This window comes from Meriones unguiculatus, chromosome 5 (assembly GCF_030254825.1).
Source record: "Meriones unguiculatus strain TT.TT164.6M chromosome 5, Bangor_MerUng_6.1, whole genome shotgun sequence".
Classification (NCBI taxonomy): Eukaryota; Metazoa; Chordata; class Mammalia; order Rodentia; family Muridae; genus Meriones; species Meriones unguiculatus.
This window is the reverse complement of record NC_083353.1, coordinates 86625818-86914175: the sequence shown is the minus strand read 5'-3', so window position 1 is coordinate 86914175 and position 288358 is coordinate 86625818. Positions and strand designations below refer to the sequence as shown.

Sequence of the window (288358 nt, the reverse complement as noted above, 5' to 3'; positions counted from 1 at the left end):
CTGTCTCTGACATGGACTCTGTTGCCTGCTTTCTGATCACTCCCCTCTGGTGGTGCTGCCTCACTAGACCTCAGGGAAAAAGGACTGATGCGACTTAATAAGCCGGGGTAGGGGGGAGAGAGGGACTGGCACACGACTCCCCTTAGCTGAGGCATAGAAGAAAGACATGGGGGAAGAGGGAGGGTGGGGCTAAGAACAGGATGTGAAGAGAATTAATAAATTAATTAGAGGAGCTGGAGAGATGAATCAGTAGTTAAGAGCACTCTCTGCATTTTCAAGGGACCAGAGTTCAGTTCCCAGCACCTACATCGGGCAACTCAACCTTTAACTCCAGTTCCAGAAGATTCTGGGCTCTGAGAGTACCGCATGCATATGGTACACATACAGAGAAGTCATCCATCCACATACAGGCACACAAAAATCTAAAAAACAATAATAATCACTTAAGAAAGATAATAAGGAGTGGTGGAACTACTTTAAAGCAATGAATGCTTTAGGAAATATATCCTAATTTTAGTAAATGTTTTTTAATACATTTAAAACTAAGTGTGTGCACACAGACAAACATATACACAGAATTTGGATCAAAATGTGCTGATTAATATCTTGGACCATTCACTTATTTTACTGAGTCTCTTTCATGTCAGTAAGTATTTATCAAAAATAACTTATATTGGAGTTCTTAGCATCTCACTGTGTTGGTACCCCATGATTTGTGTAACTTTCTCTACCATTAAACTTTGCCTTTTTATACTTACAAATACCCTTCCTTATAAATAATGCTACATCGATTACTTTTATTTCTTAATTTGTTTCGTATGGTGAGTTATGATAAGTGGAGTTTTATGAAACACAGTTGTGAACATTTTAAAAGTCTTGACACTCTGCTACATTGTTTACTTACAGATAAAAGGCTGGGCACGGCTATAACCCTAGCACTTAGGAGGTGGAGGCAGGAGAATTAGAAGTTCAAGATCACCCTCAGTGACATAGCATACACAGCCTGGGTGACATTAAACATGCCCCTCTCTGTGCGCGCTGTCTCTGCATATATGACTTACATGTTCTTGTAAATTACCAGTTCATTGCATTTCTTATACAGGCTTCTCTCTGTGCGGCCCCGATTGTCCTGGAACTCACTATGTAGATTAATTTCTGTCTCCACCTGCCTCTGCCTCTGCTTCCTGAGTGCTGACATTAAAGGGATATGCCAGCACACTGACTTTAACTGTATTCTTAAGTTATTATATTAATATTTAAGATGTATTATTATGATACATGAAAAATGTCTATTTTAAATCTAGAAATACTGTGAACAAAGGTTGATTTGTTCATACCATATATCTGTTTTACTGTATAACTTTAAGAGGTCTATAGTCTCACACAATATTAACCCTTTGTCTTCATTTACTGTGTATTTATTGAGCATCTATTTTTATGCCAAATTTCATGCTAGGCACAGAAGAGACAATATTAGGGCTATTGAGATGGCTTATTAGGAAAGGTACCCACACTCAAACCTCAGGACCTGAATTCCATCACCATGAGAGATGAGAGCCAAGGAGAGAGCCAGATCCTGCAAGCCGTCCTGTGATCCCCACATTCACACAACTGTCTTGTAGAAAACCTTCCCTCGTGCGACATGTGCTTCATCCTGTGATTTCTCCCGCTGAGTCACAGAAGCACAGAGTGGCCTTGGTGACCTGGATATAGACACTTACCCAGGTCCCATCAGCTTCTGCAGATGTGTACATGAGCAATAAGAACTCCTCACGGTAGGAAAGTTTATCTGAGCTCAAACACAGTTTGAATGTCCCTGGCCCTCTTAAATTGAGACCTGAAAAGATCTCATTGCTTCAAAGCACCTTAACCAAAAAAAGCTGGGAGATCATTTTAAGGAAAAAAAAGAAAATCAAGCACTCAGCCATAAATAACATTCAATCAAAGAAATAAAAACATTAAAGATTCACCAAACTTACAAAAGAGCAAGAAAGTTCAAGCAGCAAGAGGAAAACAGCAAAAGCTCATCAAGAAATTCTTAAAGTGATGAAACGACTAGAAAAGAACCGTAAAGCCATCATTAAACTATTTCATATAGTCAATAAGAGGAAAAATCAAACAGTTTTGCCCAGAAAACCAGAAAGGACTCAAAGCAAACTTCCAGACACAAAAACTTGACATCTGGATGAAAAACACGCACAATGGACCGACAGTTACAGAAGAAACATGGCGGGAGGGAAGACTGGTGAACCTAAAGACATGGGATACACCAGCCATTCCAAATAGATCACAGGACAGGAACAGTTGTAAAGATTGGAACGGGGATCCATGAACTCAAGGAGGCTTTGTGCAGCCAAATAAGAGGTAAATATGTTTCCTGAAAGGAGAGAATAGAAGAGACAGAATAAGAAGAATGACAAAATTCAAAGCTACCAAATACCACAAAAGAGCGAACTGTAAAGGGAATTTTTCCTGAGAAAAATTTGGGGCAATGAAAAGCAAGATATGCAGAGGCCATTGGAGATTTCTTTGCTGTTCCTCATTCTATTAGAATATTCTAGAAAATACATGATCCTTGACTTACAATGGAATTACATTTCTATAGGACAGTCGTAAGCTAAAGATAAATCAAAGCCCCTAAATTCATCACTGCTGAAAGCCAAGCAGCTTAGAGCACCCTTGCTCCATTATAATGCTGTGGCTGGCTGGAAGTTGTGGCTCCCAGCTACCACATAGCATCATGAAAGTACCATCCTGTCTGTCTCTAGGCCAGGGAACACATTCAAGTGCAGTATGTGAAGTATGGGTTCTTCTGAATGTTTCACAGCATGGTAGAGTTGAAAACATTTCAGTGTGGTCATTGTAAATTAAGAGTCCCCCGTACCTGTATTCAGTGAGGGTCTTCGTGAGAGACCCTGGTTGGGTGAATGCCTGATTGTATCAGCATCTTGTGCAGCAGTGGACAGCTGAGAGACGTTACCAGGACCTGGGTCTGTTTCCCATCCACCCCTTCTGCTTCACGCTTAGTAAACTATGGGAGCATTGCCCTCCTGTTTTAACTTTAACAAGACTCAGATAAAACAGAGAAGTGCAGGAAGGAAACCTTTTAGGTTTTGATGTGAGAACGTTGAGACAATTTTCCTGATTGCTTCTATCTTTTTTTTTTCTATCAAGGAGATGATGAGATGGGGAAATTGGGGACTTGATGAAAAGAGAGAATATTTGACCTAAGTATTGTGGAAACTAAGCTTGAATGGACAAAAACTAAAATGGAAAATAGGATTGTTGGACAAAATGCACAAGCTGTTTAAGGTCAGCGACCATGAATGTCTATTGGCCTCAATTTGCACAGGTTTGTGCCGAGCAGCTCTGAAATCTGAGCGCAGGCAGGATGCGCTGGGGGATAGCTCCAAATGCAGATGGAATTTTTGATAGTTAAGTGTAAAGTGGCAAAGGACACTGAAAATACTTGCAAGATAGTGACTGGAGAGGTGGATGCTAAGATGCATGGAGAAGAACGAGAAAGATTAAGACAGAAGGACCTGGGAGGCGAACAAGAAGGCCTGCAGTCCACACAGTCACAAAGCACCGAACCACTTGCGGGTATGGAGAGAGTTGAAAGGAAAGGGGGGATGGTCCCAACACAAGGAGGAAAGCCATGGAGGAAGATATCTGACGTCTTCCTCTAACGTCAGTATGTCTGCATAGGGCACATAAGCCAGTATTCCTACATGCATGTCCCACATTCACATATTATACACACACACATGCACACACTCACACACAAACATGCTCACATACACAGACACACCTGCATATGTTCTGTATGAACACAATTGTTTTTTTTTAATTGTCTCAGATTATAGTCAGCTAAGTCTGCTCATATTCGACCCTCAGATTTGAAAGGCCAGCTACACATTAAACCCTATATCTGATTTTTAGTTTTACCTGGTTAGGTCTAAACTGATTCTGGGCTTCAGCGTTGCTTTTTTTTTTTTTTTTTTTTTTTTTTTTTTCAGCCTTAGAAAGGAAGTTACTTTTTACTATCTGCCTCCATTGTCTTTGTAAAAGCCAGATGAAATAAGATATAAGAAAAAGGTGGTGTCATTTATTTGGAGGCAGGCTAGCTAGATGGCCTGTGTTTTTCTGTTCTATGTATCTCTTAGCAGAAGTCAGGGATCACCTTCCCCTACCTACTTTTTAAAGCAATCCCGTAAAACACTCTAGTTTACCATATGGTTTCAATTACGTTGAAAACCCATTGTTTGCCGTTGGTGGTTGTCATTCTTTCCACTTTAGCAGAGCGAAAGTGCGTGTTGAGTATCAAAACGGACCCTCTTCTCTAAGGCAGGGAGTCAGTTCAACAGGAAATGAGCATCTGACCTGCAATGCTCCACACCCGAGATTTGCTTGAAAACAAGCCAGGTTCATTTAAAATTCTTACTGCCCAGAAATGAGCAGTTCTGCGTTACATGCATGTTAATCAAGAGGGACAGCTGAGGATCCAGATGTGCAGGTGTCTTTCCTATGCAAATATGTTTGCAAAATTATTTACATACTTAACATTCTCACAAAATCTCACTGAATCTTACTTTCCCAAAAACCCTAGGTGAGAATTTTCATTTCCTTGGAACCATAGGGGGAAAAACAAAACAAATAAACAAAAATAAAAACAAAATAGCAAGGCAATTCCAATAGTAGAGCAACCTTAAGAGCCATGATTCTTTGACGATGTTCATGTCATACAGGATAATACAAGTGAGTGTGATGCTTCAAATATAAATTAAGGAAGAAATGATCAAATGAGCACACTTTGTAAAGTGTATTAGTTTGCTTCCCTGTTTCTGTGACAAAACAGTGTCAAAGCCAACTTAGGGAAAGAAAGGGTTTGTCTAAAATGACAGTCTATCACTGAAGGAAGTCAGCATAGGAACTCAGGGCAGGGAGCTGGAGGCAGGAACTGAGGTAGAAACCATGGAGGGATGCTGCTTACTGGCTTGCTCTTTATAGCTTGCTCAGCTTTTGTTCTTGTACAGCCCAGGCCCATCTGCCCAGGAATGGAACCACCCACATCACTCAATAATCACCATAAACACACCCACAGGCCAGTCTCATGGGAATAGTTCCTCAGCTATGATTTCCTCTTCCCAGATATCTCTGGGTTTTTGTTGAGTTAACAAAAACCAAACAACATATAGTCCACAAGAGAGTATAAAAATAGAGGTGAAAGTGGTAGCAGGTGGTTCTTGGTTGCAGTAGCTGTAGACATTCTCATGAAACACAGATGAACCTACTGTGTGCTGTTTGTGTCCAAACACTGATTCACAGCCCACAGTCAGATGCATCTCACATGCAAACCTGGAAGACAGGATAACTAACCGGAAAGATTCTCAACCCATTGTTTACCTGTTTGGAAAGTTAGAGATATGGCCTTGTTAGAGTAGGTGTGGCCTTATTAGAGAAAGTAGCTCACTATCTTTCCTGCTGCCAGCAGATGCAGATGTAGAACTCTCAGCACCTTCTCCGCACCCTGTCTGCCTGCATGCTGCCATGCTTCCCCCCATGGTGATAATGGACTAAACCTCTGAACTATAATCCAGCCCCAGTTAAATGTTTCCCCTTATAAGAATTGCTGTGGTCATGGAGTCTCTTCATAGCAATAAAACCCTAAGACAATGTGTGTTCACCAGTAAAATTGTAGTTTTTTTTTTTCCTTAGAAAAGTGAAAAATAATTAACTCATGGGGACAAGCCGGAGTCTTGTCAATCAAGGTATATGTCCCACTGTTTTATTTTCTTGAGAAATGCTAGCATTTGGGCTTTGAGGTGGTGATGCAGCTAAATATGAGAGCTCCGAAAGGGCTGCTGAGAGTCTGCATGTCAAACCAAAGAACTAAAACCCTGATGTTAGTTTTAAAACACTCTCTTATCTCATTTCTCATCCAGATAAAAGAGATCGTGTTCAAAAAGTACAATTTCTATAACATTCGGGGATGATGGATATTTGAGGGATTGATGGTTGTCAGGGCCTGGGAAAGAGAGAAAACAGACGGAAATTCTGAGAGCTGAGACAGAACATGAAGAAAGTAACACATATGAAGGCACATTCTCAAAATTTCAGAAGAGCAGCCTTACCAGGCCACAGAGGAAGACAATGAAGACAGTTCCGATAGGTGAGGGTCAGAGGGGAGGGGAGGAGAACCTACCCTATCAGCAGACTTGGAGAGGGGCATGGGAGTCGATGAGGGAGGGGGCTGCAGCTGGGATACAAAGTGAATAAATTGTAATAAATTAAAAAAAATAAATTTAAAGAATTTCAGAGGAGGATGTAAAAATCAAGATGAACTGGGATTATCTTTTTACTTTATCTCACTTTCAGTTGGCTGAGCAAGTTCCTTATTTTAAAAATTCGCTAGTCCCTACATAATCAAGTTCAGATCCTCCACTGACCCCCCCCACCCCAAAGCGACGTTCATTACAGCCCCAGGGTAGCTCTGAAGTAGCATTTATGTAGCAATTGCCTTAGCACTCTCACGCATGGGTGAGCTGCTTCTGACTCATTGAACTCTCTTTATAAATTGGGATTATAATGTAGTATAATTGCAACAAATAAAGTTGAGGCGTTAACAAATGTAAACGGTAACGAGTAAATGATCTGAAAACACATTAGCAAAGCGGTCTGCGCTCTGTTAAGAAACAGTTGGCTGAGATGAGCAGGTCGCTCGGAGCAGCGCTGGAAGAGCACGTGTGTTGAGAGGAAGAACAGTTCGTAACTTCAGCAGCTTGTGTTTCAGAATCACCTCGAGCACTCACAACAGTGTGCTTTTCTTTGTCCCCTTAGTATTGTGCTATTTTTACCTCTGACATTAAGCTGTTTCCTATCCCTGCAGGCACAGGTAGGTGAACCTCTTGTCCCCAACTTGATGGGCACTGCTTGGAAGGAGGTAGGACCTTTAGGGAGTGGCTTCTTAGAAAGGAAGTGCGTCACCAGGAGTGGGCCTTGAGGTTTTATAGGCCAACCCACTTCCTATCCAACCTTTGTTCCAGATTGTGGTTGCAATGTGACTCCCTCCCCCCCCCCACTTCTATCTCTGGGCCTTTCCTGCCATGCTGGAGTGTATTCCTTCCAACTGTAACCCAAAAATGAATCTGTCATCTTTTCCTAAGCTGCTTCTTGTCGGTGTCTGCTACCACAAGAAAAGTAACCAGTATGTCTGTAGATTATACTTGGAGAAATTTTACCCTGACGATTTACATACATCCTTTTATCTTTGCATATGAGAAAGTTAGATCCAGTCAACTAGCCAACCTATCTAGGCCCCACAGCTGAGGCCACAGATCTGGCATCATTACCTCCTCACTGCCATGGCAATGGTACCTCCCATACTTGCAGTCCCTGGATGACAGTAAGAAGTCTGCCTGAGTCAACGGCTCTCAAACATCTGTGAGTACCAGCATCAAGTTATGAACTTATTTAAACATTGTGATTTTTTTTTCCTTTTGTGACTCAGTTGCAGGGTTCTGAAGTGCAAAGTTGATAGGTGACCATCATGTATTGCAATGTCAATAGGTTGGACATGCCTGGTAGGAGGTACAGAGCTGTTTATATTTTCATTACTGAAATCCTTAAGGGAAAACACTAGTTCCAGCAGCCCTAATGGGCACGGCTCAGCCACTCATCTCAATATGCTAATGAAAGATATCAACAATGCTGAAAAGCTGGGAAAGGAGAGTGGCCATGGGAAGAGAAGCACCTAAGCAGGTTCTCTCTTAACATTGTCTGTCTTGGAGTACTGGCATGAACTTTTGGGTTAAAAAAAAAGAACCATTAGATTGGAGGGGGAAAGAGCTACAAAAAAAATTAGGCAGTCCTGGCCAAGGTATAGTCTGGTGGAACACTACTGTCAGGTGGTCTTGAGCTTGTCGCTGTCATCATTGCGGGATTGGTAGCAATCTGCTTCTCATGAGGTAATTGTTTCCTGCCCCAGAATATGCCTCTCCCCCAGAAATAATCGCCCCTGTTTGGATGTGGTATGTCCTGCAAGCTCACCCTGTCCTGTCGCTTGGTGGTATAGTCTAATTCCTATCTAAAAAGAAGTTTTACTGATTAGTCCTATTGTTGCTGGGATCGGATGTGACTCAAGAACAAAGGTTAAGAGGACAACTTTAGAACCAGAGGAGGACAAGGCGGAGCTCCTGAGATCCGTGATCAGGTTCCTTTCTTCATTTTGAACTGGTACTAAACTGTCTTGTGATGAAGGAGGACGACTGCGTCCTTATTTGCCATTTAATTTCAGTACAGAAACAAACAAGCAAATGGTGGGGGGCTACATCCCACTAATTTCTAACCCATCTCTTACAATTAAAAGTCTCACGTAATTGTCACCATGAGTTAGTAGCAGAGACCCTGCATCTTCTAAACTTCAGTTGTAATTTGGATACCCACTTGGAAGAATCACTAATCTCCTAGTTAAGCAACAAAAATGTCTACCATTTGCAGATTAAATTTGAGTGCGCGGTTATTTTGTCTTCTTTTTTGTTTCAAAGATTTATTTCATTTTTAATTATGTGTGTGTTTTAAGAAGTGTTGCTGGCACCCTCAGAGGCCTGAAGATGGAATCAGATTCCTTGAACCTGGAGTTACAGGTTATGAGGTACCTGACGTGGGTGTTGGGAACTGAACTTGGGTCCTCTGGAAGAACAATGCATATTCACAAAACACTGAGCCATTTCTCCAGCCTCTTGTCCTGTTTTCTTGAAACATAGTCTCACAGTAGCCCAGGCTGGCCTCAAACTCACTATGTAGCAAACTATGATCTTTCTGCCTCAGCCTCTCAAGTGCTTATAATTATAGGTATACACCATAATGTCCAGCTTCAATGAGTGTTCTTCACTTAAATATAACTCATGGTTTCATTTACGCTTTTGACAATACTGTCACTTGCCAAGCAGTACTTTGTATTATTTGATCAGCCATACTGCCATGTCTCATTCATTCCCTGTTCTAGCACTGGAAGATTCTTTGGAATCAGACCCTATTTTCCTAGGATTCCCGTATGTGTAGAGAAGACAGAGACAGGAAAAAGCCAGACTTACACACAGTACTAGTCCCTCTCCGAGTATTCACATGGAAGGTGCAGAGGGCATATAGAAGAGGAGGCTAATATAGTCTGGACCAGGGAAGCTTCAAACCTACAAACTGCTGTATCCTGTGGGTACTAGAGAGTCATTGCAGGACTCCAACCAATATGAGGACCCAATCTGAGCTAAATGTTAGAAAGGTTAGTCTAACTGGCTTGAGTGGGAAGGAGAAAGAGAGTGGGATGGAAAGGAAAGGGAGAGGAAGAATCTACTTAGAAGATAATACATATCCACACAGGGAGAGTAGATGTATTTTTGAGATGAGATGATCTGAGCTCTATAAGCTACTAGCTATCTGTCCAAGATCTAAGGAATTGATGTGCAAATGATAGAGCCCAGGTCCTCCTAACACCAAATCCATCATCTTAATCAATGTTAGTTAATTTGGTTATCAGTTAATTTTCAGCTTCCTCTGGTTCAGAAAGCAGAGTCCACCGTGTGCTATGGCTGTGTCCCCAGGGAGAGAGCACTGGGTCGCTTTGGTCTACATGTCTTTAAAGTACGTAAATGAAGCTACGTTTCAACTCCAGCCTCCTTTGCCCAGCACCAACGCTGACACGTGCAGCACCCAGTAAAGGGCAGTGACTATCATTATCCCTGTCTTCCAGAGTCCCCACTTTTTTATAGAAGGGACATTTTTATAGAAGGGAGACCATAAGCCCCTTCGCAAGCACAGGTCACATGTGCTGTATGGCAAAGTCCTCGGCTTTTGTCTTTATTTGTTTTGTTTTGCCTTCTCTGCTCCTTGCAGGCTTCTCTTCATTGCTCAGATCTCTAAAGGGAAAGTTGTCGGGCCCCAGAGCTTGAGTCTCTTTTCTGTGTTCACCTTCATGCCTGTAATCACATACATTTTTACAGCTTTAAGTGTCACCTGTATTCTCATAACTCCAATGGAGACACCTGATTTTTTTTTTTTTTTTTTTTTGCAAAGCCTGCTCCTGTTACAATCTACCTCCTTCCAGTTGAAAGAAATAAGTATCTTCCACTTGCCCAGGCCCCACACAATGGGGTTATATGTTCTTTTGCATGCCGTATCTAATTCATAGCAAATTATCTACTCCTTCAGAATATACCCAGAATCATTCTGCTTGTCAGCTCCTTCCTGCCCCACTCTTGGAAACTTCTTTGATGCAGTCTTTGTGATTCATATCTTCCTAATTTATTTTCCTGCCTCTGTATTGTCTGCAAAATACGCTAAACAAGGCAACCACTGTGACCCTCTGAAAAGTATGTCAGGCTGGAGAGAAGATGCCCCAGTCAGTAAAGTGCTGTCATCTGAGCATTAGGACTCAGTACCCGCTCAACAAACAAAACAACAACCCAAAAGACAAGCCTGGTGGCATGAATGTGTAATCTCAGCACTGAGGAAGTGTAGACAGGAGGACTCCTGGAGCTCACTAGCTAGGCAGCCTACTTGACAAGTTTCAGCCCAGTGAAAGAGCCTGTCTCAAGAGAAACAAGGTAGATGGCTTAACACCTAATTGTCTTTTAGCCTCCGTGTGCACAATTTACGCACAACACACACGACACAGCTGTCTGCACACAAAGGTGCACATACATACAACAGCACACACACACACACACACACACACACACTCACAGATAAAACCACATCAGGTCATGCCCTTTGGTCTCACCCTGACTCCAAAGATGTCCCATGACCAGACCCACTGCTGTCATCATGTCCCAATTGCCTGTTGCTCATTCCTTCACAAACTGCTCCAGTGACACAGCCTCTTGTCAGCCACACTTCTCTGTCAGAGCTTTGTTCCTACTGGGCCTTCTGCCAGGAACTCCCCTCCTTCAGACAGTCCCATTATCAGTTTAATTACTTCTTCAGGAAAAGCACTTACAGATGTCTCTACCTGAAAGTTGAGCTGCGGCTGCCGTTTCTTATCCCACATCTTTGCTTTGTGCTCACACCCTCACTCACTGAGTATACCCTACCTATTACTTCCTGGATCTCACCCAGTCAGAAGGAAACTACATGGGATTGAGTTTTATATGTTTTGCTCAATGCTGTGTCCTCCCCTGGGATGCATCACAAAGCCTTTACACAAAACAGTCTTCCAATAATTACCGGTTAAATGACTGAATCAGTCCAAATCCCCATTCTTGTTATGTTCCTTCTTGTTCTGTTGAGATCGGTCTCATTGTATGGCTACAGAAAAGAGAGACATCTGTTGCCAGGTGGGTACTGGCTGGCTTTCCTGTCCTGGACACGCACTCTGCTCTATTGATTCTGTCCTAATTCCAAGCAGTTGGCCTTCAGATTTCTTTGCCAATTGTGGCTTGTCTACTCTACTTCCTTGGGCATCTTCCTAGTCAAAAATAGCTTTGGATGGAGACTTTCCCAAGCTTCTCCATCTTGCCCTCATCACTGTCCAAATCCAATCTGATTGCAAGGATTAAAGTAATCCATAGAGGGAAGAGGGCCAAGATGATACACTTTTAACATGTGTGCTGCATTAAATCATTGGAGAAGTTTCCATAATTCTATCTGTATGATTTCCAGGTTTTAAAATCTTTCCTGCTTATGGATTATCCAAATGGAGTCTGCATTATTGCAGCTACATTTGCGTGTCGCCACATAAATAACATTTATTTTTGTCAAGGTGAATAGCTTCTTTGCTTGATGTTCTCTGAAGACCCATTAAGCCTAAGGTGACTGTATACGCCATTGTGTCTGGGGCAGGCCTACCCTGTGTTCTTACAATTAATCACAAACCCTGATTTACTGTCAACGATCCCCATTCGGTACTCAACGATTTCATCACTCAGCTTTTTATGTAAATACTGTTCCTAAGATTTGACATTTGTCCTGAGTCAAATATTTTTTCTATATTGCTCCTCAAATAACTGTCTTTCTGTTAGGTCTTACGGAAACCTCAGAATAACAGCTGACTGAAGTGCCTGTTCAACATATCAAAGCAGACACTGGCTGGCAGGTTCTCAGGATCTATCTGTTACAAGGTCATCCTGGCTGGCATGCCGGGTCCCCTACCCTAAATTTCCCCTTCCCTCAGCTTCTCTCCCCTATATGACCTGTATAAGCCAGCCATTTTAACTATTCTAATCTCTTGGTCTCTTTTTTGCTTCTTGGCTACCACCGTTGGTGCCCACTCTCCTGGCCCCTCGGTGGCTGGCTCTTACCTCCCCCATCTTCCACAGTTCAGTCTGCTGGCCATATTCACTATAGACTGTTCCAAATGCCTGCAATTATGCTCTCCCTCTTATCTACAATAAACCATCCATATCTCGGAGCAGTCATGTCCTCATTTCATTTTTCGTTCGCTTTTATTACCTACTTTCATTGTAGTTGGGCCTTTGAACTTTATTTTTAAGTTGTGTGCATCAAAATTTACTCTGGCAAACAATTCTGAGTTCTACTGTGTTCATCAGTTCATATTACCATGACCACAAGCAATACCCTTGACCCTTAACCCTTGATAACCAACCATTACCCATCCCTACCCCACCCTCGTGGCCTTCTCCCATGATGCAATAAATCTAATTCGTTCCCCTGCTTCTTTTTGTGCAAAACATGCTAAACACAGTAACAGCAATAACTCTTTAAAACATGTCAGGTGATTCTGAGGAGAGTTTTTGTCATTTTGGAATGTCATTTAATAGGACCATGTGGTAAATAAATGGTTTCTTTCACATAACAAATGCCCCGAGATGTGCCCAAGTTGTTGCATGTATCAGTATTGCTCTTTGTTATTGTACTATTTCACGACATGAATGCCCCCTGATAATCTATTCACTTGAGTTCTTTGCAATTTTTGATGCTGATAAACAGAGCTGCTGCAAACTTTCATAGACAAGCTTTTGTAGGGATGTAACTATGTCTCCAGAGTGGGTAACTAGATGTGGTTTAACTTTATACAAAACTCTCAATTTCTTTAGCAAAGCAGTTGTACTATTTCACTAGCAATGCGATGGGGGTTCTGAGTGTCCTGCACTCTGGCCAGCACTTGATGTTATCAGCATTGTTGTTCACTGCTTACGCTAGTAGCTTTATGTCAGCTTGCAGTAAGCTAGTCACCTGACAGGAGGGAGCCTCAGTTTAGACAACGCCCCCGTAAGTCAGGCTGTGGTGCAAGTGTGTAGGGCCTGTTCTTAACTGGTGATTGATTGATGTGGAAGGGCCCAGCTCACTGTGGGTGGTACCACACCTGGACTGGATGCCTTGGGTGCTATAAGAAAGTGACTGGAAAGCCATGAAGAGCAAGCCTGTAAGCAGCATTCCTTCATGGCCTCTACATCAGCCCTTGCCTCCAGGTTCCTGCCCTGCTTGGGTTCCTGCCCTGACTTGCTTTGATGATGAATAGTGATGTGGAAGTTTAAGACAAATAAAGTCTTTCCTTCCCAACTTGCTTTTGGTCATGGTGTTTCATCACAGAAATAGTAACCCTAACTAAGACACTGCTGTTTTTTGGGCTGTTCTGGTAGTTATGCCCATGGTATCTCACTATGGTTTTAGTTTACACTTCCCTGATGACAAGCCCTGCCGTCTTCCCGTGTGCCTGACTGTAGTCTTTAAAGCTGCAATGGTGAAGTACCTGTTCAGATCTTTGGCTTATTTCTTTAGTTGGATTATTGTGGGTTTTTTTTTTCTTGTTGAGTTGTTCGAGTTCCTTATATAGTCTAGACACAAGCCCAATATTATATGTATAATTTGTGAATATTTATTTCCATCTGTGGCTTGTCTTTTCACTCTCTTATTAATTCCCTCAGAACAGAAATTTATATTTTGGTAAAAGCAATAGAAATGCCTTCCTCATCTTGCCAAAAAGTAATTGAGCACATCTGTCTGCATCTGCTTCTGGACTCTTTTCTACTCCATAGATTTATACATTAGAGAATTTGACTAGACTTTAAAAGTTGCCATTAGTGTGTTTCTTTTATTAACTTAAAATCTTATAATCTATAAAAATTTTTTTTTCATCCTATCTTCATCTGAGAAACAACTGTATTGGTGGGGAGCTGAAATTCATGTACTATCACTTGACAAGACTAGCCAGTAATAAAGTCTGTAACACAATAAGCACTTGGTCCTTGTCCTTAGACACCATTGAAGGTGTGCTTAAAAAATCCACACCAATCGTCACAGCTTCTTCAGAAGCCGGTGTACTCACTCACCATGTGTCCTCTTGGTGACTAACACTGTGAATACTGCAGGGTCTGGGTGGCCCACCAGTGCCGGCCTTTCAATGCTGGTTAGCACAGAATGTTCCAGGCACAGCACTTTCTCAAATCTTCTAACCGCTCCTAGGACTGTTTCTTTAAAGAGCACTTCATACACAGGTAGTCTTGTGATCCAAGTGAAGAATTCCCAAACCCTTCCTCCCTTCCCCCCTTCCCACCTCCTTCTTCAAAACTAGAGTGACCTCTTCCCCCTCCCCCTCCCCCTCCTCCTCTTCCTCCTTCCTACTACTTCTCTTGTGATTATTAATTATATTTTTTTTCTGATTTTTCTGTAGTTGAATTGTCTCTATAGGAAATGAGGGAGTCATGGTTAGTGCTTAAGTGAAAAATCTGGTCAACTGTGTGCTCTGGACACACAGAAATCACCCCTGTGTTTACACTCATGCCCCCCGTGGTCCATCATAACACCTATGGAAATAGGTGAATCCTAATGCTTTAAATGTGATGCCAGTGTAATGGATATTCATCCTCCTTTAAATAACCCACAGGAAAGCAAAAGTGAAACTAGTTGCAACTGTTAGTTTGAAAAGCAGCGAATATAATCATAACAAGCCATGAAATTAGAGAGCACTTTTCTGTTTTCCAGCCACACATATGTTTCTCATTTATTTGACAATCTGAAGTTAACAAAACCATCCCTGGAAACGTTCTGCTTTACAGAACAACTTCGAATTGGCTTTGGATTTTAAGGTTTTGTGGTTTGTGTTCTGTCTGATAAATCAGGCAATACACAAGTTTTTACAGATTTAATTAAATATTCTTAGTATTGTGTGTGTGCATGTGTGAGTATGTCGGTTTTCTCACGTGGCCGTCTGAGGACAACTTTGTAGAACTGGTTTGTTCCTTCAGCCTTTACATCCAAGGCTGAAACAACTTTATTACTGATGACAGCTCCAGAGGACTTATTTAAATCCTAAGCAAGCTGAGTAGTAGTACATGAATCTTGATTCCTCGTTAATACGAATTATTTTTGCAGATGACCATAGAATGAAGGAAATCTTATTTGTTTTACAAATGATAACTGCCAGGTTTGCACAAGCACCTTTACCCAATGAGCCATCTCACCAACCCAACACTGTATAGGTTTTTAGAGATGATGATTATCTTATCGATTTAGGTTTGATTTTTAAATGAGCATCTGTAATAGAAAGTATTCCTACCTTCATTTGATAAATATTTCCGGCCATCTCCTCAGGGTGTGTGTTGTAAAAGGAACCAAATCATGTTGCAACTTGAATTAGAAACTCAAAATGGGGGCTGGAGAGATGGCTCAGTGGTTAAGAGTGCTATCTGCTCTTCCAAATGGACCCGGGTTCAATTCCCAGCACCCACATGGCAGCTCACAACTGTCTGTAACACAATTTCCAAGGGATCTGACACCTTCACACTAATGCACATAATATAAAAATTAAATAAATTAAAAAAAAAGAAAGACACCTTAAAATTGTTGGTCATTTATAGCAGTATGGAAAACAAAAGCCAAAATTAACAAAAATTCAGAGAGTTTTCTGCCAACTAAAAATACCCACAGTCTAAAGTCTTTCTCTGTGACTGTTTGAGAGCTCTGGGCTCAGCTGCTGGTATTTTATCTACCTGCAATAGCCAAGGTATCTCTGCTATTTAGGGGTTATTTGTTGACTCCCTGGAACCATGATATTTTGAGACTACTTGTTGATTTCCCTTAGAGATCCACTGATTATGTGACTTTTTTGTAATTGCAGCGATCTCAATATAAGTCAAAGGGTGTGGCTAATTGGTGTCCTGTTTCTCAGTTCATCATGATTCTAATAAGTCCTTTGGGAGTGTGATACTCTGATATAAAATGTAAAGATGATGTACTCAGTCCACAGTGAGTCCCCATTTCCTTGTCTGTCAGAACTTGGAAAATATCCTTGTTTTCACGCACATGCCAGTGCTTTGTGTGTGGAAATACACAGTTAGGAGTCATTAACAGTCCAGTCATATTTAGGTAGGAAAAATCTGTCATTAAGAAGGTAGTCTTTCTAAGCATGCTGAAGCTTTCGCTGCATTTTGCCTTCAGACACTCATTTCAACTTTGTTTTATATCTTTATTTGTACAAAATGAGGTGGTATACACATACACACATATATTTCTTTTAGGTAATAGCTTTTTTCATCTTTGTCAGCTAGTCACTTTCAGGCTTCTGTCTCGATCTCTTTCAACATTGTTTCTCACTCCTTTTTAATCATTCTGTTTTTATAGAGGATCATGAACAGAAGAAAAATTCAGAATGTATCCCAGTTGTGACAAGACGAATAAACAGGTGGCTGTAAGATCCACAATGATCTATTTTCACTCTTACGAGCTACAGGAAAATGTTTTAGTGGGTAGAAAATATTTCTATATATCTTTTTTAAATTACTTCTTTTTGTTTCTTCATATTTTCTGATTATGGTATGATAAGAAAAAGGTATGAGAAATTTAAATTTCTTTCAGTACATTGTATCTTACTACCATATGTTGAATTGAACAGAATGTTTTACTCTATAACTTGGTATCTAATTTCTAAAACATGTATAATATGTGAATAAACATAAAAAAATACAGGAAACATACATCTCATATATCAATCTGAAAGAACCCCAGATTTCTGGACTCATTTAAAATCAAATGTAAATATAGTATGTTTTCGGTCAACAACATAAAAAATGAAATTTTAGAACTATGATTTAAAATGTGCTTATCACAAACACAATACCGTACATTCCTCTACAAATATAGGTATCGACCAACTTACAAGTGGATAATCTTTGGCCACCAACCTTATGAATCATCCCATTTCCTTTAAGAGGAGCATGGAGGACAGACCTGTTAAATTACGATGAACTAGGCAACCAGAGAGGTGCCTTCCTGACTCAGATTCTGTACATACACCACACCGTCTTTGGTTGGCTGACTATTGTGTTGGATACAGGTGGGCACACACCCACAGGGCACACCCGTGTAACTCACAGGATAACTCAGGAGTCGTTTCTCTCCTACCATGTGGAATTTGGGAACCAAAGTCAGGACCTCAGGGCTTTTATCTGCTAAGCCATTTTGCAGGTCCGACAGCATCTGATAATATCATCATATAGTGATAGTCAAAGACCTGCTGTTTTCGATCCTACTGATACAAATTAGTCTTCTGTGAGCAGTGGAGCGGATCACATTAAGCTGACTTCTAGAACGCACTACGTGGCTAGACTAAACATGGGGTGCGGGTAGAAATCCTGTAAGTGGAGGTGTCCTGGCCCCTGGTTTGGGAGCTTTTATCCTACGTCTGTCACTTTTTAACTGACCTGAGAGTTCCTCAGGTTATTTCTGCATGTTTAAACCACACATGACAGTGGTAATTACCTAGAGTTGCAGAGGTTAAATAAATTCCTGTTAAGCAGGGATGAGAACATTCAACATGTATTTATCATGCAATATTAGCTGCTGTTGCTGTTTTATTGGTATCTGTTTAGACTGTCAACCTGAAATGCCTGGCCTCGTGATTCAAATGCCCACAGTGAGGACCTGTTGAATAATCATTTCACAGGGGAGGGGATCACCTAACATCATCGGAAAGCACAGACATTTACCTTAGGATTCAAAACAGTAGCAATGTTACAGTTACAAAGTAGCAACAAAAATAATTTTATGGTTGGCGGGGTCACAGCATTAGGAAGGTTTAGAACTACTGATATGCACTGTGACAGTCTGACTTGGAAACCCAGGTGGCTGCCATGGTGGGTGTAAACATTCCCAGTATATTGACACTGCCAATCTCTTAAAATAATTTTGAGTACAATAAAACCAAAAGAGGGGTCACAACTGTGTCTTAATTAATACTATACTTAGTTTGAGGTGGAACAATTGGTTGAGGCTGAAAAGGAATATGACAGACACACAATGGAGAAAAACTAGGGAACTAGATACCCATGGATGGCTTTGAAAACTTCTGACATATTCCTAGGAGTCTCAGACTACACAGCATTTTTCAGTCTGTGCAGTCTGAGAAAAGACCCAGGACAACCTCACCTTTGAGTGGGCCCAAGGATACACGCAAGTAGGAAGTGAAGGCTAAGGATTTGCAAGCTGCCAAGCTTTAGCATTTATGTGGCATGTGTGATGGCTAATCTGGATGTCAAGCTGACCACATCTGCAATCACTAAAACACAAGCTTGGCACTCCTGTGAGGAGTTTCAGAATCAGATATGAGGCAAGACCTCCCCCCTAACTTTCTGGTGGCAGACCACAGAAGAAGAAAACTTTAGTCTACCTGTCCCCACTCTCACTGGAAGGTCCACCTATCCTGCTGTTGTGGCATTACTTTGCCAATATTAGAAGCAACCTTTTCAAGCTTCCAATGAAGAACAGAAGCTCTCCGGTCATCCTCCAGCCCCCACATTGGAACTGTTGAGATGACCAGCCTTGTAGAACTAAGACTCAGATTCTCTGCCTTTCCAGAATAAGACAGTCATCATTGTACTACCTGGACTGTAGCCTTTAAGCCAGTATGATAAATCCCCTTCAGATATGTATATTTCTTAGGGCTCAGAACTGATTGGATGGATGGATGGATGGATGGATGGATGGATGGATGGACGAACAGATAGGTAGGTAGGTAGGTAGGTAGGTAGGTAGATACAAATAGATAGAGATAGAGATAAAGACATCTATCAGTTTTGTTCCTTTTGAGAACCTTGATTGATAAAGTCTTTCAGCACAAAGAACCACAGTAGCCAAAGCTGGAAGGCTTTTTGCAGAGTATCTAATCATTAGCAATTCACTAAACTAACCAAACACAAACTTTATAACTCTTCTTAGGTGATTTTTGTATAAAGTAAGAGGGCTTGAGCTTTGGTCTCCTGCATATAGATGTCCAGTTTCCCCAGCTCCATGTACTGAAAAGGTTGTCTGCCCCTCAGTGTGTATATTTAGCATCTTTGGAATCAGTTGCTGTGTGTATGTAAGCCTACTTGGGGGTGTCTCTTCTGCCTTGATCTGCATGACCTTGCTTACACACATTAATACACATGCCATGCTCTTTACATGCTGCGGCTCTGCAGTGTGTCTTGACATGAAGTGCTGGGATGCCTCCAGCTTTGTCCTTCTTGTTTAGGCTTGCTTGGGCTATTCAGGATCTTTTAGCACTTTTATGTGCATCGTAGGATTTAGGATTGGCTTTTCTAGCTCTTTGATATTTTTCTAGCTCTTTGTATTTTCATGGTGGTTATACTAAATCTGTAATCTCTTTGTCTATTACAGACAGATTAAATCATTAATTCTTCCAACCCTTGAACCTAGGCAGTTTTTTCATTTGTTTTATGAGTCTTTTTTTTTTTAACAAGAGTTATATCTTCTAATTTTTCATTGTAAAAGTCTTGCTTTTTCGGTTAAATTTTATTTCTAGTTATTTAGATTTTATAATGATTATGAGACTGCTTTCATATTTTTTTTCTCAATCATCTTATTACTGTTGTGAATAAAAGCTGATTTTATGTGGCAATTTTGTATCCTGAACAAGTACTGAATTTACTTATCTATTCTGATAGTCTTTCGGTTTTTCTATATGTATTATATCATCTGCAAACAAAGATAATTTCACTTTTTCATTTTATATCTATGTCTTTTACATCCTTGACTAACTGCTCTTGTCTAAACTTCTGTTACTATGAATAAGGACAGAGAGTGAACATCTTTGTCTTACTCTAAATCTTAGAGGAAATGTAAGAAGCCAACTTTAAATATATGTAAACACATAGACTAGCAGTTAACCATGCTAGTCTATGCTAAAAAAGGCATTCTAACAGCAGCCAGAACATCTTCCAATGGTAAAAGAAAATGAAGTTATTAAGGATGAAGTTTTACATGGTGATAAGGACCAATTTTCCTCCTCACTCCACATCCCAAAAAAACAGACTTAAAATAACATTTAAGGCATATGTGCCTGGCAATAGAACATCTAAATCTATATGACAGAGAGGAATCAACCTAGAAAGAGACATAGAGGATCTGGTATTATAATTGGAGACTTCCATATCCCTCAATCCCAAGCAGATAATCAACAGAGACCTAGCTGAACTAAAACAATGCAGTCAGTCAGTTAGATGGAATCCATATTAGCACACTACTTCACCCAGCTACAGAAGAATACATGTTCCAAGATCATATGTGGTATTCACCAAGACTGACCACATTCTCTGCCACAAAACATGCCTTTATGGTATTAAGAGGATATAAATTAGACACTATATGACCTTAAAGTCCTAAGATGTCTAAAATTAAGAAGAGGGTTCAAAGAAAGTATTGACAAGAAAGCAGAAGGATTAGAACCCTCACGAATCTCTGGAAGAAGGGGAAAGTGGTGTGGGTATACTGAAAAGGTATTTTGGCAGGTCCTCAAAGGTTAAACAGAGCTATATTGAAATCTGGTTTATGCCCTTGATCATCGAAAACTTCATTTATGTAAAATACTTATGCAAATATCTATGGCAGAATTATCCATAAAAGCTAAAAAGTGAAAACAATGTAAATATCCTCCATATGGTGTGTAAATAAAACATGATAAATCAAACTAAAATGTCACATATACAAAGTGGGTCTTTAAAATTTATTATTATTGATTATTATGTCACGCGTATGCCTAGAACCACAGTTATAGTCAGTTGTGAGCCAGCGGCTATGCGGGAGTTAGGAGTTGAGCTGGATCCTCTGCAAGAGCAGCCAGTGCTCTTACTGTTGATGCATCACTCCAGCCTGACAAATGAATCTGATTCAGCACTAGAGAATAACGAACTATTGAATGCACACAGTGTGGATGAACTTGAAAACAGTGTGCTAAGTGAAAGAAGCCACTGAGGGTCAATGGTCCTGTGATCCCACCTGACTGAAATGTACACAGCAGACAAACCAATAAAGACAGAAAGTACATTCGTGGTTACTAGGCACTGGGGACACAGGGAGTGAGTGTTCATGGCATGAAGTTTGAGAGGGAATGATGAAAATTCACAGTCAGGTTGCTAATTACATAATTCACATAAAAAAAAAACACTGGATTTGGCTAAAATCACTCTAGTGTATAGCTCTTAGACATCTGAATTACCACAGCGTTACCGTGTAAAATTCAAGGCTGAATTCTGTTTGACTTTGGCATCATTCCAGTGCAGGGCCTGAAGACTGGATTTACCCAGACATTAAGATTATAAGAGTTTGCTCCAGACAGTTGATTCCAAACTTTCAGAAACAGATGTGGAAGGTTTTGTGAGCTGAATGTATCCCTTCAAAACTTGTGATGTCGTAAGCACGGGGGCCTTTGAAGGTAACTTGTTTTTGTAGAAAAGAGCTTGAAAGAGGTAATTCGGTGAAGTAAAATTGGGTGGGTCCTAATCCACAGAGACCACTCCATTCACTAAATGTGAACTAAGGCATAGACACAAATACATGGCTGTGTCAAGACACAAGGAGAAGAAGGCTCTGCTGCCTAGTCTGTGTCAACTTCATACACAAACTAGGGTTACTTGAAAGGAGGGAACCTCTAATGAAGAAGATGACTCCATAAGATCCAGCTGTAGGACAATTTCTTAATTAGTGATTGATGGAGGGAGGGCCCAGCCTATTGTAGGTGGTTCCATTCCTGGGCTGGCAGTCCTGAGTTCTAAAGAAAGCAGGCTGAGCAAGCCAGGGGGAGCAAGCCAGTAAGCAGCACCCCTCCATGACCTCTGCATCAGCTCCTGCTTCTAGGTTTCTGCCCTGTTTGAGTTTCTGTCTTGACTTCTTTAACGATGAACAGCAATATGGAAGTGTAAGATGAATAAACCAACTTGCTATTTGGTCATGGTGTTTCATCAAAGCAATAGAAACCTTAATTGAGATAAGGGCTGTGTGTGTGTGTGTGTGTGTGTGTGTGTGTGTGTGTGTGTGCCTGAACACATGCTTGTATGTCTGTGCAAGTGCGTGTGCATCTGGATGTCAGAGGACAACCATGGTAGTTGTTCCTAAACTGTTGTCAACCTTAGTTTTTGGACAAAGTCTCTTACTAGAACCTGGGGCTTTCCCATGAGGCTGGACCCACTGGATAGGGAGAGCCAGGGATCCATCCCCTGTTTCTGTCTCTTCAGAGCTGGGATAACAAGCATGTGACACTAAGCCTAGTTTTCTTGTTTGTTTGCTCTTTTCAAACGTGGCTTCCAGAAGATTGAACTCGGGTCTTTACGTTGCACATATTTTATTAACTGAGCTATTTCCCTTGCCCTGAGGACAATTTTATAAATATATTATCATTAGCAAATAATAAGCACTATTTGTTTTAGTTTATTAAACATGAACAAATTTGCCTCCTTTTTAGGCCTTATCTAGAATTCTAAAACTACATATTAATCTTAGAAATCTAGTATTTTTTTGGAGGAGGAGGGGCAGTTCAAGACATAATTTCTCAGCATAGTCCTGGCTGTCCTAGAACTGTCTCTGTAGACCAGGCTGGCCTTGAACTCAGAGATCCAACTGCCTCTGCCTCCTAAGTGCTGGAATTAAAGACATGCACCACTACTGCTCAGCAAAGTCTAGTATCTTATTGGAGGCAATTATTTTGAGTATTAAATGAATATTTAAATAATGAGGACTGTATTTCACCAATGATATATACACAAGGTATCTACTATGCTATGCTCTGAATTATTTTACCATACTGCATTGGTGAATTCTAATGCATTTGTGTGTGTGTGTGTGTGTGTGTGTGTGTGTATGTGAACCCTTTATTCATAAGTGACATACAACTATGAAATGCATTTTACTGTCATCTTTTATATAAAGAGATTTCAAGGTATATTATATTTGTGAAGTGACCCAAGCAGATTTTCATATTTTTGGGTAGTCCTGAATATTTTTAAACATACAAGAATTAAATATTAATTATTTTGTCTTAAAGAGTTCATTCATAGTACCATTTGAGGCAAGAGTCTTTGGTAACTTCCTTAGTTTTTCCCTTGTCATCTGTTATTAGAATTTTTATTCCTTCTTCAGTTAATATTCCAAGTGTTTATTTTTCAGAAAAAAATACTCCTTATTGCCATCAAAGGTACTCACATCTCTAGTATCTAGCATCTCTAGTATCTCTCTCCAGCTAAATCTTTTCTGTTTCACTAGATAGGATTTTTTTTCTTTACTTTTTAGATTTTCCAGAAATGTGTCTGTTTTCTTTGTTTGTCTAACAATCCAATTTTGGAACCATTCCTTTCTCCCGTGATCTCTATTATTTCCTTCAGATACTTCCTACATGTTTCACAGGAGCTGTTCTGAGTTAACTCTTCAAACTCAGTAAAGATAGTCCTGGTAGAAAGAACATACTGGCCACACTGCAAAATCCCAAACTGTAATGTTTAGATTTTTACTATATTAAAAATTAATGATTTACTCTTAAAATTGTATGTGAGAGAGAATGAGAGAGAGGAAGAAAGAGAGAGAGGCATGTATGTGAATGGTCCTGGCGTGTGGGTGACGTTCTCAAGTTTTTACACGAGTTTGCACTTCTGCCATAAATCAAGGAACGTTCCCTATTTCTCCATGTACTTACTAACAACCATTGATAGACTTCTAAATTTCATCTTGTGAAATGCCACTGTTATGTTAATTTGCATTCTCCAGATTCGCAGTGATCTGAACAGCTCTTTAAATGCGTATAGGTTTTTTGCCTATGAATTCCCTGTCTGTACACTTCATCTTTTTCCTGTGATGCTGGTTTTTTTTTTTTTTTCAATGTGCAAGAATTTATTTAAGGGACCCGTAGATCTTGTGGTTATCTTTTAACTTAGTGTGCAGTCACTGTTCTCAGACACAAATTTATAATTTTCATGTAGCCGTACTTATTGATCTTTCTATTACAGTCTAGTCTTACTGACATGTCACAAAAATGTTCCCTTGGTATCTAAGAAAATGACTTAACAGTTTTGTCATTTCAGATTTCATCCTTTGTCTACTTTAAAAAAGCATTAACTAAAGCAAAGGGAAGGGAAAGGATGAATAAAATCATCACACCTATCTACTACCTGTCAAAGACGAAATAGCTTGTACACAGATGGGCTGTGGACGAGATGTCTAACATACCAGCTACGTCGTGCCTGCAAAATACCATGACAGATTAGCCACTCTGTTCAGTTAAAGGTTCCTAAACATATGTGAGAATTTTTTTCCTTGAAGATGGGGTACATACCAAAGTTGCCAGTATCCCTACATCCCAGAGCAGATGGAGAGACAAGAAAACAAAATCAAGTCTTTAATGGCTACTGCTTTGCTACAAGCAGCAGAGAGCTGTGCTGAACTGGTCAGCGTAAAGAAAGCAGGAAACATCAATTTGTTTTCTTTTGTTATCAGCTAATGTGTAGTTTTATGACTTTTTTTTTTTAAGTAAAGCAAATCCCCAAATTGAAGATCAAGATTCAAATACGTATGTTCAAATGCAATCCAAAACCAGGAATGTTTGTCTCGCTGGGCCAGATAACGCGGGAGAGACTTCCTATTGCAGAAAGGGGACAGGGAGGGGTGCTCCACAGTTTTTAAGACTCTGGTAATGCAACTTCTTCTCATATCTGGGGGTGGAAACAGGCTGACTTAATGGGAATTTCATAAGCCTTTTTGTTCGGCTGAAGAATATCTCAACAATAAGGCCACATTCGACTGATCAAACCGGGCTCTGTTTTTAGCTTTAGCATAATGGTGTGTCATTCTGACCTCTTAGCTAGCGACTCCTCTAAACTGTTCGTTGCATGTCCTTTTACCTTGCGGTAGCCCTACTCATCATGCCTGTGGGGCCACCTGCACCCCAGAATAAAAATAGGAAATAGTAAAGAGTTACTGCCAATAGGAAAGAGTTAGTTAAGGTCTGGCCCAGGCTGTTGTTGAACTCATCACATCCCTTCTGGTTTTATGCCGTGTTAGGTATCTCACCCAACCAAGGCTTTGCATATGCTCGGGAGCACTCCACTCACTGAGCAACATCACCAGTTCCCATTAAAAAAAAACATTTTGAAGGGATTTATGTCCTTGGGTATTTTCACCTATGAGAATTAAGACAAAACCGGAAGGTGGAAGAATGTAAACACAGTTCTCAAAATGAGCCTGTAACAGGCGAAGCCAGAGTCATGGTATTAGCTTTCACGGGCTGCTTGACAATACCACAAAATGCAAAATGTGAGCAAATGTCTAGATTCAATGGCCAAAGCCATGAGCATGAATGCTTTAGAAGACACTGACTAGTTTTACATTGCCTGCTTATGTAAATGAGAAAAGGTGCAGCGTTTATTCTTCTAGAAGAAAGTGACAGGAAGGACAACAAGCAGAGAGGAAAAGTGATGTACTTCCTAATGGGTTTTACTTTGTGAAACCAACACAGAGAGCAGGCTGTTTTATAAGGCCTGGGTAATATCCCTCTTGAAGTCACACCATTGCTGCAAAAGGCACGTGCATCAGGGTTCTTAGGCTTACCAAATCACTAGGAAACTCGGGGCATTGCACAGAATCGTTTGTGCATGACATCTTCTAAGACAATGCTACAAAAAAAAATGTGCCCTGTTGCTTGACTTCTAGAAGGACTTATTTTCTAAAGGCTGGCACTGTTCAGAAAATAAATTCAGCCCAACATGATTAAGGAATATGCAGATAAAACATCATAGCAGAACATTCTGGAGAAATGAACTCGAAATGAACCATGACATTGGACAGGCTTGGGCTACATATTGATTTACTAGAAGCATATCAAACCTGTCCTCTGTGGAACTCTAAAATGCCCTAATTTAACTCCAAGAATCCCTTTGATAATTCTCTCATGGGAAAATTAGATGAAAGCCTAGTCTAGGAGTGATTAAGAGATTTGTGGGGTTTTATACACCAACACAAAAGCTTGGGATTTTTAGATTTGTACTAATTGTTTATAACACTAAGTCCCCCAATCTGATTCCACTATTGAGATATATTAAAAGATACTTAAAAGCTGTGTAATAGCTCCTTCAATTATTTAATAGACATTTTCTTTCAAACATCTGTAGATGCAATCTACACACTTAGTTACAGGTGTCACCATAGCCAACCTCAATATGTAAAACAGTATTGATACCTGATACTGTGATGTCAGGTGAAACACAAATCTCAAAATATTTGCTTTGACATCTCTTTGCATATAGTTGAACCTCTTATAAATGTAATTATTAATTTTACAAATGAAGTAGCTTGGCATTCACGATTATTCAGGGTCATGGTAGTCTTGCGACATTGCATTACACATTTTCTTTCAGTCTCCTCAATAGTTTTTACAATAGGAATGGACTTGCTAGGCTCCTTAAAATGCCTCAATGTCATCCTCATTAATGACATTAACTTTTGAACTCAATAGGCAAGACAAAATCCACTTGACTATTTTGAAATTTTAGATGACCGTTCGGTACAGACAACAGATGATTTTGAATGATATCAGTTGTCACATTATGTTATGAGGTAAACTTTATACGATATATTTCACCCTTACCTTATCAACTTCTCTGAAATCTGAACACTCACTCAGATATGAGGACAGTAGTTAAGAACATTCGGGAGTAAATGTAGAAAACCAATCCGCTTTCTTCTGGGGGATTCTGCAACGCTTGCATCATCAAGGAGTCAGAAAATGCAAAATAGGTGTGTTCAAAGTTGCAACTTGCTCATATTTCATAATTAAAATTTTCCTCCCAAAGAAGACCTCTCCTACCAGTGGACTTGGGGAGGGGCATGTGTGGAGAAAAAGGAGGAAGGGAGGGATTGGGAGGGGAGGAGGGAGGGAACTACAGGGGGGATACAAAGTAAATAAAGTATAATTAATAAAAAAAAAATTTTTAATGCAAAAAAAAAGATTTTTCTCCCTGTTGTTCAAAGAAAACAAATAGAATTACTTACATGTCAAAGCCGACAAAGAGATCAAGATTGCAGTTGGTTATTTTGGACATGATCATCCTTGCTCTCAAACCATCACTTTGTCAAAACAGACCATTTTGTCTGGCTTTAAAAATAAGTTTAAACTATTATAAATGTAAAGTTATGAAATGGGTTAACGCGAAATTTTATGGTTTGTGGTTATCTATAAATTCTGTAGAAGATAAAACTTGAAAAAAAAACATTAATTGTTTACAGGTTTAGAAAAGTACTGTGCCAAATTAAAAGATAAAATTCACTGACTTTCAGGTTGTACAAGTTAGCATTGATACAGTCCCTCCAGGCTCCATAAGTTCTGTTTGCCTTCCTTGGATTTTAGGCTGTAAAGATGGAAGATCGAGTTCTGACTTTGAATACTGCCCATGGGAGCCAAGATCAGTGCTGTCCAAAGCAACAGACACAAAAAGGGGCAGCAGTTACCAAAATTATTGTGTAGATTGACCTGTTTGCATAAACATTTGATGATCTCTAACTTTTTCCTGATCCTCTGCCCATTTGAACTCCCTTGGTCAGGAAGGACACTCTCTCACCCTGTTTATGTGTTTCAAACTTGAAGTCTGAATAGGCAGCCTTCCCCATAGTCATGAGGAAGTTGGTATAATGTTCTTGTGGAATGTATACAGTGTACCTTTGTTCATTCAAATGCTGGTTTCTCTACCTCACTATCTGGTTTCAATCTGGATATTGCATTGTGATGTTTATTCTAGGCATCATCTGTCTCAAGTTTGTGTAAACATGCCACCATTTGTTCTCTGTGTTGTCAATTGTCAATAAAACAACCAGCCAATGCTGAGCAATGTCCCAGGGTTGGACATCCTGGTCCAGATGGGAAGGAGAAAGAAGTAATTGGGAGGAGTCAGAGAGGAGAGATCGGCAGGAGATGACTTGGAACCATAAGAGATGAATGGGCCCTAAAATATGACTAATAGCAAGTATAATGTGGGAAATTTGAACGAGAGGAAACTGTGGGCTTGGAGGTTGAGGATGGAGTAACTATTGCCCAGCATTGTGTTCTAGGTTAATTAAATAAATCCTAGTCTCTGTTTGGTGATTTGGATATACAGCTGGTTTAGGAATAACCACTGTTTAACTAAAAGATAAATCAATAATAAATATTAATAATCTACAACACTCCAATCTTTAGCAATCCTTCCTACTTACACTTTCTCAAAAACAAAATTCCCTGTTAAACAAGAAAGCAAAAGTATGAGCAACACTACCTAAAAAAGAGATACACAATTTTAGGGAAAAATGGGCAAATATTAGGTACACTTGGGCATTTTTTCCTAATTCAGCTTTAGCTCTTAATATTCCTTGTATATTTTAACCTTGGTTTCCCTTTAAAGCCATCAGCGACTCTCTTTCTGTGGTTCTTTTTTTTTCCCCCTTCAGTTTTTTTTTTTTTTCCAGCATTTCTTTAAGGGATTAAAATCTTATCCACCATGGTCAGTTATCAAAAGCTTTGAAGCCTTTGTTGTTCCCAGGCCATTTATATTGTAATCTCGTCTCAAATTCAACTGGCCTCTTTATACTTACATATTAGAGAGGAAAATGCTTCTCTATTCTTTCTCAAGTGACTGACCCCATTTCTCTGCTGATTTTTATGCTTTTTACCCAATGGGGGGGGGTTGCATCACAGTAGTTCTAGAAGGCCATGTCCTTCCAGGGACTATTGTTTAAGGGGAATGGAATTTCATTCACTCTGAGCTTGCTGTTTCCTCTGGCTTCACCCTCTATGCACAGAATTGGTCTTTCAGGGTCACAGCTTGCACAACTTAAAAAAGAAATCGAGGCCCTTTGTCCTCTCTCTCAGAATTTAACTCTTTCAAGAAAACTATATGTAAACCCAATATAAAATGGGTTTTAATCAGAATCATAGGGCAGATCTCCAAAATATGTCATTAGCCAAAAATTCTGCTTGTGTCCCTGACTCCTGATCTAGTCATTATCTCTCTCATCCTGGCCAATTTCTTTTCTGTTTCTTTTGAAATGTGTTTGAGTCCATAGGATTCTGGAGAGGCAAGAGGTCAAGAGAGATTCACTGAGGCCAAAGAAAGAAAGAAAGAGAAAAATTCAGAGTGAGGGTGCTGGCATTTCTTGGGCAATATGTCCTTCATATTTGTGAACTCTGCAGCCTAGACATGACTGGCTTGTTCAGTTCCTGGCCTCATAGCCTCCACCCTGACTCATGAGATCCCTAGATTTTGCTACAGGGTGAGAAAAAATGACTCAAATTTGAAATCTTTGCTCTGGCTCCAACCTACTTTTAAAATCCCATAGGTCCCATATTTGACTAGTCAACAGATATTGTTACTTCTTCCTGTGTTTGAATTCCTAAGCAGTTGCATAAAAGGTCATCTGAAATACCGCCACCTCCATCTCCACCAAACAAATTTATATCTGTAGCCTCGAACCCCATCTAAAGTATGTCTAGTAGCAAGCAGCTCTTGCATAGTAGTTCTATTCAAAACTGTTTCCTCACAGTATTGTGCCTATAAATCTTCATAGTAGACAGAAAGCCCCCTCAGGGTAGTTAATATTGATAGCCAACATCATAGGATCTAGAATTACCCAGGAGACAACTTTCACAGCACACTACTGAGGCATTATTTAGATTAGGTTAGCCTCTGGCCAGGCCTGTGAGGGATTATCTTGATCAGGTTAACTGAGGGCATGTATTACCTGGGCTTGGGTCTATACAGAAAGGAAGAAGCAAGGTCATTCATCGTTTGTTGTTCTCAGCTTCCTAGCTGCAGGCAACATGTGACCAGCTGCCTCAGCTCCTGCATCTGGGACTCCCCCCAACCCCTGCTGTGATGGACTATACCCTTGAACTGTAAACCCAAATAAACCCTTTCTCCTTGAAGTTGCTCTTATCACAGCAACAGGAAAAGTGACTAGATTCCATTCTTCTATGCCCAAGGAGGTACCTGACCTGGGATTTTGCAGAAGTAAGGAAGGTAACAGACCTTATGATATAGAGAGTAAACTGGATTATCTGTCAAATAATTCCTGCCTTTGGAAGAAGAAAACTTTCTTTAGCAAGACTCAGGAAAATGTTGCAGAATGGGAAATGGTAAGCATGAGCATTCTACCCCATGTCTACCCTATAGGTAGAACTTGCAGCATGAAACAAATAAAGAGATGAGATCTAGAAATAAGCTCAGGGCACTTGAGCCCCAGAAGAGAACTAAAGCTTGATTTTTGGCCAGGTATTTCCATCTGCCTGATGTGTATACACTACACAAAAGCCCATCCTGAAGAACTTCAGGGGACATTTAAACAATTGCAATGGAAACCCGGAATGGTAGAGCATTCATTCATTCCACCAATCAGGAGGCTGAGGCAGGAAAATCACAAATGTGAGCCTAGCCTGAACTACGGAATGAGATCCTAGCTTTAAAATAACAACAGTCTGTTTCTATGCCAGTACCATACAGTTTTTATTACTGTTGCTCTATAGTACAGCTCGAGATCAGGAATGGAGATAACTCCAGAAGATCTTTTATTGTAGAGGATTGTTTTAGCTATTCTGGGTTTCTTGTTATTCCATATGAAGTTGAGAGTTTTTCTTTCAAGGTCTGTAAAGAATTGTGTTGGTAACTAGATGGGAATTGCATTGAATCTGTAGATAGCTTTTGGTAAGATGACCATTTTTACTATGTTAATCCTGCCAAGCCAAGAGCATGGGAGATTTTTCCATCTTCTGATGTTTTCTTCTATTTCTTTCTTCATAGACCTGAAGTTTTTTTGGTTTTTTTTTCCAGACAAGTCTTTGATGTGCTTAGTTAGAGTTACACTAAGGTACTTTATATCCTTTGTGGCTATTGTGAAGGGTGTTTTTTCCCCTAATTTCTTTCTCAGTCCTTTTGTCTTTTGTATATAGGAGGACTACTGATTTTTTTTTTTTAGTTAATTTTGTATCCAGACACTTTGCTGAAGGTGTTTATCAGGTGTAGATTTTCCCTGGTGGATTTTTGGGGTCACTCAGGTATACTATCATATCATCTGCAAATAGTGATACTTTGACTTCTTCCTTTCTAAACTGAATCCCTTTGATCTCCTTTAATTGTCGTATTGCTCTAGCAAGAATTTCAAGAACTATGTTGAAGAGATATGGAGAGAGTGGGCAGCCTTGCCTTCTACCTAATTTCAGTAAGATTGCTTTAAGTTTCTCTCCGTTCAGTTTGATGTTGGCTATAGGCTTGCTGTATGTTGCCTTTACTATGTTTAGGTGTGTGCCTTGTATCCCTGATCTCTCCAGGACTTTGAACATAAACAAATGTTAGATATTATCAAATGCATTTTTAGCATCTAAGGAGATTATCATGTGGTTTTTCTCTTTCAGTTTGTTTATATGGTGGATCACATTGATGGATTTCCATATATTGAACCACCCCTGCATGCCTGGGATGAAGGCTACTTGGTCATAGTGGATGATATCTTTGATGTGTTCTTGGATTCAGTTTGCAAGTATTTTGTTGAGTATTTTTGCATCAATGTTCATAAGGGAGATTGGCCTGAAATGCTCCTTCTTTTGTTGAGTCTTTGTGAGGTTTAGGTGTCAAGGTGACTATGGCTTCATAGAATGAGTTTGGTAATGTTCTTTCTGTTTCTATTTTGTGGAATAGTTTGAAGAGTATTGGTGTTAGCTCTTCTTTGAAGATCTGGTAGACTTCTGTGCTGAGACCATCTGGCCCTGGGCTTTCTTTGGATGGGAGACTTTTGATGACCACTTCTATTTCCTTAGGGGATATAGGACTATTTAATTTATTTACCTGGTCTTTATTCAGCTTTGGTAAATGGAATCAATCAAGAAAATTGTTCATTTCATTTAAATCTTCAAATTTTGTGGCATATAGCCTTTTGAAGTAAGACATTAATATTGTTTGGATTTCCTCAGTGTCTATTGTTATGTCCCCCTTCTCATTTCTGATTTTGTTGATTTGGGCTGGTAGATCAATGGAATCAAATAGAAAATCCAGAAATAAACCCACACACTTATGGACACCTGATTTTTTACAAAGATGCCAAAAACATCCAATGGGAAAAAAGATAGCATCTTCAACAAATGGTGCTGGTCTAACTGGATATCTACATGTAGAAAAATGCAAATAGATCCATACTTATCACCCTGCACAAAACTAAAGTCCAAGTGGATCAAAGACCTCAACATAAAACCAGACACACTAAACCTCTTAGAAGAAAAAGTGGGGAAGATCCTTGAACTCATTGGCACAGGAGACAGCTTCCTGAACAAAACACCAACAGCACAGACTCTAAGAGCAACAATCAATAAATGGGACTTCATGAATATGAAAAGCTTCTGCAAAGCAAAGGACACTGTCATCAGAACAAAATGACAGCCTACAGATTGGGAAAGGATCTTCACCAACCCTATATCTGACAGAGGCTAATATCCAGAATAAAGAACTCAAGAAGTTAAACAGCAACAAATCATGTAATCCAATTAAAAAATGGGGTACAGAGCCAAACAGAGAATTCTCAATAGAGAAATATCGAATGGCAGAGAAAGACTTAAAGAAGTGCTCAACATCCTTAGTCATCAGGGAAATACAAATCAAAATGACCCTGAAATTTTACTTTACACCCATCAGAATGGCTAAGATCAAAAAACTCAAGTGACAATACATGCTGGAGAGGATTGTAGAAAGGGGAACCTTCCTTCATTGCTGGTGGGAATGTAAACTTGTTCACCACTTTGAAAATCAATCTGGCACTTTCTCAAACAATTAGGAATAATGCTACCTCAAGATCTAGCTATACCACTCCTAGGCACATACCCAAAGATGCTCAAGTATACAACAAGGACATTTACTCAACCATGTTTGGAGCAGCTTTATTTGTAATAGCCAGAATCTGGAAACAACCCAGATGTTCTTCAAATGAGGAATGGATACAGAAATTATGGTACATGTATACAATGGAACACTATTTAGCAATTAAAAACAAGGAAATCATGAAATTTGCAGGCAAATTGTGGGGACTAGAAAAGATCATGCTGAGTGAGGTATGCCAGAAGCAGAAAGACATATCTGGTATATACTCACTCATAAGTGGATATTGGATATATAATATAGGATAATCATACTAAAATCTGTACACCGAAAGAAGCTAAGCAAGAAAGAGGACCCTAGGTAAGATGCCCAGTCCTCATTCAGAAAGGCATATGGGGATAGACATTGGAAGATGGAGAAAAAAGGGAACAGGACAGGAACATACCACAGAGGGCCTCTGAAAGGCTCTACCCAGGGGGGTATTAAAGCAGATGCTGAGACTCAGAGCCAACTTTAGGCAGAGTACAGGGTATCTTATGAAAGAAGGGGAAGATAGAAAGACCTGAAGGGGACAGAAGCTCCACAAGGAGGGCAACAGAATAAAAAATAAAAATAAAAAAAACATCCATGCCCAGGGGTCTTTTCTGAGACTGATACTCCAACCAAGGACCATTCATGGAGATAACTTTGAACCCCTGCACAGATGTAGCCCATAGCAGCTAGGTGTCCAAGTGGGTACCCCAGTAAGGGGAACAAGGGCTGTCTCTGACATGAACTCAGTGGCTGGTTCTTTGGTCACTCCCCCTGAGGGTAGTGCAGCCTTACCAGGCTACAGAGGAAGACAGTGCAGCCACTCCTGATGATACCTGATAGGCTAGGGTCAGATGGAAGGGGAGGAGGACCTCCTCTATCAGTGGACTAGAGAAGGGGCATGAGAGGAAAAGAGGAGAGGGGGTGGAATTGGGAGGGGATGAGGGAGGGGGCTACAGCTTGGCTACAAAGTGAATAAATTGTAATAAATAAAAATAACAACAATCAATAATAATTGTTAAAATGGATGGAATCTAGTTTACATAGTTTGAATGACCAAAAATCTCTGCCAGAACTAGAGATAGAGTAGACAGCTTCTCTGTACAGAGCAAATAGGTGGAGCAAATAATGGACACACTGACAAACCAGGAAGAGGGAATGCAGGTGGGTTAATGGTAATAGAGACAATAAAGATAAGGTTCTTTAAACTGTGACATATAGTCTCTTCCTAGTATCTAAAGGTGCATGTGTAAAAAAATAAATAAATAAATAAATTTTTAAAAAGGTGAATGTGTGTGTGTGTGTGTGTGTGTGTGTGTGTGTGTGTGTTTGCGAGCTCTGCATGCCTGCCTGCCTTTCTTTCATTTTGTGCATGTATGTAGTCTGGTATTGGTATTTTGAGAATAGTCTGTCAAGATTGAGAGAACTGAAACAGCTGTGTTGGAAGAAGTGCAGAACGGCTTAAAGTCTGGTATTTTATTGCAGAAGAAAAAAATGGTGCTTTGAGACATAGGTCAGCATGTGCTTTTCCTCCTTCATAAAACAATGAGGTGTAATCAGAGTGTGCACCATTTTTGAAGAAAGCAATGATCCAAAGAAAAAGAACCAACAGAAGGAACACAGCCTACAGAACTTTCCTTCACAGAGGTTATTCTAACCAGAGAACATCCTGTCTCCAAAATGGATCATGGGAGAAATTACTCATGTCTATATACATTTTGGTTGTGATGCAATGTTAGTCAAATGTTATGAGATGATGCAAATAATCTCTTCTCCAGCAGTTTGGAAGGAGCTCCTCGCTGATTGGGGGGGGGGGGGGGGAGCTAAACTCTCTTTCAGTGATCCTAAATAATGAAAATATTTTTGGAGACAGAGGTTTGCCAAAAGGGTTGTGACCCACAGGTTGAGAACCAGTGGCCTAGAACACTTCCACCACCACCACCCCCCTTTCAGCTAGCTTTGTGACCTAACCTCACGGTGCTTACACGTTTATCTGTATCAGGGTTTCTTAGCTGAGGCATCATTGATGTGAGGCCGGGACCGTATTCTTGTTGTAGGGTGTGGTACAGCCATGTCTTCCCTCTTGGAGGAAGAATGGAAACTCCTCTGAGTCAGGGAGCTCAGAAAGCTGCAAGTTCCTAAGGCTCCTCCCCGTGGGTATGGAACCCGGTCGCAATTGCTGTGGTGAAGAGCCTCTCTGGCTTGGCTGAGCTGCCTGCAAATTGCACGGGGATTTCTAGAGTCTGTAGTCCTTGCCCACGCTGGGGTGGGCTTTTCTGTGACTCAGCTGCCTTTGTGTCTTCCTGTTAGTCGCCCCAGAAAACTCAGTGGGTCACACAGGTGGAATCACTCTTCACACAACATAGGTGTAGTCCTGTGCATCGTGGAGCATTTAAACAGGACCACGCTGCACCTGCTAGAGGCCAGCAGCTTGCTCTCTGCCCGCTGTGGCTTATCTCTAAGCGTGGACAAACGCCCCTGGGAGCCCAAATCTCTTTAATTGAGAACCACCTGTTTCTTGTCCCTGACAATCTCACACTTGCCTTGGTCGCCATAAAGAGACATTTTCATGTTAGAACGCATGCTGTTCTCCTCCTTTGCACGCATGGAACGTATAGGTTCCTCCCGTTCTGTCTTTAGGGCTCGGTTTAGCAGTCTGAGTTCGCTGGGCGCAGCATCCACAGTCCTTTCCCCTTTCACAGGGGAAGACGCAGCAGATCGGGATCGGTTGCTGAGTCCTTCTCTAGCATGTCTCTATTACGCGGCGTGTGTAGGCAGACACCAAAGAGTTTTGACTAACAAACACTGGGGCTGTGCAAACATTAGTCAACAACCCCCAGCGTTGCGCTTTTTTTTTTTTTAAGAAATTACATTTTCTAATGCAGGTATTAAGCAGTAAAAGCTCGAAGAAATAACCTTGGAGGAAAACCTGGCACAGCACGTGTCAAAAAACAAATCACTACTTCAATTTAATTCTTTCCGTGCTTCTGACCTTCATGACTCTTCTTAGCTTAATTCATTTTATACTCAAAACCTGTATTTTATTACAGTCTGACAGTCTTTTGTTTGTTGTCCATTAACTCCAGAAAGGTCACATCATTAGATAAGGCCCAGTGGCAGGAGAAATACAGTAATTTGCCAATGGGAAACATAAGAAAAGTGACTTCATTTTTTATGTGGTCCCATAACTTTTACCTTTGGGTTGCTTTTAAATGTTATCATTCAAAATCGAAACTTATGTCTCAACTAAGTGCAGCAAAGTACACGGAAGAAACAAATTACTTAGAACTCTGAATCTAAAGTCACAGTTATTTTATACAAATAAAAATTAGGACGGTGTTTAAAATATCGTTCTTTGGGTGTGAAGAGCTGCTAAAGAAAGCGCCAACAGTTTCCAGACAATTGGCGTGGTGTGTTCCTCCCTTGGCTTTTAAGAAAATTTATGCAAGAGAGAATATGAATGTGGGGTGGTGTGTGTGTATGGGTGTGTGTGTGTGTGTGTGTGTGTGTTCATACAAAGGAAGTCAGGGGATGTGTTGGGTTTCCTGCTCTACAATGATCCGTGTTATTTCCTTGGGACAAGGTCTCTCACGGATCCCGGAGTTAGTCTGACAGTCTACATGTAGTCTGTCAGCTACTCCTCAGCTGGAAGGCAGGGCTTGTGAGCCCCTCCTGCACTGTTTGTCTGTGTAGGTCTTGGACAGGCAGCCGCAGCTTCTAGCTACTCGGTGCACATCAGTGCAGAAGTTTTGTCTCTTTGTCTCTTTGTTTCCCTCTTGTCCTCCCTGACCTCTGGCTCTTCCCCTTGAACTTCTGGTCCTCCTACCTCTCTCTCTCCCAGCTGCTGGGACTCACTGTCACACTTGGTTATGCAATGCTGGGTGTTGAGCCTAGGGTTTTGTGTACACGAAGTAAGCACTCTGCCAATGGAGCCACATCCAGCCCAATTAGCTTTATTTTATTTGTTCTCTGACAGTTTCATGTAGGTACAGAACACATTTTGATCATGTTTGCCCCCATGATCTTCTCTTATTCCTGCCCGCCGAACCTCTTCTTCCCGACAGGTCACCTTCCTGTACATGTGTGTGTGTGTGTGAGTGTGAGTGTGAGCGTATGTATGTGAGTATGCATGTGTGTATGTGTGTGTGTGTCCGTGTGAATGTATGTGAGAGTGTGTAGGCTCCCAGTGAGTCCAGGAAGGGCTGCTTATATAAGAATGGGTCTGGAGGAAGGGTGTCTAGCTCCCAGCTTTAGACTGAAGGTTAAGATCAGCAGCCTCTGGTGAGGGTAACAGGGGATGACATCATGGTAGAGTATGTGAGAAGCAGGAGTTTGCTTGGCTAGAGCAAGTCAAGGTTCTCTCTTAGAGCCCATCATAGAAGAACGAATTCACGTTTCACAAGAACGGCCTCGATCCCTTTTGAGATCAGCCCACCCCACAAAGGCTTAACAACCCACTGATAAAGTCCCAGCATCCCTCTCAGCACACGGTGGACCAGGCCTACAACATGTGAACCCTTCAAGAGAGGCACTGGCCTAGCGTGTCCGAGGCTCTGGGCACAACAACAACAAATGACATCATCCATCCATCCATCCATCCATGCATACATACAATACATATGCATGAGAAATTATAATACATTATTTTTTAAACAACAGATAAAAGTTTTCATTGTCTTTGTTTTGTTTTGTTGTTTGTTTGCTTTACTCTTAAAAAAAAACTTGTTTAGCATGTCAGTGAGAGACTACACACAAAATTTAAAAGCAATAAAAAATTGGGGCAGATAAGATACATGAAAAGCTCAAGGAGAGGGCCAGGGGTGGCACTGTCTGGGACAGCCCTTATTTAGCATGTTCAAGGTCTTGCTCTGACCCTGATTTTAATCCCCAGCAATGAAAGAGAACAGAGGAGAAGAGGAAAGGAAGGGAGGAGAGAGGAGAGAGGAGAGAGGGAGGAAGGGGAGGGGAGGGATAAAGAGGGGAGGAGAGAGGAGAGAAGCCACAGGTGTGTGACACACACCCTTACCCCAGCACTCAGGAGACACAAAGAGCTGCAGTTCAGCCAGAGCTACACAGTGAGACACTGCCTCAAAGAAAAAAACAAAACAATAAAAGCTACAAGTAAATTCAGTATTATCTCTAGTCTTGAAAATCCAGTAGCTCTGTTGAGATATTTTACACTTCAAGCTGTGTACCGTATCTTCTTCATTAAATTTGAAGAATGAGACAATTTACATGAAAGCCAACTTATTAACTTAATAAATAGAGATGTGTGATCTTTTAAAACATGAAAGTACCACTTATAAAACCTTTCGGGTTTTTTTATTTTAAAACTGATTGATAAAAATTGACTACTAATAAAAATAACTTAGGGTAAATATTTCAGAACTATTAAATCCATGCTCCTATTTATAATGTGATTACAATGTGCTGAACAATTTTAACGTGTTATACATATTAACTTATCCTTCCATAGCTCAGTAAGTTTGGTACATTTATTCCCATATTACAGACAAAATTGAGACACTGGCAGTTCAGATGGTGTGCCAGAGAATACTCAGCTCAGTAAGTGGGAGAGTTAAGTTGCAATTGAGGGAGTTTCGGTATTAGCTTTGTTTGGTTTACATGATCAATTCATGCATTCTCTTAATTTTAAAAGATTAATAATGTGATGGACATTTTAAAAAATTATCAGAAAAAAATTACTCCCATGTGTATCTAATAAATGTGAGGGGTGTGTGTGTGTGTGTGTGTGTGTGTGTGTGAACTCTATTGAAGAGTGTTTGCCTGGCATACATGAGGCTCTGCATTCAACCCTCCTGGAAAGGGAGGTGGGGTGAGGTGAGTGAAGGGGGTAGGGGAGAAGGTAGGGTGCTGGTCAAGGGAAACAGGAAGAAAACTTCTCTGTTTTAGTCCATAGAAGTAAATACTATGAAGCAGTTAACATCTAGATAGACATACAGACAAGGTGTCCGTGTTTACATACTGCATTAAAAAAAACCAAAAACTGGCATACACTAATGTAGCACAGTGGTTCCTGTGGGGCATGGTGGCAAATGCTTGTCATCACTGCACGAGGGAGGCTGAGACAAGTAGTTCCTGTCTAAAAAATTACAGTTGTTCTCCTTAATTTAAAAATATATATATATGTGTTTCTCTATCTTTAGAACACACCTAGGGACTAAAGAAGTGACTCAGCAGTTAAGAGCACTGACTGCTTTTGCGGAGGACCCAGATTCAATTCCCAGCATCCACATGGCAGCTCACAACCATCTCTAAGTCCAGCTTCAGGGGACCTGATGCCCTCTTTTGGCCTCCATAGGTACTGCATACACTCAGTACGCAGACATAACATGCAGGTAAGCACACCTACACTCATAAAATAAGAATATATATATATCATTTTTTAAATATTGGGGGTTGGACAGACAGCTCAGCAGCTAAGAGTAAATTGCTACTCTTGTGGAGGACCTGGGTTCAGATCCCAGCACCCACTTGTTGGCCCACAGCCATCTGTGACTGCAGTTGCAGCGACCCGATGCCCTCTGCTGGCCTCTCTGGGCACCAGGTACACACAGTGTGTAGACCATGTAATCAAACACTCATACACATAGAGCAGGTATATATATATAAAACCTTCCCACATACAAATATCACAATTATTAATATTCTCTACATGATCTTTATAAGCACTGTTCGGCCTATGACTTCTTGCTTTTTGGGGGTGTGAGAGGCATACAACTTCAGTAGAAGTCTTAGTTGGACTTTTGAAAACTGAACTTCTGAGGCCCCCCACTATGCCATTCAAGCAGCGACACCATCCCCAGAGTAAATAAGCCCCTTTTTGCGGCAGGCTCTGCTGTGACGTTCTGCAGGTCGTATGCTTCAGATGCGTTTCAGCTCATGATGTCTTCAACCTGAAGTAGGTTCGTTAGGTCTCTGCCCACCGTGAGCCTGAGGACAGCTGCACAGATTAAAGTTTTTGCATCTGTTAATGTTCTCTTGAAGAAATGAAAACTTACCTCCCTAGAGGATGATTTAATTTATTAATTATCACTTTGAGTATAACTTTAACATTAGATTATTTAAAAGTCATCTCAGAAGTCTTGCTTGGATGCTCCAGTGTTTGATTCTTCCATTAACAATCTTCTGCTTCCTATAGCCTGCTTAGCTCACTGAACTGTGTTAATTACAGTTATCCTTTTCTGATTGGTCCCCTTAGATTTCTTAGGAGGCAGGACAATCATTCACAAGGCATCTTACCTAATTTTTCTTTTCCTACAGAATCTATTCTCATTTTTACCTTCTTGTCTGACTTTGCAATGATTAGCAAGAACAGAGCACAGTAACATCCCACCGTTTGACTTGATAGAAACACCTACGTATCATCCCAGTATGTGTTTGGGAAGTTTTCACTAAGGCAAATTTACTTGTATTCCTACTTTACCATTTTTTACTTATTTCGTCGTAGAATTTTAGATACTGAAGACAGATTTATTTGTTTGCTTGCTTGTTTATTCTGTCCTGTGTGATTTTTCATGTCCTTTTCTACTTCTGTCCTCCTCTTTGTCAGCTGTGTTTCCTACATTTGTTATCTGCAATAGTTTTATTAGTCCCCGCATCCTTAGGAAATCCTATGAGTGTGTCAGCTGTCCTCTTCCTTGTCTTTTTTCCCACTTCTCAGAGTTCTTCTTTTTTACATAGTATGTGCTTCAGCTGACATGAGAATATAGATTAATGTAATCCTCATTTTTTGTTTGCTGAAGTACTTTTCCTGTCATGCTTTCATTAAATGTAAATTGCCTAGTTCTTTCTCGGCCTGGTCTCATCTTCCTATCTTTCTGTTGTCAGTGTCCCAAGCCCAAAGTTATTCTCCTCTGAATGTTGCTCTATCGACATGGACCATGTATCCTGGCCATTGACGTGAAACACCAGAATGTAGCTGGATGGGAGCAGTTTTATCTGCCAGTAGCTATGATTTAAAGTTTTGTTGTTTTTTTTTTTAATTCTTGCTCATCAAATCATTTGCAACTTTTGATCCGAAGAGAACATCATTCTTCAGTATTTAGCATTCATCAGCTTGACATAAGCAAGAGATTAGAGTCGCTTCCTATGCTAAGAAACTTCAGTGACTCCATATTTGCTGACCTGCGAAGCTCATGATTGCTCTTTTCTCCCACCTGCTCTGCTGAACTCCTAAGCATCTGTCCTCCTAGAAAAGGTGTCTAGTTTAGAGTAAATGTGAGTAGTGAGAACACTGACTTTCTCTGCTATTCTCTGCAGTAGGTCCCCAGTGTTATGTTCTTGTTATGGTCTACCTGCATGTCATCATTCCAAGTATTTCTATAGTTACCTTCAAGCTGAACTGACTTGTTTTTGAAGGAAATGCAGATATGTCCAACTAGACGTAGAGTCATCTTTCTCTGTGTTGTGTATACATGCATGTTTGGTTGGGTGCACATGCACTCATATGTAGAGTGCATGTGCACATGTATGAACATGTGTAGAAGCCAGTCAACCTCCAATGTTGTCCCATCCACCTTGATTTATTGAGACAGAGTCTGTCATTGGCCTGAGCTTCCCAAATGTACTAAGCTGGCTGGTCAGTGAGCCAGACCAAGGAGTCCACCTGTTTCTTCCTCCAAAGCTGGGAATACAAGCTTGCACTACCACATGTGTGTGTGTGGTATTTTTGGGTTTTTTTTTTGTTGTTGTTGTTGTTTGTTTGTTTGTTTAATGTGGGTTCTGGGGATTGAACTCAGATCCTTGTGCTTTCATACCATGTGTTTCACTAGAACTACTCCTGGAGAGTCATTTTCTTGACCTCACTTTGTTTATATTTACCTGGAAACCATAGGAAATTAAACGGGATATTAATAGTGCAATAGTCTCTGCTCCTCTGCCATGTTAATTCGCTCTCATCACTATAATCAAATACATAAGTGTAGTGACAATTTTGAAATTTTGGTTTCCAAAAAAAAAAAACAAAAAACAAAAACAAAAAACCCAAGAAATATTATAAGAATATGCTTCCGTTTTAATCCTAGGTGTGGGATATAAGGATGCTTCAGATTGTTCGCAGGAGCTGACCATAATTTGCCTCGTGCTCTGGCAGGAGCATGATTTTGCCAGCTGCGGATAGTTTCTTGGATTGTGTGGCATTCAGAATTCTAGGAAATTTTCGGAGGATTGTTGGTTATTATTGGTTGTTGTTGGTCACATTTTGTTAAGTAGCTGTTCAAAAAGAAGAAACAACAAAAAGAAATTGGATATTTTGATATCGAAGATCAAACTTCGATATCAAACTTCCCAAGGAGCTCAACACCCCTAAATCAGCAGGAAGTAGCCTAACAATAACGTTGACCCCTTTCCAACCCCTGACTTCATTTAGGATTTTTTTTCCCTTTCAATCCTTTTCTCTTATCTAGAGTTGGGGACTTGAAAGAGTGGTAGAAAAGGGATGGAGAAGGGTGGAAGAAAGAAGAGCCCACAAAGTAGCCAAAGACAGCTACACATAAGACAATTAACTTATGAAGAGAAAAGGTTTCCCTTGGCTCACCATTGGTCCCATTATTTGAGATCAGTTAGTGCAGGGCAGAGCAAAGTCTCTTCCATGGCTGCTAAAGAGAAAGTGAAAAAGGACTGTGTGTGCCACCCCACAATGACCCGAAGGCCTCTCATGAACCTCAGCTGGCTGAAGGCTCTACCTCTTTTCAGGGGTGCTACCCCCGCTTCTCGGGAATCAGGTCTGGCAGACCAGTTCCTGTTTGCAACCTCTGCTAGGAGAACGCTCGGATTTCAGGGGCAACAGGTGACTTTGGGGAGACATTGGATTAGGATGGCAGCTAGCAGGTCTCTGTGAGGTGTGCGGCAGCTTTGTTTGGTGTGTTTTATCCCGTATAGTTCACTGGTAGCTTTGGCAGAGGATGGAATTTCAGTTCCCAGCACCCACACTGCAGGAGCTCACAACCACCTGTAACTCCATACAAACATACATGTGATCCATGTCTAGCACAAAGTGATTGAAAAACATTAATACTGTAACTCAGGGGTAGAGGAAGAAATTGATATTTTGAATATTACCTATCAGGGAACCCTTGGTGTCCAGTTATTAGTGAAACGTCCATTTGACCTACCTTTTCTACCACTCTTTCAAGTCCCCAACTCTAGATAAGAGAGAGAAAAGGATTGAAAGGGAAAAAAAATCCTAAATGAAGTCAGGGGTTGGAAAGGGGTCAACGTTATTGTTAGGCTACTTCCTGCTGATTTAGGGGTGTTGAGCTCCTTGGGAAGTTTGATATCGAAGTTTGATCTTCGATATCAAAATATCCAATTTCTTTTTGTTGTTTCTTCTTTTTGAACAGCTACTTAACAAAATGTGACCAACAACAACCAATAATAACCAACAATCCTCCGAAAATTTCCTAGAATTCTGAATGCCACACAATCCAAGAAACTATCCGCAGCTGGCAAAATCATGATCCTGCCAGAGCACGAGGCAAATTATGGTCAGCTCCTGTGAACAATCTGAAGCATCCTTATTTGACCATTTGACCATTTGACTAGGTTTAACTCCCATCAAGCACCTGGTCCTCTACCTTTTCTTCCATCTCTGTTATTTTTCTTTACCTTTTTCCTCTGCAAATCAAGTGTGCTAAAAATAGAATCAGAGCAAACAAGACACTGTTGGTGTGAGCCTGAAATCTAAACTTTCTGGAGACATTTAAAGAGCCTCTAGGAAAAGTCCATGAAAACCCAACACCAACATACATGCTCCACATTTCCCCAGTGGTTCTTTCTCAGTCATGGGAGGGTAACTCCACCCCAGCACTTGTGGTCCCAAACAAAAGACAGTTCGTCTCCTAACCCATAGTAGAACAGCCTAGTGAAGCACGGTCACAATGATATGATGGTGGAGAGTGCCTGTAGGGAAAGGACCAGCCATCGCCATCTGTCCATCTTTATCTGCAACAAATTGATTTCACAACTCTTCCAGATGTGAAATGCCAATCCCCCCAACCACCAAAACACACACATGCACACATACACACACACAAGAATCCCTGCCAATTGCTCCTGAGCCTGAAAATGCCTCTTTGAAACAATAGGGCACAAGGAACCTTCTGATATCTATCTAGCAGAGGGACTTCATTGAGTTATTCCCTAGTTAGGCGCAAAAGGTCTCCTGTGAACTGGGCAGCATGATATTTGCTCAGCACACACTTGGGCTCAAAGGACCAGGCCTCAGGGGGGTTCCAGGCAAAGCAGAGGAGGATCAGGGTCCTGTATGAAGGTGCAGAAACTTGATGAGGAGGCGGTAAGTAACAGTTTCTCTGGCCAGAAAAATGCCACGCTATTCACTAAAAACCCGGTCATTTTATATAAACAAAAAATTGTCAGAGTCTAAAACCACCACTTAACAGTGAGGATTTCACGAACAAGGCTTAACAGGATTCCCAGGGTTCACTGTCATTAAATTATTCCTTTTTTCCTTGACACCCAACTCCTCTCCCTGCTGTGTTCCTGGTTGTCTCGCACCCTGCCCGTTCTCAGCAGCTCTGAAGGGCTGTCTTCCTTTCCCTGCATCCTCTCCTGGGCCTCCCAGGCTCTTGCGCTGGGCTTTCTCTCCTCGCTCCCTCTTCAGTGCCTGGATTGGTGACCTGTGTTTGAGTAAGCGCAGGCTCCAGACTGTCCTCCTGACCTATCACCTTTCTTCGGTTTCCTGTTTCCACCCTGGCTGCTGCACAGCACTCTGTACGGAGTTATTTATCCTGTCGCTGGGAACTTAGTTCTTCCAAAAGTGAGCTCACTCTCTTTACATCCCACACTGGCTTCCTTGCCAGCTACCAGGCTCTTTACACGTCCATCATCTAGGCCACCTTCCTGTGTCCCTACTCACTGCAAAGATTCCAACTTGTCAGCCCGTGTTAACAGTTTGATCCGGTGAGTTTAGTAATTCTTCCTTGCGTGTATTTTCTCAAGCAAGGTATGACAGATGGCTTCAGGACCACTAGTGGGGTCCAAGATGACAACACACACTGAAAAATTTTAGCAAGTAGAAAGTACCTTGCCGTGGAGAACCCTGGGTAAGATGCTCAATCCTCACTCAGAAAGGCAAATGGTACAGACATCGGAAGAGGGAGAAAATAGGGAACAGGACAGGAGCCTACCACAGAGGACCTCTGAAAGACTCTACCCAGCAGGATATCAAAGGAGATGCTGAGATTCATAGTCAAACTTTGGGCAGAGTGCAGGGAATCTTATGAAAGAAGGGGGAGATAGAAAGACCTGAAGGGGATAGGAGCTCTACAATTAGAGCAACAGAACAAAAAAATCTGGGCACAGGGGTCTTTTCTGAGACTGATACTCCAACCAAGGAGCATGCATGGAGATAACCTTGAACCCCTGCATAGATGTAGCCCATGGCAGCTCAGACTCCAAGTGGGTACCCTAGTAAGGGAAACAGGGACTGTCTCTGACATGAACTCAGTGGCTGACTCTTTGATCACCTCCCCCTGAGGGGGAAGCAGCCTTATCAAGCCACAGAGGAAGACAATGCAGCCAGTCCTGATGAGACCTGATAGGCTAGGGTCAGATGGAAGCGGAGAAGGGCCTCCCATATCATTGGACTGGTGGAGGGACATGAGAGATGAGGGAGGAAGGGTGGAATTGGGAGGAGGTGAAGGAGAGGACTACAGTTGGGATACAAAGTGAATAAACTGTAATTAATTAAAAAAAATTTTTTTTTAAAAGAAAGTACCTTGCTGAAAAAAATGTTGACCGATGGCCCATAGTTGGTAAAATAATTTTCACCTGGTAAGGTGCTATCACACATGTGATTGATAAATACAGAAGTTGTGCTAAACAGCAAATCAGATGTATAGCAAAGTGCAAATGATGTTTTATTCTTTGGAACTATGAAATATAGGCTTAAAAATTCATAATCTCTTAGAAACTGTCAATGTCTTTGCATCTTGTGTTTGCATGTGCGCTTGTACCTGTGCACACATATGTGCAGAACAGGTGGCTTCCTTAATCACACTCCCTCTTATTTTTGAGGCAAAGTCTCTCACTGAATCTGAGCTTTACCAGGAAGCCAGCTGCTTCCTGTCTCTGCTTCCTCAGTGTTAAGATTACAAATGTGTGTTGTCACGTCCAGCTTTTTGTATGGGTGCTGGGGATTTGAACTCAGGTCTTCATGGGCATCTCCCCATCTCCAAGACATACATATTATGGTGTACATATCTTGTATTTCACATTTATACATGAATATACAAACTTTGTAAGGAATCAGAGGTACTAAAGAACATTTAACTGAGAATATTGTAGAGATGAGATAGGCTACTTTTTTTGGCATGGATATGAATGTTCTTAGACTTCTATTTTTTTTTTATTTCAAGTATTAATTTTTCTTGTGATGCTAAGGACTGAACCCAGGATCTTGTACAAGCAAGGCAAGTGACCCCCAATTGATCCGGATTCTCAGCCCAGATTCTTTTCTTAACCCAATTTTAGTGCACCTCCGAGTCTCCATCTCTCCAGCTGGTGGAGCACCTACACTCCAACCAGTGCTCACCATCTATTCACTGTCATTCCTACCCTTTCTCCCTTCTGATCTGTAAGAGTTCAGTTCCTTTTACTCTGCACTTTATTCATTTATTTCTCTACCTACCTATACATTGATTGATTGACTGATTGACTGAATCCAGTTCTTGAAATTCTCCAGGCATTTCTCCTGCTTTGTGGGTTGTCTCCATTAAATCCTCAAGTGCTACCTTCTTCCCTCTTAATTCAGTTTCTTAAGAAATCCTAAGTCACTCTCTACTACTTTCTGTGCCTTTGAGGCAATACATTCAATTCAAATCAACTGAAACTGGCTCCATTGCTAACCTCAATGGTAGGAGCAACAAGAATTTCTACCACTTCTGGTTTTCACTGAGCACAGAGAAATACTGCATTGTGCTACATAGCTTCTCTTGCACAGGCTCAGCAGTCTTTGGACCTGATATCCCATTCTAAGCATGGGCATAAAGTGTCCTCACATCTCTTTTCATTGGTAAAGACCTATTCAATCATGTTTCAAGAGCTAAACTATGTGACCTCAACTTTATCAGATGATACAGCCTATGGCCTAAATGTTTGCTTCCCTGTCATCCACACTAACTCTTATGTTAGGCTTTAACCCCAGGATAGTGATGTTCTGAGATAGGGCTAAATTAGGCCAGGGCCAAGCCTACAGAGTGGAATCTGTAGATTTAGAGAAAAACAAACAAACAAACAGATCAGAGGGGGCTATGGTAGCTCAGTGGGAGAATGTTTTCCTAGGGTGTGCAAGTTTGATTTCCAGCATGGCAAACTGCAGAGCTTACTTTCTGTCCCTACTTTCCACCCCGAGAAGATCTGATATGAAGATAGCTTTCTAAACCTGGACCTGCCTAGATGCTTAGATAAAATAACCCAAAAGGCAAGACCTTTACAGTACCTAAAAATGAATGAGGAAAGCGGTCTTATTTTTAGAGACAGAGGTTACAAACCTCGTATAAATGTGTTTTAAATACCATCTGTTAGATTTAAATCCTTTCAAAACGCACAGTCCAGAAATGAAAGTGAGAACTGTGCGAATGTGTAACTGTGAAAATTGCTTTCATGCGTGGCTTAGGGGTGCAGCCAGAGGCCCAGCCACCAGGGCCCTCATCAGCGTGCACTCTGGATTTGCTCTTACAGATAGACTCAGCTGTAAGTGTGTCTGAAAGACAGAGTGCAGCTATAGACAAGACAACAAAACATCTGAGTGTTCATTGTGTAGGAAACACTGTGAGAAACATTTGAATGCCCATTTCCCACAAAAACTTCCAAAGATGGATTACATCAGCCTAGTTTATACATGACAAAAAGAATCTCAGAGGTAAGCGATTTGCCCATAAGCACCAAAGACACTGTAGTTTGTGTTCATAACAAAGCCCATAAAAACAGTTAAACATTACAGAATTTCTCTGTGTTAATGTTTATTATGGCATTTTGAATTTCAAACCATAACTATGTATGTATTTTTGGAATAGAAAAGAAGAAAGGGGTGAGTCAAATCTCGTTTTTTCTACACACTAGCCAATAGAAAAATTTCATATAATGTAATAATTTCAATGATGACACCGTAATTTGAATTTAGTTAAAAAAAACTTCATGACTGAAGACTTTAATTAAATTATATCATATAATTTCAATTTGGTCCTAGAAAACTGAGTTATTTAGCTGAACAAATCCAAATTCACTGAATTGTACACAAATAATTCCATAAACATGAAAATGACAAGATTCTTGACAATAAGTAAGAATAAGGACATGTTCTATAGTCTTTTTTTATGTTTATAAGCAGGGATAAAGTATGTAGAAACTTGAAGAATAATTGATTCATTCAACCAACACAAAAATACAAGAAGCTTACAGTGGGGACTCCTAGACTCAGCACTGAGATGGAAAGAAAGGCACTCAAACTGTAGTCACTTTTCCTGGGCCTCAGAAGTCAGGCTTCCTCAGTCACCTAGGCAACGAGCGCTGGGGATCCAGAGGGCCACAGATAAGGTACTGATTACTTAGACCTGAAAGTAGCTAGAGCTGTAAACTGATAGGAATTCTTAAATGGTTATTTTAGTGGATTTCACTCAAATGAGAAAACTCCCAGGGACCCCATTCTTATTGGTTTGGGGCCCCTACATCGTATGCATCTTATCCTCTGGACTCCCACAGGGGTAAGGGTTCTTATGGCAGAGATCTGAGAAAGTACCCTGTTGCTCTGCCTAAAAGGCAAGGAGGATCGATTCTGAAACACACCCAGGACTTCTTCCCATAACTGAGGCCTATTTCCTGGAGAAAAGTACTTTTCGTAGAACTTGATAAACATGGAGAGTATTCCTTTCACCCCCTACTCTCCTAATAGAAAGAGGTTAAACAGGTTCAGCAAGAGCCAGGGAATGGAGGACTGAGTGGAAGGAAAGAAATCAACAACACACAGGTCCACTAAATAACAGATGTAATCACTCCGAAAACAAACAAACCTGGAATTCCAGATCCAACAAAATCATTCTTCAAAGTGAAGGGGGAAAAAAACATCTGAGGGAATCCATCACTTAGAGACCTTCCCTGCACGCAATGTCCATTAAAAAGTTCTCTGGGCAGACGGAGATTGATTTAAGGCAGAAACCTATCCATACAAAGACATGTTCACTCTCTCATAAGGAATAAATGGAGGTGAATTTTTTTTTAATATAAAGTGATCTGAAAGGGTAGCTATTTGAGGTAGAGATAATTAAAACACACTCAGTAGCTGAAAGCATATTATAGATAAGTAATCTCTCAATAAGTGACAGCCATGCCAACAATGGAAGGGACCAATCAGGAACTCTACTTGTAGGTACCTGTACCACACCTCAAGTGTCATGGCACCAAACAGGACCTTGAATTAGATTACAAACAAAGACTGAAAATCTAAGGTCACCACTAGGGATAAATGTAAATTATAATTGCTTGGCTAAAATGAGATATAATAATATAAAATGCTCAGTTAAAACTTTATATAGCAAAAGTAGTGAGAGGAAAAAAAAGGAACCACATGGGAAATAGAAACAGTGACAACCATTAATTACTTCTTTAAACGTAAGAGGTCTGAAAACACCAATTTAAACAAAGACACTTCCACAATCCATATGAAAGTCCAGCTATAAGAGACCTCTAAGAAATTTATTTTGCACATACTCAGCCAGATAAATTAAAAGAAAGATGAAAATAACCTAACCCAAGACAAATTAAATACACAAGATTTCTTAACTTTATCCACAGAAGACTTCAAGACAAGAAAGATGATTTGAAAAAAGGTAGATGAAGTGGTACAAGCCCATAATGCCAGTGCTGCAGAGAACTAAGAGTACACAGCCAGTCTGGGTTACAGGGTAAGAGTCCATATTTAGAAAACAAAACTCAAGCCAAAAAAGCGAGCACACACACCAGCATCAGAAATGAATGAGGGGTGATCAACAGCAATTCCAATGTAAGAAAAATGCTATGAACAAGTCCACACCACACATTTGACAATGTAGATGAAATGGATGCCTCTTTGAAAGACACAAAACCCATAGAAGAAATGTGTGTAAAAACTCAGATAGCCTTCAAAAACTGAGCATCAGATCAATGGTTTCACTTGAAAAATTCTACACCAAAGGTAAAAAGCACACAAGCACAAGGGACTTAGTCGAGGGGCAGAACTCATATTGGTGGCTTATTAGTATAATAGGACAGAGGAGCAGATGGGGTAAGAGAAGGTTCTGCTTGGATGAGAAGTGTTTATAGGCTGTATTAGGTATTTAATATAGTGGTAGAGGAACAGCACCCAGTGAAGGTGAAAATCCAGAGTACTTACATGACCTTCTCCAGTGCAATTGGTCTTTGTTACTGAAACTCCAGGCCTACCGCTTCTCAGCATGCTCTGAGGCTGAACTGAAAACTCTCTTCTTCCTGTCAATGCTGTGTGCCTTCAATCTAAAACCCAGGGGTAGGGGCTGAAGAAATTGTTCAGTGGTTAAGGGTGCTTGCTCCTTTCATTGGTTCCCAGCACCCACATCAGGTGGTTCACAACCTCTTTTAACCCCAGTTCCAGATCTGATGCTCTCTAGTCTCCATAAGCACCTGAACATATGTGACCTGACACACATACACAAGTAAATAAACAAAAGCAAGAAGAAATAGAAGAATGAACAGGAGAGGAAGGACCTGAAAAAAAAAATCAGGACAGTCTCTTAGCAAGTTGTTGTTTTAACTTTCTAAATATTTTTGTTTTCCTGGATATATCTGTACTGTGTAGTTTTGTGTTCACATGTGCACCTCATGCCCCAGGAGCCCACAACTCCTGGAAATGGAGTTACAGTTGTGAGCTGCTATGCGGGTGGCAGGACTCGAACCCCATTCCTCTGGAAGAGCAGACAGTGCTCTTTAACAACTGAGCCATTTCTCCAGCCCAATAGGGTGTTTTTAATACAGACTGGAAGACAAAAGTGTAAGCCCTTCTCTGATCAGTAACATGGTGAGGTCAGAGGCCCTAATAGGGGAGATAGTTGGTATGTCTGAGGAACAGCAGGATTGATGTGGCTAGAATCAGTGAGTTCACGGAGCTACAAAGATGTCTGGACAGTATTGGGCAGCAGATAATGTTGGTAAGGAGCTTGACTCCCATATGGAAGTGTGTGGCCACTGGATCTGGGCAGAAGAGGGACACAGCCCCAACTTCAGAACCACTCAACTGTGAGGAGAAAACAGGGAAGTAGAAGGAAATCCTTGGCAGTAGCAACTGCACACAGGCAAACAAGACAGGCTTAGACTAGAGTGACATGATGATAGTAGTACGTATGTGCATGTATGGAGATGCTCCAGAGAAACAGGATTTTATATCCCATGTGGAATGGGATAAATGTACGTCAGAGAGGCATCATGAACATTTTAGGTTAGCACAATCAGAATACTGGTAATTCTAACTTGTTCAGGTTATGCCACAAGCCAGATATTTAATAGCTTAAAACATTTCATTCTACCATGACATGAGATAGTTTGTGATTTTCACCAAATTTTAATTTTGCAAAATTCATTCTTCAGGTCAGTTTACAACACTGGCAGTTTTCAATCAGAAAAGGTTTTATTACAAGAAACAATGACATTAGATAAAAATGCAAAAAATTGTGCAATTACAGCAAAATGTTTAAAAATATCTACACATATGCCCCATAGGACTACAGTACTTACTACATACCTGAGCACTGAATATTGAATGCCATTTTAAACTTCTTTACATGGGACTCTGGTTCCCTACAGACCACAACCACTTTTCCTCATGCACCAATGAAATCAACTTGATGCTTACACATTAACTTTGTAGGATAACAAGAAACAAAGACGGACATAAATAATAATTTCTTCTTTCCTACAACATAGCTACACTTCGCCCAGTTTTCACTGTGTAAAAACTACATAGGAAAAGTGCTACATACATTCTTCAAATGCAGAAACATAGTTAAAGTGGGATTGGCATTTTTTAGATCTTTTAATCCTGTTGCAGCCATTGTGCCTTTTACTTATATACTCGTACTATGAAAATGTACCTTAAATATCTACACATAAACACGCACATATCACTAATCTTAGTTTCTTAGGACCTTTTCCTGCAATCATTTTTAAAAGTAGCAAAATATACCAGCTATGTAATGTAAACAAATAGTTCTTCATACAAAATTCAATATATATTCTACTCCCATAGCAAATTCTAAACCTTGGCTTTGACATACTATACTTAGATGATACCCTCGATATGCACTGTTGACAGAAGAACCGACTGTTGATCAACAGAATGAATCTAGTGTAGAATTAGCCAGTGTGTTGTTCTCTTACATATCATATGATGGTACATGCACACTGCTAACTCAATGTTCTGTGTCTTGTTTTCAAGTAATGCATTTTCCTAAATAGAGATTGTCAAAGTGGCAGGAAATCTTAAGATACTCAAAGTTTTCAAAAATAAAATTACATGGATACCTCTTGTAAAAATTATTTTCCCTCTCATTAGTAATTCAAACCTATAATGCAATTAAAAATAAATCATAGAAATAACCCTAAGACAGCATGAAGCAAAAGAAAACACAAAACAAACCAGAGAGGTAAAAAACTTATTGGTTGACAACATTTACAAAGAGATTAGGAGAAACCATACATCCAGCTGTGTAGGACACATACACCCTCATTCTGTAAATGCTGTCCACTCGAACTCCCACTTTAGAGAACTATCTCTACTTGTAGGGCCTTTGTAATGAAGTCTAGAAAGTTTCTGAAAAAGGAGGTATGTGATGCAAGAGGCAATGTTTTCAATTTGTTTCACAGTATCACCTTACAATTTATGCAAGCTTTTTGTTTTGTTTTTTCAAATCATGCCAGTTTTCTTCAAGAAAATCAAGCTGTTCTGACTGAGGACAGACTCGGACCTCATGTGTATATTCTTTATCTGTTATAGGAGGCATAGAGTATTTTATCAATCTAAATGCCTGCCTTAGATAAAAAGAAGAGTTGTTTGTCCTTCATTTTACTATTCCTAACTATCTGTGAGACAGTATCAGTTAATATGAGTGGTGCCTTAGTACCTATGGTATAAAAACCCACGGTTCTGTTCACTCATCCTTCCTTCTGTATCATCTTCAGCTAGAACAAGTATTTAAATGTAAAAATATTCATCACTGTTGAGTGCAAAAATTAAAGTGAGGTTGTAACTGTAATATAAACCTTATAAGCCACTGAATTATTAGACCACGGCAAGACACTTGTTTCTACAAAACAGAATTTTAAAAGTAGGTGTAAAACTTCACATTATAAGTTAGCTTTCAAGATACCAACAATGACTGGACAGATAAGAGGATGGAAAAGGAGGCTGGGCAACAAAACGGCCCATGTTAGTGCAAACGTGGATTTGTAAAACTGAATCCAGTTAGACCAATGACCACTGGCCATATCCTCTCAAACAAACAGCAGACCTCGTGGAGTCACAAGGTAAAGTGCCATGGCCATGGAACTAGCATGCTAATCTAAAAGATAAACATAGACTCATTAACCATTTAAATCAACCTAACTACATATGAATTAACTTATACGAGCACCAGTCATCTGCAAATCTGAGCCCTTTCTGGGATTTTAAGAAATGAGACAGTGTTAGCACTTGAAAAAGTTATGGACAGAAAACTGCCACTTTAAAGTTTTAGCTTAACTTAAAGCTACATGAGAAACATGAAACAATCTGACTGAAAGTTCTTTCTGAGACTGAGTTTTCCTTCAGTCTGCTGACGGAGCACATTTAAATCTCGTACACTTGAAAACAGTACACAAAAATATATATGTAAATATATATAAATAGTTAAGAATGAGGATCTAAGTTAGTGCTTCTCTGTGTTAGAGAGATCACAGCTAAATAAATGATATTGCCTCACATTGTTACCCGTATTTAAAATAAAAAGTCATGTTAGCCAGTTTGGATGTCTCTACCCAGGAATACTCTAGCTGCTTTTAAAGAGTGCATAGTTGTCTTGATTCACCTGGTTTCTCAGCAACTATTTATCACAAAATTCTAGAATGATACTTTTATGCCAGGGGTGGAAAACATGCTGATAATTGCACTTTATTAAACCTTTCCTTACTGAAATGAAAATGTCATGAAGGTAAAAACAAATTCGTCCCCACACCACAATCATTTCAAGCACCCATAACTCTCCAAGCTTCTTTCAATGTTGACAGCATTTCCAAAACAAGCTTCCTTAGTACAAGGTACCAGTGATATACTGAGGCCTGCCACTTATTAGAGAACTTTCTGAAGACACTGAGGATAGAGTTTAGCCACAGCACACTCAAAATGTCGGCCAAGGTCCCACAGGCGATCTGGGGTCTCATACACTTTCATCCACTGGTCAGCAATGTCATCATACTGGTAAAGCGAATTCTTTCTGCTGGTTCTAAAGATATGTTCTTCAACAGTTACTTGAGTAGCTCGGACAAATAAATGGAGTTTATTCTGGAAAAGTACCAGCTTAAGGTATGGATTTATAGATTGATCACATGGAAAGTCCTTTTTGCGAGTCCATTTATTTAGCTCAATATCATAGGCTTCTACAGTAAACACACGCTGATGATTTCCACAGGTTCCAGCTATGTAATAGATGGAGTCTTTATACACAGCTGCTAAGCCCTGGATTCTAGGCACAGTCATGGGGGTTAAAAATCCCCAGTAGTCTTTTTGAGGCTCATAGAAGAGAAAAAATTCTCCTAAGGAAAAAAAAAAAAAAAGAATTGTAAATTTTCATGTTTGGTTGCATCTTTAATTTTAACTCTGAAGACTACGTTTTTCAAATATTTGCCTTCTAGACTATAGAAAGTAACAGTAATATTACAGTCTACCTGCATGGGATATATGACCTGGGGAAAAAAAGGCAGACAACACACATACATACAACTTAACCATAAAAAATACATTATATGGGTGTGTGCTACTTGGCTAGAAAATAGCATATGGAATTATTTAGATTTGTTATGCAAAGTTGATATAAAGCAAAGATAAATTTCAAAACAATTTATGAAACTGATATTGAGTCCATTACCATTCTAAACTGACAATAAAGGGTATGTGTGCTGAGGCAAACTGTCAATTGGAAAATGTAAGAATTAAAGTTGTGAATATTTACAAGATTTTGCTAACGATAAAACATAGCTTTGTGTTTTCATAAGGTCTCCAGCCTGAGCTCAGGCTGGCCTTACCTTTAAGATCCTCCTACCTCAACCTCCCGAGAGCTGGAATTATAGGCATGGGTGGCTATGCCCAGCTTAATGGGAACATTGTATAATGTCTTTGTGATAATATCAATTTTATGGTGAGATTAAATTTACACTTCAGCAGTTTATAGGTAGAACAGATTGAGCATTCTTTATCTGAACTGCTTGAAAATATAAGTATTTCAGATTTTAAAGTATCTTCACACACATATATCTGCATATATTATCTTGGAGATTACACCAAGTCAAAACATGAATTACTACAGTATTTCAATGCCTGTGTTTTGACTGTGACCTGTTACAGAAGGTCAGGTATGGAATTTTCCATATGTAGAACCACAACAGTGCTCTCAAAAAGTCTCAGATTCCAAAACCTCTTGGCTTTTTACATGAGGGATGCTCAACCTGTAAGACGTAACCTTCTTCACCAGTTTCTGTCAGGTTATATATGCTAGGAGGCTTTGTTTAAGTTGGACATGAATACTGGAGTCTAAGTAAAGCTTCCCTTTAAACCATTTTAAGTTAGGGACATTCCCTAAATTAACTATTTAATAACAGTGACATTTCAACTTCAATTTTATTTACCCAACTTTTGCTTACACGTTACCTCTCCTTACTAACAATTATAGTATCCTTGATAAAGAAATGAGTTAAGACCTTTTATATGTCCCAGTTCTCTACAAATTTCTTATAAAGAAAAGTTGATTAAAAAAAAAATTTCAACTCCTCTTTAATAAACTAAAACCAATGACAAGCAATTTAGAAAAACTCTCAAGGCCTCAGATTCTCATATAAAATACAACCTCTGGTTAAAAACTACCCTGAAATTCTATGAAGCCATTGCTGTTTTTATATTAATATACAGCTCATATTAATATACAGCTCCCCACACTCCAAGGAGAAGCCTTGAAATTATCTCTATAAACTATTTTGCCAATAACACACACATATATAAATAAGTATGGATGGATGGATGGATAGACTCATCACACTGGATGATATAACCACATTGGATGACTTATACACCCATTCTTGTACTTTGCAAAGATAAACCCAAATCATGCCATGCTTTCATTTAACTAAAATATAGTACCAGACAGCACTATGCCTTAATTAATTCTGAATAATTAATAAGCAACTTACAGCAAATATGTAGACATCTCTGAGAAATGTTAAGTCAAAGGACTAGAGCAAAGAATATCATTTTTAAAAAATGGGATAGGGCTTTAAAAAAATCTTCATGAAAACCTACATTATAAGTAGTCATATAAGAAATATAATCCATTAAGGAACACTGTAAATGAATAAAAATTTTAGAATTACCTACAGTGCATTCAAAATCCCAGCAATTAAAAATTTAAGAAAAATTAAGGGGCTAGGGAGAAGGCTCAGTGGGTAATGTGCTTGCAATATTAGCATGATCCCTAGAATCCACAACCAAGCAGGGCATGGTGGCATACATACGTAACCTCAGCAGTGAGGGAGCAGAGAAAGTTAGATTTCTGAGGGGCTTGAAAACCAACTAGTCTAGCAAATTGGTAGGCTCCACTTTTAATGACAGCCTGTCAAAAAAAAAAAAAAAGTGGCCAGGAATAGAAAGATACTCAATGTTAATGTCTGGCCTGCACATTTACATATGTACAATTAAACAAACAAATAAAAAGCTAAGATATGAAGAACATAATTTCAAGCCTTTGTAATTTTTCTAGCTACTGAAACCCTTTGTGGGGGCTGGGAAGAGCATTAGCTGCTCTTTTAGAGGGCTCTAGTTCAATTCTCATCACCCCCACGGCAGCTCAAAGCCATCTGTAACTCTAATTCCAGAGTATCCCTCTTCTAGCTTCTACAGTGACAAAGTATGCATGTGATACACTGACATATGTTCAGGCAAAATACTCATATACAGAAAATTTAAAACAAAAAAACCTAGTAGTATTTTTGTAGCTGGAAAGATAGCTCAGTGTTTTAAAAGCACTTGCTGGTCTGCTCTCCCAGAGGACCTGAGTTCAGTTTCCAGGACCCACATGGCAGTTTACAACTGTCTATAACTGCAGGTCCAGGCAATTCAACACCCTCTTCTGGTCCCCGTGGATACTGTATTCACATGGTGCACAGCCATAAATGCAGGCAAAATGCTCATCATATAATAGAAAATAAATCTTGAAAAAGAACCAACCCCTTGGTAAATAAGTATAACTTCAGTAAACTCATTCAGTAAGTTCCATAAAAAAGTAGTTGCCACATTTCTTGATATTATTGAAGAACAAAAATAGCCAGGTATGATTAACATTTAGACTTTAAAAATGCTCTGAAATACTCAGTAATTGCTGAACTATTACTTACCATGTTTTAAAAAATACTTTATAATGAGATCCAAACCTAACTCAAAAGCAGAGCATTTCAGTAATATCATTCTAAAATTTTAAACAGTTTTGACCTTGATCTTCTGAGAGAATCTTCTAGCCTAGTTTACAGTTAGGAAACCAGAAGTATTAACTACTAGAAGTATTAGCTACTTTCCTATTATTAAGTAAAGCACCCTTGGCACGTTGTTTTGTGAAGAATCGCCATGTCACCTACCCTGTAAAACGTAGATCTTTTCTCTGTGTTCCACAGCATTGTGAAACTCCAGTGCAACTGGCATGGCACAAACAGTCATCCAGCAATTCTCTCTGCTGTCATAGCACTCCACGGACTTCAGGGAGTTTCTTCCATCACCTTCATAAACACGCCCTCCAATTGCATACATCTTACCGCAGCAATATACGAGTTTGCAGCCTATTCTAGCTCGCAGCAAGGATGGCTTGGCTAGCCATCTGTTCGTGGAATGGTCATACATCCAAAAATCATTTTCTGCCTTATGATCGATGGACACCTCACTGCTGCTCGGCCTGTACCCTCCTGCAATGTAAATGTCATTATCCGGTGATACAAGAATCCCAACTTCTCTTAGGTCATTTGGTGGTTTGCATAGTTTAAACACTCTTCCTGTGGCTATATCTAGACAAGGCACTGTTTGCTTCTTTCCTGAGTGTTTGTGTGCAGCATCAAAGCATATGATCATTTCAGAAGCAGTCATTCCGAGCCTCTGTGTACAACCATTGGTGTTAGCTGGTCCCTTTTCTCCACAGCTTTTGACTATGGCCTGTGCAAACTGAGGTGGAATTTTCTCGACGAATGCATCTTCCAGCAGAGGAAAACGTATACATTTGGCAAAAATCTCTGGAAGGTGTACTTCTCTTTCATTCTGCTCATGTTCAAACCACCTTATAATGCTTTCATAAACATGTTCTTCCCGGTCTACATTTAAGTCATCACTATCTAGTATGCTTATGAGTTGGTCTTTTGTCAGTTGGAGAAACTCTTGTTCTTTGGAAACACACAGAAACTTTTTACGGATGTATTCTTTTGATCGATCTCCAAGTTCCTGATGACCATAATGATCAGCAAAGATAAAGACCCCAATAGAATTTTGTGGGTCCAAATGACTAATCATATACTTAGCACACTGGTCTTGTATGGAAGGGATTTGGAAGATGCTAGCTGTAGTGAACAAGGCTTGAACATTGGCCTCTGTCAGAATAACTCTAGAGGTATAGGCATAATTCAATACTAAATCCATTGATTCAGCTTCAACACCGATGATTCGAACTTCTTTCTGAGTACTTTCTGTAAGGCCGCTAGTGAACATGGATCTGAGAAAGAAAAAGTGGTTAACATTTTATGTGTACTGAAAATGAAAATTTTTAGAAGTATAAGGTTATCACATAGATAAACCCTTTTGAAAACTGAATAGCACTGATCAAGAGTTAAATCTAGTTAACACCAAAAGCTCTGTTCTCAGCCATGCCATCCAGTGCCAAAGAAGTTAAAAACATACAATCTAAAAATATGGCACACTGGTTCAAGCTGAAATCACCAGGGAACCAAAGCTGATAGGAGGGCCGTGTGGCCTCCTGCAGCAAGCCATGGAGACTCTTTTGGGATAGTGGTCTTTTACAGATACGAAGGCTGGGAAAAAACCCTTGATCACCAGAGTAACAAGGTAATTGTAGCTGGAATGAGCCTGAATAAACAAACTCTGAACTCTCTTTCTAGTACTTCTACAACTCTCCCACTCCTATGCACCCCTAAGTAACACCCTAGAATGTATTGCCCTAATCCAGATAGCCACTTGCCCTGACATAGGCCCTGCTCTTTGTCTAACAAGAAACACATGAGGTTTTAATCGTTTGTGTGAAGCTCACTTTCTTGTCAAAAACCCTCTGTGCATGCTGACTGAGATTCTTATAGGTGTCTCATAGTAATTAAATCCTGTGCTAACTGGGTTGCTCAGTCTCACCCAAGAGTCCACATAAGAACTGGAAGAGGGAGAGGGGCAGGATTCTGTTCTCATATGCTAATTATGGGAAAAGGAGAATACTGGTAAGAAAGCAAGCCATAATTGATGGACTTCAGATCTGACTGTCCTTGGAGCACCTGTTCAAGCTTCTAGTCAAATTGCCTTAGAGATAATGGATGTTAAATTGTCATGTCCCAGAAAAGTTCAGGATAACATCAAGAGAGCAAAAATCAGTCCTAAGCACAGGGAGCCAGTCTAATAAATTCTTTTGATGGTCCAGTGAAAATTTGCAGGGGAACTTGTATGCACAAAGTAAATTTTCATCTCAGAAAGAGCATGGCATTCTTCACAGGTACATATTTTTTACCTACATCTTTTAAAAAACCACTTTACTCTTGAACACTTTGAAAAGGCTTCCTTAATAGAGATACTTCATTTCTCAGTTAAAGTTCCTGAATTTTACCTATTTATATCTATATAAAAAATTAGGGTAGGGTTAATATGCCTTTTTCTAAAAAGTTTAGCATTTTTTTTTTTTAATGTGTAAGAATTACCGCAGGTACCTCAGTATATCTAGTGCCAGAGGTGGCCAGAAGAAGGCACCAGATCTAGAAGAACTGGAGTTTCAGTTGGTTAAGAACCACCATGTGGGTGCTGGGAATTGAACCTTGGTCCTCTGCAAGAACAGTTAGTGCTCTTTAACCACTGAACCATCTCTCCTACAGAGTTTTACATTTAACACATCACTGATTCTTAGAAATTATTTTTAAATTCCCCAACATAAACCATTAAGACTAAGCATCTAAGATGGGTGCAGCAGTTTTTGATCCATCAGTGGAAGGTTGAGGCTCAAGGGCAGCCATAAATTCATGGCATCCCGAACAGTAAATTCAAACAGCCTGAGCACACAGTATATATGCAGCTTCAGTTAAGATAGTCTGATTCTTTTGCTTTTTTCAAATGAGTATATTTATAGAACTTTCTTTCCCAAACATTAAGCAAATAAAACACGTGGACTTCTAAGTATTATCCATTTGTAAATATCATTTCCTTTCTGTAAGGTTTCATTCTAAAAACTTTTGTAGTTGTTTTGAGACAAAGTCTTTTTATATAGCCCTGATTGTCCTGGAACTCACTGTGTAGACCAGGCTGGTCTCGAACTCACAGATATCCCACTGCCTCTGGCTCTCCAAGTGCTGGTTTTAAACACATGCCCTTCTACCACTCTAGGAAACTCTAAATTTTTTTTCTTCCAAATGTCCTATGAGAAAAGATGTATGCTTTTATTCTTTTTGAAAATATATGGGGTGCTTAGGAGATACCTGAAGGAATTAGTATGGTATTGGAGATAAAAGTAACTGAGTTCTAGACACTTTTGTTATATCTATAACTTTTGTTATACTGTGAAAAGTATCCTAAGTGAGAAAATGGGCAAACACTTTTGAAGGCCCCATAAAATACATGGGAATTTTTTTAAAAATATTTTATTCTTTTTATCTGTGTGTGTATTGTCCACATGTGAATACAGATGCCTACAGAGTTTAGAAGAAAGCCCTGGATCCCCAGGAATTCGAATTACAGATGGTTGTGTGCAACTTGATATGGGTGCTGAGAACCAAATTTGGGTCTTCTCCAAGAGCAGTAAGTACTCTTAACCACTGAGCCATCTCAATACATGGGATTTTAATATATAGTATACAAAACCTTGAGGATGCAAAGGCCCAGCTTAGAGTACAGACTACATATATTTTTACTTCAATAATGTAAATTTTAGGTTTAATATTACCACTTGACTAAAATTCAAATTTTCTTACTATTCAAATAGTTTAAAAAAAAATAGGAACTTTAAGAAAGACTCACTTCACCCATTTTTGTTCTTTTAAGTGTCATACAGTCAGAAGTTTAATTTTAGAATAAAATCTATCTCTGCCATTTGAATGACTTAGGAATCACTCACTCTATCTTTTTTCCATATGTAAATGGAAATAGCTGTGTAGGGATAAGACTATAAAGATTATGGAACACAATACACATCAATTAAGCTTCAGAGTTTGGTAAGGAGCAACATGTGCCATATATTCAAACACATACATGACCAGCAGCAGTGGTTTCCACTGCAAGACCAAACTTATGTTCTCTATCTTTTTTTTTCTTTTCTTTTCAGCTTTCTATACTGTGATAATTAATACTCAGTAGTTCAATTACCTACCCAAGGCAAGTTTAAATGGTTTTAAGTATCAGAAATGAAGTAACTTCATTCAACCCAGCATTCTAAGAGGAACAAGAAATGAATGCAACATTAAAGTGGGATGTGCCTTATAAGCAAAAGATAAAGCAAGAGTGTGGCTGACAAGATAATCTTCCTGTCATCCAGGAACCATTTCTGAATGGTGAAGGGCTTTCAGAAGCAAGCACTTGAAACAAAACATTTATGCTCAGGTAGAAAATTATCTCTTCCAATCACCTGTTCTTGAAATAAGAACTTAGTTTCCAATATTGTACGATAAAAGTAAATACAAAATGAAAGTGAAAAAAGCATGAACTAGTTCTGGGAATCTTAGAAACTACAGCATAAACTGTTTCACTACTTTTTTACAAAACCCCATGGCCTTAAAACAATCTACTAAGTCCTAACTTACAGGTCCCTATGTTTTAAACTCTTTAAAAAAAAAAAAAAATTATACGCCCAAAAACAAAACAAACAAAAGCCCAAACATATTTACATATAAATTCTAGATCATTCTGTAATAAAACTTCCAATGATTGAAGCTTTGTGTATCTATGCTGCCCAGTCTAACAGCCAGCAGCCACATGTAGAGCTGCCCTGCCCACTTGCCATGCTTTAGTGTAGCTGCGTTGGCGAATTTCATCTCAAAGCACTATAATTTTCACATGTGCCCGGCGGCATCTATACTGGAAATACCTCACACAGGGGTCCACTAACTTGAAAAATCCAAGCCTCTGAACTCTAGAGTCCCACAGCTCAAAACAAGGGCTACATTAATGGGGCCCGTTACGTACTATCAGAAAATAGACGCATTGTTTGCCTTTATTTATTTGTCCCAACTAAGTATCCAAACCAAGTGGGCAACCCTGGGGATGAAAGGGAGTCTGGGCATGGGTAGCAACACAAGTTTCTTCCGTCGTCATACCTGAAGTAGGGGCTGATGGCAGCAAGAACGTTTCTATGACAGGAAAATGTTTTCCCGTGATCCACTTCCACTACAATGTCTGTCAACTGTCCTTCATCGTACATTGTTTTGAGTTGCTTAAGAATACTGCAAGCATGGAAGGGGTCCATGGTATCGTTGGCTGTGTCTGAAGATGAAATCCCATTCGGTGTTGGGGAAGACTTACTTAAATCTAGGAGAAAAATCGTACAACCACAAGAAGTTCGAAGCCAGTCACGGCGTCGTGGAGTTTGGTTTTTTTTTTTTTTCTTCCCACCCCCACCCCTTACACAAACGCCCGTGTCTAAGGCTCCACACAGAGCCCACCAGGGGCGAACGAGCTCCCAGGCCGGCGCGCTCCTCGGGAGCCCGGCGAGCCCGGACCGCCGCGCTCGCGAAGCGTGTGAGGCGAGCCAGCCGAGCCGGCGGCGGCGGCGAGCGGGGGGCTCGGCCCCGGGCCGGGCGCGAGGCGGGAGGCTCCCGAGGGCAGCGCGACCCCGGGCGACCGCCAGGGCACCCCTCAACCGCCTCGCGGGCGGCCGGTACCCAGACGCCCCATCCCCGCGGGCGCGCCGCCCACCTTCCCCATTCAACCTCGCCTCCCCTCCCGCCGCCTCTCCATCCTTCCCTCCCGCCTCCCCAGGCCGCGGCCGCCGTCCGCGCGCCGGCTTCACGCCTCCGACACAGCCACGGCCGAGACACGCCACCCACCTGCCGACGCGGCCATTTCTCCGAGGGGGCCCGGCTCCGATATTTAAAGAGGAAATGTCATTGCGTTTCGCTCGCTCCCGGGTTCCGGCTCGACTAGGCGTCTCCTAGCCAATGAGGGTGGCCAGCCAAGCCGACTCCTCCCCGAGCCTCAAAATGCTTGGCGCTGATTGGTCGACGTTCAACCACCTGTGCGTCGGGAAATGTAGTTTTAGTGCCCCCGTTCCCGCGTGTTCCTTGTCGGGCAGAGGCCCAAGCGGGGCGTTCCTATTGGCTAGCTGGGCGGAGGTGGAGAGCCCGGAGCCCGCCAGCCTTGTGCCTGTAAGATACGCAGCGCCCGCCGGGAAATGTAGTCCTCTGGCTAAGGAGAGCTGTCACTCTGAGCCGTGAGGTAGGAAGCTCCTGTTCCACAAATTCCCCTGGCTAGGGCCCCTATCTTAGTCTCGATTCCGTTTTAAAAATATTTTTCTTCATAACGCCAAAGTCCCTGCCCGTGACTATACCGATATGAAAACGGGCTCTGCATGAAGGCTATGACACTCTAAAAAGTCAGGAGGGCTGTTATGCAAAAATGCAAAGGAAATAAGACACCACGCCCAGAAGAAAAATATTCGTAGGCCCCTGATGAGTCTCCTGTGAAACCCGCTTGAAATTGCAGCCACGTGCCTTGCTTTTCACAGATGAACTGGGTCTGGTTACATCGCCACTCAGGACCTGAATCCATTTGGCTTGCCTTTCTAGCACACCCTGGAAACACCTGTCACACAAGAGTACAGGAGCCTTAGAGGGAGAGTCAGAAGACTGATTTCCCCTGGGCTCCTTGAAAATGAAGAGGGCCTCTGGCTTTCCTGTGAAGAGATGCTGGAGAGAGGCAGAGCTTGGAGCTCCCTGGTACCTTGCTGACCTCCTGGCTCTTCAGCAAGCTCTTCCAGCCATTGAACTTGTAGATCCTCTACCCTAACATGTAACAGCCGACATTAAATCTACTTCAGAGTCTTTGGCAAGAGAGCAGGAATGTTATTGTTGACTTAACTTTTTCTTCTTCCAATTTTTTTCTGTTTTTATGTGTGTTTTTGCATGTGTGGGCGTGCTCTTGGAGATCGGAGCCTGATGCTGGAAATCCTAGGTCGCTGATTTTCTGCCTTATCCAGTGAAGCACGGCTTCTCTGGCAAATCCAGAGATCAAGCATATGGCTAGCCTCTCTAACCAGCTTGCACTGGAGATCCTCTGTCGATAGGTTAGGTTCTGGGGGATTCGAATGCATTCCTCACAATCACTTTAATCTCTGAGCCACCTCCCAGACCTCTGTTGATCTATTCAGATTTCCTCATCCTGTTTCTGGCATCTAACAGGATGATTTGACACATTATAGAAATGCAAATAAAAAGTAAATATAAAACATAAGTGAGCAAACACTGGAGGTGCACCTTTGAATCAGGGAATGGGGAGGGAGCTACAATAGAGACAGACTGACTTCACGGTGGAAACTTCCCTAGTGTTGGAAAGATTAAGCAGCTGGATGTTTTTATTTACTTGCTTGTTTACTTATTTATTTATTCATTCATTCATTATATAACTGTAAACTGAACAAGAGGCCTCATGCAAGCACACTACCAGCCCCCAAGGGAGCTGCATTTCCAACTCCAGGTGACCTTGTTAAAGGATCTGGAAATTTCGCCTATGCAAATTAATGAGATGTGGTGCTTCCTGAGGATTGGGGCATAAGGACATCACTCACAGTCCTTGCTTATAAAGCATTAAAGGCTTGCATATCAGCATAGTCTTCACACGATGAACCTGACTTCACTTTTGTTCCTTCTAACTTTGAATTTGCATTTTTCATGCATTCATTTAGTAAAATCATTTTGCTTACAGTATAAAGGGCATTAAGAAAAGTGGCATTAATTCTCAATATAGACTTAGTAAATAAAATAGAGAACATACTTTTTTGGGGGAGAATACTATTGGTTGTTTAACTGAAGTTCAAATTTAATCAACAACTTTTCCAATCCTGCTAAACCTCTTTAATTTTCATTCTTTTGTCTAACTCAATTTTCTATTTAATTCCGTATTAATTAAATAGTATCCTTGTCCATATTGCTAAATTAAGTACAAGAAAGTGTCCTTGCTCTTTAATGAACAAAGATTTTTGTCAGTTTGGGAATGGGGCAGACAACAAACTACAGGAAGTAGACCTAAATTTAAGAAATACAACTTTGTAATTACATGCTTGCCAGTCACGTGACAACCCTGGACAGGGAAGATCTGCCTAGTGCAGCACTGCCGAGCCCTCCAGCAAAGTCAAACAGTGCCTGAGTGGGCAGCGAGGACTGAAATAAATGACACAAAACACAAGGGATCAGCTGGAGAGGACTACCACTAAGACTGCAGCCTTGAGTTTGTTCCACATCTCCTCTTTATAGGCCAAGCAAACCAAATCATATTAACCCAAGGAAGAAGTTCATGGAACTGCCAAACTTGTATTCTTAAGCCACTTCCCTGTAGCAGATATGGTCCAAGATCATACAAACAAGTTAAAGGGATTTGGCAAAACCTCCTGTTTATCTCTGGCTCAAGGTGAAGGCCAGGGTGAAAACAAGTTTTTTGCTGAATACTCAATAACAAAGCAGCTTGACCAACAAGCGGCTCTCCCCAATGCACTTTTGAAATAAAAAGAATTAGGTAGAAGGATCTCAAAGTTGGAGCACTAGTACTACTGATTCTCAGCTCTTTTTAAGAGTACAAAGATTCTGTTTCAGAGTAGCTAACTAGATGGCCTAAAGATAGGGTTTTATTTTTACATAGGTGGTTCTAAGTTCAACATGACAAGAATTTATAAAGCCACTGTACAGCCAAGAAAGACAGCAGCCAAAGTAACCCAGTTTTCTTAATATATTCGCTACTGTGTTGTGAATTTGTTGAAACAATTTTCCTACATAGTTATAGTTTAGAGTAAAATATATACAGGATGGAAACTGTAAAAGAAAAACGGGAATATACAAAGAACTATACTTAAGTGAGCCCCTGGGCCTTTCTTATTGTATATATTACTTCGGAACCAAAAGTAAAAAGAACTACTTGAAGAAAGGCTTGACCTTTAAGTTATAGAGAAGATGAGGGATCATGAAAGCAACAAATTTGATGAACGAGAGAAAAATGCAGCCACCTGTTTGTGTGAATGCTTTAACATTTAGAGAATGGCTTTCAGCAATTATCAGTTGTGCACAGGCAGCTGTCAATAATGATCCCACAGGACACAGAAGTGATAGCAGCTGATGGAGGAGGAGGAAGAGGAAATAGAGCCTCACTTCTGCAAATTGATTCTGCAGCTTTCCAATTTCCCTGGTCAGTGCTGTGGAGGCTGTGAGATTAACCAGTGCTGGGTAAAATGAAAGAGAGGAAGAAGGCACACTGAAGATTTCTACCCTCTCAGAAAATGACATCCTTAGACATTTATCTTCTCAGCTACAATATACCTGATATGCCCAATGTAACATTTTTCTTGCTAAAGTCTTTGGTATTAACAGGATTAATGCCTGGAATGAAGCAACAGAGTGGTCTTTTAAATATAAATTTAATATATTTGCAGATTCTAAAAGTGTTTTTTTTTTATTCTGGGACCTATATGTTGCATATGGTTTTCTTTTTTAAAAATACACAATTCTAAGTGGATATTAGCACTAAGTCTACCTACAGCATGTTTCCCAACTTTATTATATCTTTGATGATAATAACTAGAAAATAATTTTTTTTCAAACGCTAAATTTGATTATAGCAGGGGTGCATAATTTGTTCTTTTAGTACCTGGAATTTAGCCTACATAAGAAGGAAAATATGTATGTATGAAAGTAGGAGTATGACTATTTAATTTTTAAAAAACTTACTTTTTGTTTTGCTTTGTTTTATTTTGTTTTGTTCTGTTCTGTTTTGAGATAGGGTCTCACGACTTGCTCTGGCTGTCCTGCAATTCACAATATAGAGCAGCCTGGCTTCACACTCACACAGATCTTCCTGCCTCTGCCTCCCGAGTGCTAGGATTAAAAGATGTGCACCACCACTCCAGACTTCAAAAATATTTCTGCTTCTCACCACTCTCTGACTTCCTAGAAGGCACTGTGAGCTACAGGGCTCATGGCTGAAGGAAGAGGAAGGAAATCAGGGAGGGGATGGAATAAAAGGGAATGGAAAGGAAGAGGAGAAGGGACTGGACGGGAGAGAAATTCTAACTTAGGACCTTATTGTTTATGGAGGTAAAACATATTCAAATGAAAATCAAGTAAGTCAGGAGAGCTGAAGGCACCCTCTATTTGGATAATATAAACATTTCTGATAGTGTGTTAAGGAATTCGGAAGCACTGAGAGCCTGTTCACTGAATGTAGGCGTTGAGCAGAGCCTCAAAGCAGCGTTCCTTACAGATACATTTGCCAAGGCAGTCGACCCTTTATTTCTCCCAGCTTGACCCTGAAGGTAGAAAATTAACTATGTGTACCTTACTATTGATGAGACTTAATTAAGAACTGAACAAGGCATGAGGATTAGTAGCTATAAGTCACCTACTTTATTTCACTTGAATTAAGGGCTCTTGTTAAATTTTATATGATTGTTGCTAAAAATGAAAGGACTAATTTTATCAGTATTTCAGTAGTCACGGGCTCTTTGGCTCCAGATCTTTTGATTACTGAAAGGTCCCAGAGGCTAGGATAGCATTTGGGAATGATATTATAACATTTTCTTCCCATTAAACATGCCTCCCTGAGTGTCAAATACAAGGAAGGAAAGGCAGAATCAGCTAGAAATGATGAATGTGTAGGTTTGAGAAACTTCCGTTAAAAGAATAAGGAAAAACCCGAGTATAAGAGGAAGTCACACTGCTACAACTATTTTGACTTTGTCAGGCAAAATTGATCATTTTAGAGGTATGATGATTAAATGTTTATTGATGGTAGATATGAATAGTTGTTGACTATGCCCCAAAAATCTACGGTAAAATTGACTTGCTATACTGGCCCTTTAATTAATCCAGTCTCATCCAAACAGATTTTAAGAGCCAAAGTCACTGTCCACGTGTGAGGAAGACACCAACGCTCTCTTCTGTTTGAAGATTAGTTTACCAGCCACAGGAAGCTGCTGGAGTCAAACGGTAATTCTTGTTTCTTCCTAACCCTAATTATGTTCTGATGTGTTTTAAGGCCACTGATTAACTAAGAAGCACAAATAGGAACATGAAAGAAAGTGGCAATCTTCAGCCTGCTGACACAAGAACAAAAAATTATGGAGAGTAGGCACCAGGTACTTTAAACATTGCGGAGGGGGAGAAAGAGAGCATATTTATCAGACAAAGCTATTGATACGTCCATAATACTTTCAAGAATATTTAACTATTATGTCTGGGTTTTGTACCAAGGGTTTTCTTACCCTCAGCCCTAGTGGCATTTTCAGCCAGAAGCTTCCTGTCTTGTGACAGGCTGACCCAAGTGTTGCCTGCTGATTTGGAACAACATCTCTAGTTCCACCCATTAGGGGTCAGGAGCACATCCTGCCTCCAGATGTGAAACCAAAACTGTCTTTAGATATTGTGAATGTCTCCTAGGGAGAAAGCTCCCTCCACCTGAGAGCCATTATTTTAAGGGTATTCCTGCTTCCGTTCCTCTGTGCTGGGGGGTGGAGGTGTCCACTTTTTGACAGTTCTGTTTCACTTTCCATAAATACAGTACCAATTTCATTGCTTTTCTTTAAAATTTTTTTTGATTTATTAATTTTATCTTGTGTGTATGAGTGTGTGTATGAGGACTCCGGCTAAGATGCTCAATCCCCATTCAGAAAGGCAAAGAGGATGGACATCACAGGAGGGAGAAAACAGGGAACAGGACAGGTACACCACATGCATCCCTGATACCCAGGAAGGTCAGAAAAGGGTGTCAAACATGTGGGTGCCAGTCCCAAACTCAGGTCCTCTGCAAAAGTAGCAAGTGCTCTTAGCCACTGAGCCACTGCTCCAGCCTCCTTACCTTCTTTTGCACTGTGTATTGCATAGTTAATACTTGCCTTAGTTTATAACACAGATGATCCCCTAAATCCTATCTCCTACTTTATATGTTCTATTTACTCCTGATTGCCGGCTCTTGACTTCTTCCAACTTTAAATACAATTGTTATGGATTTGAAATCCCTCTTTGTGAAAGTAAATATTCTTGTAAACTATTTCTGTGTTTTATTTATCCTGAGAATTCACATAGTTAGTTGTTGGGCTCTGGATCTAATCCTTTTTTTTTTTTTTTAAACGTTTTCACCTAGTGCTGTTTTTAAGCTTCATTCCTATTCTCTGTTCTTTTTCCACTTTACCTTCCCGAAAGCCAGATCACTGTCTGATATATATCACTCAAAAAGGACATGCAATTAATTACATAGACAAGCATATCGAATGGCAAATGGGTAGGTACAACAGACAAAATAATGATTGTTCGTAGACTGTGAATATGTTACTTTAGGTGACAAACAGCACTTCACAGATGTGATTCATTGAGGATTCTATAACAAGGAGATCATGCTGGATTAGCTATGTGGGCCCAGAGTAGTTACTAGAGGTTGTAAAGAGGAGAGAAAACACTGAAGTGTTAAGATGGAAATGTGACCATGGAAGCAGAGCATGAGCTATGTACTCTGAAGAGAGCGTGAAGGGGCAGGAGCGGAGGAATGCAGGCAGCCTCTGAAAGGGAGGAAAGGCAGTTGTAGCTTCTCTTCTAGAACCAACAGAAGAGACCAGCCCTACCATCCTGAAGGTTGGGGGATATATGCCATCATCTGTAGGATAATTTGTGTTGCTTTAAGCCACTCCACTAGTAGTAATTGGTTGCAGCTGCAATGGGAAAGATTGCAGTGGGTGGGTTTAGCATAAAGCCTTTGCCCAATCTTTGCAACAGATAAGTAATGAATTTCTTTTTTCTTGTCATTTCTTCACCCCACCCCACCCACCCAGTTTGATTTGTGTGTTTGTGTGTGTGTGTGTGTGTGTGTGTGTGTGTAGTCATGGCTGTCCTGGAACTCACTCTGTAGACTGGGTTGGCCTTGAACTCTGAGACCCACCTACCTCTGCCTCCTCAGTTCTGGTATCAAAAGTGTGTGCCACTTCTACCTGGCTGCTGAGTAATGAATTTTAAAGTCTTGCTTTACTTTTCTCTCTTTTCTCTCCACCAAGTGTTTAATATTAATGAAAAATGTAGGCAGGTGGCGGGGGTAGGGGATCAGCATCTAAATGAACTCAAGCAAATAATAGTTTGAAGAACCTCTAATAAAGAGAAATTTACTTGGTAAACAATCATCCAAAACTGGCTTTAAGCTCTGTAGTTAACTTGATGGCAGGGTCCCCCTGCTGGGAGAGTGAGGCACAGCCTAAGACAGCACCCAAAGGTTTGAACACTAGGAGGTATGTGTATTTATTTACACATCATCTCTGATTACTGATTTTTTTTTCTAAAGACTGTAGGTTCATATGATAGATGCCTCAAACCTTCTTCTTAATTGTGGCTGCATACTAGCTGTTTCTATTATGGATCCATAATTATCATGCTCATTAGAGGAGAAGCAATATAAGACCAAGGAAGCATCTTGAGAAACAGATGTGTCATAAGCTGCTCTCTTGCCTACCCAGTTAGCAGCACCCCCTCCTGAGAAAAATCTATGCTCACTGGAACAACTCAGCGTCCAAAACCCATGGATATGGACTTGGCTTTCATCGATCTTACAGCCTTTCAAGTTTAAAGCCATTTCTCTCCAGTCATTCTCAAGTTCTCCTTGTTAGACAAGTCAGAGCTCAGCTTGTGCATCTGTGTCTATACAATACATTCACATTTGGAAGTACGAATCACTTTTTTGGAGGTATAGTATCATCACTATAAAGAGACATAGTCTCTAGAATTAGGTTAGATTCAGATTCTCCTTGAACCTCTTTTGACCTGTGAATTAGAGAAAACAATTGACACCTTTTTAAAACAAAAATGTTTTTGACTGAAATAAAATCACCTCCCTTTTCCCCTTCTGCCTTTCCTCTCTTAAGCCCCTCCCAGCTACCCTCCGTTAAACCCATCCCATGCCCAGACCCTCAGGTTGGTCACCTTTTTCATTGATTATTATTGCTAAACATTGGTTATTATTGTTAAGCATGTGTGTGTGTGTGTGTGTGTGTGAACACACTCTCGAATGTAGGTCTAAAAAAGACCCCCAAAGCAGCAGTGCCGGTGACATTGTTCTAAGAAGTACTCTGACTGGGTAAAGGATGTTTTTTTTTACTTTGTCATTTAAAAAATTGCTTATTTATTACACGTTATTTACTTTGTATCCAGCTGTAGCCCCTTCCCTCATCCCCTCCCAATACTGCCCTCCCTTCCTCTTCTCCTCCCATGCCCCTTCCCCAGTCCACTATAGAAGAGGTCCTCCTCCCCTTCCATTTGAACCTAGCCTATCAGGTCTCCTCAGGACTGGCTGCCTTTTCTTCCTCTGTGGCCTGCTAAGGCTGTTCTCTCCTCAGGGAGTAGTAATCAAAGAGTTCATGTCAGGGACAGTCCCTGTTCCCCTTACTAGGTACCCACTTGGACAATGAACTGCCATGGGCTACATCTGTGCAGGGGTTCTATGTTATCTCCATGAATGGTCCTTGGTTGGAGTATCAATCTCAGAAAAGACCCCTGGACCCACATTATTTGGTTGTGTGGCTAACTGGATATCTACATGTGGAAAAAATAAAAATGGATCTATACTTATCACCCTGCATAAAACTGAAGTCCAAGTGGATCAAAGACCTCAACATAAAACCAGACACACTAAAACTGTTAGAAGAAAAAATGGGAAATAGTCTTGACCTCATTGGCACAGGAGACAACTTCATGAACAGAACACCAACAGCACAGGCTCTAAGAGCAACAATCAATAAATGGGACCTCATGAAACTAAAAGCTTCTGTAAAACAAAGGGCACTGTAATCAGTGCAAAATGACAGCTTACAGACTGGAAAAGGATCTTCACCAACCCTATATCTGAGAGGGCTAATATCTAGAATATATAAAGGATTCAAGAAGTTAAACAGCAACAAATCAAGTAATCCAATTTAAAAATGGGGTTCAGAGCTAAACAGAGAATTCAGAGTAGAGGAATATCCAATGGCAGAGAAACACTTCAAGAAATGCTCAACGTCCTCAGTCATCAGGGAAATGGGTAAAGGAATTTTATTGGGTAAACAGAAGCCTAATTTCAGCATTCGAATCTTCTAAGGCAGGTTTTTGTTTACCAGGAAAACCACTACCTTCCTTATCTTCTCCAAACTGGTCAATAACCTCTGGCAAGGATTTCTAGTTCCTGATTAATTGGAACAGCCTGCATCAGCTCAGTGACCCCACCTACTGACTATCATTTAAATTGCTTGCTTTCTGAATGAGTTACTTCTTTCTACTCTGCAATCTGGCTGTTTGTTCCAATAAACTTTTCTTTCTACCTAAGTAGTGGTCCAGTTCTGTGGTGTCAATGAACCCTTGCTTATAGTATGTATGGTATGTATGTAGATGCACAAACACACACACACACACACACACACACATGCACAACTTGCTGAGTCTATTTGTGTTGTTTGTGCATATATGGTTTCAGAGCTGGACAACCATTAGGGTGCTCATCCCTGAGAGAGGCTGTTTCTCCTTCTCCCAGCAAACTAATAATATCCTCAGCTCTAAAGCAGTGCTAATAAGAGAACTATTAAGAAGAGCAAAGATGCTAATTTGCATTTATTTAATATATTTAGTTTAATGAATGGCACAGCGAAAGAAATATTAGGTAGCAGCAGTAGTAATGAGTTGATAGTAAAATGAAAATTCCGTTTAGTTTACCAAATTATTATAACAAGTAATTTGTTCTTCCTGGCTAAATGGCCAGTTAACAGATTAATTATAGCTCAGCAGGAGCTGAAGAAGCTTCTGTCTTTCCAGCCTGGTATCCTGGGCAAAGGCTCAGCACCAGCAGTAACTTCTAGACTTCTGTAGGACGGAGAAGAGACCAACAATCTCAGGTGTTCTGAATCCTAATACCAATGGCAGTGAATTAGCTTGTACGTGTTGGCTAAGATGTGCTCTGAAAAAATACATTCACACTTCCAGTGATTTAAATCATCAAAATTTTATTTTTCACTCTAGTTTATATCCAACCTAAGCCAGCGGACTGGCGGTGGAGAGACATGACACTCTGTTTATTGTAATTACTCAGAGTTCTAATCTGAAGGAGCACAGAGCATCACAAATGCTCTCCAGTTACCACAGAAAGAAGGCAGCATGTGGTCAATTGCCCACTGGCTTCTTCGGGTTTTACCTGGAGCCATGGGCCTCACCTCCAATCCCAATTTCACTGGTTAAAACAAATCATACGATTAACTTTACTGAAAATGGGAGAAGTTCACATGTAGCATTCTCAGAATGAGAAAAGCAGGAAACTTGAAAAGCAGTACTAATGGTAGATGTACTATCCCAGGACTTTGCTAGACACTGGTAGCAGTGCAGGAAGAAATAAAACCTTGAGGCAAGTAGATAATCCATGGCATACCTACACATGACTTTAAAAGAAACCAGCTGTTGCCAGGATTGTTTCTCCCTAATATCATGAGGAAAATAAGCCCTAATCAGGGTTTTATTCCAGGGTTCTTCCCTAGGGTGATGGTGTCCTCCAGCGAATGCATCAGAATGTATGGTTGTTGAAGTTTAGGGTGTAGTCTTGTTCTTGGCACCTAGTGAGCAGAGGGCCAGAGATGTGGCTAAATATTCTAGAATTCAGAGATTGTCTTCCCACAGCAAAGAATTACTCGGTTCCAAATATTCACAGCACTGAAGCAGAGAAACTGTGGTCTGTGGTAGTTTTGGTATTTATCTCTCTCTCACACACATACACACATACACTTCTAGATATGCTGAAATGAAAATTTATAGTCTATAATCCAGACTCTCTCTCTCTCTCTCTCTCTCTCTATATATATATATATATATATATATATATACCTGGAAGGAAGTCCAAGTTAGGCCTGTGGCTGAGCTACTCAAACCACTGAGGCAGAAAAATTCCCAACTTCAAAACTTAGCACAATGCTGTCTCAAAAAAGGAAAGAAACCTTGGCTGTAGTTAAGTAAAGTTCTTATATAGAAGGCCGAGTTTTTGATTCCCAGCAATGAAAAGAAGAAATAAAAACAAGAAGGGAAAGAGTCAAGGAAAGAAGAGAGGGAGAGAAGAAAAGAAGGAAAGGAGGTATATAGGAAGGAAGGAAGGAGGAAAGGAAGGAAGGCAGAAAGAGAGGAGGAAAGGAAGGAAAGAAGGAAGTCAGTCTTAACTGTGCTCTACCATCACAATTTGCATGTTTGGAAAATATAACTTGTTTTGGCTAATTTATATTCATACATGTTTTCTTTTCCCTCCAAAAAACTCTGAACTTCAAATTTTAAAACACTGATCTTAAAGCAATACTGCAAATATTTCTGCCAATTTGACTAAGCAAAGTTTAGTCTTACAGAAAGATATATGATATGTCATAATTAGTGACAATGGATAAAAAGCTTTATACGAGGGCTATTATGAGACCTGTTCTTTCACTAACAATCATCTACCAGGACAGGAGCAGTAGGGAAGTGGTTGGGGGGATAGGGGGTAGGGAGAGAGAAAGAGAGGGAAAGTACAAACCAAGGATAGACAACTCCTACTGCAGTGATCTACTTCCATCAGTTGCCCTAATGTCAGAAACTTCCAGAGCCTTCAAAAATAGCCCTACCATCTGAAGACCAAGACTCAACACATGAGCTTTGGGAGAACACCACTACTGAATCATAAGAGTGACACTAGTTAACAGATCACCTAACAAGCTTGACTTTGAAGGAAAGTGAGTCTTGGAAATAAGTGAAATATTTACAGATGCTCATTTATCCACTCATATCCTCCTCTAGGACCTATAGGCAAAGGAGTTTTACATTCAGCCAAGCTAATTGGAAAATATGATATGCACCACATCTAAAAGGGACTTCTTAATGATTTTCAAAATTCCAGGTCTGGAGAGAACAGTGTCTGTCCAAGCATGGCAAAAAGCCCAGGAAGGAGAAGAAGAAGAAGAAGAAGAGGAGGAGGAGGAGGAGGAGGAAGAGGAGGAGGAGGAGGAGGGAGAGGAGGAGGAGGAGGAAGATTAAGAAGAAAGGCTATGGGAACAAACATGAGCATCAGTGTCTCCACCAGGGAAATGCAGATCATGGATGTCAGAGTTTTATCATCTCAGTACAGAAGTGTTGAAGAGCTTGTAGTTTGGCCAGGATTTCTGCTTCATTGGCTGGAAAGCTGATTGATTGCTAGGAGAAAATGATGGTTCTTTGTAATAGTAGGTGGACAGGGATGTCACAGAAAGACTGCTTCTTTCTCTTGCTCTCCTACATTTCTTGAGTATAAGACCTTACGTAAGCTGCATTCTGTCTAGGTCTCAGTTTCCTCACGTGGATAAGAATCCAAATGTTAGAGAAGACTGAAGGCTAGATGGGGTATTTCCTCATGTGGATAAGCATCCAAATGTTAGAGAAGACTGAAGGCTAGCTGGGGTATTCTATAGAAGAACCTACAAACTGTAAGCGCATCCCAAGGACACACTGGTGGTTTAAAGACAGCATAAAGTATGCATGTGTACTTTCTGGAATCCTGATTAGAAGGCCCAGTGTGTAACTTAGGTCTTCTAAGTGACTAAAAACGGGATATGAGGGAGGGCTGTTTGCCATCCGTGTGACAGAAAAGGAGTGGCTATTTTAGGATTTCGTCACCAGCTTCTGGGGCATGTTCTTCCCTAACACCAATGTTAGGAAGCTTGGTTATTCCATCCTGTGGGCCAGTTTGTTGCCTTGAGCTGGGTGACAGTTCCTTTCTGTTTGTTTGTTTGTTTGTTTGTTTGTTTGAGACAGGGTATCACTGTGCACTGCTGGCTGTCATGGAACTTGACTGTAGACCAGGTGGCCTGGAATGTTCAGAGATCCACCTGTTTCTGCCTCCTGAATGCTTGGACTAAAGGCGTGTGCCCCCCACATCCAACTCGGTGATAGTAATAATCAAAGTTTTTGTTTCTTTTCACCTTCCTTTTGTTGTAATGCTAGTGTGTTTGGATTTGTGTAATGGCTTGAGTTCTCTAAAGAGTCACTGTATACATTTCCTATATCAAGTATTTAATGGGAGGTGAGTGTAATACATATATAGAATCTAGGATCAAAGAGTCCTCTAGTTCAACCTCCTCTTGGTCTAGAACTTAAAGAAAAATTACTTATGTGCCTCAATTTTTGTCTTCTTCCTTGGTAAAAATAGCTTAAAATATTAATTTCCATGGCTCTTTCAAAGCTAATGTTTATTAAAACACTTGTAAAAGCATTGTAAATGCTAGGAGGATCTTTTTATTCTTTGCCAGTTTTCAGCTCTGGGACATCATAAGTTATCTTTGCTTTGAGGATTAATCCCACTAATTAGGTTGTGAGGTAAAGGACAGCTCAGATTGGGAGCCTTTCTGTTGACTGAAATGTGCAGGTACGTTTAACTAAACGTATCCACATGCGTTCCTGAGGGTTCCACCTCAGCACTATCTTTTGCGTGCAAAGGAAAAACACTCAAACCAATTTCTGTGTGCTCTGAGTAGCAAACCCAGCCGCGGAATGCTCTTTGATTGGAGGCTCCCGACTAAGCCCTGGTGACTTTCAATTCTATGGTTTAATGTTAGAGAAAGGCTCAAACTCAGAATAAAGCCATGCCTCCAGTGTCGTCGTCAGAAACGTGCCCTGTAAAATGGACACTGTTTATCCAAATGGCCTCCTTCCTTCTTTCCTCCCTTCGCTTTGGGTGTCAGAGGGCCTCACGAGCTAAACACCACCGCCGCCCCACTGTTAGCGCTGAACTGAATCCTAGGCCCCCCTCTCCTCCCCTGCTTTATTTTTCTTACTTTTTCATTGGGGAACTGTCAGAGACCAGAAACAGGATGAGGAAATTCAGCCCCGTGGTTTAACTGGCAGTGCTAATGTGGAGCTCTCTAATAACTTTCGGGTACAGTAGAGTTCCCAGTCACCCCCATAAACTGGGTGGGAACGGTGGACCTACCAGGAACAAGTCTTTCTTTTCACACCGTTTGGCCTCCGCTGGTTGCTTGGCAAGACAGACTACAGGAAATCCTCGCTGCTACTTCCTCAGTTAATTTAATTAAGCTGAATTCTATCCCCCATGGCAGGAATTTGGCAACCTGTGCTTGAAGAGCCATAAAAATGTCATTCTCTTTGATGCAGTAATTTCACTCTGGGAATTTATCCTAAGGAAATAGTCCAAAATATGGATAAAATTATATGATCCCAAATGCTCATCCCTGCTTGATTTAAAGTAATAAATGAGTGGGGAATGTGTTTTTCATCTACCCTGGGGGTTTAATTAAGTCAGCCATAGTATGCATTCAATGGAATGTTGTATGAACATTGAACACTTAATTATAGAATCTGTGCTGAAACATGATAATCCTCTTATGTAGGGAAAAGAATTGAAGAGGTGTTCCTTTCTCAAAACTACAGAAAATTTGTGCACACACACACTCACACACAGGACTTTTGTTCAGGTATAAATAACAATGGATATGTCATTTTCAGGAAGATGAGTGCAACTTGGAATCATTATGTCAAGCAAATAAGACTCTGAAAGGCAAACGTGTCACCTATTTTAGCCCATATGTGGTCTCCAGATGCGTATATATGATAGCAAAGCAGAAGAGAACAATTTGTGAGGAGGGTGGGAACCAGCAGGAGATGATGACAAGACAGGGTGGATATGAGCAAAGAGCAGTGAGCACAATGATACACGTGTGTGAAAAGGTGAGAGAGAAGCCTTCATTTTGTATACTTAATAAAATGCCAGAGCCCGTCAGCAGAGTCGAACAGTTCCTGAGTGGGGAGTGAGGGTCAAAATAATAATTAAAGCAAGTCACACTACACATGGGATCTGCTGGAGAGGGCTGTCAGTAAGACTGCAGGGTGAGATTATTCCACAATTCCTTTTTTATAGGCAAAGCAAAAACAAGTCACATCAATTCAAAAAGAAGTTTGTGGAATTGCCAAACTTCTTTTCTAAAACTACTTTCCAGAAATAGTCCAAGGTCCCACAAACAAGTTTTAAGGAACTTGGCGAAATATCCTCTTTTCTCTGTCTGAAGGTGAAGGCCAGGGTGAAAACATGGTTTTTGATAAATAACAAAGCAGCTTGACAAACAAGCAGCTCTCCACACTAAAAACTAGTTATAACACATTAAAATTATTTGGTAATAAGAATAGAACCACAGAACTTAACAAAGGAACGGGTAGAGAAGGCACCCTGTCCATCGTACAAATAAATTTTAGGAAAGATAAAGTATCAAAGGTTAAGAGGCCGCATTAATATTGTTTCATGAGTTCTGATGTTCTACTTCACTTCCAGATTTGAAGAAATAAGTGTGCCTTCAAAAGTGAGCCTTGTCGGTATAATGTTCTTTTAAAATGTATAGGCCTTACCCTTGTTAATTCAAATGCTGATTTCCCCACCCCCAACTCTCTGGTTTCAATCTGGATATTGCATTGTGATACTCACTATAAGCATCCTGTCTCAACTCTTGTGTAAACAGGACACAAATAAAGCAACTAGATACAATGTTGTGCAATGGGAGGAGCCAGAGGACAGGAAAGAGGGGAGGAGCTAGAGAACAGGAAGGGGCAAGAAGGAGGAGGAGCTCGAGGAGAGGAGAGCAGAGCGGGAGGAGAGAGCTTGGAGGACTTGGAGCATGAACCAGACCTAAGATTTCACAAAAAGCAAGTATAATGTGGGAAATCTAAATGTTAGGAAACTGAGGGCTTGGAGGTTTAGGAGGGAGTAAATATTGCCCAGCATTGTGTTCTAGGTTAACTATAACCCAGTCTCTGTGTGGTGATTTGGTTTTACAGCTGCTGAGGATTAACAGCAGCGTTACCAGAAGATAAACCCCAAGTAAATATTAAAAACCGTCTACAACAGAGCCCCTTGGCTTGGAATGGTGTATAAGCAATGCTGAAAGCATATTTACTATCTGGGCCCTTCAAGTACAAAAGGCTCCAGCTTTTTTGTGCTGGGGGACAAGAAGTGTTGGCCATGGGTTTCTGAACCTGCCTCCCTAACCCGACTCATTCAGCTGCTGCCCCTCATGAATACGCCTTAATCTCCTCAAATATTCTAAACTGAGGGCTATAGTATCTCTAATGTTTTTCCAGCTTTGAAATCTCTCTGTTCGTTCAACAAATTTGGTTGGGTTCCCACTGCACACAGACACAGTGGTAGACACTTGTGGAATTAAAGCAAAATATCAGGACCTTATTTCCCAATCTCAAAATGAACTTTGAATATTGTTTTAGGGATGGAGTGGTAGGAGCAAGGCAAGATAAAAAGCCATTATTATGAACCTTTCAAAACTGGATGTGTGTGTCTTTTCCTTTAAGTTCAAAAAGACAGTCAAAAAGTCCATTATCACTTTTCTCATTAATGCTGTAAGTTTGTGCAGTAAATATAAGAAGAGGTAGAAAAATTATTATATACCTTTGAAAACCCACATTCTAAGGATTTGAGTGAGATCATAAAAAGTTCAAAATTGGGAGGGATAAGAATGTAGTTAAGAGGGAAAATGAAGTTTTTCAAACTCTGGTCCTTTGTTATGAGTTGTCCTCTATCCATGTCCTGTTACTCACCAGGTGGAGAGAGTGTAGTTCTAACATTCTCAAGTTCCCTTCTGATAAGAGAGAGAGAAGAATGCCCACTTGTTGCAGACATTTGATCCCATTATGAACCCTGAGACTGTGAACTGTAAAAACCTTTTTATTGTTTGGTGTGGCTCAAGCCTAACACACACCTTTAATCCAGGATTTAATAAAGCTCCTAGGTCAAGAGGCAGAGCAAGTAACCAGATGACTTTGAGTTAAAGAGTATTTAAGAGAGTGTAGGGAAGGAGTTCTTAGCTCTTTGGCTTTTTCCTCCTGGGCTCTCAGGTGAGCTAACAAGCTTTGGGCTTTGGGCTTTGGGCTTTGGGCTTTTGGCTTTAGGCATTTTTCCTTCTGGGATGTGAGCAGAGTAGGAAGGTCAGCTGCCTCTCTGAGCTAGCAAGTTTTCACACACACCCCCCATACAGGAGAGAGAGAGAGAGAGAGAGAGGGAGAGAGAAAGAGAGAAAACTTACAAATGAAAGGCACAACTTAAGGAAGAAATTCAGAAAAACAACAATGCAGATAATGCCGAAAGCACCTGCATGGAGACAGCTTAATAAACCAGCCGAAGAAGGACAGATAGTTCGCCAGACTGGCAAACTGGAAAACATTGATGCTGAAAAGGACTGTTGCTGAAAGACAGATGATCAGACTGCATTTATGGAGGATAACTGCATCAATGACTGAGGGGATCTTCATAGAGACATTCAGAATATTAAGTTTGTGGAACTGATAATTGCTTCTATTGTAAAAGTTAAACTATCTACAAATTTTTAACTTAAACAGAAAGGGGGAAGTTGTAAAGGAATTTTAATTCAGAACATGGATGCTCTGGCAAGAGATCACATCTAAAGACTTTCTAGGTCTATGTGATCCAGCTAGAATACAATCACAGGAGACAGAGATTAAACAAATCTGGGTTCAAGGACAGCCTGGTATAAAGTAAGTTTCAGGTAAAGAAAAGCTTAGGTCCAGGCATGGTGGTACACACCTTTAATCCCAAACAATGAAGGTAAAGTTAGTTTGTAGAAGGAAGCACCCATGTTTGAAAGACCGAATGAGCCAGAGAATGAGGAGGAAGAAGATTAGAAAAGATTTCTGGAGTGAACTTGAGGCCAAGCAAAGCAATTCAAGGGCTGAGAAAAGTCAGTTTGAATGAGTCAGCTAGGAGAGGAGTTTTAACCAGAACAGCTAAGTTGAGCCAGACTGCCCAGAGCTCAGTAAGAACAAGAAAAGATGAGCATATTAAGCCGTAAGTCTCAGAGACTGAAAATATTCTAGGTCTAGATTAGACTGTACAGAGACTAGAAGCTTCCAGGACTAGGCTTAGGTTAACAGACAGAGGACTAAGCCTCCAAGACAACTACTGAAGCAGGAGAATAAAAGATCCTTTATACCCACAGTCAAGCTGAGGCTGCCCACCAGGTGCCAAAGCCCAAACCTTCATTTAGTGCTGACATAAAACTCCACTGAAACACTCACTATTCAAACACCATAACGTAATGTTTTCAGTGACAGCTTCTGCCCTTTAAGTCATTCTGTAAGTTCAATCATGAACAAAACTTCCTATTCTCCATTCATCACTGAACCACTCGATCGCCTTAGGCCTTCCCTTAATAAAATAGAGTAGCACGTTGCATTGACCAGGAATTGGCAAAACACCTTCCACATATTATGTGATTTTTTTTTTAAGTTTGGGGAGGGAAGAATATGATCAAAAATCTATTTAAACTTAAAAATTGTTTTCAAAGTGTAATAAAAAAGGAAAGGTTTTTAGAGTTACTGCAGCCCTCCCATTAGAAATCTGTACCATCACTCCAGAACAAGTGATCATGGAATCCTTAGTCCTTTGGCTTTTTGCCAGTGCCCACAGTCTTGCAGTCCCCTGAACCTCCATCCTGTTCTTGAGTTCCTTTCCCTGTTTTCTCGTGGGCTTTCTCTTCTGATCCCATGCAAGTGTGCGTTTGGGTTCACTTTCTTTGTATAATATGATTGTGAGTCATTCAGAAGCCAGTTGCCTTTGTCACCACCAAAATGAGTTCAGAATTCAAAAACAAAGGTGACATCTAGTGTGGTTTTGCCCATGTTGGTTAGTTCCCCCCCACCCCCCATCTGCCTTTGTAGTCTTCCTAGGTGAAGGAGATCTGTGACCTTCACTTCCTCTGAAGTAGGCAGTTAGTATTGAACTTCCTGGTTTGGATAGTTACATCATTCCAAAGACCTTCTAAACACACACAAACCTTCATGCTGTATCTTCTCACTGACTAATATATACCACGGTTTCTTACAGAGACATAACTCTGTAAGCCATATGCAGTGGTTATTACCTTTAATGCCAGTACTCAGTGCAGAAGCAGAAGGATCACCCTGAGTGTGAGAATAGCCTGGGCTATAAAGTGACCACCCACCCTAGAAAAAGAGCCAGGGAGAGAGGGGAAAATATATGCTTTGGACTTCTTTTTTTTTTTGATAGTACTAAAACAAGATTTTCCATAAGCATCTGAAAATGACTTTAAGCCCCAAAACATGTATAGTCATTTTACCCATTACTCTACCTTACAGGGACTGGACTGGATCCTTTAGCAAAGTGAAAAACCACAGCTTTTTATCTCTGCCTCAGGGGCCAGCACATAGTAGTCCTACTGAGCACTTGCTAGCTGAATGAACCTGGAAGGAAACTTCCTTCAATTACAAATGTTAATGGAGAAGGGTAGAGTGGAGTGTGCGCAGACTTTCCAGTCAATGATTTAATGGATTGACTTTAGGTGTCACCAGAAGAATAATCACTAGGCACACAGAAACCTGTTGTTCAATTTGGAACCGAGATGAACAGCAAATGTCAATTAGCATTGTATCGAGTCATAGGTTTTCAATGTAATTCAGAACATATTGAGGTTACATTAGATAAGACAAAATGGTGATAAGATGGTAAGGATGCCATCTTTGCATCAAGGTCATTACGGGGTTTATGAGGACACACACTAATATTTAACATAGCTATAAAGGGAGCAACATTAAAAGAGGAATACAAAGGACTATGGCAACAATAATAAGGAGGAAAAGCGCTTTCATTTTAATCACTGATCTTCTGAAAGTGTTTTCTAAACGGTTACTTCCCTCTTCGATATCTCCTTTAAATCTTCACTTCATTATCATTGCTGTGTTGCTGTGTGTGCGGAGGACAGGGGACAATGCTGTGGAGTCGGTTCTCCCTTTCCACCTCTGTGTGGGTTCTAAGCATTGAACTCAGATGGTCAGGTTGTGTGCCAAATGTTTATACCCACGGAGCCATCTCACTGGTTTTCCCCTCCCCTTTTCAGTTATTCTCATGAATCTTCTGGATAGCTATGTGCTTGGAGTAGTTGTCTGATAGATAGATAGATAGATAGATAGATAGATAGATAGATAGATAGATATAGATAGATACATACATACACACATACATACATACATATATACATACATAGAGAGATACATAGATACATAGAGAGATAAATGGATGGATGGATGGATGAATGAATGAATGAATGAATGAGGCTCTTGTTTCCGTGGCTTTCCTAGTTTCCCCATCTTCCCTGGAAAAACCACAGCCCCAGACAATCAAGGCAGCTGATCATCCTAAACACACACTGAAGCGTTTGATGAGGCCAAACTCAGCCTTCCCATGACTCATGCTGCCTTGCTCTCTTTGTGTGTGTTTTTCTTGCCAGACGATTTCCTGGGCTTTATTCAAATCTTAGTCATAATTCAAGAGCTACATTCAGAGTGATCTCCCTATCACCAAGCCTTGGTGGCAATATTAGCTGTATTAATACCAACACAACTAATAAGGCGGGCCTTTACTGGAGCTTCTTTAGCATTTTAAGTGGCTTTCTGTATGTAATCTTCACTCGTGATTATGCAGGGTTTGCAACGATCCCTAATTTATAAACGCAGAAAGCAAAGTTCAGAGATAACTTTGCGAAAGTTATCTAGGCAATGAGTAGTATAAAGCTGAGATTTAATTCCATGTATCCGCAGCACAAGATCCCTCATCTCTAAGCGTGATGGTTCAGGGGCAGTTTCCCCGTCTTCGATTCTCCCCAGGTTAAACTAATATCGTTAAACTGTGCATTGCCTTTGCCCCTTAGCATTACCTCAAAAGCAATGTTACACCGGGAACTATGATTCCAGGAGTTAGGTCTAATTCTTTCCTTAGTCAGCTTCTGGAGCCCACCTAAGCTATGAGAGCAGGCACGTAGGCGCGGCGGACCGACCCCTTCCAGCACTTAATGTCTGAGGACTTCCTACTTCATCTGTGACAGTAAGCTGTCTCGGTCTCCTAAGTGGTCTATGGAGAAAAGTCCTCTCGCTATCCTCAATTTTCATATGGCGAAATGAAGCACAGGAGGAGGAAGCCAGCCGCCCTGAATTACACAGCTGGTAAGTGGTGGAGGCGGATGTCAGCCGCGCAGAATCTGCTTCTCAAACAGGAGCTGGGAAGGTTAGGCCATAGCTACTGGAGATAGACAAGAAATCCTGTCGCGTCCACGTGAAAAACACCACGTTCCCTATCTAATAGACACCTTGAGGGAGAGTGTTACTAGTGATGATCGTGGTAACAGCCAGTGAGGACTTGCCATTTCCTGACTAATTTAGGAGGTAACAACCCAGTTACATTTACTGAGTAGTGACCAGATGTCCCACAGACCTTGAAGAACTGGCGCGCTGCTGAAACTGAGAAGGAGATTTGGAAGATGAGGATGGCACTAATGCCGCCCAAATACCTGCTTCCAAAGACACTAGGTCTGCGCCTCCGGGAGACCTGCGGATCCCAGCGGAGGCCGCGTGGCTCTCCACGTGGACCTCATTCAAGCCTGGGGCAGCTTCAGCTGAAGCCTGGTCCAGCGGCTGACAGCACCGGAGCAGAGGCCCCATGCTGGAGCTCAGTACATCTCGGGGACGCAGCATTTGTAAGTAGAGGACCCTAACCCGTGCACCCCACCGAGGTGCGGTTGTCCTGCTGAGAGAAGGGGGGGGCCTGGTGGGGGCAGGGCCTGCGGGACTGAACAGCATTGTACAGCCAAGGGTCCTGGAATGTGGGCTTAAGCTCGTCAAACAAACTGCAGCCGGGAGGCTGAAAGAGCCGTGTTTATCTCGTGGCAGTGTTTGCCTTCATGAAGAGCGCGTTGTTGGAACTTGGCTCAGCCCCCAGGGTTCTGTTTGAGGCCAGAGCTGGGGTGAGGGAGGAAGGAACTGGAAGGGGTGCGCGCGGCTGCTGGGGTCGGCCTGGCGCGTCTCCGGCTCCCTGCTGCCATCCAGCGGCGCACCGCTCGGCCCGGCTCTCCCGCCGCCTTTGAGCGTGGGTATTGGCCAGACAAGTGGAAAGGCTTCTCCTCCAGCTCGTTTTTTCTCTTCTTTCTGGGTTTGGCATTGCCTTGCTCCTTTGGGAAATGAATTTTGACGCCGTGGTGCGTGGAGCAGTAAAAGTTAAGCTTGGCTGGATCTTACCTGTATCTACGGGAGTCGAGGTTCTCGGAATGGATTTCCATTTCCACAGCGGGTTGTGGACAGTTCCGTGCTGGTTTCTTGAGGTTTCTCATCTGTAGTCCCTCATCTGGTGCTTTTGTTACACTGTTAGCACCGTGTCGGACAAAAATGAAGTTTGGAAGTTCGATGGCGAGCTTGAACTACGCTCTTCAGTTTTAGGATGATTAGTGAATAGGTCACTGGGCCTTCTGGTGCACAGTAAGGTACCGACTAACCATGTTGAAGACGGTTGAGATGTTGTTTGGTGGAAAGAAATGTTTCTGAAAGTATTAAAACTTTGCTGCTGAAGAAAAACTTAACATCCCATAGAAATGGTTCTTGAACCATTATATTTAGTTTCACAGGGCGGACAGCTATCATGGTGTCAAGAACAATTAAGGCAGGCTCTGCTAACTAGTGATAAGTGGCTAAAACTAGAAATGATGCTTCATTTTCCTAACAGGAGACATTCCATGCTGTGGTTTTCCCGTGGACAGGCTGTTACTGCCTAAGATCGTTGTTTAAATTATTACTATGAATGTATTTATAAAAACAATCATTTTTAGCTCCTAGTAACGTTTGAAGATTTAATTAAACGAAACACTCAGGCTCCAGAGACAGGCGGAACCCAGGGGCTCGCTGGCCGGGCCATCTACGAGAATGGGTGCAAGGCCTTGAAGGCCTTGTGTTGAAAAATGAAGTAGAGAGCAGTTGGAAGAGGCTGGCCCAGTCTACTTACACACGTGTGCGTGTGTGTACGCGCGTGTGTGTGCGTGCGTGCTCACACCCACTCCACCCACTCACGTATTCTGTCCTGTGAGGCGGTGCTATTGTGCTCCGCTTGGGGAAGAAAGCGCAGGAACTCTGAAGAGGTACAGATGCTTTTAGGACCAGGTCATTCCGCCCCATGAACTGGGCCCTTCTGCCTTCTCAGGACTCTGTGTGTGTGCGTGTGTGTGCACACATATGTGTGTGGGTTCCTGTGGAGGTCAGAGAACAATGCTGGATATTGTTGCTCAAGTCTCATTAGCTTTTTTTCTTCTTTTCCTGAGACAAGGTCTGTCTGTGGGACCCAGGGTTGCAGATTCAGCTAGAGCAGCTGGCAGCCCTGTAAAGGCAGCAAACCCTGGGACTCCTCCTATCTCTGCTTGCCAAGTGCTGGGATTAATTGTGTGCTCTTCCGTGTCTGGCTTCTTTTACTGGCACTCTCTAGGATCAAACTTAGGTCTTTGTGTTTGTAAAACACACAGTTAACTGACTGAAGCATTCCCTCACCCACCCCCACCCCTTTTTAACTTCTGGTTAGTAAGGAGGCAGCATTAATTAAAGTAGGTGATGATGAGCCTGTCACTGGTTTTATCATTCACTATCATTTTTTTCTCTGTTTTATGACCATATCCATAATCTATGCTAATTCACTAAAAGCAATAATGGTCACAAAGGATTATAGTCAACTGCTGACTAAAACTGATCTTGAAAGCTACGATGCTGATGGAGAGAGTTGGAGCCACAGACTAGCTATTGTCAGAAGCACTCCCTGTCAAAATGTCAAATCCCTGCCAAAGATGTAACATACATCATCAGGAGGAAACAGCGGACAAACCTGAATAGAGGAATCATCTGCAAAATTAACTGACGAAGAGCCTTCAAACATGTCAATTTCAGAAATGACAAATATTAGAGAGAGAAGAGCAATCTAGCCAGGAAAGGAGACTGAAGGTATAACAAGAAAAGCACAAGCAGACATTTACATTATGACAGTCGATAGTGGAGAAACAGAAAGATTGCTGAAGGAGTAGCAGAAGACAGAACGCAGATAACAATGGGTTCAGTTATTTTGTTGTGAATTTTACAGGCTAGTTGGCATTCCAGAATATTCTTTTTTGTTTGTTTTGTTTTGTTTTTCCAGACAGGGTTTCTCTGTATGGCCTCGGCTGTCTTGGGCTCTCTTTGTAGATCAGGCTAGCCTTGAACTCACAGAGATCTGCCTGTCTCTGCCTCCCCGAGTTCTGGGATTACAGGCCTGCACCACCACATCCAGCTCAGGATATTCTTAAGTAAGCTTTTTAGGGCAATGGAACTATTCTGGAAGAAACTGAGGTTGTGGGTACATGCTGCTACCACGGGCATCAAAACCTAAAGGCCTGACAGGGACAGTGCTGCAATCCCAGCACTGTGAGGTCGCCACGGGAGGATCCCAAGTCCGAGGAGACCTGAGCTATGAAGTGAGTCCCTGAGAGCTGAGGCCCCCGACTCAAAACAAACAAAACAAAGGGCTTTGCAGCACAAAGAATAAATCTTAAGAGAAAGATATATGTATGTGTGTATGTATATATGTTTATACATTTGTATGTGTCCGTTGTATATGTCTGTGAGTGAGTGTGTGGTTTGAGTGAATATATACCCTCTTAGGCTCACGTATTTGAACACTTGCTCCCCAGCTGGTGGGGCTATTTGGAGAAGCTTAGGAGACAGAGAGGAAGCATGTCACTAGAGGTAGGCTTTGAGAGTTTAAAGACTCAATGCTATTCCCAGCTTTCCCTCTCTGATTCATGCTTGTGATTCAAGATGTGAGCTCCTAGTTTGCTGTTCCAGCATGCTACTTGTTGCCACAACACACACATACACACACACACACACACACACACTTGCCATGATGGAATCTTATTCCTCTGGAACCATAAGACCAAATAAACTCTTTCTTCTGTAAGTTGCCCTGGTCATTGTATTTTTATCACAGCAACAGAAAAGTAACCATCACGATATATATGTATAATTTTGTTTTATTTTTAAGAATGGGTGTGGTTACCTTTTCCATGCTGTCCTTGACCTCCTGGACTCAGGAGAGCTTCCCACCTTAACCTCCCTAATGGCTAGGATGACACACATGCAACATGACACCTGCACACAAATTTTCAAAAAAAAAAAAAAAATCATTTAGGACTCTACTTTTATTTGAATTTCGTTTTTCACCGTGTAGCCAGTAATCACTGGTCAGTAGAAGCGGTGACAATGGAGATGGCTACGGGCTGGATCTTTAGCTGAGCATTTCTTGTTTGTCTTTACAATTTCATAATGGTAAAGAACCCTTCACTTGAAGGAACCGAAGACTTACATATTGCCACATTGGCCCCCACATTTCCCTTGGCAAAAATCTGCTGCCTATTCTATATGGGCTGGGCTGTCGGGTTCATGGAAGTCGTGGCTGCCTTCGGCACCACAGGACCCCTGCTTCCCCACTCCTGCGCTGTTCTAAGGCAGGTTTACTTAGCTTTAGGGAGCAAGTTCAGTTAGCCGCAGAAACATACGTCTGTGATAGAACTCGCCAACGTCTCCAAACTCCGTGCGGGATACCCTTAGTTGCTGAGTGATCTATGGCCTTCCTTGTTGTTTCAAAGGTGGTTTAAAGGGTAAAGAATAAGGAACTGCCAACTTCTCATTGAATACTGGAACACTTGCATGAACCCTAAAATATAGATTTTCAAAATCACTTGGTGGTAGAGTCCTCCCCACTCTGCACAAAAACTTCTCAAGCAGTTCGCTTGCTTCCAATAACCAGATGAAATAAGGAAGCAGGAGTACACAGGTAAACACCTCCCCTTCCTAGTCCCTGTGCCGTACAGAGGCCAAGCTCTCAGGCCACTCCCACATCTGGTCTGCAGGTTCTGACGCAGACTTGACATGGCGCCTTAAACCTCTCAAGTTTCCCCGTCATGAATTTGTTTAATTACTTCATTTTAAGATAAGTGCTTTACTGCTTTTCCTCCCTCCCTGCTTCCTTCCCTCTCTTCTTCCCTTCCTCTCTCCTTTCTCTTTTATCAGTATTGTGTTACTGCTGCAGAAGGTTACAGAGATGTGCCAAGTTTTCTTTCTTACTATCACAAGAGACCATGGGTAGAGTCTCTTCCTCATTGGTATTTTAGGGTATAAGCAACATCCTGAAGCCTCCTTCCAAGGTGAATTGCAGTCAATCAAAGTGCTCGGAGTCAAATCTATAGGGTTTACATGAGCATTGCCAATAGCTGTGGCTATGCAAGGAGTATGATTGTCATTGTTCATAGTGCCACCTGTAAATTAAATCATCTGTTAAATAGATTTAGAGTACAGTTAAATCTTAAAGAAAATCCAATATATGTAAAGCACTCCAATGAATATTAAAACTTTTATTTGATCCCACAACCTTAATAAGCAAAGATTTGCTCTTATAAACTATTGATGATTGCCTTAAGTGCATTATCCTTGTTCGAATTTATATTGATTGCTTTTACCTAAATAATTTTAATTCCATAAACTTGTTTTTCTCATGCCTGAGAGGAAGTTCCTCAATGTGTGTGTGTCTGTTGAGCTTTGCTTTCTGTGGGCTCTCTTGGTTTGAATATAACAGCAAGTTGTCCCTAAGGCAATAAAAACATTTTTTTAATGCTTTCTCTCCTACGGAAATTGGATGAACAGTGAGAAGAGACCAGGAACTTGATAAGAAAATCCAATATACACGTATTCTCAATAAGATAACTTTTTCATTAACTAAGAAAATTATTGCAGCTTTTGCTTTCAAGATTTTACTATTGAATATCTTTTAAACTCAGAGGAAAAGTTTCTCACTGCCAAATTTTGTTACTCAGTTTTACGTGGTTGATTTAAATCCTTCCCGCAGTCAGTTTTTAATATTTCCCGACAGGCCTTTGCCAAACTTCATCCCCATTAATCGTCAGAGGACTTCTCTCCATGGAGGCACAGAAGGCCCTCCTTGCTGAAGGGCCTTCAGCTGACTAACACCTACGTAGGATTTGATTTCAGGCCTGCTTGGCTCCAGTCTGAGTGCTTTCTATTGTCCATTTCGCAGGTGAGAACTATGGTTTTATGTAAATAGAATTTCCTGTCTGTGTTTGCCACTGGAACAGAGACTCAATGAGAGGAGAGGTGGACAAGTTTCTATGACTGTGTGCTCCATCCTAGGACATTGTCTCAATCCTGAGGGGAAAGAATGTAGGAATTAAATGAATAAACTGGTGAAACTGTGACCTGAAATGGAAGTTATCATCAAGGCTTATTTAACGTCTTGCATAGTGAAACACTTAATTTTAGGCTACAGAAGTTTGGTGATCTTAGTGACTGTATTAGACCACCATTTAAAAGCATTGTCTTCTTTGAAGAGTCTTTACTTTTAAAAGCTAGCATGACAAAGTACGTTTAAAAGTTTCCTTTCCTACAGATTGCCAACGAAGACATTTTGAACATCATTAAATGAGTTCCTAGTAAAACTTTGCAATGGGGCCAGGCATGGTGGCACACGCCTGTCATCCTAGCACTTGGGAAGGCAGAGGCAGGCTGATCTCTATGAGTTCTAAGCCAGCCTGATCTACAAAGGGAGTCCAAGGCAGCCTGGGCTCTGTTACAGAGAAACCATGTCTCAAACAAACAAAAAACAGGAAAAAACAAAAAAACTTTGCATTGGAATGTCTTCTCAAACCACAAACTCAAGAACATTGTGGGATTTTATTTTGATTTTCATGCTCCCAAAAAGAAGCAAATCCTGGGTTCAGTCTTGAAATGAAGTCAGCACCAGCAGAAGGTTCCTCACCACCTCAATAGCTGTATTTTAAAGTCAGTCCACATCACCCAGTGCCTTAGACTCGGAAACCGTGCTTCTAATACAAAGGCTCCCAGGCTCTTTGTATAAAGCACAGTCACGTCTTCTTTCATATATCTGAAGCTCATTCATTTTATGGTAATGAGCTTGGGGATTTAGTGTCTTACTGAAAAATAAGCCTGTTTGGCACAAGGTTACTTCTAAAAAGAAAAGTCTTAAAATGGACTGATTAAATAAATATTTGCAAGATTAAAGTGATTCTCGTGGACACTGTTAAGAACAAAGTAGGTTTCCTAGTAATTACTGTGAGCTTCTTTCATAAACAGATCACATTTTAAAAGCATTTTTTTCCTACCTACTGGTTCATTACCCAGAAGTCTCTGAAACTGTCAAATCACTTTTAAAACAATTAATGGCTTCTGTCTCATGTTCACCAACAGGAAGTAAAGAGTGCTGATTTTTCAGCACTATTTTTGTAATAATTGTCACTTTAGTCTTGATTTCACATGAATTAACATCTTGTAGTTATAGTACTTTATACAAATGCACACAGAGAAAACCAAGAATTTTGGCTTACATAATGTCAAGGAGAATAAATAGATTTTACTTCACATCTCAGAAAGGGGTTATTGGATTCTACCTCTCAAGTGAGAGTTCACTAATGCTGTGTACTTTATATTATTGATACAAAGGCAGTTAAATGTTACTCCTTCACTTTATTATACAGTATACAATATTATAATAGAATATGATGTACAGTATTATAACTGTAGAAATCTGAATAATCACAACTTTAGACCTTTATTGTCCTTTCTGCTAGCTTTTATTAATCTCAGTAACCGTCAACATTAATGTCTGTTCAGAGAATTTCTGACAAATCCAACAGACAATTCCCAGTTTTTCTGTAGATGGCATACATTTGTTCATTTTTGTGATTGAATAAAATTTCTGTTTTATTATATATATATATCACATTTTCTTGTTCTGCTTCTCTGAAGACGGACTCTTCTGGAGACTTTGTGTCTTAGTGACTGAACAGTGCTGCTGTAAACATTGCCATGGAAACATCTCTGTGATATGACTTTGAGTCCTTTAGGTGAATACCCAGCAGTGGTATAGCTGGGTCTTATGGGAGATCAGTTTTCTATATTACACCTGAAATTGGAAGTACAGTTAGTATTCACTCTGCAGTTAGTTGAGACAAGCCTATGATGAGTAACCGTTTAAAATAATGGTTAATTGATACAATCCAAGTACCACTGCTCGGTGCCATGATTTAAGAAGATCAAGAGTGAAATAACTTGGCACTTTAATGAGATATTTAAGGTAGAAGAAGAAAATAAGCCAGTGACTGCTCTTTCCTTTTTTTTTTTTTTTTTTCTGGTATTTCCATGGTTTTCCTATTCCAAGTCTTATACAGAGGTTTATATACCTCCCATATCTACCAATTGACCTCTTGTAGTCTCTGAACCCTGGTGACTCTTTTCTCTCAAGTCTTGCAAGGCAATTTGCCCTTTTGAACCTCTTTTACCCTGTTTTCTTTTATTTTCTTTCTCTTCCCTGGATGACTTGATTTTTCTAAGGTCTTATTTTCAGTTTTATCTTTATTGAGCTTCTTCTTTATTGATCTTGTCTTTCATTAAATGTAATGGATTTGGGAATGATAAAGATAATTAAGTGTTGAAAACAGCCATTGATTTAGTGCTGGAACAAAAACAAGCAGGGACTTGGGCTGGATTTCAATCGCACACCTCCACTCGTGCCACTGAGTAAAGTGCTCATGACGAAATTTAAATACCTCTGTGAACAGCTACAGTCCATCTAGGAATGGAAATGACATTAAGATGACCGTGAATGGACTCCTGCCTATAGAAGTACACTTCTGTGAGATTCACACCAGTGTGGGCCATGAGTCCAAGTATAAAATTGTTTTGCAGAAGCTAAACAACAAGGAGGAGCCTAGGGAAGAGGCTGAAACCTTATTCAGAAGGGCAAACCCGATAGACATGGGAAATAGGAGAAGATAAGGAACAGTACAGGAGCCTTCCGCAGGGGCCCTCTGAAAGACTCTACCCAGCAGGGTATCAAAGGAAATGCTGAGACTCATAGCCAAACTTTGGGCAGAGTGCAGGGAATCTTATGGAAGAAGGGGAGAGATGAAAGACCTGGAAGGGACAGGAACTCCACAAAAAGAGCAACAACCAAAAAACCTGGCCCAGCAGAGACCAGTAATCCAACTAAGGACCGTGCGTGGAAATAACCTAGAACCCCTGCACAGATGTAGCCCATGGCAGCTCATCGTCCATCCAAGTGGGTTCCCTAGTGGGAACAGGGGCTGTCTCTGACATGAACTCAGTGGCTGGCTCTTTGATCACCTCCCCCTGATGGGAACAGTGTTATCAGGCCACAGAGGGAGACAATGCAGCCAGTCCTGATGAAACCTTATAGGCTAGGGCCAGATGGAAGAGAAGGACCTCCCCTATCAGTGGAGTGGGCTAGGAGCACGGGAGGAGAAGAGGGAGGGAGGAGTGGGATTGGGAGGGAAGGTGGGAGGGGGCTACAGCTTGGATACAAAGAGAATAAATTGTAATAATAATAAAAAAAGAAAATTGTTGTTGTGGGGTGGGGGCGCGCACGTCCTTACGTGCTCGCTTACGTGATGCTAGTTCATGCGCATGTGTGGTTGCTTGTGTGTATGCGCCCGTCCGCTCGCAAGTGCGAGCGGTGTTCATGCATGTATGTATAGTCTCATGTGTGAGTACATGTGCTTGCTCATGTGTGTGCATGTGTGCACGAGGGGTTCATGCATGTCTCTATGTTCTCAGGTACCGGTTCTCAGGCTTGGGTGCCTGTGTTTACGTGTGTGTTTGTTTGCGCATGCGTGCAGGCTGGACGTGAGCAGGGATTCTCAACCCCTCCTACCTTAGCGGTTGGGGCAGAATCTCTCACGTGGTCACGGTTGGCTAGCCCGAGTGCAGAGGTGGCGCTGGGGACCTCTAGTCTCTGACTCTCAGCTGGAATTATAAACAGGTTATCACATCCAGCAGGCCTTCGTGTGGGATCGTGGGGACGTTGTTTCTCCCCTGCCGCCTGCTGAGCCTCCTGTCCTGCTCCTAAGTACTGACTGGTTTTGGTAATAAATCTCTTGAACTTTCCTTCTAAGTTCCTTGTGTGAGATAAAGAAGGATTTAGATATAATCAGATATTTGCACACACACAAATCAGTCGGATAATATTTTAAACTTATAGTTTACAACAAAACAACTTTACAGTTAAAATACGCTTTTTAAGCAAACTTGTATTTCAAAGTCTTGTTTTTAATGTTTTATTTGTTTAAGTTGAAGAAGTGAAGGTTCAAAGATATTTCCACAAAGATGTATGCAGTACATTCTTTATAAGAAGAGAAGATCGGACATTCCTAAATGGCCATCGGTGTATGACTGAAAATCAGTCATAATTTAAGCAAAGAAAATGCTATGTAAAGCATTAAATGTGTTGTGATGTCACATAAAAATCTCTAAGATACAGTTAATGGATAAAAAGAAAAAGGTGGAAGGTCCATTGTGTTCGAGGGAAAGTGTGTGCGGCCAGGTGGGAATTTTTTTAATTTAATTTTTTCAGTGTATTAGTATCTTTATTATGGCATAGTGCAATATAGTACTTTATACAGTAACTCATTGAATGTAAAAACATTTATGTACAACTGCAGAGAAACAAGTACAAGACAGCTGGAACTGAAAAACGGGTTGTAATTCCAAGGTCAAGTTATTTGATAAACCGAAAAATACTTCCTCTGTAGAAAGTAGTGAAAGTGGTAACATTTCCCAATAAACCCATTTAAACCAAATATTAGCTGATTTATATTATACACATAAATATTGTTCAGATCCTGGGGTCCAGAAGAAACCCTGTCTTCATTTGTTCAAAGAGACATGTTTTCTTTTAGGCAAGTTGTCTAAGTTACAATTCCTATTAATCTCCCCTCGACTGTTTGGTTTCATTTTGTATGATCTAGGTATGTTAAAGAGCAGATAAAATTATGTTGTCTTAAGAAAATTCGAACACAGGGAACTTCCCAGAGACTCATACTCCAACCAAGGACTATTCATGGAGATAACCTAGAACCCCTGCAAAGATGTAGCCCGTGGCAGTTCAGTGTCCAAGTGGGTTCCATAGTAATGGGAAGAGGGACTGCCTCTGACATAATCTCATTGGCCTGCTCTTTGATCACCTCCCCCTAAGGGGGGAGCAGCCTTACCAGGCCACAGAAGATGACAATGCAGCCACTTCTGATGAGAACTGATAGACTAAGATCAGAAAGAAGGAGAGGAGGACCTCCCCTATCAGTGGACTTGGGGAGGGGCATGCATGCAGAAAAGGGAGGGAAGGTGGGATCGGGAGGGGAGGAGGGAGGGGCTTATGGGGGGATACAAAATGAATAAAGTATAATTAATAAAAGTTAAATAAAAAATTAAAAAATTATGTTGTCTTAGCTTTATTAATTAAATCTAAATAAAATAAAAACTAAATTCTGGTATTCAAACATATATATTATATAATTAAATACTTCAAATAAACAAAGTATCATTATTTGGCTTTAAAATAAGACAATATATGATATATTTAGTCATTTGGGGGAAATGTTCCCTTGCTACGGTTTTCTTCTATATACAATTAAATGAGTTTTAATGAGTGAGTTCTGGTATGAATTGTGTCAGCATCGTATACCTCTACAGATACAATGCTGTATTTCTGTAAGATTTCATAATAGCTTCTTGCCCAACTAAGTCTGCAAAGGCTCCTACTTGGTCTTTCTCCATTTATGTATGTGTCTAGCATACCCTACCCGTGTTCCAATTGTGTAGGATTAAATAGAGCCAGGAAAATAATCCCTCACTTGAGCTACACGTGAGGCCAAATAGAATATTTCCCTCTATCTACATCATTGAGCAGCTTGAGAGTACTGTCTGAGACACAATCTCTGCCCTAGAAATGTACACAGTCACTGTCAATGGTGTCAGCCAACAGACTGTCTTGATGCAAAACAAACAAAACAAAAATAGGTTACATGTCTAGCATCAAATATCATCACCCCATAGTTTCACCTGCTAAAGCCTGTATTCAGTTTCAGAGTCTTTAAATTAGTGGCTGGCAGGATGAGCACTGAGCAGAACAATGGCACGCTGGATTGCAAAGTGTCCTTCCCCACTTGCCTCTGGACAACTTTTCATTCATCCTTAGTGCATTGTTTTGAAACTTCTGTTAATGCAGTTTTGGTGTAACAGAAGAAGTTAGAGCGTGTAAAACTCATCTTTTATGTAGTCACAGGTTGATCTATTTACAATGAGTACACTATTTGCCAATTTCGTCGCTATAAATTCTAAAAGGAAGCTGAGGGAAACTGAGAGGTGGATTGGAAGAGACAATAGTCACTGTATTGGTTTTATTTGAGTCATAAAATATAATCAGGTCAGGTGGTGGCTTGAATGAGAATGGCCCCAAAGGCTCATATCCTTGATACTTGGTTCCCAGTTAGTAGACCTGTTTGGGAAGATAGGGAGGCATGCATTCAAGCCTCACTCTCTCTGCTTCCTACTTCCTGATCAAGATGGGAGCTCTCAGGTATGCTTGCCATCATGCCTCTGCTCTGTCATCATGCACTCTAACTCTCTGAATCCACAAGCCTCAATTAAACAGTTTCTTTCGTGAGTTGCCTTGGTTGGGATTTCTATTGCTTTATCATAGCAATAGAAAAGTATCTAAGGCAGATAATATTTAAATTTTGTATTATAGGGACTAGTTTCCATCAACCCAAAGTGTTCTCTAGAACAAAACTGGGCTGTAGAATTTGTCCCTCTTTAGATCAGTGCAGGGATAAAGTAACTTCAAACATGCAGCAGGGCAGGGAAGCCCCCTTCAGGCTCCCTCAGGCTCCATCCAGGTGCTGGTGTTTAATCCAGGATGGGAAAGCCCCCGTCCAGTATCAACTGCTGATCTGGGACTGACCAGATGCTATTTTCAAGTAAGTGGAAAAAAAAAAAAAAAAAAAAAAAAAAAAAAGGCAGCTTCAGTTGGTGGTGTCCTTACCCCATAGAATTATCTGCAACATCGGTGAAGAAGCGGTTCACTTTAAAGTGAAACTCATAAGATAATAAAAACCAGCCCGAAAGGGCAGTGTTTGAGACGTCTAGTGGGGTCTGGAAATGCATCTTGGTGGTGGAGTGCTTTCCTAGCATGTGTGAAGCCCTGGGCTCAGTCTCCAGGAGTGAAAATATTTAAATGCACAGCTTATACCTTTTGCTTAGCATTGTGGTTTGAAAGTAAATTTTTATTTACATTAAATATGTGCACGTATTTATGCACATATGCAATTAGAGGGTAATTTCACACGCTCGCTCATCAAAAGGATGATTCCTAAACAAGCCAAACCAGGATCATTTTCTTAGTCTTAATTTGCTTAAGCTGTTTTTTTACAGCTTAACACCCTGTAGTTTTAGAGTCTTAGCCGCTTGAAGTCTTTATTATCAGGACATCTTTCAACAGACATTTGTACACATTCAAAATTTTAAAAGTGTAGTCAAATGCCAAGTGTAATGATTTACACCTTTACTCCCAGCATTCAGGAAATGGAAGCAGGTAGATCTCTGTGAGTTCAAGGCCACCCTGGTTCACAATTCTAGACCAGCTAAGACTACATAGAAAGACCCTGTATATATATATATATATATATATATATATATATATATATATATATGTTATTTATCAATTCTTACTTCTATAAGGAAAGGAGATTTGATGACATGGGAATGTCACCTTTTACTGTGACAGTCTTTAAAATGCTGATTTCCTGGGAGCAATTGAAATTGGAGATTCTCTCTGGCAAAATATTTGTCTGCAGGCTCTCCCGTTAGCAGTGTTTATCAGCTGCATGATAATGAGTCAATTTCTATGTAAATATAATCAGAATTCGATGGTGGTAAGGAAAACTCTGAGATTAAATGATTTTTGTGGTCCCTTGATTAACATACTTTATGAAAGCATTACCATATGTACATAGTGTTGAAAGTAGCCCAGACTTAAATCTAAGGGTGTGTGTGTGTGTGTGTGTGTGTGTGTGTAGGTTGATGCTGAATGTCTTCCTTACTTGTTTTTTCCACCATATTTTTGAGACAATCTCTAAACCTGGTGTATACTGGCTCTGCTGAGCTGGTTGGCCAGTAAGCCTAGGGCTCCTCCTGCCTCCAGTCCTTCATAATGTGAATACAGTTACGTGCAACATGCAGCCAGGTCTTCAAAATCCTTGGGGAACTGAGGGCAACCTTAAGTTCCTGATCCTTCCGCCCCTACTTCCTGAGCACTGGGATTACAGGTGTAATATAAACCGCTCCAGGTTTATATAGTGAAGGACAAACCTGTGACCTCATGCATGCCAGAAACCACTACCAACTGAGCTGTATCTCCAGCACATCCAGAGCTGTATGTGGGAGTTGGAATCCACAATCAGCTACTAATGCTTGTGCAACAAGCACTCTGCTGAGTAAGCCATCTTCCAAGCCCCTTGAGTCTCCTTTAAAAGAAATGAGTTCTTTTCCTTAAAAAAGGGTATTTGCTAATCTGATTGGCCTGCTCTTTGATCACCTCCCCCTGAGGGGGGAGCAGCCTTACCAGGCCACAGAAGATGACAATGCAACCACTCCTGATGAGATCTGATAGATTAAGATCAGAAGGAAGGAGAGGAGGACCTCCCTTATCAGTGGACTTGGGGAGGAGCATTCGTGAAGAAGGGGGTGGGGCGATCAGGAGGACAGGAGGGAGGGGCTTATGGGGGGGATACAAAGTGAATAAAGTGTAATTAATAAAAATAAAATTAAAAATAAATAAAAGGTATGTGCATATTATCCCATCTCAAGAAACCTCAGATACTATATTTTTTTAAAAGTTTTTAAGACTTTCTTTGTACTTGATGCGTATGAATGTTTTACTGGCATGTATGGACATGTACCATGTACTTGCAGTGCCTGCGGAGACCAGAAGATAGTGCAGATCCCGTGGAACTGGAGTTACAGACTGTTGTGGGCCATTATGTGGATGCTGGGAACTGAACCTGGATCCTCTGCAAAAGGAGGAGCCTTCACCACTGAGCCATCTCTCCAGCTTAGAGGCATACTGTCGGCATCCAACAGTAATTTAGTTACCAGTGATGTTTCAAGGATGCTTTTGGCATGATCACACTACCCAAGCAGTAAGCAAGAAAGTGTATGAATCTCATGGATTGTACACCTGAATTGAGAGAGAAACGTAGCCATGGAAAGATATGCTGCGATTTTTGTTGGGTATACAAAAAGAGGAGGGAATTATTTTGCTGTAGTGTTCATGGAATAGCTTTCTGAACTGATAGCTGCTGAAGTTTGCCTGAGTTCATTTAGTTTTTTTTTCTTGTAAGTATATGTGTTTAGGAATGAAAAGTTAGGGATGGATAACTTATCATGGAGAAGGCTGCATAACTATCACCTCCAGAGATAGCTGATTCTCCTTCTCTTAGTAGCCATTAATTACCTAAAGCTCTTCATCCAGGGGAGCTTTTCCTAATCCATTTTGAGATGTCAGCTGATGTTGGCATTGTTCAGGTGACCATATTATTGAGATTTCATGAGCACGGCCTCCTGTCATATTTAAAGGACACCTGAGAGCAGATGTGCTAGTCCTCTGGCTCTTACAATCTTTTTTTAAAAATTGCTTTTAGATTTGTTTATTTTATGTGTATAAGTACTTTGACTGCACTATGTGTGTGTACCACATGCACGCAGTATCTATGGAGACCAGCGCCAGATCCCCTGGAACTAAAGTTACAGATGCTTGTGAACCACTGTATGTTTGCTTGGAGCCAATCCTAGGTCCTCTGCAAGAGCAACAAGTGATCTTAACCACTGTGCCATCTCTTTTGTCCCTGGCACTTACAGTCTTTCTGGAAGTCTTCTGGAAGTCTCCACTTCCAGATGTTCCCTGAGCCTTGAGGTAGTAGGGGTTGCGGGTAAACCCATAAATGGTCAGATACATACAACAACTGTCCAAATAAAGCAAATGACTTTATTGGCTGAGACAGGAGAATCAGGAATTCAAGGCCACTGAGCTACATAGTAACATTCTGTTGAAAGCAAGAAGGAAGTCTGGGTTTGTAGCTCATTTCAGAGAGTGCCTTCCTGGCATGCATAAGGGCCTTGTCAGATCCAAACACAGAATACAACTGGCCACGGTGGTGCCTGCCCATAACCACTGTATTCAGGAGGTAGAGGCAGGAGTATCCGAAGTTCAAGCTCACTCTTCCTGAGACCAGCCTTGACTCCATGAGACCCTGTCTCAAAACAAGGAGGGACATGAGGAGGAGGGAGGAAGGAAGACCAAACTAAACCAGACCTTAATCAAAAGTTCACTAATTCTTATCATGACATCTTTTCTGTATGTATGTTTCACTAATCTGTTTCTTCTTCTTGTGGAGCCCAAGCAGTGATGGAGACCTTGACGTGGTTGTAGGACTTGAGCCTTGGACCCGTAGTGCCCTGTGTTAGGATCACAGTAGGCTGACTACTTCCTCTTTCCATGTTCTAGGTCACTACTTCAGCAACACGTATCTGCATTATTAAGTCGGCAATGAAGTGTGTGACCTCGGTTCTTTCCTCACTTAGCAGCATGGTTTGTGTACTATGGAACACTCCACATGAGCAAGTACGCATGAATATGTATTTATATGTGCTTATCTACAGCACTACTTCTCACCCTCTTCTCTTTTAAAACTTAGGTCTGTGTGGATTGGATGTGAAATTAGCAGTACGCCTTCGATAGCGGCATATTTTGTTTTAAAAACATGTTCCTAGTTTCCAATTTTTTTTCTTGAAAACTAGGAGTTACGGGTTGTGCACTCAGATCGGGGCCGTAAAGCGCTTGCTGGTCCCGTATGTGAGGGCTGTGCTTTAGATGGCCAAAACCCATGTAAAAAGCCAGCTAGACCATGGCGACCGGCTCTGGAATCCCAGTGCAGGAGGTGGAGATGGGACTCTGCAGAGCAAACTGGAGAGCTAGACTACCTGAGAGTGGAAAGTAATTGAGGACGCTTGATGTCAACGTCAGTCCTCTACACACGTGCATGCACACATAGGCAAGCTCACATAAATACGTGCACATTGGGGGAGCACAGGAGACCAGCGGTACAGAGGCCAGCTCAGGGTTTTGAGGCAGGTGGATCTGTGTGTTCACCTCCAGCAGCCGTCCTCAGCCTTCCCACTGCTGTGACTTCTTAATGCAGTTCCTCATGCTGTGGTGACCCCAGCCATAAAATTATTTTTGTTGCTACCTCCTGACTGTAATTTTGCCAATGTTATGAATAGTAATGCAAATATTTTCAGAGCTAGGTGTTTGTCGAGGGGGTCGCGACCCGCAGGTTGAGCATTGCTGGTCTAGAGCCTTCTACAATTCTGAAGACACTCTCAGGAATTCCCGTCAAGTTCCCGGGCCTGTCGGATAGAAGCTGCTGCAAACATGCCTACCCACATACCTGGCTACCTCCTCCTTGGGAGGCTAAAGGCTTTTTTTCTTTCACTGCCTGGAGCTTACATGTGTGTTTCTTGTTGAAGTCTAATTCTGAACTGTGTTAGTGTGGTCCCTAATGCCTCCTGTGCAAAACAGAAGAGATTTCTGAGGGCTGGTAGTGAGCAGTTGAGATGGTGACATACTTACCCATTAACATATAACAATAGACAAATCACTGAAGATAATGTGTATGTTTCTATCTCTATTAGAGTTCTTTGAGTGAGGCTGTAAAATTGACATTTGATCTCATCAACTTGAATGACAGAAATACCGTCTCACACTACTTTGGAATGAGCTGTGGTCTTCTCTCAATTGGCTTCTCATAAATATTGAAAAGCAGCTTATAAATATTGAAAGGTCAGAAGGATAATAGGAATACTGTCATAGTCTTTACTTCAACACTCAAAGGGCTAAAAGGCTCATGAGAGCACAATTTAACACAAGAGATACAACTAGTATTTAGCATAAGATAATGTAGATTGTCATCAAATCTCCTACTTAAAGGTACAGCTGCAGGAACACAGGTGGTGGAGAAGGGGGGCTGGACAGATGACTAGGTTGCTAAAGTACTTGCCATGGGCCAGACCCCCAGACCTTAGTACAACTGATGCCGTGAGTGAAATGCCATTCAAAGCTTGAAACCTGGCATGTAGGCCACAATACCTGCCAGTCAAGACAGGATCAAAGACCTAACCCCACTGCCAAAGGCTAAGTCAACAGGTCCAGGATGCGGCTAGGAAAGTTCCCAAGTGAAAAGGTCCTACCTGTACTAACCCTGCATTTTGTTTCCGTAGTTCTGCTTCTTGCTAACTGAAATGTGTCAACCAGTATATGGTTTTTATGCATAAAAGACTAAGAATTGTAAGGCTGGGGCTGCATGATTTGGGCAAATTTCCCATGCAACCTCCAGCCAGCAATAAAGACATTCTATTCAACTTGAGGAGTGTCCACATGGCACTCTCTGGTGAGTTTATCTTGCAACAGCTCTACAGCATGGTAACTTGAGTTTGGATCCACATTGACCAAGTAAAAAAATGTCAGGTGTGGTGGCTCATGCCTGTAATCCCAGTATTTGGGAGGTAGAGACAAGAGGATCCTTGGGGCTCACTGGCCAGCCAGTCTATCCCAGGCAGCTTCAGGGCCAAGGAATGACTCAAATAATGTGGACAAAATAGAGAGGGCACCCACATGGTGGGCGACAACCACCTGCAACCCCAATTCCAGGATATCTGATGCCCAATTCTAGCCTACAAAGGCACTAGGCTTACATATACATAATATAAAATAAAAATATCGTTTTTTAAAAAGAAAATGAGATGAATACTCAGCTTACTTTCTCTTTTTGTGTTTGTGTGGGAATTCAGGAGAATAAGGTGTGTACTTTTTAATTCGTTGAGCTGGTCAAGTATACAGACAAGCTCTGGCTGTCTCCATACCTCAACTCACTCCCAGAGAGACCCAAACCCCCACTTTCTCCTTTTTATTAAGTGTAGGGCTCCTGGAATGGTGCCGTCCATGTTTAGGATATGGTCCCATATCAACTGACCCAGTCTAGAAAGTCCCTCACAAACATGCCCACAAGTTTATCTGCATGGTGACTCAAAATCCCATCAAGATGGCAATCAAGATTTACCATCCTACACAACAGGAAACTGCGGCCGTCGCCACGTGTGCACATAAAGCTCTCACACAGATAAGTGATTCAGAGAAGAACACTGCCTCACCTAACTATAGCTGGGGTTGGTTGCAAAGTCGATAGTCTCCTTCCTACACAATATCTTTCAAAAAACAGGAAACAGAAGAAACAATAGATATGGCAAATACGAGAAAAGGCATTAACTTGGCAGAGTCGTCTCTGAGGTTCTGTAGTAGGACAATAGGACAGCTGATATCTGCTCCTTAATAACACACTTGATACCTAGAGCTAATTAGAATATTTCCCACCAGTTGTGGCGTATTCCTGAGGAAGGGGGGGGGATACCTAATGTACTGTGTCTGCATTCCTGAGGCTCCCTGTAAAAGCGATTTAGTGACATTTCCAGAAAAGTTTATTTGTCCCAAGAGAAGTCTGTTGCCCACGGTCTCTCCTCTCCTAACACAGTAGCAAAGAATGATTGGCGCCCACAGTCTTCTCCATTTTGTTACAGAAAACAAAGTTAGGGCACGAGAGGGGGCAGGTTCATCTGTTTTTCCTCACCCAAACCCTGCCCAACTGATAGAAATCAATTTATTTGCAACAGGTCTGAGATACAACATTTGAGCCTTTATGTATGAAAGGCAAGACAGGGCATCCCTGGCCTGCATAATTCATGGTGTTTGTCATGGATTCTTTAAGCCTTTCTGTTAACTTGAAGATTAGCTTTTTTCTTTTCTTCCTTAATCAAAGGTTATTTCAAGCTGACTTTGAACAATCCCTCAAGCTGTACCATTCAGCTGTTTGATTCAGTATTTTCAGCATTTGGAAGCAGGCGGTGGCTGCTCTTGGGTCTGTTATGTTATTCAGCACCTCAGTAAATGAGGAGTAGGTTGAAAGCCTAGAAGGCTATTTTCTAATTTCTCAAGAGTCTCTTTACCACCTAATTTTCTTTTCATCAAATGTTATTTACTGACTGGCTCCAATCAAATGCATTGGTATTGTGGCTTGCCGTGATTGTGTCAGATGATAAATGTCAGTATGGGGAGGGTGAAAGATCCAAGCCTCACATTTAATAATCCTGTTTGTTTGGAACTGGCTCCACTTCCATCACACTGAGTCTCACAGGGGTGAGACCTTTGCTTTGCCACCTTGATGAGATCCCTGGGGTCCTCGTCCATCTCCCTAGGATTTTCTATGTGTGCAAGAGATGAAAAGATTTTGGAGATCTAAGAAACAATGCAATCTATTATTTATCTTGAAAAATCATATCATATTTTGTTTTATAGGCACAGTAGGCATGTTAATGTGCAGTCTATCAAAGACATAGGAACAAAGATGTTAAATTAATATGTCATGTTGGGCCTACTGGGAAAAGAAATCATTCTACCTTAGAAGGAAAGAAGATTAAAGTGAGATGTCACTGAGGGCAATCGTGTGGGAAGACAAACCGAGGTAGCCCTTTCTACATCACGGTAACTGCTGCATATCACACCACGCATTCTTTCATTGTGTGCTCAGATGTAGTTCAGAGCCCTTTCCACCAGAAAGTCACTGCCAGTCTCAAGATGACATGTCATGTTGAGAGTTACCGCTTGAATATAAAACATCCCTGCAAAAGGCGTATGCCTTAGTAGCTTGGTCGCTAGCTGATGGTGTTGTTCTGGGATGTTATGGGAACTTTAAGGGTTGGGACTTAGTCAGAGGGAGTGGACCACTGGAGGCATGACTGAAGATTAATTAGATCTTGTCCCTGATGTCTTACCTACTCTCTGCTTCCTGTCTACCACGGGGAAAATCAACTCTGCCACACACGCCTGCACAGCCCCAGAAACACGGAACCAAATCTAAACACCTTGAAAACATCAATATGAACCTTTGTGTCTTCCATGTGTTTTGTTCCAAGTGATATGAATGCAAATCATCTCATTATCAGAGATGTTAGTCGTACTTTCAAGATATATAAAAAGGCAGGTACAATTCTACCAGTCCAGAGGGTCACCAAAGAGGCATTCTCTTTTAAACACCATATCAAAGGAATCTAAAGTTAACTCAGCTATGGTCACATGACATCATCACAATGTAACTCTTGAAGTTAGTTTTTTTTTAATGACAGCTCAAGGTTACTCTCCTTATCAGCTAGCTTATGCCATTGACAGCTATTTGACAGCAGGCTACCATACCCTTGCCATAAAGCTTTTGGCCATGATCTCTAGATGCTGGTGCTATCCTAGCAGAGAGGCCAACCCAGGGGCTTCCCTGACTCGAACCCTCCAAGTCCTCTCTACCTGACCAGAAGAGGGCATTGCCCCCCTGAAACTGAAGTTAGAGTTGGTTGTGAGCCACCAGGTGGGTACTGGGAATCAAACCCAGGTCCTTTGGAATAAGAGCTCTTAGCTTCTGACGCACCCTCTACTTCCTGATGTGATCGCAGATGCAACATGACCATCTGCCTCATGCTCTTGCCACCATATCAATACAGTGGACCGTGCTCCCAAGCTGTAAGCCAAAATAACCACTTCCTAAAGTTGCTTTGATCGGGTGTTTGTCACAACAACAAGAACAATACCTGCTGCAATGAGAAAGTAGGAAGTCTTTAGAACCGGGAGCCTGACTTACTGTGGATCTCTCATGGGTGCTTCCAGTGCCTTGCATGAAGGATGCTTCTCTGCATGAATGGTGTATGTGGTCCAGATTTTGTGACAGTTCACTCTGACTGTCATACTTGATAGGATTTATAATCACCTAGGAGACATAGGTATACCTTTGGGTCTAATTAAAGGCTCTTTCCAGAGAGGATTAACCAAGGGGAGGGTGAATGGAAACACACAGCGAGGATAGACAATACCATGGAATGGGTTCCATCCCAGGTGGAGGAAAAGGAGAAAAGTAGCCCCAGGCCAGCATGACCCTCTCTCGGCTTGCCGTCAGCCAGGAAGTGAAGATTGGATTCTGCCACACAGCCCTGTAGCCATGACCCTGCACCCAAATATAGGACTAAACCATCTTAAACACTGAGCAGAATAGATGAGTTCCCTTTAAGTTGTTCCTTCCAGGTATTTTGTAGGAGCCCCCAGAAGGTGCTAATCAATGTGCTAGCCGTTGTTTTCCAGTGTGCTTAAATGCAATATGCATTGCATTTCTGTTTGCTTGTGCGTCATTGTACTTTGCACAGATGCCCTCCCGAGGCCTTTCTTTTATATCTAAGCTGCGCTGTACACAGAACAGATGAGTTGGTTTAGAGAGTGGAGCCGGGAAAGTAGAAGTTGATGGTTGGTGGGATGCCTAAAGGCTTAAGAAATTCAAATAAGAACACTTTGCACAGTAATCTACTGTCTTTGCTTATTTTCCCTTTATACTAACAACTGCTGTTGTTAGCAAATAACAGTGTGTTGGAGGGCTAGAAAACAGAATGCATGTATACCATTATCCAAGAAGTTAAGGATTCCAAGAGAAGACAAGACATGCATGTAAGGCAATAGATTGTAAGTCAAAGTATATTTCCCCTCAGTGTTTTGTTTTCTAAAATCTATGAATTGGAAGTTAGTCCCCCTGTGATGGAATTTGGAGGCAGGACCTTTGGGAGTCAAGAGAGTGAGCACAGCCCCCATAAATGGCATTAGTGCCCTTGTAAAAGAGCCCCCGGAGAGCTCTCTAGCCTTCATTACCATGTGAGGTACAATGAGAAGGTAACACTTTTATGAACCAGGAAGCAGGACATCCCCAGACTCAGATCTGTACATACATTGATCCTAGACATGGTAGGCTTCAGAACTGAGACAAACATGGCTACCCAGTCCATGGCATCATGTTGTATCAGCTGGGCCAGAATGAAACACCCTATTAGAAAGTCTGTGCTGGCTTCTTAAAACCTTTCATTTTAGGTCACACCCCTTACCGTTAGCACTTGCATTGCCATGGTTTCTATCTTCTTTTCCTCTCTGTAGCCATGTCTAGCCACTGCATTTCAATTTCCTCTTCTCAAAATATAGGCCCCATACCTCTCTCGTCCTCTACCTGAAAACCCCTCCTCCTTTCATCAAAAGGTTGCTGCGTCTTCTCCACATCCCTTAAAACCCTGCTCAGTGCTGCCCTCCTTGAATCCTCCAGCCCCAAATAATCTTTGTTGTTGTTGTTTTTATTATTATTTTTCTTTATTAACTACACTTTACTCACTTTGTATCCCCCCCCCACCCCTGTGGTTCCCTTCCTCCTCTCATCCCAATCCCTCCCTTCCTCCACCCTCTGTATGCATGCCCCTCCCCAAGTCCACTGATAGGGGAGGACTTCTTTTCCTTCCTTCTGATCCTAGTCAATTAGGTCTCATCAGGAGTGGCTGCATTGTCTTCTTCTGTGGCCTGGTAATGCTGCTTCCCCCTCAAGGGGAGGAAATTAAAGAGCAGGCCAATCAGTTCATGTCAGAGATAGTCCCTGTTCCTATTACAATGGAACCCACTTGGATACTGAATTGCTATGGGCTACATCTGTTCAGGGGTCTTAGGTTATCTCCATGTGTAGTCCTTGGTTGGAATAGCAGTCTCAGGAAAGACCCCTGGTGCTCAGATTTTTTTGGTTCTGTTGCTCTCCTTATGGAGTTCCTGTCCTCTCCAGATCTTATTATTTCCCACTTCTTTCCTAAGATTCCCTGCACTCTGCCCAAAGGTTGCCCATAAGTCTCAGTATTTACATTGATAGTCTGCAGGGCAGAGCCTTTTAGAGGTCCTCTGTGTCAGTCTCCTGACTTGTTCCCTCTTTTTTCCTCCTTCTGATGTCCAGCCTCTTTGCCTTTCTGGATAGGAATTGAGCATTTTAGCAAGAGTCCTCCCTCTTGATTAGTTTCTTTAGGTGTACAGATTTTAGTAGGTTTATCCTATATTATATGTCTATATGAGTGAGTATATACCATGTGTATCTTTCTGCTTCTGGGATAGCTCACTCAGGATAATCTTTTCCAGATCCCACCATTTACCTGCAAATTTCATGATTTCCTTGTTTTTTTATTGTTGAGTAATATTCCATTGTGTAGATATACCACAATTTGTGCATCCATTCCTCCACTGAGGGACATCTGGGCTGTTTCCAGCTTCCGGCTATTACAAATAAGGCTGCTACAAACATGCTTAGAAGAAAAAGTGGGGAATACCCTTGAACTCATTGGCACAGGAGACAACTTCCTGAACAGAACACCAACAGCACAGCCTCTAAGAGCAACAAACAATAAATGGGACCTCATGAAACTGAAAAGCTTCTGTAAAGCAAAGGATACTGTCCTCAGAACAAAACGACAGCCTACAGATTGGGAAAAGATCTTCACCAATCCTATATCTGACAGAGGGCTAATATCCAGTATATATAAAGAACTAAAGAAGTTAAACAGCAAAAAAATCAAGTAATCCAATTAAAAAATGGGGTACAGAGCTAAACAGAGAATTCTCTGCAGAAGAATATCGAATGGCAGAGAAACATTTAAAGAAATGCTCAACCTCATTAGCCATCAGAGAAATGCAAATCAAAACGACCCTGAGATTTCACCTTACACCCATCAGAATGGCTAAGATCAAAAACTCAAGAGACAACACATGCTGGAGAGGTTGTGGAGAAAGGAGAACCCTCCTCCACTCCTGGTGGGAATGTAAACTTGTACAACCACTCTGGAAAGCAATCTGGCGCTTTCTCAGACAACTAGGAATAGCGCTTCCTCAAGATCCAGCTATACCACTCCTAGGCATATATCCAAAAGATTCTCAAGTACACAATAAGGACATTTGCCTAAATAATCTTTTAAGTGCTCCAAATCTTTAGTCTTCTCTTTGCTTTCTACTTCCTGTCCACAAGAGAAGATAAGATAGAAAAGATGTTTGAAGTCTGCAAGCTGAGCATGGTTTAAAGAGAAGGGGTAATAGGTCCAGATTGGTGTGGCTATTTTGACAGTATGCTGTGGTGGCTTGAATGAGAGATGTCCTACCTAGGCTTGTGGCACTATTTGGAAATACTATGTAATCTTTAGGAGGCGGAACTTCGGTAGATGAAGTGTGTCACTGGGGACAGGCTTTAAGGATTTATAATCTCACCTCATTTCCTGTTCTTTCTTCCTCCCTCCTGTCCCCTTCCCTTCCTCATGTCTGTCTTTCTCTCTCTGCTTCCTGTATGTGGCTGACCACGTGATTAGTCAGCTTCCTGTCTGTCACCATGGATTTCGTGCCTGTTGCCATACCTCCCTCTACCATGATAGTCCCTGTCCCTGAGGAACTGCTAGCTGAAATCAACCCTTTCTTCCTCAGTTGCTTTTTGTCAGGGCATTTTACCACAACAACAGAAAAGAAAGTAACAATTCTGTCTGGAGCTCAGAAAACACTTGTCACTGGTGTGGAATTTCATCTCACCAAGAGAGATGGAAACAGAACTTTGACTAAAACAAGGCAGACAAGAAAGAGACTAAGGAGGCTGAGGAGAACTAAGGTATACCATGGTTAAAAGCTCAAAGAGAGATGTGGGAACACAAAGGCTGGCTTAGCTATTCAAATCATTTGTTGCAGAAGCCTAAAGACCTGAGTTTCATTCCCACAATCCACAGAGAAAGGAGAGAGTTGACTCCTAAAAGTTATCCTTTGACCATCACATACACACCATGGCTTATGTACACACACACACACACATATCACACATACACACACACACACATACACACACACATTTTAAAAGTAATTACAAAGGACATAGACTCTCAAGAGACTGAAAAGTGGCTCTCTGTGAGGTAAAACACAAGCTTGGAGCTGATAGAAAAGATCTGAACAAAAGTAACATTGACTCTATCATCTAATTTCTGGATATCTGCTCAACTGGTGACCTTGAGGTATAGAGCATGCAAACACTTCGGTTGGCCTACAATAGCATATTTGTTCATAGGTCAGAGCTACCACACAGCCTTAAGCTCATAGTGAAGAAGCAGCAAATGTTGGCTGCAAGAGGTCCTCACTGTCAGGGCCTTCTTGAATTTTGCATGCACCATCCAATACTTCTCAATGGAAATGCTTTGAAGTTTCTTAAAGGAACTCATCAACACCACACAGAAAACAATTAGTATAGGGACATCCGATCCCTTTACTAAATCTTCTTCATTCATATTAGGTTTCTTGTGGTTTTAAGTCAGCACGATCCAGACTTTTTAGGAGAGCACTTGGTTAATTAATATGCCTGACATGTGTAAGGTACATTTAAGGCAAGTTGGTGATTCCAAATAGCTTCAAAAATCAGATGCTGTAACTTGAAAGACAAAAGACTGAGAAACTCTGCTCTGAGGTTAAATGTCTGGTCAGCAAGTGCCAGTTTGTAATGAGCTCACTGAGTGAGTCATCCACTCAGACAGCCTGTGAAAGTCTTCACAGTATGCATCCTAATTTGAACATTTAATTGTTTACCCTCCTAACAGCTCTGAAATAATTGTCTGTAGAAGCCTAAAGATTGATGTTAGTAAGTGAAGCCAAAATAGACTTAAGTTTGCAGACCTCAATGTGTTCTGAAAAAGGTCATGGCAGCCTTGTCCTTCAGTAACCAGCAAAAGCCCACTGAGAGAGGTCCAAGAAATAGATACAAAGTCCTAAGAGGACTTTCCTGAGGGTGTGAATGGTGGCCATTCATGAGTTGCTGCCCAGATAGTGTTGAGGGGGCCTAGATGTCAGCAGCAGTGGGAATCCGTGGGGAAGGAGGCCTCAGAGATGTTCAGTGATGAGGGTGCAGATGTGAATTTACTCCCCTCTTCCCCAGAGTATAAAAGCCCACATGACTACACAGTCTTATAATCCCAGCCCTGGGGAGACAGGAATGAGCCGACTCTTAGAGCTCGCTGGCCAGCCAGCTTGGCCTAATCAGTGAACCTCAGGTCCTGGTGAGAGACTGTCCTCCTTTGCTTTCTATTGCTGTGATAAAAGAATATCACCAACCGCAGCTTAGGGAGAAATGGATTTATTTCATCTTAAAACTTCCAGGTCACAAGCCATCACTGAGGGAAGTTAGGGCAAGAACTCAAGGCAGGAACTGGAGGCAGGAACTGAAGCAAAGGCCATGAAGGAACAATGCTTACTGGTTTGTTCCTCGTTGCTTGCTCAGCCTGCTCAGCCTGCTTTTTTATACAATCCAGGCCCAAGTGCCATGGGGCAGAACCACCCACAGTGATCTGGGCCTTTCCAAGTCAGTCATAATCAAGAAAATGCCCCGTAGACTTGCCTACAGACTGATCTCATAGAGGCATTTTCTCAGTTGAAGTTCCCTCTTTCCAGATGACTCCAGCTTATGTCAAGGTGACAAACAACTAACCAGTACAGCGTCTCAAAACATAAGCTAGATGGCTCCCGAGAGTGTCTTCTGACCTCCACACACATGTACATGAACACACACATGTACACAAAGTACAAATCAGCCCCCAAAGAAGATACCACTTCATACCCATCAAGGTAGCTGGTATAAAATTAAAAAAAAAAAAAAAAACAGAAAAAATGTGGGAAAAATAATAGTTTTGTGCATTGTTGGTGAAAATGGCCAATGGCCAACAGATGCTAGAGAAAGCAGAATGGTAGCTCACCACAAAATTAGCCCCACTCTGTCCAATAATAGATGAACAAAATACATGCATGGAATATTATGCATTAAGGGAAAGAAATCTTGATACATGAATCAACACTGATGAATTTTGAGGACATAATGCTAAGTATCACAAGCTAAGTCACAAAAAGGCAAATACTGTTAGAAGTCTACTTATATAATAGGGCTAAGTAGAGAGGAAGTTAGCCATACCTGTGGGCTTTAGCACAATGAGTTATTGCCATTAATGAGGATAGACTGAGTCTTGCAAGGTCAAATGATGCTTCTGCATTGTGTGTAGACAGAAGCAGCAGGGGTGTGTCCAGGACTCTAAACCATAAACCTAAAAATGGTTACTGTGGTTGTTCTAGCCTCTTGTCTGTTTGCTGTGAAAAACACCATGACCAAAAGAAACTTAGGCAGAAAATGGTTTATTTCAGCCTATACCTCCAGAACACAGTCCATCATGGAGGGAAGGCAGTGCAGGAACTCAAAGAACTCATGGAGGGACACTCTTGACTGGCTTGCTCCCTCTGGTGTTTCTTATACAGCCCAGGACCACCTGCCTGGAAGCAGCACAATTCACAGAGGCACAATCAATAACCAAGACAATTCCCTACAGATAGAACTGTGGACCCTGTGATCTGAGCAAGCCTTCTGCTGAGACACCCTCTTCAGCAGATGTTAGGCTGCCAACATGCGCAGTAACGCCTGGCTTTCACATAGGCTCTAGAGACCCAAACTCAGGTTCTCATGGTTCTGCCACAGGCACTTTACTGACTAAGCACACACACACACCCCCGCCATGTATGTGCACATTTCTTTGGGCTAGGTGAAGTTAGGACAGTGATGACTTTTATATTAAGAATATTTTGCCTCTAATAATAATATTTTCAGGAACTGGAAAGATGAGTCAGTATTTAAGATTATTTGCTGCCCCTCCAGAGAACCAGAGTTTTGTTCCTAGCACCCAAATTGAATGGCTCAAAAGCCAGCCATAACTGTAGCTCCAAGGGATCCGATGTTCCCTTTTGGCCTGCATAGACACACACACAAAAAGAAATCTTAAAATATATTTTAGAGGTAATAGAACATTTATGACATTCAGTAACTGTCTACTAAGTTACATTGTTCTGGTGTTGGAGATTCCAAAAGAAAACTCAACATCCAAGAAAAACAAACAAAAAAACCTTAAGTCAGAGACATTCCAGGGAAGGAAAACGAACAGAAGGAGCAAAACATATGATTTAAATGGAAAAGACTGTCATGGAGAAACCCAGAACATGGGCTTTCCTGGAAGGACCCCATTTCAGTAGTGCTATCTAAACGGAGGGCTGAAAAGCAAGGAATGAGTCATGGAGGGGTTGTGAGAAGGCCAATGTAGCTGTAACAGACGAAGATGAAAGTGAGCATGGGACACTAGACCACAGGAGACAGTCATTCAAAAGAGATGCTCCTGCCTGAGGCTCAAGTGGCAGCAGCAGAGAGCACGAGAGAGACAGCCTTAGCAAGTCCATTGCTGCGCTGGCATCAGAAGGTGGTTAGGAGAGGAAAGAGAGAGAAGAGTGAAGAAAGGCTTGGGCTGGGGGGGTTCTGGCAAGGACATCAGTCACAGCTGAGGTTGTCACCATCGAGGTGGAGGACACGTAGGCTCGCATGCTGCTAACAGGATTCTAAGGGACAGTCCCCACCCACCAGCAGAGACCCCTCTTTTCTGAAGTGTAGATAAGTGGGCAGCCTTGCTATGAGTTGTTTAAGAAAATTAGCAGTGAAGGAAACCAGGATCAGCTGACTGATGCATGGTCAGACTCAGAATGAGAAAGGAGCATAATAACACGCTTGTGAGACTGTTGTCGCTACCTCGTGTCTACACTCAGTGCCCTGCGTGATCCCATCTAGTTGTTACAGCAATGCCAGGCAAGATGCCTAGGCATGGAGAAATACAGGCAGGAGAGGGCCTGTTGGACTGGGAAGCTTGGGACCTTAGCAGCCTTCCTTAGAGGCTTCAACCTGCTTCCGAGGACAGGCAAGCAGAGGCATCGTAAGTGACACGCATATGCATCTTTACAGATAAAGAAATGTGCACATACATGGCTGGGGGGGGCGGTGCTTAGTCAGTAAAGCGCCTGTGGCAGGAGCATAAGAACCAGAGTTTGGATCTCTAGAGCCCGTGTGAAAGCCAGGCATTACTGCACATGTCGGCAACCTAACATCTACTGAGGAGCCCAGAGCTTGCTTACCAGCCAGTTTAGCCCATTAGTGGGCAGTGGTTTCGGCGAGAGACCCTATCTCAAAAAGATAAGGAAGAGAGGAATAGTGAAAAACACCCAACATCACCCTCTGGTCCTACACATTCATACACCCTCACACACATACACACATTTAATGTGCATATACTACACACAAAAAAATAAAAAATAAACAAATATATTACCATGTATGACATACATATACATATACAAAAATATATAATTTTACTTTTTTTTTTTTTTTCACTGAGTTCAAGATCACAACATCATTGTCTGTACCAAATTCCTGCTCTGGGAGAGAATGTGACACGGTGATCCTCCTGGAACTGTAAGGGTGACCTCTCTCATCACAGATCTGATACCTTGTCTGAGGGAACTGGTCTTTGGGGAATTTAGCCCTCCTCCCATTGTCCACCTTCTTTGGTCTCTCTGTTTCTCCTGAGTCAGTGTCACTTGGATCATTTTTACATTTGAGAGAGAAGTAAATACACAGAGCAGCTGATTCTCTAACAACAGAGAGGGCCCTGCTGTGTGCCCATGTCACTGGGGTGTGGCCTGGAATAGGCTTGTCAGGGGAGGTGAGTTTCCATGGCTAACATACAACAAGGACATTTGCTCAGCCATGTTCTTGCAGCTGTATTCGTAATAGCCAAAATCTGGAAACAACCCAGATGTCCCTCAACAGAGGAGTGGATACAGAAATTGTGGTACATTTACACAATGGAATACTACTCAGCAGTTAAAAACAAGTAAATTATGAAATTTGTAGGGAAATGGTGGGAACTACTAAAAATTCATCCTGAGTGAGGTATCCCAGAAGTAGAAAGACACACATGGTATATACTCACTTATGAGTGACTATTAGACATATACTATAGGATAAACATGCTAAAATCTGTACACCTAAAGAAGCTAAGCAAGAAGGAGGACCCTGGGTCCTATAAGATACTCAGTATTCATTCAGAAAGGCAAACATCAGAAGAAGGTGAAAATAAGGAACAAGACAGGAGGCCACAGAGGGCTTCTGAAAGACTCTACCCAGCAGGGTATCAAAGTAGATGCTGAGATTCATAGCTAACTTTGGGCAGAGTGCAGGGAATCTTATAAAAGAAGGGGGAGATAGAAAGACCTAGAGGGGTCTGGAGTTCCACAAAGAGAACAACAGAACCAAAAATTCTGGGCCCAGGGGTCTTTTCTGAGACTGATACTCCAACCAACGACCATTCATGAAGATAACTTAGAAACCCAGCACAGATGTAGCCTGTAACAGCTCAGTCTCTAAATGGGTTCCCTAGGAACAGGGACTGTCTGACATGAACTCAGGGGCTGGCTCTTTGATTACCAACCCCCGAGGTGGGGGCAGCCTTACCAGGCCACAGAAAGACAATGAAAGACATGAAAGACAATCCTTATGAGACCTGATAACCTAGGGTCAGATGGAAGGGGAGGTGGACCTCCTCTATCAGTGGACTGGGGGGGTGTGGGCATTGGAGAAGATAAGGGAGGGAGGGATTGGGAGGGAATAAGGGTGGGAGCTACAGCTGGGATACAAAGTGAATAAATTGTAATAAATTAAAAAATTATATTAAAAAAAATAAACACGCAAACAACAACAAAAAACAGGACCAGACCTCCATGGTTTATGTGCCATCAATCTGTAGGCTGGGAAACAAAGAATGAGGCTGGTGGTACCCTTCTGCAGTGCAGTGACAAAGTGACAAAGAGGCACACGTTTCTGTCCTCAGCGCTTCTCCTCCCTGGGACCTCCAAATGTTATTTAGAAAGACCTAAAAATAGATGGCAGGCAAGCCAAAAGACATGTTATACCTACCCACATTTTTTAATTTTAATTTTTAAATTAAAATATAAGTAAATCATTTTCCCCCTTCCTTTTCTTCGTTCCAATCCCTCCCATGTGCCCTCTGGCTGTCGTTGTGGTTCATAGGTATTTTGGGTGGGTAGGGTCATCTGTTGCTTCCCTCCCGCAGGGACTTGCATGTCACCTTCTGGCACTCTGAGAGCTGGGTATCAGGGAGGGGGATTTCAGGTTCGATCTAGCTGGGTCCTCCAGGTCTTACGTCTGAAGCGATGGCATCTTCAGCAATAGGGGCTTCACTTTCAACCTCTGGGAAGCAACGTAGGGTAAGAGCGACAGCCCATGTTGTTTGGGGAGTCTCTCAGACAGCCCCAACCGGTGAGGAGTTTCCTCACAAAGGGATTTCTCGTGCCTGGTTTGGTGATTCTTATTAGACTGTTTCTTCATCCTCTGACTCTAGTTTTGCATTTCCATCGAGTCGCAAATGACAAGAAACACTTGGCGGGCAAAACTGGCTTTGATGTCACACTAGGTTCTCGGGTTCGTCTCAGGTCAGCGGTGTGGTGTTTGCACTCTCTCCTACAGAGCCTGGCACGCGGTGGAGGATGAACAAGACAGGGACCAGGCTTAGGCCTGGGCAAACTGAACAAACTCCACCCCCAGCACCAACTGCACCTCCTCCCTTGTTGCCTTTGAGAAGTGTTCCACCTGTGACTATTACCTCAGCTGCATAATCACGCAGAAAAAAGTGTGTGTGTGTGTGTGTACGTGTGTACGTGTGCATTCCACCCATTTTTTTGGACAGCGTTTCTTATTGGCCTGGAACTGGCCCCGTGGGCTAGGCTAGATGATCCACCTGCCTCAGCCTCTCCAGCGTTGGGATTACAACTGCGCGGCACACCTGGATTTGTTTTTTGTTGTTGGTTTCTGATGTGGTTTCTAAGGATCAAACTCATGTCCTTGTGCTTTATATGTCCCCACCCCAAAGAACAGAATTTTTCCTTCAGACCACTGTCCTAGAAGAGAATACAGCACTGATGAAACAGCGCAAGCTCCCGACCCTCCTCCCAAAGTTGCAGGCTGTCATTGGTATTTGTTAAATTGGCTTTTAAGATTGGTTAAACCCACGTATGTAGCATTTATCTCTGCAAGTAGATTGTACTTTATCTCTTTGAAATCATAGCTCAATTCTTTCAAATGATATGTTAGTAGAGCAGATAAGATGTCATTAACTGTTTCAGGGCAGGTAGGAACCGTTCAAAAATGGAAACACTTGTTAAATCTTGTTAACTGTGTCCTGCAGGATTTTCATAGCTTTGGTTTCCACTCCGGGCAGTTGAGAAAGTCCTCCCAAAAGGTGGGACAGTGAAATTACATCTCCTCAGGCGTCAGCAAACACCTTAGCTATGGGGAAGCCACTGGAGAATGAGAAGATGTCATTGCTCAGTGGAAGATCTCAGTGAAACTGGTCATCCATTTTCTCATCTCTCATACTCTGTAGCCTGGGTCTTCACTCAAGGAGTAGCTGTGATGTTATTTGTGAAACTGGAGTTCTCACGCAGTGAAAGCACTTCATGAAATATGAGCTGCAGCGATCCTCATGGGACCAGGAGCAGAGAAAAGCCCTTGGTTGTATTATAGTGGTGGAAGCGGCTTCTTTTATGACAAACTTTCTTGTCTTGGGGATGCTGATTGGAGGAGACAGAGATCCGACCATTTGAAAGTCCTCTCTTTTTGTTTAAATTTATATCACATTTATTTATTTGGGGGTGTGTGTGTATGTATGTGATTGTGCATGTCTGTGTGCCATGGTGTGTGTGAAGCCAGAGGACAACATGCAGAAGTTGATGTCCCTTTTCACTATGTGGATCTCAGGGATCCAATTCAGATCATCAGACTGGTGAGAAGTATCTTTACCCCTGAGTCATCTTGCCAGCCCTGGGAAGCCCAATCTTATGATGACCTGTTTGGCAGTGATCTATATCTATTTGGAGGGAGAAATGGTTTTAAGGAGAGCTAATGCCCCTACTAAAATAAATTCCTTATTGACGGCTAAAACAGGAATTTACTTTCTAATTAAACAAACTAAAAAAAAAAAAAAAATTGCAATTAGCCCTGTAAAAAGTAATACAATCACACACAATTCACTGTTAAAAATATCTCACAGAATGTAAACACCCCATCAGATACTAGACCAGGCTAGTCTAAGTAACCATGCTCTATTATCCAGTCTCTGTTATATAAAGACAAAACACTTTGAATAAATACCTGCAGAATGTTTTGCTTTTTGGTTATTTAGAAATTATTTTCTGAATAGAAGCCTTTACCAAGGGATGTTGATTGTAAGATTAGCTTTTTAAGGCTAAATCGTGCATTCATTGGACAATATTGGGCAGTGACTGGATAAAAAGGATTTATTTTCTTTTCAGTTTCAATTACGCTCCAAATGTTACAAGGGAACACCTCTTTTTTTTAAATTTCATCTGCCCTATAATTCACTTTATCTGAAGCAACATTGTTATATGCCAGTCTAATGGTGAGTGTTACAGGGAAGACATCAAAATAAGTAAGATGAAAACTCTATTTTGGGGAGAGAAGCTTACATAGTGCAGTCTAAAATGGCCAAGAAACAGAAATGATGATGACATTATTAAAAACATTAAGACCAGTCTCAAGTTACAAAGCACATTGCCTCACCTGTGGGTTTCTATTCTTGTTACTGTTGCTTTGAAATACCTTTCAATTCACGGGGTCTACAGATGTCTTAGTTTGAGTTGAAACCCAGGATTCTCTAACCTTAGCTCAGTACTGGGATCAAAGATGTGCACGACTCATGCCTGCTTTACCCACACCACCACGATGCTTTGTATTTGTATATTGTATATTGTGCTGATTCATCTTCACTTCAAATGGTAGTGGACAGTTAAGTATATAACACTGTTTCCAAAGATGTCAACTTCTTTATTCCTGTCCCTTTTTCTACTTTGCCGACATCTGGCTATTTCACATAATATATTATATTACTATCATTTATTAAATGAAAGTGGTATATTTTTTTCTTCCCCAGGTAGACACAGTTTTCTTCTATTCTGGAGGCTGTTTGACTCCTTAACGATAATCTTTGTATAGCAAAGAAGAAAACGTTGTTGTTGTTGTTGTTTTTTCTGTACCTGTCTCTAGCACCATAACTGAGACTCCTACCACCAAATTTAATTTAAACAGACTCCTAACAAGGAATGAGATGGAAGTAGTAATTAAAAGTCTCTCCACAAAGAAAAATCCAGAACCAGGTGAGTTCACTGCTAAATTCTATGAAACGGTTAAGGAAGAGCTAGCACCAATAATTCTGAAACTGTCCCACAAAACAGAAAGGGAAGGAACACTACCAAATCTATCCTATGAAGGCAGCACTACCATTATACCAAAACTCTATGAGGGCACAAACGCAGATTGAAAACTATAGACCAGTTCCCCTGATGCACATTAATACAAAAATCCCCAATAAAACTCTCAAAAACTAAATTCAAGAACACACTGAACTGGGTGTAGTGTCACATGTCTTTGATGCCATCACATGGGAGGCAGAAGCAGAAGCATCTGTGTGCGTTTGAGGCCAGCCTGGTCTACATAGTCAGTTCCAGAACAACTACACCTATATAGAGAAACCCTGTTTCAAAAACAAAACAACAACAACAACAATGATATAAGATTGACATTAAAAAATGAGAAAAATCACACACCATGACCAAGTTGTGTTTATTCCAAGGATACAAGGTTGGACCATGAAAAAACAAATTAATGAGTATAATCCATCTTAAATAAACTTAAGGATTGGAGTCACATGATCGTCTCAATTGATGCAGAAAAGGCCTTCAAGAAGCTCAATATCCCTTCTTGATAAAATGCCTAGAAGAAACTATGAATAGGATAAACAAGCCTTAACAAATTAAATACAACAAATCTATACCCAATATTATACCAAATGCGAAAAGCAAGAACATTTCATCTACAATTTGGAATGAGATAAAAGGGCCCATTCACTCCATTATTTTTCATTACAGTACTCAAAGAATTAGCTAAAGCAATGAGACAAGAGAAATAAACACAAATAAAACTAACAAATGAGAAAGAAAAAAGTCAAATTGTTCTTACCTGTAGATGACATGATTTTATCCTTAAAGGACCCTGAAGTCTCCCAGAAAACTATTAGAATTGGTAAATACTTACAGCAAAGTAATGACCTGCAAAACCAGCATGCTAAAATAATAGCTTTTCTATATACAATAGAAAACTGGAAGGGAATGAAATAAGGAAAAATATCCCATTCACAGTAAAATAAAAAATAATAAAATATTAAGACCAAGCCTCATTAATGAGGAAAAAACCCTCTATGATAAAAACTTTTAAATACCAAAGAGATAAATTGGAAAATGTACTAGAAGAGGAAAATATTTTCCATGCTTCTGAATTAATAGAATTGATAGTGTGAAAATGGCTGTATCAGCCAGAAGGACCCTACAGATTCAGTGCAATTCCCACCAAAATCACAATGGTATTCATTAGAGATCGAAGAAACGGTCCTAGAACTCATGCGGAAACACAAAAAGTAGCCAAAACAATCCTAAAGAGAAAGGACAGTGCTAGAGGAATCACAATGCCTGTCCTTAAATTGCACTTCAGAGCTACTGTGACAAAGAGAGCATGGGACTGGCACGAAAACAGACAGACGGATCAGTTGGGGATAAAACTGAGGAAACAGATAGAAAGCCATGCAAGAATAGCAACCTATTTTTTAATAAGGATGCCAAAAATACACATTAAAGAAATAAAACACAGCATTTTTCACCAAATAGGGCTGGAAAATCAATACCAACATGTTGAAGATCTTTATCTCTTGCCTTAAACAAAATTTTGAGACAGGGGTTTCTCTGTGTAACCTTGGCTGCTCTGGACTTACTTTGTAGACCAGATTGGCCTCAAACTCACAGAGATCCACTTGCCTCTGCCACCCAGAGTGCTGGGATTACAGGTGTTGGCCACCGTGCCCACTAATCCTGATATATTTTTTTTTTAACTTCTGGAAGAAAAGAGGAGAGAATCCTTCAATAGTTGACACAAACAAGGACTTTCTGAATATACTTTAATATCACAGAAAATAAGACCAACAGTTGACAAATGAGATCTCCATCAATTAAAAAGCTTCTGTACAGCAAAACCATCAGTCAAGTGAAGAGGCAGCCCACACAAAGAAGGAAAATCTTTGCTAGCATATACATCTGACAGAGCATTGTTATCTTAAATATGCAAATAACTCAAACTAAATACCAAGGAAACAAGCTACTCAATTTTTTTAAAAAATGGACTACGGGGGGACACTGCCCACAAGTCCCACACGGGTGGGCCAACCAACTTGGGTGCCAGGCAGGCCCAGACACAGTACTTGGAGTCAGTCTACCCCAACATCTGCTTCATGTACAAGCTGCTGGAGCCCACGGAGGAGCCCGCCCTGCAGAACCAGATGTCCTTATTGAATAGGGCTGGTCCTAGGCCTACCAGCTGCTGCAGCCTGTCCCGCCCACCATGCTAGGAAATGGAGAGTGTGGCACAGTGGTGCTGCCTGCAGGCTACTAACACAAAGGTTGAGCCCAGTGAGCCTCGGCGTGGCAGACACAGAGGGCGAGTGCCAAGAGGTGTGTGGGAACCTCGCCCCAGATGCCCTGCCTAGCCACAATATTACCCTGACTCTGGGCAGTGGTAGGGTATCCGAGATGAGTTTGGGCAATGGGTCTAGTATTTACGCTGTGTCTGAAACCGGAAACCTTGAACCAGACCAATAACTCATTGAAATGGATATTTGCATGCAAAACTGGGCAAATATATATATAGTGTGTGTGTATGTGTGTGTGTGTGACACACACTGGAAAATACACTGTTTCCAGTGTTATTGCAATGAACAAATATGTGATGAAGAGGTAGGAAGGATGGAGGAATGGAGTGGTGCGTGTGTGGTAGAGAGGCAGAACTAGGGACAGGACAGTGGCGACAGCATGAGAGAAGACCGAGGTAGATGGGGAAGCATGTTGTTGCAGAGCAGGGTTGGCCGAGTGGTGTGTAACGCCCTGGAGCTTTCACAGACTCTGGCCCTAAGCACACTGCCCTGATATACACGGTTGCCCTGACTCTGAGCAATGGCAGGATGTCCCGGATGAAGAACAGGGTCATTTCTGTAGACTGGACTTTCTCGGAAGAACTCCATGATCTTTTGGTGTCTGGAGGCCATGTTGGTGTCCGTGGTCCTTGCTGTTTCCCCAGGCATGTTTGAAGCCTGGTTCCCATGTGTATTCATGGTCTAGATTGACACTGGATGCCTTATCCATGTCTGACATCCAGATGGACATCCATAGTCTGGGCTACCACAGGAGGTCATGTTAGTGTCCATGGGCCATGCAGCCACCAGGGGCCTTGCTGGTGTGATTGGCCTGCACTGCCACCTGAGTGGCATGTTGGTTGGTGTCCATGGCCATGTTGTCCCAGAGGACATGCTGATGTCCGTGCCCTGTGCTAGCACCAAGGTCCGTGAGGGTATCCTTTGTCCGTGCTGCAGCTGAGGGCTTTGACATTTTCCATGGTCTGAGTTGCCATCAGAGACCATGTGGATGTCTGTGATCTGTGTCCCCGAAGAAAGCCGTGCTGGTGTTCGTCGGCTGTGTTACCCTAAAGGCCATGAGGATTCATTCCATGGTCTGTGTTGCCATCTGAAGTCATGTTGATGTCCATGCACTAGACTGCTTCCAGGGACCGTACTGGTGTCGGTGGCCCATACCCCTGAGGTCAAGTTGATGTCCATGGCCCGTGCTGCGGCAGAAGACCATGTTGATGTCTGTGATCTGCACTGCCACCAGAGACCATGCTGAGATCCACGACCGATGCTGACTAGAAAGGACATAAAAGCTACTTTTGCACTGGCGTGGATGACTGCCGACTCATAGTTGAGAAAGAGCATCGTAGAAGGCTCCTGTGACAACGCCTACCTCCATTCCCACCCTCCAAAAAAGTTACAGCCCAAATAGGAAGGGAAGAGAACTCTTAAGGAAGAGAACTCTTCAACTGACAAGGATGCTGACGTGTAGCTCTCCACAATTGATGGCTTCTGGCTGGGGGTGCGGGTGGGGGAGGACCCAGTTTTCTTTAAGGGGCTGCCCACTGGGACCTTGACCCCATGTTCCGGTGCTCAAATTCCTTACCCATCAGAGAAATGTAAAGTAAAACTACTTTTAAGGTCCCACCTCACCCTAGTCAAAATGGCCTTCAGAATACAAATCAAAAGCTGGTGTGATGTGTGGAAAGGAAAAGCCTCAGACGCTGTCAGTGGGAGGTATGAATTAGTTCAGCTACAGTAGAAACCAGTGTGGAGGCTTCTCAAGAACGCTAAAAATAGAACCACCATGTGATTCAACGCTGCCACTCATGTACAAAATGCCCGAAGCACTTTCTATCCTTTCACAGAGATACTTGCACATCTGTCTATTGCTGCTCTAGTCACAACACTAAGAAAGTGGAATCAGCCTACGTGTTTATCAACAGGCAAATGAGTGATAAAAATGTGGTACATACACACAATGACATTTTATCTAACTAGTAAATGAAATTGTTATGAAAATGGATGCATCCGGCAGTGACTAAGTGCAGTATAACTCAAGTTCAGAAAGACAAATATTATAGGTTCTTTCTCACCTATGTAGCCTACGCTTGGATTTTTATGTTTATGTATGTGGGTGTGAGTCTGGGTATAGCTCATGAAACTAGAAAGACCGTAAGAGGGAAGAGAAGTTTCAGGGAAGTGGGGAGGGCAATAAGACGCATGGAGCAAGAGCACAGAAAGGCAACTGCTTGGGTAAGGCGACACGGTGGGAGGCAAAAAGAGGGAAGGAGAGAACGTCAACAAAACAAATGATGTATGACAATGCCATAATGAAATGCATTCCTTTGTACATTATTTTTTTAAAAAAAAGAAAGGTTAACTTCACCAGGCTGGGAGGATGGCTCAGTGTGTAAAGGGCTTGCCATGCAAGCGAATTCCCACGGCCCATGGAAATGGAGACACGGTAGCCCACGTCTGTGACCTCAGCACTCCTGCTGCAATATGAGAGCAAGAGACAAGAGACTCTCGGAGGCTTATGGGTCAGCTAGCCTGGCATATGTTGCAGAGAACAAGAAGTCCTGTCTCAAAAAAGGTGGAAGGCAGTGACTAAGCCCGAGGTTGTCCCCGAACCTCCATACAATACACAGGTAAACACAAACACACACACACACACACACACACACACACACACACACAGCGGGGGTAGGGGTACCACATTGATGAGAAAATCATTAAAGCGTTCTTAATATAAATTTAATGTGTTGAAATGAAGACCCACAGGGACAAGGAAGCCCATGTATTTTATGCTTTGGTTTGATGCATGTGGACAGACATGGAGGAACTTGCCTAGCCAAGGGGGCCTAGTGGGGATGAAGTTGGAGGTGGGTGTGGCGATTACTACCCGTGCGTTTTATTCTGGGTGTCTTTGTGTCATCAGTCCTCTGATAGATTTGTAGGGAGGACCTTGTGATATGTGTGACCTACTTTAGAGGAAGGCCAAGGGCTTTCTTCATGTGTTGCTTCAGGGGAGAACAGCAAGAGGAAGCCAGAACAGTCTCCACTTTTTGTTGTTGTTGTTGTTGTTAAATGTCAAGGCACCAGAATTTAGGGTAACATGTCCTGTACCCCATCTGTAGCCACGGAATCCCTCACCCTACTAAGCATCAAGTGTCATTGCACTTTATGGGTCATATAGTTCAGATGTCCTGAATGGCTGCTCTGTCCTGCTTATCAAGTGTCCTGCCATAATTCAGTTCTCTCTTACTACAAGGGCAGATTCAGAATGCAAAGCTCTTTTTCCTACTTCTTAAGCCTGGATTAGATTTCTGAATAAGAATCTGCTGGTTTGTGCGCGTTGTGTAGAATTATTATAGAATTTCCCCTGACAATATCTTCATAAATTCAAAACCGAATCCCTGTCCTACATCCATTTTATGGTTTCTTGTCATTCATTCTTTTTCTCCCTCATCTCTCAGTATCCCTTATGTATAATAATGGGAATCTTCACTTATTCTCCTTCATAAGGCTGCCTGAAGCTTCACGGCCTTTAGGAATACATTGATATTCAGAGGCTCTAAAAGTAAATAATTTCAACAGGGGGAAGCTCTTTAATCCTACTTTGTGTCTAAAAGGCATACTCAACACTATCTTCAACTATCTCATGAGAATCTAATTTCCTAAGGTTATAAGGCAGAGACTTGGGTGGAAATTTTTAAAACCTGAAAGTTCAAAGTGAAGTATCAAACTCAAACAAAGCACAGATGATCCAGTCTGAGATTGATCTGTGCGGCCATAAACAGCAACAAAGCCTTCCATTGGCTGTTGGCATAACAACTATGATTATAGCTTTAGCAAGGAAGGTGTCTCTCCTCTCGCCTGCAGGGCTTAGGCTCTGGTTTTCCTAAACAGAATTTTTAGAGGTTATAACAGTCCTCCCAATAAAAGAAACCAGATCCCGATAGCAGATATCTGTGTAAGTAGCAGGTATGAAAACAGTAGGACACAATTTGAGGAGAGATGCCGTTATAACTGAAAGCCCCGTCACTGAGATACAATGGAATGGCATCTTGGACCTCCATTTGCACAGCAAATAGAGAAAGCTCTGAGTTTCCAGCTGCTAACTTCCCAGACCAAAACATCAAGTTCAGGTGCCTTTCTGCTAAGCCATCTGTGGGCTACCAAACATTGAATATGGATAAATGACTTTGATTCTTTCTGTAGGTGAATTAAAAACATAATAAGTAAGGTGGCTCAGTTCAGAAACATGAGAACCCAAGTTCATATTCCCAGCATTCATGTAAAAGGTCAGGTGTGGCTGTGAGCACCCGTAACCTCACATTGGGAAGATGGAAACAGGCAGATGGGTTGCTCCTTGGACAGTCATTATAGCGACTCGGGGTTCCAAGTTCAGTGACAGACCCTGTCTCAAAACTAAAGTGAGGAGCAACTGAAAACACACCTTCTGTTTACTCCATACTCACACACACACATATACACACACACAATCAGTTGAACAACCTTATGCTGCCAGTCTGCTACAGTTTCTAGCTCAGAGTTTATTGTAAAAGCATTCATTAGCCAAGATGCTCTGTAATGCTTCCCAAGTGTTCATATTGTCTACTTGATTTTAAAAATAGTTTTTTTTTTTTTTTTTGGACTCTGGATTAGTTTTCTTAAGTTTATAGAGTGCAGGTTTGTGAAACTAGCTGGCACACTTTAATTCTTGCAAGTATTTTATCTGCCTCAAACTTGGTGCTTATCAATAACTGGGGTGTGTGTGTGTCTGTGTGTGTATGTGTGTGTGTGTGTGTGTGTGTGTGTTATCACCTCAGTGCTGGAGTGCTAACGGGTTAATGCAGATAATTTGTTTTGGGGTCATTTGTGAAGGTAGAGGGGCACTGTATATCCCTAGTTTAGAGTAATTATCACAGACACCAGGAATACACCACAAGATGCCAGTTTTCCTTCCGAAAGGCCTAGAGTAACTGAATAGACAGGAAATATGTACATTTATCAGCATCAGACTACTGGTTTCCTGAAGCCTTTGGCCAGGCAAACAAACAAACAATGAATAAGCTAGAAGAAGGAAATTAGAAGTCAGATAAAATAACTATTTGATAAAGACTAGGAATGTTAAGTGATCATAAGATGCAATGCTTGCAAACATACAAACTCTGTTTCTTCAGCAGTGTGAATCCTCTGTGTAGCTGGAAAAGAAAACCTATCTCTGCCATAACTCTCACTCTAGCAACAACCCTGAGCCTTAGCTTCTGCTCCAGTTGGTTTTGGTTTTGCTGTACCTGGCCCAGCGGGTTAAGCTTCTCTGCGCAAAAGCTCCCCATGGAAAGGACTTTGCTGCCCTCTAGTGTCACTGAAAATAGAGGACACAGGAAAAAAAAAATGGCCTTATCACATGTGCATGAGAGGAGCTGGGCAGCTCTACCCGTAGGAAAGCCAGATGTGTCAACATCCATCCTTTCTCTTCTGGGAAGATCCCTGAAAAGACCTTCTGTGGAAAGCTGTCCTTCACACTTCCTGAGGGATGTCTGCAGATGTGGAGGAAGCTAAGGCAAGCTAGACACACCCAGACCCAAATGAAGCAGCCCACCAAGACAAGGTAGGGCACACCCGACGTTCTGACACAGGGGGTTGCTAAATTGAGAACAGAGTAGGGTGCATCGTGAGACCCTGTCTTTAAAAGACACCTCAACTTGAGCTCAGTTAGGGGTGTAGCTCAGTTAACCCAGTACTTGCCTAGTTTACATGAAGCCCCAGGTTTGATCCCCAGCACTGCTGAAAACCCAGCATGGTAGCAAGCCCTTGGTGGATCAGAGGCTCCAGCTCATCCTAATCCAAGGCCAGCCACAGCAACATTAAACCCTGTCTCAAAACAGATAGGTGAATAAAGCATTATCTCAAGAGTTACTTGTAAGAGAAAAGGGTCGTTTTATTCATCTGTCCATTTCCACTCGACTGCAAACAAAGTAGTAACTAAGGGTCATAGTATCATTTTAACTCAAACTCAAACAAGGATAAGGGCAGTGTAAGTGAAAAACGTAGAATGAAATCAAAACACGATCATAGAAAGTCTAAATAAATTGAATCTGGAGTGCAGTAAAAGTCATTTATGGCCTGCTGAAGACAAAGATCCAGATGAACACACACACACACACACACATACACACACACGGCAGCTGCCCCTGCCTAAACCAGCCCAGTCCTACCTAAACTGTACAGCACCATAGTCAAAGTTCTTCTCCTTTGTGCTGGACTTTGACCCTTAATTTTGTTCTTTACTAGAAAAACACATGACACGTTACTGGCTTTGTATAAGTGTTTGAAGTGGAAGTTTCTGGCTTCCTTGAAGACTCAGTTTTGTCATGTGATATTTGACTGCAAGCTGGGCATGTGATATTTTTCTGTTGGTTGGCTTGTGAGAGGGCATGTAATGTTTTGCTGTGAGCTCTCACATGAGAGGGGCGTGACTTTGGCCAGCTGAGAACATCCGTGGGTGAGGAGCTATGTAGAGGCCTACACACAGTGAGACATCGCTTTTTTGGATCAACATCACTGCACTGATCTCTGTGCTTTGCCACTTGACTTTGCAGACAGAGATGTTCCAGAGAACTTCTCAGGGCAATCCAAGTGAGGCTTGCAGCTTTCACTGACTTGTCCCAATCTTCTGAATCCTGTTGCTGCTTGGTGTTGGCCTTTGGACTGGGCCGCTGGTATCCTGACAACTGAGTTTGGTAATCCCCTAAAGACCCATCGACCCTAATCAGCAGGAATTAGATACAAACAGGTCTACAGCCCCTTTTCCTAATAATCCCCTACCTACAGCTGGGGGCTGGAAGGGAGGTAAAGGTGTTGAAGAACCCTGCATAAAGTAGGTTTGGTGAGAAATCTAAGGCTGTAAGCTTTCTCATTTGCAGTGGAAGATGTTGGTGATTGTCAAGTCAACATCAGTGCTTGGGAAACCCCCAGTGCCTAGTAAAGGTGCCGTCATGATGACTCTTCATGTTGCACATCTCTTACTTACGACTGAAAAGCGTTGCCTATTCCTTTCTACCCGCTCAGTTTTCAATGACAAGTCCCATGAGGCTTTCTTTAGTTGGTTAACCCCAGAACTGAAGCTTAGCCTTGCCCCCGGGCAGAGCCCTTACCTTTTGTATTCAGTCTCGCACTTTTTAGAAAGTACAGATGGAACACACTGGGGAACCTGTTGGATGCCCATGGTGTCCCATACCTGCATTGCAAGGAGTAATCTCATATCATCTAAGATGGAGGAGAGGGGTGAGAAAGGATAAAGGTTTCTCTTCTGCCCTAGGCAGGCAGTTCTGAACTGTGTGTTTGTGTAGAGGGTAGAAAGTCCAGATGTAAGCACCATCACTTGCCTGCACACAAGGCTTGCTCCTCCTATAAGCATTCCTTTCTAGAACAAACAAAAACATCCCTGACAACTTTCCTCCATCCCTACTTGCCTCACAACACTCTATACCTCTCTTCCCTGTGTTCATTTTCCCAGCTGAACCGCTTGGAACAGACCTTCAGCCCTAACTCTGTGTACAGGAGAGATGAGGGTGAAGGAGTGATGAAAACATTCTAAAGCTGTTTATGGTAATAGTCACAAAACTATAAATGTAAGAAAACATTGACTTCTAGATGTTGAATGGGCAAATTATATAATGTGAAAATTATATCTTCACAAAGCTGTTTCTAAGAGAAAGGCTTTCCCATCAGCTGTATTGAGCCTTTGGGTTTGTTTTTTTGTTTTGTTTTAAACAAGAACTCATGTGACCTAAGCTGATCTCGAATTTGATATATAGCTAAGAATAAACTAGGATTTCGGATCCTCCTGCCTCTGCCATCCAAGTGGGAGGAGTACAGACAGCCCTGGGACTCCCAGTTTCTACAGCACTGGGGATCAAACACAAGGCACTGGTCTCAGAATGCACTCTACCAACGGAGCTACGCCCCCAGTCCTCACCTCTAAATAGTTGACAACCTATAATGCACAAGTAAGAACCCGCTATTTATCAAATTCACAACCAGCCATTGTCCAAGACATAGTCGCCTTGTTTTCAGTAGCATCTGTTTGTGGGGTGCAGAATTTGGTGTTCCAAGAGGTGTTTCCTTTCAGACCGTTGCTAACAGCCACAGCATCATTGAGACCCCTAACTAGAACCCTGCCAGTAGCTCAGGATGCAGCCTGACTCTGGGATCACTTTGAAAGAGAAGAGCGGGAGGAGCATCTTCCCTTGAGAGTAGCACTACATCATTTTGAATGCCTGCCAGTGACATTGTAAAGAGTGATCATTAGGGGACCACATCTAAATGTCTCAATGATTTTGGTGACCACATCGACACTCCACGCCCCACCCCCCAACCATGTAAGCTCATTGTTCTGACTCCCGAAACCAAAACAGAGAAAAGGAAGTAAGGGAAGTGAATTGGTTTCACCCTGAGGTGAGATGTTGACAGTTGTGAAGCTGCATGGTGGGAGGTGGTTTTGGCATTGACAAATGGAGGCTCAGAATGAACCCAGGTACAGGGGGAAGGGAATCAAGCTAACAGAAGACAAGCTGTGTGGACAGAACATTGACTATCTGCTTCTACTAGCCCCATTCCTTCAGTGCCTTGATCAATTTCTCCCTAAACATCCTACTGAGCTGAACTGTACGCCTGTGACTTTGACTAAATGCTTGTACCGGGATGCTCCTCAGTCCTGGTTTATACCCATCCTTCGCATTTCCCCAATTTACCCACAAATCCAGAGCCAGTGCGTACAAGAACACCGGAGGTCTCCTGTGAATCGTAAGCATTGGGACTTGACTCCCTCCCTGCCTCTCCCCATTTGTCCAGCTCACCGAGAATGAGCCCGAGATCACAGATGGCTTACTCCCTACTCACCTCATGAGGAAAAAGACTCTCTGAGGAGGAAAGGATGTCTTGTAAGATGACATGACAAGAGCAGACTGCTAACCATGGGGAAGACAGGAGAAAAGAGCTGGATGCTGAACAAAGGGAGAGGCTTAAAGGCCAGCAAGGTGAGAGAAGTGAACGGGAAAGAGAGTGAAGGCTGTGGGTGCAGGCAAAGCTGTAATCTGCACAAACCTCCTTACATCGTGCTCCTGCTGTGGTTTTACCTGACATACTGCCCCAGAACTTAAGAGCAACGGGAAGTGTTATTTATTTATTTATTCTAAATTATATTTATGTATTCTCATAAGTGTGTGAGAGAGACAACCCCACACACAGAGATAAGAGAGACAAGGAGACAGAGAGAGAGACTGTTCCCACATATGCCTCTGTGAGAATCGGAGGATAATTTTAGGTGTTAGTTCTCTCTGGAACCAGACTCAGAGTATCACACTTGATGGCAAGAACCTTTACCTGCTGAGCTGTCTCATTGGCCCCAACATGTATGTACCTTTACATTCTCCCTGGAAATGCCCACCAAGAGACCCTTAGGCCTGTCTTTAAAAGCAACTGATGGTACATTCAGATGCACCGCATATAAGGTATTTGCCAAGGAAGTGGCGGGGCTGGGGTCAGATCCAGCCTGTCTGCTTCCTGAGTTTCCCTCTCTAGTGCTCACTGTCTCCTGTTAACACAGTGTTCGGTTCTCCAACTTTCCCCTTTGTTAGGTCTCAGGGGCCCCACGTGTCCAGAAAGGAGCTCAAGCCGGACTATACAATTTCTAGCAGGTAGATAAAAACCAGCACCTCTTAAGAAGTTTCCAAGGAAAATCCAGGTGGAACTGACCTCATCTCCTGGCAGCTCACAGCCATCCTTCCTCTGGGACTTGAAAATGTTGGGTAACTGTTTGAACAGCTTGAGTGTGCAGCGTAAGTGGACTGGCTGCAGAATAAAGCTATAATTGCTATCATAACTATAATTGCTTTTATAACTATAGCGTTTCCTTGTTTCCCCTTCCTTCCTAGGAAGAAACATAATTAGAGCACGGAGAGAGGAAAAACAGTGCCTTGTTTTTCCCTTTGTGACACGGCTTTCCTCTTTACACACGTGTTCACAGACTAACAAGGCATGAAACTGCTGATAAAATGCTTGGTGGGTAGTGCTGTTGGTTGCCAAGCTAGTAAACACTTTAAACCTCACCCCTTCCCCCAGAAGACTGAAGCATTCCATTGAAACATTTGAGACATTCGAAACATCCCAATGAAAACACCCTCAAGATCTGAAAGGAGGAATGACCTTGTGGAAAAGCAGGGAGGAAATGTATCAGTCATTCTCTATAAGGCAGCCTGCTCCCAAACTGCCCGGAAAGCCAAACATGAAACAGAAATTTCTTTATCAAGCAATAGGAGGGGGCTGACCTTTGATCAAATGTCACTTTCTAGCTCCGAAGAGAAAATTTGCATGAAAAAGAAGTATTCTGGGCTCTGCAAGCATGAAAAGTTAAGTTCCAACGACCTAAAAGAAGCCAGAGGTCAAACTGCTTAGACAGGCAGATAATTCCTTCCTCTGTGCCCTTGGGAGACCTAAGAAGTCCTTGGAGGCTGTAAGGAGGAAAGGAGTAGGTTAGTGACCAACTTAACCCATGGCTTTCTATCTTTCCAGACCTGGGGGATGAGCTGCTAAGTTTGCTCCCACATCTGTAAGTGATTGGGGTCGAGACCAGCAAATAGGTAGCATGGACATCTTCAGGCATCTAATTTGCTACATGCATCCATTCCTCCAAAGTTCCCTTCTTCAAAAATCCCACCAGCAGACCAACAGCAGTACTTACATGTAAGGAGATCTTTAGCACAAAGCCTAGGCAAGTGCTAGGTGGTTAGGGGGGCACAGTGCGTTTCTTCCAGTGACATCACACCCTACCCTATGTGTTTTCTCCCAAGTTGAGGTACCCACTTAAAGACAGTGCTTCTTACACACAGGGGGCATTGAACACGGGTTTGTGGAATGAGAGAAATTGTTCACAGCATGGAGTGATTTGAGACGCTCGCCATTGTGCTTCTGAGAGAGAGCTTCACTGTATGGATCCATTTTCAATTTGCAGAGGCAACACAAGGTTATGCTTAAGAACATGGACTTTAGGACCTATAGCTTGGTGTGAATTCCTGGGAGGCCATACTGATTCCTCCTCCTTTGATTTGTTAGCATTTCACTAAACTTCAACTTCTATCTCTTTAAAATTGAGAAAATTGCTTTTATTTAATAAGATAAATGATGTAAAGAATTTGGATGTCAGAAGTGTTCAGTAAATGACAATGGAAAAGTAGTTTTCCAGTTTTATGAGGGATTTCATAGAAAAATAAACTCCATCCTTAGCAAATCTTCTGGGTCATGTCTTTATTTGCATTTGTGTGTTTTCTATCAGACTTAACACAAAGGAGTCTTCTTTTCACATCTTATTGGCACTGACCCTAGCTTTTAAGTCCGGCCATGACTGTCAGACAACTGCATGTCTTATAAGGTGATAGCTCTTGATGAAGAGAATTGGGCCTTTGCAAGAGAAGGTTCATGTCAAGGTCAATCCCTTCTTTGCCAGTTAAGCAGAAGCTAAAATAACTAGCTCTTGACTGTTGGTTTATCTATGCCACCAACTTTCATATGCAAAGCTCTCCATTCCTTTCATATTGACTCCAAAAGACATAAGACACCATAAAAGAATCTTTCAATGTGTAATAACTGGTTTCTTCAAATAGCCTTAGGCTTTTTTTTTTCTTCTCTGTATCTACTAAATATAAGAAGTCAGAAAGGAAGAAAGCAAGAAATTGGAATCTGAAATTACAGTTAGCGATCTAGGCCTGCAGCTCTTTCTGAAATATTTATTTCATTACTTATCCTGGGAAGCTTGTTAGTCTAGTGTCTTGAAAGTGAGCAATCCATAATTTAAGAGTCCAGATGAGGTGATCTTCCAAAGGCCAGCATCAGTCAAGAATAAGAAAGGTACTTACTTGAATGTATTTCCTTGATTTTAAACCAAGAAAGTGAAAAACCTTCATAGCTGGTCTGAAAACAGCAGTCCTGACCCTCTGTTGTTATACTTTTACTGGGCCCTGAAGATGTCACAGAACAAGAACTTTACAGGCAGGCATTGCAGAGATACTCAAAGTCACTGTATTATTGATGAGCATTTATAAATTGGTTGGAGCTAAAAAAATTCATAGAAACATGCTTATGTGCAATAACTAATTACTCTGATCCTACCTCCTATATATTTATCGACACATGTAAGTACATGCCTGTAACCCTGATACCCAGGAGACTGAGGCAAAATAAGTCTAAATATAAGTCTATCCTGGGCTACATACTTGTCTCACCCAAATGAAGAAAAAAAATATGAACACAATCTAGCAATGTGTAAAATATGAAATTTTATCTTGATAAAGTAATTCTGGATCAACCATTGTAAAGAAAGGATAAACATTCTCTATTAGCTAGCATCTCCTGACATAAACAATAAAAGGAACGATTTACTTTGGACCATAATTTCAAAATGTTTGGTTCATTGTTGTTAGTTCCCATCTCCTGAAATTTCTACAATTTCCTCTAAATCCTACTAGTAGCTGGGGACTAAGCCTTTCGGACAGTGGTCTTCAACCTGTGGGTCATTATTTCTTTGGAGGTTGAATAATCTTTTCACGAGGATCACATATCAGCTATCCTTCATATCAGATTATTTATATTAGGACAATTCATAACTAGCAAAATTAGTCATGAAGTAGCAATGAAAATAATTTTATGGTTGGGGGTCACCACAACCTGAGGAACTGTATTAAAGGGTCACAGCATTGGGAAGATTGAAAGCCACTGCCTTTGGAGAAAGACAGTTTATATCCCAAAAATAATAGTCTCTAACAGGAGGAAAGCAAACTGTCAATACATTTGACATGTCTGCTAAAGGTTTTTGTTTGTTATTGCTTGCACACACATTCATGTGTGTGTGGGTGTGGGTGTGTGTGTTTAGCAGCTTTGTTGAGATATCATTATATACTTAAAAAGCTTACCCTTGGAAAAGCATTTAATTAGGTAGTTTTCAGAATGTTCACAAAAATTTGCCACTAGCACTCTACCATCTAATTCCAGAATGCTTTGTTACCATAGGGAAACTATTTCTCCCAGGACTGTCTCAGCGGTTATAGCCTCCTTGCATTTTCATGAGAATTTTGAAACCATCTTCTCCATTTCTGGAAAAGCAGCACCTATTATCTTTAGGTGACTAGCCCAATTTGTGGATGCTGGGAAATATTGCGATCTTAACAGTGTTAAGATACCCACGGACATAGATGTGCCTCCACGTGTTAAAGAGTCTGCGCTCCCTTTCGACCACGTGAGCTCCGTGGGTATAGAACTCAACCTCGACAGCGAGTGGTTTTCCCCATGGAGCCACCTCACCGACTCTGCGTGTTCTCGGGGATTTCTTAGCTCCTTCCAAGACTTAGTGCCCTGCTTTATGCTTCTTAACCTTACTCCTGATTGTTTGCTTCTGAAAGCTTGGCAAGCATGGATTTATTTCATCACTCTTCAATGCCAGTGTGTAGAAAGACAACTGATTGTTTTATTGACATTATACTGTTGGTCCCTCTGACTTTATTTACTAGATAATAATGTTTGTGGGTCCCTTGTGGTCTCTGTATTAAAGATCATGCGATAGCTAAGGAGAGGTAATTTTCTTTGTTTACTTTCTAAATTGTATGCTTTCCTTTTCTTTATTCTTTAAAACTTCCTGTTGATTTTTTTTGTGTGTCTGAATTTCACATCACATGCATCCAATCCAACTCATTTCCCCATCCCTTCATATCTGTCCTCCCCCCTTGCAACCCCCAATATAAATAAATAAATAAATAACAAAAAAAAGCTCATCATGTTAGTTGTAGTGTGTCATAATTTGCCGCACATTATACTCTTTTGTGCACATATTTTTATTTGCAAATGTTCACTGCAGTCAGTCACTGGTCTGGTTCAAGGCCTCTGGCTTCTGCTACCCTACCAATACTGAATTCCCAGTGGGATTCCTCTTGGAGATCCTGTTTTAGCCCTGTGTCATGGAGGTCCTGCCCCTTCATTCATTCCAGCAGTTCACTGATGTTGTAGATGCTGAGATGAGCCAACTCAGAGCCTTGGATCTGGGCCTGGGTGGAAGCTGAGTTGGTCAGCCTGCCAGCTCGCCTGTACCTGTGCCACCAGGGCCAGCTAGACTGCCCAGGCAAGGTGTGGGGCTCACTCTCCTGATTGCTGTAGCTGGTAAAGGATGCAGCCAGCTCTCCCGTTCTCATAACCTCCAGAAAAATTTACACTTTTATGTTAAATCAACATTCCATCCCTGCGATAAATTGCATTCAGTTGTGGTATATAATATGTTTACATGTTTATGGATTTGGTTTGCCTAGCACTTTCCCTTGTCTTGTACACCTGGTTGTAGAATCAGGGAAATGCTGATGGCATAAAGTGACTTGGGAAGTACTCCCTTTTCTGGCTTTGTTTTTGTTATTTAACATTATAAAAGGTTAGAAAGAATTCTTTCTTGAACACATGGTAGGTTTCACCATTGAAACCACGTGACTTCGAAGTGGATTTTTTTTTTGAGTCTTTGCTTATTTAAGGATGTCTGTGTAAACTTTCCAACTCTTCTTGAGGCAGTTTTAGTAACATGCGTCTCTCCATCCATTTCCCCTCAGCTATCTAATTTGTTGGCCTATATCTATCGACAGTATTCATTGTCATTTGCTTTGTTTCTCTCGGAGTAGTAATGATACTACATTTATTCCTGCTGTGGTCACTGGGGTTTTCTGTCTCTTTCCTTCCTTTTGTGTTGCAGTGGCATGCTGACTTAGAGTCTTTTGAGTATACATCCAAGAGCTCTACTATGAATGATTATGTGCGAGTTCTCTACTCTAGGCTTTTGGCAGACTCTCCATACTGATTTCTACAATGACTACTCAAACCTAGTCCCAACGGGCAGTGAATGAGCCCTCCTTCTCCCCACATCCTCACCAGCTTTTGTTGTTTTCTGATTTCTTGGTGATAGTCATTCTGACTGGGGTAAGAGAGAATATGAAGGCAGTTCTAATTTACATTTTTTTCTAACAGCTAAAGATTTTTAAACACTTTTCCAAAAATTTATTCATTAGCCATCTTAATTTATTTATTCTTTTGTTTATTAGCCCATTTACTTATTGGATAGTTGGGGGGGGTTAGGTATTTAATCTTTTAATGTGTATGCATGTGTGTATGTATATTCATGTACATATATGTGTACCATGAGCATGCAGGTGCCTGCAGAAACCAAAAGAGGATGCCAGATCCCTTGAAACTAGAGATAAATGTGATGGTGTGCGGGAAGCCACACCTGGGTCCCTGCAAGAGCAGTTATGGCCTATTCTTAGCCAATGGGCCTTCTCTCTAGCCCCAGCCGCTATTTTCTCTTTCAGGGTTGTACATGGCCCCTGCCCCCTGGGTCACAAAGCACGAAAAAACTGCCTTTCCGCCCTTCCCCTGCCATCTGAAAGAATTACTGTCTAAATAAACCTGCTGTTGTACTTGAGGCTTGTGAGGGCTGTGGACCCTCTCTGAGGGAGGGACTGTCTGCCTTTCAGTGGCTAAACCTTTTGGAAGTGGCCTCTGCTTCGTTCCACCTGGGAACAGCTCTACTGAGGCCCTGTTCAGCTTCTCAGCATTGAGCATCTTCTTTTCTCTCTTTCGTGTGCAGGGGTGTGTGTATATGTGTTTGTGTGTGCACATGTGTGCATATATGTGGAGGCCAGAAGTCGACACCAACTACTTTTATATGTAACTCTCCATTTTACTTTTTAAGATTTGTTTTATGCATGTACGTGTTTTACCTGCGTGCATGGGTACCATGGGCGTGCCCATTGCCTACAGAGGCCACAAGAGGATGTCAGATCTCCTGAAACTGGAGTTGTAAGTTGAAACTGGTTGTGAATTGCTGTGTTAGTCAGGGTTCTCTAAAGGAATAGAACTTATAGGAAGAAATATATATATTATTTATTATAGATAATGTTTGTATATATATGATTTATTATATATGTGTATAATATGTGTGTGTGTGTGTGTGTGTGTGTGTGTGTGTGTGTGTGTGTGATTTATTAGAGTAGCTTACAAGCTAAGACACAAATCCAACAATGGATGTTCAGTGATAGAAGGGCCAAGAATTCAGTAGGTCTTCAGGCCACAAGACAATGTCTGCACAGTTTCAGATTGGTGCTGGGAACATGGAGGGTGCCTAGAGAGCTGCTGGTCTTCAGTCTACACTGGAATCTTGAAGAGGGCTCTAATACAATTGAAGGAGTGCCTCAGCAGCAGCATGGATGAACTTGCCAGTGAGAGTGAGGACAAGCAGGCAAAAAGTGAGCTGCCGCCAGAAGGTATGGCCTAGGGTTAGGGCAGGTCCTCCCACCTCGCATAATCTAAAAAAATCATCAAGTTTCTTGGGATGAAAAGGTATGAATTATAACCCTTAAGGATATTAGCGTCTGTTAAAAAGAAAGGATATATTTAGTCTTCAGCAAAAGTATAAAAATAATGTTTCTGCTACTAAAATCTGTACATCTAAAGAAGCTAATCAAGAGAAAGGACCCTGACTAAAATGTTCAATCCCCATCCCGAAGGGCAAAGAGGAAGAATATCAGAAGAAGAAGAAAACAGGAAACAACCTAGGCACCTGCCACAGAGGGCCTCTGAAAGGCTCTGCCCTGCAGACTATCAAAGCAGATGCTGAGACTTATGGCCAACTGTTGGGCAATGTGCAGGGAATCTTATGAAAGAAGTGGGAAATAGTAAGAGCTGGAGAGGACAGGAACCCCACAAGGAGAGCAACAGAACCAGAAAATTTGAACACAGGGGTCTTCCCAGAGACTCATACTCCAACCAAGTACCAGGTATGGAGATAACCTAGAACCCCTGCACAGATGTAGCCCATGGCAGTTTAGTGTACAAGTGGGTTCCATAGTAGTGGGAAGAGGGACTACCTCTGACATAATCTGATTGGCCTGCTCTTTGATCACCTCCCCCTGAGGGGGGAGCAGCCCTACCAGGCCACAGAAGATGACAATGCAGCCACTCCTGATGAGATCTGATAGACTTAAGATCAGAAGGAAGAAGAGGAGGACCTCCCCTATCAGTGGACTTGGGGAGGGGCATGCGTGAAGAAGGGGGAAGGAGGGTGGGACTGTGAGGGGAGGAGGGAAGGGCTCATGGGGGGATACAAAGTGAATAAAGTGTAATTAATAAAAAAAATTTAAAAAATAATGTTTCTGGGGGAACTATTGATTTATATCATCTGGAGACAGTGCTGAAGAATGAACAGAAAAGTATGAGAACCAAAAACCCTGTTTACAGGGTGATTATAAATTCTGTCTAATAGTTACTGCTTAGATTTCATTTCTTTATAAGATAAAAGCGCACTCCCTACCTTCACAAAAAGGTTTCTTAGAGTTTCAGTAACTTTTTAAAAGTGGAGCATAAACGAAATGAGTAGGATGACTTTGAGGGACTATAGTAGTATGTCATTAAGCAATACATTCACAGAACAGACTAAATTACAGGTCAAACAGGCAGCTCTATTGGACCCTGAATGGCCAGGACGGGCTCCAGTTCACTGTCACCAAAGAGCACATTGATTGCAAAAATATGAAAAATTCTGAAATGGAAGACTGAATAATATGTTTCTAAGATGAGAAAATGTACACTATCTTCTAAAATAGAAATGTATCGAGAAACCAAATACCCTCTATGCTTATTTTTAACATTAAAAAGATAGCAAAAAAGGAATAGCTTTATTTTGGCCACTCTCTGAGCTGAGATAAAGTAAGCTATTAGGAGAGGAGAGGCGCCTTCAGAGCTGCGGGGTGAGGGACACCTGGCAACCATTTCCTGACTTCTGGGTGTGATCTATTATCACAGCACTCAGCTTGCAGTGCTCACGGCCAAGGCTGAAGAAATACAGCTGATTGGGTTACTGAGAATAAAAGCGCCCATAGCTCCATGAAGTGCATTTAACAAAAAGGCACCAATACTTGACCTCTGAGAAGTAGATACGCTTTTATAAGCCTAAATAATATTTTTCTCTCCCTCTATATTAGTTACTTTTGTTTGTTGTGACCAGATTTCTGCAGGAAAACAAACAAATGTTATTCTTCCCCCCCCCCCCCAGCTCACGCTCATGTAAAAAAATCCTAAAACTCAGTAGATCGTAAGAAAAGGCATGAAGTTAGAAGGGGAACTTGCTGGAAAGAAGGGTTTCAGTGGGAGAGGGGTGGGGATGGGAGAGGGAAATGGGTGATGAAAATGATCAGTAGTCAATATAAGCATATATGAAATGGCCAAAGAAAAAATACAATAAAGCAAATCAATACTCCTTGGATGGTAGAGGCAGGAAGATAGGGAGTTCAAACCAGCCTGGGCTACATGAGACTCAGTCTCAACTAGTAAATCAATAAAATAAACTATACTCATAGGATCATATGTTTAAGAATGAAGACAAGTCTAAAAACAGCCAAGAGCCTCCCAATCCAGAAACCTTCCTGAGAATGATTTGATATATTTCCTTCTTGCATTGTATTGTATGCATGCTACACTATTTATGGGCAGGATATACATTCAGCTTTGTGTTCTCGTACTTGCTTCCTTTAACATCATTCCTAAGCCTTCCCCTCAACCATTCTTTCTTGCCTTGATAGCGGTCCTCACAGGTAATCCTTATTCTCCACAGGAAGCTGCTCCACCATGACTTCACGTCTTCCCCATGCATTCTCTGATTGATTCTCTTTCTTCGTTAAAGACTCTGCTGACCGAGGTATGGAAGCAGAAGCAGAGATTCATAGCCAAACCTTGGGTAAAGTGCAGGGAATTTTATGAAGGAAGGGAGAGATAGAAAGACCTGGAGAGGACGGGAGCTCCAGATGGAGACCAACAGGCCCTGAGAGCCCTGAAGAGTATGATACCGCAAACAATGACAATGCATGGAGAGGACCTAAAACCCAGGCTCAAATATAGCCCACAGACTCAGTCTCCAAGTGGGTTCCCTAGTACAGGGAACAGGGGCTTTCTCTGGCATGAGCTCAGTGGCAAGCTCTCTGATCACCTCCCTCTGGGGGGAGCAGCCTTGCCAGGCCACAGAGGAAGACAATGCAGCCAGTCCTGATGAGACCTGATAGGCTAGGGTCAAATAGGAGAGGAAGACCTCCCCTATCAGTGGAGTAGGGGAGGAGCATAGGAGGAGAAGAGAGAGAGAGGGTGGGATTGGTAGGAGACAAGGGAGGGGGCCACAGCTGGGATACAATGTGAATAAATTGTAATAAATGTTAATAGTAAAAGAGACAAAAAAATGTAGCAATGAGTATCTTTGTGCATCTAGGTTTTTTTCAGTATACCTATTTCCTTATTAATGCACAAATTGCTGCTGCATTAGAAGTTATGAAAATTCTCTGACACTCAATGAGCTTAATGTGAGCTTTTAGACTTTGGGAGGAAACACACTCCATTAAGTACCATGTAGCCAAAGAGATTCCCCACAAACACTACTCCCAGAAGATTTTATAAAGATAACAAAATCCACCCCAAACCTTCCAGCAAAACTGTCCATGTGCCTCTGAGAGGCTGAGGGCAAGCACGGGCTCACGAAGAGGTGAATTGAATTACCGAGTTTCCAGTTTTTCAGCTCTTCTTTAATATGGTCTTTAGTGGAAATATATTACAGAGAAGCCCATCAGTTAACAGAGTGATGAAGGCGCCTGGCACCAGGAACCCGAACAAACAGGAAAAAATGATCATCCGTAGACAGCCAGTCAGACTGTCACTACGAAGAGTTTGTTCTCATGAGCCTGGAGATCGCGAATCATGGCTGCCCCCCTTCTGTTTCTTGACTGATCATTTGAATCATACATGTGCAAGCTCAGTTCCTAGGATCTATTATGTTAAGAGCTCTGTAATTGTGTGTGTGGGGGGGACTTTGTTTTCATGTGTAAGGACTCTGTAGACGTTTGAAACTGCCTTTGGCAAATCCAGCCAAGAATTTTCAATTTTCTGTGAACTTCTTATAATGGAGAGTTTCGTAGTTGATCTGTGCCCCATCAGATAATATACATCACCTGGCATCCCACAGGCTTTCCCAGGACTCAGAAGCTAATTTTTTTTTTTTTTAACTTTTAGCACAGAAGTGAGTCAAAGGACCGGTTCTAGGTGGTCCACCGAAAACAAACGGTCATGTCATGTTGAACAACTGGCACGTTTGTAACCTGACTCTCAGGGAGAGGAGCTTAAGGCAGATCACCAACTGGCATAGCGTTCTGATTTCTGACAGGTGTATTAATCACAACATTTCACTTCTGCACCCTCACACCCTCACTGCACTCTTTCACGCATAATGAATGTGATTAGTTCACAGTTCACATTGGTGAGTCTCTAGGGTAGATTTAGTTAAGAGTTTTTCATTGACAATTTTTTTAAGCTGTCACATGTCTTTAAACTCCATTCAAGAGAATTATAAATTTCTATCTTAATTGGGGAGAAACTTTCCCTGTATCACACCCTTTCCCTAACAGTGTGTGAGGCCCACAAATTGTGTTTCTTGTCACCACAGCTTTTGGGAAAGGAGTCTGTGATTGAATTACTCTCCATCTGAGGTGACCTGCCTATCCTTCATATTTTCAGAGTCCACTCTGCTTCTGTGGGTTTTTTTTTTTTGTTTTTTTTTTTTGTTTGTTTGTTTTTACTGTATTAATAGGACTCTCCATCAGTTCTGTGGTTTTATTTACCGCAAACCTTAGTACATCATTTTCAAATGGAATGATATTCGGGATCTAATATCACAACAAGAAACTCTTATAGAAATAGCTTTTATGGTGCCTCAAGGTATTTCTCATTGGTTCATTCAGCAACTATCTCTGTGTTCATGTCTTTTTGGGCACACATGTGTGTATGGGTATTACACATGTATGTATGTCAAAGGTAGAGAGAAAAACTCAGGTATCATTCCTTAGGTGCTGTGATGGTTTCTCACTAGCCTAGAATACACCATTTGGGCCAGGCTCGCTGGCCATATCCCTGAGGAGCTGCCCATCTCCACCCTCAACTCCACCCCCAATTCTGGGATTGTAAAAACTTACCACTATTACCGTCTTTTCCCTTTTCTTTTTTTTCTTCCTTCCTCCCCCTTTTTTTTTTTTTTCTGTCTGTCTTTTCCCTTTTGACATGGGTTCTGGGGGAAGAACCCAGGTCTCAGGTGCTTATGCTTTCAAGGCAAGTGCCCTACCAACAGAGTTACCACTCCAGTTCCTGACAGGTATCACAGCAGATTATTTGAGGGACTGCTGTGCCAAGAAGATGCTGTCTTTGTTCTGTCATCTAATTTGTAGTCTAGTGAAGATAACAGGATCGCAAACTGCAAGACTCTCGGGGCTCCGGAAGAGAAAGCCTGGGGGCAAAAAGGGTATAAGATACAATGTGGCCATGGAAGGCTTTTCTGAGCTCCGAGCAAGTGGCTGGGAATGTACTCCAAGCTGTGCTGGGAATGGACAGACAGGGCTACTTGCATGGATAGGGGAGGATAGAAACGAACAGTGGAAGGAACAGCGTATGTGAATTTTAGCTGAAGGGTTTTATGCAAAACTCTGAACAAAGCCAGTGGAAGTGATGTGCATAGAGGAGGACACAGGAGTGGTTAAGAGAGAGAGAGTGAGCTTGGTGAGGAAGGCAGTGGCCATATTAATATTTGTCTTCATCTTAGGAGAAGCTACATTCATTTCAATTATTACCAGCTTAGGGCAATGAATGCTTATAATACGTAACTATTAGACTAATAAGCTAAGCTATTGCTTTTGTATTCTCCAGCTGCAAGTTCTGTATATGAATTCAAGTGTTCTAAAACAGTGGCAGGTCTTACTTGTCTGTATGCAATTTTTCTTGAGTTTGCTGTTGAAAATATTTTAATGTCCCCACAAATGTTTTTCGATTTCCACATCTGCTCCACCTCATCCGTGAAGCTACTGGTTAGTACGTACCACAGTGTTTTCACGCTTCGCTCAGTAAATGCCTGCAAATGCTAAGAAAAAAAGGGTGGATTGGGGGCTGTTCTGTGAAGAAGTCGTGAAGAGCCCTACGCTCTGCTATTCACCCACAAATTCGCTATGATACCATAGAAGAAAAAGAAGTGGGGCTATGAGCATGGCTTCAAATAGAAAGAAGTTTCCGTCTGCTAGGCCCTTTTCTCCTTCTCCCACTGACTTGTGAATTCTGAAATGACTCTCCCTCTTCCCAGTTGCTGCAGTGCAGTTATCTGGGTCAGGTGTTGGCCAAGGTAATCAGAGCGGCAGTACACCCATCTGTTTCAAAGATGTCTCCTGCCATAGGGCTGTGAGACTGGGAAACATCAAACAGCGATGCAATAGATCCTCCCGTCTCATGTGTAGGTAATTGTTTCCCCAGAGCAATAGGAAACTGTAGAATGCCTTGGCCCAAACCTGTGAATCTAGTTAAGCCTGCTTCAGTCCTGCAAACCTCTATGAAAAGGTTTCTCCGCATGAGAGATTGCCCTGTGTGAGCTGAGTGACACAAAGATGAATGTGCTGTAATTCCATGCACAAACAGAACTCTAATTCAAAGCAGATGGAGCTTTTGCTATAGAAATTAAAACACGGGAGTGTTGGGAATGCACATGAGTTCAGCAAAGCAGGAGCAAAGAGGTGAAGAGAAAAATGCCACCATGAACAGAGGGTCTTTAGAGTTTCTCCTAGATTTCAGTTTTTTTTTTCTTTTATTAAAAAATCAAACTGCAGGAGATGAGAAAACTGGTGTTTTTCACTTTGACAATTCCATTATTAAACATAATGACACTTAGAAGTTATATATGCAAGTAACCAGTGACTCAAAGAGGAAGTTACAAGAAAAATTAGAAAGCAATTTGAGATACATGCAAATAAAATGCAGAGTATAAAACTGAACAAATGTCCCGAAAAAAGTTCTTAGAGGAAAGAATCATCGCAGTGCCAAGAGAGAAGGCAAACCAGGTCTGTGCCCCAATACTCAGGAGGGGAAGCCATCGTGAGATCCTGTCTCAAGAACCAAGAGAGGCCCTTTCTTTTTCCTCTGCTGGGGACAGTGCTTATACTCAGAATCAGCCAGCATTTGACACAGCATGGTAGACTTTCCAAAAATGAAGATCCCAGCAAAACTTGGCTGTCCCAAACCCCTGAAAGCAGAACTGTCTACCTTTCTACCCAAAAGGTGGGGAGAGCACCCAAATCCTCACATAGGGTGTACCCAGGTAGACCTGAGGGGTTTGTGTTGTGAGAACTAAAGTGTTATGAGATTGTGTATAAAATAACAACCAAAATTGGGTGATCGGGGCCTATGGTAATTTCAGGTGTGCTAAGTGTGTCTGTAATAAGATCGAGTGGGCTTTCCTTATTGAACAGAAGATTACTGAAGTGTTGAAGGCACAAGCACAGGGTCAGAAAGCTAAAGCAGTATGCCTTTTGTAGTTGTTCTAAGACAGGGTCTCACTTTGTTGTTCTGGCTGGCCTTGAACTCATTATGTAGACCAGGCTGGCCTCACACACAGAGATCTACCTGCCTCTGCCTGTAGAGGACTGGGAGTAAAGGTGTGCACCACCACATCCAGTCAATATACTTTTAAAGTAATAAAATTTGAGGTAAAAAAGAAAAGCATATACAGAGAGAGACAGAGACAAAGAAACACAGAGAGAGAGAGAATATCACCGAAAAAAAGGACCATCTAATCCCAGAACAAGCAGAAGGTATCGATTTCTCTTTCCCTTCTCCATCTCCCTTCTCCAGGCAACTGCCAAAACCTACAACATCACATCTTCCAAACTCTATTAAAATAGTCCATGATCTTCCATCAGACTCTTTTAAAGTTCCCTTATCAATGAGACTAAGAATATGCCAAAGAGCATCCAGATTCCTTGGTAACCAAACTGACAATGAATAGATTGATACAGTGAAAAAAATATATATATGGAAAGCTGACCTGCGAGCCACAAACAAAACTCAAAGCAGGAAAAAAAGACCAGACAGTTGACAGCTTCCTAGGGAAAGGCACTCTTAGAGGATAGGGAACTATTTTCAGAGCAGATGAATGGGCCCAGAAGAACAGATAATGCTTTGGAACAAAGTCCCTCTAAGCAATGTGACTTAAGTTCCAGTTTCTTTTGTCAGTAGACTGAAAGCAGTTGTCCTGTTGTGGCGGAGTCAGATACAAAAAGGAAGCCCCCCAATCCTCTCTCTCTGTCTGTCTCTCTCTGTCTGTCTGTCTGTCTGTGTGTGTGTGTGTGTGTGTGTGTGTGTGTGTGAATAAAGCAGACACAAGAGAAAGTCAGAAAGACCTTAAATGTACAGCAACTTCAAAGGCTTGTCCAAGAGAGCGTGGGGGTTTCATAAGTGTATACCCAGCCACATGCCACCACCCCCAGGTTGGAGAGCTCAGTCAGTAAAGTGTTTTCCATGCAAGCCTGAGGACCTGAGTTCAATCCCCAGCACCCACATTAAAAGCTAGGCATGGTATCACACAGCTGTAATCCCAGCCCTTGGGAAATGGAGACCACATTTCTGGGGTTTATTTGTCAGTCAACCTTGCCTAATGGTCAGCCCTGGGACCCAGTGAGAAACTCTGTCACACACACACAAAAATAAAGTCGGCCAGCTCTTTTGGATTGACCGCTTCCCTTTACATATGTGTGCACATACATGTGCAGACGACCCTCCTTCCCCCACTCCAGGTTTCAGTCTAGTCTAGGTGTTACTTGTTTATAATCACAGTGCTGGGGAAAATGAAGGAGAGTGATCATGTGTTGAGGGCCAGCCGGGGCCCCATAGTTCCAGCCTAGCCTGGGCTACTGAGCAAGAGCTTGTCTCACAAAACAGCAGCTAAGGTACCTGTTACTAGGCATGGCTGATGTCATCACGGAAAGTCCGCTCAGCTCTGATCTAGGGCACACACGACAGCTCTTACCGCGTCTAAAACCTGAATATATACTTAATACCCCGAGTCTGTTTGTATTTCTCCCCCCCAGGGAAAAACGTTCTTAGCTTTTGTAAAAATTTTACACCGCCATTTTTTAAACCACTTGACTTGTTAAAATATCAAAGTATTGTCTCAGTAACACAGTAGTGAAAATTAAATTTCACTTAAGGATCTGATTTTCCTCACAAAGAATGTGGAAGGCTGGATTTTGCTTGTCCTATCCTGCTTTTACCAGAGAAACAAAAGAATCCACAGAACACTCATAAAATTCGTTCTCCCCGAATTAAATCAGAATGCACAAAGGCATATTACTCAAAGTAGTAATAATTATGCCATAAGCAGCGCTCATGAGGTGCAAAAGGACTGTGACCCACAAAGGAAAGTGAAAGCAAATGTCACATTGAATCTGAATTGACATGAAAATGGGCCTGTTGATGAATGATAATGAGCACAGGCACAATGGCGGACCACATGGGGACGTGTGAAGCTTCTCTGACAGCATTCAGGGGTGTGAGGCCCTCGGCAGCTAGCCGTTCTTTGAAGCTCGCTGCCTCAGGATGAAGGTGAATTCCGAGGAGAGTCTCCCAGAGCAAGGTCATCAGAAATCACACGTTATTGTGGGGATGGGGAAGGTTTCTCATCTAAAACCCTTTAATGTCATCTGGCATGATACCCTATCACCCGCCTGGCTGGGGAGGGGGGGGATGAAAACCTGCTGCCACAGCTGTTTGTTCTAAAATATCAACACCTGGTGCCTCACACGCATGCTCACAAAACGAGGAGTTATTGCTTGGCCTAAAAGAAGACAAAGCGTGTCAAGCACAGGTGAAGATGGTGGCTGACAAATGGCTCGTGTCAAATTCTCTAGACACAGATGTGTGCTTCCTCCTTAGGAGCCTGCGCAGATGGTTCCCCCCCCCCACCCTCGGATGGAGTCTCCGTCAAAACCAAAGGCGGTTGACGTTTCAAGAGGCCTTTGCTTAGGAAGCGGATGCTGGCGTTTCAGTTCCCGGTGCTAAGGAGACAACAACATTAACCGTGGCAGTGTGCCAGTCCCCCTGGGAAAGCATGCCAATCAGAGATCCCAGATGATCAGGTCGAGCGCGTCCTTGTGGACATTAGGTGTCGCACACAGCACCACGGCTCATCGCAGACAAAGCCGCTCCCTTTTGACAAAAGGTGCAGTTGGTATTCCAAGGCTTTTCAAGAAACCTTAGTCGGTCTTCTCTTTGCTTCGGATTCATCCTGCACTTGTTACCTTAGCAGAGGGGTAAGAAGGACACACCTTGGGTGAGAGGTCTACATGCGACACCCTTGCCCTCAGCTCTACAACTTGTATCCACGGGACAGCCCTCTACCCCTTTGAGCTTCGTTGTCCGTGTCAGGAAACAGGGACAGTGGTGGCATCTGCTCTAAAGGGCACGGGGGCCTGAATGACACGAGCTTGGCAGCTTTCAGAACCACGCCTGGATCAAAGGCCACACAGTGTTGGCAGCTGTCGTGAGGCCTAAGAGGGGCCGGGTGGCTTTCCCTGTAATCTTTATGCCAGCTGATGATGAGAGGATTATAACCGGGAATGTGTTTTTACGTGTGTGTGTGTGTGTGTGTGTGTGTGTGTGTGTGTGTGTGTAGCGGCATGTGTCTGAACCAGCTACACTGTGCCGCAGATCTGTGCAGACATCAGAGGACGACTTTCAGGAGTCTGTTTTCTCCTTCCACCACGAGTTCCAGAGATTAAAATTAGGTTCTCAGGCTTAAGTCTGCTGAGCCATCTTGGGGCCTTTGAAATTGTTTTCCTTAAAAGTGTTTTACATTTATTTATCGGGTGGGTGTGGGTAGGTATGCGTGCCACAGTGCAGGTGTGGAAGTCAGGACGACTTTCAGGAGTTGATTTTTTTCCTTCCACCATGTGGGTTCCAGGAGTTGAACTCAGGTCATCAGGGCTTGGCAGCAAGTACCTTCACCCACTGAGCCATCTGGCCTCAAAGCCATCTGGCTTCTGGATTACTTTTGGGAAATAAAAACACACACAGAGAGAGACTTGAAAAATAATATGTTCTTATATTTCTTATGATTCATACGTATTCATATCAAACTTTTGATCGTATTTAGAGGAAATTAACTTTTCCATCACTTACCTCTTTGCATTCTGTTTGATGAGTTTAGCTCTGAGTAGAATTGATCAGAATCCACTGATATTTATCTTTTCACGATATGACTTCACCATTTTGCTTGGCAGCTTGAAGATGCTGACCTAGGAATAATGCATTGTGTTTCAAGAGGGGTGAACTTGAGAATAAATAGAGGGGAACAGAATTCATGCGATGGAGGTTGTGGTTTAGGTGGCTTTAGGAGGTCAAAGAAATATCAGATAAAAAGTAAATATATTTCAGCACTCAAACAGAAGTGTTTCTTTTGTCCATTTTTGGTACTGTAGCTGAAACTGGAAGCCGTAGAATTGAAAGAGTTGACCAAAAATAACCTAAGAAAGTTCACGATGAACTTCGCTTCAGCCTAAGTTTCCTATGAAGATCCAAGTGAATCCAAAATTAATCATTTATGTTAATTAAATTATATTGCTGCTCACCTCACTGAGGTTGATTCATCGCTACGGTTCAGTGAATAACAAAGATGCTGCTTGGTAGTCCTTAACCAGAGAGGGTTCACCTTCAGGGCCAAGATCATTACAGGTGTAAGAAGGCCGCAGCTCCTCTGTAACTCTCCCAAGGTAAGATTGTATGTCCAAGAGTCGTTGGCACTTATCTCTGTGTACCATCCACACGGGAACAGTGTCTTCATCTTTCAGAAATAAGAGGAAGTGTTGAGGTGCATCAACTCAGCCCTCCAGTAATTCCTAAAACTGACTTGAGAACAGCATATTCAGTGTTCCCCTCCCCCACTTCAGCTTACAGATGTGTTATAAACTCAGAAAAGAGAATCAGCTTGTCATACTGTCCTTTGCAGTTGAGCACATGTTCAAGTCTTCTGATTTTCAGTTCAGCGTTAGCCTCTCCATGATAGAATATAAATATCTTTCTTTGAAGATGCAGCCATATTGATGAGTATTTGAATTCAGTCAAGTCATTGCAACAAAACGCTTCTGTGAAGTGATTTGGAATGGTTGTCAGTTAGGGTTCTTCAGAAGAACAAAACTGATAGAATGAGTGTGTGTGTGTGTGTGTGTGTGTGTGCGTGTGTGTGCGTGCACGCACGTGTGTGTGTGTATATATATGGTATTTTTTATTGAAAATATATTTTTCTCACATAATATATATTCACTGTACTCACCTCAGTTCCTCACCATCTCCCCTCCCATCCAGATACACCCTTTTCTGTCTTTTATTAGAAAATGAACAGGCTTCTAAGGGAGTATGATATGATATAATATCTTATATGATATGGTAACAAAAATTAACACATTGGAATAGGACAAAAACAAAACGAAAGAGCCAAGAAGAAGCATAAGAAACAAATACAGATATAGAGACCCTCTCATTCACACACTCAGGATAGTATAAAAAAAAAAAACAACAACACTAAACTGTATGCCATAATAGATGTACAAAGGACCTGTAGGATAAAAAGAAAAATGCATATATATTATTATATATATATTAATCATATATATATAATAAAATACATATAATAAGTTTTTTAAAAGGGAAAACTCTAACATGACGTCATGAGACAAGGAACCTCCAAAGATGCTCTTGAGTTTGTTTTCTGTTGGTTATCTGCTGCTGGGTGTGAGGCCTGCCCTCAAGAGTAGTTTCTTTCTCTAATGAAACACCTTTGGAGAAAACTAAATTTTCATTTGCAGGTGGTTATCAGTGACAGGTTGCTTCTGGGTCAGGGACAGGGGCACGTGTCCACTTCTCCTTTCAGCTCTAGGACCCCATCTGGCGTAGACCTTGCAGGCCTTATGCATGCTGCCTCAGTCTGTGAGGTCATATGTGCCTCAACCCTGTTGATTTAGAGGCCTTTGCTTTCCTGGTGTTCTCCATCATCCCCTCACTTGTACACTCTACCTGCCTCTTCTTCTGCGAGGTTCCCTGAGACATCCCATTTATGTCTGAGTGTCCCGAAGTCTCTTACTCGCAGTACATTGGCTGTGAGTCCCTGTATTTGTGCCCATCTGCTGCAAGGGGAAGCTTCTCTGACGCTGCCCAAGCAAGGCACTGGTCAGTGAGTATATCCAAATATCAGTAAGGGTCATTTTATTGTAACTTTTGTTCTTCTAGAAGAGAAGTGTTTGCTTTAGCCTGGGTCCTTGACTTATCTAGTCTCAAGTTCATGGTCATCCAAGCAGTGTCACATGTGGGTTCCATCTCATGGAAGAGGCCCTAAGTCAAATCAGATACTCGTTGGCTGCTCCTGCAAATTTCGTACCTCCATTGCACTAGCAAATCTTACACTCAGGACACCACTGTAGAGTAAGGGTTTTTAGCTAGGTTGGTGTTTACATTTCCTCTTTGGTAGAAGGCAGGGTACTTTTTCATACCAAAGATGCTAGCATTTCTTATACCAAGCATGCTAGTAGGAAAGCTCTGTATAGGCACCGACTTGACGTCTCCATATGCAATGAGTTGGGTAGGTCTTGTCTTCAGCAACAGGACCTTGCTGTTAGTTTATGGAGAACAACCTATAGCCTGTAGCCACTGACGATTCATGATTTGATGTCCTTATTGGGAAGTAGTTAAAAACTAGGACATGGGGCCTTCCTAGGGGAAGCAGGCCGCTGTGAAGCATGCCCTTGAAGAATATAATTTGTCCCCAGACCCTTCTTGTCTCTGAGCTTCCTGGCCACCCTGAGGTAAGCAGCTACCCTCTCACAGGTCCCCACTGCCACAAGGACTTGTCTTACCACCTGCCTCTGTCCTGGCGCCAGCTGACCCTGGCGGGAAACCTCTGACATTGTGTGTCAAAATAAATCTCTCCTTCAAAGTGTGTTTGCTCACAGTGATGACAGATGACTACCACGCCCCGTGAACTGTTCATGGCCTTCTCTCTCGTTACTTTCACAGCATGTGTTTGCATTTACCCTGTTTTACTTAAAAATTTCCCAAATCACAAAAGTAGTAAATCCTGACAGGTCAAATACGCCCAAGAACACCTGTGAAGTACCTGCTTTGAGGGGGGAGTGAGCATTTATCATCGGGATATATAGAGAGTTTGGAACCTGTTGGGTGTCTTGGGAGTATCACCCACAGAGAAAGGGGACATCTGTGAATTATTTTCAGGCTTCAGTTGAAGATGCAAAGAATACTGAGGGCAGCCGGGTGGTGATAGCGTAGTCTTCCTGTCTTATGGAAAAGCTGTCAGGCCGTGTTGCCCTTTTCGTGAGGATGGGTGACCCTGTCCAGGTTTTGTGCCCTTTCTGCGTTGGCGCCAAACCGTGGCTTGTACTAAAACTGCACATTTAGTAAAGCAACTGTGATCAGAATTTAAGCTGACATTTCACTGCTCCCTCTGTGTCTCTTCCAAAACTGCCTTTGCAAGTCCTGCCCTCGCTGTACACAGGAACCTCACGCATGCGCTCGGTCAGACTCAGGAAGGATCTGCATTTCTTTCTTTCCGAGGGCTCTGGATCTGCATTGACAATGCTGCACATCTAATCTGTGAATTGTGTTAGGTTTTTCACCACCCATTCATCAGTTTGCCCCCTTACACAGTGACAAATGGTAGCGCCTTTCAAGTTTCAAAGAGGCTTTGTTAGGAAAATGGAGAGCCCAGAATTACTCTTGAGCTGTCCCTCGTGGCTCAGGGGTCATGGGAAAATGGATGTGAGAGTCACAGTGTGATTCATCACGGCCTGACGAACGGCGTGACACCTAGATGCACTGACAGTCTCTGTCCCTGTGCAGGGATTAACTAGCAAATCGGGGTGATGTCATGGCATCCCTGAGCAGGTTAGGTAGGAGATGGTCACTCACTCTTGGCATTGCAGCTGAGTGCACGTGGCATGACAGAAGTGAAAGGCAACGGGGTTTCCCGCCGTTTCCTGCCTGCATCAGAGAAAGAAACGCATTCCCAGGGCCTTCCTCCTCTGGCTTGTCATCCTTTCCTTTCTCCTGCGTTCCCAGTAAAGATGAAACACCTGCATCAGAAAAGCATTGGAGTTGTGTCAAATAACAGGAGAGGTGTAAAAGGGCCTTGAGAGAATCTGTCTATAGTATCATCTTTACTCTCAGACAGGTCCTTCTTGATGAATATCATTACACAGCAAGTGTTCTCGTATTCTTGGAATTAGAGAGCTCTCTCAGAAACAAAATCAGGTCTCTTGTCTAGTGGATACCTTCGTGGTTCCTAATTCTTCCTTTTTTTTCTGAGGAGAGCCTCCCTTAGCCTGAGAAAGGGTAGTGTTCATCATAGAGGCAAAAGGACGTTTGAAATACAAGTTCGTTTGTGACAACTTCGTACCTGCACGTCTGCAGTGAGCACCCTCCTGTCCACCAGCCAGTCTGATGTTCCTTCTTTCCTTCCACTCATCAGGTGTTTGTATTTATTAAACTGGGGTCAGAAATGTATGCAAAGCACAGTGGACTGCGAAGGTCCAGAGGGTATCTGAGGACAAGAACACTGTAGGCTTCTTTTTTTGTTTGTTTGTTTTAAATTTTCTTTCTTTTTTTAAAATTTTTATTTTTTATATTAATCACAGTTTATTTACTTTGTATCCCAGCTGTAGCCCCCTCCCTGATTCCCTCCCGATCCCACCCTCCCTCCCACATCTCCTCCCTGCCCCTCTTGAAGTCCACTGATAGGGGAGGTCCTCCTTCCTTTCCATCTGACCCTAGTTTATCAGGTCTCATCAGGACTGGCCACAATGTCCTCCTCTGTGGCCTAGCAAGGCTGCTCCTCCCTTGGGAGTGGGGGGGGCAAAGAGCCCACCATGGAGTTCATGCCAGAGACAGTTCCTGTTTCCCTTATTAGGGAAACCCTCTTGGATGCTAAGCTGTCATGGGCTATGTCTGCACTGCAGGCTTCTAAACACTGTGAACTCTTTGCCTTGTCTTCTACACCTCCATAACATCCCAGGTAGCGCTGTGTCCCCAGGAGAGTCCGTCTAAACTTGTGAAGTGTCAGGGGTGCTTAGCAAAGTCAGCTGGGAATACACACCATAACCCCTTTCCGTGCCGTATCCACAGGTCACCGAGAGGAAAAGAAGCACTTCGTTGTCATGCTCACTCACAGACCCTGCACAGGGAAAAGGGAAACGAACGTCTGCCAGTGATCAAAAGCTCTGAAGAGCAGGTTATGAGGCTGATCTGCTGCATGTATTGATTGCTCTGGTAAGTCCTTGCAGAGTTACTGCTTCTCTGAGAATCTGATGAAGAATGTTTTAGACCTGTTTGCCAGTACAGAGGGCAGACATCTGCTGTTGACATTGTTTAAGAGATATACAGGCCTTTTCGAGCCCAGTTAAGGAGCCCCAAGGAGTCATATTCTGCAGATTAAGAGGTTCTGGCAGTTTCAGAAACTCACAGACTCTTAAATTTCTTACTTTTTCTTTGCTTGTGTAAACGATGTACCTACATGTGCGCACTCTTGTTCACCTGTATGTGAGAAAGTGGGGGGGGGGGTGTAGAGAGGCTCAGGACTGACATGGTGAGTCCGCTGCATTTTCTGTCCACCTTATTCATTGATGCAGGCTCTCTCAGTAGAAGCCAAAGCTCACAGATACGGCTGGTCTAGCTACCCAGCTTGCTCCAAGGATCCTCTGTCCCCTTCCACTTTCTGAGCACTGGCCTTAAAAGCAAGCTCCCATCTGGAGTTTACCTGAATTCTGGAAATCCAGATTTTCCTTTCCTCACTTCGTCAACTCAGCCCCCTCCCCCCATTTCCTACCTCTTTTAAATTTTTTGCTTTATGTCAGGAATTATGCTGCCAAACTTGCTCCCTATGCAGGAGAACTTTATTATCGCTGTCTTAAAGATGAAAAAACTGAAAGGACCAAGAGATTATCAAATCCTCCAAGGTCATACATTAGGAAGAGGCAGAAGCAGAAATCAAATTCCTGCCTGCAGAAAGCATTCATCTTAACCACAGTGCAGCAATTCCCACAGACTGAATTACTGTGTTTAAAGTCAAGGCCACAGGTTTTTGGGGTGTCAAACAGTACTTGCTTAGCATGCATGAGGCTGGGTTCCATTCCCAACAAATCAGTAAATAAAGGAGGCAGCAAATATGTTTCACGACACAACTCCATAGTGTGACGACTGCAGTAGTCAGTTTTATGCCATGTATCATATGTTTAAGGCAATAACCAAGAATGCATACTTCGCACAGAGTATATGTTTTGGGAATATGTGTTTCCAAGTTCTGTAAAAACTGATGTACAAACAAAGCCACAATTTGGAGAACTCTGTCCCCAGAGTAGGCCTGTGGCTGACCACAGTTGGAAACCCTAACTACATACTGCTCAAATCACAGACTCATCAGATGTCCTCAAGTATCATTTTCAGGCCTGGCTTTCAACTTGCGGTTACTCTCAAACATGCCCCAGATTTGATGCACTCATGCAGGCCCCACAAAGTCACAGAATTGCATTCCATTGTTCTTTCTTCTGCCCTTAAATACCAGTAAGAGACATGATGGAGTATGCTGCCCAATAGCACCACTTAAGCATCTTTATTTGTCTCTCTGACGATATCGATATCCCATAGAATAACGGCTCTGTCCCCAGTAGTTCAGCGAAGTAGCTGTATGCTCACCAGCTGAATACTGTTCATATCAGGTAACATCTTCAGTGCGGGTAGCCTTGCTCTGTGGTTGACCTAGGTAATGTGACTACCTCATCTGCTTCTGAGAGAAATAAGTCCTTTTCTATCTCAGGCAGTCAGACTCCCCAAATTCATGCAAGGAATACTCACTAGGAGGCACATATGAAGACGAAGCTCTTCAGGTCCTTGTACTTGTGTGTTGTGTGACCCTGGCAAATGGTCCTCCATCTGTTTCCTTGAGACACTGGGAATAGAGCCAAGGACTTGAGATGCTAGGCAAACACTGCCACTGAGCCACGGCCTCAGCCTTTCTGAGTTGCTCCTGCGAAAAATTAAAAAGTTAACCTCATATATAATTTCTAAATGTTGAGTGTTTTCCTTTTTCTTAGATTGATTACACTAGTGGATCTGGTATAATAGAAAGGATCAGACTTATGTGAAAACTTAAATTTAGATCTGCTACATATTGAAATCTTGACATTAGAAGGTATTTGGTTTTATATGAATATGTGGTATGGTGTAGTATTATTGGAAAAATAATTTGTTCTGCTTCCTTTGGAAGTAACTTGTATGAAGTATTACTAGAGACCAAAACAAGGGGCCTGATAAGCTCTTTGGTGGTCCCTTCTCTTTTTGGTTCAGGACCAAGGCAGTAGATGAAGAAGCTGCTTGTTCAGGGTTACGGAACTGTAGGCCTGGAACTAAAGGAACTGGAAGGATGAGGCACACACTGGCCTTGGAAGGTGACCAGCTAGACTATTCCAAAAGCTGATGAGGCTATTTACAACAGACACAGAGTTCCTAAGTATATCCACTTGCTTTTTATACCCTGGCTTACATCTAATAAAATGCTTAAGCAGTAAAGTAACTAACTTGTCGCAGTGCGGTTCTAATTAGCATATATCGCGTGTTATCTCTGTAATGAAATCAAGAGCAAGGGAAACCAGAACCTCGTCCTTCTTATGACTTTAAAAATATCGAGGAAACAAGGTCGTTCTCTCAAAACATTCATGAAAGTCTAAATGTTTTTCAAAGGTGTAGCCCAGGCTGGCCTGGAACTCATGACCCCCTCCTTCCACCTCAGCATATCCTATCAGTGGGGCCTCATGGTAATGAGTCTAATTTCTGTCATGAAACGAGTCTGAGGTTGGAGAGTGGACTCAGCAGTTAAGAGCACTGGCTGCTCTTCGAGAGGAGCGAGGTTTTATTCCTAGCACCCACAGGACAACTCACAACTCCAATCCCAGGGGACTTAACATCTTTTTTCTGACCTCTATGAACACTGCAAACATGTGGTGCACAGACCTACACACAATACCCGTACAAATAAAAATAAAATAAAATAATTCTGATAGTAACTTAACAAGCTACAGGCCCATCAAGTGATAAATGTTATATTTCTATTCCTGCCTTTGTTCATAAACGTGTTAGTGAATCTTGGTTGATCCAACTTGTTTGGATTTTGGATTAGCTCAAAGACAGGTCTCTGGGTAGATACCTGAGAGCATTTCCTGGAAAGCTAACTGAGGGGAAAGACCCTCTCTCTAGGTGTGTAGCCCCTTCTGGCGATTCAGATACAAAGTCTGAAGGAAATATTGACGCTTTTTACCTGCCCAGCTGTATTCCTTGCTAGTGAGTGCATCTTCCCATCGAGATAGCCTTTGCTTCCAACCCTTGCCGACGTCTGAACAAGCTTCATCAGCCTTCCATTATGGAATGGTGCCCAGAAACCCTCTAGGAATTCTCCAGAACTTTAGCACCATATTGGAACTGCTGAGGCATCCAGCAAAAGGATGCTGAGCGGCCTCTGGGTTCTCAGCCTCTCCCGGATGCAGACGCCCAACTGTTGGACTACCCAGCCCCCTTCATAGTACATACTCATTCTCTTGGTTCTACTCCTTTAGAGGAGCCCCAATAACACAGTAAGTGTTTAATAAGATTATAATAAGAAAAATAATAAGATATTATTCATATATTTCTTTTTATTAGGTTTGTCAAGATGGTCTTTTCAGTTTGCCCCTTAAAGGCAGATGGGATAGGTACTATTTTGATAGGAAAATGTCATGTTAGGAAAAAAAAAATATAACTTTATATGGAAAAAACAAAAAATGCAAGAATATGACAGCTTTCTTATTATCCAAGATAATTTAGTATTCTTTAAATATAGAGATACATAAGATTCATTTTACAAACTGGGAATATTACATAATACCATAGGTTTTTGTTTTTTTTTTTTCACTTAGTGTGTTGGAAAATTTCCACATCATTAAAAGTTCTTGTAGGTTATATTGAAGACTTGGCAGGTGACAGCATTTACTGCCAAGCTTGGCGACCTGAGTTTCATCCCTGGTGCCTCCATACTAGAAAGAGAGCACTAGGACCACTCTATGCCCCACCCCAGCACCACCCTTTTCTTCCAAAAATTGTAAAAGGTTTGTTTATTTGAATACTTTGTTTGCATGGCTGTTTCAGAAGATGTCAGATCTTCTGGAACTGGAGTTACACGCAGTTGTGACCCAACATGTGGATGCTGGGAACCAAGTCTGGGTCCTCTGTGAGAGCAATAAGTGCTCTTAACTACTGAGCCATCTATAATGCCCTCACTATGTGTTTAATGCTTTTGTTCATGATAATGATGCAACACTGTACATCTGCAGTGTCTACCTCTTATGATCACATTCAGATAATTTTATAGAAATAAGACTACCATATCAGTGACTGACTTGTAGAACTCCAAATACTATTTATATGTCATGGTTACATTGCTAAGACATCCTGGCTTTTTTTTTCTTTAACTTTAATAAAATGTCCACAATGAAGTCTATCTTTCCCTATGTGTTCCTCATCATACATAGAAGGATCACTGTGATATATCTTCTAAAATATGTTCATGCATTACATATACATTCTAAAATCATTAAATTGTATGTAGATGTGTTTTGAATTTTTTATTGTTTCTCTTGAAATAATTGATGACAAATGGGTGTAGACCAAAACTGAGGAACATTGGTTTAGGTCCCACACAACTCAAAAAGAATTTAGGCGTGTGACTTTCTTAGTTAGAGTTTCTATTGCTGTGATAAAACACCATGAGCAAAAACAAAGTTATAAAGCAAACGGTTTATTTTACTCATACTTCCAGGTGACAGTCCATCACTGAAGGAAGTCTGGGCAGGAACTCAAATGGGGCAGGTGCCTGGAGACAGGAACTGATGTGTGGGGGAGTGTTGGCATGGCCCACAGTGAGCTGTACCCTCCCAAATCAATTATCAATCAAGAAAATGGACCACAGGCTTGCCCACAGGCCAATCTGCTGGAGGCATTTTTCAACTGAGGTTCCTTTTGCCCAAATGACTCTGGCTTGTGTCAAGTTGACATAAAACCAGCTAGCACATTGGCTGTGCTAAGAGATTCCTAAAATTGTTCTCTTTTCTAGTGTTTATTTTCAACAATAATCCATCTTATCTTAGTAATGCCCAGTGTTAAACCCTCTGCCCCATTATATAAACCTCATGCTAGTGTTCATACTTTTGGTGCTTCTGTTATGTTAGAATTTGGGTGGTTTAAAATGGTAAGAATTCCAAGAAGGATTGTGTGGCAGGATGATTTCACAGGATAGATGATGGTTATTAAAATATTTTGTTGTTTCTTCCCCTTGAGATTAAAAAGAGTGATTAACTCAGAGCGGAGATTTAGAACTGACGTTAGAACCGGTTTCTTCCGCAGCACCACAGCAACACTGTTTCCTTAATACCAATAGTGTTAGTTGAGACTTTCAGTAAAGCATGTCTGACAGCTCCAAGGAGGTCCCCTGACTAAAGCAAAGGGGCAACTGGACTAAAAGTTTAGCTAAATTTGGGGCCTGATATGCTAGAAGCAGTGCTAGGATTGTTTCCATCTCTCCTTTCTGTGTCTGCTGTGCATTTAAGATAATGTGTGGTATTTGACATATAATATAGAATAATCATACTAAAATCTGTACACCCAAACAAACTTATCAAGAAGGAGGACCCTGGGTAAGATGCTCAATCCTCATTCAGAAAGGCAAACGAGATGGACATCAGAAGAGGGAAAAAAAACAGTAAACAGGACAGGAGCCTACCACAGAAGGACTCTGAAAGACTCTACCCAACAGAATATCAAAGCAGAGACTAAGACTCATAACCAAACTTTGGGCAGAGTACAGGGAATCTTATGAAAGAAGGGGGAGATAGAAAGACCTGGAGGTGACAGGAGCTCCACAAGGAGAGGAAAACAAAATTCTGGGCCCAGGGGTCTTTTCTGAGACTGATATTCTAACCAAGGACTGTGCATGGAGATAACCTAGAATCCCTGCCCCAGATATAGCCCATGGCAGCTCAGTGTCCAAGTGGGTTCCTTAGTAATGGGAACGGGGACTGTCTCTGACATAAACTCATTGGCCTGCTCTTTGATTACCTCCCCCTGAGGGGGGGAGGGATGTGCAGCCTTACCAGGCCACAGAGGAAAGGAAGACAGTTCAGCTAGTCCTGATGAAACCTGACAGACTAGGATCAGATGGAAGGGGAGGAGACCTCTCCTATCAGTGGACTGGGAGAGGGGCATGGGTGGAGAAGAAGGAGGAAGGATGGGACTGGGAGGGTACAAGGGAGGAGACTACAGTTGGGATACAAAGTGAATAAACTATAATTAATAAAAAATAATAAAAAAAAAACAAAAAAAGATAATGCGTGGTATTATAGACTGCTGAAAACCAGAAAACAATCAGCAAGGATAGCTAAATTTACCTTTTTTAAATTAAGAGATAGGCACACCGAAGTTGAGACTGTTCAGTCATTATTATAACTTCTCAAGAGTCAATCTATAATAGTATCAAAATAATAACGAAGAAAATAAATTTTAAAGAAGAAAATAAATTTAACAAGAAAATGCTACAAAGTATTGCCAAAAGAAGGTAGCCATATAAAGGGAAAGAAAGACATCTCATCTTTCTGATAAGTCTTTATGGATCTGATTACAGGATATTTGCTGTAAGAGCAATAGTCTCCAAGCAGATGTACAGTCACCACAGTCTGTGTCAGCGCTCCAGGTGCCAGTTTTGCAGAAACTGAAAAGCCATCCTAAAACCCATATGGAAATGTATTGTGTAGTTATTTTGTCTGAACTGACACTTTCAGTTAATACTCAATAAATAAACCAAAGTTGCAAGTCTTAGGAAGTTCCTGAAACTGATAAGTTTCACAAGGTTGTCCCTCCCAAAATTATATAAGCAGTACAACTACCGTGCATGAGAGATTCTCCAAATAGCCAAGCTACCTGCAAGTTGTGTAGGAAGCTCCAGGAATATAGCTTGAATGAATGATTAGCCACTCATGCTAGTGTGGACTTTTCTGTGATGCAATTGCATTTTGGTCACCATGTCCCTATAAGTAACTTCTCACCTGTAATCTTATTAATAACTCTAACAAACTCACTGATATCCTAAGCTAGCCTTGAATGGAATTGTTTCCCTCATCTGTCATCAGTGCCCTATCTGGGGTGAATAGATGTTTGTCACATCTTCCCAGAGAAAGTGACAGAATACAATATGACAGATGCCATATAACTAGGCTACTCCTGAAATAGAATTTCAAATATAAGTAACAAGCTATAGTCATCAAGGCAATGTGATGCCATAGATCAGTGGACGAGAATTGAGAATTCAGACATAAATCTTCACTTTCATGGTCATTTTGCTTTCTACAAAGCTACCAAATGATTCAGTGGGCAAGAGAAGAGTATTTTTAAAAGGTGTGGCCTTAGATCAAATATATATCTACATGAGAAAAAATAACGTGAGTAGGTTGGATCCCCTACTCACATTAACATAAAAATTAACTACAATGGATTTTGCACCTTAATGTGAGACAGAAACTCTTAGAGGAGAACATGTTAATGTATCCTCATGACTTGCGTTAGGCTGTGTTTTGTTCATAAGACATAAAAAGTACATGACTAGAGGGGGGAAATAGATAAATTGGTCTACATCAGAATTAAAAGGAAAATTCTTGTTATGTTATAAGGACGTGAGAAAACAGATAATATTTGAGAAAATATTTGCAAATTATATACTTGTTAAGTGACTTGAATTATGAATATATAAATGACTGAAATCTTAATACTCTGAAAACTGAGTCAGAATTGCCAATAGTTCCAGACTAGCCCAAACTACAGAGTAGGAAATGATTATAAAGATCCAGTCAGAAAGTGATTGAAGATGGCTGGAGTGATGACTCAGTGGTTATGGGCACTGGCTGCTCCTCTAGAGGACCCCAGTTCAATTTCCAGCATCAACATGGTGGGTCATAGCCATCTGCAACTCTCGTTCCAGGGCATCTAACATTCTCCTGACCTGCATGAGTATCAGGCATGCAAAACATCATTTCACATGCAGTGGGACGGTTAAAATCAAGACAGGAAATGGCAAGTGTTGTGCTATGACGCTGCAAATGTGGAGCCCTGTTTACTGCTGATGAGAATGTAAGAGATGCAGCTATTTTGGAGGACAGTTTTCCAAGTCCTTAAAATATAAACACAGAGTAAACATATGAGCCAGCAATTCTATTTCTAAGGTGTATGTCTTTTCTTTCAATAATAATTTTTATTTTTTAGTATTAATCACAGGTTGAGGTGTATATCTTGAGGAAGACATAAAACTAATATTTACACAAGACTTACATACAGATACATAAACAAGCGATGTTACCTTATGATAGTATACTTTAATCCCAGTATTAGAAAGGCAGAGATAAGCTGATCTCTCTGAATGTGAGGCCAGCCTTATCTACATAGAGAGTTCCAGGACATCCAAGGCTACATTGAGAGACCTTGCCTCAAGAAACAACAAATAAAAGAATCCAGGGTTACTCATAACAATCTGCAAAGTTGGAAAACCCAAATGTCTATCAAATGATGAATGGGTAAAAGAAGATGTGATACATTTCTACAGTGTGAGATTTTTTGAAGCATAAAAAAGAATTAAATGTAGCATTAATGCATGACACACCTCACAGACATGATGCTGGGTTAAGGAAGGAAGCCGTGAAGATCACGTTAGGTAGTGTAATTATAGTATAAGTAGGTCTATAGGACAGAATGTAGAAATGTGCCTGCTTAGATCAAAGGATGAGGAAAGAGAATTGTTTCTATTGAATGTGGAATTTCTTTGGGAGCTATTGATTACGATAAGGGTTGGGCAACTCTAGAAAAATGCTGAAAAATCAGTACCTGGGGAAGAGGCATTGCTGGGGATATATGGACTATCTTGGGTCTATTAAATAGCCAGAAGTATTACTGAAACAACTGTTTGCATGAGTGTATGGATGGAGTTATGGTGAAAGGGAAAGAACAGTTTTCTTTTTTTTTTGAAGGAGCTACCTGGATAAACAAGAAAGAACTGGTGAACCCCTTTAATCCCAGCACTCAGGAGGCAGAAGATTGATATTAGTGAGCCAGCCTGGACTACATAGTAAGTTCCAGGCCAGCCTGGGCTACATAGTGAGAACCTGCTTCAAAAAAAAGGGAAGGAAAGAAGGAAAGAAGAAAAGAAAAGAAAAAAAGAAAGGAAGGAAGGAAGGAGGAAGGAAGGAGGAAGGAAGGAAGGAAGGAAGGAAGGAAGGAAGGAAGGAGGAAGGAAGGAGGAAGGAAGGAGGAAGGAAGGAAGGAGGGAGGGAGGAGGGAGGGAGGGAGGAAGGGAGGAAGGAAGGAAGGAAGGAAGGAAGGAAGGAAGGAAGGAAGGAAGGAAGGAGGAGCATGTTAGTTGTAACAGTACACTCACATAGAGACACTAGGAGATTGGGATGATGAACACTTTTCTAATTGAACTTAACCTTCTCATATTTCACTCAGTACACTGGCAGATACCAGGGCTTGCTTGGAAACACCACTAGGGATTATGAGAAACACACAGAAAAACTTTGACTCAATATTGTTTTTCTTTTTATCCTTGAAGAGACACTTTTGCCAGAGGCTGTTAGCAAAGAGGCAACTGGAGTTGGCTTCATTTGCCTGTCCTGGCAGAACACAAATACAACTGTGCAAATGCCACCTGGAGACAGCAGCCATGGCCCATAAGTTTAATTAGTAACCTTTAACTCATAGCTAGCAGAATCGATTCTGGAAGCGTCTGAGCTAATCAGGCCTCCCTGACAATGCTGATCAATTGTTCACCGTGTACCTTTGGCTTAATTACTCCTGCGCGGTGCTGCTTTTTCAAAGCGAATGCAATAAATCATTCCTCTATGGTGCTGGTAGCACACCCGTTCCTCCCTGTCCCCCGATCTTGGCTGCACGAAGTTGAACTTGATCACTTGTTGCAGTGACACATGGCAGAGACAGGAATCTCGGTAAGCACCAGCCTGAAAGAGTTTGAGAAAGGACCTCCTCCTGAATCGGGTGCTGACAGGTCTGTCTTGAAAGGCATGCAGATCCAAGCAGAACTTTGTGGAGCAGACACACTTGGAGCGTTTTAGATTTTCAGAATTCTACTCTCTCATCAGAGCTCCAGTTAGTTTCTTGCTATGATACGGATCCCAAAGGGACAGCTTCTCTTCCCGCCACTTCTCTCAAGTTAGACGAGAGCCAGCCACACAGGCTTCTCAGAAAGCCAGAGAAAAGGAGTCAGCCAAGAGAGGCAGCCCAGCCATGGGGTTAAGGATGAGGATTGTTAGAGGTGGTCTTGGGTTAGAACCCCGAGTAGTCTAGATTGTCTGCTGATGATGGGCAAGCAGTTGGACCTCTGTGAGCTTCTTTTTGTCTGAGGCCTATGAGGGGCTCATTACTGGGGACTTAGAGAGGGACGAATGCTCTGTCCCTGAGGTTCTCTGCAAAGGGCAACTTTGTACCACCTCCTAGTGGACATGTTGCAGAGTTATTTTTAGTGATCAGACTTGCATGCATCAAGAGGGTTGAAGCCGAGAACAGTGCTAAATATTTCACAGTATATAAGACAGCCCTACTGACAAAGAGTAACCCAGTGTCAGTATTGCTAACACTTGAAAAGTGCTGTTACGGCTGCTGGGACACCTCAGTCTGTAAAATGCCTGTCATAAAAGCATGAAGATGTGAAGTTAAATAACTACCTAAAACCATAATTTTTAAAAGTAAAAATTAGTCTCCCTGTAGATAATGTTAATTTTGTCTTAATAACACACATAATGGAAATGGCTATTAGGAGCTAGTGCCTTTATAAATTGCTTCTCAAAATAGTGACTGCATTTCAGTTTCATGACTGTCATTCACACATGAACATGTGGACCAGCTTTAAAACTTAATGCAGTCTTTTAAGGGAACATCCTTCTCTGACTCACAGAGCCTTGGAAGTAAATCACAGAATGACCAAAACCTTAGAGGTCCTTTGCGTCTGGTCTGACACAAGCAGAGCTTCATTGGCTTCCAGACAATTATTATGCTAATGGTCAGTATCTTTACTTTCAGTTGACTTGTTCTCACGTTTAGATAGGAAGACAGGCCAGAATTTCCATGGAAGGCCTGTCCCATAGGCTACCCTACCAGCCACTAGCAATGATTTCTCAGAAATTTAGTTCAGGTAACCGTTCACCATCTTTTCTGTGATAAAAACCCTGACTAGAAACAGCTTGGGAAGGAAAGGAATTATTTCAGCTCACCCTTCCACACCGCAGCCCACCACTCAGGGACATGATGCTGTAGCTCTAACAGGACAAGAACCCGAAGGCAGGAACTGATGCGGAGGTCATGGGAGAGTCCCCAGGGACAGAAGTGACTCTATTCCCTGTGGAATGAGCCCATACACATCAATCATCAATCAAGACTGGCACCACAGGCCAGTCTGTTGGGGGCATTTTCTCAATTGAGATTCCCTTTTCCAAAATGACTGTAGCCTTTAGCAAGTTAACATAAAAACCAGCCAGGACACCATCCTTCCTCTGCTCCATTGTTTCTTGTGGAAACTGTTTCTACAGAGTCTGTTCCTCAGGTTCTATCACCCCATCGTAGGAGAAAGCTCCCCAACCCCACTTTACAAAGCATCTTCTTGACGCATCCCACACCACATGACCCTGGGCCCTGGGTTCTGGTACTGAGGCTCCTGTTTGCACCTTGTCTCTCAGCCCTAGGGATGGTAAGTGTTTCTGTTTTTCCAATGCCAGGTCATCTTTCTGCCCACTTCCTATATCCTCAAACTTATTTTTTTAATAGTTTTTATTCTTTGAGAATCTAATATATGCATACAATGCATTTTGATCATATGCTCCTCCTTCTTGCTCCTCCTAGGTCCAGCCTCCACCTCCTCTCAACTGCTATCCTTTTTTCTTTTAATATCTCACTGAGGCCAGTTTGCACTGCCTGTATTTGTGTGTGTATGGCTCCACCCACTGGAGCATGGTGGGCCTCCCGTGAGCCACACCCCTAAAGAAAACTGAAACTCCAGTAGCCTTCTCGTAGCCATCAACCGTCAATAAGTTAGGCTAGAGGTTGGGGTTTGCTAGTCCCCGCCCTCCGTTGCATGCGGGAGTACTGACTGGCTAGATTTTGTGCAGTTCTTGCAACTGCGGCTCCTGTGATTTCTTAGGTGCAGCAGCCCTGCCGTGTCCAAGAGCCACTGTTTTGCTCTGATCTCTGGCTGTTCACGAGCCTTCTGTCTTCTCTCCCATGATGTTCTCTGAGCTTGTTATCACCTGCTTTTTTATCACCTGCGTCTTTCCTGTGAACTAGTTTTTCTATGTTAAATGTACTTCATCGAGTTTGTATTGTTTAAGATTATTCAATTCTGTTATAGGCAAAAATTAAGAAACAAGTAAAAAGGGACAGGTGGGATTAAGTATAAATACCAATATGATAAAAAATGGGTACGGGGAAAAAAGAGAGAATATATGTTTGCTGAACATACACAAGAAGGAGTAGAATCTGATTTTTGTTCATTTGTTCAACTGGGTGACATTGCCATATTTCTGGGTCCTGCATGCTGTCTTTCAGCGATTTTTTTTTTCTTTTATTTGAGATAAGAGGTACGATCCATCAGATTTTGAAGAGAAAATGATAGCAGACCTGGACCCAACTTGGGTTCAATTACTTCCTCTAGTAAATTACCAGAAACCTCGTCTGGGAGGGTTACACACAAGGTCAAAACCTTCCACCTCTCTAAAAGTGAACAGGTTTGAACCGAGGCTATGAGCCTAAGGCACTGATCGACCAGTTCCTTTTACAGTTGTCTTTGAGCTCTGACTTGTTAGTGGCGGAGGTGTGGTTCACTTCCTACCATGTACCAAAGAAACGAGTTTAAGAAGCTGAACAGTGCACCCAAAATTTGCTCAGCTCCTTATTGGGCACGTAGTATAATTACCTCATTTAATCCTTGAATAATCCTGAAGGTGGCTATTTACAATCCCTATCGATAGCTATTTTACACATCAGGAATTAAGGATCAGGAGAAATGGCAGCCTGCTGTCACCGAAGCAGAAACTAGCCATTTACCAATTGGACTCACTCCTGTGGACCCAGAATATGGAGACAGATTCCCCAGCTTTGCTGCTTTTAAAGTGGATTGCCTTGAATGTTTCATTTGATCTCTTGGTTCTTTGCAAAAATGAAGCTAATGATTCATTAGATTCATTCATAACTCTCTCTCAGAGTTATCACGAAGATGTAATGAGTTGTTATTGATAAAGAGCCGATATCTGAGCCTCGTGTAAACTGGGTGCTAAATTGTTAAAGCCTGTCGTATTTGACTCAAAGTCCAGCACCATCTTGCTTTAGCTCTTCTGAAACACTCTTAGATTTGTTTCCCAAATGCAGCCTGAAAATATGTAGCATAGGTCTTCCAGAGGCCTAAGGCAGCTTCCTGAGAAAGGCAAAGCCACTGTCTGGAGAAATCTCTATTAGAGGGGAAGGCAGAGAAAGAGCACAATTCCAGACAAAGCCTGCCTCCCGTGTAAGCCGCTCTACTAGGGAGCTGGGGAGCAGAAAGTACCTGTGCTAGGAGTCTGTCTCCCTTGTGCCAGCGGGCCAGGCCTTTGTATCTCTACACCTTTGGTTACTAGAAAACCCAGCTGCAGAGAAAGGGGTCAGGGCTGGAGGGACAAGTCAGAAACAGTAGCTCGAGGGTAGTTGTTAAAGACTTCAGCAGCTGGGCTGGGGAAACAGGATTGTAGGACCTATCCCAGCCTTTGAGATAAGAGTCAGCTGTTCCCCAGGATCCTCAGGTATTTTCACATTAAAAATTAAGATATTCTTATGAAGAAGGTTATAGTGTATGTGAGAGCAGCACAGCAGCAGGAAGTAACTTGTCACATGATTGTCTGTACCCTGCAGGTATACTGGGAAGAATGCTTGCTGTCTCTCTATTCAGTCCCACACCTTACCCTGTGGAATAGTGTCACCTCCTTTTAGGGTGATTGTACCCTCTTCAATTCAATTTTTCCAGAACCATCTTCATAGAAATACCTATAGGTATGTTTCCACGGTAATTTCGCCTCCTGTCAGGTTGACAAGTTCAACTACCGTCGGAAGCAAGACATGGGGTGTGTCTTGAGTACAACAAACAGGGAAACAAGAAGCTATCAGTAGGATTTAATGAGGGGAGCCTGGCTAAACTTTGTGGATTATTCCAGAGTGACAGGCTCCAGCAGGTCACTGAGCCATGCAAGTCAGACATGCCACATGCCAAGGAAGCACATGCTCTCTAGGGCCCGGCTCTGACCTGCTTCCAAGCACCAGGCAATGAGCCTCACAAATATTTGTATTCATTTTATCGGAGGCCCAGCTTTCCCTGACCTTGAGCCAATAGAAAGCTGCAAAATGCCCCAGAATGAAAGATCCAATCTCAACTTCCAATCTGTGGAACTTTATAGCCAGAGCAGGTGGGCAGTATTTTGGATCATTATGTTTGTGAGGTCTGGCTTGGGAATTTAGATTGATTGCTATAAAGGAGGTGAATTTATAAGCCACTAGTATTTCCTGACTGCCCTTCACACTTTAGTGTGACTCTGATGACGAGATGGTGTGTTATAGTCTTGTCTTCTAATGACCCAGAGTGGCCCTGTGCTGCTACACCTGTGTTTGTGGGTGTGCATTCAGAGAAATAAAAATTTGTCATCCTTTTCCATTTCCCATCTCCTTTGGTTAAAATGGGACTGTGTAACTATTGCTAGCCAATGAAATGTGTACAGAAAGAAGAAGAAGAAAAAAATATCTAAGAACCAGTGTGCTAGTTTCCAATCTCTTCTTCACTACTGTGGTGTCCGGATTTCTGCTTCCATGATTTATACTAAAGAGAGCCTGATTCCCTAATCAAACAGAGGGAATCCTCACTGACCTGCCTGTGACCTTGCAGGAATGAACAATTCTGTTTGCTAAACTGTGAGGACGTATTATCTCATAGCTCCTAACTTCGACTGCCATAGCATTAGCAATCAAGGCCCTGGAAGTTTGTTAGCTGAGATATTAAGATCGTCTAAAGGCTAGAGAGATGGTGTCACAGTTAAAAGCACTAGCTTCTTTCCCAGAAGACAAGGACTCAACTCATAGGACCTACATGATGTCTCACAACTGTCTGTAAATCCAATTCTGGGAGATCTTATGCTCTCTCTGGCCTCCTCAGAGAACAGCACATACATGGTGTACAGCCATACATACAAGCAAACAGGCACAGGCACAGGCACACGCACACACACACACACACACATACACACATAAATAATTAAGACTATTTTAAAATATATTAAGGTAGCCTAAGAGTAATGGATTTGAAGTCAGGAGACAGTTCAAACACTGACTTGATGTGTGCCATTAAGGGGATTATTAACCATCTCCAGACCCAAGTGGACTTAGATGAAGCCACTTAGTTGCTAAGATCTCTTCTGCCCAACTCTAGTATAATATAACTCTGTGAACCCCCATCCTGTTTTTATTCTTTTGGTTTATATCCCACACCAACAACACCCTACCATAGGACATGACTAACTGATGATGCTAAATATGTACCATTCAGACCCTAATCAGACAGACAGAGTCAGTGAAGAGCTGTCACATCCTACATACTTACAAAACTGTAGAACTATTTGTGAAGAAAGTTCTAAAGGTCCACAGCTACATTTATTTGCAGGGCTCTGCCTGGTGCTTGACTAGTTTATTCACTACCTGATTGGCATCCAAGAAGGAGTCTTTTGAAGAAGCACTGTTGTTATACTGAAGGGTCTGCCAGGGGGGGTGGGGTGGGAATCACTGGTCTAAAACTCAGAGGGAGTTGTTGCCCTAAATGGTTAAGAGTCCTTGCTGCTCTTCCAGATGACCAAGTGTGTCTCCTAGCACCCACGTGTAGCTCAGAGTCACCTGAATTTCCAGCTCTGGGGGGATCTAATGCCACCTTCTGGCCTGTGCAGGTGCCAGCACACATGTGCCACACACTCACATAGGCACATACATCCACGCATAAATAAAAATAAAACTGGGGGGGGGGGAACAAACAAACAAGGCTAAGCTCTGAATATGGGTGACAGGAAAATGTCAGTGGCTGAATGGGGGACAGAGGGCACTAGGGTAAGAAAGGGCATGGGTTGGGTGGCTCACTGCTGCTTAGGGGATGAGCACGTCACTGCCTGCTTTCGCCTTGTCTTCTCTGAGGCTGCTGCAGCTGCTGCCATCTCCTCCCTTACTGCCCCTAGATGGATGGCGTCGGAGCCCCTGTTTCTGTGATCCATTAGGAGGGAAAGTCCTTCTGCTAAAACTGTCTCTGGCTTCACAGTTCAAATTAATATTCAGGAGCCCTAAAGAATGACAGAAAAAAAAAAAAAAAAAAAAAAAAAAAAAAGCTCTGTCCACAGAAGCCGCTGCTCCTGTGCTACATACAGGGCAGGCAGGAAATAGATGTCCCTGATTCCTTCTCGGTGGGTGACCATCTGTGAGGACCAGCCTGTAAAGAAAGAGACAGCAAAAAAATAGTGGCGAAGGGTCGGTCTTTGTTTCTTTGTTTGTTTGCATTTGAACTGCATTTTTTTTCTCAGAACTTGATTTAAAATCTATAGACTTCTAAGTTGTTCCTTGTTAAGCCTAGATAAAATAATAATTGCTACTGTAAAGCAGAGCATTTTTTAAACATTTTATTATTATCATTTATTACAGTTTATTCAATTTGTATCCTGGTTGTGTCCCCTCCCTCATCTCCTCCCGATCCCATCCTCCCTCCCTTTTCTTCTCCTATGCCCCTCCTCTAGTTCACTGATAGAAGAGGTCTTCCTCCCCTTCCATCTGACCCTAGCCTATCAGGTCTCATCAGGACTGGTTGCATTGTCTTCCTCTGTGGCCTGGCAAAGCTGCACCCCCCAGGAGGAGGTGATCAGAGAGCCTGCCACTGAGTTCATGCCAGAGACAGTGCCTGTTCCCCATACTAGGGAGCTCACTTGAAGACTGAGTCTATGGGCTACATCTGAGCCAGGGGTTTTAGGTCCTCTCATGCATTATCCTTGGTTGAGGCATCAGTCTCTGCAGGGCCCCCAGGGCTCAGTTTTTCTGGCTCAAAACAGAGCATTTTTAATTTTAATATAAGGAGAAACATTATGAAAATTTTAGTTGTAGGTTCCACACAGTATTTTACTCTTGTGGAATATGTATGTATTTTATTCTTTGGCTTCAAGCACAAGCTCCTCTTATAATAAACCATATTTCATCTTTTCCTGTATTTAGCTGATTTTGGCGTTTTTTCCCCTTTCTGCTGGCTATTTGGCACCTGATATGAGCTTGTTGTCCTCCATCTTGGTCCTCTCTTATTTGGAATACAGACTTTTGTTCTGCTTGTTTTCCCATCTGATCCCATTTCCAGGTTCTTCAGTCATCTCACCCTCTGCCACAGTTCCTACTAGAAGCTGCCGCTGTGAGGAGATTCCATGACCAAGGCAACTTATAAAAAGAAGCATTTAATTGGGGGCTTGCTTACAGTTTCAGAGAATTGGTCCGTGACCATCATGGCAGAAGCACAGCAGTAGGCAAGCAGGCATGGCCCTGGCGCAGTAGCTGAGAGCTTATGTCCTGATCGGCAGGCAGGAGGCAGAAAGAGAGTGAGGCTGGGCATGGTACGGGCTTTGAAAGCCTTAAAGCTCACCCCCAGTGACACACCTCCTCCAACAAGGCCACAGCTACTTAAAAAAGGTCAGCTCCTAATCCTTCGCAAGCAGTTCCACTAACTGGGAACCAAACATTTAAATTTGGGAGCCTCTGGGGCCCGCTGTCATTCAACCCACCACAGAAGCCAAAGCAATTCTTGCTTGGTTTTGCTTCACAGGTAATTGTCAATATCTGTACTATAATAAAGTATTTTTTAATTTGCTAAGGAACTTGCAGAGGTGATTCCAAGGAAGGTTGGCCTCCTACCTGTACCTTTGAAGTATCCAGAAAATTTCATGGAAAACATTCTACATCATCATGTTCTTGATGAAATCTTGAAATGTCCCTTATGTAAGATTCAAGATAGTACTAAATAGACTTGATACTCCTATTGTGAGGTCAGCTTTCCTTATTTTGAGCCTGGCTGGGCTGTGGCTGCTTTAGGCAGAGGAGTGTGTGTCTGTGTGTGTGTGTGTGTGTGTGTGTGTGTGTGTGTGTGTCTGTCTGTCTGTCTGTGTCTGTGTCTGTGTGTCTGTGGTGTGTGTCTGTGGGTCTGTGGGTCTTCACATACATGGTAATTTCATGTTGGAGGCCACAACTTTAGGAGGTCGCCAGCTGTATACCTTCTTTCTTGAAACACTGACACCTGAATCCTAAACCATGGAAAGTACAGCTACTCTTGACCACACTGGAGTAGCTGTGTGTAGCTGTCCACTTGATAGCCCCAGCCAAGCCCAGCTTGCTAGACAAGGCTTCAGGCCCAAAGCAGCTATGCCCAAATGCCTGACCCATAGAATTCTGAACTATAATAAGATGCTTACTTTGAGTCATTCTACTTTGGAGTGAAGGGTTACACAGGGGTTCCTGAGTAGAGCATCCTAAACAGTGTCTGCCTGGCCGCATCGTAGGCTGGAGGTTGATACCGTCTCGCAGGAATAACTGTTTCTTCCTTAAAGCAAGTTGGCACCAGAAAAGCCATTTCCTATACTTCTTCCTCATCAAATGAACTAAATGGTTATCCACTGATTACCCAGAAGGTTCTGTGGATGACTAGAACTCAATCCATGCACTCACCACGCAAGACCTTAATATTTAAGCTTTTATTCTAGTTACCTGTGTCTTCATTGTATCAGTCAGCAAATTGTGGCCTATGGGCAGTTTCTGTATGCCCTCCAAGATCAGTGTACTTTTAAAATATATTTTTCCAAGATAAAACATGATCTGTAGAGTCCAATGTGTTTGTTCTTAATAGAAAAGGTTAACTAAGCTCTGGTAATGCTTGGATTTTCAGACTAGTATGTTGAAGAGGCTCTGGATTCTGTTGTGCCCTTTCAAAACTGATTAAGATAACCTTGCTGAATTCTAATTACCAAAATGTTCTTCCTGCTGTAAATCACAGCTGAATCTTGGTGCAGTTCTTTGAGATTTCTCTGAATATCTTTCCAAGAGTCTGAATGTCATCGAGAACAACTATACATTTTACACAAAATTTGGGGCTCTCTCTCTGACCTTCTTCTCTCTGCTCCCCCTGACTCCACAGGCACACTCCTTTTCCCAGGAGCTGTGGGAGCATTGACATCTGATTTTGAAAACCAGTAATATTGTAAGCTTTCTCCCTGCATCTTTGTCACCCCCATGTGGACAAAGGACTGTCCTGAGGTAAGACCACCAGGAAATGGAAACCTTAACCAAATACCATTTCCTTCTCTTAGGGGAATCCACAACAGAATTGACTGTTATCCAAGGCTTTAGATTGATGTTTTATTCAGATTTGTTCGTAACTGGCATGTTGGTCAAATAAAAACTACCTAAATAATGCCAAAAATGAATATCTCTCTCTTTTTATAATTCTTCAGTTGCTCATTTCTCTACATTTGTTCCAGGGCCTTTACAAGGTTGTATTTTCCTTCTTTGCTTCTGGTTGTTTCTCCTCTTCCTCCTTTTCCTCCTCCTCCTTCTCCCTTCTCCTTTTTCCTCCCTTCTCCCTTCTTCTTATTCTTTCTTTTTCTTCTCCTCTCCCTCCTTCTTCTTTTTCTTCTTGCTCTCCCTCCTTCTCCCTCTTCCTCCTCCTCTTTTATCTGCTTCTTTAGTGAGGTGGTAAGGATGGGATCCAGGGTCTCCTGTGTGCAAGGCCAGTGTTCTACCATTGAGCTGGCCTGTTCGTTACTTATAATCCTTAAAGTGTTGCATCTCCCTGTGTAACTGGATAACTGGATAAGAGCAGGAGCTTCTTAAAAGTGAAAACTCTCAGGCTCTGTTCTAGAGGAACTGGAATAGAGTCTGCAGAATAACAGCATCCCAGAAACCCTGTCCCCTTTAACTCTGAAAAACACAGCATCTGTGACTGAGGGCCTTGGTGGACAGTCACAGATGCTTGTTGAAAGGATAATACATTCTTCAGTTCAACAGTTACAGTAAGTGAGGATTGCCTGTATCAAGGAATCATTTTCCTTCAAATTTTATTGAAAGTATTGGATTCCAATAAATTTTTCTTAAGAAAATTCTTCCTAAACTGATGAGAAATCTGGTCCATACATGAGTCTGAAGAAGTGTACAAGTCAAGGATCCCTAATCTGAAGGGTGGTATCTGGAATACTCCTAAATTTCAAAAATTTTGAGCATTGATATAATACCTGAAATGTTTTGGATTTTGGAGCATTGTTGATTTTTAGATTAGAGAGTTTCACCTGATAAAATATGCAAATATTTTTAAATACTTCAAAATAAAATATTTGCATATTTTGCCAAGTAAAAATCTGAAATGCTTGTAGTTCTAGTAATTTGGGATAAGGGCTACTTTCCTATATTTTAACTATCCACCAAACACAAGAAAAAATAGCCGGATATGTTGGCACATGTCTCTCATCCCAGCACTTAGGTTGCAGAGGCAGCAGGATTGCAAGTTTGAAGCCAACCTGGGATATACTGTGTCGAAAACAAAACAAATAAAATAAAATAAAAGTACAGTGAAGGCATTAGAGGAGAGGAGTACCTGGAGCTGAAATGAGAACTGATAGAGACAAACTCTTCTGTCTACCTATTTGGTTTTTGTTGTTGTTGTTGTTACCTAAGCATTCTTTTTTAAAATTAATTATACTTTATTTACTTTGTATCCCCCCTGTAGCTCCTCCCCTCCTCCCCTCCCAATCTCTCCCTCATTCCTCCTTCTCAATCATGTTCCTCCCCAAGTCCACTGATAGAGGAGGTCTTCCATTCCTTCTTTCTAATCCTACTCTATTGGGTCTCATCAGGAGTGGCTGCACTATCTTCCTCTGTGGCTGTAAGGCTGCCCCTTCCCCCTCAGGAGGAGGTGATCAAAGAGCAGGCCAATCAGTTCATATCAGAGACAGTCCCTGTTCCCATTACTATGGAACCCACTGTCTACCTGTTTTTAAAGCTTCCCTCCTCGCCAGCCTCTGGGCTGAAGATGAAAATCTCTTCCCCCACCCCCATGCATACATTCATCAGATAAAAGCATTCTTCTTTGCTGACAAGCAGAGCTGGTGGTAATTGTGGGTCCTGGCAAAGCAAGTTCTGTCATAAAAATATTTCTGATAGATGTTTATATTTTATAAAACTATGGGAAACTTTTTAAACATGGAGTATAGTAAAAGCTTGACACAAGCCAAATGAATGTTACCTCTTTACAATTAAAAGAACTGTTCATTCAATTATATATTTTTTTTCACTCTTCTCCACTGATGGTGGCTTATTGTAATCTTTTTTGGTTGCATTCTTTAAGGGAAAATTGTACTTTACAACTGTGGAAATGGAAAGCAAGGCTAGTGAGCTAAAAGCACCATGAACTTAAAACTTAAAAATTATGATGAAGCTTTTCAGTTTCACGAGGTCCCATTTACCCCTCACCCTTGATGATGCAGCCTTGCCAGGCCACAGAGGAAGAGGGTCTAAGCAGTCCGGATGAGAATTAACAAGCTATGAGCAGATGGCAATAGTGGAGAGCTCCCTTTTTCAGTGGACTAGAGAAAGGGGATGAGGAGAAGAGGGAGGGAGGGTGGGACTAGGGTAGTTGAGGGAGGGGGCATCAATCAGAAAATATGATGAATAAATATAAAGAAAAAAATAAAAATTAAAAAAAGTTATACTAACCCTGGCTTTCTGTTTCTGGGTTACCTTACCAGACAGGCGGATATTAGCCTTATAATATATAGGACAGCCATCTACAAACCTAAGCTAAACACTAAGGAGGACCCTAGGGAGGATGCTTAAATCTCATTCAGAATGGCAAACAGAATAGACACCAGAAGCGGTGGAAGAGAGGAAACAGGATGGGAGCCTACTATAGAGGCTCCTCTGAAAGGATTCATCCAACAAGGGATCAAAGCAGATGCTGAGACTCAGGGTCAAACTTTGGGCAGAGCACAGGGAGTCTTATAGAAGAAGAGAGGGATGGGAATAGAGTGACATGGAGGGGGCAGGAGCCCTACAAGGAGACCAACAAAACTAAAAGATCTGGGCTCAGGAGCTCCTACAGAGACTGATGCACCAATGGAGGACCATGCATGGAGAGCACCTAGAGCCCCTGTTCAGATGTGGTCAGTTGGCAGCTCAGTCTCCATGTGGATCTCCGAGTGAGGGCGTCAGGGGCTGCCTCTATCATGAACTCAGTTGATGGCTCACTCGCCCCTGGTGATGCGGCCTTGCCACGGAGGAAGAAGATCCAGGAAGTCCTGATGAGACTTAACCAACTGTTGGCAGATGGCAATAGTGAAGAATTCCTTCTTTCAGTGGACTAGAGGAATGGCTAGATAGGGGGAAGAGAGAGGGAGGGTGGGGCTGGGGGGAGGGGAGGGAGGGGACTTCAATCGGAATATATAATGAATAAATTATGAAGAAAAAATTAAAATTAAAAATTAAAAAAAATTAAAATGGAAAAATTATAGTGAAAATGGAAAAGACACTCATGAAGAAGAATTTGTGGCCTATGAACAGAGAAGCCACCAAAACATTTGTGTGTGAGGCCCTTTAATAATTATTTTCCCCAAAGACAAGAAAATGTCAGAACTCTTACCTATAATGAGATTAATTAGTCTAATGTCTTCCCCTTTTCCAAGTGATCTGTAATTCCCATTCCCACACAGTGAGAAAAAGTTAACCTAAACTTTATCCCCCATTCTGGGAATATAATATCATGTCATTCAGTGTGACTTGTGAAAATGATGCTTATAAAGAAGAATGGAATGAGACATTTAATAATAAACCCTCTTGAAGAAGAAAAATGACATTTCCATTTGAATATCAAACTGATTCTCTTCTTGATGGTTAGATGGAGGAAATATTCATATTTAAAGGTAGGTAATATTTGTCGGCTGTAAATCTTCAATCAGATCCAAAGAAAGAATTCCAATGATTATGGAATTAAAGAGCTGTTGACATCAAAACAGAAACTGCCCAGTTTACATGAGGTGGATGTTAGGATTGGTTGAGAGTGTAACGTTTCTAATTGTATCAACTTGGTGCACATTTCACATAGATACCATGGGGCCCAGGCTTTCTAGGGGGCTCTGTGCTAACAGATCAATTGCTAGAAATGATGAGTTAGAGTCATGGTTGGTAGGACCAAGTACAATGTGGCTTAAATCCCAGCTCCATGAAATATTAGCAGCATCCTTCAAGATTTCAATTAACTCTTAAAGTCTGTTTCTTCATGTCTAGAATAAGGAGGAGTCATACAGTCCCTTACCTCAGAGGACTGTTGAAGAAATTAAATGAGACAATTTGTTCTATTCCTGACGTGTAACACCGAAGCTGTAAGTGGATTCTTCCTCTCCCTCTTCCTCATTCTACTCTTGCTCTTTCCGTGATGCCACTTTTAGGGTGAGCTATCTATCACAAGGCAAATGGCATGAGAAAGAGAGAATTGTAAGCTAGAGATGGATGTGATTCTGAATAATGTACGGAGCAGTGTTTTCCAGCCACCTCCCTAATAAGATGATGGTGTTCTAATCTGTGCTACCCAAGACGACGGGGCCAATTCCAGGGAGCTAAGTAGGTGTGGCTGGTGTAAGGGACATTCTCATTTGACTTTAAGTAAATACAAATGTAACCAGCCACATGTGACTATTGCAGAATCTAAATCTGGTATGAGGCTCACAAGCTCCATTGCCTTGAAAGAGCAAATTGGTCACGTGGAAGAGTAAAGTGAGTTAGGGGAAATCGGGCAGCTGACAACCACAGTCACATTCTTTGGCTAAGGCAGTCAGTCCCTGATGGTAAGTGGGCAGATGTTCAGCTTCTCCGATAATGCAGGAGAAGCCAGAAATTCCTTTAAGAGAGAAAGAGAGAGTCGTGAAAGTATCACATAGCTGGAAAAATTTCAACGAGAGTGCAGATCCAGCTGAACGTGTTTGCTAGCCAGATATTAGCTACAGAATCTCAGTTTGTGACCTTTAGTTTAGAACTCAGCCCCAACATCCCCGGAAAGTCTTCAGATTAGAGTAGACAGGGCAGAAAGCAGGGGGCATCAGTCTTGTTGCACAGCTGGCCAGATGTGAAGGTATAAGACTTTTTGAGAACCTTGATGCTACAGCAAACCTTCAAAAGATGTCTCAACTCTGGACTTCCACTCCACGTAGCTTAGGAACTGAGCCAATCAACCCTTATAAGACTCTTATGAAGACACAAGTGCTTCTGGGGACAGCTCATTCTCAACCCTGAGCGCCTACTGGTTTTAATACCTGAATGAGGGCAAAATCCACAGCGCTGGGACTCTCAATCAAAGAGACAGACCAAGGGGAACGTGGCCAAGGGTCTTTCTTAATAGCACGACCATACATGGAGCAGCATCAGTTTGATGACCTCTGACTTCATTGTGCTTACAGGCCTTGATATTTTATGAAAAGAAAAGAAAGAAAGTGAGTGCTTGGTGTTACATGGAGTAGGCCAGATTGCCATGGTCTGCTGTGATTGGGCCAATCATTGCCTTGGCCCATCATCTCCGGATGTGCAAAACAGATTCTGTTGGTGCCAGAGTCACTTCTGCCTAGAGAATACTCACTGTCTTCTCTCTTAAGATTTTCTTCAGAACATTTCTTATGTTCTGTTGGAAAATAAGTACCAGAGCATAGAAGGAAGGAAATAAAACAAAATGAAGCCACAAATAGCATGGAGTTAACTAGGTTAGTACCTGGGATCTTTCTAAAATCCCCGTGGTTAAGCCATCCTTCCGTTTCTATAGGAGTGGAGCTAAAGGTAGGGATTCATTAAAGAGTCTTACCCATAAAAAGTGACAGGGACAATAACCAGATTGGTCCCCAATGTTCTACTTCATTTTAAGTATATTTTATTAGGTCACTGATGATACCACCAAATTGCTCATCCGAAAAGCTTACAGCAACTTCCACACCCATTGAACAAGTGATGCTTTTCACCACAGCCCTGAACATTTTCAGTAAGCAGTATGTGCCCACACATACTCGTGTGTGTGTGTGTGCGTGTTTGTGTGTGCGTGTTTGTGTGTGTGCGCTTGTACATGCCATGAGTGTACACATTTATATGAAGGCCAGGGATGGACATAAGATGTCTTCCTCTGCCATCATCCAGTTTACTTCTTAAACAGGATCTTTCACTGAACCTGGAGTGAAAGAACCTCACAGCTTCAGTGAGGCTGGCTATCCCACAGGCCCGAGGAACCCTCCTGTCTCTCCTCCCCACCTATAGATTACAGGCACACACACTGCCTTGCCTGGCTTTTCACATAGATCCTGGGGATCAAACTTAGACCCTCATAGGTACATGGCAAATACACTACTGAGGGAACCATCTCCTCTCTCCCTAACTCAGTCTTGAACGCAACTGCCAACTGATGTAGAGACAAAGGCTGTCTTAAATACAAAGCCCTCTGGAAATTACAAAACCACTGGGTTTCTCCTCCTTTCTTTGGAGCTCAGGAAACTGTGCTTTGGCCAAAACCCGTGTCCTAAGCCTCCCACAGACATCTCCCTCCACCCGCTGAACAACCTCCATGTGTCCAGGCTCTTCTGACTGAAGCTGGAAGGCTGAGGTAGACAACCATGCCTCCATGCCCCTTCTTGCCCCCTGTGTTTTGATGTGCCTGTTTTGGGGACATTCAGCACATTCTAAGGGAGGCCACACAGATGTTCAGCCCGGGCCAAGCTGTTATCATTGCATAATTGATAACAGGCCTTTTGTATGCACGTTCTATTTAGATTATTGTATGGAGCAGGTGACAGGTGTTCGGAGAACACAACCCAGGCTGCCTGTTGCCGAGAACACCCTGAGACCAGCTGGGGCCAGAAGCCCAGAGGAAATCCCCGTAGTAATTTAATAGTTCACAGAACCCTAGGTTTGTGAGGATTATAATGAAGAGTTAATGATAGTGACCACCCACTACAGAAGGGCCTTTGTGAGTTTCCCTTGATATTTCAACTCATTATTTTGTTCCCAAGAAGATCACTGTAGGGTTATCGAGGGGAATTTCTCCCTCTCTCCCTCTTTTGCTTTCCTTCTCCCTTTCACAAAATGTATGTGTTGCCACAGAACTTGCATGTAACGGAAACTATCCAGTGAAGGGAAGAATACTCTAGAGCCTATGTGAGCTTTGCTGGTGATGGGTCTGGTGAGTGTTCCCATCTCCTCTTCCCACAAAACTTGTGTGGGAGAAAATAATGTTGGTGTTCAAAACTATGAAATGAAACTGATGAAGTATCATTTTAAGTGGTGGATCTCAGAGTAAAGATGGAAAAATAGGTTGTCAGGATCTTGATGGTCGATAGCTTAGGGTAATGGTAATGGGCACAGAGAAGTAAGGTGTGCCACTCTCTGCTATTGCAAAAAAAAAAAAAAATGCTTTAAATATCACTTGCTTTAAAACTCATCTGATCAAGCCGGACATAGTGGCGCACACTTGAAATCCAAGCACAAGGAGAGACATAGGCAGGTAGATCTCTGTGAGTTCAAGGTCAGCCAAGTCTACAAAAGTGAGGCCAGGACAGCCAAGGCTACACAGAGAAACCTTGTCTCAAAACACAGAACAAAATAAAACAAAAACCCCTCATCTGATCATCTTATACTTTGGAAAATCATTTTGTTTTACAAGGGGAAGAGGGGAAACAAGTCTATGAGCAAAATGCCTCACAAGGATAAACTTTCCAGAAACAGCTATTATAAAGGAGATGTGGAGGTTTATCTCTAGGTCTTGATTTGACTGGTGATATCTTAGCCCTTAGTTTGTAGTCTTCCTCCCAAGGTACTGCCTTCCAGGCTGTGCAATCCTAGCGGATGCCATTCCAAAAGCACTGGCTTGGTTTCAGCAGCTGTTGAACGAGGCAGGTTTGAATCACTCCAATTTACTTCCTGTGAGATGTGTAACAGACAGTGCTTGGTGTTGGTCTCAATATTTATGCACTGCTAGACTGTCTCTTCATTCTAGAGAGAACAGAACACTAGAGGTCAGTGTTGACATTGAGAAGGAGTGGAAAGCTTCAGCCGACACACTGATCTCTTCTAAATGGTCTTTTGAACAACTTCTGTGTCTCTTAGACAATTCCATTATCAATGCAGCTCATCGCAGTCTTGTGTCGAATACAATCCATGTGGAGCTGTGCAGGTGGCTCTGTTATCTCTGATCTCGTGTCTTCAGAATCAAACTTCTGTCGTTTCGTTCTAGAAACGTACAGCCTGTTTTGCCTTGTTCTTTGTGTTCCTTAGCCTTCTTGGCACTGTGACAGACATTTGAAATGAGCAACCTAAAACAGGGAAATTTATTTTGTCAGGGTTTTAGAGATTACAGTCCATAGTCCCTTCCTCTGCCAATTGCAGGTCTGTGTTAAGACAAGGCTACCATGGCACCGGGGGCACATGCAAGAGGCTACTCGCTTCTGGGCGTCAAGAAATAGCAAGGAAGAGACCAGACCCTGCTCTAGCCTCAAAGGCGTGCTCCCAGTGACCTACTTCCTCCAAGTCTGTCAGACCTCCTGAGGTTTCTAGAACCTCCCAAAATAGCGATACCATCTGGAGAGCAAGTGTTGGACACATGAGCCAATGGCGTGCTTCATTTTCAAGCTGTAACATCATCTTTTCCTAAACAGCACAATACGGCAACTATTTATAGATCATGTACATTGCATCAAGTATTCTGTGTTAATCTACAGATGACTGGAAGTGTGGGGGAGAAGGTGGGTAGGTTGCACGCAAATAAATTTTGGTATTGTACATCTGTGGGGTTTGGAATCCACGGTGAGTCCTAGGCCAACACCCAACACAAACTGAAGGACAACCGTTATGTGTTTCCCTTTTCATAAATGTGGTATTTTCAGGCTTGAGTACGGCACATTCTTTTAGAATCTCAAGCCTCCGTCAAAACTTAGAAAGTTGAAGTGCAAAATTGAATAAGCTAACCAAACTCTCCGCAAACATACACCATCAGACTCAGCATAGTTCACATAATGCCTTGGCTGCCATTAACACTTCGTTTTTGTGGTTCTTGTTTTATCTTTCTTTTTACTGTTTGAACATTTCATACAAGAATAGAGTGTGTTTTTACCAGCCCCACCCTCATATTCCTTGCCCTCCAGTGTCTCCTCCATCTCCCCCAGCACTATCCCAAATCCATTTAATGTGTTTTTGTTTTTGTTTTTTAATCCACAGAGTCTTCTTAGTGCTGACACTACTTACGTAGGTGTAGGGCCATCTAGTGGATCATGGATAACCTCTCAGGACCTACATTCCTCAAAATAAATCTCTCTCTCTCTTTCTCTCTCTCTTTCAACTTTGTGATTTCATGCTTAGGATTCTGTCTGGCTTGATCTTGAGTAAATCTCATACATAAAGTCACAGCCACTGTTCGTGTGTGCAAATTCCCTGTCATGACAAACAAACAAACACTGTTTCTCTGTACTCATCAACTACCTCTGGCTGTTACAATCTCTCTGCTTCAGCTTCTTTAGTGATCTCTAAAGCCCCGGGAGGAAGAGGTATTCTATAGATGTGTCATTTAGGACTGAACACTCTGTAGTTTCTTATTCTCTGCATACTGAGCAGTTGAGGATCTCGGCACTAATTGCTACCCACTGCAAAAATAAGCTTCTCTGATGAGCCTTCAGAGATACACTAATCTGTGGCATGAAGATAAGGACTTAGGAGGTACTTCAATGCTGTATCCGTTTAGTAGAATAATAGAACTAGGTTCTCTCCTAGGTCTGATCACCTAGGCAGCTGATAGGTTCTTGGCGCCATTGATGCTGCCAGGCATCAGTTATATCTTATGGAATAGGCCTTTAATATATTCAGAAAATGATTGGTTATCTCCAGAGCATTCAGGCCAGTATTGCACCAATAAGCATATCTTGCCAGGCAAGTTGTTATTGGAGTGCATAGAGTTCTCAGTTGGGTGATACTGATGATTAATTTTCTCCCACCATAGTGTTCATAGTGCTTTCCAGCACTGTGAAATGTAGTCCGCAGGGCTGAAGCTTCCAGGCCAGTACCACTCTGATTTTCCCATGTTCTATGACTGAAGTGTGTGGCATCTCCAGTAGGGTCTTGCAATGTGTGCTTCTCCCAGGGAAGGCTATTTCTCTTGCTCTTAGCATTCCTTAGTTGCCTGTAGTTCTTCATTCATGGCTGAGGCCCAGTGAGATTTCCTCCTTCCATGTTAATGTGTCTGTTGGTACTGCGGTTGTTCAGGTCTTTTTTAGGCAGCCATGTTGCTGAGGCTTTATGGATGTATCTTCCCAGGCATTTTTAAGAGACAAATCTCACAACCGACTTCCTGATTCTCTTGCCCTCACACTCTTTCTGCCCTCTTTTGCAATGTGCCCTCAGCCTCAGGTGCCCGAGTTGTGCTGTAAATAGATCAGCTCACTTGGGGCAGGCAATCACAGTCACTTGTTCTCTGCATTTTGACTGGTTGTGAAGACGTTCCACACAGATTTAAACATGGACATTATTGGGGGTAAAGAGGTGATGCTGGAGGAAATACAAGCCCAGGTGTGGTGTGAGCTCCTTTGCAGTGGCCTGTATATGATGATGGTGTTTTCCAAAGTTACTCTGTGTAAAAGCTTCTATGGAATGCCCTGCCCTCTTTCTTTTTCAGTAAATGAGATCAAAGAATGATTTCACAAGTCACAAGAGTGGAAGGAATCCTGACTATACTAAGTCACAGGGAAGTAGGGCATGTTTTGGTCTAAATAAAATGTATAATCTTGTTTGTAAGATACTCAGAAAAAAAAATCACAGATTTATAGCCAGAAAAGGAGTACACTTAAGATTAGGTCTTAAGCAGGCTTATTGCTGTCTTCACATTTCAGTTTGAAATATCTACATATAAAGGATTACCATCTCTGTAAACAGTCTTTACTGCAAATGCTAAGTATGCAGAAATCCCTGACTCTCTAGTTTGGGGACTTTAACTTGACTCCTTTCCCTCTTGTGTCCCCTGGATTGATAATAGCCAAAGCCTGAATTCTGACACATCAGAACAGGGACATAGATACGGCCTTTCTGGAGACCAGAGGGAAGTGTGAGAAGGTCCAAGCTTGCAGGTGAAGTCTTGACATAAGAAGTTAAGCTGTCTTCTCATCTTGCTTGAAGAGAGCATTGAGGTCTTCCACTGTCTCACAGGTGTATGACACATTGTCTTCAGGATGCTTTTGAGGCTGTGAGTTCAACAGTGCTTCAGAGATGTTCCCCATATGGGTTACCAAAGAAAAGTCAAGAAGAGCAGGAGCAGGAAACAGCTGCACACAGCTGCCTGCAGCAGTGGCCTCCTCCAGGTAAAGCTAGGGTTCATGACTCCATCTTGAAAAGAATTTCAGGGCTGGTCAGTGCAGACTACAAGGCAGACTGATTTGTTAAGAAAAGGTTTCAGTGTAGACTCTAGCACATGCATTGCATGAAGAGACAGCGAGATGCTTAGGAAAAGAAGACTACACACCCAAGTGTGGACATTCTTGAAGGAGTCACCTCTCATTATTATTTTCTCACAACTAAACTCCTCAATGATGGCAGAAACACTTGTCAATTAGAGAATATGAAGTTGAAGAAAATTCACACAACACAGCCAGTCAGTCAACAGAAATTTAAATTTGGCTTCAGGCTTTTAAGGAACATTTCCCCCTCCCAACCTCCCAATCCCCCACCATTCCCATCCCCACCTTCACCCTTTTATCCCCGCTTCTCTAGACCTAAGCACTGTATGAAAGTGGCTTCAAAGCTGTTGCTTCCATGTCCTGATATTATGAATTAAGTCTTGGTTAAAATAACCCAACATAACAGTTCATAGGGAGAAAAGTGTAAATTCCAAAAAGAGATATAATTTCAAGACTTGCCACAAAAATCCCAAGATTGAAGAAGGGGTTTCGGTGTGGTTTATTAGTAGTCATGCTCAAAGAAGAAACAAAGGAAAGAAATCAGATTCCAGGGTCTCTATCTCTCTGTTTCTCCCCTCTATCTTTCTGTATCTCCCATCTAGGGATAGGGGGCAAAACCAGGGCAAGAGATAAAGGGTGGAAAGAAGAACCCACAAAGCAGCTAATGCCAGCTACATGTTAGGATTCATTCTAACAGAGCTTTCTGGTTGTGTGGTACTCAGGCTTGAACCCAGGTCCTCCAGCACAGGCAAGTGCCCTTGAACTATGTTCCTAGCTAGTAGGTCTGTCTATTGAAGGAGACAGCACAAATGCTGGAAGCTACAGCATGTTCATTTTTAGTAATTCTACTGAGCCTTGATTATTCTACTTCTATCCACTGGGCTCTGTTCTTGTGAAGCCTAGTGAAACTTAGCATATTATCTATATTAATATTGTAAGAGGGATCATCCAATAGAGGTGAAGTGGTCAGGCTTGGATTCCTGGTATAAATCCACAGCCTCTTGAGGCAAATCCCTTACACCCTCTGTCCCCCAATGTCTTCCAAAGGACTCATTGTTCTGAGGATCGTGTGTGTGTGTGTGTGTGTGTGTGTGTGTGTGTGTATGTGTGTGTACATGTGTATGTGTGTCTGTCTGTCTGTCTGTCTGTCTGACTGTGTCTGTATGTGTCTTCCCTCTCCAAGTACCAAGAAAATGGAAAAGACATGATGTGGTTGATAAACATGCAGTGCTAGAATGAAATTCTTACCAATTAAGAGCCACGGTTATCAGTAGTGAGGGAAACAGTGGCATGTGACTGACTAGGCATGGGAAAACAGCTGTTTTTATAACTGTCCTAGATTCTTGTTTAGATTAAGAAAATTTGGGGTTTCCTCTGGGCTCTGAATGATTTCTTTTTTTTTTTTTTTAAGTATGGGTGTGAGACCATCTCAGCACAGGTGAGCTTGTGCTGCATTTCTGCTTAGAAGAGAAAGGATTTCCCGTCTCCCATCCTTGTGCAGAGTAGTGACTCTAGGTAGCAGGGAAAGCCATGGCCACTGGTCCTCTCTTCACATCAGGTCGAGCTGGAAACTAGTCTCAGGACCTTTCATCAGACTACACCAATCCCCATTCCCCCTGTGCTCTTGCTGCATTTCATCAAAGGCCAATGGGAAACCCTATGCAGTCTGTCACAGGGGTCGATCTAACCAACCTTATTAACTGTGCTTATGGAGAAAAATACCAAGTATCATATATCGTAAAACCCAATGCATGGGCAGCCTGGTGCAGCAGTGCATGCCGGTAATCCCAGCCCTCTGGAGGTAGAGCATCACTGGAAACTTGAGGCCACCCTGGCCTCCGCAGCAAGTTCTAGCCATCGAGGCTTCCTAAACTGAGCCATTTCTCCAACTCCAAAACAGTAGAATAAGAGGCTGATTGTTATTTTTGCTTTTGCTTTTATTTTGTTGAGAAGGGGCAGGTCCTGTGGTTACGGACTTTTTTCCAGTTCTTTTTTCATTGAAGACTTTCCAACAAAGGTGATTTACCAGTCTCCCTGACCCAAAATGTGGTCTTGTTTCCCTCATCAATCAGAGCTTTTTCTCCAACAAACTCCCTGTGGGGGGGCGGAGGCGGGGTGCCTAGGACAGCATCTGCCATGGCTTTGTGTTCGCACTTGTGGAATGCTGGGCTGTGAGATTCTGCACATTAGTGGTCTTTCAACATCACAGTGTCAGGTAACACCTTTTCCATGATTTGGCTGGCTCCGAGATCTAGGCGCAAGACCTCATCCACCCGTAGCCCCTAGCTTGTCTGGATTTCAACCTCATGTCTTGTTCACCACTACCTCCGGTGTTTAGAATGATGATGTAGCCTTTAATTGGCACATCATGGGTATTTGGTAAATACTTACTGTAAGACTAAGTCAGAAATCTCTCCGCCATAAGTGCATTTAAAGATGCCCCACTCAGCATCTGACCTGTCAAAAATCATGCCAATTTCTTCCTCTCCCCTTCTTTTTCTAGAACTAGCAGTCCTCCTAAAATCTGGGTCACCTCCTGTAATTCACTTATATTGTTAGAGGGTAGAGGCAATGCTTTCCAGATCTTCTCTGAATGCCCACAGACCACTGATAAGGGAAGTACCTATTTTTCTGTCTATAGACAAATACTTGAAGCTGGGTACTTTATAAACTAAAAGAGTGCTTTAGTTCACAGTCGTGGAGATTCTAGAGCATGTTACCAAACTCTGCTCCTCTGATGAGGGCTTTCTGTAGTGATATAGAACTGTATCACTCTATGACAGATGGCGCATAGATGGGAATGTGTGTGAGATAAAGGTCGCACGCTGAGATAGGAAGCCATACCAGGGACAGGAATCTTTTCCCATGATTCCTTACTCCAACAGAAGCTAAGCAGACTCTCTCAAGAACTACATTAATCCCTTCTGAAGGTGACATACCCTACAACCTAATTATCTCCCTCAGGGCCCTACCACCTCAAATCTGTAATACCAGATATCAAAGCTTCCACGGGAGAGCCTTTAGAAGGCATGCCTAAATCATATCAAACCCTAGACCTATAAAGCTTAAGCCTACAGCTAAATGAGTAAGACTGACTCTCTGTCTATTACTAAAGGAAGACCATGAAGCAGGAGTGATTTATCAGACTTTATGTTTGATAAAGAAACCATCACTAAGCTGCCGAGACTTCAAAAGTCTTCATGCAGCCCGCTCTTCTCTCAAATATCTGTCGTGCCTCATTCACCGTTAAAACCCAGATATGCTGGAGCAAGCCTAGTGAACAAACGCAGTAGCCCATATTTTTAGTTGTTTTTATTTTTCTCTGAGAGGACTTGACTGACAGTGAAGGGAGAGCACTGAACTGTGACAAAGCCACTGACCATGGGGGTCACAGTGGGGAGACTGTGCCGACCATGCCTCTGGTGTTCCAGAAGAGCCACTGGAGTGCATGTCCAGGGATTAGCAAGCATCGACATTGTCCTTTCTCTGACTTCTGTGTCAAGTTATCTGAGAAGCCCTGCTTGGGGCAGAGAATCACCAAGGAGGAAAAGTAATCCTAACTTACGTGTTCCAGGGCTCTACCTGGCTTTCAGCAGTGGCCTGCTGTTCAGGGCAGGCCAAGATGAAGAGCAGGCCAGACCAGCAAAGAGCTAGCTCCCTGCTCAGAAGCGGGCAGGGTAGAGCTGGAGACGCTCAGAAACTGTGGAGTAAGCTGGACCTCTGAGAGATGAGCAGGGTGCACTTTGCAGGAGGCAGGGGTGTTCTTTCTCACGACTAGCAGCCGCTTCATGTGAACTGCAAAGTCAGTTCACCTGCGTGGCCAGGCCTCTCTAGCCTGGAAGCTGACACTTTATGGGCCTGCTTTTTTTTGGGGGGGGGTTCTTTTTAAATAATTTTAATATATTTATTATCTATATATTTATTCTGTGGGATATGTGTGTGTGTATGTGTGTAGACCTGTGCCACAATGGATATGTGGAGGTCAGAAAACAACGTGTGACAATCAGTTCCCTCCCATTGTCATGTGGCTCCTAGAGATCAAACTCCAGTCATCTGTCTTAGCAGCAAGCAACTTTATTCCACTGAGCTGGCTCACTGGTCCACCCTTGGGGAAACTTGTTACTCTGCCCACACAGACAGGGCAGAGAAAGTGGTCACACAGATGTTTTAGAAGAAATGCTCCAAGAGAGAAACAGAGGTCTTTGCAAATTAAAACAAAGAACTTTAGAAGTAGGACGGACTTTGGCGGTGATTGCATGCAAATCTGTCCTTTTACTAGTAAGGGCATGGATGCTAGTTCAGGAAGTTCACTTGATTGGGGGGAGATTGAATCTTTCGCAAGTACACCTAAGCCAAGAGACAGCTCTCTTTCAGCAAGTCCTGCCGTAGCCTTGGAATTTAAACTGGTTCTGGCCTTTGGAGTTCAGTCACCAGGACTGCTAAATGCATCACAAAAGCAAGAGCCTTATTCCACAGGAGATAGCACAACACACTATCTTTTACCTCCAGAATCATCCAGATTCTCCAGACCCAGTGACAACCTCTACTTTTCTACCTATACTCTACCTTCAAATCTAGAGCTTTGTCAACAAAGCCACTTAAGATGCTATGCCAGTCAGCTGGCCCAAGAGACATCCTGTGAAGCCAAATTGCTGCTAAGGCCACCTTTGAGACCCTTTGGCATGTAGACATGCTAACAGAAGAACATCTTTTTCTTTTCTTTCCAATATGAGCTATACCATGACAATGCATTCTAGAACCAGGGCCTACCTAGTCATCTGCCAGCTGGTTTTTTGTTTGCTTATTTTTTCCAGAGGCAGGGTTTCTCTGTGTAGCCTTGGCTGTCCTGGCCTTGCTCTGTAGGCTAGGATGGCCTCCAACTCACAGAGACCTGCCTGCCTCTGCCTCCTCAAGTGCTGGGATTAAAGGCGTGCTCCACTATGTCTGGCTCTGCCAGTCTTTAAAAAGAAGAAATTGATTCTTGGCCAGTCAGACATACCTGCCAATAAAAGAGCCAACTCCAGCCAGTGAGGCCGCTCAGTAGGTGAAGATGCTTTCTGCCTAGCCTTTGTTCATCCTTGAGACCCACGTGGTGGGAGAAGAGAATTATGCCTTGCAAATTGTCTCTGATTTTCACATGTGTATCCCCACACGGGAGGTGAGAGGATAAGGAAGCCAACAAATAAATTGAAAACATATAACTAAATAGAGTCAGCTCTGGCAAGGGCCCTAATGAGCCCTTTCCAGGCATTCTCCAGCCATCTGGAGAGAGACTGTAGGTGGGATTCTCTTAAGCATTTCTTCACTAAATTACTCATTGCTTTCTTGTAACCTCTCTAGAATCTGAAATTAGAACTAGAACAGTAGACGTCACATATGTGAAGGCAAATAACCAATGGGAAAGGATTAGTGTGGAAGAAGGCTGCTATCCCCTTGCCCAGTCCTCCATCTGTACACATGGATCTCAATTCATCACTGGCCTCCTTCCGCCAATGCTCACTTTGGTAAGAGAGAACAATGGCTTGTTTACACTTTTTTTTTTTCATTTATACTCTATTCAGTGAGTATCCAATATGGCACTAAACTCCATCAATGGTCCAGCAGCATTGCAGAGGTCTTGGCCTCACAGAGTCTGCACTGTGCTGGAGAGCTCAATGATTGTACTGTAGGCTGGGGCGTGCTGGAGCTGACCTCAGCGAAAGATAATAAGGGAAAGGGCACTGACCTCAGGCCCCAAGCATTGGGAAGTTCATCCCAAACAAAATGATGCTTTAATTGCGAATTTAAGAGTCAGTCAGTGACTGGCTGTAGAGAAAGACCCAAGGCTGACACAAGAGATGATGGCACTGTACATGGAAGGAACAGCCTGTACATAAAAGCTCAAGGTGAAAAGGGATGAAGTTCATCCAGAAATCAGAAAAATGAAGGTGACGCAGATGAATAGGAGGAAAAGAGCGCGGAGACGAGAGGCCTAGACTAGCACCGTGGTGCCAGCACGGCAGTGCATTAGAACAGTGACCACGCACAGGTCTCTTCTCCACAGGCTTCAGTGTCCTCAGATGTGACAGAAAAGGCTTGATTAGCTAACATAGCACTGTAGAGAACACGGTAACAAAGACTGGCCCAAAGGCCTGTGAAGGAGCCATGTTAGAAGGGCAAAGACCATCACCTTGGCCTACGTCTTTGAAACAACTCCATGTTCCCACAGTGAGGTGGGGAGGAGGGCAGTGGGGAGTTGGTGGACACTTTGCTGAACCTTGGAGCGCTATTATCAGAGGGAGACATTTGTACAGTCCACTTTCTCGATAGTCGGCGTCTGAAATGTTTTGTTGAGCTTCAGAGAGGGTAAATACTTAGGTGCGATTACTGGGCACACTGAAAGAACTTCCATTGTTTAATGAATGGAAAATAAATACTGATTGGAACTCTTTTTTTTTTTTTTAAGTGTCATGTAGCGAATAACAAGTTTCCTGGTCTTGTCCTAAACACAGTAGGTACTCAGTCATCTGGACTTTACTTAAGTAAAATGTGTAGCCCATCTAGTGCCCCTTATTGTATTGGCCATCATGAGGAAACTATGCCTACTTGATTGCAAATAATCATGCACACAGGCACGTGTCATTAGGCTGGGCCCCATACTGATGGTTTAAACTCCCAGGATTCTCCCTCCCGAGTTAATGACTTTCTTCTAGGTTTAAAGAGCACCCATGGCTGTGGCCAAACAAATGTCACTCACGGTAAATCCATAGCATTGTGTCAAAGCACATTACAATCAAGGTCATAGGCTCAGGCTCGTGTTTTCCCTTCTACCTGTGAAGGCCTTGGCGCCTCTTGGAGTGATTGTTATTCCTCTGAAAGGTATAGCTTATGGGTGAGCAGAATAGGAGCTGGGAGGAGCTGGTTTGTAAATAATATATTTGATCGTTGGTTATACCTTCAAAGGAAGCTGTGTCTGCTATTTGATAAAATATGAAAAACAGGATGACCTCTGCATAGCTAAAAACCACGGTCTTTGAAGCTCTACCCAAGAGTCATTTAAAGCACATTAGTAAATAAGACTGTAGTAGAAGAACCCAGAGGTGAAGACTGGTTTCATAATGACACATAGCAAAGTCTTCATTCAGCTAGCCTGACTTGGACCAGATGTCACACCATCATCAGCCAGCCTGGATGCCCTTTCATCTCCATTCACCCCAGACAAAAAGACGTGACCAGTGAAATATCTTTGCAGGGTGGGAGAGATTTAGATAAAAAGGCTAAAGTCAAGAAAATTTAAAAATGGCCACTGTGTGAATGTCCCTCTAAATCCTGCAATTAGAGAAAGCAATATACGAAATGTGGAACACACATGGAGGTGCCATTCCATGCCTACTTGCTTCACTGGGGAGGCACCATTGACCTGTCTGTCCCCAGACTGTGTGTCTTCACACAGGAGCCACCAGGGCAGAGCTGACAGCAATTGTAGAGGTCACCCCAGAGATAACTTGGTGAGCAAAACTCCAGTGGACAGTCTCAGGCGATGTCCATTATCTGACTATTATGTGGTATGGTCTGTGGCTGGCCTTTTGCCGTAGAAAGGCCATTCTTCTACCAGGTCCATATTCCACCATTACCTGGCTTAGAAGCTGGACATCATTCCATGTCCGTCTCCATGGACCATACATCTACTGCCTCCCATGATCCCAACCAAGCTCAGTCTGGGGCCTGGAAGCTTCTTAAATAAGGTGGTTTCTTGCATTCTCTTTGTCCCAGTGTCGGCGTGTGCTGCACAGCCTCCTGACGGAACCTGCCCCTGCTCTCTGCAAGTCTTCTTTTCCCTCTTTCGGAGCTTAAAGGTAATTTCTCTCCTTAATGCTGACCGAGGTGACCTTCCAAGATCATGATTGTCAGAGCAAGAACATTCAACAGTTTGTTTAACCTTTCTCAGGCCGCCTGCTAAAAGCCTTCTGAGAATCACACGTGAACACCCTGTTCTCTGTCATTGTCCACATAAGGATGGTGTTTGTCTCTCCTGGGAACAATTTGGGGGTCTGATGTCATATTTCCATTTGTTCTTCTCTCTGTTTCTCCCTGTCTCTCTCTGTCTCTGCCTGCCTGCCTCTCTCTCTCTCTCTCTCTCTCTCTCTCTCTCTCTCTCTCTCTCTCCTTCCCCCACTTCTCCCCCGTCCCCCGCCTGTGTCTGTGTGTGTACATGTGGAGGCCAGATCCTGATGCCGGAAGACTTCTCTGTCACTCTCCTCTTGTTTACAGATGTGGACCTTCTTCACTAACTTTAGAGCCTACTGATTGGCTACAAAACGTTCCTGCCTTCTCAACCCTTGGCACTGGGGTTAAAGGTATAAGCTGCCATGCATGGCTTTTCACAAGGGTGGAGAGATGCAAACTCTAGTTCTCATGCTTGCACAGCAGGCACCAAACCACTGAGCCATCCCTCTGGCTGCTTGGTTTGATTTTAAAGATGGTTGGCCAAGTAAAGTAAAGGAAATCACACGGAGCTGGTTAGACCCTCTCCCCAAAGCTGTACAAATGAATCTAAACAACATACACAGAAGATACCCTTAAGGTTAGTGCATGGCTTAATCTGCACCCAGCAGCCCATGTGTATCCCAACATGTAAAGAAAACTGTGGAGCCATTAAATGTGAGCTTTTTCTCCCAGCCTTAAAAGTTTGGTTGTCTAACCAAGGTCTTAGGTTCTTATTGCTAAGTCAACCAAGACACTTTTGTGCAACCTATCACACTAATATGGACAAGTTCACTTTTACTAAATGGGCCAAAGAGGAACGGAAAAGAAATCATATTTCTGTGTGATGTGCTTTCCTTCGCAAATGAGAGTAAGTTTAGGATCAGGCTACCAACTGGAGATCGGTCTCTTCAGAGCTGATTATTGTGAATGCATTGGGATAGATAGTTTAACCAAATGACTAGGAAACTGAGGAGATTTTTGGAGGCTAAAAAGGAAATTTATTAAAGCAAAAAGGTCCTGCTCGCCTATTAAAGCCTTCCTTCTCAAAAATCCAAGAAGGAAGGGTAATTGTCAGTATAGAAACACCTATGGTCAGGTATCACAGCTCTCAGGTAGCTGAAGCAGGAATCTTGAGTTCAAGGCCAGCTTGGGCTTCACAGACAGACCCCTTCTTAAATAAATAAATAAATAAATAAATAAATAAATAAATAATGAAAAACAATTTCTATCTCAAAACTCTTAAACATTGGCAGGTTTATTTTGTTTTTATAGTACTGTTTTTTTTTTGTTTTGTTTTGTTTTGTTTTTTTTCTCAGCATTCTTGAAAAATGGGCTTAGGGGCTATTTAAAAATTTTTTGTTCTGTTTCTGAGTGTTTTGCCTCATGTATATCTGTGCACCACATATATGCATAGCACCCAAGAAGCTCAGAAGAGGGCATTGGATCCCTTAGAAATGGAATATATAGATGGTTGTGAGCTGCCATGTAGGTGCTATTCATCCAGGGGCCCTCAGAAAGAGCAGCCAGTGCTCTCAACCACTAAGCCATCTCTCCAGCCCCACAGTTTTTATTTTTTTGTGCAAATGAGAAAATTGTGAGTGTGTGTCAAGTTTAAGGTCACCCAGTAAACTGGTAGATATGCCACTCTGAACTAGATCTTTCGGTTTAGAGATCCACCGCTTTGCCTACATTTCTGCTTCTCCTTTCTAAGAAGCAGAAAGCAGACTTATTAAACTGTCAGGGAACTTAAAAACTACAGTTGTAGGCAAAAAAAAATTCTTCAGAATCAGGTTCCTGCTCTTTGCCAGAAACTTCATAAAATCTGCTTTTTCAATGTTTCCTGTCAGCAGCGAGACATAAAGCTTGAAAATGTCTTGAAGAGCTAAGGTAGAATTTTGATGCTGGGAGCCTTCTAAATACCACATTGTCTCCAGAGAGGAGGACAATGGAGCCTTTGTTCCTGGGGGCATTTTCTGTCTATTCCGGCTTCCCGACAGTCCCTCCGTCCTTAGAAGGGCTGTTGTCTTTTTCCTGCCACAACATCGGCGTGACATATCTTACACTTGAGAAGGCAGCCTACTCAGTCCCCATTCATAGATTCCTCTGGAAATTAATGTCTGCTCGCCTCCACCCCCACAAGAAAAAAAAAAAAAGTCCTGGCTTTGTCCGAAGAGTTATTGGAAATAGAACTTGTGAAAAACCCTTAGAATGCGATGTGGACCCCGACAGTAACGTTTTGTAAGCTCTCTGTCTGATGTGTGCTGCCCGGGATGAATCACTTCACTTAACAGAATTGCTCTTTGTTATGTAAACTTTGTAAAGTCCGCCTGACGTGACCTCTTGCATTTGGGGAAATTCCCGGCTCCAAAACTGTCATCTTTCTGGGGACAGCAGTGTTTTTGTGGTGACTTTTAAGTGCCAAATTCCAGTGGACCTCAAAGTTCTACTACCCTCTGGGTCAGATGCCGAGGCAAGTGTGGAATTAAGACTACTAAACAGGTGCACTTGCAAGGCCCATTCCTCCAGGAGCATGAAGTAGAAAGCACATGTGTCTCTCCAGCTCTCCTGTTAAGCGTGCCACCATCTTGAACTGCCGGCTCTATCAAAGTGACCTTGTGTGTAAACATACAGCGTTTCTAGATCAATCTACTCCTGTACCCTTCAGATTCCTCTCTCTTCCAAGCACATATATCTAATCCTTTAGAGAAGACAGGGTCTGGGGGGAGACTGTGCTTCTAGAAGAGTATTTAAGAAACAGATAAGATGGGCTGTCACCACTGTCACCACCAAAAGAAGGAAAACCTGTTCCACATGGTTTCTGAGCAGCTTCTACAGGACTTGAGTTAACTGGTCCATTCTGAGCCAGTATGCTTAGAGTCTGCAAGAATCCTCCCTACCATCCCCTCAAAGACCACTTGACTGTCCAAACCGCAGGCTCTTCCTGCCCATGAGGTCTAAGATCTACCTGTCAAAAGATCTTCCTTGTTAACTCCTCCCCGGCTTGACCGTGAAGTGGCCGGGCAATCTTGAGTCTCTCATAAATGTGCTCCACATAAGTCACTTATCAGCCCCAAAGATTTTCTGCACAGATCCTTCAAAGAATGGCAAAGGCCTTAGCAATACATCAATACAATGTATGGAGGGTGAATGCAGGGGTCACAGTAAAAATAATAATAGTAAAACAATAATAATAATAAAAGAGGAGGAGGATTGAGTCACATCCCACCTCTGCATTAGCACACACACACACACACACATATATGTCTATGTAATAGACATATATATCACATACACTATGCAATCCTACCTCTGCATATGGTGCACACACACACACATCACATAGCATATGTGATAGGCAAACTATCAAAGACCCGGGACGTTTTTCCTCTCCTTGTGAGAGGCATGTGGTTGAAATTTATCAGGCTGATGCGACCACAGCAGAACTCAGCACACAGCGCCCTGTGGACACTCAGTGCTGACAGCTCCTGTAATCACCAGCCCTACCGTCACAGATGTCATTCCTTCTGTGATCGAAGCAATGATCATTGCTACACATTTCCTAGCAAAAACTAGAAAACCGTGTCAGGAACTAGGCTATTATCCTTTTTTTTTTTTTTTAAATTCATTTTCAAAGTTAGCATCCATAGTGACGGATTTCACTGTGGAATTTCCACACGTCATGCTATTACACCTTTTCCTCACTCATCCTCCCCACCTGGGGGCCCTCTCTTGCTGTCCATTATTCTGCCAAGTCCTTTACTTCTTTTTACTTTTATTTCATTTTTTGATCCTTCCATTTGTGTGTGTGTGTGTGTGTGTGTGTGTGTGTGTGTGTGTCGAGTGTGCTCTATTACTCTCCACCTTATTCCACTAAGGCAGGGTCTCTCACTGAGCCTAAGGTAGCATCCAGCGAGCCCCAGTTTTCCTCCCTGCCCTCACCCCATCCCCCTGCCCCAGCATTGGGGGTTACAGGCCCAAAAGCAGCCTGCTCAGCTGTGGTGTTCGGAGTTTGAACTCAGGTTCTCTCCTCTGATGAGCCATCTCCGCAGTCTGGCCTTGGGTCTGAAATAAATGGATAAGCCAACAGTGGGATGCTCATGTCATCAGTATGAACACTGGGCTGAGCGAATGGAAAGTTACAGAAGCAAAGCGTGTAGCACCTGGTGCTCCTGTGTTTGAGTGGTAGAAAAAAAAAAAAAAAAAAAGCCTGTGCTACTTTCACACAGCTTTATCTGCCATCTGAGTAGAACGAGATTAAAGTTCTGGCCCGCACAGTTAGCACAACTGATAATCCTGTGAGTGCCAAAGAAACCAGTGGAGGGCTGTGTGGCCAGCACGTGACAGCCTGTAACCCTACCTGGGACTTCAGCGTCCCCCCAGCCCCCCAGGCTTATCAGCTGCTGATAGGAAATACAACACACCTTTCACTAGTTGTGCGGGATACTGGGGGCTCTCTTAAACACGGGACACACAGCAGGCACGGTCACCTGAAAGCTTGTCTGCCAGGGTATCTAGCGGCCCATCAGTGTTCACCGATCAACAGGTAATCCGAACAGGTGAACTGCTGCCGGCACCGCTGGGGGCCCTCTTGCCAGTCGTGGAGCGAAGAGCTCTGCCCTTCGGAGTGGACACTGGGCCTGCTCCTTGTTAGTGAACAAGGAAGCTTTTGTATTGTTTGTCAAAGTGTTGGCCGTGTGGTGTCGTGGGGCCCGGGGTAGCTCCCTCGCAGACCTGGCTTCCCGCAGCACTCCTTCAGCACTTTCCGAAGAACCTCCCGGCCCTGGCACCACATAGCTCTCTAATTCCATTAGCTGCGGCTGTGTGCAAACAGACTGCTTTGAAAACCATGTTTGAGGAAAATTTCAAAATTGAATATATTTTATTTTTATTCATTTTTTTCCATAAGACTTAGTAGACTTAGTAGTGTGATCCAGGGACCTAGAATGTAAACACTAGGTATCCCTGCCCAAGAAGTCCTCTCAGAATCATGTTCAGAATTTGGACTCTGCTTTCAAGCATCCAAAAGAAGGAGTCCAGCTCGGAACACAGATCTCGGTGAATTTTCCCCACAGTGCATGTCCCTCTGTTACAGGTCCCAGCTCAGTTGAGTGAAAGCATCCACAGCTCTTCCAGAAGTCTCCTGGCCCCTCTTCAGCTCTGGCTCCTCCAAAGGCTACCTTGCTCTGTACTCCACAAAGCATAGAGCAGTTTTGCTTTGCCACTTTTGAAACCAGTCAGCAGAAACAACATAGGCATATGTGCCCTCTCCCTCCCATTGTGACTTAAAGTACAAAAATATTCATTGGAAAGTCAGACTCTCTCTCTCTCTCTCTCTCTCTCTCAACTTCCTTTCCCTAAATGTAATTTCCATGAGTGAATTTGGATTTCGTTATTTTATTCCTTTCAGGAAAATGTCAGTGCCATTTTCTAGAATTTTTATTTCTTCATCTCTGTCTTCTCCTCTTTAATATGTCCATTCCACGTCATATTTATGTACTGTCATATCTTTGTTTATGTTCTTTGCATCATTTTCCCACAACCCACTCTGTTAAATGTATTTCCAGCAGAGGCAGAGGGAGGAGGAGGATAGACGTTTTACACTTTGTGATCAAATAATGCTTATGATTAAGAAGAGGCCAGAAGGAAAGACAGCTTTCCCTTTATAATAAGGCAAATAAATTCTCCTGTGTCCTTTCTGCTTCTCCAGGTTTCTAGGTCTTCTACAGCCGAGCTGAGTGAGAAAATGTGCTAGCCCATGAAACTATCATCTGTGCCCCCACTCCAGGCTCCAAGCCCCAGCAAGGCTGTCCATAAAAGCAAAAAGCCCTTAGCCCTTTCCTAAACTATGTATTTGTTGGGCTGCTGTTCCGTTCTTACACTTATTAACACTTACTTCAGTAGTAAGTTTTAAAAAAATGAAGACCTTTCTTTACAAAGCAAAATACCTAGACATCTCCTTAACATTCTTCAGCAAGCTGGCATAATCTTGTTGTTCTTTAGCAGAGGAAATTGCCATCTGGAGAGGCATTTTTTAGTATTGCAGACTCTAAGCCTACAACTTTGTATTTGTTTAAACAGATTTTTCCAATAGGTGGCACTAGTGTGTTTAGATAGAAATACTACATCCCCAGTCGAAGGCGCAGTGAAATTTAGGGAGCTACAGCTACCCTTTAACAACAAGTTTTTCATATATTCAGAGGTTGCCTTGGCTCCTCGGCATCTTAAAGTGGTTCGCAAGATACTCAATCGAGCATTTCAGAGACTGGCTTTGTGCCTACTGGGTAAGAATGAAGACTTGAGTTACTTACTTACTCGGTTAAGTAGGAAAAAAGCTGGATGTGTTTGCATGCATCTATAACTGGTTCAGAGGCGGCAGACACAGGTGGCTCTTGGGAGTACACAGACCAGGTAGCCTAGTTAGCACTGGGTTCAGGGGAGACCTTGTCTCAAGAGAGACGATGGAGAGCAGTTTAGGAAGACACTGGCATCAGCCCCTAGCTTCCACAAACACGAATACACACACACACACACACACACACACACAGACATACAGACACAGATACATACAAACATGAGAGCACACACAAAATCCATTGGTAAAATGTGTTTAAATATACTAACTCAAAAGCTTCATATCACTCAAGGCTAAACAACGAGACTCATATAGTCAACACAATCAGCCTCGAGTTTTAGATAGAATCTTATTTTTGTACCTTTTTCTTTGAAGTCTCCCATACAAATTTTAAAACTACTTCTGAGCACCCCTATGTTTTGAAGGAAAGTTAGTGTGTCAAATTCAAAATAACGTTGAGAAATTTTGCTTCATTATAAAACTGGCACTAGATAATTTTAGACAAGCTGACAATGAGAAAAAGCAGAGATTGGAGTGAATGCCATTCCACCATGGCAGAGGTACGCGTGGCTCCCAGAAGCCTAAGCCTGGCATAAAGTGAACGCCATTTTATTACAAGGTTAGAGAGTGGCCGGTTAATAAAATAGGGCTGCCTTAAATTGATGGAGTCAAGGGACAAACTCCGAATTTAAAAAAAAAATAAAATAAAACACACTTACATGCTGGGAATTTTACATGTGGCTGAAAACTGAACTCCACAGCTTCCAAGGTACTTTCCTAAACGCAAAGCCACCACCCATCAGCCGCTTCGCTGAGCGTGTACCACCGAGCCATGCCAGAGAGGCACCGGGACTTGCACTGTTGATCACAAGCAGCAGGAACAGGACGTTGTGCACTGACTCCAATAATTCATTACTTGTTCACAAGCATAATGAGAGGTTATTGTGAGATTTCTATGAGAGAGCAGATGGTGTTCCAGGGCAGGGAGCAGGGCTGGGAGCTTTAATCATTAAAAGAGAGCCTACCATGCAAATGCAGTAAGAGGAAGTGAGGAGACTTTCTGCAAAGAGCCTATGGCAGGAAAGAGCCCCCATATCACTCAGGAAAAGAGTCCGGGGGTCCAGGCATGGCACTAATGAAACCAGAGATCAACAGGACTCTGTAGATTACAAATAGGCTTATCACACTAGTTGGCTGTTGTTGGTTTGTTTATTTTTTTTTTTTGAAATTCAAAATAAGGTGGGGTACCTGGTATGGTAGGGCACCCCTGTAATCCTAGCACTTGGAGGTAGAAAGAGAGGTATCAGGAGTTCGGTGTCATCCTTGGCTATATAGCAGGTTTGAGGTCGGCCTCGGGCTATACAAGATCCTGTTTGTTTTTGGTTTTGTTTTGTTTTTTTTTTTTTTTTTTTTTAAAGTGAGGTGAATGGGATCCCACTAAGAAACTTTAAGCCCAGAAGGTCTGGTGTTAATATTAGGCTTCTGCATTGATGCTGAGTTGGGTGGCCTAAAGGTTTGAATGGAGACTGTAGCGAAGCAGGCCAGGCAGGAAATGATCATAGTGACCGCTAGCACGGAGCAGGGTGCTTTGAAAACTGACGTGATGACATGGGGGAGAGGACAGTAGAAAGAATGCCTTCCTACTCAGGGGTGATGAATCAGGTTGTTGGTCTATGTATGCAACTTCAGGAAATAAGCTCTACCTGACCAACAGACGTGTATCAATCTCTTAGCTCTCAGGTCAGTCTCTAGTTGAGGCACAGAGAATCCAACAGGAAACACGAAAGACAACTAACCAAAGCATTTGTGAAACTGTAGTGTGGAAAAAGTAGGGACCAGGCATCAGCAAAGGCCTGCCACACACACAAGTTTGGCTTATTGCCTGTTACTATAAATAAAGTTTTATTGGCACAAATCCACACGTACGTATTCATTCACATAGTGTCTGTGAGTGCTCTTCCATGCAAGTGGATGCAGTGTGGTCTGCGAAGATGAAAGCATGCTTTGGTTGGCCCTTTACAGAAAGTTTGCAAATCTTTTTACTCAATCTCTATGTTCATCTTGCCTTTTTCCTTGATCTCCTTTGTTATCTTGGGAAAATGCATTCTATTCCTCTGACTCATTTTTCCTAGTAAAAAGGAGAAACACTGTTGGCTGTGCCACCCACACGGACAAACAGGGAGGACACCAGCGAGGATTCTGGAGTAGGTAGGCTGCGTGCCTCGTGAATGTGTGGGGTCAAGATTGGAGAGCGCTCTGTTTGCTCTGACCTCCCCCTACCTAGAGCTCCAAGTCCCTAGCCTACCTTTTCAGCCTGATGTTCCGCTTTCTAAAAGTATTTCTTTGTTGCAACACACTGAGCACTCACTTTGGTCTGGACCCTTGCTTGTACCCGCCCCCTTACCCGTCCATCTTTGACTTTGCTGACATCCTCCCTCTTTGTCTTTTTCCCCCCGTGGACCTTGTTTACATATCCATCAGGCCAGGTTGTTCTCCAGTTGTGCTTCTGTGTCCTTCATGAAATAGGGGGGATGTGCGGTACAACTTAGGCTCGGCACAACGCTTTGCCCCAGCCTAGGCTCCATTGCTAGCCCCTAACTGGAATTACGTGAATTACAAATCTCAGCCCTGAGAATGCCTCCTCCATAGGAGGAAAGCAATGTAAAAAGTAGAAACCTCCTAGCTACAGAACAATGGCGGGGGGCGGGGGGGGCATCTCTTTGTGAAAGCAGAGTTCATCCCCTGGTCAGGAAGGTTGAGTACAGACTAGAGCTGGCCTTTGAGTCATCATTTGGATCCGGGCAGGTTATCGTTTTAAATGAAGTTACCCGAATTTTAAAATGGAAAAACTTCATATAAAAAAATCTGAGTTCGTGTCTTCCTTTAGAGCAGGACCCGACGCCAGGACCCTTTAATACCATTCCTCACGTGGTGGTGACCCCCAAACATAAAAATATTTCATGGCTACTTCATGACTGTGATTTCGATACTGCTGTGACCCATAATGTAAATATCTGATCTATATCCCCCCCCCCCGAAGGGGCCACAACACACAGGTTGAAAGCCACTGTTTTAGAACCAGTGCTGCATTTCCGCATGGCAGCAGCTTTCAGCAGCTTAATAAAAACTACTGTCTAGGTGATGCTTGTGGTCTTCACCTTATCTCGGTCTTCACCTTGTCACGGCCTCCGCTGTTCCACATCACATGCCTGAATTGTAGTTCCAGTGCAGCCACCAGCTGTCCTTTTGATTCCTCTGTTTGCAGGTGTCTGCTTTCTTGGCTCTAAAGGTGCCCCTGTATACTGTAATTCGCTAAATCTGGTAACACTGCTGGTACTTGCTGGGCAGCTTCAGGCAAATTTCCTAACTTTTCTGTGTCTCTGGTTTCCTCACTTACAAACTGGAGACAATAAAGTGATCATTGTGAGGACAGAATGAACATTAGCTAGCCACTGTCTGTGTTGATTTTTAAAGAAATGGGATGAAGCGTATTTCTTGGGACAACACGGAGCATGTTTTCACATTCGATAAAGCAAATGTGATAAAGTATACAACTCAAGCTGCTGAATGTGAATCATTTACATTAGTGGTCACTCTAGACAAACCTCAAAAATCAAAATGATGTACCAATAAAAGTTTATTTCTCCCTCACATTGTGTGAAGAGTCAAGGGTCATCTCCCTCATAGAGATGGAAGCTGTGGCTTTTTGAAGTCACCACCACAGCAGAGGAAGGTGATTAAGGCACTCTAGCTGCAACTTTCATTGACCAGAACTGGTCAGGTGGGCACAACAGTAAGGGACACCAGGAAATGGGTAGGTGCAATCTCAGTACATGTTATGAGCAAAACACCCACTATCCACTTGAGTGTTTTCCTAAGCCAGCAAGATGTAGACAGAGGATTTTTGCTCACTGGGAGATGGACTCTCTCATCAGGACTAGAAGCACAGAAGGATCCCTATCCCTAGGGAGGAAAGCTGTTCTTTGTTGGGTTGATTACAGGTTTGGAGACTTAGAAGCGGTCTGAAGTCAAGCAGAGAAGAAAGGGCAAGAGGGAGTGTAAGAATTCCGGTGAGGGACCCATAGGCATGAGGCATAGTAAGAGCGATCTGGTTTTGTTTGTTTTCTTTTTCAGTTTCCGTAGTACATCCACTAGACCTCATTTTTCATGTCAGATTCGGAGCTGCATAACCCCTGACATTCCCAGCATTTGAAGAATAACTCTCAAAAGATACGCAAATGCCTGTACAGGTCTAATCAGTGGGTGAATCCAGGTGTTTGCCTGGAATGGAATGCCACTCTGAAATTCAAGTTGAGTCTTTGCACTCTGAAAAAAAAAGGGGGGGGGGCACATTGATCAACACAGCTGGTTCAGGGCTCACTGGTCACAGGAGCTGAGGGCCAATGCAGCTGCCAGATTTCCAAGGTTAATGAGACGGTATTGTTCTAATCTCATCTTAAACAGGGTTTCTGAGCTGTGCCCTGGGGTGGGGGTAAGCTAGAGAATGGTTTGTGGTAGTGGTGAGGCTCTGCCAGTTACACCAGGGTGTGCGTGTCACAAATCAGCGAACGCTTTCTGATATCCCAACCTGGACCTGCAGTGCAGGGGAGGGTTTTTAAATGTGCTCTGAGAGATTGCAAGTGATGACTTGAAAATACAACCCAACCCCATCCTGGTGAGTGAGCCATCCATGTGCCGAACCAAGTCTGGCCATGCTTTCAAAGGAGCAGGAAAGTGCTGTCTGCACTAGAGTCAGGATGGAGGCCATGCACCCATATCCTCGCACCACCCTGACTCCTAAAGTTGTCGCCTAATGTTTCGTGAGCACCAGGCCCAATGCAGTGATAACCTTTAATGCCTCCCCCAACCCAAATGACAGATTTGTTCTGGAATTTATCATCATCAGCACGGGGAAGTTGCTAGGGCGGGATGTTGAATGCATCCCCACCCTCCCACAAGGGTCCAAGGGTCCACCATTGGGAGGTTGGTATCGAGTGGACAGTCCTCAGGCCACCAGGCATATACCATCAAAGGGGACTGTGGGATACCTAGCCCCTTCCTCTGACTCTTTTGATCTGCCGTGTACTCCCTGCCACTGGCACCCAGCATTCCCAACAGAGGAATTTTACCTATGGCTATTTTTGGTTTAAAGAGCATTCCAGCCTGATCTCACTTAGTCTGTGATAATTTTTCAACAACCTTTGCAGTGACTGTTTTTCAACATTATCAACATCCTTTCTATAATGGCTTTCACCATTTCAGCCAGTTTCTATTGGTTACCACCAGAATTTCTGCTTTTGACATTGTTTCTCCTGCCAGGGTTAAATCCATCCTTATTCTCAAGAACTCACTGGCCAGGCTGTAACACATTTTGGGATGGGGTAGTTTAGTCTCTGCCACTCAGGAGAATGTTCAGCACAGAACTTCACTGGGACAGTTAAGACTGGATTCCAGCATCAACACCTTAGCCAAAATTCTAGCTCCAACCTTTACTTCCTGTCCAACTTTGGACAAGTGAATCACCCTTCTAAGTCTTGGTTTGTCAAGAGCAAATGCTTAGAACAGAACCTGTTGCTTAGATACCATTTAGGATAGCCTAGTGCCAAGCGTCTATTATCCCAGAAGGCTGAGGCAGGAGGATCATGAGTTAATAAGCCCCAGCCTAGTTTACATAGGAGACTCTATCTCAAACAAAGAAAGCACTTGATAAATAACAGCTATCACTGGTTTAACAATATTGACTTCTACTCTTTGACTTATATTTTATATTCATTTATATGTCTAGGATTTGGCTTAGGCTTTATCATATATTTCCACGTCATATTTATAATTATACATAATTATAGTTATATACCTTAGTGAAATGTTCAAATCAAATGGAAGAAGCCTTGAGATTATTGTTCATTGTTGCTTTTGTTCTTTGAAACGTTGCATATCAAAGCTATGGCCTCATACATGCTAAGAAAGCATTCCACCATTGGCCTGCACGTCCCCATCTCATGCACATATTTGTGTGTGCATGTGTATGTGCACAGTGCTCAGAATCAGATTCTTAAGGAAAGTTTTCCTACTTTTTTTTTTCAATCATTGCTAGTAAGTTTCCGTTTAGGGGAAATGATGTTCTTTTTAAATATTAGGATTATTAAAATACCAGCAAAAATGTTTCATATTATTACATTTTTAACTTCTACCCAAGTAGTCGTCACTTCTGTGGTTGCATTGTCTTTTTAATGCCATGGGGGTATAAACAGGAAGAATCTGTGCATTTCATATGTATGACACAATCCCAGGGGCATTGCTCACAGAGTTGGAGACCTAGGAAGCCATATTTCTAGGCAGACACCTTTTGCTCTTCTTGGCATGGTACATGACACTGAGATCTCTCTATTCTGAAGGGCACTTCTCTTCTTCAGTTGGCCCATTAACTAGTTTGGTTCCTGAATCTGAACTCATAGCCTTCAGTTTTCACAAAGCCTCCCCGTTGTCATGGCTCACGGTTCTTTGCCATGCACCTCATCTTTTCTTAGGATTTCTCTCGTTGTGATGAGAATTTTGTCCAAAAGTTTGAAGTGATAGCACCCCAGTTATCATGTTGTCAAATTAGCAGATAGAGGTGGGTGATAGGTTTTTAGCTTTTGTCCCCTGATTACCCACAATGCCTCATTGTGGAGGTCCTGCCAGGTAGAATCAACTCATCTGCTCAATACTATCACCTAGAGGCTTAATAACAGGTAGAGGTGATCTGAGTGCTGAGTTGGTGTCAATGGGAGTGTGACACATCTGCCCCTGAAGAAGCAACCCCCCTGGAGATGTTCTCCTAGAAGACCTTAATGCTAAACGCACATCACCAGTGCCGATTTTGACTTCCTAAATACAAGAAGTTGCCCCAAACATCCAGTGGCTGAAGTGTGCTAAGCTGGTGAAAGGCAGAGGTAGTACAGTCAGTTGGGTAGACCTCCACGTATGCTGTGTTTCTGTTGCTTCAACTCTCCTGGAAGCCTTCTCCCCCAATTTACAAGCAAGGAAGCAAGAACTCAACGGGCCACCATCCCACCGCCCAACACACCAACAGAATGTGCTAGAATTCTCTGGTGGGCTGAGAATTTCTGAACAGCAATGACTGCCCTGCACACGGGCAAGACACGGTGGGGGGTGGTGAGTGGTAAACCCATCCAGTAAGCCGTCTGGGCACTGACAGGCTCAGTAGAGGTACCATAGCTCTAGATCCTGGGAAGATACTTTAAGGTAAAGAAAGGAGCAGCTGAATGATTTCAGTTCCCACTCACGGTTACAGCCCTGTCAGAGGGCACGTGACATTATCTGAATTTCATAAGTGCATGTTCATATCAGTGGGAAGAAGTATCCACTTTTGTGTAATGTGCAAAAACTGGCAAGAACACGAATGCTTGGTGATAACGGAGCTGTTGAAGTCTGGCAAATCCATAATTCCATGCTATCCAGAAATCGGATGGGGGGGAGGGGGGAGGCTAGCTATGTTGAACGAAAACAAGAGATCTTTAAAACACATTGAGTGAAGAGGACTCAAGCAGCAGCAACCAGTGCAGAACAATCGTTCTTATGGCAATAATAATTAAAAAACCCATGTTTCAGAAAATTCAGACGAGGAATTGTCCACCTTGCACACACACCCATTTTATGATGCTGATTATAAAGAATGGATATACATGAGAGCATATGGCTCCACATTTGAGAGGGGGTAAGAAAGCACAGGCAGGTTTCTGTGACGCCTTAACTTAAGATGATGAAAAGCGATTGCCAGGATTTGCTGAAGGCCCCTCACTAACAGGATGTTGATCCAAGATAGGAGCTCAGTCCTCCCTGAGCCTAGACTCGACATTCAATTCCCGGACTGTGGGGTGGTGCCGAAATGCTTGCTGTGTAAGCATGAGAACATGATCTGAGCCCCTGGAACCCATTGGAAACAACAGCAGCATCAATAAAACAAAAATGCCAGGGGCTCAGCAGTTAAGAACAATTGCCGCTTTTCCAGAGGACCCAAGTTCAACCTCCATTACCCATGTCAGATGGCTCTCATAACTGCCTACAGTTCCAGTTCCAGGGAGATCCAACGCCTCTGGTCTACTAGGGTACCCGTATTCACATGCAAATACCTACATACAAACATACACACATACACATCATTTCAAATAAAATATATTTTTTAATGCCAGACTTGGTGGCACATGCTTCTAGTCTCAGTGTTGAAGAAGCAGACACACTGAACCCTTGGGCTGGCTGGCCAGCAAGCCTCACTGAATCCACAAGGTAGACACTGACTGAGGGAGATACAGAAAGCTAACTTCCGGCCTCCGTGTACACACACCTATGCGCACACCCGCACAGGCACACATCCACCTTGTACACACACACATTTTATGATGCCGATTATAAAGAATGGATATACACGAGAGCATATTCATACGCACGGTGGGTACAGAATACGTGTGTGCCCTTATCAAGTACCTACTACACTTTAGGGGCTCTACCAGAAGCTAGTGGGCTATCCAGATGAATCGGGGTCACATGGTATGTTATAGGGAAAAGAAAATATATTCCTAAATCTATCTAGGTCCTAAAACAAAACTATAAGGAAATTAAAAAAAAAAAAAGAATTAATGGGCCAAGAAGAGACACAAGTAGCTCTAGTTTAGGAACTGGAAGAGGCATCATATAAAAAGGCATTCAACTACAAACAGCTGAACCAGCAAGTTGTTTACAGTGTAAGCTTTGTTTCCTGACAAGAAGCCTGGAGCTAGCTTTCCCTGACTATGTTGGGCATCTCAACAGTATCCTTGAGGATATAGGTTGAATAATTGTTAGCTTATGTGCCAACTTGGGAAGCCCAGAAGGAATGGAGATTCCTTCTCTTGGTACATCTCTGACATTACACCTGGGAGACATGGGTCTTTGAATTGCTAGAGCTGGGAATCTGTAGGCTATTCCTGGTGGCTAGGCCTGATCCAGTCCAGGGAGGGTCTGAACAGAATGAAAAGCGGAGAGAGGCTGTGTCCTTTCTTCTCTACCTGGTGGCTTGAGCTGAGATGGTCTACTAAACTCTTGAGTTCTTGTCTGCACGTAGCTGGAATCCATGTCATCAGCCTTTCAGCTCTCAGGCCGCTCCAACACTAATTCAGGGTCCCCAGCTTCTCGTGAGCCAATAGCAATTCCTAGTACTCTATTTTTTTTTCTGGAAAAGCCTGACTAGAACAAACCCTTTCTATCCTTTCCAGTGATTTTTTTTAATCTGTGATTTTGCCACCTAATCTAATACGGTAGCTACAGATTCAGACGTCTTAAGCAGGATGTAACTACGACCTAAGGGAGCTTTAACGAAAGTCAGTCTCATTCTATCTCTTGAAATGCCTTTTCTAATTTGCCTCCTCCAGAAGCTTGTTTTTCTATGCTGCTTTGTTAATTTTCAGTCCTGGTGAACCAAGCTCCTGTGTTCACCAGGCAAGAATTCTTCCTCAGCCTCCCAGCTCTTGTCTTACTGTTCTTAGCTAAAACTCACAAATTCTGCCCCTCCTCCAATTCCTCGCCAGAGGACACTGGGAGTAAAGTGTGTGATCCTGGTTCCTCCTTCCTCTGACTCTGTCGGGGAAACACTGGCTGGAAGGAGAGGGCTCTGACAGTGGCAACACCCAAGAGGAAGTCCTGGCAGTGTGCACGAAAGAAGCCATCTTGGGTTGGTCTTAAGGAATGATGACAGGGACATTTGTTGGCTTGTCTACCCTATATCCCTTTCCTCAGACTTATTCCTATCCAGTTCCAAGTGGAAGCTGCCAAAAGCATACAATGTGTTCCTGTTCTCCGGGGATCAGCTGCAGTGGATCTTGGTAGATATTGCCAAATTGCCCTCTTTTGTTTCTTCCTCTCTAGGGACATTTCTAGCTTTCTTCCCTTTATTGATACTAATTGTGCAAGCATCTTGCTCCTGCTTGGCTGTGAGTTGCTGTTTGCTAATTCTCTGTGCCCAGCTTCCTGTATGAGTCAAGGGCCCAGTGATTTCATTACAAAGAAATTGACATAAGGTATTGATTGGTAAGCACGTAGGAAGACACTGGAATGGTAGAGGGGGCGGAAACACTGGACGGAATAAGTGCAGGAGGCAGCACCCCTCAAGTGTTGGGGGAACAAAGAAGCTGGGCTTATTGAAGTAAGTTCAGCAGCTGGAGGTGGAGTTTACTTGCCAGAGCGCTCACCTGGCATGCTGAGAAGGCCCTCGTTCTGTCCCCAGCATAGCATAGAACAAGGTGTGATGAAATCTTGGGACTTGGTGAGGGTGGAGGCAGAAAGACCAGAAGTCCAAGATCTTCCTCAGCCACATAACAAGTTAGAGGCCAGCTTAGGAAACTTGAGACCCTGTGTCAAAACAACAAAAGCAAAATAAATAAATAAGTAAATAAATAAATAAATAAAATAAAAAATCTGAACCTTTAGAAGAGAGGAATGAAGGAGCCTGGGGGTGGGGGCACGGAAGCCATCGTTTTCAGGGAGACAGAGGTGCCTGTGGATGCTGGCATCTCAGAGTGTAAAGTGTTCTTGGTTCTAGAAGTAGAACAAGCTATGCTCTCTACCCAACTGATGGACTTGACTTATCAGCGAATGTTCTGGAGAAACACTGACAGCAATTGTAAGCAGAACTGAGAGGATCCAGTCCCCACGCTCCTCCAGCTGGCCAGGTGCATCCAGGGCTTCTCATCAGCGAACTTTAGAGAGCTGTAAGCAAAACTGAAGTGAGGTTTGCAGAGTCCCTGCCTCACCATCACACAACGGGGCAGAAAGGTTGGCAGCCAAGGAATAATGACATGACAGGCAGCATACCCCGATTCTTTTTATTACTGTTGTCTCAGTATGACCAAAATCTCTGACTTCTCGGAACAAAGGTTAATTTCGTCTCACAGTTTTCAGAGGCTTTAGTTGGTTGCCTGGCGCTCTGTCCTTCGGCAGAGCATGGTGGAGATGAGAAAGTGCAAACAAGGTTCTTTCTTACTTCTTGTCAGATATGAAGTGGAGAAAGGACACAGGAAGGGGCCAGGGAAGTAATATCCCCGAGGACCAACTCCTACCAAACTACTTCCTCTATCTCCCATCTCCAACGGTTTCCAGGACCTCCCAAAATAATGATATCCATGGAGAAACCACATGGGGAACACCTGAACCCAGGAAGGTCATTTCTCAAATCACAGCACTGTTATGTGAAGATTATTAACAATTAATAAACGGGCTACGGACAGAGGACAGACGAGATCATTGTCCTAATGAGCCTTGTGCTCTAGTGAGGGATGGTCCACAGTAATGTCATCTCAGCAAGTGCTAAGTGAAGTTGGGAGACAGAGGGAAAAGCTTAGCTAAATGGGGGGAAAACGACTGAAGGCACTGACAATGTGTGTATCTGCTAACAAACGTGGACCCAAAAGGCACACGGAGTTCTCAAAAGTCAGTTGCAGGGTTGGGGTGAGATGTTAATTTAAAAAAAAAAATGGGCAAAAGAGTGTAACACAAAGGAGATAGGCAGCCAGTTTGCTCACCAACCCCAATGGCCAACCTGATAGGATTTTGAATCACTTAGAAGACAAGCCTGGGGCAACCCTCAGAGGGGGAGTCTAGATTACCTAACTGAGCTGGGGAGACCCTCTCTAACTGTCGGCAGAACCACCCCGTGGACTAGGGGCCTAAACGAAACAAAAAGGAGAGTGGGAGCATCCATCCCTCTCTGCTTCCTGACTGCAGATGTGATGGGACCAGCCGCCGCAGGCTTCTGCTGTGGTTTCCTGTACCCGCAACTGTGAACCGGACAAAACCCTTCCTTCGTCCCTCCAGTTGCTTTTGTCAGGGTCTCTGAGCACAGCAGCGAGAACGGTAACTAAGGCAGATGGCAAACAGGCAGGTGAAAGGATGCCCAGCCACATCAGTCCCGAGGTAAATGAAAACTAAAATCCTGATGAGAAGGGCTGGAGAGGTGACAGGAGAGATCAGAGGCTCGAAGCACTGGCTGTTCTTTCAGAGGACCCGAGTTCAGTTCTGAACACCTGCATGATAGCCCTCAGCTAGCCGTCTGTAACTCCAGCTCCAGAGGATCCAAAGCCTTCTTCTGACTTCTGAGGGTTCCTTCATGTACATGGTATACATACATTCAGTCACACACATACACACAAAAATGAATGAATAAATAATGTTTTTAAAAGAATGAGACTCTAGCACACAAGTAGTTAAATACTTTTTTTTTTAAAAAACTGCAATGGGACAGATGAGATGGCTCAGCAGGCAAAGATCACTCCCCAGGACCCACAGGGTAGAAGGAGAAAGCTGACTCCACACACACGTGCACTGTCACACACATGCATGCACATACATACAAACAATAAATAAATGTTCGTTTGAAAACAAGAACAACAACAATGCTACTGCTGAAGATAGGGGGAGACTAGGGGTTCTTGAATAACGCTAACAGGAATGCAAAAGAGCACAGCCACACCGACGGATGCTTGAGCAATTTCTTTCATGGTGAAAATTAACTACCGAGAAATGCAATAGCATGGACGAGTCCTAATTGCATATGTGAAGCCAGAATCAAAAGGCTGGCCCCCGAATGACTCTGTTATGACTATATTCTGGAAAACTGAAAACCAGAGGGACATAATTGGGCTTCCTCTAGCCCAGTGTTGAAACTGTTGGGGAATAGTTGACGGCAAAGAACTCCAAGGGAAGTTTGTGTGGGCATGAGTAAGTGTCCTAGGCCTTGATGTTTGGATGTTTATGAGGTTGTGTTCATTTGCAGAAATTCAAGGAATGGCCCACTGTAAAAGATGAGTTTTAATGTACAAGGCAGATTGAGTTATTAGCTAAGACCATTCTGAAGAGGTGACATTTGAGGTAAGATATAAAGTGACAAGATGCAGCCAGCCAAGGAACACTTGACAGCAGAGTATTCCAAATAGAAAGAAAAATGACCTGTGGATGAGCCCAGAGGGCAGTAGGTTGGAGTTGGAAGGAAGGCCTTGCAGGCTTTGCTTTGTGCAGAGCTGTCATGGCTGCTGCCCTAGATTCCACCTTGTTACTTCTACCTGATTGTCTCAAGCTGTGGTATCTCCCCCACCAGGGAGTGCACACCCAAGAATCCATCAGCTGGCCACTAGCATCAGAAGCCCCAGCATCAAGCAGGCACACATAGGTGATAAAACTGACAATGAATACACCTTCTCCTGAGAGATGTGTCTCAGAACATAAATCCCGCCCACCCCAGCCTACCCTGAGAAATATTACTGATAACAGTGTTCTCAAACTGCATGTTATATAGCCCATGGAAATAATTTTTAGGAAACAGGGCTGAACTTATTTTAAGAAAACTTTTTTAGATATAAATCCAAGTTCATAAAATGGGCAAAACTGAGATATTTACTTACTTGAGAAAAGGATTTTTTTTTAAGGTTTATTCATTTTTACTTCATGTTTTGCTTGCATGCATGTCTAGGCACCGCATGTATACACTGCCTGCAGAGGCCACAAGGGAACATTAGATGCTCTAAAGTTGAGGTACGGATGGTTGCGTGGTTCTGTGTGGGTGCTGGGAACAGAACCTGGCTCCTCCAGAAGAGCAACCAGTGCCCTTAACCACAGAGCCATCTCTCCATCCTCTGACAAAAGGAGTTTTGTGTTTAAATTCAAAGCAAATTTTACCCAGGAATTTAAGGTATAATTACTAAAATACATTTAAAGGTTAATCTGGTTGGTTGGTTTTGAGACAGAATCTCATGTAACCCTAGCTGGCTTCAAACTCTGTATTGCTTTGGTTGACCTTGAACCTCTGATCCTCCCTCCTGGGTGCTGGAGTTATACTTAGATACCATGATACTCAGTTTTATGCAGTGCAGGGGATGGAAGCTGGCCTTTGTCCATGCTGGGCAAGCGCTGTACCAGCTCAGATGAGTCTTCATCCAAACCCTGAAATACTTTTAAGATGTCATTTGACTCTCCCAAAAACTTCCCCTTTATACTGTTCTCACACTCACTTGGCAAAGAAAGCACTTTGTCTCCCGGAAAGCTTGCCCCGCTTTGCGTGGTAAAGCATAGGTTGTCCAGTGTTGCTGGATTTTGTTCGATCTTCCCCGGATGCCATCCACGCCTTTTTCCTTTATAAAGTCTTCATTGAAACAGGCAGCCTATTCCTGGCTTCTGAGCTCCCAGACAAGAGTGGCAGCACTCAGGAGCATCCCTGGCAGCCCAGCACAGGAGTCCTCTGCAGGTGGTGATGACAGTGAAGTCTCGTGATAGCGGTTGTGTGACCTCTGGATGAAGTCACCTTGCATTTTTGAGCTTCCATTTTTAGAGCAGCTGAGGGGGAAGAGGGTACACATGCCCACAGATATAGTGACTTATTGGGCAAGTATTTCCTAGAGAATGCCACGCCGAGGGTACAAGAAGGCAGCTAAGTCCCCACTCAACACTCCTGCAACCTGAGACTTGGTTGGGTCTCCTCTTTCCTTTTTTTTTTTGTGGAGAAGTGATGTGGGCTACTCTGACACTCACTGTACGCAATAGTCTATTTAATAGTCTCTCTGAAAAAAAAAAAAACAAAAAAACAAAACAAAAAAAAACTCATTCCTTTTAATCCCAAAGTCACATGTATACACACACACACACACACACACACACACACACACACACACACGTACTGACTTCATTCTATTACTGTTAGTCCCACCACGCACAACTTCCAAGTGCCACCTCAGATATCTGCAAAATAAGGTAGTTTTATTTACCTAACCTAATTAATGGATAGGAGGAATGAGGTTTATGTAAACATCGGGAATTAAGATTAACTCACCTTCCAGGAGACATTAAGCCGGACTTGGGAGAGGAAGCTGACTCTGTAGGGAACTTCAGGTCCAGACAGTTTCTGGAGGAAAGGGCCTTTTCTCTGGGTTTGGGGGAGCTGTGCTGCCTCAAGTGGACTGGGCTCAGGGTGCCGCTGGATCCTTCCAGAAAGCACGCCCTTCTGTGCAGCGATGCTGCTGCAGAAGCCGTCCAGCTGAGCTTTCTCAAAGTCCTGCATGACTGAATCCTTGGAGCCCCGTGGGGAAGCCAGGCAACGGGATATCCTGGATCATTGTCTTGTCCAGCTTGCAGGGAAGGCAGACAACAGTTTCAATGACGTCTTTGTCACCAACTCAAGTAGGACTCTGACCTGCCATTTTAATGAAAATGAGCCACCTGCACAGCATTAGGTGGAAGGCACTGAGAGACCCCCAAACCCGCAGGATCCCTTTACAAAAGGCAGTGGGGCGGTCCGCTAGGCTCTGCAAGAAAGGCCCTTTATCTGCAATGGACAAGGCCCTTCCCCAGGCCACCCCACCTCCAGCCAGTACTGGGTAAAGGGACGGGACAAACTAGCTGGCCTGTTTCCTGAACCCTGCTGTGGCTGCCCAGGTCACCTGCATGTCCACCTGTGTCCCTGTCCTCACCCACCCTTGCAGGGGGTTGGGGTGGAGCTGTAAGGAGCACCCTGGGTTATTTTCCCTGGTTTCTGGCAGAAGCTCCGAGAGGCAGCTAAATTAAAGTCATTATTGTAATTGAATTTCTTCAAACTCAGAGCTATTTTCTTTCCAAATATATCAGGGGCCAGGAAACATTCGGAGAACTGGAGACACCATTCCAAACTCAGAAAGGTTAGCGAAGGGGAGGGCTCACACCGAAAGCTACCACTGAAATCACAGCTCGTAATGGCTGCACAGTTTTAATGTCCAGTACACCAAAGCACGCGGTGCACATTATCAGAGAGCTGGATGGTGGTCCATGAATCTGCGTGATAGTTACAAAGTCCATTATGTAAGCTATGTATGTATATATTTAAAATGCTCAAAAATAATGTTGAAGCTGGGTATGGTGGTGCACACCTTTAATCCCAGCACTCAGGGAGGCAGAGGCAGGCAGATTTTTCTGAGTTCAAGACTAGCCTGGTCTACAAAGTGAATCCAGGACAGCCAAGGCTGTACAAGGAAACCCTGTCTTTAATAATAATAATAATAATAATGTTGATAAAGTTAAAAACTTAGAAAGCCATTCTGAAACCAGAAAAATTCTTAGGAGAAGAAAGAAAATGATGAATACAAAAATTATCACTTTGAAATTACTGTTTACTGATAGAACATTTGTAACATATAGTTACATGTTATATAATTTCTGTCCTATAAACAGAACTCTATTATTATCATTATTGTTGTTATTATTGAAGGTAACATTTTTTTTAGTTGCTTACCAGGCACTTTACTAAATAACTCAAAGAATTAAATCAGTTAATTTTAGAAATACTCTTATGATGTAGATATTATAAAGGCTATTTATTTGTTTGATTATTTATAGAAAGGGTTCTTGTAATCCAGGCTATCTCAAATTTACCAAATAACCAATAAGGCTAATATTTATATTCGCTTATTTATATACAGGATTCTTGTAGTCCAGGCAGTCTCAAATTTATCAAGTAGCCGGCGCTGGCCTTGAACTGACCCTGCTGCCTCCACCTCCAGAGTGCTGGGATTAGAGCTTCGTGCCACCTGGATTCCTTCTTTTAAAGAATTGCTGTCTTAGTGGGCTGGACTTCACATACCATACAGTCCACTAACTCACTGAACGCAGCCCAGTGCCTTTTAGGGTATTTTACAACGTCCGGCAAAAACACAAATCGGTCTGAGAACATTTTCATCAGCCCGGAAGGAAACCCTGTGTCCATCATTTCTCACCAGTTCTATGCAGCCACGGTCTGTCTTCTGTACCTGCTGGTGCACCTGTTCCTTGTGGTTCTTTATAGCTGCTGCTTTCACCAAACATTTTCAAATCTATACCCGCTAGAGCATGTATCCATATTTCGTGCTATGATAGTCAGTCCATCCTTGGATCTATCAGCTTTACTCTACCCATCAACCACTGGAGAGACATTTGACTGTCCCTCTCTTCACAAGCAGTTTTATACAGGTGTATACTTTCTCTTGAAGTACTGGTTTGCTTATTTTGCAAACCAAGAAATGAGGGACAGAGATAGTAAGCAACAAGTCTAAGGTCACATGGCCAGTTAATGTTCCAGGACTCAACTCAGATCTGCCTCCATTGCTCTCAAATTTACCACAGGGAGGGCAGAAGCTCCCCAGACCCCTGGGTCTCTAGAGAGCCACAGAGAAAAACCCCAGAAGGGAAGATTTGTGTTGGAGCTGCAGATGATGAACTTTCTCCCATTGCGGGTGGTGACCGAAGCCTGGACAGAATGGCTAAGGAGGGGTGGAGTCCTTTTAGGGGGTGAAGGGACCTCTGTGAGGCCATTAAGACACACAGGGATCCTGCCCTCCGGGGAACAAGATTTGGCTCAAGGCTGTCAAGCAGCAGGCCTCCCTCTGCATCTGCTCTCCAAATGGTATGAGAGTGGCCAAGCTGAGAGCTGGACCTCCCTCATCCCATCCCTTTCCTGGCCCCACCCTAGACACTCCACTCTGTTTCCAGGGCCCTGCCTCACCCAGAAAGACCTCCCAGGTCCCCCTCCCAGTTCATCCCAGGCCCTGCCCTGCCCTGCCCTGCCTGCCCTGGAGCTCCCCCACGGCAGCAGCTGAAGGCTGAGCTGAACCAGTGTCAGGTAGGGAGAAAGGTGATAGAGGTTAGGGAGGGAGGGAGGGATCACCAGAGGAGCCAGTTCAGAACACCCAGGGCAGGGCAGGGCTGGGGAGAGAGGAGCGCAAATCCTCTTAGAAGAGATATTAATTAAAGCATTTGGCAAAACAGTCCTCCAGGCCAGCCCAGCAAGGCCTGTCAGTGCCACTGGTACATTGCTACACAGTACGCTTGCTGTGGCTGTCTTGAATATCCTACCAGAGGGTAAACTGGGAGACCCGAGACTAGAATTGCTCCAGCTGGGGGCAAACAAGACCCACTGGCTTTGAGAGAAGCAAGACCGGGGGGGGGGGAGTTACAACTTTATGTTAACTATTGAGCTTTTTGAAAAACCCAAAGATTAAGCCAAATGGTGTTCTCATCTCCACGTGGTGGGTGACAAGCGGTCAGCGTGGGTGGTCCCTCCAGGCATCCGGCTGACAGCCTTTGAGGGCCTAATGCTGGGGTGAGGAGTAGAATGAGTTTTGCCTATGAAGCCCTTCATTTGAAAACCATTTGTTGTAGTAAATAAAAAATTAAAAAAAAAATGAATGTTGGGCTGTATAATGCTTATTGTTAGCCCTAAGATTAACACGGCAGTGTTATTTAACCCGCTACCACAAATAACTAGACACAGACACCTGCTAGATTTTTGTAATTGCCTTATTTACCTTGGGCAGGGCAGACATTTCACTTATACTGGCCCACTAACCTCACCATCCATCTCCCAGCCCTATCCAATGCCATCCACCTTAATCTTCCTCCTCTGGTCTACCTTTCATCCATAATCCCATGGTACTTGCTTGTAGTCTTCATCTGGGCCTTTTCATGCCAGCACTGGAGCCTTTTCTCCCCACCCACATGGTTCCTTCTCCACCTAAACCATCGTGACATCTTCCTTCCTCCTCTCATCCCCATGATATCTCCTGTGATTCTATCTAACCTCTCCAACTGTGGGAGAGGAGAGGTAGCCACGCCTACGCCATTATGCCTTGCCCAAGTAGAGGCCATTTAATTAGCCAATCAGGTAGATTTACACAACACAGGTAGATGTACCCAGACCTTGAGGGCTAGTAACACGCATCAGACCAGCCTCCAACAACCATTGAGCAATGAGCTTACAAATCATGGCTGTGTATTTCTGAACAGCCTAATGTGTACAACGTAAAGCCTATACCAGGGATGGTTTAGCAGAACAAGATTGAGAATGATACAAATCAGCCTGGAGAATAGCTCTGAGGGCGAAGCAGTGCTTTGCAAAGCATGAAGGCTGTAGTTGGTTGCCCAGAGCCTACCCGGGCGGCCTTGGCAGTGCCCTTGCTATCCCAGCACTTGTGAGGCAGAGATGGATGGTGCCCAGAGCAAGCTTGCTAAACTGGGAGCCCTGGGGTCAGTAAGGGGCCTGTGAAAGAGCAAATGAGGAAAATGCGTGGCATCAACATCAGGCCTCCACATGCACATGTGCATACACACATGGACACACATGGACACGTGTATTCATACCACACACACACACATATACTTGCAGAAAATGAAGCCCCGAATCACTCTTTCCACTTCTCCTGTACTTCCTGGGCCCCCTGACAGCCCCTCCCACAGAGCTGGGGCCTCTGAGTGCTCTTTCTCATGATGGGGCCCAGACTGGCTGTGAACCTGTGATTCTCCTGTCTCTGCCTCCCTAAGAGCTCTGTCTTCCACAGAGTCCTTCGTAGATGAGATCGGAAGTCCAGCACTCTTAATAAGGAAAAGTAGTTTACAGAGCCATGGTCCCTCAACCTGACCCTGGGCTACATGCCTGGTTCATCTGAGTTCCTCAATCTTTATAGCAAGATTGGGAATTAAGGGTTGGTTTTCTCTTAGCTTTTTCTTTCCCTTCCTTCCTTTCTTTTTTTCTCTTTCTCGTTCTCTTTCTCTCTCTTCTTTCTTTCTCTTTATTCTCTTTCTTCTTTCCTTCCTTCCTTCCTTCCTTCCTTCCTTCCTTCCTTCCTTCCTTTCTTTCTTTCTTTCTTTCTTTCTTTCTTTCTTAGCTGTACACAGCAGCACAAACACAGGCGTCTGGACTCAGGCTATGCCTAAAATAATAATTTAGGAAAAATACCAGTATAAAAAGAGAAAAAAAAAACTGTTTCACAACTTTTCTCCCAAAATATAGTTAAAATCCTCACCAGAGCCAGAAAGGACAGGGGGAAAATTGTACCTTTTAAACTATGAGAATCTTCAAACCTTGAAGCAAGCACACTCTGTTATAGTCCCCAAGGGAGTAATGTCACAGCAAACAGTAACTGCGTGTGAAGTGGCCTGAGCTAACTGGCCGAAAGGACACGCAGGGAGGTTAGACAGTTATTTATTATGCCAGCTTCGGGATTAAAGTTTGGATGTTCCAACCTCATCCCTTACCAAATCTCAAAGCTGCCAAAAAAAAAAAAAAAAAAAAAAAGCATTATGGCTGACAATATTAGAGTTTCCTCCTCTTAAAGTCCAGTAATAAAGCAGAGAAAAGTAATGGCTGGGCAGAGGAGACCTTCACACTCACACACACACACACACACACACACACACACACACACACACATGCACACATGCACACACACATGCACACATGCACACACGTATGCATCTACACTCCACGCACATAGTATCACTTTCACAAATGCATACACCAATAACACTCACTCACACACACAGACATACATACTCATATCCATACACATACAATCATATACACACTCAAACACGTGCACACGCACACTCAAATAAACAATAACACACTCAAATATGCACATTCATCACATATACACACACGCTTATGCACATATACATATAAACACACTCATACATACACATACAATAACATATACTCATAGGCACATACACATGCACACACACACATACATACTGATACACATACATTCAGATATGTGTATACACATACACAATAGCACACGTACACAATACTTACATAACACACACACACACACACACACACACACACACTACCCAAAGCATTTCAAATGCAGCCTGTGAGTCCACTGAAGGCCTAAAGAATCATCTTCATTTCTCAGTATTCCTGCTGCCGCCTGCCAACGACAGGGCTTTGGACACTATTAATTCTCGTTGCTGCGCCAAAATACCGAAGCAGCAGCTTATGGAAGGAAGAGCTTGTCTTAGCTTCCACCATGGTGGGGACTTCATGGTGGCGGGTGCACAAAGTGGATGGTCTCATTACATCCACAGTCAGGGACCAGAAACAGACAAAGGCTGTTGACTTTGTGCTTGGCTCCATTTCCCCTTCATTCGGTCCAGGCCCCCATGACACAGCGGGTCCCCGACTTTGGCTCACACCCCTGGAAACGCCCTCACAGATGCTCCCCGAGGTATCCTATTCCCCTACGAGTCTACCGTCAGTCAATTTGACAGTGGCAAAACTTCAATTGGGGCCTTTTCCTGAGCTAACTACCCATGAAATGATGCCCTTCTGACAGTGGACAGCTGCAGTAGCCCGTCCGTCTACAATGGTAGTGTTGCTGGGCGACTTTGTCCAATAGGATAGATGTTGTAAATGACTTTTTCTTACATTCTTGAGTTATCATGGCTTCATCAGGACGTGGCCCCATTGAAAGTTCAGGTGAAGGTGGACATGCTCCATCATTGAGCCACCTACAGGCTGTTCTCCCCACCTGCTGCCTTTCTGCTCTAACATCAGGAACACAGTGGTCCACCTTTGGAACTTTGGGTCCACTATTTTCAGAGCTTCTCTGATCCATATTTCCTTCATGTAGGCCAAGGTTTAGAAAGCTCTTCTCCAGAAGGAATAGACAGAAAATAACATCAGCTTTGTAGGGTGGACAGTCTCTTTTGCAATGATTTACCTCTGCCTTCGTTGCTCAAAGGCAGCCATAGCCAGAAAGCACATGGTGGCTGCGTTCCAAGGGAATTTGTTTTACAAAAATAGACAGTGGTGGGATTTGGCCCTCGGGCCAAAGCTTACTGGCCCCCAACTTAGGCTCTGTTCCTGCTCCTCCCAGTGTGCAGAAAGGAGGCACGAGGCCACGTGAGGGAACCAAGTGTTTGGCACATGTTCTTTAGAAGGAACAAGGGAAATGAGCCTGGCTCATGTGGGCTTAAAGGAAATGAAAGAAACGGAGCCCTCTCTCCCCACGAAGCGTTGCTCAGACTCTCTCTCTGCAGAGCAGAACTGTCTCAAAGTGCAAAGAATAGGCTGTCAGGTAGGGGAGAGGGGAAAGGACCGGGTGTCCTATACACTTTGGATGCCTGCAAGGAGGCTCTGCTCACAAGACCCCTCCATCTTACCACATGGTGGCGTAGCCCCCACTGGCCATAATGCTGGACAGCTGGAGGAAAAAGCCGCACATGCTTGCAGCAGCAAGAGCTTTGAAAGCATTCCAGGACCATCCCCTCCAAAGATTCTTGGTTTTACCATATGGGGAAGGCGCCAAGCATTCCCCAAAGCATGCTGAAACCAAACTATTTCTTAGTATTTTTGTGTCTTCTTCTAGTCACCCTACGCATTTAACATTTCTCCAAACAACTCCAACTTGGAAAAAATGGCTTCTCAAATCCTCAGTTTCCCCGAGTGGCCACCTCTTCTGCCCATTTAGTCCCCATCTTTCTGTGGGGGGAGAGAAACACCCTTCTTCCTCTAGTCCAGCAAGCTCTTGAGTAGAGAATGAAACACCACGGTGGAATGAACCGAACAGCTCTTCTCTAGGTCTTCACTCCCCTTGCTACTTTATTTGATTCCACCCACCCTGCCTCTGAAGCCATGAAACTCCTGGAGGCTTAGGTGTGGTGGGTAGAAGCTTCCCCAAATGGATCTTTTTTTTATGCTTGGGAAGAGGTTACCAACCATTAGCATGGTACAATCTTACCTGCATGGTCACTTTCACTTTATCCACAACCAAGCCTGAATAACTGACATAAACTTGGGTTTGGAGTGTCACCATCCTCACAAATTGCATCTCTGTGCTGGGAGGCTGGGGTTAGGCCCTTGGTAGTCTACTTACTTGTGTTTGAGAGCTTTTCCCCCTGATTCTTGGGAAGGCCCCTGTGGTACCAAGGTGTCAAAGGAGCTGGCATTCTCCCTTGGTGTTTATTCTCTAATTCCTGATGAGATTAGATGTTTGAAGAGAAGATTGTGGGCCACCTAGCAGCATGGATTCTGGGTTATTTGATGTAGACTTAAATAATAACCAATCTGAGAAAGCTCTAAAAGATTGCCCACCTGCCTTCTAGGCTCTCCAATCCTCCAAATAACAATAGTAATAAGCATGTTTCCTTAATCGAGAGTTTCTCAGATTCCAGGACACATTAGAAGTACACAGAATACTTCTGAAGAGAAACAGTAAGGCCTGAAGGCCTCGTCTGCTTTGCTAGGGCTGAGAAAGTACTGGACATCTCTTCCTGTATTCTCAACGGTGTCCACCCCTTTTCCAAGCTAGCTCGTGCCTATGGGGTAAGAATGCAGGTTTTCTACCATAGGTCCACTAGCTGACGTCACACTGGGTCTCTCCTGTTTTAACCCTCACATCCTGTAATCCTTTAATCCTAACAGAAAGCACCATAAAGCAATATGATGCTAAACAATTCATTACTTTTCTACCATTCCATCTCCCTGGGCCTTCCCAACAAAGAAAGCCATTTGGAAATGACCAGTCAGGGTTTTTTTGTTTTGTTTTGTTTTGTTTTGTTTTGTTTTATTTCTACTTTGTTCGAGCTTTCTTTGTCTGCAAAACCATCTCTGCTCATCAGAACACTTCCATTTCATAGACATCTTATTGCCTAATTCTAAAATCAGAAATAAAGCCCGCTTAAGAGCCTCCCACTGAATTGTTATCATATGGTCCTTTGTCACCATTAACCTCCTTCAAGGTTATGGAAACTTAGGGGACATCAAATGACAAGTCCACGGTGGCAAAGCTACTGAGTCACAGAGTTCAGAGTCCAATGAAATCCTCAGAGCTCCATACTGAGCAACGTCAAGCTGTACAAGTGAGCAGAGCCCCTCTCAGTAGCCAGGACATGAATTGTACAGTGGGGAAAGGGGGAAAAAAGAAAGAAAGAAAAGAAGAAAAACACCTGATGGATTCTTGCATCTGGGGAAGCCTTTAGAGCAATCACCGGAACAGCCAGAGGATGAACAGCAGCAAAGAGCTTGGCTTGTCAGGCTAGGGTAACGTGATTAATTGGTGAGTGGAATAGAGCCAAGAGCAGAGAAGTCACACCAGGCCCCCATCCATTTGTCCATGCCCTGAGGTCAGAGATGGAACAAATGAATCTTTGCTGGCAGAGGAAAGGGTGGAATGCAGCCGTGGGGGGAGTTGTGGAAGGAATTCACAGGTGTTTTCTCATTGTGCCTCCTCCTCCCTGGGGACCTCTGGGTGTGCTGTTAGCAGCAGAGAGCAGGACGTGCTGGGCTGGGCTCTTTCACCCACCCTCCCTCCCTTTCCCAGCCCTGCCTCCCTGTGAGCTACAGCAGGTTTCAATTGAAATAGCAGAGTCCATGCTCAAGTCATGGAGAAACATGGGACCTTCACAGAATTTCAACAGAGTTTGTTGAAAATTGAGGTCCCTGTGAAAGGGTCCTTAGGTTTTGGAACTGTCCAGTCTCTGCAGTGACACCAGTGTGGGCATAAGCAGACATCTCAACTACACTTCAAGTGACCCAATCTTGGTTACTTTGTAGATTTAGGAGAGTCAGCCACCTCTCCTCTCTTCACAGGAAAAAAAAAAAAAAAGATAGTGGCAGAGATTGGCTAAGCTGATTCTTTCTCACTGAAATGCTCTTAGTATTGGTGATTGACACTTTGTAGGAGAATTGTATTGTAGGAGAAAAGGGACAACTGCTGTGCCCTATTTATCCAAATCCTGAAATGATAGGATTTGCTCTATAAAAATATTCACTCATGTATGAGTGTGCATGACGGGGTGTGTGCAAGTGTCGCAGAGATTGTAGTAGCGATCAGAGAACAGCATGGTGAGTGTTCTCTCTCGGATCTCCAGGCTCGCAATGCAGGTACCGTTACCCGCCGAACCACCATCTTCCCAGCCTTGGAAAAGATTATTTTTTTTAAGTCAGTTTTAAGAACTGAAAAGATGACCCGGCAGTCAAGAGCACCTAACTGCTCTAATAGACATATGGCCTCGGTTGGCATCATAGCACCGACACCAGGAGGCTCACAAGAGCCTGTGATTTCAATCTCAGGGGATCAGATGCCCTCTGGCTTCTGCAAGCACTGGCATGCATATGACACACACAAATTCACATAAACACACACATCAATATAAATAAAAATATTAAATACATATTTTTTAAAATTATTTTTAAAGAATTTCTTATGACCCAGGAAAGCAAGCTCCAATACTTTGGTGTAATAACTCTAGCAGGCAAGAATAGCTAATGGGGTCATTAGGGAAACACACACACACACATATATATACATATATGCATATATCCCTTCATCCTTAATGGGGCATTAGGAAGGCAGTGTGAAATTACATTGCCTGCTGGATCATTCAAAATCAAGTTCAGAAGAGTAAAAGCCAGGCATAAGAGCACAGGTCTGTAATCCCGGAGCATGACAGATAGAAGTAGGAGGGTCAGGATATGAAAGTCATCCTTGGCTACATGGAGAGTTTGTGGCCAGCCTGAACTATGTGAGAATTTGCTTCAAGCAAAAATTCTAGGGCCAAACTGGTCCTCTCCCTTCCTCCCTTCCTTCCTCCTCCTTTTCCCTCCCTCCTTCCCTTCCATTTCCCTTCCTCTTCACAGGATCACATCGTAACTTTTACCCTACGAACTGCTGCTGCTGTCATAGACTTAGCAGGGAGCACGAACGCTCACCTAGGTGCTTTCACCTGCTGCCAGTTCTATTTACTCTGGATTCAGCAGTTTCCCTAGACCTCTAAGGGACCAGAACCAGGCTGAAGGTTTTAGATTCTTAAGAAAAGCAATGATACAAACAGCTTCTTTCCACTTTGACCAATCTCAGTCACCACTCACACATAATTTACCTTGCCTTGAATGTCAGAGACCCTTACTTCCTGGTAGAGAATAGACCAAATGGACCTGGCTGGCTCAGGGCAGAACATGCCTTCTGCTGCATTGGCTAACAGAATGAGATGCTGTGTGACCTAATGTGCAGCAAGTACTAAAAGAATCATTTAGGAGGCAACTCATGAACTCTCTGCATCAGTAATGTAGGAAACCGGCATACAGAGAGGTCACAGAATTTGCTAGCTCACGGCCAGAGATTAGTAAGCAGAGCAGCAGGAACCTAGCCTAAGCTATCTAAAACTCAGAGGTCCCATCGTGGCCAATTGTATCTTCTAAAGAAACGTGTGTGTGTGTGTGTGATCAGACATGATCTCTTATGACATAAAGTGACACTCATCAATCAAGAGTTGATGGGGTTGGGTGGAAACTTTGTGCCTTTTTCTTGAAACTTAAAACCACTTTAGCCAAGAAAATGTGATAGAAGTGACACCATGCCTTCCAAAGACAGGTGCGTGGTGTGTGTGTGCGTGTGCTCCATATCTAGCTTGATTTCTCATTTGGAGCACTCATCCTTAGAATCCAACCTCTGCATCATAAGGAAGATGGCATATGAAGATGTTTTATACTGGTGTTCATAAGATGAGGAAAAGTTGTTCAAGGTGATTCCAGTTCCTAGTCTTTGAGTCCTTCCTGTGAGACCCTAGATACAATAGCACAGAACAGAGCTGTTTGAATTTCTGATCCACAAAAATTGCGAGGTAACGAATGATGATAATGCTTGACATGACAGCATTTTGAGCTAACCTGTTGTATAGCCAGAGTGCTGGGAACTGTATGTGAGGAGTACAGCAAAGAAACTGCCAACATGACAGCTCCATTAGGGAAAGGACTTTTTTGGTTTGGTTTGGTTTGGTTTGATTTGGGGGTTTGTTGTTGTTGTTTGTTTTGTTTTGTTTTTGAGGCAGGGCTTTTTTCTGTGTAACCCTGGCTGTCTTAGAACTAGCTCTGGCCTCAAGCTCGCAGAGATCCTCCTGCCTCTGCCTCTCGAATGCTGAGATTAAAGGTGTGTACCACAACCACCTGGCAGGGGAAGGTTTTTATTGTGGCTAAGAGAGAAAAAAATATCCAGAGGCATCTGGCAGGGTCCAGAGCAGAGAGAAAAGACAAATGGGACATGAAGTGGGAGAACAGGAGAGAGTAGCAGAGATGGCAGGAGACAGAACACAGCGAGGAACAATAAGATGAACAAATCATGTGGATTATAAGAAGGTTGAGTGACTGGGGGAAGGGAGCTCCTTTGGGGAATGGAAGGCTCATTTCACAAGTTCCTGAAGAATCCTGGCTTTTATCTGACTGCCAGAAATACTTGTGAAGTCTAGCTTGAGCCCATCTCTGGATATATGGCCTTCCTGAAACTCAATGGAAACATTGTCCTCCCTTGCACACTAGGGACAGGAGATGCTCCCCACGGCCATCCTTGGTTCTGGATAGCTCTAAGGCCTTGCCAAACTTGAGTTAGCCATGAGGGAGTTTTTGCATAAATTTTTTCTTCCCGCCTAGTCATATCAGGGGAATTCTTCTTAGGCTTTCGGTTATTGAAGGTTCTGTATGCTCCTCAGTTTTTTATAAGTCTTTTATTGGGGGAAATAAGCAGAGACTGCTTTGGAGCCTGCAAGCCAAATGCATTTTAAGCCAGATGTTGAGCTGGCCTCTTCTAGGAAAACAAAACAAAACAAAACTTTCTTCAGTAATTATTGACTGAGGAGAGGCTTATACAGCAGCACTAAACTTTAGCTTTGAGTGAGTTTGTTCACTCAAAAGATCCTGCGCTTAGAATCCTGAGTGCCAGATTACCTCTTTCATGCTCTATCTTCTCTGGAAAACAAAAGGAAATGGGCAGAGGTGGTGGAAGCAGGTCCACAGACAAGGATGGTTATTGCAAGAATCAGCTGAAAAAAGAAATCATCATTAAATCTGCTTATAGGAGAGAGGCCAGATACTGAAGGTTTGCCAAGCTCTGGACCCGATGCTGTACTTTTTAGAGCTGTGTCCTCACATAGAAGTATGACTCAGTTATTCTTGCCCTCTGCTGAAATTTCTTTGTAAAATTTCAATCAATGGTTATAACTTTCAATGATCTGAGGGGATAGACTGGGGATGGTGACGGAAACCCATTAGGGGTCAATCCTGTCCCATTACCATAAGGGAAACGTGTGTGCCAGGCTCACAGAGCTCTGATTCCCAAACAGAGGGTGTAGAGAACCAACTGTTTATTTTATAAGTTCTCTGAGAGTCACTTCCTGGAATCCTATACACATCTCTCTGCATTTCCTGTTCTTTTATAGGCTACAGGGCTGAGGAGGAAGAAAGGGGACAAATAGAAGAGGAAAATAGACCAGAATTAAAAGCATAAAGACCCTAGTTTGAATGTTAAAAGATGCACTACTGCCATCCTGGCTCTGGGCCCCACAGAGGGTAGCTGGAGCGTGAATAATAAGCTTCCCTAAGGAAGTTTTATTTGCAGTGATTCTCTCTTACAGTGGTGTGGGTATAGAGATCCACAGGAGAGAGTTTGTGAACTAAGGTCTAGTAATAGTAAAGATGTCACTTTCCACAGACCAAGTGAGGAGGGCAAAGCTACTACAACTAAAAGGGGAGCCTTGACCTTCCTTTTCAAAACAGAGTTGAGTATGAGAGGAGTCCAGCCCAGGGATGGAGTGCATGAATCTTAGTCTTCTTCCTCTTCTTATTTGCTGAAGCTTCTTATTGGATGTACCTTTCTGGAAGCCAGTGGGGCAAGAGGCCATTAAACTTTCCACAGGAAGTTCCTGAATCAGAAAGCAAGGCAAGAAGTAGTGGATGTGGAGGACAAAGGACAAAGAGTTCGCATAATTGCCACCATACATGTTTAAAAGCTTTCCAAAGCAGAAAATATTTAGTTGGGAATAGTGCTAAATATTATATATATAGCATATATATACATGATATATATAACATATTTATATATAATATATATTTATATATTTATTCTTGATATAAATATATGTTATGTATAATAAAATATATTGCTAGTTGTATATATAGAAATAATAAACTATATACATAAAACTATAACTGTATATAGAAATATATAAAACTATAACTTCTAATAAAATATAGTTTAGAATAACATTCATAAGACCTCAAGGTTGATCACTCACCCCACAGGCTTAAATATAACTAAATACTCTGGGTGGACAGTCCTGTTTTTCCTATTTTACCTCCATGCGGCTGATCTTCAGCAACTACACCATAAACTCCTGAGCACCACATGTCAGTGTGTGAGCATTTTAAAACTCTTTAAAATACTATTTTCTCCTAGCTCCATCTGAGTAGAGCCCACCATGGCCCACAGGTCCCTAGGTATTAAGTCCTGAGCTTCTCTGACCTGTTCTAGCCACATTGCTCCAGGTTTATCCATCCCAAGCTGCCTCGGGGCCTTTGTTCTTGTTCCCTCTCCTCTTTCTCAAAAATGAGCATGATTCATTTCCTCACTTTTTGGGAATATGTTCAGGTGTCATCTCTGGAGAGGCTGTCTGATGATCCTAAATAAAACGGTAGCCACACATGTGGTGTTTTCAAAAGTGCCATGATCCTCCAGAAACTTGCTGTGAATAGTTAGATCATTCTCCTACCCCAAAGTAGGATGTTACTATGGTAACATATCTACGTCAGTAGAAATAAACCTGTGGTCTTCCAGTGCTAGGTCATAAAAGTTGAAACAGCCAGGTTTTTTTGATGTTCCTTATTCCCATGGGACCTTTGCCCTTAGAACTCAGCCATGACCCTGTAGAGATGCAAAGATATATTCAGGTTCTATTCAACAGCCACCTCTCAGCCAGTGTCCCGCCTCCAGGTAGAAGTGAGTGAGCCAGCAAATATTTCCAGCCCACAGGCTTTACTCCATTCTATCCAAGGCTAAGTATATAGACAGACGCTATCTCTCCTAAGACCCGCCCCTTACAGACCACTTATGCAAATATAAATAATGACATCATTACTTTTTGAGTGATCTGTATATTTTCATGTCAGAAGTGAGACGTGGAAGAATAGTGACAACCTAATAGGTGAAAATACCTTTAAGATAAAGTAATGGGCAAAAACCAAGTAAACTCTTGAGAACAGTGTTAGGGACAGCCTAACTAGTAGGCGCGTCTAGTGTGTGGTGTCCAACGGTAGTTATGAATATATTATGGCCAAATATAAAATTGTGAACTTACTTAAAACATTATGAGAGGGGTGTTTTGAGACTTTTTTTTTAAGTAACTTGAACTCATATTTCACAAGTGTGAACTTTCTAGATGGCATGTCAAAATGACAGACAGACCTGCCAAGAAGGATCTCAAAAAGGCTATCAGTAGTAGCGTAGGAACCTTCCATGAAGCTGTCAGAGAAGGCTTATGGTGTGTGTGTGTGTGTGTGTGTGTGTGTGTGTGTGTGTGTGTGTGACAGTTGTTGGAAACTGGGAGAAATGTTTGCATTGCTGTCCTGCAATGACAGGAAAATTGTAGGTTGACTAAAGAATATTTGAAAAAAATACTAAAAATGCTTCCTGGCTTTATCTTACTCTCTGTGATAAAGGACAGGGGGAGAGATGTTCTTGTTGTTGGCCCACTTGCTGGTAATCAGATGGAAACTCACAACTCAGAGGCCTGGGAAGGTATCCCAGCTTCCGAGGTAGGACAGTGTCCCAAGGGCGTCTTGAGGCATGGGAGCTCAGAAACACACAGCTGTGAGAGGAAGCCTCCTCAGTAAGGTCATTGCAGTCCCCAAGAGAGGGTTACCCCAACCCCTAATGAGCTGAGAAGCTGTGGAGCCTGAACCTCTCTCCTTCCTGGCTTCTTTCTTCTCTTCTTCCAAGGAGAGAGTCACACCAGGCAGTAAATCTCTTAAAAGAGATTTTGGAGGGATGAATCTCAGAGAGAAGGAATGAACTCAGGAATGGCTGCCTCTGCTCCCAGGAGAAGGCAGAAGGGACTGGGCAGACACAGCCTTTATATAAGATTTCTTAGGGGGCAGGTCTTTCTAGGGCAAGGATTTTGAGAGTGAGGGTTGGTGGGATTGCAAGTCCCGATCTTAGGGAGCTTAGGGATTGGTAGGCTATCCAATTTAGGATTGGTCGGTTCTCCTGCTCAGAGGCTGGGTTTTAGTGGCAAGCTCAGGGATTAGTCGGTTTTCCTGCTCACAGAATGGTAGGTTTTTGTCCAGACTTTCCACCTCAAATTAACATAACATGGGATGAGTCCTACTGAAGGGCTGGGGATGATAGTCACGGAGGTCTGGGGGAGGAGGTGGGGTGCTGGAGCTTTCTCAGGAAGGGACTGGCCACATCACTGCCTTGAGGGGTTACAAGGTTTCCAACATTTACAGAGTCCGCAGCAGGGAAACCTTTCCTTGCAGCATGAATAGCCAGCAGAGACTGAAGAGGAGGCGCTGCCTTTGTGAGCTCCCACGGAGACAGCAGACTGAAGCAGGAAAGGTCGCCGTCATGATGGACAGCTCCCAAGGCGGCAGTGGGCATTCTGAGGCAGGAAAGGTGTCAGCTGGTCTAGCAGTAGGCCGAGGCTGGAAAAGTGTGTGTATGTGGCTGGGAAGGGGGAGGTGTGAATGCCGAGGCTCACCACGGCTTGAGGGGGCAGTGGGATGGTTTGGGGCAGCCACCGTGGCTTGGGGACTCCACAACAGCTGCCGCTTGACAGAAGCCCTGCGGACGTGCCCTTTTTAAAAAAGGAAATATTCATAAATTTGCTTTAAAGGAAATTAAAGGACCCGGAGCTTCTAGAGTTCAAAACTAAAGCTGTTACCTAATCTGAACCTCAGCGATTGCTCAAGCTAAGAGAGTGCTTCAGTGCTAAGAGTAAACCCAGGGTGAAATCACAGGCTTTTTATAAAAGCCCCAGAAACAGTTAATGCAATATCTTGGGGACCGTTTTGTTGAGATGAAAGCCTTTCTAAAGATCAGAGAAGATGGCTCAGGGAGTAAAGTTCTTGCCATACAAAGGAAGGGCCCGAGCTGGAATCGATAGAGCCAACCATAAACAGGACCTGGTAGCACGCTGTAATCCCAGCACTGGATTTCAGAGTTGCTGTGGATCCCTGGGTTCCTCTTTGCTTCACTTGTTCTAAAAAGATACAGCAGTTACCCTGTGCCTAGAGCACCCTTATATGTTCCATGGGAAAGGGGCACGTGTAAATTGGTTCTTCACAACAGATCTTAAACAGGAACTGCCCTCCAAAGTCCTGTTTGAGCAGCCCAAACCAAGACACTTCCGCCTGTGTGAAAGCAAGGTCTCCAGGAAGGTCCCAGACTGTGAGGCTCCCGGGTAGAGAATGGCTTCTCGGCTTGTGTGAGAAGCGTGAACACCAGTGATGGCCAGATGACGGATCTTAGCGATCCTCGCAGTAATGACGATTCTGTATAATCTTCCACAGCCTTGCTGCATTCCCTCAGGAGGTGGACTCTGCTTCTCCTCCCTTTGGGAAGAGCTTGGGAAACGTAGCCCCACTCAAAATAAAGACACACCGACATGGAAACACTCGAAAGAGTCCAACAGACAGGGACGTGATTGCTCAGTGGATTTTTCAATGTCACAAGAATATCACCTACATCATAGACTCAAAGTAATCTAACTAGATGCCGTGCTAACAGGTGGAGCTTTTCATGGAAGTGACCAAACTGTTCTAAAATTTATGTTAGATGGCTAGAGAGATGGTCCAATGGTTAAAAGGACTTGTTGTCCTTGAAGAGGACCCAAGTTCAGTTCCCAGCACCTGCATGGTATCTCATAACCATCAGTAACCACAGTTCTAGGGGATCTGACCATCTCTTCTGACCATACCAGTTACCAGGCACCTATAGGGTACACATACATACATGCAAACCAAACACTCATACGTGGGCAGATTTTAAACCTAATAGAACAGGGGAAATATAAAGTAGAAGGCTGTCTCTGTGATATCAGGATAGGGAAGGATTTCCTTTAAAATCCTACAAACCATAATACCTACAAGGAAAATGACTGATAAACTTGTCTAAATGAAGATTCAAAACATAGGCATGGCACTGGTAGTGCCTTTAATCCCAGGGCTCAGGGAGACAGAGGCCAGCCTGACCTACAAATTGAGTTCTAGGACAGCCAGGGCTGTTACACAGAGGAACCCTGTCTTGAAATACAAAGTAAAACAAAAATAAAAACAATAAAAAAATAAAAACTTAAAAAATTCAAGGATACTAAAAATAATGTTCAAAAAAACCTCACTGACTGGGAAAATATTTGCCATGAATTTAAACCCACACAGGATTTAGCCTCCAAAAAATGTATAAATAACCCTTCCCGAAACTGTAGCAATGAGAAAAGTACAAATTACAACCAGAAATGAAATGTTTTTCACAGCCCACAGGTTGGTAAAAACAAAACAAAACAAAACAAAAAAAAACTTTTTTTTTTAATCTGTCCATACCAAATGTGGGCAAGAATGTGGGAGAAAGAAAAATTTCAAACATGCTGGTGGAATTATAAACAGGTCTGCGCAGAGCATCTCAGTAGTGTCTAGTGAGGTCGAAGCCCCGCACAGCACATAACCAGCATTTCCTCCAGTAGGCATTTGTCTTGCAGGGAGCTCCTGCACAGACAGACAAAGAACCATCTGTGATCTGTGTCCAAGCATATTCGCTGAGGCAGTATTTGTTATGAGAAAACATTGGAAGCAAGACAAAGCATTCATGGGTTGGAAAGATGGGAGAAAAATAAAACAAAACAAAAAAACAAACCTGTGATTTGCTCTTCCAATGGGATGCTTTACGACAGTTGAAATAAGTGGACCAAAGCGCACATGTGTATGTGGTTAAACCACAAGGTAGGATATTGGGTAAAGCTGAGTGTAACCTACTCATACAAATCTTAAAACCACCCTAAAACCCATCTGGGGAAGGAGAACAGTAGGACTAGAGAAGGTGTTAGGGGATTCCAAGCGTAAGTGTCCTGGGACGTCCTGATTCTTTGAAAGGAAAAAGACTATACCAGGATGTTAAGATTTCATGAAGTTTCGGTGCAGTGGAGTGAGCTGTTGGTCCGTTATTTTGCATTTTTCTCTGTTGACAAACATTTCCAAAGCTAACGAGAAGCAGGAGCTTCAGTGAGCCTCGCTTGTGGATCGAGGACTCCGAGAAGAATGTCCTCAACAGGTGCACGGCATTCCGTTCCCATTGCTCTCTGAAGTGAGGTCTGCATGGTGTCCGTAGAGCTCCTCAGCTTTAGGTCAAACAAGCACTTGTTTGTTCTCACTTCCCTGGCAGAGGGATTTCTTTTAAATTTAACTCCAGAAAATCCATTTCCAACAGGTCTAATCTACAAATGAAAGATAAAGTGTTGGGCTGGTGAATTTTTGTTGTCAGCCTGACGGGATTTAGAATCACCATGGACACACACCTATGGGTATGTTGATGAGGGAGTTTCTAGATTTCTTAACTGAGCCACCCTGAACATGGGTGGTGGTGTTCCACGGTTCTAGACTGAAGGAGAACACAGCAAAAGGATCGGAATTCACACCTTTCTGCTTCTGACCGTGGATGCAGTATGCGCAGCTGCGTCATGCAGCCGCCACCAGCTCTCCCTGTCATGAAGGACTGTACCCTTGAGCCGTGAGCCAGAATAAACCCTTTCTTCCTTAGGTTGCTCGGGTGAGGTGTTTTGTCACAGCAGGAAAAGTAACCGATACAGTTGTGATCAAATTGTCAGCCCCCTCCCAACAATCTAAAGACCAGAAAGAAAAGAAAAATAGAAAAATTCCACGTGTGTAGCTACAAAGGCCATATTAGTCAAGAAAGTCCAGTTTCCCAGAATGAGAAGGGAGATAACTTATACGCTTCACAGTAGAGGCTTACATTAGGAGCCTGAAATCTCTTGGTTACTGAAATGTCTCTAAGGCATAAACCCATCCCCATGCCTGCTCCTATGTCACAATCTACCTCGCAGTTCTAGGAGCTGGAATAGACTGTAATTGAACTTCATTATGAGGGGATGATGCTGAACAGATAGTGTGTATGTTGTTTCTTTTCTTTTCTTTTTTACTTTTAGGTGCGAAACCATAAAATGTACCTTTTGGTGGTATTCTCTAAAACCTGACAAAAGAATCTAGGTGAAAGCAGAGCTTGTTTGGGGAAGAAATCTCTGGACAGTGGGGCCACGGGAGAGTGAGACTGAGGAGATAAAGGAGATTATCCACAAAGGTGATATCAACCAGCAGGGTACTACTGGGGAGACTGGCGCAGAGATTTCGTAGAACGCACCATGAAATGGGCCCTTTGCAGCACACAAGAGCAGGCATGTTTATCTTCCCAATCTGGCCTTGGTGGTGGTTCTCAAGAGATTTAGGCCTGGCCTCCTGTATATAAGCCAAATGGGCTCCTGTGGGCTACAGAGAGCCCTTTCTGTGCGCCCAGAGGCCAGCTGTGTACAAGGGCACTGTGAACAAATCCCAGATAACATCCATCATGGGCCAGGGGAGTTTGCCAGCTGCCTCTGCCAAGGAGATCTCCAACAGCCCTGTGTCGTGTTTTCTGAAGCATGGGCAAGAACCAGCAGTGAGTGCTTCGGGGGATACTTGCTGGCATTTCTGGGTCACTGCATTAAGTATGGAACCACAGAACTAGGGTCCTCCCTTCTTACTTCTCCTTCTTGCTCTCTGCTTATCCAAGGGACATGGCTCACCATAGTGCCAAGTACGGTTTTAATGCTTCTGCAGTTCCTGCAGTTTTCCACTTTCGAAGAGATAGCCCCAGGCTCAGCACACTTACTACAAGTAACATTTGGCTGAAGAGCACCAACCCCATCCCACTCTCAAAGTATTTACTTTAGAATTACCTTCCACCTATGGCAAGTGATAGTATTGATTTTTTTCCCCCCACAACTTGTGGCACTGCCTTTCAGAACATATTTATTTAACATTTTAGCTTAGTTGACTTACAGTGTCGAACAAGTAAGAGAACGTGAGAGAGATGATGTGAAATTGCACCCTCCTGAGTTGTTTGCTCCAGTGAGAAGGTTGTGTAGACCAAGAGTGGCTTTGGGCAAATCACCTGACTTCTCTAAGCTTCCGAAACCTTGATGGTGACCTCATGGGAAAATTCAAACGGGGAGCGGGGGATATTGCTAAAGCAAGTACTACAGCTAAAAGTAAATTGAAAAAAAAATCAGTAAATGCTAGCTCGCTCTCCTTCAAATATTTATAAAATACTGTATTTTCAAAGCAGACTTTAGGCAGCTTATTGATTGGCTATCAGAGAACTATTCATCAGACAGAAATCGAATTTTACGGAAGTTTCACTTAGAAAAGCCCCTTTCCCGTCATTCCATCGCATCCTGGGAACCGGGCAGGCATTTAAAGAGGTGGGAACCGTGCTTGTCCTCAGCAGCCGTGTGTCTGATTTTTGCATTTCAGTCAGGCTCACTAAACTAACCATGGGGTGAAGATGGGGTGAAGATGTGCTCCCATGCCTTTGTTCCTCAGCACGCAAAACCCTCCGGGTATGGGGGGGCATTTCCTGTTTTTTCTTTTTGTTTTGTTTTTAGATTTATTTATTATATATACACTGTCCTGCCTGCATGTACACCTGCAGGCCAGAAGAGGAAACTAGATCTCATTATAGATGTTCATGAGCCACCATGTGGTTGCTGGGAATTAAACCCAGGGCCTCTGGAAGAGCAACCAGTGCTCTTATCCTCTGAGCCATCTCTCCAGCCCACATTTCCTGTTTTCAGTCAAAAAACTATCACTAGACCTATTGACAGACAGCTGTTTGAGTCTGTGTTCTTTTTTGTTGTTGTTTTGGGGTTTTTGCGTGTGTGTGTGTGTGTGTGTGTGTGTGTGTGTGTTTGAGACAGCGTTTCTCTGTGCAACCCTGGCTGTCCCGGATTTGTAGGCCAAGCTAGCCTTGAACTCCCAGAGATCCACCTGCCTCTGCCTCCCTGCATGCTGGGAACAGTGAAAACATGGATTCAGTACACAGCACAATGCTTCTCCCTCAGGAACAAAAGCCAGCATGGAAATCCCCAAGTCTGAGTTATTATAGTATCATTCTTGCTGGGATATGTCAGCTTTTGCCAATTACCTTGTTGTTGTTGTTGTTGTTTTGGTTTTTGTTTTTTTTTTTTAGTTTTGGTTTTGGTTTTTCAGAGCTGAGGACTGAACCCAGGGCCTTGTGCTTGCTAGGCAAGTGTTCTACCACTGAGCCAAATCCCCAACTCCTATCTCAGCTTTTGTTTTCTGGTTTCTAGTTTTGTTTCCTCAACACAAATATATGAAAGGTTTGGCATCATGTTGGAAACAAAAGAAAACAAACAAAACCAAACAAAAACTTAGTTGCTTGTCATCAGGATTGTTTGGAATGTTGTCTCCAAGTCATGTTGAAGGGATGTGATTCGTTTAATGAATGTGCCTCCTGTGGTGAGTAAAGGGAGGGTGGCCTTCAGGAGAAGTAAGAGGGATGCCTGGTGAAGAGGCTATAAATAACAGACCTTAACCATAAAATTATTTTATTGCTATTTCATAACTGTAATTTTGCTACTGTTATGAACTGTAGTGTAGGTATCTGATATGTGACCCCAAAGGGCTCTGGACCCACAAGTTGAGAACCGCTGCTCTATAGCCTCAGGTAATAACTAAAATTCATTGTGTCCCCACAGAGTGGTAGATTCTGGGTAGAAGAAATGAGCAGCTGAACAAAAGAGGAAAAGTTCTGTCCCAGAGTCGCCTGCATTCAGAAGCAGATTTAACCTTTTAAGGGCTCATGACAGTCACCTAGCCAGTGTCAGTGGATCCTCTCTCAAAATAGTGTTTTCCAACAGGCACAGTAAGCTAGGTAGAACTCAAAGGAAACCAATTCTATCGAAGCTCGGAAGCTCGAACATTATGTAACTCCACACCCTCCTGGCAATGTTATTTTAAGCCACACAATATAATAACTATGCCAACCATCAAATGTACTTGAACATGTCCCAACTTTTTAGCCTGTGTGCCTAACCCCTGTTACAAAAGGCCATGCATTCTTCTTATTATAGGCAAGAATTCTTGCCTGAACTGTCTACTCTTAAGACAATTCTAAACACACCATTCCTTATTCCTTCTTGGGTTGACAAAGGAAATACTAGAAACCATTAAGACCTTCTCCCCATTCAGAGATACTGAGGTTTTACCGTTGGTGGCTGAATGACAGCCATGCACCCGTCTATTCACTTCTCTAAGGAAGGATTCATTTACACACCCTCTGAGACAAACCTAATGACTGCCAGAATTTCAAAGGTGAACACAAGGGTGTTTCATGGTATTGTCAACATATGGGGAATACATTTGTCATTGCTTCAAGATAAATCACAGCCGCTGCTCAGTCATGGGAGGTGCATTTCCATAATTGAAGGAAATTACTACATTTCAATTAGAAGATTGCCAAAATAATTACTTTTCAATCCAGTGCATTCCCTCCCCCCCCCCATCCCATAAATTTTCTTTTGACTCAGACATAATTCCTGGTAAGAAAGCAGGAAATAAATACATAAATAAGTAGCATGCTGAGTATATTATGTGTACATAACGCAAAGGGTGATACAGAGCCCAGTATGCAGAGGGTGGGTAGGAACCATAGTTTAACTAAAGAACACTGCTCTGGGATGATAATCAACAGTGATCTGAAAGAAGAAGAGGATTCAAGCATGACTGTAGAATAAACATCCAGGGACAGGAAATGTCAAGTATGGTCCCATCACAGAAAGAGTGATATATGATATATGATGGCTGAGATAATACAAGCTCAGGAGAAAGCAGTGAGAGGCCATTTCAGGAACCCAGAAGTCACACTCTAACCCAGAAACAGAAATGCTATGAGTGTCTTAGAATAAGGGCTTACTACATGAATTAACCTTCTACACCTGAGGGGAAGAACAGGCCGGATGGTGGTGCTGGATACCATTGAAAATTTCTTTGGTGCTGATGTAGGCAGATAGGCGGATCTTGCAAGGCAGAGTCAAGGACCAGTGAGGTCAGCTGCTGCAATGGATGAGGAGGAGGGCTGGCAGAGGGGTCTAGAGAATGCTTTACTTGACTGTTACCTGGGCCTCCACAAACAGGCATCTGCATTCAAAACTATCGTCATTCCTCTTTAGTCATCTGTGAGCCATTCAGAGAAGAAGACCGTAATAAAAGCAGTCATAAGTTCTCAAGTTCTTCCCAAGTTCTCAGGACAACAAACTACTGCCACTATCAATATAAAGGAGATGGCTTTTAATTTTAGTAAGATGGAGAACCACTACGTGGGTTTGTTTGACATGTCCTTGTTTCAGCTGGTGAGGCATTTATTTAGTTCAGGGGTGTAATGGAGGGTCCAGAAAAGCTTTATAGAAAGACCCCAGTCTCAATATTATGCAGATGTTGGTCACCAGGTGGATCTGAATGGAGATGTGCACAGTCTGACTTATTACGATCCTCCAGCTCCATCTGTGGGCAGGATATGGATGGAAGCAGAAGAATCTCCTTGGGGACTTTTATTTTATATACACGTGTGTTGAGAAGTATGTATTATCCCAGGGTGTTCTAAACGTTCTCTGAATAAGAGTTGCTGTCTAAATGAGGGTGGACAGTTAAGCTGGTAGGCCTGACGCAGCTGAAAGAATGCAGTTCCCATCCACTAAGAGTAGAAAGACTATGAGAAGAAAAGACCAGCAGCGTGTTGGGTGGGAAGTCAGATACATCATGCCTGCAAAGCTCATAAGAATCTCAGGATGACAGTGCGGGATGACTGTACTCATGAATCCAGGTTCGATGAAGGGGATGGCTGGATGAATGAATCCAGGGTTTAACATTGTTAACTGGAAACTGAGGATTGTTAGGGCAGGGAAAACTGAGCCCTGGCATTTCCCAGAGATGAGCAAGATGAAAAGCATTCTGTAAAAACAACCTTAAGGAACTGGTACCCAGAAGTTAAGAAGTAAAAAGTAAAGACCTGCCAAGAAAGAAAAGGTTTAGACAAAACAACAACAATCTGTACACAGCAGTTTGGAAGTCAGAGATGAGTAAGACCTGAGGTCTAACTACTGTTTGGCAAAAACAGGACCAGCAGGAATCATAAAGAAGGTTGTTGGTGGGTCAGAAGCTGTGGGAATCTTTTCAGAATGAGACAGAAGAAAAGAGGAGCCTGCAAAGTCTAGATCTCTCATGTGAACCCAGAGCTCACCAATTTAGCTAGTCTAGCTTACCCAGCTATCCCAGAGATTTCTCAGTTCCTACCTCCCAAGTGCTGGCTGGCTGCCATCCTCATGTGGGTTTTACATGAGTCTTGGGGTCTCTGGACATCACTTTGCATGGCTGTCACTTTACCCATTGACCCATCTTGCCAGCTCTTGAAGCAATGGTTTTGAACAATGAGTGTAGGAGAAATTTGTTTTAGAAAGAATTAGGAATGGTTTGCCCATGGTGTCAGGACAGATGACAAAGAACGGGGACGGGTGTTTGTCACTGTCAGCTGAGGGGAGAGAACTTCAGCAGACAATGACGGATGTGGAAGGTACTCAGGAGGGAGAGAAGGCAGTGCTCGCTATCTCTGCAGGTCGTTATTGAAGAAGGGGACTGGGATGAGAATCTGACCTGCAAGGCCTGGGGAGAAAAGGGTGATGAGAAGCAGGCATCTGGAGCAAGGAGGACATTCCCCCCCACTTTGTCCAGCAGCTGTGAGCAACAGCATCCTTGGAGAGAAGCAGTTTACACTCAATAGAAGGCGAAAGGGTCGTTCCAAGAGAGGTTGAAGATGGGGGTGGTTTGGTTTTATTTGGTATAGTGCAAGGTTGAAAATATGTTTTCAGGGAACAGTTAAGACCCATCTGACTGCTCACAATAGGTGTTTTATCATGAGCCTAGCACTGTGTTCTTCCTCCTATCTGTTGTAGCATTTTTATTCATCTCAAGGAAAGTTACAGACCTCTAAACAGCTTGCTGTGTATCACTGGAATACCTTGTATCCATAAAAAGAAATGAGCTACCTGTAACAGTACTGGTGAGCCTAGAAGCTGTTACACTCTCATGCTCCTGTGTCAGGCAAAAGGACTTCAGCATGCATGTCAGAAACTAGGGATAATACTTATTTATAACTTCTTTCTTTTGCAGTGAAATGTACATGCCATGAGTTGCATAAGTCTCCATTGCTTATTTTCTATGTTTTGAAAACATATATGTTAATAGCATATATAATATAATATAGATTATATATATAATCCCCTATAGAGTTACAAAGCATCAACATCACCTTAGAAAGAGCCCTTACTGCCTGGTGATCCCACTCTGAGGCTCTAGATACAGTTGCATTTCTTATATCCTTCTTAATAGTTTTGCCTGTTTTGAAATTTCAGAAGTCAGGTCACATATTAAGAGCCTCTGAAGAAAACTGTGTGTGTGTTTGTGTGGCAGGGGGAAAGACATGCAGATGGCAAGTGCATGTGTGGAAGGCAGAGTTGAGAACTCTGTGGAGTTGCTTCTTTCCTTTCACCTTTGTGGGAGCCTAGGGAGTGAACTCGGGTCATCAGGCTTGTCTTGCAGGCACCTTTCCCCTCTGAGCCATCTCCCCAGGCTTAGTACTCACTTTTTGATAGCATTCTCACTTATTCTCAGTGATAGCTTTTAGACTTAGCCACGTTATTCTGTGTATCGTTCTTTCTCATTGCTGAGCAGTATTCCGACGTGCCACAGTCCATCCGTTGTGTTGTTGATGGATGCCCTGGAGGTTTGTATACTATGAAAGCAATTGCTTTGGACATCCAGATTTGTCTTTAGTGAAGAGATCACACCTGTGGGCTGTGATCTCTTTTGCAAACCTGTCTCCAAAAAAAAAAAAAAAAAAAAAAAAAAAAAATTACATTACAATTCATAACAGTAGAAAAAATAATTTTATGGCTGGGGTCACCACAGTAAGAGGAACTGCATTAAAGGTTTGCAGCGTTTGCACCGTTGCTTTAGGGTGCCTATATTTCTTCTAGTATTTTCCTGGATTTTTTTTTAACTTTTTTTACTTTTAAAATCATGCACAGAGACCATTTTTAAAGATCAATAGAAGGGCAGAAAGGGAAATGGAGGAAAGAAAAAAAAAAAACAGATGGAGAGTATGGCAAGCCCTTTATTGGTTAAAAACAAACAAACAAACAAACAAACAAACAAACAAACACCAAGGTCAGCCATCCCCAGTCCTTGGCTGATGTAGCTGTAGACATTGGTTCAGAATATTCTTCTCAAAGACTAATGGAAGCTGAGTTTTCTGTCCCCTGCAACCCACAGCACCCCAATTCTGCATCCCCCCAGAAAACTATAATACAAGCTACCTGCATCCCTCAGATAGCTGTAATATAAGCTACCCCTAAAAGGAAAAAGCAGCATTGAGTGTATAGTTTTGACACATTTTTCTCTTAACAAATGCAGGAATTGTGTTCCATTTAGAACAGGTCGGTCAATCCTCATCTGTACCATGCAACTGTGTCCTTATAACTCTATGGAGTTCTTGGATTTTTCTAACATTTGAGAGGGTGTTTGAGGTTTAAAAAATGTCATGTATAGATTCACGAAATTGAGTCTCCGTATTAAGTTAGATAGACACACACATTCAGGCCCCTTGAGTACCCCCTGTGTATCTTGTACTATGGCAGTGTTCTAGGAATGAGGAGTTTAATCAATACACAAGCCAACCAAAAAAAAAAAAAAAATCGCCATTTTATGGAATTTACCTTCAACGTGGGGAAAGAAATAACAAGATATGCACAATTAAGCTTCCTAGTATTTCAAACAAGTGAAGCAGAGCATGGTAAACAGGATGGCTGGGAGAGCTGCTCCGCAGGCTGCGGCATGGTCCGGAGTAGTCAGAAAACCCTGCTAAGCAAGCAAGCCAGCCGTCAGAGGTGGCTCCGCAGCTCTGGGCCCTCACTGCTCTTACAGCCAAGGTTTGGTTCTCAGTGCCTACGTGGTAGGTTACAACCATCTGGAACCCCAGTTCTGGCAGATCCAGCAGGTACCAGGCGCATGCCCAGCACACCTACATCCTTGAAATCAAAACTCTCACAGGCATTAAAAATAAATAAATGAATGAATATTCTTTAAAAAAAAAAAAAAAAAAGGAGCGAGCACAAAGCTGCCTCAGAGGACATGGGAGGTGAGTCCCGTGGATTTCTGGGGGAGGGGCCACAGCTAAGCAGAGGTCCTGAGGCACCCTCCAGCATATCCAGGAAACAACAAGGAGCAAGTAACAGGGGAAAGGTGAAAGGAGAAGACAGCAGAGAGTAGAGCGGGGTTGGGAGCTAATCCTTGAAGCTCCTGCAGTAGCTTAGTCTCTTCCTGAGTGAAGCAGGAAGCCGTGCCAGGGGTTAGAGCAGGAGAACGGTACGTCGCATGAGGACACGTACCAGGCGTTTTCACCTGTGAATGTATTTTATGTATTAAGTTTTGGGACTCGCACGAGTATGGCACCTGATCTCATTGTTTGATAAACTAAGGGAGACATGAATCTGGGGGTACGGCTTAGTGGCAGAGCACTTGCCTGACTTGCACAAGGCCCTAGGTTCGATCCATAGCACTGCAAGCAAACGAAGGAACAAACTGTGAAGGACAGAAGAAAGAAACTATCCCTCCTCAAATAATGATGAAACCAGAAGAAAAAAATAACTGTTCACATTCCCGGGAGGGGCATCTAAAGAAGAGAGGCCCCGGGGTCCCTTAAGTTTTGGCATTCACCCAGGCTTGGTGTTTGTGGGCCTACACACACTCATTGGGACTTCCCAAAGCACACTTGATGTAGGTTAATGATAAAAGCCTCCCTGTTCTATTTCTTAAGCAGAGGAAAGCCCCTGTCTCAAGGTGATCTGATCTGCTGGCTACAGGAATTGTCCTTTCACACTAGAAAAATTAAAACGATAAGTGATAGCCTCTGTCGTGCAGACGGGGATCAGATGGCACCAACCCAAGAGCAGGCCTGTAGTACCTGCTCCACCAAGTCTGTGAAGTGTGACTACAGTAGGTAAAGTGGCTCCTTCTCAGACTGATACAGAATCAAGACAGTCTTCATGAGGAACCAAGTCAAAGAATATCCTAAGATGGAAAGAGAACCCCCCCACACACCCACACCCACATATCCGCACACTCAAATCACCCTTAAGCTCTCAAAACCATTCAGTCTAACCTTCAGAGTTACAAAATCCAACACAAGCTTCTTTTGTCCACGGGGAAGATAGAATTTGCCATGATAAATAAATGAATGTGTAAATAAATACACAAATAAGCAAGCACCATTTTGTAACGTCAACAAGAGATTGCCTAATGCTTGGAATACAGTTTGAGATTCGGTCCCAAGTATACACAGAAACTGTAATCAGTTCATTCCCAGAGGCACTATGATGAAATTCCATGTGGAGTAAACAAAAAAGAGAAAAAGCATCAAGACCCAACACGACTGACTGACTGGGCTGGAATCACAGAGAGACTGGCAAGCTCACAAGAAAAATCATGGTACTGGTCTCAAAATCCTCCCTGAGGCTTCAAAGTGCAGCCAGGCCAAAGCAGCACCTGAGAGAGAAGTGTGAGAAGTGTGAAGAGGCTGTTTTAAGGGCATCACACCTTTCATCTGACCCTAGCCTACAGGGTCTCTTCAGGACTGACTGCATTGTCTTCCTCTTTGGCCCAGTAAGGGTCAGATGGAAGGAGGACCTCCCCTATCAGTGGACTGGGGGAGGAGCATGGGAGAAGATGAAGGAGGGCAGGATTGGGAGGGAATTTATAGAAGGAAAGTGTTTATTTGGGCTTACAATTTCATCATCATGACAGCAGAAAAGCATGACAGCAAGGTAGGCAAAGTGACTGGAGCTGGAAGCTGAGAGCTGAGGCCTTACATCTGGAACCACAAACAGGAAGCTCTGAAAACCTACCCCCAGTGATACACTTCCTCCAGCAAGGCCACACCCCCTAAACCTTCCTAAACAGTACCACCCCCTGGGGATTCAAGTATTCAAATGCCTTCAGACCCTAAATGAGAATGGGCTCCTTGCTGATCTAAGCGAGAAGAGACTGACAGAAACATTATCCTGGGGGCTAGAGAGGTGGCTTAGAGGCTAACAGCATTTGTCATTCTTTCAGAAGACCCAAGTTCAGTCCCCAGCCCCCAGGACCCACACCTGGAAGCTCAGAACCACCTGGAATTCCAGTTCCAAGAAATGTGACACCTGCTTCTGGCTTCTGCGGGCTCCCACACACATACACACAGACATTGACACACATACATATATACACATACACAATACACACACGAACATATATGTATATATACATTGTCCTGACAAAGATTAAGCTTTTCTCTGCTGACAGGATTTCCTGAAGGATTCCAATGAAAATTACAGTGGGGTGTGGAAACCAAGTCATTTCTGGAACAATACACCCAAGGCATCAGATTTTCTTGAATTTACCTTTGTCACTCAAGTTAGGAAGGTGTCAAGAACCAGGAAGTCACTACAGATGAACTCATTGCCCAATACCTAAGGGGCTGCTGCAGGCACCTCTCCCAGGAGCCAAGGGTAGCATCCTCCCTTCCTGGGTTTGATGGTCATCATTTGGAATCCCCTAGAAATTAGGATGAATTAGAAACCTAAACAATTCCACCAAAACTTGTAGATTGGAAGTTATGTACTGAAGCTTTTGGTTTTGAATTGAGACCTGTGCCAGGCACACACTTGACATATCCCCCAGAGATCAATTCAGCCACCACAAAACCACAAGCACCCATGAGAAAGTCGCTGGGGAACCGGGCACAAACACACTTCTATGGCCATTTCTCTCACCTTAGGAGAGGTGAAGGGGCACCAACCAGACTTCAGATGACCCTAGTCACTGCATAGGGTCCTCTGACAATTTCAATACTTCTCACTTCTAACAGACAGCAGCCTCATCCATGAACACAGTAAAGTCAAACGGGGTATCCCCTTCAACATGGCTCTCTGAGAGCTCATAAATATATGTGTATATATACATATTATATATATATATATATATAATTTATCTTTATATGATTTTGCTGCTGATTTGCTTATTAGCAGTTGGCCCCAAAATGAGGTCATACCATTTAGCATCAGTTTACTTTTTCCAAAACCTACAGCACCTGTTAATTTTATTCAGGACCCTGTCTTTTAAACTCAGCCCATGACAGAGAGGGTGAGGAAGGTGGGGGTCTGGAACACTCCTTAATTTATGTGCAGTAATTTATTCTGTCAACATGTGCTTCATAGGATTTCATGAGTCATCTGACCCACCCTTCTTGTTTTACATATGAGGAAATTGAGGGTCATGGGGGAAAATAATTTGTCAATGGTCACACATGTGTCCTATGTTCATACACGAGAACTTTATTTATACCAATTCCCACGACTGATTAGCTGACTTGCTATTTAAGTCCATGCTCATTCTTTCTGTAAGAGCAATTTGGTTTGAAGGATAAATGGAGGCCAACCAGAGAGGGAACTCACCTGCCATTTCTTTTTCTCTTTTCTTTAGTATTGTGGGTAGAGCCCAGAGCTACAGACAAGCTGCCCATTCCTTATCTGCCATGGCCAAGGAAAGTTATAACAGCAAACTTTATAAACACTTTTATCTTTAGTTGGGGGGGAGGAGTACTGGGTTGGAGGAGGGGTGTCTCAGTTGCGAGGACAATAGTCACATTTCTACTTGGCTTTATGCTCAGAAAAGAAAAGTTTAGAATTAGCTGTTCTACTGTCTTCCCTTCAAGGCTTGTGATTTATTTTATTTTTTAGCTAGAAGGATGTTCCAGCAATTGAACCTTTTTGATACAGACAGGTTCTCACAGCCCACCCAGGTTGGCCTTGATCTCACCATCCTGCTGCCTCCCAAGTGCTAGAGTTCAAGGTGCATGCTCTCATGCCATCCTAGAAATTATATGGTAATTTAGAAAGTCAGTTCCCTTGCTATAGTGGTCTCCCAATTTCTTTGGCCTCGTGGTCCAGCTGTGATTTTCATCTTCCTTGACTGGATTGCTGGGAAACTCAGAAGTACAGTAACACGGCAAGAACCTCCCCAGGCAGCGTCCCTGACACCGGAGGGCTTTCTCACTTTTGATGGCTACAGCAGTACATCCCGGCCCTGGCAATCTACAAATGAGAGAAAAGTCTTTCTAGCTCATAGTTCTTAAGGTTGAAAAGCCCAAGAGCAGGGGACTGCATGCTGACATGTGCCTATAACCCTAACACTGAGGAGGCTAAGGCAGGAGGATCATCATAAGTGAAGGGCGGCCTTGGCTATAGTGTGAGAACCTGTGTCAACAATATTTATACAAAAAAAGATATATACACACATATATGTGTATATGTATATATACATATAGAATATACAAATACAAATGCATCTATATGTAAAGAGAAAAAAAAAGCAATGTGAAGAAATTGCTTCATACAACTGTGGGGACACTGTGAAGCAGCTCCGAGATCTCAGCTGTAGTTGGCAGGGTAGTGCAATGTTTGAACACAATGTAGAAGCAGAACTCTCTTTTCCCTTGGGGAAACTTGGTCCTTTCAAGGTCTTAATTTGATTGATTGAGTCCCACCACTTGTAAATAGTCATCTTCTTTGCTGAACTTCCCTAGATTTAAGTGTCTATCACATTTATAACATGTATTCACAGCAATACGTAGACTGGCATTCAGCCAAGTAACTGGCACCATGGCACATAAAACGAACCAGTGCGCTGGTAAAAATAATCATTTTTGCCTGCATGAGCTATGTTTCTAGTTCATACTGTTTTCTAGTTTATAAGAATAGTAATACTGATAGTAGAAAGTGACATTTACAACTTCTTATTGCCTTTATGAGTAAAGATACCCACCATTTATACAATAATAAACATTTAATAATAACCTAATGATCACCATTTGTTGGATCTCTCCTACATTACTGCTACCCTAAATGCCTATTTTAGAGTGTCACACTCAGTCCTTATAACACTTCCACGAGGTAGAAAAGACCACCTTCATTTTTGGAACAAGAAAGCTGAACCTTGGAAAGCTTAACTAAGGAACCCATCTGTTTGGTAGCACAGCTGGAATTCAACTCCAGATAGCTGTTGACCTTACCGCTCGATTCTCAGCTGCTTGAATTTCTATCCGCTAGCCCTACTTCTTATAACTTATCTTTTTAAGTGTTCCTGTACAAACATGTAATATATGCTAACTTTAATTTTTTTTTCAAACATTTGGAACAAAACATCCCACCCACTCCCCATCTGAAGGTAACAGTGATAAAGATTGATGGGCATGTATTTAATTCTATTTCCACACTTACTTCACTATAAACATGAAAGGCAAGAGTCATGTCCAGCTGCAGCTGGCAGTTGTAGGATACAAGGCAAAGGTTACACAAGGGTCAGGAAAAAGGCAGGTTTGTGCTGTGGGCTCTACAGACCAATCCCAGGGAGGAGCATGGCTGTGCCCATGTGTCATGTTGTCAGAGCTTGTGATTGACTTCTGGCTTAGAGTTCCTCCTCATCTTCTTCTACCCCAGTAGCCAAGACTATCACACTGTTTACTCTCCAGGCCTTCCAAGGGAAACCAAACTCTTCTCCCTAAGCCCTTCTTTACAAGTTAAACTTTTAATATCCCTAATGCGTTCCTCAACCCCAAACACCCACCACACACACACACACACACACACACACAAGCATTGTATCCTTTTATACTATTTCATCTTCCTCTAGATTTTTGTCTTCAGTTGAATTCAGTTCTACGCGTCTTTCTACCACTTCCGCCATGAATAATGATTTATACCGCAATCACAGTCTTCTTGTATGATCAGCAGAAACGGCCAGCTCAAGGTAGGAAGGACCAGTTCACAAAGAAACAGAGAGATGGCCTATAATGACATTTCGCCTTTCTTATCTCTCAGTGTTTCCTAGACTGTGGCCATTAATCCGTCACTTTCATTAATGTAACCATGTTTTTATACTGTCATTATGCTGCTGTTATGCACTAAAAATTATAATTAGAAATTATATGCAGTGTTCTAGCTCAAAGCTGCCTTTGCATTTTTGCCTCTGGCATGTAGAAAGACAGTATCATTTGCTGTAAGTGGGAGGTAGCAGTAAAATAAATAACAGTTATTAGTTACCTAACATATTCATAAACATCTTTAGTTTGGGACATAATGCTTTAATTGTTTGGATATATTTTCCAGTATCCCATCATTAATGGAAGCTCTGGAACCTAGAAGTATCCCGAACAACAATAAATTTCCTAGAAGAAGGTCCAAAAATGCAGGCTTCACAAAATTCCCTCAACTCAGGTGTGGTGAAACAGAGAAAGTAACCTATATACTTAGGGACATCACAGGGTCATATACTTGAAGCAGAGCATAATCTAGACTCAGACTCAGCACCAGCGGCCTGAAGGCAGAGCCGTCCATCCCTGCAGGTTGATAATGGTAGCACAAAGGAACCTCTCCTGACCTTGATCTTGTCCCGACTTCTGGACCTGCCGGGTTTGCTGGGGCTGAGCAGACATTTGGCTTTGCCCTGCTGTCTCTGTGTCCTGTTTTGCTTTCTGTTGCCAGGATAAGTACCACAACCCAAAGCAACTTGGGGAGGAAAGGGCTTATTTCATTTTATACTTTATGGTCCATCATTGAGGCTAACAAGGCAGGAATTCAAGTCAGGAACCTGGATGCAGGAACTGAAGCAGAGACCATGGAAAATGCTGTTTTCTGGCTTCTTCTCCATGGCTTGTTCAGCTCCCAGGAACCCTCCCCAGGGGTAGCACTCCCCACAGTGAGCCAGGCCCTCCTACATTGATTAGTACTTAGAAAAAATGTTCCCAGAGACTTGTCCACAGGCCAACTTGATGGACACAATTCCTCAACCAGGATTCCCTCTTCCCAGGCATGCCTAGGTTTGTGACAACTTGACACAAACTAATTACAACACCCTGTATAACAAACCACTCCAGAACTTAGTGGCTTAAGTCAGCAACCTTTTTCTTCCTTTACCAGTTGGGAGTGGGCAGGGTTTGTAGAATGATGTCATGAAATCAGGTGCAATAGTTGACTTAGCCCTTTTCTACTAGTGGTTGAGTTGGGTTGAAAAACCCAAGAAGGTTTCATTCATCTTTCTGGAAAGTTTGCAATTCTCTATACTCTTATTCATATTCTCGTCATTGCCCAACTCCACCCCCCATTTTTTTTTTCTTTTTCTCTTCCTCTGAGGCTTCCTCGTGGTATAGAAACCTAAGATCCTTCATTTTTGATATTATATCTTCCTGACCTGCTTGTGAGGGCAAATGCCCTGGCCAGCAGGCATGGGGATTTGCAGCTCTTAAAAGACCTCCCTCATGCTCTCAGTCCAGCAGGAGAACTCAGACCACTTCTCACAGTAGGGAGTGGCACAGAACCCACAAGTCTCTTGAGAACCCAGCACCACTATGTGCTATTTATTTTTGCCATAAACAAATCATTTCATTTCCATTCTGTCACACACAAGAGGCAAGTAATAGTATTTACCGCTAGGTAGATGGTTGTGAGGATTAAGTGAGAAAAGCCTGTGAAGGGATTAGCCAGGAAGAGTGTTTGCATTCTAGAGATTATCAGTTTCCTTCCCTATCAGCTAAGAGCTGATTTTCCTGTGATGCTGGGCGGCTCTGTAACCTCACTCTTGAGAACCCTGGTCCTGGGATGGAATATCCAAGAATAATAGAAACATCAGCTACCAAAACATTAAGCCAAGGGGAAATGCCTTCAGATAGTCGTCTCCAGCCATCCCAGACTAAACCTGTGTCCATGCCAAGATGGAGGTTCTCACTTGAAAGGTTTATCTTCAACAGCTAACCTTTAAACAGTTTCTAGGTCCCTGTTAGAAAGCAGAGAAAGGAGCTAGGAAATAACTGGTAGAAGTCTGATCTTCTAATGATTATTTCATTGACAGGCTGCTTATTAAAGATCCTCAATCGCCTGCTCTCTCGCTCTCTCTCTCTGTCTGTTTTTGTTTTTTGAGACAGGGTTTCTCTCAGTGTAGCCTTGGCTGTCCAGGCTTGCTTTGCAGACCAGGCTGATTTTGAACTCACTGAGACCTTCTTGCTTCTGCCTCACAGAGTGCTGAGATTACAGCTCTCTGCCTGGTGTCTTGAACACAGATGCTAAAGGAGTTCCCACAGCTGGCCTTCTCTAGTCATTTAACCGAACGGACTGCTTATTAATAAAATATTGGAAGTCTTTGTTCGGCATAAATTATGGCTCGCAGACTGAATTCTCAACTGGGAATAATTCTTGCCTGTCTCCCCTGGGCACATCTTGATGTATTTGTGATTGTCACCATTGGGGAAAGGAAATGGTGCTCCTTAACCTAGTGAGAACAGGCCAGTGATGATGCCATGCAGCCTAGGATGCCCAGAGCAGTTCCACGGTAGAGAATGAATTCTGTGGCCCCAAATGTTAATAGTGGCTAATGGTTGAGGAGCCCCCGTTTGAGACATCTGTCTTAGACACAAGATACTCTTTTCTTTAGGAACAGGTAGCAAATTTGGATGATGGCAGGCTAACCTGGAGCCCTGTTAGCTGTTTAGCAGCTATCCTAGTTCGCTTCTGTCACTGTGATAAAGACCGTGAGGAAGAGAAGCTCTGGAGGACAGGGTTTATTGAGTTCAGATGTCCCACGTCACAGTCCGTCATGAGGAGAAGTCTGGGAAGGAACATGGAAGCTGGAACCGAAGCACAGGCCATGAAGGAATGCTGTTTACATGGCTTGCTCAGCCTGCTTCTTTGTATAACACGGAAGCAATCGCACTGTCCCCAGTGAGCTGGTCCACCAACGTTGTTGATCAAGAAAATGCCCCCACAGACCTGCCTTCAGGCCAGTCTCATGGAGGCATTTTCTCAGCTGTGATACCTTCTTCCCAGACGATCCTAGTTTGTGTTACAGGCCAAAAACTAACCAGCACAGTAGCTGAAGGATGAAGTGGACTTTATTTGTTTTGCCTACCTGGTAAAGTTCCTAGTCAGGAATCAAGAACCCAGAGCATGGGGCGCAGTTACCCCCCTCAAATGTGGATTCCAAAAGTGATGCCTTTTCAGCAGTCTTCAGGTGATTTATATGATGATGAAAATATGTGTGGAAATGAACCTAGGCAACACATTGAAAACAGGATCACGGACATCATCCCTCTCCAAAGTCCCTGCCCAACTTCAGCCAACCTTGCTATGGTCTCAAGTGTAGCCCAGAACTGAGAGTACTGCTGTGAGCAAACAAAGAAAAGCACCGGGGCCTGGCTCCGGAGGTACCCTGTATCTCTTCATGCTCTCCACACCATGAGAACTGGAGGGCAACTGGGTAGTTTGTGGATAGTGAAATTCTGGGGTTAAAAACCGCTTTTGAAATGTCGTTTGAGGAGCTGGAGTGATACCTTCCAAGGGTAACGTGTTTGCCTTCCAAGCTTGAGGATCTGAATCTGATGCCCTGGAACCCATCAAAAACCAGCCAGGCTCGGTAGCAAGTGCTTACAATATACCACTGTGTCTTGCTGGCCAGCCTACCTTACCTGGCAATAGTTCTAAGCCAATGAGAGACTCTGTCTCAGTAAAAAAAAAAGTTTAAGGTGCACAGTGCCTAAAGAATGACAGACAAGGCTGTCCCTTGTCCTTTGCATCCACGTGTACCTGCACGCAGGAACACACACACCAAAACAAACATGATTGGAGGGGAAACCTCAAAGCCTGAAGAACAAATGCATACCTGATGCATGTAGCAAGATAGATAGATTTCATAGATACCACGGTGAGCAGATGACACCAGACATGAAAGAAGACACACTGAGTAGCACCTTTTATGTAAAGCAAGCTCTCTCAACCCTGGCAATTATTAGTGACATTTGAAGGCAGGTCCTTCCTTGTTTCAGGGGTGGTGCTGTGTGTATTGTGGGATATTTTCCTGCTACCTAGCTTCACCAGATGCCAGAGGCACCCACTCTCCATTTGTTGCAGTCAACAGTACTTCCAAGTATTGCCAAATGCCCGGGAGCAACTGAAGAAATCAGACAACATTGAACCTCCTGATGCAAGGAACAGTGGAGTGAGAAAAGCAAACTGGTACCAGGAAGCAGACCTGGGAGGGATTCTAGGATGCCAGTAACGTTTCTTTATTTTGGCGCTACCTAATTTTTGTGTGTTCACTTTGTTAGTTGTTCATTGAGCCAAACCTTATGTCTTTTCACAGATGCCCGTTTATATGTAAACTTTCAAGTTTTCATTTCCCTCACTGTGGAATACCAAACTCCTCCCAAGCAAAGCATGTCATGCTTCCCTTTCAAGGAACTACAGATATTATCAAATGCGTACAAACAATTTTATGGAAACTAAAAGAGAGCAGTCATTTGGGTGAGAAGGAAGTGGCACAGGACGGATTGGGGTGGGTATTCTGAGAAAAACACAAAGTTCGCAGGCTTGAAAATAACCTAAAAATCTCAGATTTCACCAAACAACCCTAGTCCTTGATCTTCAGCCATCTTTTTGCCTCTGTCTTCCTTTCTACCATTTACAGCTGCAGCTGTTTCTTTGTGTTCCAACTCACTTGTGGGGAGGTGGGGGTGGGGGTGGGGCTGAAACTTCCTGCCCATCACCACACCCAGCCTGTGTGCATAAAACTTGTTTAGGAAGAAACAAAACAAAACAAAACAAAAAAAAAAAAAAAAGAAAGAAAGAAAGAAAAGAAAATTTCAACAGTTAATTCAGTTAATTGGGCAACCAATGTGGTGGTGGTAGAACAATGCATACAATGTTCCAGCATTTTCTAGAACTCTCCCTTTCTTGGGAGCTGTTTTAGAAGATTAGGTAAGAGTTCACAAAGATATAGTGCACATGGCTGTGTGGTTCCTTGGCTCGATTTTAGAGACGGAAAACTAAGGAAAAATAAAAGTGTGTCCTACAGAGTCCGAGGCCACCATGTTCTCCAGCCACCCCAGTACTTGGCACAAAGCCTGTAAGGTGGGGTTTCACACGGTTTTACAGATTGCATTGTTGAGATTATCATGAAAGGGGTCCGCTGCCACATTTCCCTTCCTTGTTAGGATAACTGTCAAGTTCTCTGCTGATATTGTCCTACTGGTTTCCACAGTGAGTCACTGCTGTGGGAGGGGAAAAGAAGGGGGAAAAAATCTTTGAAATGTCTGTACTCTTTAACCTTGTCAAGGCCCAACATCCCTTTAGAATGACCTCTGAGGACCTTGCCAAGTCCTTTTCTTGTGCAAGAAGTTTTGCTTTATCTCATATTATTTTAAATAAATAGGGCTGTGGCTGGAGCTTGGAGATATTTTTACCCTTTCATTATTATATCAACAATGTGTGGATTTTGTCTCAACCTATCTGACACCTAAGTCATTCTGTTATTCTAGCTCTGCCAAGATGCGGTGCTTTTTTTTTTTTTAATTCTGTAATTTGCTCCACTTTCTCACACTTGATTTGGTGCATTTTCACACCGAGTTCTGTAACTCAGTGCCTGACCCAAGATGTCACTCAAATCAAGGACGTCATGTATACTAATCACTTTTCTCATTGCTGAGACGAAATACCTGTCAAGAAGCAACTGAACAGGAGAGGAGAGGAGGGGAGGGAAGAGGGCACAGGTCAAGGAATCCAGCCCATTGCAGGAGGGTGAGGCAGCACAGATAGGACTCTGTCATGAGTCCTCTGAGCTCTTTACATGTGATTTGGCTTTAGACTTTGGCTGTGTTTCTGGAAAACAGCCATCACAGGGCCACAGCATTCTTGTTGAGTTTTCTCTGGTTTTTTTGTTCTCTTGGGGCACAAAGCTTTAGAGACACAAAATATGGAGATACAAAATACAGGAGATACAAAATTACAGAACTAGTTATAAGGTGGGGGCTAGGATAATTTCCCAAAACTTCTATCTTAAAGATGAATGGTGTCAAATTTCTTGACTCAGCACAGAACTGTAGTCCATGGATATTAGAAGGGTGATATAGAACGTGTCCCTAGATACCTCCCTTCTCTGGATCAAAAGATGTAATGAAGGACTTGGGGTATAGCTCAGTTTTAGACTTGGCCTAGGCATTCACAGGACCCTGGGTTCTGTGTTTGCACCAAAAAGAAAAAGAAAGATAGAAAGGAAGGATGGAGCCAGGTGTGATGGAGCACGGCTTTGATCCCAGCACTTGGGAGGCAGAGGCAGGTAGATCTCTGTGCGTTCAAGGGCAGCCTAGTCTACAAAGTGAGTTCCAGGGCAGCCAGAGCTACACATAGAGAAATGCTGTTTTGAAAAGCCAAAAAAGCAAGCGAGAGAAAAGAGATAGAGATAGAGATAGAGAGAGAGAGAGAGAGAGTCTTAAAATAACATTAACAATAATAATTTTATCTTTTTATGTGAATGTGCAGGCTATAGTCAGAGGACCAAATTTATTCACATTCATTTATATAGTGGTCTGTGGCTGACTTTAAGGTTGAATATTAAGCAGGTATGACAGAGACTGTAGGGCTATACAGAGAAAAGCACTTACTATATAACCAACACACATACACAGGATGGGGCAGGGGGAAATGGAGAGAGGTAGGAGAGAAGGAGAGGAAGGAGGAGAGGGAGCTGGTTAACCCTTTTCAGTCGTGAAAACAGTTCACTGTGCCAATAGAGTGTACAAAGTTTTAATTGCCTGAACCACATTGTCATATTTCATGTTTGTTTATAAAGGAGACAGCCCCCTGAGATAGAGCTCCCTGTACGATTCTTCCTACGCGGGACTGTATGGGCCCCATCAGTCAAGGCTTCACATGCAAGCATGAGGACTTGGGTTCAGATCTCCAGGACCCATGTAAAAGCTAGGTGCTACAGTACCTACCTGTCATTCCAGCACCGAGAAGGCATTGACAGGATCCCAGGGGCTCTTTGGCCATCTAGTCTAGCAAAGTAAATGAACCCCAGATTTGATGAAGAAAACACCTGTCTCAAAAAACAATACAACGAGATAATATAAACATAAAATAACAAGTAAGGCAGAGAGTGCTAGATAAACCTAAGTGTGGGTAATGCTGTTTCATGGGCTGGGATCCTGGATGAACAGGAAGGAGAAACTGAGCTGAGAAAGGGCCTGACATGGATCTCTGGTGTCCACATACGTGCACACACATATGCACATGCGAACACGAAGGTCTTCACATCATGGTGACATGGAGGTTTCACCCCCTCTCACCTCATCTTTTGTCCTTTAGCTTTCCCTGCCTGCCTCTCTCTCTCCTCTCCCTGCCTTTATCATCCTCTTTCCTAACATCCTATTCCTTCTTACTCACATTTCTAGATTCCCAGTAAAGAGAAGCTTAAAAAGAAAGAAGGAAAGAAAGAAAGAAAGAAAGAAAGAAAGAAAGAAAGAAAGAAAGAAAGAAAGACCCACAAGATAACAGCATGGTAAGAGATTATTCACCTGCATATTTCTGTAAGGGCCAAGCTGGTTTGTCACAGCGTTACAGACACACCTCAACTCCTGGCAAGTTTGTATCCCAGCATCCCACTATCAGCTGAAAATGTTGCAGACAAACGTGCATTTCATACCCCTAAACTGTCAAACACCACTATGTGCTCCAAGACACCTAATGTTAATCTACAGCTACTCAAACACATGTAACTCAATGCCTATTTTATAATGGGGTTCATGGAAATTTTAAAGTAATTATTAAGTAACTCATGGAAATTTTAAAGCCTTTAAATCTAAAGTAAAATGTCAACTGAATGCTTATTAATTTTGCAGCATCGTAAAGTTAAAACTTCATAATCAAAATCATCATAAGCCACAGTCTCTATTTGTCTTACAAAATGACTTTTCCCAAGACCCTGAGAGATTCAGCCATGTACTAAGTTAGAATGTATTGAGTGGGCTCATGGATCTGTCATTTCCACTAGCCCACCATATCTAGAAATGGCCCTTGGCTTAGACAAGATCCTCAAACTACCTTTCTCTGCTTCTCTTTCTCCATGTGATGCTGGCGGTGTATGGGCTCAGAGGTTGCAACCACCGACATTTCCCATAAATGATCTTGAGTCTCCCTTACCCTAGCTACTAATTTCTGAAGAGCCAAAAACACCTTCACAGAATAAGAACACAGGGCTTCCAAAGTGCAGGTTATCAGTGTATCAACTGTCCATGCCCTTTATGCCAAAATATAAAGGAATGGAAAGCTTATGGACATACATGCCTATCATACAGAAAAAGGCTCTAGATCAGTGGTTCTCAACCTGTGGGTCACACCCTCCTTGGCAAATTTCTCTCTCCAAAAAACATTCATATCGTGATTCGTAACAGTAGCAAAATCACAGTTATGAAGTACCAACAGGATAATTTTATGGTTGGGGGTCACCATAACATGAGGAACCGTATCAAAGGGCCACAGCATTAGGAAATTGAGAACCACTGGACTAGATGATTAGCACAGGGTGTATAAGGATTTCAGACCTGGATGCAGCAGCAGGCTAAGACCATCGTGGTGCTTTAAGATCCTGCGAACCACTTAGTCCCTTCCGCATGGGATTCTCTCTCTCACACACACACAGGCCACTTCTCCAGGTGTCGTCTTACCATGACAGCACTGTGTGGAGTTTCTAAAATCTGCTCTGTTACCAGGTCCCTTTGCTAGAATCCATGCTCAGTGCTAGTCTGCAGTGCTCCCTCTGGGTTGGCAGAAGACCCTCCTCTTACTAGTTTCCTAGGATAGTCGGACGATTATTTGAGCAAGGTTTTCTCTGGGGATTTGCCACCATGTTTTAAAGGCATGTCACAGTCTGTTGCCAACGAAGTTGGGAATGCCTGGAGGCTAACCACTTCCTCAGCCTTGTGTCACCTCACCTTATACATATTCTGTTGTGTACCCTGGTTGGTGTTGAATGGGTGTACCAACTGGCTCACTAATTAGAGATGAAACAAGACCCGCCCTTTATATTTTGTGGCCTGGACACAGACCCATGATAAAGTGAAGACTTCCTTGATGCTAGGCAGGATGGATGGAGATCATTTTCTCAACCCTGGGGGCAGTGGGGGAGGGCAGCACACACAGCTGCTTAGAATTTTGCTTGTGTGGCAGTGGCTTTGGGCCAAAGCGTTGCACTTTCTGCAAACTCAGCCCCCATCCACAGACATTTTCTGGCCCAGAGTTCCTTTCTCAGATGTTTCCCGCCACTCCGACTACATTTGTCCCAAACATGTCACTCTCTGGGTTGAAGAAAGTACAAGACCTTGGGGAAGAAAAAAAAAGGGGGGGGCTTTGTTAGGCAAGATGGTCCATATCTCTGCTTCTCGCCATCATGAGGGCTGTGTGTGCATCTTTTGGAGACACACACACACACACACACCCCTCCCCCCTCGAAGAGAAAAACACATCAGGGTAGATGGACAAAGAGGTGGTGAGCATTCAGTGAAACACACTCCCGACCGTTAAAGCCTGGCCAGCCCTCTTCCCCCAGCCCAGTGGCAGTGTGGCTGAGCCACACTTGTTCCCATCTGTTGTGCAGCTGCTGAGCCAAAGAAAGGGGCCGGGATCTTTCCTAGCGTCAGGGCTGCACTGGCCTGGGCTGCTGAGGCACCGCATTTGGCACTCCTTTCTGTAAGCACTCAGGCTATTTTCAAGTAAGCCCCTGAGATTTTTTTTTTCTTCCGAAGAAAAACATTCTCTACATTCTCATCTTCATTTGGGCATAAAGATGGGAGCGTTCGCTTTGTCTCTGAGCCGGGTGTTTGTGTTCAACCTAGCAAATGTCTGTGGCATTCCTGCCATATGACAGGCCCTGCACCGTGGACAGTAGAAGGAGTGATGCCAGAGCAGCCATGGCTCTCCCCTTCAAGGAGGCTGTGTCCTATCAAAAAGGATCATTATAGCACTATCAAATAGGTACAAGTAAAAGTTAAGTACTAAAGTTACTGTAGCAGATAGAATAATAATTCTGTTGTGGTGGCAGGGAAGTTTCTTTTTCAGTGGGTGCAAATTAAGAGTTTAGGAGATAAGAGATTGCCAAAAAATGCATAATATAGATGTTATATATTTATGTTTTATTATAAAACATTTAATAACTTATATACCTATATTAAGTACCATTCTGTTTTTATTGCATATGTGTTATGTGAAGACATTCTGCTGAAAGATTTATAAACTACCTCATTTATGTCTTACAATCATATGCATATATATACATGTTGGGACTCTTTCTTATTTCTTTGAGATGAAGTTTCTCCTTGGACCTGGAGCTCCTCCATTCTGCTAGGCTAGCTATCCATCAGGCTCTAGACATTCTCTTGTCTGCCTTCCCAGTGCTGAGGTGACTGTCCTGTGCTACCATACCTGATTTTATATGGGGTTCAAACTCAGACTACACCGTCTCCCCAGACTGAAAAAATACATTTTTAAAAATTTTCATTACACACGGGCTTTGATTATTGGATTAGAAGTGTTTTTATTTTGTAAAAAAAAAAAAAAAAATCCCGTCACGATCAAAATGTTACTACCCCTCAGAGGGCATGTGCCAGGAATGTAAGTCAGCAGGGTGGAGAGATAGCTGTATATCCATATTTATCACTACCGTGTTCACGACAGCCAAGCTCGGAAGTCAGCCCAAGTCACCCAACTACAAATGGGTGGGCAAAGAAAACATGGCATCTCTACAGGCGATGTTTTATCCAGCTTTAAAGAAGAAGTGTATGGAACTGTATTCAGCATCCATATCATCATAATTGAAATAAACAGACATATATTTATTTATACATATTTCTCTCATATTCAGAATTGATATTTGCCCTACATAAGAGACAAAAGCATGCCCGCTTACAGATAACAGAAAGGAAACTATTTGAGAGTTGTTAATATGAGGAGCCAAGAACAATCATATAATGAAAAATCATAATGAGATCCAAGGGCTGAGGTTATAGAGCTCAGCGGCAGAGACCCTGAGTTCAACACCCAGAACCACCAAAATTCAACAGGAGGAAACCCATGGTTTGTGCACTAATATTAAAAACAATAACAAAAAAGTACAAAAATAAAATAATAAACAAAAAATACAGTAAAGTATCCATCAAAGAGCCGGTGAGGGGAATGGATTCTGAAATGGCGAAACAAGACATCACTTTCAGAAGTATTCCGGCATCAGTCCCTCATTTCTATTACGGATCTATTTTCTTCTTTTCTGTGTACATGTGAACATCATGTGTGTGCACCTGTGTGTGGAAGCCAGGCGACAACCTCAGTTGCGGTTTCCTAGGCACTGTCCACCTTGTTCTTTTGAGGCAGAGTCTCTCCCTGACCTGGAACTCACCAAGTAGTCCAGTCTGCCTGTTCACTGAGCTGCAGGCGCTTGCTTGTCTGTCTCCCAAACACTGGGATTATACACACTTCTCCACACCTGCTTTTTAAATGTGGGCTCTGGGATCTCACCCGGGTCCTCCGGCTCTCACCCGGGTCCCTGGCTCTCACCCGGGTCCCCCCTGCATGGGAAGCACTTTGCCAAGTGAGCTGTCTCCGCCCGGAGTACTACATTGTCATGATGGTCCCTCTGCTCTGGGGGATTGTTAGTGTACATCTGTGCTGGCTCGTGTTCATGTCAACTTGACACAAGCGAGGGTCATCTGGGAAGAGAAAATCTTAACTGAGGAAGTGCTTCCATAAGACTGACCTGTCGACAAGTCTGTGGGGCCTTTTCTTGATTGACCTGGGAGACCCAGTCCACTGTGGACAGTGCCACCCCTGGGCAGGTGGTGTGGGTGCTATAAGAAAGCAGACTGAGGGGTGTTAGGGGTGTAGGCCAGTAAGCAGCACCCCTCCGTGGCTTCTGTGTCAGTTCCCACCACCAGGCTCCTATCTTGCTTGCATTCCTGCCCCAACTTCCGTCGTATGATGGTCTGCGATGTGGAAGTGTACACACGACCAAACCCTTTCCTCCTCAGGTGGTTTTTGGTCGTGGTGTTTTTGACAGCAATAGGAACACTAAGGCAACAGCTAAACTACAGAATAGTTTAATAGTTCCAAGAATTCTGAAGGCAACGTGAACACCCACAAGGTACAACCTTGCTGACTCCTTGCCCTCAAGGTGACTCATGGCTCCGTGCTCCCCCAGGAAGTGTGCCCCTGGGGCAGAAAGTCAGTCCCTTTGGAAGCCCACGGTCTAAGTATTAATTGAGGTTCTTTAATGGGAGCTCTCATCGCAGGCTCCAGACTCTTCCGGCAATGAAATTACCTGAACGCTTAACATTTTTCAGAGTTCACCTTCTCCTTTAAAGGGGAGGAAGAACATTGTTTTGGCGATACAGCTGTCTATTAGTGTACACACCGAGACAATAAACCCAGGGAGAGAGAGAGAGAGAGAGAAAGCCTTTAAAATAATAGGATGCAGAAAACGGCTCCCACAGAGGTAATTTTTCAATTTCCTTGATTTGTTTAGTACGAAATGGCCCTCCAATTTATTATAATTTGAAAAGGCAATGAATTCCTTATTCAGAATTAATATTAAAAAAATGACTGAAATCCATCTTGCTTGTCTCTAAACTTATAGCCTGTTTGTCCAATGCCCTTGGAGCCACACTCATTGTTAAGACCCACGAGTTAGGGTAGCTGGTAACGCATGCCGTACGGTTTTCTCTAAATGATAATTATAGGTCGTTCGGAGCTACAAATTACACACACTAAAAATGTTAACGTAATTTAGATTTACTGACTGGAAGAGGCTTCCCCCGCCCCTACAAGCAGGTGTAACAGGGACGGCATTGTCTGACAGAAGACAGGACGCTAAGACATGATGAATCAGCATAACTGCATTAGCTCTGAATTTGACTTCATTTTGCAGATTCTCCTTGCAAATGCTCAGCCTGTTGTACATTTTCTATGATTTATCCTGAGCAGATAAAACATTAATGAGGAAAATCTAAACAAATACCTCCCCTAGACCCCCAAGCATGGCTGTTGGGAAATGGCCTACCTAAAGGATCAGGCTGCAAGCCAGTGTCCGTGAGACTCTTCAGCATTCTGAGATAAATCAGCATTAAATCAGAAACAGTCACCATGATTGAACTTGAAATTAACTGCACCCTCTGACTGAAAAGTACTTACTTATAACCTCTCAGTTAGTTTCTATAATGAAATATGGCAATGAATTAGCCATGATAGCCTGGAGAAAGATGTTTAATAAAGAGGAGACGGCTGGCAGTCAGAAGCCGAGCTCTTCCCATACTGATTTCGTGGAGTGCCTCTCTCCCCGAGAACCACCACCAAGAGAATTCCTTTCCTCAAAGCCAGAGCTGCTTACACTTAGAGGCAAATAGATTGGAAAATCTTTAATTAGTCTTAAATTTTGCAGAGTATCAGGAGTCAGAAATCTCAAACAGAAGCAGGGTTAGGGTCCAAGGCTATCCTGTCAGGCTGCTGGGCTTAGAACTTGGATTCCAGCCTCCCACGGTCCCCAGGTGTCTCCTTACATCTTCTGCTGTCATAGTAACAACATGTCAAATTACAAAGGCACACAGCAGGTAGAGGAGACTGCCATCAGCCTTGACAACCCTTGTTCTGTTCATGGGACCCACTTGTTCTGTCATGGGGACAGAACCAGTCCCCACAAAATGTCTTCTAACCTCCACGTGCGCCCTGTGACACACACGTGCACACACGCATACACACAGATAGAGGGAGGTTTTAAAATAATAGTATGTTATGGGTGTGAATAAAAACAATTTTTTTCACAGAGTCGCCTATCTAAGAAATAATCCATCAATGGGGACCTTTGGCAACGTCTGTAGCCATTTCTGCTCATCACAACCAAAAGGCAGAGCTGCTGACACTTAGCAGATGGAAGCAGGGACAGTCCCACAGCAAAGGCATAGATGTCATTTACACCGTGGAGAAGAAACCATAGAATAAACAGTGGGAAGGGGGCCTGGGACTCATTAAAGGGAGAGCTGAGACGTCCTTCTAGACGGGGGACTGCAGATGAGGAAGGAGTGCCTGAGTGATCCCAGGCAGGACCAAAGAACCATCCAGATGGTCAATCCAACAAATGGGGAGAAACAAGAGAGCATGGCTACTTGGGTGTACCTTGTTTCCTGTAGTCAGTACTTGAAATCTTTCTCAAGTCCCCAGGGTAAAATTGCTTTCCTCGGTAGCAGTTTACATGGGAGGCCACCAGAAGCTGCATTTTCTCCCAGGCCTGCAGATCTATGTGGAATTGTGATGTCAATTAAGTGTGTCATTGGCCCTGTCTCCATTCTTTGCTCTTCCAAGAGACTCTGTCCTCCTCACAGATACTCGGCAGCTGCTTGCACTCCCATGAGGGTGGTTTGTGGCCATCAGTCTTTTATCAGGTTCCCTGCTTTGAGAAGGCCTTCTTCTCCTCCTTGCATCCCATAAAATTTTTCTTTCCTTCATTTTCTACACCCACCTGGGTATCCCAGCAGAAATGATGGAAGTCCACCGATGTGTTAAGGTATCCGTGGCTGGCTGCAATGTTCCTACAAGGCTAATAGTATTATGCTTTAAAACCTGTATAGCTTGGGCCCAAACCATTGCTAGCTTCATGGCTGTGCTAGTTTCAGTCACTGTATTGAAGTCCTGACATGACCATCTTACAAGGAAAGAAGGTTGCTTTTGGCTTACAGACTTTGAGGTTTCTGTTAATGCCCGTTGACCCCATTGCTTTGGGTTTGTGCTCTCAACGTGCCAAACATAAGCATGTGACAGAGCCATTCACTCATGGCTGGGAATGAAAAAGAGAAGGAGTGATGGGCCTGGGACTCCACAGTCCCCTCAAGGTCACAACTGTAATGGCCTAGGGTTCTCTATCTTGGCCACCTCTTAAAAGGTTGCTACCACCTCTCAGTAGTCCCAAGCTGGAACCAAGCCTTTCAGGCATGGGTCTGGAGGGCAGTGGATATCCAAACTGTGGCACTAAGAAAGGAAGGCAAAGAGAAAGAAGGAACAAGGGGATAAAGGTTACAGAGCTGAGGAAAGTAGAAATGGAGATTGGAGAGATGGCTCGGTCCATAACGCGCTTACCAGACCAGCGTGTAGACCCGCGTTTGATGAGAAGAACCCACATTTTAAAACATCATTACAGACGTGGAAGTACCTGCTTGTAATCCCAGCTGTGAGGAAGCAGAGACAGATAAATCCCTGGGGCTCTCTGTCCTGAGTGCTAGCGACTAAGATCCTGCAGGTGGGAAACCCTGACTCAACAACAAACAGGTGAACAGTACATGAAGAGCTATGAGTGTTCTGACTTTTCCGCATTCTGTTTTCTAGTTTGACTATTATTTCAAGATGTCTTACCGAGAACCCAGTATTAGCCTATGTGGTGGTTTGAACAAAAAAGCCCCCATAGGCCCATAGAGAATAGCACTCTTAGGAGATATAGCCTTGTTGGAGTAGGTGTGGCTTTGTCAGAGGAAGTGTGTCACTGGGGGGTAGCTTTCAGGTCTCAGAAGCTCAAGCTAGCCCCAGTGTCTCACTCTCTTCCTGCTGCCTGCTGATCTGGATATAGAACTCTCAGCTACCTCGCCAGCACCATGCCTACCTGCACGTTGCAATGGTTTCCGCTACGATGAGTGGACTAAACCGCTGAACTGTAATCCAGCCCAGACTAAATGTTCTCCTTTGTAAGAGTTGCAGTAGTCCTGGTGTCTCTCCACAACAATAGAAACCCTAACTATATGGCACACATTTGGACTTAGGAATCTCAGTTATCTGAGAAATTAGGAACATCTCACATTCCAGAAATTTGTCTCAAGTGGTAAGCCAGCTCCGGAGGAAGGTAGCAGGGACATTCTCTCCCATTGCAAACACCTCTGGAATATTAAACTTTTACTCCATGTTTGAGTTGAGTCACGTCTTAAGAAAAACACATTGCATTCCTTTGACGTAAAACAAATGCCACGTACTGTGTTTACATTTAAACAGTGAATAAGAACAGGGAGACCACGCTCCAGGCTGAGAAAATACGGAGGCCGCCATGTCAGAGAGGCAGGTTATGGTTTAGTTCATACCTGCGGATTAAAGAATGAAAAATGAAGCCACGTCCACGCCTGACATCTGTGTAAATGGCGCATGTGTAGGCAGCCTGTCTGCCTTTCCTTAATGTGCTTGGGATAAGGTAAATACTGGCGGGCTTGATGTCTTGCCTAAGCCTAACAAAGCTGGTGCAGCTGGAGCCCAGATGCTCTGGGGTGGTGGAAGGTCCTAGGGGCTGGAGAGAAGGGGGTGAAAGCCAGAAGATGCCCTGAAGGTGTGGGGCAGAGAGCGGGAGACACCCTTTAAATGCTCTGGCCCCAGGATTACTTTTATGCGTAATCAAGAAGTAGATGTTCTACAATTTGGAAGCCTATCAGGCAGTCCTACCACCTCACCTCCGTCTCCATTCTCCTTAGAGCTCATAGTGTCTCTCTTTTACCCGCTCAGTTTAGTTTTTTTCCTTATTACTTGTGTGTATGCATGTGTATGTGTGTGGTGTGTGTATATATGTGTGTGTGTATGTGTAGTTGTGGGAGGCACAGCTATACCACAGCTTACATGTGAGGGTCAGGAGACAGCTTCGTGGAGTCAGTTCTCACCTCCCACCTTTATAGAGATTACAGGGATCAAACTCAAATGGTCAGAATTAAGTACCAAGAGCTTTTACCAACTGAACCATCTCAATGACGCCAGCCCAATCACTTTTATTAGCATCTATTAATTGCACAACATGATGGCTTCTTTGTCACCGCGTCTGTTGGTAAGGTAGCCAACGGAAGCGTGGACGTGTGCACACCCCACATCTCTATCCATCTATCCATCTCTGCCCATCCCATCTCCACCCAGGCCAAGAGATTCAGCTGCATCTTTGCTATAGCAAGTGACTGGAAACAATCTAACTGCCAGGGAACAGGTGAGACAGGACGTTGAAATTTGTGTTAACTCTGAGTTTCTCATTAGTAAAATAGGACCAACTACCGACTGCTTGTTTCTTGGAGTTCCATGAAGATTAAATAAGAAGCCTCGGCAAGCGGCAGGTTCTGCCTTGAAGCTGTCCCTAGAATCGCTCTTATCACTATTACTATCTCAGAGATGCTACACGGCTGTTAAAAGGCAAGGACTATGGTCTTCAGTGACTGAGGCTATCGGGAAACACAAGGGCAGACCGGGAGGAACCTGTATTTTGGTTTCTGCACAGCAGTGCTAGCTGCCTCGGAAGAACACACTCACCCACCTTGTCTGGACAAGCCTGACAGATATCTGAGTAGAGCTGTAGCGTGCAAATGTGCAGAAATGATGTTTGTCCTTTTTTTTTTTTTTCAAAGTACTTAAAGGCATTATGCAATACCTGGGTATGCATCTGTGTACATGAAACATACATGGTGGCGGCAGAACCCACAGAGCAAACACCGAAGAAGTGGGCAGGAGTTGCTTTGGGGAGTTTCTTTAACGTCTCACAACACAGACAGGGGCTGGAGTTGAATAAGAAAATTGTTCAGGGGCTGGGGGATGGCCTGCTCAGTGAAGTGCTTGCTCTACACACGTGAGGCCATGCTTTTGATTCCTCGGGCATGGCAGCATGTGCCTGTAAGTTTAGCACGGAGGAAGCAGGGACAGGAGGCTTCCTGAGGTTTGCTGGCCAGTCAGCGAGCTCCAGGTTTATGGTGAGACCCTGTCTCAGAGAGCAAAGCGTAGATGATTAAGGAAGGCATCTGGGGTTGACCTCTAGCCTTCAAGAGTACACATTGCACACTCATGTGTGCAGGCATGCTCGTGAACATGTACCCACACAGAAGGCACACTTCCTCTGTAGTGGCTACTTCAGAAAAGGAAGTTCTCCGGGGAAACTTTCCAGAACAGATGCCTCATCTATGGAAGATGGACCCCAGACTCTCTGAAGAGGGGTGGCTAGCTCAAGGCCACATGGCAGAGACGATGTGGAACTCGGATGAGCACTGGGGAGAACCGACACTGCAGCTCAGCTCAGAGGAAGGAAGGGTTCTGGGGATGAGTGAAAAGGATGTCACAAGGTTTCATCAACATTAAAATCCATCTCACAAGTGTCTCAGAAACCCCATCCTCTCTGGGGTTTCTGGGTTGGCTGGCTCACCACTCAGGGCCCTGGCTTTTGCTAATGCTGACAAGAGTGGGAGGAGCCCTGAAAGACAGCCTGAAGAATCCAGGTCTCTCTCTTAGAAGAGACTAAACCTCCTAGAGGAAAACATAACAGGTCTAGAATGTGAGGGCTACCAAACCAGGAAGGAGTCAGGCCTGAGGGAGTTTGCTTGGGGGAAGTGAGGGCCTCCGAGGAACAGCTACCCAAGGCTGAATGCAGAGACGGAGGCACACCCACACCAGAGGGCGGTTGCTGTGAACTAGAGACTCGGCCACTTTCAGTAGCACTGAGGCTTCCGGCAAAACGGGAACTGCCCTTTAGGATTTCCGGCACGTCAGACTTGGCATTATGCCAACTGTGACAGTCACCCGAGCTTGCACCCCCTTGCTGATGGACTCGGCCATCAGCATCGCCACTCTGCAATGCTGAGTTAGTTTAGGGACAGGGCCGGGGTAGAACCTTCTCTCCACCCTGGACTCACAGCCAGCTTCTTCCCTTGCTCCCTTCCCTCTGGGGCTCAAGCAAAGGTGCAATGAAGGTGATCCTGTGAACCTCACTCCTGAAACTACTTCCTCTTGCCAGCGTGACAGGCGGGTTCCAAAAGAGCTCCATCCATCCACCAAGAGCATACTTGTCGAGTCTTGTCTCAAGGCTCGGCTCTGCCTTGCAGTAGAACTGAAAGCTAGAAAGGAATGAAAACACCATGTGTGTCAAATCTCCATGGCCCAGAATAATAAACACACACCTATAGGTGGACATACGTACAGCTGTGTGTGTGTGCATACACACACGCAGGGAGCAGAAAGATAATTGATACATAAAACGCTTATAATTTTCCTGGTCTGTTCTGGTTGTATAGGGACCGGCTATATCTCAGGCCTGGCTGAAAGAAAGCATAAGGGTTTTCCTCTCTGCTGGAAGGGTCTATAATGGCGCTTTGGTTGACTGGCCCTGCATTCCCTCAGCCTGTCAAGTAAGCTTTACGAGCTGACTTTTTCAGATGGATGAGCACAGAGGTTGACAGCCATTTGCCAAAATTTACCTGGGTGTCACCTTCGTAGAAGAAAGAAAACGATTCCCTTGAATCCCACACACGTCGACGAAGAATAAACAGCCTTGTTGGAACCGGCGGGAACACGTGACCTGCAACAATAAAAGCCTTTGGTTTGCCTGCTGTAGCGCAAAACTATGAGAAATATTTAATCTTTAAAAATACACAATGGTATCATAATTTAGCCGCAGGTTCAAAGACAGTACCACCTAACTTCGTGTGTTTGAGAGGCGGTGGTATTGTAGATTTCCCAAATGCAAACAGCAGGATATGAGGAATAGCTGAGGGGCACCAGACCATATCTGACCTTTATAAATGTGTCTCCCATGAATGCTAACCACAGCTCCCAGTGTTTCAGATAGCAGCATACATGGACAGCAAAGCCAGAGAAATGTGCCCGCCTACCTGCTGTGCGGTCTGTGTCAGTTCAATGTGAGGGTTATGTAAACTTTCCGCACCTCCCTAGTCCTCTGCTCTTGGGCATGGAAATAAATCTAAGCGTTTATAACTGTCCCGATCTGTTATATAGTCAGGATTTTTTTTAAATCTGTTTTTGACACAGTATTTTTTTTTCTCTTTTTCCAAATAACCAAACTAGATTATTTACAGCGTATCTTTTTGTCTGTTTTAATCCGTGTTTGGTGTCCAATTGCGCGTATATGAAACTGTTAGTTTTATCATGTAAAATTGATATGTGTTCATTTTAAATGAACGTTATGGTGTGTGTTTGACACAGCAAGAGGTTCCAAAGACCGAAATGTGGAAGTGTCTCCTTTCTTGTCAAGTTAGGAGGCAAGCTGCAGGAATTGTTGCTCCACCGTTCTGGCGGATGGTCATGCTGTCCAGTTCCGAGGCCGCTAGCCACAGGAAGCTACCAGCACTCGAGAAGTGACTGGCAGCAGGGCTGAGAAATGGAATCTTTTACTTGCTTATAATTTTAACTAAAATACCTGTGTGTAACCAGTCTTATCACATGGTAGACAGCAGAATGGAAATCAGCAGGTGGACATCAAGGAGGCTTGGGCCTCTTCATCCTTGGGCCATTTTGGGAGGACAATGAGAAAACAGAGTAGATGAAAAAAAAAAAAAGACACCACCTGACAGATAGTGAGCAGAGACGGCATCCAGAATGGGCAGTTTTAGCTTTGTTTTCATCCCTGGTGCAGCTCCTTCCTACCTATGTGACTCCGGTGAGTTACGAGAGGCCCCACGGCGCCTTTCGTTAAAAAGGAGTCCCTCATCTCTGGGCCGTGCTGGGCGATTTGAGATCATCAACAAATCCCCAGATCATTACAGCGCTCACACAGACCTGAACGCTCTGTGGACAAGACATCTGCCCTGCGTTTCCAGAATATTAGAGTGGGTCCCATGACAGACTCGCACAGCGGTAGAGGTGCCTGTTGGTACCAAATAACTCACCGGTGTCACCGCACAGGAAGCGCGACTCATCTTTCCATCTGTAGCAACCTATGGTCCGGGTACATCCTTGCCAGAGACCAGGGCAATAAGCAGAACCCCAGTAGCAGCCCTCTAGGCCAGGAGCATCCCAGGTACCACAAAATGTTTCCAGACCAGAGTTTTACTCTTCCATTTTTAAAGTGTTTTTTTTTTCATTATGACATTTTCATCCGCTTTGCTGATCTTCTTCCCCAACTGTCCGTTCCTGTCCCTCTGCTCCCCTCCTGTTGCCCTCTATCCACAGTAGCTCCACTTCTGTTTTCATTAAGACAGAATTTTCTATTCACACCAGGAATGCTTAACGTTCCTCTGCGAAATTACAGATTGGGCCCAAGTAAACATAGAATCAAACCCTGTGGGGACAGACAGCCTAGAGAGTTCCGGTTTAACCAGCTCACTGTGAAAAGAAAAGAAAAGAAAAAAAAAAAAGAAATACCATTGGCCAGAAAAGATTTTCACTGAGTAACTATAACTAAACTGAGTCACCCGGGACCTTCTAGAACCTCTTGCTGAAGTGACACCACTGACTGACCTAAAGTCCAAGGAGGAGGTCTAAGTGCTTAACTAGTGACAGACTGCCAGTTCCGGAGAAATGGAAGAAGGGAGCGATTGAGAAACTCTCCGGTCATCGCTTGGCTAGGGCTGGTCCTGAAACAGGCTCCAACAGGTGAATAGATTTCACCAAGCTGCCAAGATGACAGAAGCCACTCAAGGGTAGATTTTTCTCAGGCTTTAATGAACATAAAACCTACCCCTGGTTCCTGTTAAGAATGCAGGTTGTGGCTCCAAAGATGTGCCTGTCTACCTGGACAGCATGAGCAGAGGAGGGGCCTTGCCTTGAGCAGCAATGCCCTGCGGGTGGAAAAGGCATCAGCCCTACCTTGCTGTGTGTTGGGGAGCACATAGCTTGCCATCTGCTGAGTCCTCTTTGTGAGTTCTCTTTAGTGGAAAGCCACGACTGCTTCTGAAGGTAATTGTCTATTGTTAAAGCCCAGCCCAGCCCTGCTTGTGTCAAAAGCCACTACAGCGAAAACAACCATCAACTATTCGAAGCATTCTGTAAACTCATTAGAACAGTTCAGTGGTTACCGTTTCTTGACTGTATTTTCCTGGATCTTTCTTTTTCTTCCCGTCATCTCCACCACAAGCGTTTTTTTTTTTTTTTAATTGTTTTCTCAAATTAAAAAACAAGGGAACATATTTTCTCCAGAGGCTAAGAGTTCTCCTTTATTGGACACTTTGGGGCAGCTGTCTCATTGCTCCTTTCTTATATACCCTGAAACTGTCAGAAAAGGGCTATCTCACTGTTACGTTGTCAGCATTGTTGTGTTTTCCTGTAGCTGCTAGGGAGAGAGCTCTGGTGGTGGAGTATTGGCCTACCACACACAAAGCCCTGTGTTCAGTCCCAGCAACCCCAAACCCCAACATGTAGCCCTGGCACTCAGGATATAAAGGCAGAAGGATCAGAACTTTATGATCATCCTTATCTCTGTTGTGAGTCAGGGCCAGCCTGGTCTACGTTAGACCCTATCTCAAAAATAAACAAAATGAAAATTCCCCTATCTCCAGGCTTACCTTTTCTCTCTGTCTTGTTACGTAGAAGCTGGGGAGGATGTAACCTTGGTTATGAACACAAAGTTTCTGAATATGCAGAGCTAGATTAGAATCCAAATCGTGAGGCAAGATTACCTTTGCAATTTTTGCACTCGGGCAGCTGATACAGAGAAGTTAGTGTGAGCTCAAAGCTGGCCTGGGCTACATAAGCAAGTACCAGGACAACCAGGGCTACACATCAAGACTCTGTCTCAAACAAACATAATTAAATGCAATAAAACACTAACTATAATTTTAGGTGTATTACTTAACTTCTGTGAGGTTTATTTAACTTTACATGTATAATGCAGGTAACCAGAGACCCTATCTCAGAGTATTTCTGAAAGGATTATATAAACCAGTGTTAGAAAGGGGCACATCCCTCCACACTCCAGCCACGCCCTCCACCACCACCTGTTTCCATGCCTAGCTGACCCAACGCCCTTCTCACACGCTCGCGTCTCCACCCACCGCCTTCAGCGTTGCTTCTCCAGGTCCATGACCCTTGTTGGGGCGCTAAGCCAGCCCCTGCTTGTGTAGCTCCGCTGAAGGACTCAGCAGCAGAAACATTTATACCACTTATTTGCCCTCTTCTCGTGTTTCATTTTGAGCCTGGAAGACAAGGCTGCCCAGGGAGGAAAAGGACAGAGTACCCTTGCCAGGGGAAGCCCAGGCATATGACTCACACACACAAGCAGGGCTGAGAGTGTTCTCTCCGGGGCTTGGCTTCCTTAGCTGTAGATTACATCTACTTTATCTCACCGAATTGAAATGACTACCGTTCTGTGTCCTGCAGTGCCATGTCAAACTCTCACAGCTGTAGGCTTTCCCATGTCCTGAAAGCCTTGTTATTCATCCCACAGTGGATTGAGGATTCCTGAGTTGTGTCTTGAAAAGCTCCAGTAATTCGCCCATTTACTCTAGAATCAGTTCCCCTTCAACAGCCACTGAAAATGAGCAGGCAGCCATGAAAAGAACAAAGGAGCCGGGGGGGGGGAGGGGTGCTCAGGAGGACCGGTCTAGGGCCTGTGGGGTGGGTGCAGAAATTCGATGGGGGAAGCCAATGTGGGAATGCAGGTGGGTAGTAGAAGGATGTGAGGGAGAACAGGGCTTTGTCCCACCAATCCCATCCTAAGGGTTTAAAGGAGCAAGGCCTCCACCCACACTCTGTAATCCTTTAAATGAGGTTTATTCCAACGACAAGTCATGAGGATGCTTAATTCTCTAATAGAACAGTACTTGGGTAGGGAAGTCCTTCAAAGAGATACTTGGGTCATGGAGCAGTTCTCTTGGGAAAAAAAATGACACCAGCCTCACAGCACTAGATTAGAGCTCTTGGGGCTGGATTGGTCACCTACAGAAATGGATTGTTGTAAAAAAGTAGGCCAAGCCCCAGCTCCGCTCTCTTTCATTCCTTTTGCTTTCTCACATAGGCTTCCTCCTTGAATGGCCCTCCATGTTGTGATGCCACCAGAAGGCTCTCATGGTAGTTGTGTTGGGTGGGTGGGTGGGGAAGAGGTGGAACCACCCAATCTCAACTTTCAGCTTCCAAAAAACATAGGCTACATAAACATCTTTTAGTTATAAAGGCATCTAGCCTCGGGCATTTTGCTAGAAAACATGAAACAAAGTTAAGACAAACACCTTTTTTGAATGAAATAAGAGCTTCCTTGGAAAACCAGTATTTAAAACAACTAATGAAGATCTTTTCATATTAATGTAAGGGTAGGGATTTGGAGCCTGATAAAGGCCTCTCCTTATGGGTTACCTCTAAAGCACCTCCCTAGAGCCTCTGCTCTTTAAAGTGCTGCTGACTCTCCACCCCGGGGAAAGTGGAGAAGGATACTACAGAGGCTGAGAATGGTTTTGGTTGGGAGTGACTCAAAGTTTGACATCAGGACCCAGGGCACAGCTGCTATAGAAGTTATGGATTTGGGATGTTGGGGCAAGGACCGTTCTATAGCTTCTAGTAGCATCATTCAGGCTAGGCCAGGGTTAAATGGGATGACGGTCAGGATTAGGCAAGACAGACACCACCAGTGCTCCAAGACATTGATTACAAATCCAGGTTAGTCAAGAAAGAAGAAAATGACTCAGGTTAGGCTTGTACAAATAAAATGAGATGATATCATGCAGCCCGTGCGAGGTCAAGGGACGATGAGGCCCACACGGGCATGAAGAAGAGATTACCTGAATACTAGCCAGAGACCTTCTAGGCAACAAGATCCAAAATGCTGCCTGCGAGTTAGTGGTTCACACATACTGTCCAATAGTGTTTCAATATACAAATAGACACTTTGCACTTTTTCTAGAAATTCAGTCATTTCTGATTGCTCTCAACTCAAGCATTTCTGCATTGAACATTTTTGCATCTGAATAAGAGTTGTTCTGGACTAACCTACCACTGAAATGGTTGGGTCATACCACACAGGGCCTCTTCACCATGGCTGGATGCTGCCAAGCCACACCTCCGCGAAGTCATGACCATTTATGTTCTTTCCAAGAGTCTGGTTGCATTATACCATAGTATTTATCACCACTACTAACCGTGCTTCATAGTTGTGTGTGAAATGATGTTTGTTATATTGGCATATGTTTCCATGATTGCTACTCTGGTTAATCATCATTTTATATTTTAGTGGGATTTATGTCTACTCTTGACCCGCAAACCTGTGAGCTGTACAACCGGGATTTCAACCAACCACGGATAGAATATCAGCTTGAGAATTGTGGGGCTCATCAAAGGGACTCCAGGGAAGGGAGGGGATAAAGAAAGGAAAGGCGAGGGGACATAACTGCACTAACAGAGTGCTTGTCTTCTGAGCATGAAGATATGAGTGTGGGCCGCAGAATCCTTCTAGAAAAGAAACCAAGCCGTGGTGCCACCTGCCTTCAATTTTATCAGTGGTGATAGAAAAGCAGAGGAAAGTGAGGTTCGCTGGGACTCACCTCCTTGTCATGCTCCGGGTCAGTGAGTTAAAGGTAGGAGGGATGTGCTGCTCAGGGCTGTCCTTCGGCTTCCAAGCCCACGGGCACCTCCATCTGCATACGTGCGTCCACGCACACACACCCACACTCCACACACAACTGTGTGTGCATATTGTATACAGATTCCTTCTTGTTATTCTCTAAAAAAAAAATACAATCTATGGATACTTACATGGCGTTAGGTATTATAGATTATCTGAAGATGGCGGGGTGACGTATGTAGGTTATTGCAAACACTGTGCCATTTTACGAAAGATACTTAATGATCTATGGATTTGCCATCTGCAGAGGTGCTAAAACTAACCACTGTGATACCAAAGTACAACTCATGTGTGTGTGTGCGTGTGAGAGAGAGAGAGACAGAGACAGAAACAGAGAGACAGAGAAAGAAAGATTTCAGAAATGTAATTATGAGAGACAGAGACAGAAATAGAGAGACACACAGAGAGAGACAGAGAGAGAGATTTCAGAAATGTAATTATGAGCCTAGTTTATCCCTGGACTACCAGAGATTTTGAAACTTAGTATATTGAATCCTCCAGACAGAACCATGTCTGGAGTAAGCTGAACATTGTAGGTTGGCACTGGATTTTGTGCCAGGGCATTAGAGAAATGAAGGATTTATCATTTACGAACTCTGTGACCTGGGAGGGAAACCATTCAGTCCTCTCTATCTCAGTGTCGTTGTCCATGAAATGAAGGAAATGATGTTAATAGTTCCGAAGATAGAGCCCACCGCTTTCCTTTCATTCAGTTATTTTTAGCTCACTTCAGTGGAAATTTCTATGAGGGAGCTACAAGCATCCATGTGCACAGCAAATGTTGGGGTCCTTTGGTGTGATGATCTGAGAAACCAGAAAAATAAATGAACCATCCTTGGAAGGAACAGTGGAAATATTCAGCTTCACGGCAAGTTCTAGAGAGCTGTTGCCTTGTGACACAGTCCAGAGCAGCTGTGATTTATCTCCAGGGACAGTGTGACTAAATTCCTAGACTCTGTTGGGACGTCACTGACAAACGAAGGTGATTTTTCTTTTCCTCCATGAAATTCTCCAGTTAGTTCTCTGAATTAATGTAACAGATAACAGGGTTTTTTTCTCTCTGTGAACTCTTCTTATTTGTGGAAATGTATTGTTTTAGGCCTGAGTTCTTATCTCCTAGACATGGTCCTCTCTCAGGTTGTTATTTATCAGGTATGCTCCCTAAATTTCTTTTGTAATAAATAATCTTTGGTCATTTTCATCAGGTTAGTAGAAAATGTCAATCAAAAGATTTGTACTTTTGCTCTGAAATTTAGTTAGTTACTAGATCTTTTTTAACTTTTTTTTTTTTTTTTTAAGTGCCTTAGAGTCAGTTTAGCATTCTTAGAGTCAGGATGTCTGAGTTTCCACTCTGCATCAAGACACCGAACATCACAATATAGAAAAGTTGTTTTTCAGAAACAAAGTTTCAAAAACCTTCAGAAACCTGACATGAGGACAGGGTCTCGAGTAGCCACAAAAATATTCCCCTTTCAAGACACTAGCATCCAATTGGAAGGCAAAAGGCTAAGTTTAAACAATTCTGGCAACCCCCATCTCTCTTTCTCTCCCTCTCTCTCTTTTTCCCTCTCTCTCTGGATAGCAGTGAGATTTTACCAAATGGTCCTTGTCATGGGAGAGAAAACATTTCCTCAACAATAGTCACCAATGTTAAAATGCTGAGCCTCTGTTACAGCTCCAGAAGATGCCCAGCTGGAAATATTTGAAAGAATTTTGATACCCAGTGGAAAACTCTGGCAAGGTTCTGAGGTTAAAGGCCATGTACGTAGCCTTAAAAATCTGTGCCTGACAGGGTTGTTTTTCTATCAGCACATGGCAGGTGAGTTGTGGACACTACATCTGCCTCCTTGGGGAGCTGACAAAATGTCAGGACTCTATGCCCAGCTGAGCCTAGCCATCACTCACTTCAGGCCTTGTACAAACAGTTTCAAGTCTCCCCGCCCTCCCTTTCCATTCAGGCTGTTTTTGAAGTTAAACAAAGTCATTGACCATCACAAAGAAAATATTCAGAGCATTGTGTGGGGAATGGGGTGGGTGAAATGTGGCTGTTTACTTTGCTATGTTTGGATTATAAACAAATACTCACACCTGTGGTCCGCCTCTGGCTGCTGAAGAACCTAACTAACATACTATTTGAGACAAGCACAATTTCATGCCTTTCATAAGTTTTCATAAGCGAGTCATCTTGGCGTCAATTACCAAGTCAGAAAGTTAAGGCACCAAGGAGAGAAGAGTAAGGCGTGCAGCAACTCGCTGGAACTGGCTGAATTCTACCAATGCTCTGTGCATTCCACATCTAGATTCTCCAGTCTTGCTGGAAGAGGGTGGGAGATCTTTAAAGCAGCATCTAGAGAATCCATGGTTTTGACAGATTGCTCCGGCACACCAAGAGAAGAGGTGGTGAATACTCTTCACACAGGATTCAGGCCAAGCGTGGCAAGTAGAACAAAACAACGACAACAATAACAACAAAAGAATCAAGGTCAGGCAACCAGGTAAACAGTGTGGCCGAGAGAAGCCACACAATGGGCCGTTCCTTGTTTTTTTAACCGTGGTCAACCCAGTGGCATAGTAACTCCAAGGTACCCAAATATTGATTGGGTTGCCAACACCCACTCCAAAGGCGGCTGACTACATAGAGACAGCCCTGTCAACAAACAAAGAAGTCCTCTGCTGCTTCACTCCTGCAGCTAAGTGCATCTTCCCAAGAGAGCTTCAAAGATAATTACCTGGCTATTTTTAGAGCCATCCAGGATATCATTTCCTTGACACTTCTCTCGAAGACCTGTGCAGAGTGATTTACTGAACTTTAATTTCCTGGAATCCTGGCTTGGCGGAGGGACCAAGCCAGTTGCTCACCGTTGCCAACTGGTAGCCAGACGCAGTGGCAGGCGCTACCAACATGGTTCCTCCCTCATGTGATGACTGAGTTTTGTTGGGTGGTCCCTGTGTTCTCGTGGCCCCCATGCCCATAGATTGCCCTGGCGGGTCCTGAGGCAAATGGATTATTTGGTGAATGTAGAGAAAAATACATCAAAGAGATTTTCCTAGATGAAGCTTGAACCATTTGTGGGAGTTTAGCCAAGTGGCCTCCTGATTATTCATTTTTTATTATTCCAGCTCCTTTGATAACAGAATTAAGAGTTCACAGGTCAGCAGAGTAGTCGCATAGGCAGCATGTTCAAGGTTCCAAAAAGCACAACACTGTTATTTGTCTTCATAAAAACATCTGTGGTATAGTTTACCCTAGATAGTTTCTAGAAAACGAGGAAGATCACAGGAATTTCTCTGTTCTTCCTCACACTTGTTGGCATTCCAACCAACTTCCCTTCTTGAGAAATATTAACATTGGATAGTCTCATGCCCACGTCACAAATTCATTATATCTTCATATAACCTTACTTTGAACCCTAACAAATTTCTATTAAAGTTTCAAACTAAAATTAGGCTTGTTGGTTTTTTTTTTCCTTCTTCCTGTAAACACAGAAAATGACCAGACAGAAAGCCACTTTACAACCTGTGCGAAAAAGCGTGTGTTTGAAATGGCATCAGGACTTGTCAGGTATGGAGTGTATGCTAGAAGGGGGGATGAGGTGAGACTGAAGCAAATTAACAGGGATTCTGTCTAAAGAAGGTTTGGTTTCTGTCAGGGTGAGAAATCATGTGCTGCTAGATTTTACCCTTAAGAAGAGCTGTGGAGATAGGTTCATTTGCTTGCTGAGGTATTGTACATGCTTGGGAAGTGTTCTATTGCTATTCTAGCTTAGCTATCGATGTGCTGAAGAAGGTTATTATCTTTTTGTTGTTGTTCTGTTTTGGTGGCAAGCAGAGAATGACATAGATTTTAGTACCATTCCTCAGCCTTGTTTTATTTTAGGGGCCAGTAAATAGTAATCTATCAGTAATGTTCTCTTTAAGATGTTGACTGTCTCTGACCTGTATTTCCTAGGAACACACACACACACACTCACACACACACACACACACGTTATGCCCATCAAAAGTGTCGCTAAACAGGGTCAAATGTTCCCCCAACAGCCTTACCCCAAATTGAGATGCACTTGTGTTGGTTAATTTTACATCAACTTGACACAATTAGAATCATTCAGAAAGAGGGAACCTTCAGTGAGTAAATGTCTCCATCAGATTACCTGTAGACAAGTCTTCAGGGCATTTCCTTGATTCATAATTAGGATGGGAGGGCTAGCCCACTGTGGGTGATGCCATTCTTGGGGAGGTGGTCCTGGGTGGTATAAGAAAGCAGGTCCTCACCTGATTTTAGTAGTATTTAGTACCGCCCCTCTCAGCTTTGCTCTATGTTGGGAGCCAGTAAATAGTTATTAATTAGTAATGTTATCTTCATTTTAAGATGTTGACCGTCTTTGACCCCTATGTACTAGGAATACATATACACACACAGACACACACAGACACACACACACACACACACACACAGACACACACACACGAAGCAATCCAGCAAGCAGAATTCTGTAGTCTCTGCTTCAGTTCTTGCCTTGAGTTCCTGCCCTTATTTCTGTCAGTGATCAGCTGTGATCAGAATGTATCAAGATGTATAAGCCAAATAAATCCCTTCTTCCCAAGTTCCTGCTGGCCTTGGTGTTTTATCACAGCAATAAAAAGCAAGCTGACACAGCACTGGTATAAACGTTGTTTCTAGAGGGACCATGGACAGATTGCATCAGAGCCACCTGGGTGCACATTACAGATGCTGCTCCCTTAGCTCCTCCTCATCCTGCCAGAGCGGTCAAAAGCAGGACCCAGGAGGCTGGCTTTAGCTGAGTTCCCCTATAGCTCCTGTGAGCACAGCACTATTACGACAGCTCTAAGTGTCTGGGATTTGCCTGTTGGGTAAGATTACAGAGTAGGGCTAACACTATGGAAGGGGATCTTGAGGGCTTGGGGTACATGTGCTCCCACTGATTTGATTCAGGACAGAGTTCCCTCTATTGACTTTTATCTCTTGTCACATAACACCGGGGAAAGCACTCCACTTTAGCTCCATAAAGAAACCATTTCAGAAACTGAAGAATTGTAGATAGCAAAGTTCTACCTAGAAAGTATGACTCGATGGACCAAATATGGTGTAGTAATCTAGATAGAGAACCATTAGCCTAGACTAGATTTGAGAGCTTGGATGTACTACTTGGAGTACTTATTGAAATGTATGTTCTTGAGCTCCACTGCTGTGCACAGATGCGAGCTAACACCGAGATGGGCTCCGCATGCCCTCATCAGTGTGGACGGAGGGCTGCACGTTCAGGAATGTACACACACATGTGCACATGCCAGGGGACAGCTCCTGCTCTCATTCCCCAGCCATCATCCATCTTGTTTTTTAGCATAAGCTCCCACACCAGTGCAAACCTCTCTAGGTAGGCTAGGCTGGCTGGGGAGCCGGATCTCCTGGATCTTCTTACTTTGGCCTCCCTAGCACTAGGATTACAGACTTGAGCCATCCTACATGGCTTAAAAAAATAGACAAAAGCAGCGTGATTTCTGAGGATCAAGCTAAATAGGCACCGGTGCTTGCAAACAAGCACTTTACTGACTAAGTCATCTCCCCAGCCCTGCATCTGCACTTTTGCTAAACTCGTAACCACACACACGTGCATATGCACGCGTGTACATGTCCCTAAAATTCATCGGGGAGGGTCTCAGACCCTCAGACTGAGATGGTTCCCCAAATCAAGGAAAGGGGGTGAGGCTGTGTAGACCGCGGTCTAACGAGGACAGTCTTCCTACTTGCACATTTATTCCTCACACAGGCAGGGCTAGAAGCCATTCTTTGTGCCGTCGCCAGCCTCATCGGGACCTCCGGCGCTGTGACCTGAGAACCCGGAGTCCAGGTGTGTCTGGACCTGAAGGGTAGGCAATGCCCACTCCTGCTGGATCTCTTAACACATTTTTCTGCATTTAGGGAGGAACCTTTTCACTCCCGACTCTGTTCAAATATGGACGATATTTTAAAAACATTTTCTGAAGAAATGTGACCGCAAACCCTGGTCACAAGCATCTAGAAAGTAGAAAGATACTCCCAAAAGGAGGCAGAGCTAGCCAGCCAGGTTATGGGGCCTCTACTCTAGTAAGATTCTTTTCATAGTCTGTTCTTTGGAATAATAAGCTGTGGCGTTAGAGAAAGCGGGTCTCAAGACAACCCCTAGGGAGCCAGTCTTCTCAAAGCCTGTGTGCTGCACTTCAGATTTTAAACGTCAAACACCTACATACGGAGGTTAGTGTCCACCTCTGCGGACCTGTGGTGAATGTGGTGAAGCTTGAACATGTAGAACTTAGAGCAAGGCCTCTGTCCACTGGAATATGCCACTGAAGAAGAAACCCTGGCCACTTCCCCTCTCTTTTATCCCAGTCATGAGGTGGACAGTTTACTCTGCCTCAAACACCTGTTATGAGGTGGCCTTCCAGTCCCCACTAGAGGCATAAAACAATAGGTCTGCTGATTGTGGACAGAAACTCCTAAAACTGGGAGCTAGGATAAACCTCTTCTGTTTGTAAAGTGGTTTTTTTCTTGGGTGTTTGTTGCAATGACAGAGAACTGGCCCAGTGTTTCTCCTTGAGATTCATTGACCATTCATCACTCCGAAGTCCAAGGCAATGACAATGGGGACAGACAGGGAAGAGGCTGAGCCCACTGCAAGCCACCTGGCCCTGCCTGTGACAACTCTGGACACTCCCTCTTCTCTGCCTGGACCAGCTTCTGGAGGCTCACAGGGACACAGCTTACTGTTCCATTTCGAATCAGCCTTCCTTGGGCCAGTCACACCTGCAACAATAAACTCTGTGCATTTTCCAAGCCACCTGTCTTCAAGCCTCTTTCCCTCCCACCTTCCGCCACCCACACCCATTGTTCCCTCGTGGGAGACACGCTGGTGAATGGACCAGGCCTTGTCACTCTTCCGAAGTGATATGCTTGAACAAGGGACAGTACTAGAACCATGGTGCTACCATTAAGAACCGATCTGGCCTCAGCTTCATTTTCCCACGGCAACACAGCTGTGTTCTCACACGGACAAAATTCTCCCCACTTATCCTATTAAGGCGGCTGCTCCTTTCTTTAACATGTTGGTTTGGCGAGGCATAGGTGTCATAGCTATATATAGAGATAACTCATCTAGATAGATAGATAGACAGTAGCAAGATTACCTGCTGTCTAGTGAACATGCACTGTGTATAAGGCTCTGAGCAGAAGTCATTGCATATGTCATTGGTTCTCAACCTTCCTAATGCTGCAACCCTCTAATATAGTTCCACATGTTGTGGTGACCCCAACCGTAACTATTTCTGTTGCTACTTCGTAGCTGTAGTACCGCTACTGCTATGAACTGTAAGATAAATATTTTTGGATATAGAAGTTTGCCCGAGGGGTCGAGGCCCACAGGTTGAGAACTGCTTGCATCTGTGCTAATTTGTCATATCCAGGTCTTCCTCTGAGCTTACCCTAAGGAAATAGTAGAACTGAGTTGACTCAGGACTCTGCCTGCATCTATACTCTGTGGAAAGAAGGACTGTCTCACACGAGATATATTAAACCCACATAGCTCATCACATCATCCTCTAAGATGGACTAAGGAGAGGAAAGATGCGTAGATTCAGAAACATTTTCAGTATAAAAATAAACACTCAAATATATTCAGTATAACATCATTTACGTTAGCAAAAAATAATTCCTAATTGGTCAATAACTCAAGACTACTTGGATAAATTTCGCTGCCTTCATGCCTGCAATACTCTGCAGCTGTTAAAAACTTTGCAGGCCATACAAACCTACAGTCTTCCATGACCCACGTGTATGCAGTATGCAGGGCCTCCCCAAATACTGAACCCCTCAAGTGACCTGAGCCTGTGGTGATCACCATGTCCACGGTGTCACTAAGATCCACTCTTGGTGACGGTCTCCTGGGGGCACTCCTTGTTTTTAGGTTTTCTAAAATACGATAACAATATAAATACTTTTCAGATTTTCAAAAATGGAATAATGAAATATTCTGAGTTCTTAATGGGAACCAGAGTGCTGAGGGTACCATGTCCACCCTCTCCAGTCTCTTTGCAATCCACAGATGAAGCTAAATCTTTAAAAGGAAGAAAGTGGATTTTTGTCATTATGTCAGGGGTTTGTCTGTGCTTTTCCCCCCTACCCGTAGATTTCTTGTGAAGTTGAAATCGGCCACCCCTCCCTGGCTTCCCACCTCTCCCTTAACTTTATTCCCATCAAAGACACTTTATGAGGAAATGTGGTTATAGAAACTGGGGAGACAAAGAAGAAAGAAGGCAGGGGCCGATATCCCGTGCTAGTTCCCTAGAACAAATCTCAGTGTGAAAGGTGAGCCTTTCTGTGTGCCAGGCTGTCTGGATTCTCAACACATCCCTCCTGCCGACCCACCTCACGCCACACCCACCCCTCCACAGCCACCTGTTTCAAAGGGATAAGGCTGGACATCAACATCTTCCGCTTGCCTCTAAATTCTTACACACGTGCACACACACAAACACACATAAACAGAGAGAGAGAAGAGAGATTATCTGTCCACGTGTCTTAACTCTCTGTTCACAAGAAATGTAGAGGAACCCACTATTTCTCTGAGCACTAGCCAGACCCTGAAGTCCTTCCCATGCTGTTGGAAGGAATATGGGTCTGAATCCTCTCCCTTTCCATTTCCCTTTCCCTGCTCCCCGAAGAAGTTTGTGGAACCGAGAAGCCATTCCCGGCATTTACAAAGAATGACCATAATGGTGTTATGTTGCAGGAAATATATTAGCTATGTGTCTGGAAGCTATGCTCCCGGAAACAGCGAAGGAGGGCTCTAATTTTCAGTTTCCGCATATAGTTAAAGGAAGGAGAATGGGAGAGATATTTTATTTTCCATTTTTAAAAACTCAGGATTGTGTTTTAAGACCTAGGCGGTCTCAGTGCTTGGGTCTGTTGGACTCGGGGAGAGACACCTGGCCCTATATTTCTAACCAGGGAGGTAACTTTGCAAACAAAAGTCACACCACCTGCTGATCTCTTTATTGAGAAACCACAGAATTATGTAAGTTGGGATCACAAACAATCTGCATGTGAACCGAGAAGGCGGAGGAGGGACAAGTTTAATCAGGTTTACGGGCATCCTGAGACCTGTAACCACACAGCAAGCACAGGTGAGAGGCTCTACAGTTATGAAGCCGCGGCACGCCAAGGCCAGCCGCAGGGTAAACATGAGTGGCTGCGATTGTTCCACACAGCCCAGCATGACGGAGCTGAAGGGCAGTACACCAGGAAGGCTGCCCTGAAAATACTTTGATCGCTCAGCAATTTCTCTTACAGGAAATTATCCTGGATCATTAATTCTGTGACCGTATTGCAGAGAGAATTATAGAGAACAATAACATATTGGGGTTGATGATGTAATGATAGGGGCCATTCCATTGATAAGGAAAACAGGTGTACAAACATCATTGTACTGAGCTGAATATGAGGTTTAAATTTTTTTGCAAGGGTCTTGTTCAGCATCAGAACGTCTTCCCTGTAGAAGTAAGGTCTTGGAACATTTCAATGAGGAGACTGTTTTTGCAAGCCATGCTGTCTCTGCTGGAAGTACTCAATCTCTTATCATAGCATGAAAACATCCATAGACTAAGATGGAAATGAATGGGCATAGTTTTGTATCAATAAAACTTTATTTAGAACTACAGGTCATGTGTCAGACCTGGTCTGTGGGCTATAATTCGGTTACTCCTGCTTTAGGCAATGCCTCTGTCTGGGTCACCACAGATCCCAGATTACTTATTTCACTTCACTTTTTTTTTTTTTTTTTTTTAAATAGGTGAGAACTTTTTTGCCTTTTTGTGGAATGGATTTCTGTTAAATGTTTTGAACCAGTGGCTTGTCTAGGAAGTATCTTTGCCATAAAAATATATAGTAAGATTGTATCTTCCTTTCTAACCTCATATTTCCCCCTGGAGTGGTTTTCAAGACTTTGCTCTCTGCTCAGCTCAACTTGTATCTTTTAATCTCATCTCTCAGCAGATTCCCCAAGCACCAATAACCTTCATCCTTCATTTAAGAGAAGCCCCCACATCCCCCTTTCCTCTAGACAAGCAAAGGCGCGCGCGTGTGTGTGTGTGTGTGTGTGTGTGTGTGTGTGTGTGTGTGTGTGCACGTGATGTACTCATGACATCATTGCAGTGAATAGCTTCCAGAAGGTGTCAGTAAATACCAACCCAGTAAAAGGTAAGTGAAGGCAGGAGAGAGGGAAGGAAGCAGGGAGGGAGGAAAGGAGAGAGGGAGGGATCAAGCCTCCCTGAGTCAGTATGTGTACCGGATCGGCATTGCTGGCTCTTCTGGGAGCAGGGTCATACTCAGGAGCTTTCTGAGATGGTGCTGTATCTAAAAGAGTCATCAGTAAGGGAAGAAGAGCCTGGAGAGATGATTTAGTGGGTAAAAGCTTGAACTTCTCTTGCTGAGAACATGAGTTCCGCTCCCAGCACCCATGTCAGACTGTTCCCAACAGCCTATAATTTCAGCTCCAGGGGAATCTGATGACCTCTTTGGCCTCCAAGGCACATACTAATACACACACACACACACACACACACACCACACACACACCTAGTTAAAGATGAAATAAGTCTTAATTTTTTTTAAATAAGAATGAATATTAATATGTTCAACACATGTTTATTAAGAAGTATCTTTGTGCCTTGTTTTGGCACAAATTAGGCAAAGCCCCTGTGTACATTCGGTTACACCATGTTGGCAGGGGCGGACAATATATGGATAGATTAACATCTAATAAAATGTCAGGTGGTTAGCTTTCCTCCTCAATATCACACTTGCCACTGGCTTGCCCTAACAGTTATTTGTTTGTTTGTTTGTTTTTGTTGAGACAGGGTCTTATCTAGCATTGGCTGACTCAAGCTAACTTTGTAGCCAAAGGCATCTTTGAACTTCTGATCCTCCTGCCTTTATATCCTGAGTGATGGGATTACAGGCATATACTGCCACATTTGGTTTTATAGGGGGCTGAGGACCGAACCCAGGGTTTCATCCATGCTAGGCAAGCACTCCAGCAACTGGCTTACAGCCCCCAAACCACTCCAGTAATCCTTCATCAAAGGAAAGATCTGGCCCTGACTTCTTCAATTTTCACCCATAGGATAGATGTGCATAGTGGTCTCAGGGTAAAGTCAAGGCCAAGCAGCAGTGGGATTTAAGCTGTACTTCAGGCCCTCTGAATCAGTCAGGGAACCAGAGGTGCTACTTTTTAGTGATTGAGTATCTCCATGATGGTCACTGGCAGAGAGCTGAGAAATGCTTGTGGCAGCTTCCTTAACGAAGCCAGCAGGGTGTCCTGGGTGTTTATGCCTTCTGGAGCCTCATCGGTAACAACATAAAACATGGCCGGTTCCTGTGGCATCTGCCTTTTCTCTCTCCAGGCAGGCCCCAGGCTCACCCAGCAGCCTAGGCTCCTGGGCTGTAAACAGCTGCCAGCACAAAGAAACAAGCAGGGCTGTTAGCCGGCGGCAGTGGCTGAACCAGCCGTAGCTTGCCCAGACAGTTCATCTCTGCTGGAGATCCCCAGGGACAGTTTACCAGCTCACCCCCGAGACCCGCCCTCAACCCCCTCACGGGGTGACAGCAGCATGCCGGGGGGGGGGGGGGGGGGGGGGGGGGGGGGGGGCGGGCAGCTGCCTCTAGGAACTGAGAATCCCTTTGGGAATGTATCTGAAGCCTCTCACCCCGGTGAGCTTCCTGATATATATGACCACGAAAGCCAGGGAAGAGGCCAGTGCCTCTTCTGCCGAGAAGAAGGTGCAGCCGAAGAGGACGCTGTGGCCATGTCCTTTCATGCTAAACATCACATCTTAGCCTACGCTGACCATAATTAATTTTTTTTTTCTTCTAAAAAGAATTGATTGCTTACTGTGTGGCAAATCATGCGCTACACAACTGGCATTTATCTCCTTATAAAGCTAACCTTGGGGAGGGAACATCTCCCAACCCTCTTCTCTGTGCCGTTTGGTCACACTGGCACAACCTGAGAGGAAGCTGCATGAACCGATGACCATAAGAAGGCAGGCATCCTAGGGACCATCTTAACAGCTGTTTCCAAAGCCAGTGGCCCTGCTGGCCAGCCTCCAAGCTTCTCACATCCTCCGGCGTCCCCTCACCTCCATATCTGTCGTGTGGTTTGCTCTTCTCTTACAGAAGGTTGTGGTTTCTAATTGGTCCTATCTTAATCTGCTTTGTTGCCCACTGGCCCATCCTTTTCACCACTGCAGGGATGATCTCTCAAAATGTCATTCATTCAGCTGAGAGAACACACACACTTCCTACACCTAGTTATTGGAAAAGCATGGGTCCTTCTGTAAGCCCCCACCTTCCAATGAGCCAGCTTGGTTCCCCATACCTGCTCCGGTTCTTACAGTCAAACAGCCCTAGGGCTAGCCATGTTGTGTGTCTGTAACACTCTTTCTTTTGCTACCACTCCCCTTGTCTCTCTCCTCTCCTCTGACAGGGTTGCATTAGGATCCAGAGCACAGGCTCAGGATCTGTTGCCTGCTCATTTTTATGGCTTGGCTACTCATCTAAACTCTATACACCAGGCATTGAGCAAACTACTTATATGTGTCTCCAATTACAGTTGTTCTAGGAACTAAGTTCAGATTCCAGTTCCTCAAACATCCTTCTAAACTTCTAAGTCAGATGCCTTCCCCAAGCTATCTCAGCGCCCTGGTAGAACTCTAATTTGGTGTCTACTGTATTTTTTTTAAAGTAACACATTTTTGTGCCCATCTTTTAAAAATGTTTTTGTTTATCTTTTTGACAATTTTATACAGTGTATTTTGATCTTATTCTCCCTCCTTACTTCTCCCTGTCCATCTTTTAAATAGGCAGACTCTTTAAAATCCGTGTTCACTTCCCAGAGTTCCATGTTATATGGATGCCTAGTACAGCGCCTACCAATGAAAGTACGGCCTCTATTTCCATGTCTTATACATCCATAAAGTCAACCAACCATGGACCAAATACATGTTTTAGAAAAATAGGAAGGAATATGACCAAGTTATATTTCACGCATCTTTGAAAAATGTCACAGTAAGGCCCGTTATTATATGCAATTGATATGAGCTGATAAAATTTGTATCTATGGCAAACATGTAAGGACTTTTATTCTTTCATTACTCCCCAAACAATGCAGTAAAACTATTTACAAGGAGTTTACATTGTATCTGGTATCATAAGTGACACAAATAAATTTGAACTAGAGACAGGATATGTGTAGGTTCTATGCAAATACTGCAGGTCCCCCTGTCAAGGGTCCTAGGCATAACTAGGTGTTGGTGTTCACGGGGGTCTAAGAACCAGTCCTGCTCAGATCTTGAAGGACACTAAGAGACACTGATGAACTTAACTTAATTTACAGTACTTGTTGGATATCTAGGCAAAGCCAAAGGCAATTGACAAGCAAAGAAAGTAAAGGAAGACAAGAAGCTAAACACAGAAAGAGGAAAACGTAACAGAAACAGCTCCCTTTAGTAAGAACCAAACAATGGCTGTGACCTACACATCAGAAAAGCTCTCCTGTAAATACTAACAGTTTTGCGGGACCCATCCGGTGATGGAATCACGCTGAGAAGCAGTGTGATTCTTCCCGTGCTTTTTCCCCCGGGGAAGAGGGATCACACACATGCACCAGCCCGCAGGACAAGCATGTCTACAGGGCTCATTCCTGACAGAACCACTCCATCATCCTCAACAACCAAGAGTCTGCCTCCTTGTCGAGGGCAGCCAGATATGTGGGACCAAGACAACGCAAGGTGAGCTAAAGATGGATTTCACAGCAAGCTTTTCTGGTGATTTCCTTTTCCAAAGTTGTCTTCATGAGAAAAACATCAAATGGGCCTTTGGAGGGTCACAAAAATGAGTTCTTCACACTTGCCCCCAAAGGCCCACTCAAGCCGTAATTAAAATGATGTGGGGATCAAGGAACTTTATCTCCCCTGATCTAACCTTGGAGCAGGACAGGCTTGTCTCTCAGACACACCTTATATTTCACTGTGTTAAATCTGTGTGAAATTTTTCTGTTCCTAAATTAGTTCTACCAGGTGTTTAAAAAAAAAATACTTTCCACATGACAATAGCTCTTGTCACTATCCTGCTGGAGAACGGAGCTGAAAAAAAAAAGAAAGTTATATGGCCCTAACTTTGTCTTGGGACTCATTTGGTTTCCTGTCTCCAGTGACATCATTTTAAACACTGGCTTTCTCCAAATGGCCTGTGTGTGCTATATAGCCTATTTGCTATGGGCCTTGGCATGTGGCTGTGGAAATATTAAATCATTCCACATGTGTATGTGTTTGCTTCTCCAGGTAGGCTTTGGGATTTACTTTCGAACCGAGATTCTGTCTCCTCTTCCTTCTTCCCTCTTCCTCCACCTGATTCCATTTTCCTTAGGGAGACCTCTCCGTGCGGTGTTCACTGAGAACCAGTCACTCCTACCTAATTGTTTCTCTAATCTAATCACTGTGGTGCCTTGAATGTGGTGTGCACAGAACGAAGTGCTTCTGGGTTGCTCTGCCTTTCCTCACGGCTGCCCTGTCTGTGAGCGACATTTCCCCTTGCGATTAGGGAAAACAGGTAAGGGGCATGTAGCAGGGCTGGGTAGCAGAGCCCAGTGAGTCCACATGCTGCCTGTGGGGCAGGCTTCCAAGCCTTTCAACTAGTGGCTGCTGTGGAATCCTTGCCTGACGAGCGTGGAAATTGTGCTCAGTCAGCCTGGCAGAGCAGGCATCTCTCACAGGAGCCACTGAGTTAGAAGCCTGCTGGAAGGCCTAGCAAGTGCGTCCAAACAGGCCAAACAGGGCTGCACAGAACCACAGGCAGCAAGAGCAGATACGACTGTGGCCCACTGTAATAATTATAAGCATACTTACAGCATTAGAAGAATTTTCACAGCTTGTTGTTGTTGTTTTGTAACTCGATTGCTTGGTTCTTGAGCATGAAGTCTGTAGATGGCAGCACCCTGGCACAATGTTAAAAGGATGGACACTCCTGGCCCTTCATCCGCCTCCACCATCCAGCCTTCACATCTAGAAAGTCTTTGTCTCTAATCTCTTTAAGTAGCAGAGTGTGGACGTCTCGCTGCACAATTTGTTAGCTGCTCTAACATCCATCCCTCAAAGCGGAGTTACACGACACCCGCCACCCCCACCTTCACCCCCACCTCCCACCCACCCACCCACCCCACTGCTTGTCAGTGCATACACACAATGGATTATGTCTCCCCTGCACTTACTGACAGGATATTAAGGTGACCCCCAAATCCAGGGATGGTGTAGACCATCTCCCATGAACACAGAACAGCTTCCCTAAGAG

At 42.9% G+C, this 288358-nt stretch overlaps 1 protein-coding gene and 1 long non-coding RNA gene across 2 annotated transcripts; one reads left to right on the top strand and one right to left on the bottom strand.

Moving 5' to 3' along the window:
- Window positions 1-51712: 51712 nt before the first annotated feature.
- Kbtbd8 (kelch repeat and BTB domain containing 8) lies at window positions 51713-63786 on the bottom strand. The gene is made up of 4 exons (XM_021631946.2): window positions 63684-63786; window positions 62955-63165; window positions 58041-59155; window positions 51713-54956 (listed from the first exon to the last, which is right to left on the bottom strand). The coding sequence occupies exons 1-4, from the start codon at window positions 63697-63699 to the stop codon at window positions 54493-54495; spliced, it is 1806 nt and encodes a 601-aa protein (XP_021487621.1). The 5' UTR covers window positions 63700-63786; the 3' UTR covers window positions 51713-54492.
- A 166-nt stretch (window positions 63787-63952) lies between these two features.
- LOC132654091 (uncharacterized) lies at window positions 63953-255309 on the top strand. The gene is made up of 4 exons (XR_009591775.1): window positions 63953-64071; window positions 68720-68822; window positions 154155-154298; window positions 255047-255309. It is a non-coding gene; the product is annotated as an uncharacterized LOC132654091 (long non-coding RNA).
- Window positions 255310-288358: the final 33049 nt, after the last annotated feature.

Bases quoted from the DNA above. Each gene is read 5' to 3' on its own strand.
- Kbtbd8 (XM_021631946.2), bottom strand. The intron at 59,156-62,954 runs GTATGACGACGG...TTTCTTTCTCAG, and splicing joins GCCATCAGCCCCTACTTCAG to ATCCATGTTCACTAGCGGCC. The intron at 54,957-58,040 runs GTAGGTGACATG...TTTTTTCCTTAG, and splicing joins AAAGATCTACGTTTTACAGG to GAGAATTTTTTCTCTTCTAT.